This window comes from Nannobrachium achirus (assembly GCF_963921795.1).
Source record: "Nannobrachium achirus genome assembly, chromosome: 21".
Taxonomy (NCBI): domain Eukaryota; kingdom Metazoa; phylum Chordata; class Actinopteri; order Myctophiformes; family Myctophidae; genus Nannobrachium; species Nannobrachium achirus.
Window position 1 is genome coordinate 38,009,307 of NC_137828.1, and position 247,450 is coordinate 38,256,756.

The 247,450-nt window shown below is 41.8% G+C and overlaps 10 protein-coding genes across 12 annotated transcripts; 5 read left to right on the forward strand and 5 right to left on the reverse strand.

Moving 5' to 3' along the window:
* The first annotated feature begins 26,172 nt into the window (after positions 1 to 26,172).
* Positions 26,173 to 45,575, forward strand: LOC308306963 (sodium/hydrogen exchanger 9-like). Its single transcript, XM_080752020.1, has 4 exons — positions 26,173 to 26,190; positions 30,247 to 30,326; positions 43,904 to 44,009; positions 44,617 to 45,575. Exons 3-4 carry the CDS (start codon positions 43,911 to 43,913, stop codon positions 44,791 to 44,793), a joined length of 276 nt encoding a protein of 91 aa, XP_080608146.1. The 5' UTR covers positions 26,173 to 26,190; positions 30,247 to 30,326; positions 43,904 to 43,910; the 3' UTR covers positions 44,794 to 45,575.
* Positions 45,576 to 48,742: 3,167 nt separating this feature from the next.
* On the reverse strand, positions 48,743 to 50,140 carry chst2b (carbohydrate (N-acetylglucosamine-6-O) sulfotransferase 2b; the record flags this gene model as incomplete). The annotated part of the gene is made up of 1 exon (XM_080752034.1): positions 48,743 to 50,140. One exon carries the CDS (start codon positions 50,138 to 50,140, stop codon positions 48,743 to 48,745), a length of 1,398 nt encoding a protein of 465 aa, XP_080608160.1.
* A 4,400-nt stretch (positions 50,141 to 54,540) lies between these two features.
* Positions 54,541 to 77,527, forward strand: trpc1 (transient receptor potential cation channel, subfamily C, member 1; the record flags this gene model as incomplete). The annotated part of the gene is made up of 13 exons (XM_080751578.1): positions 54,541 to 54,712; positions 56,129 to 56,283; positions 57,907 to 58,008; positions 58,738 to 58,940; positions 60,963 to 61,094; positions 61,670 to 61,865; positions 63,179 to 63,515; positions 67,496 to 67,635; positions 68,321 to 68,470; positions 74,190 to 74,377; positions 74,684 to 74,885; positions 75,741 to 75,935; positions 77,300 to 77,527. The coding sequence occupies 13 exons, from the start codon at positions 54,541 to 54,543 to the stop codon at positions 77,525 to 77,527; spliced, it is 2,400 nt and encodes a 799-aa protein (XP_080607704.1).
* Positions 77,528 to 79,991: 2,464 nt separating this feature from the next.
* On the reverse strand, positions 79,992 to 89,637 carry pcolce2b (procollagen C-endopeptidase enhancer 2b; the record flags this gene model as incomplete). Its single annotated transcript, XM_080751521.1, has 9 exons — positions 79,992 to 80,122; positions 80,933 to 81,100; positions 82,720 to 82,803; positions 83,704 to 83,867; positions 84,046 to 84,182; positions 85,012 to 85,136; positions 87,758 to 88,013; positions 88,454 to 88,565; positions 89,561 to 89,637. The coding sequence occupies 9 exons, from the start codon at positions 89,635 to 89,637 to the stop codon at positions 79,992 to 79,994; spliced, it is 1,254 nt and encodes a 417-aa protein (XP_080607647.1).
* An 8,525-nt stretch (positions 89,638 to 98,162) lies between these two features.
* Positions 98,163 to 115,513, forward strand: u2surp (U2 snRNP-associated SURP domain containing). 3 transcript variants are annotated; one of them, XM_080752081.1, is made up of 26 exons: positions 98,163 to 98,218; positions 99,872 to 99,970; positions 100,510 to 100,624; positions 101,197 to 101,330; positions 101,435 to 101,505; positions 102,316 to 102,404; positions 102,710 to 102,745; positions 102,857 to 102,939; positions 103,101 to 103,266; positions 103,387 to 103,598; positions 104,563 to 104,606; positions 106,879 to 106,983; positions 107,482 to 107,548; positions 107,691 to 107,866; positions 108,502 to 108,664; positions 108,796 to 108,875; positions 108,990 to 109,077; positions 109,370 to 109,513; positions 109,600 to 109,789; positions 110,331 to 110,411; positions 110,551 to 110,602; positions 110,693 to 110,837; positions 111,518 to 111,628; positions 113,615 to 113,742; positions 114,459 to 114,647; positions 115,007 to 115,513. In XM_080752081.1, the coding sequence occupies exons 1-26, from the start codon at positions 98,174 to 98,176 to the stop codon at positions 115,143 to 115,145; spliced, it is 2,952 nt and encodes a 983-aa protein (XP_080608207.1). In that variant the 5' UTR covers positions 98,163 to 98,173; the 3' UTR covers positions 115,146 to 115,513. The 3 variants fall into 3 exon arrangements, with proteins under 3 accessions (XP_080608207.1, XP_080608208.1, XP_080608209.1); XM_080752082.1 differs by lacking the exon at positions 102,710 to 102,745; XM_080752083.1 differs by lacking the exons at positions 98,163 to 98,218; positions 99,872 to 99,970; positions 100,510 to 100,624; ... (5 more) ...; positions 103,101 to 103,266; positions 104,563 to 104,606 and having other exon boundaries at positions 103,574 to 103,598.
* A 120-nt stretch (positions 115,514 to 115,633) lies between these two features.
* acad11 (acyl-CoA dehydrogenase family, member 11) lies at positions 115,634 to 161,364 on the reverse strand. Its single transcript, XM_080751478.1, has 20 exons — positions 161,169 to 161,364; positions 160,922 to 161,021; positions 158,534 to 158,659; positions 158,191 to 158,352; positions 157,851 to 158,015; positions 157,067 to 157,208; positions 156,028 to 156,149; positions 152,978 to 153,084; positions 151,881 to 151,992; positions 150,644 to 150,721; positions 149,372 to 149,510; positions 148,821 to 148,928; positions 144,931 to 145,029; positions 120,391 to 120,460; positions 119,028 to 119,113; positions 118,410 to 118,481; positions 117,854 to 118,008; positions 116,598 to 116,714; positions 116,366 to 116,475; positions 115,634 to 115,963 (listed from the first exon to the last, which is right to left on the reverse strand). Exons 1-20 carry the CDS (start codon positions 161,282 to 161,284, stop codon positions 115,849 to 115,851), a joined length of 2,301 nt encoding a protein of 766 aa, XP_080607604.1. The 5' UTR covers positions 161,285 to 161,364; the 3' UTR covers positions 115,634 to 115,848.
* ackr4b (atypical chemokine receptor 4b) lies at positions 133,267 to 135,627 on the forward strand (the record flags this gene model as incomplete). Its single annotated transcript, XM_080752356.1, has 3 exons — positions 133,267 to 133,800; positions 134,022 to 134,372; positions 135,388 to 135,627. 3 exons carry the CDS (start codon positions 133,267 to 133,269, stop codon positions 135,625 to 135,627), a joined length of 1,125 nt encoding a protein of 374 aa, XP_080608482.1.
* A 4,334-nt stretch (positions 161,365 to 165,698) lies between the features above and the next one.
* uba5 (ubiquitin-like modifier activating enzyme 5) lies at positions 165,699 to 171,055 on the forward strand. Its single transcript, XM_080751924.1, has 12 exons — positions 165,699 to 166,016; positions 166,636 to 166,681; positions 166,789 to 166,878; positions 166,999 to 167,108; positions 167,594 to 167,680; positions 167,774 to 167,858; positions 168,161 to 168,265; positions 168,549 to 168,676; positions 168,818 to 168,953; positions 169,142 to 169,220; positions 169,334 to 169,440; positions 169,851 to 171,055. Exons 1-12 carry the CDS (start codon positions 165,856 to 165,858, stop codon positions 169,926 to 169,928), a joined length of 1,212 nt encoding a protein of 403 aa, XP_080608050.1. The 5' UTR covers positions 165,699 to 165,855; the 3' UTR covers positions 169,929 to 171,055.
* Positions 171,056 to 172,068: 1,013 nt separating this feature from the next.
* On the reverse strand, positions 172,069 to 239,589 carry nphp3 (nephronophthisis 3). The gene is made up of 29 exons (XM_080752271.1): positions 239,451 to 239,589; positions 238,888 to 239,020; positions 237,579 to 237,838; positions 234,572 to 234,697; positions 233,953 to 234,103; positions 233,183 to 233,335; positions 232,413 to 232,546; positions 230,577 to 230,737; positions 229,621 to 229,777; positions 201,870 to 201,944; positions 201,103 to 201,273; positions 199,626 to 199,729; positions 199,021 to 199,135; positions 190,923 to 191,066; positions 189,932 to 190,029; positions 189,252 to 189,354; positions 187,844 to 187,926; positions 187,606 to 187,744; positions 186,836 to 187,000; positions 186,399 to 186,493; positions 185,849 to 185,971; positions 183,318 to 183,507; positions 179,091 to 179,332; positions 177,197 to 177,272; positions 176,977 to 177,104; positions 175,614 to 175,854; positions 174,123 to 174,248; positions 173,525 to 173,640; positions 172,069 to 173,037 (listed from the first exon to the last, which is right to left on the reverse strand). Exons 2-29 carry the CDS (start codon positions 238,949 to 238,951, stop codon positions 172,869 to 172,871), a joined length of 3,909 nt encoding a protein of 1,302 aa, XP_080608397.1. The 5' UTR covers positions 238,952 to 239,020; positions 239,451 to 239,589; the 3' UTR covers positions 172,069 to 172,868.
* A 1,527-nt stretch (positions 239,590 to 241,116) lies between these two features.
* Positions 241,117 to 242,040, reverse strand: LOC308306712 (uracil nucleotide/cysteinyl leukotriene receptor; the record flags this gene model as incomplete). The annotated part of the gene is made up of 1 exon (XM_080751756.1): positions 241,117 to 242,040. One exon carries the CDS (start codon positions 242,038 to 242,040, stop codon positions 241,117 to 241,119), a length of 924 nt encoding a protein of 307 aa, XP_080607882.1.
* Between the last annotated feature and the right edge of the window lie 5,410 nt (positions 242,041 to 247,450).

Consider the following 247,450-nt stretch of genomic DNA (forward strand, 5'->3'; position numbering starts at 1 on the left):
GTGACGGTTTTAACTGATTATGCTGCAGGGACCCATAAAACTCTCCTCTCCTTCCTCTCCTCTCCTCTCCTCTCCTCTCCTCTCCTCTCCTCTCCTCTCCTCTCCTCTCCTCTCCATCCACTGCAGGACAGGTGCATTTTTACACTTTCAGAGTTAAATTGACACTCCAATTCCTCTCTATGTCGCTCCTCTTTATTCATGCTGTGGAGTGACTTGCCTGGCTGCACACTAAAGTAGGCCACTGCCAACCTCTCTGCAACGGAAAAATACATGAAAATCCTCTCCGCGCTTCTCCACCATGTGTGGCAGGAAGCAGAACGTAATTAGCCCAGTGCCACAGAGATACACAGGCTACTATTGCAGGGGCTGCTTGTGCTTGATCATGTTGGCCCACATACCATGGCCTTTTTTCCCCTATTGCAGCCACCACCCTTCAGCCCCCGAACAATAGATTGTATTGAACATGGTTATGGGAACTTTACCAGTGTCCTCACCCAAAGGGGGGCATTTCATCTTTTGTCCTTGTTTTGGCGTGAAAGGAGAGATAGAAGGCGAGATAGATTAAAATGTTGCCCCAATTCCTGTACCTCTGGAAATGTGAGTTGTGACTTAATTACATTTTTTCTTCCCCTTTCCTTTTTTTCCCTTCCTCTTTTTCTTTTGCAGAGCAGCCATTGTTTTAGTGTCCGTGTGCATGGGGCTAATGAGGCTAGTAGGTTAGTGCGCAAGGGCAAGGCTAGTTCGCTAGCAGGGATTGTTAAGAGCAGCATATAGAAGAGGTCTACTGTCTATGTTTTCCTTCTGCTTTCCCCTTGAGGCAGCTATTGTCCAATGTCCTATTTTCATCTTGTGCATGCACGCTGCAAGAGAGTGCAGATACATAACAGTTGTACACTCTCATGGAGTTAATACTCACACTTTTGCAGTTCATTTACCAACCTGGAATGCAGTTGTGTGGACTCGTAAGCAGTGTAACATAACAGGCTATTAATGCTATTATGGCATTTAGCGTGTTAATGACACATTAAAATGTATTAATCGGCTTGGGGTTTTCAGAGAGTAGATCAGGGAGGGCTGTGAACGGATGTTAGGCTTATAGTGCTCAGGCGGGCCATCTGAGCCGCGGGAGAACAGAGCTGCGGGGAAATGTCATTATTTCTTCGATATCCCACAGCATGCTGTCTGATCATGTGCTCCGCTCACGTCTCATCCACACTGTAAATCGGGAGACTTTTGAGGACACAGGTGTTTCAACTGTAGAAGAAAAAGGGCACATACTTTACCTATACAAAAAAGACCCATTGGGTCTTATCAGAATTGAACTCCTTGGAGCAGGCCAGGTAGGCCGGATTGCCTACCCAGGTTGGTTGAGGCGATTGAGGGGGCATTGATTTGACAACGTTTGAGAACCGTTGTCATGGCCGACTCTACTGTCTCTAACAGTTTTCTGAAAAAAAAAAAAGTATTTTGCTATATCAGTGGTTCTCAAACTTTGACATGTCAAGGACCCCCAAAATGATGTGTATTTGGCTGCGGACCCCCATCTGTTTTGAGTTGCTCACCCAGCGCATGAAGACAATTTTCACCCCTTCTTCCGGTTGTAAAACGTGACGTAGTGGGGCCTAAGTGACGCGTTTTGTGTCATAGTTTGTGTTCATGGATGTGCTGGGGCTCCAATTCATGAACAAGAAGCACTTCTCTCAAAGAAGCCTAGATGCACGTTCATGTTTCTGGCCCCATCCGTAAAAAAGCTGCAGTACCTCAAACGGCCAGCCGCCACCATGTCAATTTGGCTTCAGCCCTCCCCCTGGTGTCTGGGGGCTTGAGTGGAACTGTGCCCAAATCCACACACACTCTCTGGATCCTCTGGTAGGGTACGGAGGTATCATGCAGCTGGTGGGATGGAATGCTGTCTTTGATATCCAGTGACACACCCCTCCTCGGCAGTCACTATACATTTGAAATTATGAATGAATAATTGAAAGTTGAAAGTAATTCTCTGTATGTCCCGGTATGAACCAGGACTCAGAGATGGCTACAATATCCACTCTATACACTCGATAATGTTGCTTAAAGTTCATCAAGTTTATTTATTAGAATCATTCATAATTAATAGTGAAACCCATGACATCCCAATTAGGCTCGATCTTTCAGGTGACTGAGTATTACTCAAGTTATGAAAAGGTTCGATTATTGGCGTGAATGTAAGGGAACTTGTATGATCAATAATTCAGGCGTCTGTGTCGTAATTGTTTTAAAAGATTTATGACGTGCTTTTCATCCTCCGTGTCGATGGTGAATTCCAATTTCCTTCAGCAGAGTTGAGCGTTCCACTGCAACTGCATGTTTTTCGCGTGACTGCGCTTTTAGGAAATCCCGTACTCTGTGGTCAACTTAATTGGGCAGGTTTTAGCCCATTTTGATGTTGATACAATGCTGCCGTTATAGTTGATACAAGGTAGAACTTGTTTCCACATCCATGTGCCTGTATTATAATAAAAACACCTATTAATAATCACTACCTTAAAACCGGAGAAAACAAATTAAAACTGTTAAAATTATCCCTGGCTAATAAGCCTTATATGCCATAATACATTATTATTGCCCTCTATAACAAAAAATACACACAGAGGGCAATTAAAAGTGTGTTTAAAAATAAAAGCTATTGCAAACAGATCGTGGTCAGCAGGGGCGTCACAAGGGGTGGAAAGGTGGGACTGAGTTACTAGGGCCCAAGGTGGAGGGGCCTTAATTATTTTATACTTTAGCTATTGAAAAATAGCAGATATACAAGCTCGCAGCGCGGCACTCGGTGCCGCGCTGTGAGCTTGTAGATCTGAGCATGTAGAACTCGTAGATCTGCTATTTTTTAAAAGTCTACACCCCCGCTGTGAGCTTGTATATCTGCTATTTTTTAATAGTTAAAGCACAAAATATCTAAATGGGCCCGTAGTGAATCCTTGTACCCAGGGCCCAGAATGTGGTGCGACACCCCTGGCGGTCAGCCAGGCAGGCAGCCAAAAAGCACCACGTCATCCGACGTCTATTTGCGGATCACATGACGCACTTGTTAGTGGGCACCTTACAATTTATCTGTGATCCACCCATGGGAGGAGAGCGGGTGTTGCATGGAGCAGATGGGACGGGCAGTGGTGGAAAAAGTATTCAGATTTTTACTTAAGTAAAAGGATCAATACTACATTTTGGAAATACTCTGTTAGGGTGCCCTCACACCAAAATACCTATGAGAGTGGAATGAAACCGCTCCATTCTCATTGAAATGCATTGGCAGAACGCGGATTCCACTCTCATAGGTATTTTGGTGTGAGGGCACCCTTACAAGTAAAGGTCCGGAATTCAAAATGTACCCGAGTAAAAGTATGAAAGTGTTCAGTGGCATCAAGTTTAAGAAACACAGGATAAGATGTTGATTTCCTTTGTGCAAAAGGAAATCAACATCCTATCCTGTGTTTCTTAGTTATACTTAAAGTACAAAAAAGTACAATATAGTAGTACAATATGTTTGAAAATAGCCTAGGTATAGGGCTAAAGTGGTTAATGTATGTTTTATTATATTATAATTTATATCGGCAAAGTAACTAGTAACTAAAGTTTTCAAATAAATGTATCGTGGGGTAAAAGTAAAATATTTGGATCCGAGGTATAGTGGAGTAGAAGTAAATTGGAAATTTGTACAAACACCTCAAAATTGTACTTAAGTACAGTACTTAAGTAAATGTACTTAACTCATACCCTGCCAAAAAAGACGTTTTCTATAATAAAAACGTCTTTTTAACTATGGACCTCCCTGCCATTTAAAAAAAAAAAAAAAAAACTTTTTTTTGAAAAAGAATTTTTTGAAAAAAAGAAATTTGGACCTCCAACAGTGTACTAGCCATGATCGCGATCGCGAAATTGCATGTTTAACCCCCATACCAACCCCATCTTTCAAACATGGCAGCCATGTTTGTTTACATTTGAAGAAAACATAAGGGCTGCCTTCTCCTGAATGCCTGAACGGATTTCCAAGCGGATTTTTTTGTTTGAAAGCTGTGAAAAGCATGCACATGCATAGTGCATGATCTGTGCACGAATGTGCACCAGCGTGCACACTATTTTTTTAACCCTTTGTTGGCGAACCGGCAATATAAGAGGTCCCACTTTAAATATGGCACTGAAGAAGTTAATTACTTTACACCACTGGGGACGGGTGACTATTTTCCACCCCAGCAGACTAGGACGGCTGGTTCCGTACCCCTAACTAAAAGTAGGCTGTTTCCACCATAGCCTAGCAGGAGATCCAGGTGAGCAGTGTGAGACGGGAAATGAATTCTGTGTGATGGATAATAATAACGTTGCCCCCCCCAAACAACACACGCACGCACGCACGCGCACACACACACACACACACACACACACACACAAACAGTCCCTGGCTCCCTGCAGGGATCTAGCCTGCTGAGCGCCGGAAGACTCCATCCTTTCTTGCCTAACTGACACCGTTTTGAGGAGGCGAGGAAAAAAAGCACTAATGTCTGTCGGCTCCCTTGGTGAAGATCTGTCTTCTTTGCCACCAGTTCACAGGAGGAGTCTGTGTGTGTGTATGTGGGTGCGTGTGCTTGTGGCATTTGTGCGCATGTGTGAGTGAGAGAGACAGCATTATATGTCACGGCATATTCACAGTCTTCGCTCAGCTGTTCTCGATTTAGCTCCTTCCCATTCTTTTAGAGATAGATAAAGGACTGTGAGGATGTGGGGAAGTAGCACCTGGCCAGGTGTGATGAACGCCATATCATTAATTCGCTGTGCTGTGAGAGGCTGATGGTTAAGTGAGATTATCCGGGTTGCCGTGGCAATCGATGATTGAGAGGCTATTTCTGTGAGTTGTTAAGCAAAGAAGTGAGGTAATGTACCGCAGACCGTACATCCGTTGAGTGGGCATGCTGAAGGAGGCTAAGAGCTTGGACCATCTCCCTCAGAACACTGAACTGTCAGACTTTCAAACATGAACCCTACAACCCCAGTACCCCACCCGTGCAATCAGATCAACAACCATAAATCTGAGTTTTTATTCTTCTTATACTGTTTAAATCGTATTGAGGGGGAAAAAATGCTATTTGTTCCCAAAGCATTATACCCTGTATACGGTATATAAAATGACACAATGTGACATAGCTCTGTTTACACAATGCTGTACCCCCTCCAACTAACCGTATTAACCCATTTTTAACTTTGGCAAAATAAAGGTATGTTTTCTCATGCCAATAGAGCTCCATTGAATTGAATTGATATAACAGAACACAGGAACAGCATACAGTACATGCCAGTATATCGGTAAAGCACAGCATATATCCACAGGTGGTTGGATATAGTATGCACATTTTCACAAATAACCGCACATGCAGTCACAGGCACGCACGCATGCACACACACCACCGCCAACGTTATTTTTACCCCAGCTAAGTGAGTGAAATTTAGGTTAAAGCTGCAGAGCGGGTGGGACTCTCACTCTCTAGAATGACCTAAATACTGCAGTCAACAGTCATAGTCATACACTTGGCCATATATGGATTGTACTTTTGTACACACAGTGAGATTTGGGATGGAGGCTTATTCTTTAATTGTTCTCTGTTTCAGCTGCTCATTTGCAGCAAAGGGACACGGTGCTGAGAGGTGCAGGGTTTAGGGATGGGACGATAATCGATATTATCGTTTATCGTGATAAAAAACTCTCACGATAATCGTATCGTGGAGATTTAATTTATCGTGATATCGTCCTCCCTCATGCACTGGGATCAATTCACCCTTTATTTGCTGAGCTGCATATCCGGTAACATTTAAACCCTCTATAATATACGTACTTGATACAGTCTTTTTGTTCACTCTCTATCAAATGTCTTTGCCAAAAAATAGCGTTGCGAGTTGCGACGCGTTGTGAGCTTGTAGATCGTCTTTTTTTTGGGCAAATGTTCCGCCCCAGGATAATCGATTTTGATTATCGAGATAATATCGTAAATCACGATTTCTTTTGTCACAATAATCATGATATGAAATGTTCATATCGTCCCATCTCTAGCAGGGTTCAGCCCTGGATTCACACGCCATTGCATTAAAAGGTTCCGGGGTCAGACACAGTTCTCTGCCCTTATTTGGATAAGCAAATTCTGTATTGCAGTCAGGGCATCGCGGGAGTTACACACCACACTTTTATTTGTTTATATATTATCATAGTGAAGGTCATTTACATGTCCACTACTTCGTTGTTCGCTAGCTGCTAGTCTCTGGTAATGAGATGTGCAGTGACAAATGTGGTATTCATAGCCTTCACCGTGCGAATATCTACATGGGATTTACAAACAGGAAGCTGGGATGAATTTTACAGTCCCTCTGAGACCCTATCTTTCTCTCCTCTGAACCCCCCAACCCCCCAGTACGACCCCCTCTCAGAGCAGTAAGGCAAGACAAATATTGTCGCGCATACAGAGCATGAAAGAGTTGCTGTCCCGGTGTAATTTCCCTATCGTTTACCCAGCCTGCTTAGCGTTATGCTTCTTGAGTACCCTCAATCAGATTGCATTGTTTATTACAGCTGCCGATTTAAATCGTCTCCATTTGGAGACATTCTAACCCAAAGAATCATAGGCAAGTTAGTGAGTGAAAGCATTAGCATGCGCATCATAACATTTTAATCACCACCATACTGTATACATACTCTGGCTCCAAGTTACTGCAAGATGATCTCATCGCATAAAGGAGTTGTATAAAGAGGAAGTTATTTCACTTGAGATGTGAATGTTTTTGTTTTGTTTGTAGTTTTTAACTTCAGCCCACCCCCTTTCCCTCTTTCTTTGTTCACTGTGCCTGCAGCGCAGCAAACGCAGCCGTATCAACCCCCCACTGACAGTCATAATAACAATGCTGTAGGCGAAAACGTGCACATGCACTTGCACAAGTACGCATGCAAATACAGCATACACACACACACACACACGCACACACTTTTATTTAGTATTGCGATGTCTTGAAAGGTCGGGAGCTTTTCTCTTGGAGCTTGAGTGCAGGAAATTAAGACAGCAAAGCATTGTTTTCCAACTTAAATTCAGTGTATTCAGATTCAGACTCAGTCTTCTCGGTTTAATTGTGTTTTATCATTTTGGCAGATACTGTATATACAAATATATCTTAATGCATATATGTGTTTTGTCAATACAGATTTCAATCAATCAATTCTCATACAGAAGAAAAGATAGACAGAAGATAAACAACACAAAACCAAATCCTCTGCGTACATCTCAGTTTCCTCGCTCCTCGATCCTTGCTCGAACCGGAAGTCCATCCGATAATAATCTCATTCATTTTACATGAGTTAAAAAAGGACCTCAATTGAAACAAGCCATAGGGTTTTTTGGGTGTATCCTTTTAGTTGACCTTGTACCAGTGAACTGTACTGTCGTGAAACTGTACCCTTTCCTATGCAAACTTCTAATAAAGTCTTCAATCAATCAATCAATCAACCACCATCTATCACTGATACGCGCCAGGGGGTGCAAATATGGGACAAATGTTTGTTGCAGAAACACTTTTCTTTTTACCAAATTCAACAAATTACGTACATGCAACTTCACAGATTTTGCGGCAAGCAGCTTTTTGGTCATTCATACTGTTTGTCTGCAATAATTGGCTTCCACAATTAATTAGCAGGAGGGGCCTATTTTTATTTTTTGTATATATATATATATATATATATATATATATATATTTTTTTTTTTACAAAAAAACACCATATATCATGAAAGCAACAGCCAATCAACCCCAAATTGGAATTCTATGTTGTCTGTACAGCAAGACCCAAAAAGTGCACTTCTGTCCATAGGGGGCGCCACAAAGGCCAAAATGTAGGCCTATGTATATCCTAGACCTAGAGAATCATTATTTAGCCCTGTAGTTTCCACAGGCCTGACTGCTGCAACCTACACATCCTTAGGTTGGCCACCTGGCCTGTCGAAGATCTTGCTAGTCTGTCCATGCAGCGTGTTTTTTTTACAGTTTGTGCTTGTTTTTGTATGCAGCAAGAATATGTAATCAGTATACATACATTTATAGTTATACAAATAAATACATCTGTGGCAAAAGCTCTGCGTTCGGCCATCTTAAATTGTTACCGATATAATAGCAGAAGCCAATGCCTCCTCACCACCATATTCATATTAATAGCAGCATCTCCTCACAGGCTCCTGGCTGAGTTGTCAGCACAAGGTCCCCCGTGCACACTCTGTGTCAGCCTGGAATGTGTCCAGGGATATTTCAGTCCCAGAGGAGCACGGTGGCTGAGATAGCATTGCCGCGCAGCGGCCTTGACATAGTGGCGAAGACGAGACTGCTACAGTAGGCTCAAGTAGTGCAAAGATGCTACGCTGTTTTTGTGTTTAGGAGGAGACTTTAGATTCGATGACAGGATAGTGAGTGACACACAAAGGACAAACTAGCCCAGCCCAGCCTCCCAGAGCTTGGGTTACTTCTATTGTGCGTGTCTCTTTAAGTTGGCTTTTGTTATGTGAGGTGTGAGCGGACTCCGCCTTGTTTTAAGGTTGCTAACTGGGACACGAGAGGATCACACACATTCCCATGGAGGGTCATTACACTAGCTTTCTCTACCCCGACTAATCGTCTACTATTATAGCTTATATGCTTCCTGAAATCCATTCAAAATATTGTGGAAGTTTTACTAGTTACTCTGTACTCTGTTTCACTGGTTCCTAAACGTTTTAGCTCAAGAACCAAAAGAGAAACTAGAAAGATGCAATTGGAAATTGCAAGTGTGGTTGCCGTGATGTGAGTCACACTTGCAAATGAATTTTGTCTTTATAAAGAATACATTACTAATACATTAATGGCCACATATGGAGATCTCTGTTTCAGTCTTTGACCCTTTTATGCCCATATGGAGATCCCTGAGGTCATCAATATTAAGCCCATCTTATCTTGGAATGCCCATATATGGACATACTGTGTCAGTCTCACGTGGTCTATGATGTCAGTCATCTGCATATTTGAGAAAAGTTAAATATTTAATTAAAGTCAATGGAGAAAATGTATTCACAAATACACACTAACCTACAGGCACTGAAATAAGATAGCTCCGTGTGAAACATTAATGTCACTTTCTTTCCGGTGACAACACGGAAACGCGCTCTTTCATTTCGGATTTAAGTGCTCGCGTTAGATATGGAACTGATTGATCTGTATTGTATGTCAATTCTGCATTGTGTAAAAAGCAACAGGGCACAGAAACATTAGCCTAGCTACAGCTAGACATCATCCCCACACACTGCAGTTAGTAGTATATAGGCTGGCCCCAGGCTACAGAAACATGGGAGTGAGGAGGGAGGGGGTGGAGGGGGGGGCTCAACAATGTGATGATGGCTGAGGGCGTGAGAACAGGATTGGCTGACAGCCACAGCAAGGCATGTCCTCACACTACCAAACATTCCACTGTCTCTCTCTCTCTCTCTCGCTCTTGCTCTCTCTATCAGTGGTGGAAAGTAACAAAGTACATTTACTCAAGTACTGTACCAATTACAAGTACAATTTTGAAGTGCTTTTACTTTACTGGAGTATTTCCAATTTTCAATACTTTTACTTCTACTCCACTACATCTCGGACACAAATATTGTACGTTTCCTCCACTACCACTAATTGACAACTTTAGTTACTTGTCACTTTGTAGAATTTGATGCGTCTACAAAGTGTCGCGATGCATCGCAACGTATTGTGAGCTTGTACATCTGCTATTTTCAAAAGGTTGTTATACATTTGAAAACTTGTGAAATGGGACATTCTGCATAATAGGTATTTTGAATTACAGACTTTTACTTGTAAGGGTGCCCTCACACCAAAATACCTATGAGAGTGGAATCCGCGTTCCGCCAATGCATTTCAATGAGAAGGGAGCGTTTTTTGCAGAAATCCTCTGCTGGCATGAAACCGCTTCACTCTCATTGAAATGCATTGGCGGAATGCGGATTCCACTCTCATAGGTACTTTGGTGTGAGGGCACCCTAAGGCTGCACCCACACCAAAGTACCTGTGGTGGATTCCCCATTCCGGCAATGCATTTCAATAATGGAGCGGTTTCATGCCAGCAGAGGATTTCTGCAAAAAAACTCTCCATTGAAATGCATTGGCGTAATGGGGAATCCACTCTCATGGTGGGTGCAGCCTAACAGAAACAGTATTTCTACATTGCAGTATTGATACTTTTACTTAAGTAAAAAAATGTAGTACTTTTTCCACCACAGCTCTCTTTATCTCTTGTTCCCGGTCAATCTTTCTCTCCCTCGCTCGCCCATATCTCTCTCTGTACACAGGCGCACGCACACACACACACACACACACACACACACACACACACACACACACACACACACACACACACACACACACACACACACACACACACGTGTTGTCACTCTAGTGTCACCATTAACTCTCTCAGTCACCTGCAAAAAAAAACCTGGAAGCGCCTGTCAGTATTCTCAGTGCCCTGTTAGACATAATGGATGCTCGTTTCTCATTGCCGTCTCTCTCTCTCTCTCTCTCTCTCTCTCTCTCTCTCTCTCTCTCTCTCTCTCTCTCTCTCTCTCTCTCTACCTGTCCTTTCTTCTCTCTGTCAGCATCACTCAGTGACAGTCAGAGCTCGTCTCTGTCGACGGTGCGTAACGGAGCCAGCTTCGTGCCGACGTGATGCAGGCTGGGCTGTTTAGTGCCTGTCACAGCATGCCCTCTGTCCCCCCGTAAACCCACACCACCACACACACACACACACACACACACACACACACACACACACACACACACACACACACACACACACATCACCTCTCCTTCACTTCAACCTACACGGCGTGCTCCACACAGCTGACTCATGCTGTATGATATGTTGTGTGCAAAACATATCGGGCGATTGCACATTTCAAGGCATATCCCAACTGCCACCACCTTTTCTTTGTCCTCCAGGTCCCTTTTGTTATTCAGACCGTTTGTCTTCTGTTTTCTGATAAACAGGGGAGGCAGATGTGTGTCCAGGTGGCAAGGCCGGTTGGGGGAAAGATAGGTTGTGGAGGGGCCTTGTAGGATGTAGGAGTAACATTTTAAAATGTAGCCTGTGTCCGATTGGGAGCCAGTGAAGGTCATGGAGGATTGGTGTGAAACTGGTAGCAGATGGGCAGCAGAATTGTTTATTGAAGTCTTTGGTCATGGTGCAGAAAAGGAGGCTGGATGTGATAAGAGGCATGAAAGATTGTTTCTGCTGTAGAAAATGGCAGTTTGGGTCAAACAATGTTTCAGGGGTGGGATTGTCTGGTTTGTTGTTCTGGTCTATCCTCGCGTAGCCAGACGAATCTGCCATTCCAAAGAAAATTGTGATATTGTCTGGCTTTGGGTGGAGACGGTATGGAGCCATCAAGATTGAAGAAAAAGTTTGTAGAGCGCCCTGATTGGTGGTTTAGATTGTTTGGTTTCTGTCCTGCAGTGTTTTGTTTTGGTGAGACGGGAGTGAAACAAGCAACCAGGTCTGTGAAACCAGCCCAAAAGAGCTCTATTACATCAGCTATTTTCAAAAAGAATCTTGAAAGCAAGGCCAAATAAGCGCCTGTACACTTCAGAAAAAAGGCCAAAAAAACTCTACAGGAAAACAAGACCAAAGTCGTTTATAATGCATACCTGGCAATACTGGCAGGCTAGCGTTGCCGACTTTTAAATGCCAAGTTAGCCAACTAATGCCTGCAGACTACAACAGACTAGTAGTTTGAAGCCGTTGGAAGTAGTCTGTTTGGTGGAGAGAGGAGGCCTTCATGGCGGTTTTGAAGGAGGTTAGGGAGTCACACTTTTTTATGGCTTTTGGTAGGGCATTCCTTTCATTCCAGTATGAATGGCTGTGGCCAAGCACCAAGCCCTGAGGGTCACCATGGGTGCCCGGAGCTGTGGCTGACTGACAGTTGTTTATGGAAATTAATTTAATTGAAGTGAGGGAAGCAGGAGATGATAAAGACAGTGATCAGAGAGAAGATAGCAGGTATGAGAAATGAAAGGAAAGAAAGGACAGGCAGAGGGGAGGATGGACAGAATAGGCAGAGAATGGAGAGATAACAAGACGTTACGGAAAGGCTGTGCTCTGGGAGCACTCCGAGCACGCACTGGCTGCTCTTGAGTGAAAAGCGGAGTTTATTACTGTAGAAACATCGTTTTGGGGTTCTTGTGAGCTTCATCTCATGCTGAACGTCATATTGATTTTTGACTGTTACAACTTTGTCTGCTGGAAACGTTAATGTTGCATGTTTCATAGTAGTCATAATGGTGCTAATTTCCAGGTAACCATTTGGTGTTTATAACAACAAAACAATGATAAATGGTGCAATATATTATATTTGCTTATTGCTGTAGGCTACTCCTATTTGTCCTAGTTGTCCTATTTAAAGTAAGAGGGACCTTTTGTAATCTGATCAATGATCAGCACAATAATGTATTGTTAACAACAATGTGCCCTGGGGTCTCTATTGTGGAGGCAACATTTTTTTACTTTTGTGAGCATTGTGAGCCTTGATGACAGCTTATGCACATGTTAAAATGTACATGTACTTCCTATAGTTTGTATTGTTTCAATAGATTATAATTATTTTGATGCTGTTTAGACTTATGATTGGTTCTCGGTTTACCTATGATCCTAGATGACTATTTCTATGCATTTGACCTTGTGTTAACCTCGCCTACAAAGGCAGAGTGCAGTAACTACACACCAACTTATTTGTGTCGCCCAAAGGTCAAATTGGCCTTCATGATATTGGGGGATGAACAATTAGCTCAAGAACAGATGTACAATCAGTGTAATATCGCTTATATGCCTTTATCTAATTTGTTTTTTTTGTGAAATTCTTGTATGTAGTTACTGCACTCTGCCTTTGTAGGGTAACTGTAGGTCGCTCTGGACTAAGAGCATCGGCTAAATGGCTAAATTGTAAATGTAAATTGTGTTTTACCAATTATTTGGTGGCCCACTTGCAATACCCTCACGGCCCACCAGTGGCCCCGATTCTCAACCATTCTGGTTGAGAATCACTGCTCTGGTGGGGGTCTGTCTTTTCCCTTCCTCACAGCCTCATCTTTTTTCACCCCTAATGGAAGTGTGGAAGAGGGCTACGCGTGAGGACGAGTGATCGCAAATTGATATTGAAAAGGACATAACCGGGGAGAAGAGTGATGGATGGCATGAGAGAGAGGAGGGGAAAGAAGGGCTATAATCAGGAAGGGTGTATAAATGCAGAGAGAGAGGAGAGAAGCAGACGAGGGGGAGCTGAGTGAGAGAGAAGGATGGATGCAGGGGTGTCGCACCAAATTCTGGGCCCTGGGTACAAGGACTCACTGTGGGCCTCCCATGAATGTTCTTCATAGGGTTTAACCCATTTAGAATGGGAAAGCATTACACATTATTTTGTGCTTTAACCATTGAAAAAATAGCATAAGCTCACAGCGCGGCACCGAGTGCCGCGCTGTGAGCTTAAGGCAGTGATATTCAACTGGAGGTCCGAGGGCCAAATCCGGCCCCTGTGGAGTTTTCTCTTCTTCTTTTCTTTAACACAATCCACCTGGAACACATAAGATGGTTGGTTGTATACAGGATGACAATTGTTTTATGCTTTTCATAACCGTTAACCAAGACTTGTTAGGCTACATCAACATGTTGCCTGCTGTCCAGTGTTTTGTGCTATTGTATAAAAGTATATAGGTACTTTAGGTAGCCTACCATAGGACCATAATTGACATGGTAATGACTGCTTTATACATTTACACATTTTGATGTTTTAGAGGACTATTTATGTGCCAGACCTTTTTAGTGCACAGGCTTTGAATTTGAGAAAATAGGAAGTATGCACTTCAATGTGTTCTGTGTGCTGGTCCCTGGCACAGAAGGGTCTTTCTGAGAAGAGCAGTGAGGGCAGGCTGACATGGTTCTGGAATGTAACAAGAATTGACACAGTCACACAGTCAATCTTTTTGAAAAAAAAAAAAAAGTTTGAAAAAAAATTTTAGGTCCAAAAATGTGTTAAAAAATCGACCTGATGGTGGCGCTATATGGGACAGATCCATGTCGATGAGATAAGTGTAGACATACTGTGTAGCGATTTGTGTGATTTTAGGGCAAAAACTGTAGGAGCAGTATTCAAAAATGTGTTTTAAAAAATTTGGCGGGGGTCCCTGGAGCTGCGGGGGTCCCTGGAAGGGTGGAGGTTGTGGATTGGCAGACAAGGATTGTGTGTGGAAAATTTCACATGGATAGGGGCAAAAAAGTGTGATGTGACGTGACAGACAGACTGACGGACAGACAGACAGACAGGCGGTGGACGGTCGCAATTATAATCATTAGTATTGTTTATTTTAATTATTATTATTAACAATTTCTCTGCCATTTTAAACATAGCTGTAGTAAGCAGCTGCCAAATTGTCCTTACCTTTTAGCGTGGGCACGCGCACGCATCGTGCACAATCTGTGCGCGACTCATCTAGTAGACGTGTAGACTCGGTGACAAGCTTTCGAATACAAAAAAACCCATTGAAAAAGACATATCCGTTGCCACGCTGTATTCCTTCTTATCCGCCAGTGTTTACATGAAAAAACATTGAAAAAAAGCCAGGCATGCGCTATGGTAACACGTGGACACGTTCGCGCACAAAACGCACGATATGTGCGGGGATCATAATCCAGGCGTGTAGAGACTGGATCAAAGTTTCCAAACGCAAAAATCCGATTGAAAAACGAGCGTTCCATCGCCGAGTAGCTTCCACTTCTGTTACACAGTAAACCAATGGAGGCGGGACTATGGCCCAGGCTCAGACTGGATACGGAAAGCTGGATCCGGTCCAGACCGGAAATGACCGGATACAGTTAGGGGGGCGGGCCTAAAGAGCCAGAATCAGCGAAAATCTGCGCTAATACTTTTAATCCTTTCATAATGATTAAAGCTAATTAAACTTTACGGGCTCTACGGGCATGGCAGCGCGGTACAGCGGGAAATCTACGGTTTCTACGGGGATCGCGAGGTATGAGTTAAGGAACTCTAGAAATCTCAGTTGGAACTGTTACCCCAGTGACCCGATGCTGGATAAGCGGTTGAAGATGGATGGATGGATGGATGGATTATTTTAGAGTAAGCTACTTTATTTACCATTATTGTGTAGCAATAAAACACAGGCTTATAGTTTAATAAAGAGCCTAAATGCAACAATAGTATAGGCTTGTCATTCATGATGGATTGCTTTGTAGATTAGCATTATTGGGCTAAATGTAAAGACGCTACGCTGCGCCAACCGTGAATTCAACACAATCTGCTGTTGAGCAGTTTAACCAATTTGCTACGTACGTCTACACAAACAGTCAGATTACAAAGATAAATTGCTTAGTGAAGGCTCACGGATGTCACCATAGGGTACGCTCCAGCAGAATGTCCCGTAATGATCGTATTATTTAAAGAGGAGCATTTTAATCCGATCGGTCGTCGTTTCCCTAAAAAGGTATTAATGTATCTAAGTGCAGTACACCTCGCAACCGATGGGGTCGCATGGCTGAAAAACAACAGAAAATGACGTCTGATCGGATTAAAATGCTGTTTATTAAACAATACGAAAGATACGGGTAATTCTGCTTGAGCGTACCATACTGTGACATCTGTGAGACTTCAGTAAGCACTTTATCTTTGAAATATGAACGTTTTTGTAGACGTACGTAGCAAATAGGTTTAACTGCTCAACACGAGGTTGAAGTGAATTTATTACGTGCGCAACACCGTGACTCGTGTCGTGCCCTATCTAAATTGGTCGGGCTAACAGTGCTAAATGTAGCATAATCAGTGTTTGTGTAACTTCAGTCAGAAGATAATCTGACGGTTCTGACAGACTTAACCTCCTCGCGTTGTGAGCTTGTAGAAGAGCAAACATAGAGTTGGGTCACCGTTTTATTCCATGAGTAATTGTGTATAACATGCCTGCGTTAGCCTGCAGCTAGCGCTAGCTAACGTTAGCGTTAGCCGTTAGCCACACATCCAGAATAGTCTAATAAGTCAATTTTCCAACGGCGAGTGAACGATTGCATTCCGTGTCCTTCATGGATTTTTTTCCCCCTGGCTGTCAATGTTTTTATTGTCCAACACGTGTATGATTCTCTCTGTATAATAAACATTTGGTTGCATAACACAAAGAATGATAGCCGATCTACAGCTGCAGAGTCTTTTCTCTCTGGCTCCCGTTTAGAGATGGGACGTTCGAGAACGAATCGAGTCTTTTGAACGGCTCTTTGAAATGAACGATGGGATCCGGTTCGCAGTAAGGAGCCGTTCCTTTCTAAATGAACAGTTGTGGGGAAAAGTAGGCAATTCCTTTACATAAGTACAAATATCAATACTGCAATCAATGTGGAAATACTCTGCCACAGTAGAAGTTTGGATTGTTAACGTACTTTTATATATATATATATATATATATATATATATATATATATATATATATATATATATAGGGGCTGTTAAGTATGACATCATTTTGTAGGCAGAGGAGAATTTCTGCCCCCAGTTTCCGTGAATCTTTTTACTATTTTTACTATTTACACATTTTTCTTCTCTTTGTTGTTGAAAGGAAAGTGTTAGAATGATACTTTAGTCATTATTTTTTAGTCGTTGTTTTTTGAAATAGCGAGGGACAGAAAATGCTCTGGGGGCAGATTCTCCTCTGCCTACAAAATGATGTCACGGCTTAAAAGCCCCATATATATCCCACTACATAATCAGAATTGCACCAAAAAAATAGTGTGTTTGTGTGTTTGTGTGTGTTTCCATCTGTAACTCCACGTTCAGCAGTTGTTCAATTGTCTAAAAAACATAATACAAAAATCAATAACGCATGTACCTTGCCCAACATCAACTTTATCACCTTCAGATGTGTCTCTACTTCTCATAATCCCAAAATGTTTACAATTTTTTCCCACATTTTGGCCTGTAGGCGGCATATATTGCGCAATCCATAGTTGGGAGCAGAGTGTCATTATCATCACCAACGTCTCAGGTTACAACAGGGAAGGGAGGGGGGGGGGGGCAGATGCACACACACAGACAGAGAGAGAGAGAGAGAGAGAGAGAGGGGGGGGGGGGTACAGTAAAGTACAGTAAGGTAAAGTACAGTACAGTACAGCAAGGTACAGTAGAGTACAGCAAAGTACAGTACAGTAAGGTAAAGTAGATTACAGTAGAGTACAGTACAGTAAGGTACAGTAGAGTATGGATGGAAATGGATGGATGGATGGATGGATGGATGGATGGATGGATGGATGGATGTGGATGGATGGATGTGGATGGATGGATGGATGGATGTGGATGGATGGATGGATGGATGGATGTGGATGGATGGATGTGGATGGATGGATGGATGGATGGTTGTGGATGGATGGATGGATGTGGATGGATGGATGTGGATGGATGGATGGATGTGGATGGATGGATGGATGGATGGATGTGGATGGATGGATGTGGATGGATGGATGGATGGATGTGGATGGATGGATGGATGCATTGCCATTTACACTATTTAGCATTTTGGAAAAAACTGCATATTTAATGTTGAGCTATCCTAAATTTGTATTGCTTAACTGCCCACTGGACTGTATCCATCTCTGGGTACAGGGGACTTTCCCATAGGAAAGGGGCCAGGCCCCCGCAGGGGGCTTTTTTCTAGTACTTTTTATTGCAATGATTTCAATTCATAATTCACATTTTATGTCCATAGTTGCAATCATTTTCTTTTCTTATTATTTATTTTTTACATCTTTTTTAAACACCACCACCACAAACACCCACCACCTACATAACACAATAAAAAAAACATGAAATAAAATAAAAATAAAATAAAGAGGCTTTTTTTGGAAAATACAACATAAAATGGACCGCAACAAAAAGAAGAGGGGTTATGTGGGCACGTTATCCTTATTTATGAATGTTAATGTACTTGAGTAAATGTACAAAAGTATGGGTATCAAAATATAGTAGAAAGTACTCATTATGCAGAATGTCCTGTTTCACAGGTTTTCCCAATTAATAAAATGTAGAAAAATCATTTGAAAATAGCAGATCTACAAGCTCACAATGCGTCGCAACGCGACGCATTGTGAGCTTGTAGATCGGCTATTTTCAAATGGCAGGTATGTACCTATATATATGTCAGAAATAAATGTATACAGGGTTGTATAAGTTATTTGTTGTAATTATAATCAAAATCTACAAAGTAAGTAACTATAGTAACTAGAATGAGCCAGTCTTTTGAACGGCTCTTTGAAAGGAACGGATTCCAGAGATCCGGCTCACTTCAAAGAGCCATAAATCCCATCTCTACTCCCGTTGCCGTTTGTAACCCATAGTCTGGAGGAGCGTTAAACTCGCCTGCGATTGGCTCTAATGCAGTCCTTTTCCCCCCTTCCCCCCCATTGTCTGGAGGGCCGCGACAGTCAATAGGCAAATAGGTCCCCTGTATGTGGCGCCAGAAACTCACCTAAATGTTGAAATCTGTTTCCAGATTTAAAAACTAATGGATGGATGAGATGGAGAATTCTTTCTATGCTGTGAAGGACCGAAACCACTCAAAATTCAGAAGTACAGTAGTACAAAAGGAGGGAGATGGCATCTTTGGGGCTCAGCCAATAGATACATAGATACTGTAGATAGATGCTTTATTTGTCCTTGCGGAAATTCTTTTTGCACCAAGCAGTTATCAGGACACAAAATCACAACACATAATACACAAACACAATACATGAATGACAAGACAGAACCCACAATTCACTGACAACATGATACAAAAGGAGAATAGGCTACCAGGATTATCTTCACACACATCAATGCCTAGCCTAAAAGATTGAATGGGTGAAGTGGTCCTTTAACATTTTCCAGTCAAACGGTTAACCGTCTTTTGTTTAGTTTTTCTTTAAAACAAATGTTATGGTGGCCCCCGGCTTTAATTCATTTTACAACTGTGGTCCCCTGCCTAATCTAGTTGAATACCCCTGCCTTAAGGGATTATAAGACACCAAAAACATACATAAACAATACCACATTCACTTCCTGGAGACAGAAACTGCACAAACAATAAAATAAAAAATAAAATAAAAAATAAGAAAATACCCCAAAACAAAATAAGTATACATCACATAGGCTACTGTATAAGTTTTCTTTTTCCATTTGACCCGTGCTTTCTCTAAATATTCTGCAAGTGTTCAAAAATCAAAAGTCTCTCTTAACCATATCTCAAATCGAGGTTTTTACACCTATTCAATATCTTTTGACGTAGCTCATGATATAAGGGGCAGTAGAAAATAAAATGCAAACTAGGATAGGGTGACTGTGTGTGCGTGCGTGTGTGCGTCGTGTGCGTGCGTGTGCGTGTGCCGTGTGTGCATGTGCGTGCGTGCGTGCGTGCGTGTGAAGATGTACTCACTGAGGACATACATCCTCACATTCACAGTTAAAGCCAGTTCTTCCCACCAGACTAAATCTTTCCATCTGGTTCCCTCGCTCCCTCATTCCTCACCACAGAACAGGTCGCTGAAACACTGTCCCACATCTTGAATGGTTGTTATGCATACAAAGGAATGTACGTCATGACAGAACAGTGGAATGCATGAAAAATGTCATGCATCTTCAGTGACAATGTATACTGTAATTGTATATTATAACGTACCCGTGTCATTCTATTGATTCATCTATGTGATAACCCACATCTTTACATCTTTGACAGCTGATACACCAGATGTCGCTGTGGTTGATGAAGAAGCCAGAGAAGTGCCTGCACCTTTGACCCTAGCCTTTATGACCAAGGTCATTAAATACCAACCACTCCTACATACCATCTCAGAGCTAGGCTATAGACGGGTTTCTGGTCCATGTTACACTGATAAGAACTAGATGCGTGCGCAGGGTCGGTACCAAAATTAGCCAATGAAACCAACGCTCCCCAAAACAACAGGTTTGGGGATTGGACGGAATTAATTACATGATACAGTCAGCTGTGCATTTAGTCTCAATGTTTGTAAACAAGAAACCCGTCTATACAGTAGGTGCCTTGGACTTACCCACAAACTGGTTGTTTGAGGGTTTTAACAACTTGGGTTGCCCAAAAAGGAGGCAAAAGGCTGACAAAGTATTGTGCTGTCTCTGCTATAATTGACAGCCGAGACGCTGTTACTTATAGAGTCCTGAGTGATATGCTAATTATGTCAAGAAGACTTAATTTTGTGAATGTAACTGTACTGCACCTTTAATATTTGTGTCCTATATAAGTTGTTAAAGTGTGTGTGTGTGCGTGCGCACGTGTGTGGGTGCGTGTGCACACGTGCGCGTGTGTAAGAGTTTTCCATTTACTGAATATAGTCTTACTCATTACTTTCAGTCAAAATGGCAGTCACTTTTGACCAGGAAGTTGAATAAACCACTAAGATTAAGCCCACACAGAAAAAAAAGAAAGAAGAAAAAATCTGATTGAAAAACACAATCATTCTGATTGGTAAAGTTTTAAACTTGAAGTACCCTAAACCTAAGCATGAATCAAAGTAGAATAGCTCTATATGAGGGTGAATGAGGAATTCTCAAAAAGCTCTGTGAGTGACGCCTGATGGACATCATGTTGGAAGCTTTAAAATGCTTCTCAGGGCTTCTTCTAGGAGGTGAATCTATGCTGTATTTCTGCCCCTGAAGCTGTAATGTTTGATTTTGTGAAGGTTGTTACTATCAAAAGAAGTCTTTCCAGACATGCCTCATCAATGATTTGTAGACCAGCATGTCGTCACTGTCGGGCATGAAACCTCATATCTCCAAGTTTCAAATGTAAACGATTTTTCGGCAAGTAAAGCCCTGCTTCATCATACAAGGCCGTCACACAAAAGTAGTGAAAACAGCAGATCTACAAGCACACAACGCCTCGCGGTGCGAGGCGTTGTGTGCTTGTAGATCGGCTGTTTTCACTAGTTTAAATCATTTTTAAAATGATAAATGCAAAACGAACGGTTAACGACGATGTGCTGCTGTACTTCTGCTTTCTATCACATCAGCTACTGACCCACCCTGACTCCACACAGAGGTCCCTCATCCTCATCTTGGAATTATTTCCCTAGAATGGAAAGTAGATTGTAAATGGTGTGGAATTTTCGACTACAATGTTTTTTTATCTTACTATTTCAAACTATTTCTGTTACCTTGACTTATAATGCTTGGTCAAACACGCAGACGATTGTCTTTTTTTTTTTCTTCTTCTTCTTCTTTTTTTCAAAACAACAAAATGTCTATGCAGATGCAAATATATTGCTTTTTACCTTGTTTTATTTGCCTTAGGTTCAAGATTAGATATGATATTGACAGTTTGTGTGCTTTTTGGAAACAATGAGGTGATATAACAAAATATCCAATAAATATGAAAAGCTACTCTTGTGGAAAGGCGATCATATAATAATTTACTTGTAGTGATCGACCTTATAAGTAATTTAAAGGTAAGGTTTTACCCACTCAAATGGTACTGATATCTGTTCTGGCCAATGGACTATTACTAGAAATAGCTAAGCGATTTTCAGGATGAAGTAGCAATTTATTTTTCACCCTGTGGCTTCAACACTATATTTTCAGTGGCACGACAGGCACGTCAGATGAGTTTTGACTGCTGTTCGTCAATCACATCAAAGACAGAATTCTCTGTCTCCTTACATTTGTAGACATTTTCATTCAATCTCGATGTAGTGTCTCAGGCTGAATGATGTTCGAACTCTAAACTGATGATTGTGCCCTTATCAACCAGAAAACCAAAAACCTTGCATTCATACAAACACGGAAATACATTCACCATGCCAGCCTGCTTCCACTATTTCCTCAATTTCAAAACTAAGATAAAGATAAAGAAAACATAAAGAAAACATAATAAGATAAAGGCACAGAAATTGTTCCATCAATTGTCACATCAAAATGCATGAATGCGGTATGAAGCAGGCACTAATAATTTGTCATAGCATGACCTAAATAAAGGGTAATTTACTGAACTAAATATCATAATGTCTTCAAAGTACTGTAGCAAGCTGCTTTTACTAAGAAACGTGTATAGCTAGCTATTTATTTTAAATAGAGCTTTTTTATTGTAGCTCATTTACCTTTTGGAGTAATGTTATTGTAGCTCATTTTTTAAACGGCATGCACATATGCGATGAGAAATGTTGGAAGCTGAACATTCTAATGATTATGTCACAACGGCTACTGTCCACTGAAAGCTACATACTGCAGAAAGAAAATCCCAAAAGCTATATAACCTGAAAGGGGGGTGCGAGAGGTCTGTACTAAAGTTAGCCCACTCCTTTCCCTTTACAACAAATCTCTTTGCCGAAAATAGCTCACAACGCACTGCGTTGCTTGTAGATCAGCTATTGTCGCTGTTTTTTTTTTGCTTGTATAATGACCAGGGGGCCAGTTCTCCAGATTCAACATGAAACAAACCCGGAACTATACGTACCGAGCGTTCGTTCTTTCCCTGGCAGAGCCTGTCTGAGCAGATGAGGGTTGGAGCGGGTGTCTGCAGTAGCAGCAGATACACCCATACGAAGGCAAAAAAACTTGATCTCTGATAAAAAAAACAATGGTGTAACGTCACTTCCCACCGTCCATACTTTCTACGGTCTATGATAATGACCAGAAAAGGGATACTGATTAAGGTATGGATCCTCCCAAAAATGACTTGATTATTGTCATAAAGTACTTAAGTTGTACTTCATTACTTTACATCACTACATGCAGTGAGCAGGTACAGCAAATACATGCTGAATACATACATGCTGTTGTAGACTGTCTCATAAGTGCATAATAAATACACGTACCTGCATAATTATTATGCAAATGTTCTAAATATCATGTATCTGCTTTCACATATCCTATCTGTATAGACAATCAGTGGCAATCATAATAACTGCGGTTCAAGCGGCTCTGCAGTGGCGGCTCCAGGGGGAGGCTAGAGGGGGCTTTAGCACCCCCTGATGAAGCCTTCAATAAAATGTAGGGGGCTTAGGGGGTGCTAGGTTAGCACCCCCTAAGCCCCCTACATTTTATTTAAGAATAAATAAAATGTATATGAATATGTGAAAGACAATTGACTGACTTCTATGTAAACCATACTATAAAATCATACTTTTTATGCTGGAAAGCATCTTCAGCCTAAAAAAAAAACCTATCCAATCACCTACAGTCCTCAGATTTGGAGCTGGAAACTGCCAATGATCTGGTCTGTTCAGTTATCCATACCCTAAAAGCGAGAGAATCTCTTTTGTTATATTAGTAGTACTATTCATTATTGTTTGTTGCCAAAATTAAATAGCCCCCCTCTATAAAAAAGCCAGCTCCCCCATAGCCCCCCAGTCACAATTATCTGGAGCCGCCGCGACTGCGACACCGCAACTACACGGTAGCATTCTGTGGATTTGTCTGTAGGCCTACAGTATAAGTTTATACAGTATATACATACCGTTTTCTATCTCTTTTCACTCTGCTCTTCTCACTACCTCTGTCCCCTCTCTTCTCACGGAATGCTACAAAACGATGGAGCGTGCCCATAAAGAAAATATATTTCACCCACTGCTTTACACACCTGTAAAACTGCAAATTGACTGATTCAATAAAAACAGATTCAGAAGCACACACAAAGGTAAAGAATGGATGTGCAGGGATGAAAAGAAAAATCTATGTTGAAAAGAAAGGCATGCAAAGGAATGATGATAGGGGGAAAAGAGTAGTGAGAAAGAGATAAAAGGGAGGAACACAGCCAAGACAAAACGGAAGTAATCGCAGTACTCTAATGCTCTGATGACAAGCTCCACTCTGCTGTGTGATTGCAGGGACCTCTCAGTGAAAAGCCTTTGAAATACACGCATGCACCCACAGCTATCTCAAAATGCCTGCGTGTTATATGCAGCGGTGTAAAGTAACTAAGTACATTTGCTCAAGAACTATTACTTAAGTACAATTTTGAGGTATTTGTACTTTATTCGAGTATTTCCAATTTCCAATACTTATACTTCTACTCCACTACATCTCGGATCTATTTTCAAACATTTTGTACTTTTACTTTTGGCACTTGAAGTACATTTTGATGCCAACGCATTTTGAATTCCGGACTTTGACTTGTAACACAGTATTTCTACATTGCAGTTCATTGTGAAAATGTGTATTTATAACTCTTGTATAGATATATATTTCATTTGTATGTGCTCGTTCATATTAGGTAGCCAGCATATCTATGGAGTATCTATTTGGTTAAAATGTTTGTGCCTCTGATTATCAGTATTGTTTTGGTAGAATCTCTCACAGAAAGCCATAATATCGGAGTTGTTTAAAGTTTTGGTGTCTCACCAACCCTTGTTGCCTAGGAAACGGAGCACCTTAATATGTCGACTGACGGCTTGAGGTAAAGACGTCATACGTAACCCCCAATGTGTATAGAACCACTGTCACTATCACTGTGTTAACGTAGGAAGAATTGATCTGGAAACATGTCGTTCTGATGCTTGTCAGATCCCTTTCCTGGAATAAACCCAAATACTATTATAGCTTATAAGATGTTTCCTCCGTTTACTGATGTCATATATTTCACTGTCCGATAGATATGGGGTATGAAAAACTAAGCTATCAGCCATACTGATAATTTTATTAAAATATTACTTTTCCACCACTGATTATATGAAAGCAATGCTCACCTGTAGCAACTAGCTAACTAATGCTTAGCTCTCCCACTATTAACTACAAATGATCTCTCTGTGGCTTAGAGGACCACAAATGTGTGAATGAAAATTGTGTGAAGTTCATGGACCCCTCCTCCCCCCAGCTATCTAAGCCCGAAATGATAGATTACTGCCTGGCAGTGCCTGCCCACAGCCACAGCAAACAAAATATTATTGAATCAAGTCACGTGAGTTCCCAAGAATCATCAAATACTTTCTTGTGGCAACTCTCAGCCGGCGGTAGATTAGGCTTGGGACGAGAGTGATAGTGTTGCGGTCAGCAGGAGGTTCAGTGGGAGCAAGGAAGCAGTGCGTGCCAGTACTTCAGGGAAAATATTAATACTGCATTGTAGAAGAAATACTCTGTTGCAAGTAAAAGTCTGGAATTCAAAATGTACTTGAGTAAAAGTAGCCTACAACAATAGTATTGGTATCAATATATACTTAAAGTACACATTATGCAGAATGTCCCATTTCAAAAGTTTTCAAATGTATAAAAGTATTTTGAAAATAGCCGATCTACAAGACCCTGTAGATGTAGATCATCTATTTTCAAATGGCAGAAATGAATATAGGGCTGAATTGGGTAATGTATATTTTCTAATAAATTAAAATCTACAAAGTAACCAGTAACTAAAGTTTTCAAATAATTGTAGTGGAGTAAAAGTACAATAATTGTCTCTGAGGTGCAGTGCAGTAGAAGTAAAAGTACTGACAATTGGAAATACTCCAGTAAAGTAAAAGTACCTAAAAATTGTACTTTACTTTACACCACTGGTGCGTGCACACACGCACACCAAGATAATGGCCTTTTTTCAAATGAAGCAGTTCACTAGGCTGTCGCTGGCCAGCGCCAAGTCACTTTATTTCAATTCCAGGGAGCTAGCGGCAAGTTGGCCTGTCCTCTCAGTCCAGGTGCTTAAATGTCCCTGCAGCAAAGCAGGGTCCACACACATCGACAGGCTAATAATCGTCTGCAATATATCACGCATAATTGCGTCTGTTTTTGTCGTTTACCACAGGCGTGGCCATCTGACATTTTCGCTGTCGTTTGAGAGAGCAGCCGGCTGGTTTTGAAGAAACCTTTCAGAAAGGTCATCTTCAAGCTGTGTCGACTTGTTTTTTTGTGATTTTTATTGTTCAGTAATTGGTCTGTGTGCCAAATGCAATCTGTATCACACAGCTTCGTCCGTAGCAAAGAATAATGATTCTCATTTCTTTCTCTCTCTCTCTCTCTCTCTCTCTCTCTCTCTCTCTCTCTCTCTCTCTCTCTCTCTCTCTCTCTCTCTCTCTCCTGTCATTTTCTTGTCTATAGGGTGGGAGTGGATGGGGATGACAATCCAGAGGGCCGTTCTTTTGATCAGGTAAAAACAAATGGCCAGTTAGTGTACCATCCCAACCATACAATCACCTGTTTCTGGTAATGACAGAGTGTGTGTACTAGTAGTGTAATGTTTAAAGCTACTGTACCATGAATGCCTACATTTTAGTATAAGCAAAACCCAGTGTTGTGTCTGTTCAATAAGATGCACCAGACTATTAAACAAGCTGAGTTGAACTGAGTTGTGCTAATTAATGAATATATTCCAGCAGAACCCATTCAGCTCAGCGTGTTTTATTGCAAACAGTTTTAGCTAATGAAAATGTCAGCAAGTATTGTGAGTGTCAACCGTCACCGTTGACGTGGCATTCCTGAAGTTTCCTTTGAAAATATTGTAATAATTGTACTAACTAATGACAGCCATGTCTAACTGAACCTAAACAAAATGTTACTGACACAGACCCATAATGACAATAGTCATATACAATGCAATAAAAGACAGTGTTCTTGTGCTGGGTTGTCCCTTTTCATTAGGCGCAGCTTTAGCACCAGCTGTGCCAGTACCGCTGGTGAGGCCATTACATGGACCACAAAATGACTTCTACATACAGTATTCTTTTTTTATCAAGTTAAAGAAAAGAAAAGAAAAGCACAGCCATAGAAAATTGCTTGTATTAGTTGAGTCACTCATGACATACGTACACAGAACTAAGTTACAAATCCAGTTTAAACTGTGTGAGATTTATTTATTTATTCAATTTGTTACACTTTCATTTACTATGCTTTGGTTAAAACTACATTTGTTTTTGAAAAAGTTACAGCTATTTTCTGATACTAATGATTGCAATAGAGTATACTCTGTCTGCTTAGTAACAGAGTCTCCCTGTCTTAGCTTCAATAATGCTAAAAATAGAATATATGCATTTTATAGTTCAATAACAAAGCAAAGGACTGACTGTGTAAAGAAATGGGAAAAGTCATATAACTGCTTCAAAGACAGGAAAAGAAGAAAGAAGAATGTTATAGTTCCAGTTTGCCTGCTCATTTCTTTGTGTCGTTACTTCTAATCTCACTTGTTTGTTTATCTAATCCTGCATCCTGTATGAGTTCTCTCTCCTGATTGGATCAAAAGTGTATCCTGACCTTAATTAATGTTAGTGTTTGCTAAAGAACTGGAAATACAGGGAGACCCCTGTTACTGAATAATCCCTCCACACAATCATCACTCAACAGCAACGTATTGTTACAAAACAATACAACTCACTGCACCTTTAAGCATACAGTGGTACAGATTCTTGTAAATGTATCAGGTCAGCTGGAAATGATTAGTGGATATTAAAGGACCACTTCACCTCTGGGACAACCAGATCTTATTTTATTGTTGTTTGGGACACGATCAACACAATCCTGAGTTATTTTTTGTGTTCAATCTGTGTTTTTAGATATTTTAGTATTTCAGCATGCTACCATGCAGTAGCATGATATTGCATCATATGATGCAATGCAAAATGCATCATATGATGCTTTGTAGCATGCTGAAATACTAAAATATCTAAAAACACAGATTGAACACAAAAAATAACTCAGGATTGTGTTGATCGTGTCCCAAACAACAATAAAATAAGATCTGGTTGTCCCAGAGGTGAAGTGGTCCTTTAAGTCATCAATAATGTTTTATACCGTAAAAGAGAATAGTAGTTTTAATACCCAGGACAGAACACCTATTGTTTATTGACGAAGTGCCGTGCGCTATAATATGCAGGATTTACACACTGCCTTAGTTCCGTATTCATTGCCATTATGTTTTTTTCTGTCGATTTGAAACGTGGACTGTGCTGTGTGTAAATCCATTCCCTGCATGATAATTAATACCAGTGGTGGAAAACGTACTCACATATACTCAAGTAAAAGTATCAACACTGCAATATAGAAATACTCTGTTACAAGTGAAAGTCCGGAATTCAAAATGTATTTGAGTAAAAGTATGTTGGCATCAAAATTTAGTTACAAGTAAAAGTACAAAATGTTTGACCCACGGGTGGGTCGCGATTATAGCATAGTAAATTGATTGAATAATGTATTAGACAGCAAAACAGTCAAGTACATTGGTGTAGCCGACTTTATTATTCTTTGCTATGTTAAAGAAGACGACAAGTGCACCCAGCTTAATATTGACTGTCAATTCTAGTTTCCCCATGTTCAAACATGACAGGGATTTAATTTAATGTAGTTCACCCAGCGCTGATGTTTCCTGCCAACGTGCAATCGTTTCTGCTTTTATCTTTTTTCATCTGAGCTCTGCTGTTTATTTTAACACTGCATCAAAAATAGATGCAGAGGAATACATTTAGGCTTCTTTTAAAAATAACAGTCTGCAGTAGCCTTCTTATCATGCCCCCTGCACGAGTGACACACACGCACGCACGCACGCACACACACACACACACACACACACACACACACACACACACGCCCTCCCCTTCCCCCTTCGCTCAAATGCTTCTTCCCACCGTCTCTCCATCTCTTTCTCTCTTTTATCTTTGTATTTGACCTGGTCGTTATCTCTTTGTGAATGGGGGGAGGTCTGGGCATTAAGAGGCTGCTGTGGGTGGCAGTGAATGGACGGCATGGCTGGGTGAGCTTGCAGGGGAGTCCCAGTGGAGAAGGTCAGGTTGGCCTGCCAGACCTTGCCCGGCTCTGTGCCTCTTTCTTATGGAAATGGTAATGGTGAGACCGTGCCCAGGGTGCGTGTGTGTGGGGGGAGGGGTGGGGGGCACCTGGAGTAAACAGGGCCAATGATGGACAGTAATGAAGACCTCTTATCTCCATATTTTAACCTTTTGTGTTTTTTCGACATTAACCCTTTCCAAGCCACAGGGAGCCTCTTAATATTAAAACCGTTTTATACCGGACATCTGCGCAAGGGTGTCGCAGCCACGCCGTCTTTTACCGTACTGGGTCATTAAAACCGAAATAAATGATTTTTATCCGAAAATCGGCGATCGTCTAACCTTCCCTAGTCACCACTCGTCCATCGATAGCGCATGGCTCGTCTGACATGAAGCAGAAGTGACGTCAGGTCCATTCCTTCTCAGAGGCTCCTTGGCAGCCACCCATTTACTGTTTATACACGAGTGCTACTACAGCAGGAGTGCTGCGGGCTATGCTAGCGAAACTGTTCGTATCTACTCTTGAGTCACACATGGATTATTTGAGCCGACATTTACGTGAACGGATCGCGCACACGAAACGCACGGGGACATGATGCGTCGGCCGAATCCCCCACTCTAAGCTCAGATCATAATATAATAATAGAAATTTCACGGCTAATCTACCAACAACCATTCTATTTCGGCTGGCGAAGTGTTAACACCCTACTTGATCATACTACAGCATCAAAAGTAGATATACACGCTTGAAATGCGGCGCAAAGTTGCTTTTGCTATTTTTGCATTTGAATCCTGTTTTGGAACTGTTTTGGATGTAATATGAGGTTTCCACCTGACAGAGATGATTTACTTGAGTACTGTACTTAAGTAGCCTATTGTATTTTTGGATACTTACTTACTGCAATTTTTAACCATAACCGCAAAGGCAAAAATAGCAGACGCGCTGAGCTTGAACACAACGCGCCACAATGCGTTGTGAGTTTGTATATCAGCTATTTTCTCTCTTGTTGATTTATTTTAGACCTGGCATCCTATAGTGTGTATAGTTTCAATGTATAGGTTATAGATTTTTAGATATTATACGGTTTAAACTGCTGATATTTTCTTGGTTTACCTATGACCTAGATGGCTATTTCTATGCATTTGATGTATCACCTCATGTTTTCCCTGCTGTAAATTGCTCTGGATTAAGAGCGTCTGCTAAATGCCTAAATTGTATAGAGTTGAGTTGTCCTCTATGGACTCTCATTTGTTTTTTGGGACAGGATGTTCCTTCCTTCCCACCGGAGACCGTGTAAAAGTATGGGTCATTGGATCTAGCCTAGCTGACCCCCCCTCCCGAGAGGTTCCGTCAGGCTGGGTAGACGTGGCCCGGCTCAGAGGGCCTTTTGTGCATCACTGGGGTGACATGGTTTTCTCATGGTCTACAGGTTACTACAGAGAGGCCAGGCACACAGGAAAGGCCCCCAGACACAGCAACACAAGGCCTATGGCACTGTCTGGACCACAAGTATCCTTTCACTGATGCCCTTCTTGGGTCGTACTCAGTCACACACACACACACACACACACACACACACACACACACACACACACACACACACACACACACACACACACACACACACACACACACACACACACACACACACACACACAGTATTTTGGCTTCAGTGGTGGAAAGTAACTAAGTACATCAAGCACTGTACAATATTTAAGTACCTTTACTTCACTGGAGTATTTCAAATGTTCTATACTTTTACTCTGAGACAGCTATTGTACTTTTACTCCACTACTATTATTTGAAAACTTTAGTTACTAGTTACTAGTCACTGTAGATTTGTATTATTGTTACAAAACCACGTACATTAAGCAGCCACATCCATTGACCACCGCAGAAATATAGCAGAATACTGCACTTAGCAGAGTACTGCACTTTGTGGAATCTGAAGAGCAGCAGTGGTTATCTGTCTAGCTCTTAATTGACACTATATACAGTACAGTATGTATCATCGCTGTCGGGCAGAAAACCTGTTTCTCTATATTTCATCTTTTTACGTTTTTTTCTTTTTTATATATATAAATGAATGTTACACCTCATCGTAAGACAGTGCCACACAGAAGTAGTGAGAATAGCTGATCTACTACAAGCTCACAATGCATCCCAATGTAACATTTTACACGTTTTATGGCTATAATGCTTTGCGCAAAATAGGGATGCGAGCATGAAAGTGGTTAAGTCTCTCTGTGGGTTTTATAAATATTTAACCAATGTATCTAAATAATAACTACATTTTCAGACATACTGTCCACCAGACAGTGACAATATGAATGTAGCTTGTGTATGTGTATACAACCACCTTCATGTATGTGCTCGTACCTATCTCCTCTTGAAATAGTGTGTTGGCGTTTATGTGCATGTGCACATAATACACTTGTGTGCACACATGCATGCATTTGTGTGTGAATGTGTGTTTGAAGGTGCATCTGTGCATGCGTATATACATGTACTGTATGTAAACTATCTGGTACACTGAATGCTTTATAAACAGTCTGTAACCATACACTCACTGTAGCGATTCATGCAGAGAAGAACATAAAACTGTGGAATTTCATGAGCACCGCATTAAGGGAGGCTAACCTAATTTATCCCAGTAATAGCCTTATGATATGACCCAGCTTGTAGGGTGCAGATCATTTTTTTACTTTCATTATAATATGGACTTGCACTCCATAGCAGGACAACAGCGGTTCTAGGTGCTGCTCATGCCATCCTCTGTATGTTTGTCAATGTATGATTTTCTGAGCACTGTGGTATGAATCAATAACACGTTTTGGCCCAAGAGAGCTCAGAACATTGTTTGTGAATCATTTACTGTAAAGCTGTACGCTGGGAGATGGACATAGTTCATATGGTCCACACGAGAGCACATGGTCAATCACTGGAAAATAGGGTAGATTACATAGCAGTGGTTCTAAAAGTGTGGTCAGAGGACCCCCAAGGCGTCCTTGTTTAGACGGTTCAGGGGGCGTCTCCATCTAAATTATTGATAGTTAGGAACCAAATGGAACCTTACAGTTATACAAGTCTGGATTGAATTATTGATTGATTCATGGATTGATTGAATACTTTGACAGTTTGCAAACAGTACAGCGGTACAGCTATAGGCCTACACTAATGCTTAAAAGATAACACAAAAAGCCTTGAGGACATATAAAGACATACAATTTTACACAAAATGTGGCCATGGATAAAGAAATCATCAATATTTTGGAGTGTACAAAAGGAAACAAATGGACCCATAAGTGTCCATTTGGTTCCATTTGTACACACCTGGAACTATGGGGGTCCATGGTCGATAATCATGCATACCAAACGGGGTCCATGAAATTAAAAAAAGTTTGAGAAACACTGGATTATAGATATGCTATTTTTCTGAGGGGGCAAACGTTAACTGTACCCATAATAACGCCATTGTTGTGTCTCAATCCTCTCCCGAAAACAAGTTCCACCAGGTCCTTTATAATGTTACAGTTCATTGGCATACAGTATGACTTGTACGTGTATGGTAACTGGGCCTGTTGGATCATGTTATAATGGCTGTCAGGTTAGCGATCCATAACAGTAGAGCTCTAATCCACTCTTAATGGGGTAAGGGTTCACCTAAGGAGAAGTGTGATGCAAGGTAACATGAGGATGTGTTCAAAGGGAAGCTCCAAATTTCCCTCACGTTTACAAAAAATGTCTTGTGTCTTACCTCTCATCATGTCTACTTTCATCTATTAAAGACATTCTGCCGTGATTCTTTTCTCACCTACAACATAATCGTCAGGTATTATGATTATACTTCAAAAAAGTGTAGATAAAGTGTTAAAATTATGTTTTTATGTGGCCACACCCACCTGCTCATTCTGCCTGGTTGTCGGGTGGGTGGTGACCCAGCTGAAGTTAGCCACACCCACATTGTTGTTATGGTAAAAAGGGGAGGGGATGATATTATAATGTCATTATACCAGTGTATTTCAATTGGGCCTTTTGGCTCAGAGACTTTCAGCTTTCAAGAAGTAACCAAAAATACAAAGGGAAGACATGTTTGCAAATTAGAACCACCAGAGTAATGTCAACCCCATAGACACATACAAAACAGAAATAGTACAAAACTTTAAGCAGCACCACCTCTTTAAGCAGTCAGTGATGTAAAGTAACAAGAACTTTGATACAATACTTTGTTTGTGGGAGGATCTATACTTTACTTGAGTTCATGCAGTATATTCATCAAGACCTTCACTTTTACTTCAAATACATTTAAAATAAACATTTTACTTTTACTCCACTACATTAACATTGGACACCTAATTACTCAAAAAAATCATCATAATGATGATCCAGTATCCACAACTGGACATACAGTATACTCGAATGTCCATCTTCATGATGATTTATATGTGCCTGATATAAAAAATAAGGAATAGATTTCCATTGTGTTCTGTGCAGGGTCCCAGACTCCCGCAGGCACTCAAGTGTGTTTGTGATAAGAATAGTGGAGGCAGGCTGGCATTGTGAAAGTGTTTACATGTTTGTTTGAATGAATGAAAGGGTTTCTGGTTTTTTCGTCTATGATTGAGTACCTGGCTGATAAGGGCAAGGACTCTTATGGTTTGTGTTTGCTTTCACATTAGTTGGGAGGTAGACCATTATTCAGCCCGGGATGCTATTGAGTGATTGATTGAAGAATACGACTGTGAAAGCTACAAGTGGATACCTACAAATGGAAGGAGGTAAATTATTTCTCTGGTGTGATGGAAAAGAAATCCACTCAAAACTGAAAACCATTAGTTGAGAGGTAGGCACATCATTCAGCCCACGCTGCTATTGAGTGATGGAATCAAAACAATGTGACTATAAAAGCTACAATAGGAGTAGATGGAGAATTCCACTTTAATCTTGAACAAAGCTACAAATCAATGACATGTAGAGAATTCTCTCTTTGGTGTGATGGATGAACTGCACCCAAAACTCATCTGATGTGCTATCTTTAATTGATATGCCACTGAAAATGCAGTAAACTGTTCCATGCTATCCAGCCAGAGATGTTGTGAACAAAATAATCTGAACCGCTTGATGACCTCTCGTTATTGCTTTATTCAAGATTTTCAAAATGTTCAAATGGGGTGAGAAAAAAGCGTGGAAAGAGAGAGAGAAAAAGCAAAAGAAAAATGATTTCTGGCTTTTTTGTTTCTTTGTACTATTAAATACTCTTTGTACTAAAGAATTAATTAACGAGGATCAATAATTGGTATAATTCAAACAGGAGCCTCCAAGCAGAAGACGGTAATGTGACTGTGCATTAGTATCTCGTCACACAAAATCTCTCTCTGAAACAGCAAAAAAAGAGAGACATCAGCTAAAAAGAAACAACAACTAGAAAATCCCTCTGCAATATCATTGGTGTTTTCCTTTAAGAAGTCTTGTTCTGCATAATCACTCTTACGCCTCAGACAGCCTGGTCTAATCACGTTAAAGATGCTCGTCCCAGTGAGAGATGGATGTTGTGCGCCTGCCAAGACAGAGAGCCACTGAGTCAATATATGTGCTGCACACACACACACACACACACACACACACACACACACACACACACACACACACACAGTGGTGGAAAGTAATTACATTTTAAACCAGTGGTTCTCAAACTATTTTGTGCCAAGGACCCCCACATTGATATATATTTGGCCGCGGACCCCCATCTGAAAATGATTTGTGCCAGGGACCCCTGAAGAAAAGATTTGTGTATAAAAATAGCACCAGTGCAAAGTGAGCGGTGCAAACACGATACACGTCGCAGAACGGCCCATACAAGGAGATATACGGTACACGTGTGACGCGTGTATATCTCCTTGTATGGGCTGTTCTGTCCGTGACGTCAGTTACCTTACAGTATGTGTATGAGTACAGAGATCCATACATGGAGATCTGTATACTTTTTGAGCGGTGCAAACCGCTCCCATGTCCCGCTCTTTTACCAAAATTATGATGTCACTAATGATAAAGACAGGAGTTGCTAGACCAATGAAACACTTCGATTCTGTTGATGTCATAGGCACAGAGATAGGCATAGGCACAAAATACGTCATGAAAAACGATGTCCGGAAAAATAAACAGGTGTCCAATCAAATGCTTACTTGATTATGAATTGACCAAACTGAACAGACCAATGAATTTGAATTTCAAAATTGTATTAAATGAATATCACTCATAAGCAGAGAAAATAACCACACTTTTAGACAGACTGTGGATAGTTTCACAGGTTATAAATGATAGGCAGCTAATACAAGTTTAAAATACAAATAAACAGCCTTTGAAAAACTAATTATGATGTCACTAATGATGATGACATGAGTTAGCTAGACCAATGAAACACTTCGATTCTGTTGATTTGTCCATGATGTCATAGGCACAGAGGCACCCGATTGGTTCACCCTGGAACGCGTTTAGGCCGGAGAAAATACGTCATAAAAAACTATGTCATAGACACGGAGGCACCCGATTGGTTCACCCTTTAGGCCAGAGAAAATAAAAATGGCGTCCAATCAAATGCTTACTTGATTATGAATTGACCAAACTGAACAGACCAATGAATTTGAATTTCAAAATTGTATTAAATGAATATCACCCATAAGCAGAGAAAATAACCACACTTTTAGACAGACTGTGGATAGTTTCACAGGTTATAAATGATAGGCAGCTAATACAAGTTTAAAATACAAATGAACAGCCTTTGAAAAACCTCTTAGGTCTTGCTCTTGGCCTTAAGCTCTAGAAGCAAATAAGGTCATTTATTGTTGTGACCTGGTCGCCTAACTGACGACAAGACCACCAGAGCCTGAGCTGGTCCAAACTCAGGCTCTGGTCTCAAGCCAGAAATTCCTTTCTGGCTTGGTTAAACGGTTGTACCACAGCTTGACGAAAAGGTCCTCAGTGATATTACGTTTCTTCTCCTGTTCTGAGAAAGAGAGAGTGATGTCTTCTAAGACAGTTTCTGTATAGCCTTCATAGTGATCTGCTGGAACAGGTTCCAATTCTCTTGTATTCCTCTGTACAGGTGGGTCTCTCCTTAGGTCTTGAAGTGATAGGCATCTTTTTTTTTTTTTTTTTAATTAAGATTTCTTTTGTGCTTTTGTGCCTTTATTGGATAGGACAGTAGACTGACAGGAAACGGGGGAGAGACAGGGGTGACACCACATAAAATGACATCTGCCATCGTGTTTGCACCGCTCACTTCGCACAGGTGCGATTTTTTTTTAAATGTAGGAGCGGTTTGCACCGCTCAAAAAATGTAATTGTATTTTTCTAAAATGTTCAAAAATAACGGATGTACCTGCTTGCAGCACGGCACTTAGTGAGCTTGTAGATATATATATATATATTTTTTGTAGCCAAAGTGTAATATATGGTTAAAGTGATTAAAATGATTGTGATGCTATCAACTAATGTTGCTGGGGACCCCTGGTGGTCCCCGGACTCCGCTTTGAGAAGCACGGCTTTAAACTTCTACTCCACAGGCAAATGTTGCAATTTTTACTCCACTAACCCTATTAATACAAAACCACTTACAGTACCGTATGTATATTTCCTAATAGTAGCCCGGTGGCAAGGCTGCCAGACACCAAATTTACCCACCAGGGGTCTGACACCAGTTTGCTTATCGACAGCCATTAAAATGGACGCAAATAAGTACTGCAAATAGCCGTCCGGTTATTTTAAACACCGGGGGTTCAAATTGATTTTGTGAATTAATTGCCTGGGCTACTATTGAAATATACGGTAAGCACTATTTTATACTTAGGCTATTTGAAAATAGCTGATCTACAACGGGTTTGTAGATCAAATTCCGGGTGGGGAATTAACATGCTTTTGCTTTGGTACTTTAAGTATTGTTAGTATATTTTGATACCAATAATTTTGTTCTTTTAGAATATTTCTGTTGTGCTATTACCACTTTTACTCAAGTAAAAAAATGAATAATTCTTCCACCGCTGCACGTACTGAACACATGTGCACAATGTGCACAGTGCACACACATCAAAAGGCTGGCATCTTGACACTTGCATTCATTGACCCTTCATTTGTCACAGCATGTTATGCTGAGCTGCGTAACCATAGCAACTACATGATGTGTATCTGGCCCCTATGGCTATAGTTTATGAGCTAAACACAGGGCTAATTTATTCAACGTAATGAATGTCGAGCCCTCTGTGCATGTGCTGTGCGTGTGCTGTGCGTGCGCGCGTGTGTGTGTGTGTGTGTGTGTGTGTGTGTGTGCACGTGCATGTGTGTGTGTGTGTGAGAGAGGAGTAGAGAGAAAGGGCGGGGTAGAGAGAAAGGGCGGGAGTCGAGGAGTGAGCACTATCGTCTGTGTTGGGTGGAAAGTTAAAATATGGAGATAAGCGGTTTCTACCCGACACCAACGATATATGATACATTACACATACAGTAGTTGTGGAGTCCTGGTTGGTGTTACTTATCAATGAGAAGCAGTGCTGCAGACTGCAGAGGCCCCTTTCAAGTTGACGGCAGCCGTAGGCGTTGGCTGCCATGCACGTAGTATGGGCTAGCTGAGCTGCAGCTTGGCCTGCTGGTCACCTCATCCTCCAGGCAACGCCCAGGGGCGTCACAAGGGGGGAAATGTGGGACTGAGTTACCAGGGCCCAAGGTGGAGGGGCCTTAATTATTTTATACTTTAGTTATGGACAGGGACGTGCTGGGCCCCTGATTCAGCCCGGGAAAAAGAGTTGGAGAGGCCCTCATTGCGCGCTATATAGCGCTGCTGCTAATCAAAGATTTGCCATTTCAGATCATGACAAGTGACAAGCCAGTGGGCCAATTACATGAGTTATACTTCGTCGTTGTCGGGTGGAAACCTTGTATGTCCAAAACCGTTTGTTTTGTATTTATCATTTAAAAAATGATTTAAACTAGTGTAAACAGCCGACCTACAAGCACACAACGCCTCGCACCGCGAGGCGTTGTGTGCTTGTAGATCTGCTGTTTTCCCTACTTTTGGCCAGGCCTGGACCGGCCGGGAATGAACCGGCCGTTCGGGAGTTGTCCCGCTTTTCCCAATGGCCAGCACATCCCTGGTTATGGATAAATAGCATATATACAAGCTCAGAGCGTGGCACCGAGTGCTGTACTGCGAGCTTGTAGATCTGCTATTTTTGAAAACGCATGCAAATCTTTGAATAGCCTATATTAGTCGGGGGACTTAAGGATATCTCGTGCTAATCAGAATAAAAGCGCCAAATTTTGCACAGATGTAGCCCAAGGCATGCTCTAATGATTTAGTTAGGGCGCCCGAGTTGGCGACTTTCGGGGTCGCCACAGCTCCAGAAAACACCAGAAAAACTCTGAAAAGTCACTAAACCATCGTTTTCTTGGGCCATTTGTAGCCCATGGAATGTTTTTTGTGCAAAACAAATGCTTGCAATGGATTCAGCATCATTACAAAGTATACAAACCCCTAGTTAGACCCCTCAAATCCAACTTGAATACCCAGAAAAAATGTGTTTTTCTGGGTATTTTCCTCCTGTATAGAAAGGCGATGGGAGCCCAACTTGATTTGGCCGCTGTGGCAACCCCGAAGGTTGCCGACTCGGGCGCCCTAGCTAAATCATTAGAGCATGCCCTGAGCTACATCTGTGCAAAATTTCGCGCTTTTAGACTAATTAGCGCGAGATTACCATGTCATCTCCCTTAGGCCCTCGACTATATGTATTTTTTTTAACATTTGTTACTCAAATTTTGCACTTGGTGCCGCGCTGTGAGCTTGTATATCTGCTATTTTTCAATAGTTAAAGCACAAAATAATGCGTAATAATGCGTTAAACCCCCTACCCCTATGAAGAACATTCATGCGGGGCCCGCAGTGAATCCTTGTACCCAGGGCCCAGAATTTGGTGCGACACCCCTGGCAACGCCACCGCTGCTGCTGCTTCCCTAAAACAAACCTCCCCGTCATCCTGCCTTTAAGGCCCATTTAGAGGAACACTTGGCTCTCCAGGCATTGATTCTGACAGACATCAAAGATGTGTTTCATCTTCCCAGGTGAAGTGGTTTACAGCCAGTGTGGTTTGCCCCAGGGAGTGGGGTGCGGGTGGAGGGGGGTGGGCTGGGAATATTGTTGGCAACTGCCGGTTTTGTTTTGACGCTGTCAGGCCGCAGGGCCACCTGTGTTTGAGATACCGAGGCTGACTGTGTTATATGCGGTGGTGGAAAGAGTACTCACATTTCTTACTTACGCAAAAGTATCGATCTACTGCACTGTAGAAATACTTTGTAACCGCACTTTTATTCCACCTATGAGGGTGGATTCTGCCAATGCATTTCAATTGGAATGGAGTGTTTCTTTTTTTGCAGAAATCCACAATTGGCAGCCCTCATAGGTAAAATAAAAGTGTTGTGTGACCATGCCCTTAAAAAAAAGAAAAAAAGTCTGGAAATTCAAAATGTACTTGAGTAAAAGTACAAAAGTATTGGCATCAAAATGTACTTAAAGTACCAAAAGTAGAAAGTCTATTATGTAGAATGTTCCATTTAAAGTTTTAAAATGTAGATCTACAAGCTCACAATGCATTACATCGCGACGCATTGTGACCTTTTAGATATTTTCAAATGGACGAAATGTATATGGGCTGAGGTGGTTAACGTATGTTTTTTTAACTCATTAAAAGCCAACCCCGCGATGTCGCGGGAAAAGTAATAGAGTATCTATAGTGCCATCCACGCGATGTCGCGGGAAAAGTAATATATTACTGTAACGGCGAGTAAAAATACCTAGTACAATGGCCGACGCTCCGGAGACGAAATCCGCGCTGATTTGTCATCATCACGGCTCCACGAGCACACAATAGTCATCCCATAACATTGAGGTGGACGGGCCGCCTCATCTTTAATGTCCATTATCTCAAAACTACACTTTAGAAGCGAAGATGGAGGCAGATGCTCGCTTATAAAACACATGTATAAACGCTACGAGCCGATCCAGCATGGCTCCACATAAACAATGATCGGTTCAGTCGAAGGATCCGATGACGCCAGACCGGAAGTACTTCCGGTGGCCTTCAAAATAAGACAAAATAAGAGAACGGCCGTGAATGGGGGGGGGGTGGGAGGCACTCTGGATATTATAATCCGTTAATGTCTGAGGCTTTTAATGAGTTAATAACAATCAAAATCTACAAAGTAAAACCTAAAACTAAAGTTTTCAAATAATCGTACTATCGTAGTGGAGTTAAAGTACAATATTTGATTTGATAAGTAGAAGTATAGAAAATTGGAAATACTCCATGTAAAAGTAAAAAAGAAAAAAAATTGTACTTGGTTACTTTACACCACTGCCGCAGGGCCACCTGTGTTTAAAATACGGAGGCTGGCTGTGTAGTGTATGGCTGGCTGGCTCGTCTCTGCTGATTGATCTGCCCCCATGGCTTTGGGAGATTAACTTTAATCTCTGGTTATAGTACTGCCTACATTTGTGGTACTCTGTAATATACGCTGCCAAAATTCCAATTCAGATCTCCAAATCAAAACACTTGCGCACAAGCTGCTGACTTTTTGTTTTGTAATTGCAGTGGACCTCCGATTGCCAAAATAATGACAGGTTTTGCTCGTGTAGGCCTATGTGTGTGCATGCATATTATGCAAGTGTAGTAGGAGGATGCGGAGGAAATTACTAAGAAGATGGCAGAAGCAGTAGTTAGGCTGCCACCCCCCAGGCACCTACCCATACACCTTTTCTTCACGCACATGCAGTGTGTTTGTGTGCGTGCATGCACGTGTGTGTGTGTGTGTGTGTGTGTGTGTGTGTGTGTGTGTGTGTGAGAGAGAGAGAGAGAGAGAGAGAGAGAGAGAGAGAGAGAGAGAGAGAGAGAATATAACAGTGTGCTATGTTTAATATGGGTTTAATAGGGGTGTACTATAGTAACTTTATCGAAATATCGTTTTTAACTTAAAAGATCGAAGTATATCGAACTGAAAACAGCTAAAATTGAATCGTATCGTTTTATTTTGTATCGTATCGAATCGGCAGTGCAAAGAATCGATTGTATCGATACTACCTACTTGTGCATTGTATTTATCATTTTTAAGAAGAAAAAACTAAAAGGAGGGGTTTAATTACTGTTCCTTTCCATATAGCTACACTGGTCTATTGATAAATGTGTGTAATCTCTGGGTTCATGTCAAGGTGCAGGTTTGTCAATATACAATGTCCATGTATTTGGCAGATAATCACTGTGTTTACTTATTTATATCCATAATAATACATGTTTCCCTTAAAAACTATCCACACCTTTCACACAGATTTAATTTCTTTGCTAAATAGTTACTATATCGATTTTAAATCATTGAATCGAATCGTATCGTATCGCCATGAATGAACCAATATCGTCCATGTATTGTATCATCAACCATGAATCGTGATGTGTATCGAATCGCTATTAAAATGTATCGTTACACCCCTAATGTTTAATTATGATGGCTGTCTCGCATGGTGCCATTGTGGACATCCTCAGAAGAGAACGCCCCGGCAATTCATTCCTGCGAGTCATCTTTACCCTGTTCCCACCTACCTACTCCCTTTCTCTCATGTCTCTCCATCCTGCTTGTTCAACACAGTGGTTCTCAACCTTTTCAGGCCGTGACCCCCAAAATAATCACATTTTAAAAATAGCCGATCTACATGCTCACAACGCCTCGCCTCGCAACGCGAGGCGTTGTGAGCATGTAGATCTGCTATTTTCACCATTTCTGCCTATAATACTTGACAATTTGACCAATGTTTGACCAGAGGTACTAAAAAGGTCTTTAAAGTCCTAAAATTGTCACTTTAGAAATGTGCAGATTGGCCTACTCTGTATACACTTAACGCTGTATGTTGGTCTGTTTACTGTTGAGTTAAGTGAGAAAACAATTGTTAACATTTAGCTAAACATCTGGGGACCCGACCCACAGGCTGAGTACCACTGGTTCACTTATAAATACAATCCTGTTAGCCGGCACAGTGGTCCCTGTGATTCCAACTCCTTGCATGTTGCTGATAACAGCACAAGAATGGAATAGAAATGCCACCGAGTAACATTAGGTTTCTGTGCTCCTCATTTATTATACTTATGCCGGGGGGACTTGTTGTTTCTCCAAAAACCCTTCTTAATATAAATACAGGTCTTTTGCAATAATTCTTCTTATTTTTTTAAATTACACATAGGACCAGCCTGGTACATTAAAGAAAACACTTCACTCTACATTATTTTGACTTTGTATTTGTATATTTACACACAGTCACGTTGTGTCCTTCTGCAGTTCTGATTGTACACTCCTGACTCACCACCAATGGGTCCCTGACTCCACTTCAGAATCTCTCTCCAGAACATTCTGTGCACCATATCTCACCCAATAATGTTTCCTTTGTGGCAAATGGTTGACAATACAATTTGGGAGCTTTTAGTTATACTGAGAGACACTGAGAGCTGATATATTAAATATGGTGAGCGTTGAGTGATGTGGAATATGAACAATTAAGTGCCCTAAAGCTTGCATGAAATTAAGGCCCCCCCCCCCCCCCCCCCCCCCCTCTCTCTCTCTGCAGCATTGTTGTAATTGGAAAACCATGATGTCAGTGGCATTCTTGCAGGAGGAGTCAAGGAAAAATCCTACAGAACATCCCTGACAGTAAGCTGACAGTGTTGTTGTGGAAGGAACAATGTGCCCCACGTACACTACAGTATAGCTGCATTTAGCTTTATCTCTGTTCCAGCAGTAGCCTCTACATCAGGTGGGAAACGTGAAACAGCTGTGTCATTGTTATCTAGCTTCTTTTTTTTTCTGTGCTTGGAGTGAGATCTCTTGCATTTTTCTTCTCTTCTGTTGCAACAGAAATGTAACGCCTTAAAGGAGACATCCAGACCAAAACACATATAGGGTTAAATCTGCCTTTTATCATACCCCTTCATACCTGCTTTAGTCGATTTTTTTCATAGCTGCCCCTGTTGCTAGATTTCGGCTGCCCCTGTTGCTAGATTTCGTGGGCTCTCACATAACTAACACAGTGGATTGTCCTTAGGCTAGTGCGGTTATTTCTTTAGCTTCAAAGTTAGTATTTTTTGATTGGATTGTGTTTACACAACGTCCTGAGACCAACCAAACCGCTGTTTTGACCTCACAATCACCCTTACTTGTCAAACGGCTTCTGCTCTGCACCAGAGCAGGGAGAGGAGAGGCTAGAAAGGGAGGGGAGGGAGGGGTCTGTTTGACAAGTAAGGGTGCCTGTGAGGTCAAAACAGCGGTTTGGTTGGTCTCAGGACGTTGTGTAAACACAATCCAATCAAAAAATACTAACTTTGAAGCTAAAGAAATAACCGCACTAGCCTAAGGACAATCCACTGTGTTAGTTATGAGAGAGCCCGCGAAATCTAGCAACAGGGGCAGCCGAAATCTAGCAACAGGGGCAGCTATGAAAAAAATCGACTAAAGCAGGTATGAAGGGGTATGATAAAAGGCAGATTTAACCCTATATGTGTTTTGGTCTGAATGTCTCCTTTAATGTGCAATGTGCATCTGATCTGGTGACAGTGTCAAATGAAATACTGTACATGTCCTAGTCTTTATTCCATGATGTGCCACTGACTGAGCTCTTTAAAGAAAATGCTAATTCGGACAGGCATCTGTTAACAATATGTGAAGGAGAAATGAACCGAGTAGCAAATATCCCACAGTTCTGTGACTGTCACATCTCCCCCATTCTTATATAAACAGCTACCGTCAATACGAAGGAATGTGCCTGTTAAAGCCCTTACATTTATATAACAAACATATGGAGCGAGAGACAATGTGTGCAGTTCTGAATGGGATAACCCACTTTCCTAAATGCCATTAAATACCATATTACCTCTGAATTCTGATTCTGTGGTGGGAACTCCATTTGGCCCGAGGCTAGGCCGAAAACACACAATTTCTCACTATTCTCTTCCCTGTCCTAGAGAGACACCAAGCGCACACACACAAACCATCATGCCTTAACAAGCTCACAGATATCTAATGCCGGCACTCACACACTCCGGCCCCCCGTTGACTTTTCCTCTGCCATCGTGGTGTGGGCTCGTGGCCAGGATCTTCAGTAGGTCCCATGCCTATGAGGTAAGAATTCTCCAACTCTACAGTACATCCATCTATCTTGTAAGCTTGTATTTCTTGGAAAAGGAAATGCAAAAAGCGGGGTATTTACTGATCCAGAGGGCAATATTGTGTTCTGCATTTGACCCAGCAGCAGTGTTGCTGCTCATGTGAGTGCACCGTGGAACAGTTAGGGCAGGCGTGGGGCAACCTTTTCGGCCACATGATCACTTGGCCGTTTTCCAAGACTTGGATGATCACCCCCATTGCTTTACTTCTTATCATAGGCTGTCATTGTTAATGATTGTTAATGATCTGATCAACTCAGTTGATTATATCAATAGATCAATCTGATCATTTGGTAGATCAAAGAGGTGGTTGCCCGACCCTGAGTTGTGGGTTAACCGCATTAATTCATTAATGTGTTTGTTTTTAGTTTTCTCAACATTCTACTAAAGTACTGTAGCAACACTAGCAGATCTTCAAGCTCACATGGAGATGCCGAGGATCGAACCGGGGACGTTCTGATTCACAGACGGCCACATGCACCAACATACATCTTTTTTTTTAGTACCTTGGCTACTGTAATCCTGGCAATAGATGGTTAACGCCTTTATCATTTGGCATTCAGGACCAAAAGCAGCTGCAGGAGCGCGAGGTGGAGGTCACCTGCTGTGTCAGAGTGCCAGAGGACGCAGAGGCCCAACAGGGATGCGCAGACGGCGACACGGGCCCCGAGCACCCGAAAGACCTGCTGGAGGGGGACCTGGGTCTTGGCAGCGATCCAGCTCTTGCTGCGGAGGCGTGAGGCTCCAGGAGTCACCGTCCGTCCATCCGCCCGCCCACCCACGCATGCCGGCGCCGCTCGGACTTATCAAAAAACCCTGCTGCAGCCCTCGAGGCCAGCCATTCCTTGAATGGGGTCACTAACCAGGGCGTCCGGGAGAGCAAACCTGAGCGACTCGATTACACGAGTCCCAAAAGGTTACTCCCTCACTGCCCTGCTCTAGCTTACACGCACACACAGTCACCATTGCTCCATTTAAAAATATATGTACTGTATATATCTTTTTCATTTAGTTTTGCCTTTTCTCTGGGAAAATACTGATACCAGCATTGAAATGTACATTTTTCATGTTTTTAAAAACAAAATTCAGTGATTTTTTTCAGTAGCCTAATTTTGGGACGAAATCAAAGAAAAATCTAAGAAATTCCATAAATCCGAACACAAATGTTTAAGAAGCAGTGAAAATAACCGATCTACATGTAGATCTGCTGTTTTCACTATTTTGGGTCCCGGGCAAACGTCTAATTTTTCTTTTGGGTCACAAGCTAAAACGTTTGGGAACCCCTGGTTTAGGGCATAGAACCTATGGCATTGTTGTATTTTAAAGCATTTGTTCACAAACGTTGTGATGAAAATTCAGTGTGTCCATAAACTCATCCTTCCATTCCTTGTCAGTGAACAATGCTTCAGGCTGTGGTTGATTATGAGAGTCACGGGTCCTGGTTCTAGCTCAAGAGAATTGTCCTTGGAAAAGTACTCAATGGACTGCCTTACATGATAGACCAGGGACATAATATATGTATTTCTTATCTGAACCGAGTTCCCTTTAATAAACCAAAATGCTATTTTTGTACCAACTCGCTCTGCTCTTCTCTCACTCCTTATTAAACATTAATTTCACTCCCCTCCAATTCCTTTTAACAGATTCAAATGTATTCCATTTAATGCATTAAGCTGGATTTATACTCAGTTGTGCACTGCGTAACACACCGAAAATAGCAGATCTACATGCTTACAACACATTACAGCATGACACGTTGTGAGCATGCAGATCTACTATTTCTGGTGTGCCACACCACATGAAGCCCTTTTAGTATCCTCTAGTCTACCACATTTTACTTACAATTTAATTCTGCATTAACTGGCGTATATTAGCAGCATTTGCAAAAACACCATTATCGCTTGAACTTCTATTAATATGGATTGGAATTTGCTACTTTCTCAACACATACATCTCAAGAGCCCCATTCCGCTCAAGTGAAGCAGAGTGATGGCTACTGACTGAATCGAGTGAAGGTTACAGTAAGCTTTGTGCATAGGCAAACTGATTTCTTTTCTCAGCGTAATAAGGACATTGTCCTTGAAGTGAGTGCTTCCCAGAGGTTACGTCATACGCATGGATGCATTTGTGGAATGCTCCTCTATTCTGGTACTGAGTGAACATACACAAAAGGGAAACTCACTCAGCGCAACACCTTACACTAAAACACTTGGATACAACTGTTAATAGATCTGGCCCCTTGGTGCGGACATTCACTATTGAATGACAGCAAAAGGGCTTTTTGTCATGAGGTTCATGAAATTATTTTAACAGTACCCCCCTCGGTGTTGGTTACAAGTTAATCCACTTTCCTTTTGTCGTTAATCTCAGCTGTTCAGCTGCAGTGTTGACACAGCCTTTCTGTTTTCAACACAGAGCATTTTTTGTGTGTTACTACCGCACTGCCACTGAGCCAAGGTTTCCACATTCCAAAGATTGTTTACTACAGAAATTACTATAGTATTATTACTATAGTATAGTACTATCAATTTCATGGCTGCAATGGATCTGGCTTTTATACTACAGGCAACAATAGAATATGAGCGATCCCATAATGCAGTGGTTCTCAACCAGTGATCCTTGAGGGGGTTCCACTTCCAGATGGTCCCCAGCGAAATGACGGAGAGTTGGTAACCAAATGGACCCTTATAGATCTTAAACTCAATTTACAAGAAGTCTACACAATTACAAAATGTAGAAGAATTGTTATTTTGATGTGCATGTGGGACCACATCAATACAGCATGGAATTGTGGAAGAAATCCTATTCAACGATAACAAAATATTCTTTGGGTCTGAGAGGCTAAATCTCATCAAATGGTGGTCCATGGCCCAAATGCTGAATAGATAACATAAAAAAGGTTGAAAACCACTACCACAACGTAAGGTATGACCTGTCCAGCACAGTGGTTCTCAGTTAAGTTGACAAGGTGAGGCACATTGGTTTGTATTGGAATGAACTCAAGTATGGCTTAAAGGACTGTGCAAATGTCAAATGATAATGTCAATATCATTAAATGAGTTTCGGTAGGTTTTTGTTGCTTGTAAAAAGCCTCAGTAGCCAATTATTCATAGTTATTACACATTTAGTGAAGTAGTGAAGTGTTAGTTTAGTGTGAGATTTATTCAAGGTCTCGTGTGGCATTTCTTACACAATCATTAGTTGTTCAAGTGTGCATCAGCAGCACCGAAAGCGTTTGAGAACCACTGGTCTTGACAAAAGTGTTTTGGATGTTGACTTTGAAGAAACGGTGGTATGTTGTGTTCCAAACAGATGCATACATTTACATTATCTCATTCACTGTGAACTTTACTTGATGCAATATTCCCAGGCCATGTGATTTCATAAGAGCAAGCACTTGTAAACAATTGAAATAGTAGAACATACTGCTTACACCAACATTTGATAGTCATTCAGTCACTCTCTCTCACTCTATGGCATCTTCTACAGCAGGGGTCTTCCAACGTTTCCAGGCCAGGGACCCCTTAGCTGAGAGAGATATGAAGCAGGGACCCCCTTCCCCCTACAATGCATACAAATTGTGTTGCAGGTTCAACTTTTTAGCGGATGTTCATTGACTATCATCAGTGTTGTGTAAATTCATGTTTTTTGTTCATTTCAGACACTTCACGACTTAAACCTTCAATACTTAAGACAGTACTTAATTTGCGCCTCTTAACCCCTACACCAAATCTCTTTGCTGACAATAGCCAATCTACAAGCTCGCAACGCCTCGCAGCGGCGTTGTGAGCTTGTAGATCTGCTATTTTCGGCTAACGTACCGTAGAAGAGAGATACTAGGGTTCAAGTGTTTAATGTAAAAAAAAGAAAAAAAACGTAAAAAATAATAATAATAATCCTATCACACAAAGATTTGGCGGACCCCCTATCCTACAGTAACTCTGAGGACCCCCTAGGGATCCCGGACCCCCTGTTGAAGACCCCTGGTTTACAGTGTGACATCATCCTGCGATGATTCAGTGTAAAAAGTAAAAAAAAAAAAAACATCCCTTTTTCCTAGACTTCTGTTTTGTTGTCTACCATTCACGTCTTCCATCTATGGCACATTAACAGATAAAATGTAATGATTGTCTCTGAGTCAGACCAGTTGTTACAAAGAAATATTAACAATGAGGATGTTTCTTTTTTCTTTTCCTTTTTTTTTTTTTTATCAATTATTCATATAATTTTTTCTCCCCATCCACTATTTTCACTTTTACAGACAATATGTAGACTGGAAAAAACAAATTATTTGTATTCTTTTTTTTCTTGGGTTTTGAACATTCAAAAAAATAACGCCCCAAAATAATCCACTTTGGAGTGTTTTCATAGCAAGATACATCAAATTCTACAGTTGTATTTCATGGTTGCAGCTTCTCTCTTCTCAAGTCATTTGTTCATAATGCTTGCATTGTCAAATACTCCCAGTATTCCTGTTTACAAAAGAGCTGTGGTCCCTTCAAATACCACTGCAATTCAAATGAGAGAAACAAAGATACATTCCAAATGTGGCCAGTAGAGTCTTGTCCAAACACTGATTTAAAGTAAAGCTTTAATTCCACAATAAGAGGAAACGGCACTCGATGCAAAATTAACATTAATTTAAACGTCTTTGGTGGCAGGGGCGCGGGAAGGTGTGGGGGGGCGTTATCACAGTTTGGAGCGAGACAGTAAAGACTTGCTCAAGTCCTTCGCCTCTCCTGCCGTCCTGACCCGATCGTACCCTAGCACGGACATGGAATGGTGGCAATAGTCCTCCACTTGTTTGATCTGCTGAATGCTGAGCACTGTTCTCCATGCACTGGCAGCTTGTGTGGCGTTCCTGGACGAGACTATGAATGGCTTCGAGGAGGAGCTGGAGCCGCTGGTCATGTTGAGGGCGAACGACTCGATGTCGTGGTTGGCGGTCAGGTTGGCAAAGCGGTAGATGCTGCGCAGGATCTTCACCGGGCTCTCGACCAGGTCCTCGTACCGCACGGCCATGTACTTCCCCTTAAGCCAGCTGGGCGGGTTTAAGGCAGTCCTCAGCGTCCGGGAGGTGCGGTCGCAGATCACCTCCATCGCCCCGATCGAGTGGTAGTCCGAGCCGTCCTTCTTGTTGGCCTTGTGGCTGGGGTCCACGAAAGGTATCCGGCGGAGCTTGGGGTCCCTGCTCCGGACCACCTGCAAGTTCTCCCTTATCAGGCCGTGTCTGGATTTGATCCTGGAATTGGCCACGGCCCTGGGGTCTCGGACGAGGTGAATCACCTTCAGGTCCAAGGAGGGGTCCTCCATGAGCGGGGCCAACACGTTAACGTCCAGAATGCGGACCCCCTTAATGACTATGGTGTTGTACTTGAGGCACTCCTCCTCTAACAGGCGGAGGCTTTGAGGCGGGCACTTTTTGCACACCTTGTCGTCCACCATGCCCACCACCTCCTTCCTGTAGGCCGAGCAGAGCGGATAGGAGCACACCACCTTGTTGAGGGTGGCCCCGAAGAGTCCCAGGGAGGTGAAGTTCTTTCCCCCGGGACTGTTGTACAGCTGGAAAACGGAAAGGTCACAGCGATACAGGGAGCTCAGCATGTCCCTGGCCGCCCCTTGCAAAGAAACAGCGTCACCCGGGTATAGCTTTTGCCAGATGTGCCACATCGGCTCGTACAAGAAGAACACTTCAGGATTTTGGTTAAAAAGCTCCCCAAAAAAGGAGGAGCCCGACCTCCAGGTGGTCAGCACATAGACCAGCTGTCTCTTTTTGGCCAGCGAGGGCCTGTACAGGAAACGGATATCAGATCTACTCTGATAAGTGGTGCTCCTCATCTGACGATTACACTGCTGGGGCTCTTTAGTCCATTTGTAGTTGGCCAAGTTCAGCATGGTGAGCACCAGCAGTAGGAAATAGGCCATAAATAACACAATCCTCTTTCGGCGTAGTACTTTCATCACGATCCCAGGCTGTGCTATTATCTTAGTATGGTTCCTGTAGGTTTTGAGCTTCCTCCCATAGCCAGCATCCTTTTCCCAGGGTGCTGTCAACTTCAGTTGTTGATGATATTGTTTGCCTCTCATCTGTAACCTCGGGAGAGTGAGTGGCTCTATATGGCTCGGTGAATTGCCTGCTCACATTTACACTACAGTGCACTGAAACACGGTCTATAGAAGCTGGCGAGGCAGTTAGAATTCCAATGATTAGGTAATACAGTCGCCGCCAATTAGATAATAGATATCGCACTCAAAAATCTAAAACACGATAACCCGTATTCACTGCACTGCGCAATGCTCTTCATACGAAACAGAAACACGTCGGGTTACATTTACGTTGTCCATATTACGAACGTTACAGTAATTCTGCGACTGACCTGTGGCGAAAACAATGAAGAAACAACAAGCCTTCATCGAAATAACAACAGACGCCCTGTTTGTCCATGTTCAGCAGATGCATCTGTGCGCAGTTATCATGAGATGCATCCCTGTGAAATGCAGCCTGGAGTCAGATTCAAGCATTGCGGACAATAGAGCCGCGATCATTCCTCTCGTCGGCTGCAACCCGCGTTGTGCACTTAGATTATACCACGGGGGGTAGAGAGATAAATGGCCGTTATCCAGAGCTGCGGTAGATTTCATAAAATATATTCCCTTTCTTCCTGATCTCCCGTGTGTCCAACTACTAATACAAACTGGGACTGATTCAATCAGAATACGGGGACTGGTCCCTCCCACCGAGCGACGCTATTGGCTCTCAGCGTGGCCACGCGCGTCTGCCAGCCGAGCCATTGGCTGTCGCATGCGTATGTCAACTCTGTCTCTCCCCCCGCCTCGATACATTACAATGGTAGACTGTGGGAAATGATGCTGTTGTTATGGTACAAAGAGGTCTGACTTTACAGAAACACTATAATCTCCATCCTTAAAAGCTACGTTTAAAATACACGTCTAGTTTACATAGATTAGATTACGAACGGGATTCATCGCGGCAGCAGTTCTCTGTTATGTTGATCTCGTTTCTTTCTTTCTTCTTTTCAACAAATGCCAGCCAAGTTGATAGTAGCCTAGTCCTCTTTGGACACGGCTGGCTATTATAGGGCTGCACGATAAACGCAGATTAAACATGTGTCTTTTATCTGCCTGTGCTAATAAAAAGGCACAACCTGGCGTGCTTTATATTTTACTCCCGCTGCAGTCCGTGGAAAGTAACTAAGTAGATTTACTTAAGTCATTATTGAGGTATTTGTAGCCTACTTTAATTGAGTATTTCCAATTTCCAATACTTTTACTCTAGGCCTACTCCACTTCATGTCAGGCATGTAGTGGAGTCATACTAGTTGCCTACTTTTACTCTTCTACAATTAGGCCTAGGCCTATTTGAAAACTTTAGTTACTACTTTGTGCATTTTGATAATAGCCTACTACAAGGCTACGTTCCACTTCAGCCCTGCTAGTGCCCAACCATTTGAAAATAGCCGATCTACAAGCTCACAATGCGTCGCGTAATAGAGTATTTCTATATCCTATTGCAGTATTGATGAATGTGAGTAGGCCTACTTTTCCCACCACTGCCTGTCAGTCAGCACACGGGTCAGGTCAGCGCGGTGTAACTGACTGACAATCCTCTCCGCTCAATTGGAATCGGCACTAATCTGACATATGACAGCTGTTCCCTGGGAATCAACAGAGCCCGGGAAGTGGCCCATATGTTGTGAACGGGTGAACCACATGCTCAGCAGCAGACTGACAGTCATCTCATCTCTCTTCAGATGGTTGCTTCAGATGGTTGCCAGTTTTGGATTATAGCCCACACACCACACGCACACCTGGAGAACGAGGCGGGATATCTGGGCCAGAAACTGTGTAGGTCAAGTATAGCCTAGTTGAAGAGATAGCATAGACTAGAATCAATGCATGTCTCCATCCGTATTACGTATTGTAGCGTAAGTGATCTCTATAATAGTCTTACAATGTTTTGGGGTGATTCCACAATGCCTATACAGCTACTTTTATAATGAATTGAATAGGCCTACGTGGCCACAATGGAAACAAGCCCCCCCCCCCCCCCCCCCCTTTGTTCGTACAGCCAGCCAAACTGTTAATAAAGTAGGATATTCAATCAATCAATCAATCAAAAAACCTTAGTATTCGCTTATGCAGATGTTCTATAAATAATAGCTTTGTACACACCGCCATCTGCTGGAGCTTCATTTTTGAAACTGTCTGTCTGTCTGTAAACAAGCTCTCTCTCTCTCTCTCTCTCTCTGTGTGTGTGTGTGTGTGTGTGTGTGTGTGTGTGTGTGTGTGTGTGTGTGTGTGTGTGTGTGTGTGTGTGTGTGTTATGTTTTGTGATCCTTTAGCATAATTGTATAGGCCTAATCGTACCACTGTACCACTGTAGCCTATTAATAAAGTATTCAATCAATCAATCAATCAATCAATCAAAACCCCCGAATCATCATTCCAGTGTTAATGTAGGAAAGGTTCAAGGTTGTACTTTATTGTTACATCTTTTGTACAGGTACATACGAGTAAAACTTATTTTTGTTCAGATTCCTTCAGACAATGCAGTGGTAGGCTATATATGTAGGCCTATATTAAAAAAAACTGCAGAACAACAAAAAAACACAACACATCTAAGATAAAATAATAAGTAATAATGGCTTAGGAAAGAAAGAGTGCAAAAGAGCAAAGAGAATGTAAAAAGCATCCTCAGCTGTACATGTGCATAAAGTTTGGTATAGGTCTATTGTATACACCAATGGCATTATTGAACATTATTGGACAAATATGAAACCAATTTTCACTACCTCTTAAACAATGAGTGTTCTAATTTATGGAATTTCTTAGATTTTTCTTGGATTTCTTCGTGAAATTACTGGGAAAAAATCATTGAATTTAGTTTTTAAAGAAAAAAAATGCTTTTTTGGGAATGTTTTAAAGATATTTAATAAACAAAATGTAGGAAACAAAAAAAACAAAGGGACCCATAAAAATCTGTCTGCGACCCACAAATGGGTCCCAACCCAGTGTGATCTAGGCCAAGCGTGGTGGTGTAATTGTATAAAGAAGAATGTGTTACGCCTGGTATACTGTGCAGCAGCAGCAGCAGCCTGCCATATAAAAACCAACCCAGATCTAAATAGCGCTGTTATGTAATTGTAAACGCACCGAAAGGGGGACTAGCGGACAGATGGAGCAGCGAGCATGCGCACAGCGCCTCGCTCAGCAGCTAAAGATGGGATTTATGGTTCTTTGAAGTGAGCCGGGTCTCTGGGATCCGTTCCTTTCAAAGAGCCGTTCAAAAGACTCATTTTAGTTACTTGTCAATTTGTAGATTTTGATTATGGCAACGGAATTCTTTACTTATGTAAAAGTATCAATACTGCAATGTAGGAATACTCTGCCACAAGTAGAAGTTTGGAATTAAAATGTAGGCTACTTGAGTAAAAGTAGCCTACAAAAGTATTGGTATCAAAATGCACTTAAAGTAGTACATATAGAAAGTAGCCTACTCATTATGCAAAATGTCCAATTTCATTTTTCAAGTTTTCCAATTAATAAAATGTAGGGGGAAAAAACATTTGAAAATAGCAGATCTACAAGCTCACAATGAGTGTCGCAACGCTTGAGCTTGTAGATCGGCTATTTTCAAATAGCAGGTATGTAGCCTACCTATATGTATGTCCGAAACCGAAACACCGCTATTCCGAACGTTGACTTCTAACCCTAACCCTACCCCTACCCCTAACCCTAACCCTTACCCTAACCCTAACCCTAACCCTAACTAACCCTACCCCTAACCCTACCCCTAACCCTACCCCTAACCCTAACCCTAACCCTAAACCTAACCCTAACCCTGCTTCGGAATAGCGGTGTTTCGGAATGGCGGACCGTTGCCAAGAATTTGAGGACTTTTCCCACCACTGTTCATTAGAAAGGAACGGCTCCCTACTGCGAACCGGATCCCACCGTTCATTTCAAAGAGCCGTTCAAAAGACTCGACTCGTTCGCGAACGTCCCACCTCTACAGCCCAGCAGCAGCATCAGGACCAGAAGGGAGAGAGAGAGAGAGAGGAGGACTGACTCTCAGAGAAGAAGGAAAAGAAAAATGGTGCATGTAAACACACAGGACACGGTGAGCGTCTGCTACGGTGTCACCACGACCGCTCTACCCTCCGACCGAGAAGAATAAAGTGTTTGTAAAGCCTTCAAAACCCCGCAGACGCAGACAGAGACGCACGGCGGAGAGATGCGATCAGCCGCGCCATAAAGGGATCTCATGACATCGGCTTGTGTCGGACGGGACCGACGCCGCGTTGTTGTGTGAGAAGAAACGGACCAAAACAACAGCCGAGGCCTTGTTGTTTCTCCTCTGTATTTACCATCATCATCGTCCATGTGACTGGACGTGGACGGCACCGGGGGTGTTTTGTTTCTTGTGTAGAGCTGTTATAGCTCTGCGTGTGGTTTCCTACAGTGGGATGCTCATCAGTGTGTTCCCTAAGTACTCGCTCTCCGTCGTAATGGCAGCTCTGTACCAGGGCACGGAGGCGTCCTCCTCCCCGGATACATTTTTGGCCCTGAAGGACGTGAGGGAGGTGAAGGAGGAGACCACGCTGGACGAGAAGCTTTACCTGCTGGCCTGCGAGAAAGGTTGGTTTACTCTGTTTACCAGTCGGTCGGTCAGTCTGTCGGTCAGTCGGTTAAGTCAGCCATATGGCTTTGGCTGTAGGTTGTCCTATTGGTGAACTGAACAGAAGATAGAACAACAACCTCCAGCGACACAATGATGGGCACGGCAGTGGTAGAAAAAGTACTCAAATGTAAAAGTACCAATACTGCAATAGGCCCATAGAAATACTCTGTTACTTACAAGAATAATTCTGGAATTCAAAATGTACTTGAGTAAAAGTACAAAAGTATTGGTATCAAGTAGCCTACTTACATTTCCAAGTACAAAATGTTTGAAAATAGGCGATCTACAATTAAGCTCACAATCAATGCGTCATTGTAGTGGAGTAAAAGTACAATATTTGGATATGAGATGTAGTGGAGTTGAAGTAGAAGTATTGGAAATTGGAAATATTCAAGTAAAGTACAAATATCTCAAAATTGTACTTAAGTAAATGTGTTTGGTTACTTTACACCACTGATGATGGGTTTCATTATGATCATTAGATCCTAATTAAGAGACCGATTTCTTTTGTATGCACCAAAAATCCTCTGTTAATAATTTAACTCTGAGACTGTACAAAATGTAACCAAGGTTGTACATGCACTCTCAGTTACAAAATAACACAATGATTTTACCATAGGGCCTAGGCAACCAATTGTACTTTCCTATCATGTAAGCTATCATTTCTGCTTTGCCTTCCAGAGTGATAGATTTTCTGCATGGCCAGCTATCAAGTTGAACTCTCCAACTGCAGTGAATACTTTGGGCAGCTGCCTACATGTACTCTGACTGGAAGTTTGCCCACAGCCACAGGGCTCAGTTATATTCAGTTTAGCCTGGGCTTTTCTGAAAGTATTCCTGACGTGACGGATTCACTGACGCATCACTGAACAAGGACGCTAGAACAAGCAACATGAATGGACATGATCTGTAATGGGTATCCAAATCCATAGATATATATTTGTCAAATAGGAATAGAAATAGTCAATTAGTCAAGAATGTGCTCGCCCCAAAACACGTTTGCCAAATCTGGCGACCTAGGAACAGCCGCCAGCCCGCCACCAGGTATTTCTAAATGTAACCTCAGTAAAGCTATGCCTAAAGTTAATCTTATTATTAATCTTAATCTCACTAAAACTAACCCTAACCTTATTCCTAACCTTAACCTCAGTAAACAAATACAAGAACCACTTAAGACGAGTGGTCTGTGCAAAAATGGGGGAGAGTGTGTTTTTGGGCGAGCCTTCCAGTTACCGTAGTCAACAGTCAAGTCTACTCTATGCCTGATAATATACTTTACAATTTCTGCAAGTCCTGGCTATGAGTTGTGTGTAGTCATCGTTAAGCCCCATTTATGCTTGGCCGTATGACCGTGGCGCTCCTGTGCCTCTCAGGTGACTACTACATGGTGAAGAAGTTGCTGGAGGAAAAGCGAAATGACGAGATCAACATCAACTGCGTGGACGTGTTGGGCCGAGACGCTGTCACCATCTCCATCGAGAATGAGAACCTGGACATACTGCAACTTCTGCTGGAGCACGGCTGCCAGGTACCGCACGTGCACACACCCGCGCACGCGCACACACGCACGCACGCACGCACACACAGACACACACACACACACACACACACACACACACACACACACACACACACATACACACACACGCACACACACACAAACACATATACACACACACAGTAGAATAGAATAGATTGTCCCCACTCCTTGGGGTGTTTTTTGTCAATGTATATGTATATGTATATATAGAGTAGACCGTTCTCCTGAGCGCTCCCCTGAGCGCTCCCCTGTAGAGGGCGCCGCTGCCATTGCCTTGGTGTAAACAGTTGTGTAAAGTAACTAGTATCCTACATTACTTAAGTAACATTTTGAGTATCTTTACTTTACTTGAGTATTTCCCATTTTCAATTGTACTTCTACTCCACCACTGGCTGCTGTTTGCACCACAGCAATGGCGGCGGCGCTCTCTAAGGAACTATTGCTGTATTGACTTTGACCTCTAAGGACCTTCCAGGAAGAGTGCGGTGACACGCTTCCTAGTTTCTTCTTTTTTCGCACTGATTTTTGACACTGCACTATTAGGTTGTTAGTGTTGGTAGTTTCTGAGTATTTTTTGCTTTGTTTAACAATGACAGTGAGATACTTGTTTGCACTAACTAGCATTGACTACTATGGTCTCTTTTGCAAGACACTTTATGTATATATACTTATATATTATTCGCCCCCTCTATTGATGCACCTTCTCTTTATTGGTACTGTACTGCTCTTGTCTTTGTTTTGTTTTTTTCCCTCTTATCTATCTTTTCTTACGTCTCTGTAACTTTGTAAATAACTGTATACTGCTGTGCTACTACTGGACAACTGAATTTCCCCCTTGGGATAATAAAGGTATCTATCTATCTATCTACAGGGGAGCGCTCAGGAAAACAGTCTATATATGCCCATATATTATGACATTCGTTTTCTGCATTTTCCCATCCTATAACAACTAGAGCATCGAGCAGCCATTCGCTCAGGGGAACCGGTGCTCGGGGTGCAATTAATGAGTCTTGTTAAGAGTCTTGCTCAGGGACACATATTGAAACTGGCTGCCCCATGTGTCCATGTACACACATACTGTACATGGACACACAAATTACACAGTACACACACTACAGTACACTATTGTTGTTGTTGTTTCCTTTTCCTCTGGATGTAAGATCACTTCAATTTGTTATGGATTCTATAAAAGGAAGAAGAGAGACGACTACTTAAAAAATGTAGAGGAGAGGACTCAGAGGATGTAAAGTTAAAACAAAGTTTATTCTATAAAAAATGCCAACACATTTCAACCAGTTAAGGCCCATCAGTTCTCGCCCTGAACAGTTAAGCCTAGAAGCTCCGTCAATACACTTTTAAGACATTTTTATCTTCTCTGATCACCCGGTTGGCCTCTGTGTTTTTTCATGTTATGGATTCTCCTCTCTAACAGTTTTTATTGTTTTGTCACAAACATACACAACAACAAGACATGGATTATATGTTATATGTAGAGATTATATGTATTATATGTATATTGTGTGTGTGCGTGTGTGTGTGTGTGTGTGTGTGTGTGTGTGTGTGTGTGTGTGTGTGTGTGTGTGTGTGTGTGTGTGTGTGTGTGTTGTGCAGGCGACTGATGCCTTGTTGGTGGCCATAGACTCTGAGGTGGTGGGCGCCGTGGACATCCTTCTCAACCACCGGCCGAGGAGATCTGGCAAGCCCACAATGGCTGTTAGTCCCATCTCAATACTAAAGTTATATTTCACTTTTCAATTAAATGTTTTTTGTCAGCACCACAAGTATGAGTTAGGCTTTAGTCACCAGCATTTGAGTTACTTTTGACAGAGATACAATTTACAGTATATACAGTTTGATACATTTGTGAAAATATATTCTCCCAACATATTGTCAATTATAACTTTCTGGGCATTTGTATTTATTTATTGTGAGACATATTTTAAAACTCATTATTTCATTCAGTATGGGATATAATCTCGAGCACAATTTAGATTTATCTGCATGTTTGAATGATTCCAGATTCAGCCTCAATGCGGGGAGCCATGAATTTTTCCCCCATACAACATAATCATCAGGTATTTCGGTTATACTTGGAGGAAGATTTCTGTCAAAAAAGTGTAAAGAAAGGTTAAAAATATGTTTTTATGTGGCCACACCCACCTGCTCATTTAAGTATGCCTGGTTGTCAGCTGAAGTTAGCCACAGCCACAGCTGCAGTTGAATGGTAAAAAGGGGAGGGGATGATATTATGATGTCATTATATTGTATAATTGTATTTCAACTGGGCCTTATAATACACAGGGAAGACATATTTGAATATTATAACCACTTACCACACCTGGGGGTCTATTAGAGTAACGTTAACTCCATAGACACATACAAAACAGAAAAAGTACCAAACCATGGCACCACCTCTTTAATTGTTTCTGTTTCTTCTTCCAGAAACTGATGCAACGGATTCAGAACCCAGAGTACTCCACCACCATGGACGTGGCTCCGGTCATCCTGGCAGCCCACAGGAACAACTATGAGATCCTGACCATGCTGCTCAAACAGGACATATCGCTGCCCCGGCCACATGCCGTGGGCTGCGAGTGCACGCTCTGCAATGCCAAGAACAAGAAGGACAGCCTGCGTCACTCCAGGTATAGGTTCAGATTTGGAATGTGCTGGTAGTTAAGAATATCACTTTTCCCATTGCTCTATAGAACGATTTCTCAGAGCGGCAACCATGACTGCGGTGTCAACTAAGCGGCACCTATGTGTGTGTGTGCGGCTGTGTGCCGACACCGCAGCTACACGGCAGCGCTCTGGAAAAAGGTCTATACTGGTGTAACATAATCTTAACCAATTAAGCCCTAATGTATATACTTTCTTGTAGGATGAATGGTAAAAAATACCCAATCTTTCAAGCTCTCAACAAATCATGATGTGGCCTGTTGAGGTAATTTAGTATCGTGCACATGCCAATGAGGTGAAGGTTTTATTCAAAGCTTCTTACCATACCACAAATGGATAGGCAGCATGGGCAGATTGGGCACGGCATGTACCACAGGGTCAATCAGCCCTTTAACCCTGCTCAACAGCACCAGCTAGAATGAGTTATTCAGGATCATTTATTGTATAATTTACTTTATATACTTATAGCAGCAGTAATGTGCTCACTATTACTATATAGTTTTTATTTTAGATCTATCATCTGAACACAGAAAAAACCATTAAAAAGTCAGGATTTTTGCTGATAGTCGGTCAAGTCAGGCTCTTTTAGGTATTTTTGAAAAAAATGGTGATTAAGAAGAATAGAAAGTTTCATTTTCCGAGTATATTTGGCCTGGAATTTTCCCTGTGCATTTGAGCCATCTCGAGTACTATGATCAGTGGGCAGCTATTCAACACATAAACAGAATGTCGGGGAGGAGCTGGAATCAATTCCCAGGCTACCGTGCTACTTCCTGAGCCACTGCAAGGAATGTTAGGCAGGAACAGTCAACACCCGGAAGTTGGCACACCAAGGGACGCCGCCATGACACTTTTGGGTGGCGGAAGTGACGAAGTGCTCATAGACGCTAATGTTATTTTGGGTGGCCACCCGGTGGCCACCCGCCACCCATGGAGCCTAGATGACGTTGGTGACTGTTCTTGCTGAGACCTTCTTTGAGCCACTGCAGTGCCATCCCTCAAAAAACTCTTTTTGGGCAACGTATTTGAAAGAGAGTCTGTGTTGCTTCATGTGAAGATTGTTTTGGTCTTTGCCCTGGTCTGCATTGGTTTGAATTGAAAACAGCCATGAATCAGCTTGTCAAACAAAACGTCGTCTTATGGCAAGGTTCTCAGACACTGACCAGGTTTACTGCACATCGAGTCCTGAATGTCGGTCTGTGTCTCCTAAACATCGGGATAGAGGTAATTTAGTATTGTGCACATGCCAATGAGGTGAAGGTTTTATTCAAAGCTTCTTACCATACCACAAATGGATAGGCTTTCAGCATGGGCACGGCATGTACCACAGGGTCAATCAGCCCTTTAACCCTGCTCAACAGCACCAGCTAGAATGAGTTATTCAGGACCATTTATTGTATATTTTACTTTATATACTTATAGCAGCAGTAATGTGCTCACTATTACTATATAGTTTTTATTTTAGATCTATCATCTGAACAGAAAAAAATCATTAAAAAGTCAGGATTTTTGCTGATAGTTGGTCAAGTCAGACACAGACCTTTCCCGCTAACAGCTGAGCTGAGGTAGCCAGGGGGCTGAATGTTTACAACTTGTTGGCAATCACTTGAAACATCCTTTTTTTCCATTTTCTGTTATCCTCGTTTCCACTTATCTCATCATGACTCTTCCACATCTCTCTTTTCTATCATTCTGCATTCTCCTCTATCCGCTGCTACGCCTCCGTCGCCTTTTGTTTCTACCCTCTCTACAATTCCACCTCTCTCTTCGTCTTTTTTCTCATCTCATAGATGACCATCTCCATCCATCTCCATCCTTTAATCCGGAATCGGGTCGCGGAGGTAACAGGTCTGGCAGAGACATCCCAGACTTTCCTTATAAGATGACTTTCTACCCTTCTATATTCGCTCCTACTTCTGCTGCTCTCCCTATTGTTTAACTCCACCTCACCTTACACGTAACGTATTCCCTGTCTCTCTCTTACTTAGGTTTCGTCTAGACATCTACCGGTGCTTAGCCAGTCCCTCTCTGATTATGCTAACTGAAGAAGATCCTATACTCAGGGCCTTTGAGCTGAGCACGGACCTCAAGGAGCTCAGCCTGGTGGAGGTGGAGTTCAGGTACGATAACTATCAGTCGCCGAGCAGAGGCAATCTCTACTCTCTATTGTCTATCCTGTCACAGCATGCAGGCATGTGCACACACATACACATCAAAAGGGGCGTCAGGCCGCTGCCCTTTTACCCGTCTGTAAAAGTGCCCTCAGCAGACCATGAATACAGCTTTTACTATGCTGAAAGAAATACAAATCATACTGCCCCCTTTCCTGAATTTGAAATACAGTAATTTATTGGAGAAAGAATTGATCTCTGCTCTGTGTATACATAAATCCATGTCTTGCCATCTCCAGTAAAAGCTTGATTATACTGTATGAGCGAGGTGTCGCTCACCGAAAATAGCCGATCGCGCTGTCAGCTTGTAGTCTGGCTATTTTTTATAAAATAGCCATTCTATGAATTTCAGCGCTTGCCTCTCTTACTCCAACATTCTCTGCACGACCCTGACAGCATGTCTGTCTGATCTGTTGACATGCTGTGCACACACAGGTACACTCACACACTCGTATATAAATCTGTATGGACGGAGCAGATGACCATCACGGTGGTTCATGGCTAAAACATGTCTGATGCTGCAGGAATGACTACGAGGCGCTGGCCAAGCAGTGTAAGATGTTTGCCAAGGATCTCCTGGCTCAGGCGAGGAACTCCAGAGAGCTAGAGGTCATCCTCAACCACACCTCCAGCGAGGATCCCGTCGACAAGAGAGGCCTGCTGGAGGAGCGCATGAATCTCAGTCGACTCAAGCTTGCCATCAAGTACAACCAAAAGGAGGTGAGGGAGCTGAACTGGATCGATGGGAGCAGCCAAGCTTGGAACGAGCAGAGTCAGGGGTGTCTCATCAAATTCTGGGCCCTAGGTACAAGGATTTACTGCGGGCCCCCCCATGAATGTTCTTCATAGGGGGAGGTTTAACCCATTTAGACTGGGAACGCATTATTACCCATTATTTTGTGCTTTGCTATTTTTGAAAAATCTTGGGGAAAAAAAACTATATTTCTATGTCAGTGGTGCTCAAACCTTTTCATGTGAAAGACGCCCAAAATGATATGTATTTGGCTACAGAACCCCATCTCAAAATATTTAGTTCCAGGGACCCCCCAGAGGCAACATTTTGAGTTATAAATGTTCGCTTAAAAATTACATAATTATATTCAAAGATTTGCACACATTTTCACGACTTTTCAAAAATAGCAGATCTACAAGCTCGCAGCTGTGAGCTTGTATATCTGCTATTTTTCAATAGCTTGGGCCCTAGTAACTCAGTCCCACACAACCCCCCCCCCCCTTGTGACGCCCCTGAGCAGAGTAAAAAGCAGCTGCTTTGGTTATTACAGGCGTAATGGGTGCCTCGCTCTAGCAATGACCTCCCTGATTATCCGGTAAACATAAATCCTGTTGTTATTGGACACCTTGAGGGGTAGACGGTAAACAGCACAGGTAGTTGTAAATATTCGTAGACAGAGAAAATACGAATGCAGTCCGTAATTAGTCATTCTTTATTCATGGTAATTCAGACAGTATGTCTATCACCACATCTGTTCCTGCACTCCCATGCCTTCAGGAAATATGAGTTTGGGAGGATGAAGTGCTTCCTCCCGGGCAACAACAGCCAGAGACAGACAGTGAGCAATGCTAGTAGTCCTTTTAAGCTGTGAGATAATTTACAACTGGGATAGCTGTGTGTGCAGTGTTTGGGCCATATATCAAATCGTTGGCCATATCATGCCATTTGCAACTCACGTGGAAGAATAAGGCTAATAGCAGGCCATTTCTGCATACGTGCAAACATACCTGGCAATAAAAATATTCAGATTCTTGATTCTGATTCTAATGAGGAAGCTACTGCATATAGGGCAGGCTTTGTGTGAGAAGGCTAATCATTTGCTTGGTTCTATTTATTTCTTATTATATCCACTAACTATGTTAAATTTGAGCACTTTGGCCAGCTATTTAGAGGCTAGAATGCATTTTGCAGTCATCCATTTGAAACTGAAAGGTTGCCGTAATCACCAAATGGGCTCCATGACGCACTTGGTAGTGGGCCAGTTGACTGGCATTCCTCACACTCTCTCTCCCTCCCACAGTTCGTGGCCCAGTCCAACTGCCAGCAGTTCCTCAACACGGTGTGGTTTGGCGAGACGGCCAGCTACCGCCGCAAGCACACCTGCCTGAAGATGGGCACGGTGCTGAGCGTGGCCGTGCTGTGGCCGCTGCTGTCCGTCTGCTACCTGCTGGTGCCGCGCTCCCGCGTGGGCCAGATCATCCACACGCCCTTTGTCAAGTTCATCATCCACAGCGCGTCCTACTTCACCTTCCTGCTGCTGCTCAACCTATACTCGCTGGTCTACAACGAGGACATGAAGAACACCATGGGCCCCGAACTGGAGATGATCGACTTTCTGCTCATTCTCTGGATCGTAGGTGAGCTTCTCTCTCCCGTCCCGTCTCAGCTCGACTCACGTGCAGTTAGTGAGGTATCGGCGTTGAGGCATGTGTGCTTGATGACGTGTGTGTGTGGTGTGTGTTTTTGGGTTAGTGGGTGGACGTGGACTATTATATTTAGATAATAGTGACATAATACTGCTCATCTAATTTCTCAAAGAAGTGATTCTGTATGCTTGCATATCAGTCTCATCGCATGGAGCCCAGTGCTAAAAACAGCACCAGAATACGATTGCACAGAGCAGAGTCCCATTGCGTTACATACAGCAGAGTGCAGATCAGCAGTGATTCCCAGCCGGTGGTCCGGCCTTCTGCACCCGTAATTCTATCAGGCAAATAGTAACAAATGGCAGTTTCTAGACCAGTGCACTGAAAGCCCTGCTTGATTGCATCTGTCAATGCTGCTACCAAATGAGCAGCTTGCAAAAACAGCCCCTCCACATGGCCACGCTCCCAACTAGCCTATCAGCAAAACCTGGGCTCCACACACGCGCACGCACGCACGCACGCACGCACGCACGCACGCACGCACGCACGCACGCACGCACGCACACACACACACACACACACACACACACACACACACACTGAGACATACAGTATATCGTCGTTGTCGGGTGGAAACCTTGTATGTCCAAAACTGTTTGTTTTGTTTTTATCATTTAAAAAATGAATGAAAATAGTGAAAATAGCCGATCTACAAGCACACAACGCCTCGCGGCTGCTATTTTCACTAGTTTTGTGTGACAGACTTGCATGATGAAGCAGGGCTTTACTTTATGAAAAAACTTACAAATTTGAAACTTGGAGATACGAGGTTTCTGCCCGACAATGACAATATAAAGGCATGGATACATTATTACATACACATACAGTATACACACATATTGCATCTATTTATCTCCATCTATTCAAATGAGGCCCTCCATGCAGAGACAGTGAGGAATGGACTGGCTCGGATCTCTGGGGGAGAGCCCTTCTGCGTCTCTCTGCCAAGAAACCATTAGCATGATCATTCAATCACCCTAATGGCCCTGCCTTCTCAGCACAGATACTTGTCTCTGCTTGGTCGGAGCATCGCGCTCCCTCCCCCCACCGCACGTAACACACAAAGCATCGTGGACACAGTCCGTAGCCTGACGTTCCACCGCATTGATAAATCAAACCAAATAACTGTACCTGGCAGGTAATGAAATGACACAGACACCGTTTGCTTCTATTATTCCCTGTTATGTAGGGAGTTTGTGTGAGGCCTATTCACAATGTGTCACGGGGAGCTGGGTTCGGCAGCAGAGCATAACATTGTCTTGCCCTCACACACAGAGACAGCCCACTAGAGGGGGAAAGATTCCTTTAGTAACACGAAACAGACACATCAGTTAGTGAGCCGCATCCACCTTTTGTTTTGTTTGTTTGTTATGCTCTGTTGCAAACGGTAATGCAGAGGCACGTACATGTCTTCATGCTCGGGATCCCCCGCTTCTGCATCAACTAAAGTACCCCGGAGGAGTTCAATGACAAGTGTAATATTTCTAATAACAATCAGGCTGCCTCACTCCCACTTTGTGAGATCTCAGATGATGTTTTTTTTGTGGAGCTGACTGTGAGCAGCTGTGGAGCCTCCGTGTGTCTGCCTGCTGTGTCAGACAGCATCACCTCCTTCGTTATCTTTCCCATTGTTCCTGTTGTTGTCCATTGTCCTCCTCCTGCTGTCTCCATTCTGTGATTCTCTGGAGTGAGATGCCTCGCATTTATTGTGGAAATCAGATGCTGTGTGTGTGTGTGTGTGTGTGTGTGTGTGTGTGTGTGTGTGTGTGTGTGTGTGTGTGTGTGTGTGTGTGTGTGTGTGTGTGCGTGTGTGTGTGTGCGTGCGTGTGTGCGTGCGACGTGCGTGCGCTTGTGTTTTGCGAGTGTGTTTGTGCCTCTCTGGCTCTGCATCCACATGCAGTATAGAGTGTTGGTTCCCAATCTTTTTAGCTCCAGACCCAAAAGAGAAATTAGATTTCTTCTCGGGACCCAAAATAGTGAAAATAGCAGAACTACAAGCTCACAACGTGTGGCATCATGACACATTGTGTAGATCTGCTATTTTCACTACTTACAAAAGATTGAATTCTCCCCCCCGTTGTAACAGTTTCCCTTTCATAGTTTGTGTGTGTGTGTGTGTGTGTGTGTGTGTGTGTTTTTTTTTTCTTCTTTTTTTCAAAATAGTTTGAAATGGAATTGTTGGAAACGGATATAAAGGGATATTTACTCTAGTTCTAGACCCATGAAAATGGGTCCCGACCCATTGTTTGTGAAACAGTGGCATAGAGTATATATGATATTCCTGAACGGCTCCTCCTATCCACTATTTCCATAGTAAAACCTGATCCCTGGAACAGCAGAGTCCAAATCAATGGAAGTCATTCAGAGCTAGACACAATGCCCAGGAGACACGGGGCCAAACTGAGCTTTAGAACACTGGCCACATTGAAAGGCTGTTGTTGACCTTCCTGTCCTTAAGCCTGTCACTCGTCAGGTTCAACCCCATGTAAGACCTATTATAACAAACACATTGAGAAGATCTCCTTTGAGGCTGAGACTGCAGTGTGGGTATTTACACTGGTCACTCTATATTTAGATAGGGCTGTCACCATCATGACATTTTATTTGATGATTAATTGTTATACAAATAATTTTGATTAACAATTGAATTGGGTTTTTCCATTGAACATTGGAACATAGCTTTTAGGCTTTGTTAACAAAAATAGCGCGGGGCTATCTATACAAAGAAATGACTGACAATGACCGATACCAATAATCAAAATATAGTATACTATACTATGGTCAGAACAGAACAGGCCATATGTAATCATTGTATATCAAAAGAAAATGTTGTGAGATCTGCTATTTCCACTATTTTTGAAAATGTATGAAAATCTTTCAACCCTAGAGGTTTGGGGCAGCACTCACGTGTAGAGTTCGTACTGCAAACATCACAATGTCGATCTGACTGATATGCCCATATATGGAGATCTCTGTTATTCCTTGTCCCCTTTATGCCCTTATATGGAGATCTCTGTTTCTGTATGTCCTTGTTCAAAGGTCATGCCCACTTGCCCGAAAAGTAAATTGTCCATTATAAAACGATAGAGTAAGATGTTTAATTACCGCTCAATTTAACATTTATTTATTTACTTTCTGGGGCTGTTTATACCTCAATACCTCCAAATCCAAATACCTACATAGCTGTGATTGAATACTGTATGTCTATGATTCCACACTTGTTATTTTATATTTTTATAAAATGGTAAGACAGCACACTAGGTAAACAGTGCTCTTATTTTACATTCCACAGCCCAGAAGACAGCGAGCGCTGGCGACATTCAGGTGTTTAGACGGTTGCATCCCTTCTCAAATGAGCACATGCCCGGTCGGGAAACCTGAAAGCAAACTTTACCTGCCCGAAAGTTTTATTTACCTGCCGGGGGCAGGTGGGCAAGCCTTAGTGTCAATGCCTGTATGGAGAGCCCCATGATGTCATCAGTATATGCCCATATATGGGCATGCACCCCTTTTGCTTTGCGATTAAGCAATTATTATTATGTAATAATTGTGACAGGCGTGACTCTTTGGCTCTTTCTGAGATTTCTTTTCTTTTTTTATAATTCTTTATTTATTTTTGTATCCATGCAATATTGCTAAACACATCTGTTAAGATCATTGTGGAATTGACATTGTAGATGCATGACTACGCAAACACTCATTTTGAAATCCCACACACATCCAAATCCCACAGGTCATAGATTCCACCCAGAGGTTCTCCTTTGTCTATGTCTCACAACAGTCATTTCCCCTTGGGGCGTCTTTCGGTCTTTGTGGGATGACTGTTGAATCTGGAAAATAGATTGTCATAGACGAGAGAATGGAGAAATGCATTTTCCAGTGTATGTGATGGTGAATGTCTCTTTTCCTAGGCATGGTGTGGTCGGATGTAAAGCGGCTTTGGTACGAGGGCCTAGAAGACTTTCTGGAGGAGTCTAGAAACCAGCTGAGTTTTGTCATGAACTCGCTCTATCTTGCCACATTCGCCCTCAAATTAGTGTCACACAGCAAGGTACACACGCATGCATGCACGTGTGCACCCACCCACCCACCCACACACACACACACACACACACACACACACACACACACACACACACACACACACACACACACACACACACACACACACACAGTGTAGTAGTGTATACGGTACAATTTAGGAGAGAGATAATTACAACACTCGTGGTTAACTGTGTGGCAGGTTTATGTATTGATATGTGTTACAATTAATATGACTTAATTGAAAACTGCTCGGGTAGAAGATTAGAACTTTGCTGCTTCATTTCACTTTCTACTTTGGGATGAATTCGTTTTTTGTATTATTATCGTATCTCTAAAATAGAGAAAAGTCTAGTCTGTAATAGTGTTATCATTTAGTTATCAAATCTTTGGGCACTCTTTTCATTTAGTTTTCCTTCAAATTGATATCACATTATGGAACGTAACACATAAATGCTGTTTTCTTTTCTTTCTTTTTTGAATCATCACCAATTATACTTTTTCATTTTTCGAGTTGAACACATCATCCTCTACTTGAGTCTACTCAAATCCTAACACTTTCAGCCGTCCCTCTTGAACCCCTTGTTCGTCGTACCGAGTCGTACTTAAAGAGGATCATAATCCTTTTGGTGCAGTCGAGCGCATGTCTGTAATGTATCAGGAATGTGTTTTGTCTTCTTCTCTTTTGGGTACAGTTCAAGGATGTGGAAGAGACGGAGAGGAAGCACTGGGACGCCTTCCATCCCATCCTGGTGGCGGAGGGGCTGTTCGCCTTCGCCAATGTCCTCAGTTACCTGAGGCTGTTCTTCATGTACACCACCAGCTCCATACTGGGACCCCTGCAGGTAGGACACCAGCAGTGAGACTTCATGTACAGTACATCGGTCGCTCTTAACCACTTGAAACCCCAGCATATCCCTATTCTGGGGGAAAGGTTCACCAAAAACAGACGATCTACAAGCTCACAACGCGTCACGTTGTGACGCGTTGTGAGCTGTAGATCGGCTGTTTTTGGTGAAGAGAGTTGAGGTAGATGGGAAGTACAGTGCAAATCAGGTCTGATTCACTAAGCAAAGAGGGTTTAAGTGGTTAACACAGTTACTGCCGAAACTCGTCTTCAAGTCGGGTTTTCAAATCCAACAGTTTACTGTTTAACCCGACTTAAGTCAGGTTATAACGTTTCCTATTGTAAACCGTAGCGGGTGATCTGCAGCACCCGCCGCTGATGCAAAAACCCAAATTTCCATAGTCCTTTGAGAAATGACGTTATCAGGAAATAGGATCTGCCCAGGCATTCACAACAGTGTAATGATTTTCAGGAAAATGGATGTGTCTCAGAATCTATCTCCAGATCGTGTCCTTGGTCAAAACAAGCCCTTTTCTACGGACCATAACAAAAGCATGTTATAATTTTTCTTTTCTGGGTGAAAGAAAAGATGAATCATGAGTTACTGAAAGTAATCTGATTACATTTGGAAGGTAGCGTGTTCATAGAGCCTCGAAAATAAGGTAAAAACACTGAAGAAACGCAGCAGAATCTACTGAATTAATTATGATATACCTGGCACTGGCAGTGGATGTGTTAAGTGAACCCATTAAGTTCTACCATGATACGCAACATACAGTACGTAGTGTGACCTGCAGAATTATTTCGTAGCCGGGGCGCCCGCTGGCCTGGTGGTCAAGGCACGTACCATATACTCGGCTATGATGCCTGCTGGCGTTGCCGGTTCGATTCCCGATCCGGACGACCTTTGCCACATGTCATTCCCCATCTCTCTCCCCATTTCCTGTCAGTCTACTGTCCTATCGAATAAAGGCATAAAAAGCCCAAAAACAAATCTTTAAAAAAAAAGAATTGTTTCGTAGCCAAGCGTATCTGATACACATCTACACAGGAGGAGGTGCTGGGCGCAAGAATGTGGATTTCAGCCTAGTCTGAGATGAAGATATGTCTTTCTTGAGGTGATAATGGCAGCTTGTGAAGGAATTCACACATTAAACAATAGACCTGCCACACTTCATAGTATTCAAACTTCATTCGGTGACCGCGTGCGTGCCGTGCATGTGGGAGGGAAGGAATAATTATAGATGCCTTCCAAAAAAAATCTAGAACAAACCACTACACACACACGCACGCACGCACGCACGCACGCACACACACACACACACACACACACACACACACACACACACACACACACACCGACACTGTGCACTGACACAGAAATGCACCACACCAGATGTGCTAACCAATAACCATCATGCTTATCATCATCACAAGCATAAACAGAAGCCTCAGCCTAAGCACAGCATAAAAGTTGTTATGCAATTTAATTCTTTGAGTGTAAAAAGTGTCCCTGAGTTGGGAAAAAAAAGAAGAAAACTCTGAATTTGACTGTGTGTGTGTGCTGAGTGTGTTCTGCTGCCAATGTGCTAATGAGCACAGCACCATAAAAACATAATCACTCACTACTCTTATCAATACAAATGGAACCCTTTTGTGAGAGTTGAATGTCCCAGAAAGAGCCAATACACTTTCCGGCACCGGCACCTGCCGCGGCGCCGCCAGAAGTGCCGGCAACAGCCGCGGCAATGATTCCTATGCCGCGGCAATGATTCCTATGCCGCAGCAATTATTCTTAATCCGCAGCGTCTGCCGCTGTTGTGGAACCTATCCCCCCCCCCCCCCACGACAACCACCAGTGGACCAGCTTGTGGATCAGCTTGTCCACCCCCCCCCCCCCCCCCCCCCAACACCACGACCACCGGTCCCGGCTGCTCCGGCAGTACCGCGGCAGTGTCGGTCGTTCCCGGTGGTCCCTGGCAGAAGCAGTGGTCCCCCGGGAGAGAGCAAGCAAACGTGATGTGACTGCTTGTTGTAATACATTATTTATGTTCGGTGGTCCACTGGTGGTCATCGTGGGGGGAGGGGGATAGGTTCCGCAACAGCGGCAGACGCAAGCTCCATGCCGGCCGACTGCCGCTCTGTCCGGCTATGCCACGGATTAGGTATAATTGCCGCGCCAAAGGAATCATTGCCGCGGCTGTTGTCGGCACTTCTGGCAATGCCGCGGCAGGTGCCGGTGCCGGAAAGTGTATTCGCTGTCCCTCGAATGTCCTTCTCTGTTGATGCAAGCTGCCATGTCAGCCTCTGTCAATCATTTGGTGAAGATTTTTATTTTGTAAAAAGAACAAAATAATGCATTTACGAAGAGGATAAATGGTCCCATATCCTGACTATAAGATGTGATGTCAAAGTGTGTGTGTGTGTGTGTGTGCGCGCGCTTGTGATTTTTTTTTTCGCAGTATGTCTCTCTCATTCATTTCCATCTCCCTCTGTTGCTCAGTTTTGTTCAAATATCTGGTTTAAGTATTCCACTCACATTCCTTGAACACTCCCCGGGCCAATAGGTGTCGCCTTTTATTGCATCAGGAACACAAGCCGTTTCACTGGCAGCCGTGTATCCAGCTGGGGGACAGATCATCATCTTCCTCGCCAGCATTTCGCTGGATGCTTTTCTTGTTGGCAGCTCTCGACGAGCTTGCCTCACTCGCGGAGTCTGTGAATTTCTTTATGACATAAGGCAGTTTACAGGTATGCAGTGAAGTCACTCCACACCCAAGGACACCTTCCTGCCATTATGTTAATAACCGTTTGTGGTTGGCTCATTAAACACTAAAAGATACTCCAGTGGATTGTTAGACAGTGCTTTTTTAGTTACCTATACCTCCCCCTGCATTCTGCCTCCCCTCTCTCTCCCTCAATCTCTCCTCCCCTCTCCCCCCTCTCTCTTTCTTTGACTCACTCAATTATTCTGTGACATCACTGTCTGGGCCCAGGCAGATGGAAAAGTTATTAGCCTTGGAAAGAGATGTGGCTGTGTGTATATCCCTGTATTCCCGGCCACACTCGCGCACGCACTCACTCACATGGCAGGCAGACACACCTCCTGAACTCATGCGCAAACATTTGCCACAGGGACACACGCACAAACATTACCTTAAGCAAACTTGTGTGATCTGTGTGCGTCCGGCGGCCGCGAGGGCACGCAAGCCCTAACACATGCATGCAAACATACGCACGCACGCACGCACGCACGCACGCACGCACGCACGCACGCACGCACGCACACACACACACACACACACACACACACACACACACACACACACACACACACACACACACACACACACACACACACACACACACGTGTGCAGGCACACAGAGTTACTGAGTCAGTGGTTCAGACTGCCTGCACTGTGGGTTGCAGTAATGAATGCCTCTCTGATTATGCAGTCTTTCCCAGTGAGGCCAACTCACTGGGCTGCAGGGCAGTACCCCCTACCAAGGTTGGAAAGAGCAGTGGAAAGAGCAGTGATGTAAAGTAACTAATTACAATTACTCAAAAATGTAGGTATTTGTACTTTACTTGAGTATTTCCAATTTTCTATGCTTGTACTTTTACTCCACTACATCTCGGATCCAAATGTTGTACTTTTACTCCACTACAAAACGTTAGTTACTAGTTACTTTGCAGATATAAATTATTTTATACCAAGGTATTTGAAAATAGCCGATCTTCAAGTTGACAACGCGTCGCATCACGTGAGCTTGTGAGCTCTGCTATTTTCTAACATTTTGCACTTTTACTTTTGGTACTTTAAGTACATTTTGATGCCAATACTTTTGTACTTTTACTCAAGTACATTATGAATTCCGGACTTTTACTTGTAACAGAGTATTTCTATATTGCAGTATTGATACTTTTTCCACCTCTGGGACAGAATGACTGAACGTGTGTGTGTGTGTGTGCGTGTGCGTGTGCATGTGCGTGTGGGTAGGGGGGCGTAGCTATAACCACATGACCAATGTGTGTACAGAATGAGCTCACTCATGGCCCAGACCTAACCTCACTGACACACGGGTTAGTGTACCGTAGCACGCTTTGGCTCTGAGCGTGGTCATAATATGTGTGTGTGTGTGTGTGTGTGTGTGTGTGCACAGCACCGTGACCCACCCAACGGCATCGGCACAACCCCAACCCCTCCCCCCAACGCCCCCCACCCCCCTAACCAAACCGGGGTCAGGAGCTTGTGACGTGCAGAATTCCTGCTGTGTTTGTACAGTAAGTAAAAGCACCTACAGCTGTCAGGCTGGTGGAGCAAGGGGACAACCCCTCCCCTAAATCAGACAGAGGGGAACACACTTTCATGCATGACAAGAGAATGAATCACACTAATGGACCGATCCTCGCTCTCACCAAACATGCTGGCTGGGTTTCAGTGCAAACAAACCCCATGGTCACCACTCACCTTGAGCTATGGGGTGCTATGGCCGTCCCCTCACACTGGACACTGTGTGTGTGTGTGTGTGTGTGTGTGTGTGTGCGCGTGCACGCGCGTGCGCGCGCACACATACTTGAACCTGTCTTTTCACCCTGCGCCGGTGTTTTGTACAACGTGTTGGGCCCTAGGTTTGAGCATCCCCAGGTCGTGGTGAACAGATAAGCCACTCAGGTCTATAAATAGGCCCCTGAACCTCAGAACCGTTCCTCTGTCATTTGTCCTCTCCTGGATTCCTCCGTGTTTATCTGTCTTCCCTCAGCCAATCTCAGAGAACTGACAGAATGTTTTTTTTTCTTTTCCACTCTCTGCTAGACGAGAGCATGGTGGCGAGTGCTATCTGCGACATTTATCAACCCACCTTTATTTGCTTTTCTGAGAATATATATCGCACAGAGACTTCCCGACTGATGACTAACAGACAAATGTGAATTGTGGTCTGTGAACTGTGCTTACCAGGCAGAGATAAACAAGTCTGCCGATTTCCTGAGCAGATTTCCTCTCCATATTTCATTTTGTTCCATCCCTGATTCACTGGCTCTTTTTAAGATCGCAGATGGTAGATTTAGCCTCGTGGTCGTTTACTAGCTAGGTCACATTGGCAGTACACCTGTAATCAGAATCAGAATCAAAGAAAGGCTGTTTTTCTGAGAGGCCCACAAGTCTGATTGATGCTTTGGCAACAAAAATCATGTATTTCCAGTTGTATTATGTGACATGTCAACACTTTGTTGCAGAAGTATAAATCAGGCTTTACACCGGCTTGCAAGGCCATAATCAGACCCTTAAATATGCAGTGCCATGATTTCTTTCTCCCCTAAAACACGATGATCAGGTATTATAATTATACTAGGAGGAAGAACTTTTCAAAAAAAGTATACAGAAAGTGTTAAAATTGTGTTTTTATGTGGCCACACCCACCAGTTAATTAGGTATGCCTGGTTGTCAGTGGGTGGTGACCCAGCTGAAGTTCCACAGCGTTGGGTAAAAGGGGAGGGGATGATAATATGATGTCATTTAATCTGTATTTTTCGACTGGGCCTTTTGACTCAAGAGGCTTTCAGCTTTCAGGAAGTAAAGAAAAATACACAGGGAAGACAAATCTGCACATTATAACCCCATCCCATGGGGTTAGGGTTATTAGAATAATGTTAACTTCATAGACACATACAAAACAGAAAAAGTACAAAGCTATAATGATTCTCTCCCCAATAGATCTCTATGGGCCAGATGCTGCAGGAGTTTGGGAAGTTCCTGGGCCTCTTCATGTTGGTGCTGTTCTCCTTCACCATCGGACTCACGCAGCTCTACGGCAAGGACCATAAAGAGAAGGAAATCAAGGAACCGGCCATGGACTGCGAGGGCATTTTCTGTCAACAACAGAGCAACGACGCATTCCACTCGTATGGGCCAACCTCAATCTATCAGTTTAGCAGAGCGATAATGATGATGAATGTTCAGAGTGCATGTCTAGAGGTGTTATAAAGATGTATATTATCCTAGCACTGTCTAAACACAGCTGTTAACCTGGCTTTGACAGACACTTTGTTGTGAGCTTATTTCAGGTAAGCTTGCTTTACACGACTGTGGACTTACTCCAGGGAATGAAAGCAGGTTGATACACTGGAATAAATTAATGATAAAGTGTTGTGTCTGTGAAAATGCCAAGACAGTCACTAATCAACACTCATACTTGCTCGCTGTCACAGGTTCCTGGGCACCTGCTACGCTCTGTTCTGGTACATCTTCTCCCTGGCACACGTTGCGCTGTTCGTCACCCGCATCGACTACACCGAAGAGCTGCGCTCCTTCGTGGGAGCGATGATCGTGGGCACCTACAACATCGTGGTGGTCATTGTCCTCACCAAGCTGCTGGTGGCCATGCTCCACAAGAGCTTCAGACAAATCGCTGTAAGTTTTAAGGCTAATTTATGCTTTAGCCTTAGCGGGAAAGTGACGTGCAACTTGCCACTCGACAGAACAATGCACTTTCCACCTGAAAAAGTGTTGACATGATACTAGGCTTTTATGGATGCAGCAGAGCCCAGATAACGGCTTAAGTGGTTTACTCACGGTTCATTAGGAACATATAGGCCTAATGTAAGCACTCTGGGGGTACCGTGTAGGTAATTATAGGCTAATAATAGCGGTACTGAAAGCTGCAAATGACTTTACTTTATTGATCACTTTTCCACATAAACTTTGGTAGAGAAGGTCCACACTGTAGGAGATAAAAAGCCTTAACCACTTAAATCCTGTACCGTACTTAGATGACTGGAGTCCTTATTTGCCCTCTGCGTATTCGGCAAAGTGTTTTAATTGCCTTTCATTCACTGTTCAGTTTTCCTTTTAGAATTTAGCTGCAATTGTGTTCACGTTTTCAAATGTCCTTGTCCTCTCTGCTTGTGTCCTCTTCCTTTGAGCAATAATTTGAGTTCATTTTATAATTTATTCTATCCCACAGTAAAACATTTAAACACTCAAAACATCTGCCCACTTCAGGAGGTGTTATTTTCACACGGAACACACACATGGTTGCACATTCTTTAGAATTCAACCAGAAGGTATATGTAGAGCGAGTTGATAATCACACCCCACTATTACCAAATCACAGTATTAAGCCCAAATGTCACGGTTTTACTGTAGCTGGAAGAGACGTTATTTGCAAAACACTGCCATGCAGTGCCTTTCTAAAAGAACCATTATCTTCTCTTGCCCCCCCCCCCCCCCCCCCCCCCCCCGCCCCCCTTTCCTGGAACTCTCCAGAACCACGAAGACCAGGAGTGGAAATTTGCCCGAGCCAAGCTGTGGCTGAGCTACTTTGATGATAAGTGTACCATGCCGCCGCCGTTCAACATCCTGCCCTCCCCGAAGACTGTCTGCTATCTGCTGACCAGCATGAGCAAGTGGATCTGCTCTCACACCTCCACGGGCAGGATGAAAAGACAGAACAGCCTCAAGGTCAGTGTATGGTGGAAGAAGAAGTACTGACATGTTTTTACTTAAATTAAGACCTGAAAATACCAGTTTTAAACCAGTTTTCTGAAAAACATATCTTTCTATATCAGTGGTGCTCAAAGTTCTTAATGTCGAGGATCCCTAGAATTATATGTATTTGACCACCACAGACTCCCATCTCAAAATATGTTGTTCCAGGGACCCCGAGAAAGAAAGATTCTAAAATAGCAAATCTACAAGCTGCACCGATTGCAGCGTGGCACTCAGTGCCGCGCTGTGAGCTTGTATATCTGCTATTTTTAATAGTTAAAGAGTGACACGGATGCATTTCAATACCGCAATGTAGAAATATTCTGTTGCAGGTAAAAGTCTGGTGTTAGAAATGTACTTGATAGTAGTAAGAGTATAAAAGTATTATTGGCATCAAACTATACTTTTGTACCAAACGTAATTTACTCATTATGCAGTTTGTCATGTACAAACATCTTAGAATATAAATGTTATAACAGCCATTATAATGATGTTATAAATATTACAGCCGTTATAATGAAAACCTTAAAGGACAACTCCGCCCTAAATCACTTCTAGGCTCATTTTCCTACTTATATTGATCCAGAATTACTGTCCATGGGGTCTATTAGGCAGAAATGCCCCTGTTGTCCAGTTTCCCCAGCAGACTGCAGCAGCTCTCATAGCATAGAGTGGAGCCTATAAGCCTATCGCTTTTACACTATTTGTTGTGGTCAAAAGTGTTTTTATTTTTCATGAATGTGGTACTAGTTGTCATTACAAACACATCCATGTCATCGCTGTCCCACACAAGCCATCACACTCTGCTAAACAGATGTTATGCTTTTATGTGTTTTGCCAAGGCTCGGAAAAGATGCCCTGTGATTGGCCAGTGCAGTCACTTTGATTGGCACTTGTGCCGAATGCTCATCCCAAAACATTATTTATGAGATTGTGGTGGCTTGTGTGGGACAACCATGGCATGGATGTGTTTGTAATGACATCTAGTAACACATTCATGAAAAAGAAAATCACTTTTGAACACAACAAATAGTGTAAAAGTGATAGGCTTATAGGCTCCACTCTAAGCTATGAGAGCTGTGCATTCTGCTGGGGAAACTGGACAACAGGGGCATTTCTGCCTAATAGACCCCATGGACAGTCTTTTTGGATCAATATAAGTAGAAAAATTAGCCTAGAAGGGATTTAGGGCGGAGTTGTCCTTTAACAGCTGTTATTATAATAACAAATCCGTAATGATAATTCAACTCTTGAGAGTGTAAGAATGAAGACATTTTGTCCCGAACGAGGCTGTTCACTTGTGGTCTATCTTTGCCTAATTCTCTCGTTCCACACAGGAATGGAAGAACCTAAAGCAGAAGCGTGACCAGAACTATCAGAAGATCATGTGTTGCCTGGTGCACCGCTACCTGACCTCCACGCGGCAGAAGATGCAGAGCATGGACCAGGCCACAGTGGAGAACCTCAACGACCTGCGCCAGGACCTCTCCAAATTCCGCAACGAGATGAGGGACTTGATGGGCTTCCGGACCTCCAAGTATGCCATGTTCTATCCCAGGAGCTAAAAGACCTTCCCTCAATACTCTCCAAGTACGCCATGTTTTTACCCCAAGACGGTCCTTCAAAGGATCTTCCCTCATACTCTCCGTCCTGCTCTAGCGCCGACAAAACAATCTCTTGCTTCTCGTTCATCCTGGGACGGCTTTTGACTCAAGCATGTTGAAAAACTCAAGTCTTCAAAGACGGAGGCGACTTTTAAACCTGGATATTAACTGGAAAAATATTGATATATTCTGCACCAAAGTCTCCATGTCAGGCTCAGGCACATAATATGAATATTCAGCCAATTCAACTTGTTTTGTAAGAAAAGAAAAGAAAGGAAAAAAAGACTAAAAATAAAGATTTATTAAAATGAATGGCTGTTGCCTTGAAACGAGAAAGTGCTGAATGTTGCGTTACAGGTTTGTAAAATGCTGAATCAATGAAAATTGATTGATTGGTTTTTTTGCCAGATGGGTATTCAAAACCAGAATGCAGCCATCTGTTCCACCCCAGTGGTCCAATCCACGTGAGAGAGACACACTGTGCAGACTTGACCCAGTCTCATGCTTAGTAGAGCAGAACTGGGCTAACTTTAGTAGAGACAGGACACAGGACTGTTATGAGCTAGGCAACATTTGTACCATCAGGCAAATGACCATTTTTACTTGAGCACAAACAAACAAATAAATAAACAAAATAAATATATATTTTTGGGGGCTTTTATTTGGGGGGATGATAAAGGACTTTAAATATAAATAACATTCACAGACTTTTTTTCATATGAAAATACTTTTCTTTACATTTAATATAGTTTTAAAAACAATGAAAGTACTCTGAAAAGGTTGACTGCGCTGATGGGCATGCTTTGTGTCCATTAAAGGAATACTTCATATCTATTACTCCCTTGAAAACATTGCATTTGTGAGAATTCGGGTTTGTCACATTCCTTCACAGTTAATGAAGAATCCAACAATGAAGAGAATACAGCAAAATAATATATATAAAAAATAAAAAATAAACAGTTTTCAAACTCCACAACACAGCTCTGACAGTCTTATATCCAGTCCATGTTCTCATTACTTCCAAAACACTGCATTTTCTCTTACACTTGCGCGCCTGGTGGATTTCAAGTGTAAGGTCTACACTCTACAGTCTCATGCACGAACGACACGCACACATCGTTCACACGTGTGAACTCAGCTGTGTTGCACACCAGACACACGCCGGCCTAGGCGCATTCTGCATGAGACTGTTTATCCCGTCACTGTTTTAAATACTTAAGTTTCGGAAGTAATGAGGACACAGACTGGACACAAGGCACTTGGATTATACTATTTTCTTTGTTTTTCTATTCTTTGTTTTTGGATTCTTCATTCACTGTGTAGCAAATGACACACACACACACACACACACACACACACACACACACACACACACACACACACACACACACACACACACACACACACACACACACACACACACACACACAAGATCTCAAGGTTTTTCACTGGGTGAGTAATTGATAGAGAAATTATAATTTTGGGGCGAAGTATTCTTTTAACGACAGAAGCTGTGGCTGAACGAAGGGTCTCCGTAGTTCCTCATAAAACCACCAAGACAAAATAAATCCATCGAAGGAATATATATTATCTATTGCACTTATTTCCACCACATAACATACTCTTGTCAAATTGAAAATAGGATATTAAGGCATATTATAAACACTGTCAATATTCCTACCATCATATATTCCTGATTACATTCCTCAAAGCATGTTGAACAAGCATTTTGATCTCCGCTTCCCAAGTTTTGCTGCATAAAAATGCATTAAACATGATATGAGATTACACTCATTCTTCACTTTGCATAATACAGACTCAGCTGAAAGGAGGAAAAACCTAATATGGAAAATCTGGAAGAATGAATGAATGAGTAAGGACGCGTACACCATAGCCTGACAGTATTGTCACAAGGCATCAACAGAGGCCAGTGTGACAAGCTGATAAATGGTTGTCTTGTCATGCCAAACCTGCATGTCAAACTTGTCCCTGTGTTCTGTCATACTCATTCTACATTTATGAGGGCAAAGTACATTTCCCATTCCTTTCGCTAGGGGCACAATGGGGATGAAATAGGAGGAGTGAGTGGGCTAGAGATGGAGATTTCAATTAAATTCACTGCCAATCAGTTTAGACTCTAGAGACTAGTCTCAAAACTGATTAGCCAAATGGTACAGCAATAGTGAAGACTTGATTCTCACCAGTATCTTTAATAAATATAAAGCTACCCATATCCATTTCATACTGAAGAGCTATGGACGTTTTGTGTATTAGTGCTCTGATAACTTTTATTAACCACCCAATATCTCCCTTGTGGACCAGGCGGTAAATCACCCAGTGATCAACCAACTATTAGTTCAATCCTCCCCATTCCTGACTGATGACGGCCATCCTCAGTGGAGAGCGTCAGGCCTATAGCAGGGGCTCAGCAGCGCTTGTTTTTCAGCACATTGAGGGCTTTCTGGTTCTTCGTCTTGAAGGCCATGACGAAGTGGTGCGGGGCGATCTTCCCCCGTCCGTCCTCATCCACCTGGCCCATGAAGACGTAGTTCAAGCCTGGTGAGGTCACACACAAATAGCCTGAATGCAGTGGCGGAGCGGCAGAGACATTCAGGCAGGGCCGCACATCAGCATCTCCAACCGAGCAGCACGTCTGTATCCCATATGTTTATATGCACTCATATAAACATAGGGAACGCGTGACTCAAGTCAATCTGGACAGTGAGTTGTGCCGCTCACCTTCACACCCCCGGCGTAAGCTCCGTGGAAAGAGCCCGACACCCACCGCATCGAAGGCAAACTCAGAGTCGTTACGCTATTCAGAACATTCTGCTCAGCGCTCAGCTTTGGCATTATCAGTGGTTCTCAAACTGTGGGTTTGGACCAAGCCCACAGAACGGCTTGTAAACATTGAAGCGGCCGCCCTACTGGCCAAAGCTGGAATTTCAGGCGGGGTGAAACACGATTTTTTGGAGGGTCCCCAGATGACAGGGAAGTGACAGGGACATTTAAGATGTTTTTAAAAACCTTAAAAAGAGACCATTAAAAAAAGACATTACTGCATGAAACGTAATCAACAAACTACTATAAAAACTTTTTTTCTTTTTTTAATTCTATAAGTTCACAACACCTCAGCGTTGTGAGCTTGTATCTGTGGAACAGAGTCAAACGATAGTAATGACTCAACTCCTACAGTACAAATATGATTATTTGGAGGGTCCCTAGGACAAATATGATTTTGGGGGGACGCGGCCTGAAAAGGTTGAGAACCACTGTTACATAATGACAGTTATTGCTGTTTGATACAAAAACAAACTGCTTTCTTGATGAAAACTGAGCACATTTCATCTGAACCTGTAAACTCACCTCGTCTGACGAATGGACATTTCTTGCACAAGATGACAATTTTGATGCTCATGGTCTTGCCAGCCTGCTGGATGGCCAAGGTACCCTCTTTGTAGACGTTGATGATGGAGATAGTGGCATACATACTGCCTCCTCGCATCACTGCTGTGATGACTGTCCCAGTTATTACTGTAACACACACACAACATTTTATACTATCAGACTTGTTAGCGTGAAAGAAAAAATAATCTAGCTAACTGAGAAGCAGCCAAGTTGAATTAACAGTCCCCCGGTGTGTGTATAATAGCTAGTATGTGGGCTACGGCTGTTAAAGACATAGCAGCTCCTTATGCGGTTTGAATTTAGTTTCAAAGAAAAAGCTACGCAAATTGCCAAAGATATCAGAAACTGGCCATGTGAAGGATTATGATTATTGCACAGGCATGTATCCACCAACACATGTATTATGTAACAACTGAATGGCTTTGACAGAGTGTTTTTTGAAGGCACGTGCACATCAAAGGGGGCTTGAACCCCTGCCCTTTTAATCGTCTGTAAAAAGTGCCCTCTCCGGTGTCCAGACCATGAATGCAGTTTTTCTATGGTGAAAGAAATGCAAATGCCCTCTTTCCATGCCATACCTGAAGGCAGCATTCAAAAGAATTGTCTTGTCCAAAACTCTCCTGAACTTGAATGCAGCATCTTATGTCGAAAGAATTTCCCTAGAAATCTATGCCATTACGCCACATCTCCAGTATTGACTTGATTATGCTTAGTTTAGTGTGGTATCAAGCACCGAGAATAGCCGATGCGTTGTGAGCTTGGAGGTCTGCTACTTTCGGTATTTCCACCAAAATGGCCTTTTAGACATTTCAGCCCTGCCTCTCTAACATAATCTGCACGTCCCTGATAGTTTGGTCTCACAGACAACCTTTCAGATGATTTATTTAAAGTGCACAGTAGTCTGATGAATGCATTTCATCTATTGCATCGTCAATCATTGTGAGCTTGTAGATTGCTCGTTTCACAATTTGGGGGGAAAATCATATTCTTTTTAGAAAATGTTCAATTTGACACCCTCCTGCCATTGCAGGATTCTGCCTCACCATACAGTAAAATATGGGATGCAAGATATGGTATATATACTTTACTGCTTCTGCACACTGCACCACACTAGCTAGCTTGTCCACACCCACCACCACACCACTGCCTGCCTTCCCTCATTTCCTAATGCAAATCTGTGTGAACTCTCTTTGAAATGCCAATCTCAAAACATGTGGTAAACATCTCCTGCAGAAAAACACCACAGACATGAGCAGCAAGCAGCAAACCGTGCCTGAATCGACACGTTGATTTGCCAGCCGCTTACCGACAGTCAGAGGGTGTGTGTGTGTGTGTGTGTGCGCACGCACCCTCTTGTGCGTGTGTGCGTGTAATGTGTGTGTTTACTCTTGGAGCAACTATGTCCTGCACACTATGTCCTCTTTCATCTCCTGACAAGACTATCAAGAAAGCTTTTGAGATGCAAAAAGATAGATCAAAGCGGCAAAGCCAGCAATACAAGGTGGACTGTCAAAAGAAAAGAAAAGAATTTGGACTCTATGCTGCGAATGCAATGATGGCCAACACTGCTGTGAATCTTGGACTATCTGCTCTCCATCTTGGATTCAAGCTCTGCACTATGCTGCCTGTCTGTAGGTTATCTGCAATGTCTAGAGTGAACTACAAAGTTGAAGATGTACTTTTTAAGCGATAGCAAGTTGAGGCGCAATTGACAGCCGTTACTGCCAGTGCCATGGCTTTCTTACCAAAGTTGCTGGAGCAGTAATTGCTCTCCAGAGTTCCTCGTCTCTTGCATTTCTGCTGACACAGGGCTACAGAATACTTAAGGGCTGTAGAGAGTAGAGACACAGAAAAAGAACATCCAGTTACTGCAATTTTGCCTGCACATGATGCAATCAGATCTGGTAATGTTGGCCCACTGCGGTCTTTTGGCGTACTAAGTTCGAGGGTGTACTGAAAGGTATGGGTGTTCTCTATTTCAAACTTGTTAGCTATTACTTAGGAGAGGCCCTCTCAATTTGGGTTCTCCATTTTCATAGACACTGACTGTACCACATGTAGCAGATGCTTAAAGTAAAGCATGCGGATAACATCTGGTTTAGAGCAGAGGATCTTGCATTGCCCACAGAACTCGTATAGGGGAGAACCAAAAATATGACGACTGTTTTTCTTACTGGAGAGGAAGAGGACAAAGATGATAAGTCAACGAAAGAGATCAATCACAGTATGGCGTCATTGTGAGTGGGAGGCGCTAATATAACCTGGCTTGACAAAGGGAAAATACAACAGTGTGTGTGTGGGAATGTGTGTTTGAGTAACTGAAGACAAGAAGCTGTGATTGTGCTTGTCTGTTTGCACGTGTGAATCCCCCCCAACAACAACAACACTATAGTGTAGGTGGGCAAGAACATCTGAGCGTATATTACATGAGCATGCCTAATTGCACGCACATCAATAGTGGGTGCTAGGTAAAACAAACTACAGAAATATTAAAAGAGGTAGAGCCCGCACACCGTATATTATATAAGAACATCTTATCTTCCTGACTGTGTTCATCTGTGATAATCTGATATATGATTTTGCCCCACCAACAACAGAAATCTCAAAAGAACCGCGGTAGCTTCAAGCATTCCTTTGCCACTTCGGATCAGCTATCAGAGACGGAACTCAAACAGTGACGTTAGTAGCATAGCATGGATTTTCTAGAGGGGATAAACGGTGCTACCTACGTATAGGTCTGGTGGTCACTGGCTGTGTGGTAGTTGTGGGGGCCACTGTTGTGATGGGAAACTTCTTGGGTCTGAACTTGTAGTGTCCAATGAAGCCATCCGCCGTGAGACTGAGGTCAGAAAGGAACTGGATCAGAAGCTGATTCCCCTCTGAAAACACTGGGCTGCAGACAAGGAAAAAGAACATTCCAGAGTATGGTGAGATGAAGAGATGGAGGAGATGTTTTAATGGTTGTTTAACCACATGATCCATATGGTTGTTTAACCACATAGCATTCCTATTCTTGGGCCAACATTCTACTATGGTGTGTATGTGTGTGCAAACAGCACAGTATCACCTACGCTGGGGGACTGTCTCCACAGTATTTCCCGATCCTCTTGGCGTCATTGATTTCTGGCCCGTTGAAAATGGAGACATGATCATAGCGGCAGTAGTTATCTCTTTCCACATCAAACTTCTCAAACTTCACCTCTATAATCTGAAAATAGAAGACAAGCCACAAAAAGGATATCCTGTGTCACAAACAGTTATATTAGGCTAGACTATTTGATTAAAGGAGTGTGTGGGGGGGGGGGGGGGGGGGGGTTGCAACTTTGTTCCACAACCACTACACACATGGCTCTCTGAAAAAAGAAATGTTCCTAGTCTTAGAAAATGATTAATAATACTTTTATAATACATTTAAAGCATTGTCTAACTTCTTGGTTTTCAAAATGCTACTGCTGTGATTAACTGGATGTAGCAGCTACTGAATGAATGAATGCAGTTTTTGAGCGGTGGTCACACCGTCTCCATAGCGTGGCCGTGTGTGTATCCGTGCGTGTGTGTCTGTCTGTCTGTCTGTCTGTAGCCTCTGGTGTATGTAGCCTCAGTACCCTGGGTGACCAGAGAGGTGCTGTTGAGTCTAGCCTGGCCTGTGCATCAACACACACACACACACACACACACACACACACACACACACACCCCCCCCCCCCGGTGGGTAAACCACCGCTCAGTTCACACGGGTGTGATTTTTTTCGATATAAGGATACATGGTAAAATCTCGATATTTCGACGTGCCATTAGTCCGACAAAGGGTTAGGGTTAGGTTTTAGGGTTAGGTTTAGGCATAGTAGCATTCACCAGGTTAGCATTCACCAGCGTCGGCAGGTTAGCATTTCACCAGGTTAGAATTCACCAGGGTCGGACAAAATGTGACGTTGAACTATCGAACGTCGTAATAATGCTACGCTCCCGGATAAACCGTGTTTTGGAATCAAACTCTGCATACTGATATTAATTCATTTCACTTGACAATCTCTGACCTGGTTCTTTGGTGCTACTATGTGCCAGGAGCATGTGACCCCAGCGGGATAATCCTTCTCTGGCCAGTTGGGAGTCTTAAAGGATCCTGAGGGCTTGTCCAAGCGACCGCCACAGTACTGGTCCCCTGGGAGGAGGAGGAACGCACGCACGCACGCACACACACACACACACACACACACACACACACACACACACACACACACACACACACACACACACACACACACACACACACACACACACACACACACACACACACACACACACACACACACACACATGATCGATTGATTTTTCGATTGATTGATTGATTGATCCGGTCGATTGATTGACTGACTGGTTGATTGGTGCAACAGTTAATCAAACTATTACATTTAATTGATTATAAAACAATCAATAATCGATAATTTTCAAAAACCTCTAAAATAACTGGTCTACAAGTTCACAACGGTTGTGATCTTGTAGGGCAGCTATTTTTGCACAACACCTTTGTGTGACAAAGTATAGAATAGTTAATGGAATGATTTGTTGATATATAAAATAAATATAAAAAGAAGCCAAACAAGTCCCTGAAGGCATGAGTGAAGCGTACGTTTGTAGAGGACTAATCCTGTCATTTAACACTTGGCTACCACAATCAGTGATCTCGGAGCCTTCTTTTGAGCGGTGGTCACAACGCTCCTATACGTGGCCGTGTGTGTGGGTCTGTCTGTCTGCGTGTCTGTCTGTCTGTCTGTAGCCTGCAGTAACCTTTTCTGACCACACATGTTAAGGGAGGGGCGCTGTTGTTCAGGCCAGGCCAGACCAGGCACACACACACACACACACGCACACACACACACACACACACACACACACACACACACACACACACACAGGGGGGAAGGGGGGGGGGGGGGGAAACCACCGCTCAGTTCACACGGGTGTGATTTTTTTATTATGAGCAGCCTAATGAGTTGCTTACTCTCTTTGGTCCCCTGTGTACTGAGCTCGTAAAAGAGTCTTCTGCGTGCCTCTGATGCCATCAAGCATCTGAGAGACATAATTTCAAAACCACATAATATGTTGTTTCTATTGGCGAGCTCTGAGACCTCTCGAAAAAAACACGGCTGCATTTACTTTGAAACTTGCACTTTAAATTGATGTTTTCTCTCTTGGCTCTCCGAGTGGGCAAGTAGGGCTACAACCTAACCACAGTGACAAAAATAGATACATTAACAAATGGAGGACTTGTCGTTGTGTTGCGCAGTTTTGACAACTCTCTGGGACAGTGTGACAACATTCTATCTACTACCATCTGTTGTGTGAGAGCTGAGCAGGCTACTTAACAGACATGGTCCATTACAGCTGTCAACTCCTTGGTTAGTAATGGTTACAGATAGGAAGGTAATTCCACAGGCACTCGGCCATTAAAATTCCACACAAAACAGTGGGCAAGACTTCTCGACACCGGAGAGAGGAACAGAATGGTTCAACTCTGACTGATACTGATACTGACCTAGCCTGGCTTGGCTAGACTATATACTAATGCAGCTGCCTACCGTAACTAACTGCAGGTATCCCTACCTTGTTTTAACATGGGTGGATTGTTTAGCTGTGTTAGGCTAATACTGACCTGTCCCTTCCACTGTAGCTCTACAAAGAGAGAGAGAAAAATAATTCCCATGAGAAATTCCACGTCATACTGTGAGAATTGTTGAGATCTTCCTCCCTTTTTCATCCAGATCCTGCAGCCTTAAATCAAGCCTTAACTCTCATCTGGGGTAAATAAAATGGAAGATCTTAAAGCAAGGAGGAGAAGAAAATAAATATACTTCCCCTTTACTGTACTTTTAAGTGATTTATTATGTGAAAAGTGAACTTTATAGAAAGATGTAAAGTTCTGGCCATGATTAGCAGTGCTGCTAACACGCTATGACCTCTCTGGCCCAGCACATGTTTAACAGCCTTGTAAATTTGCTGGCCCTCAGACACGTTTGCAGGACTGTATCAGATTGTTTTACTGTGGGTATAGGCAAGACTACAACTCATTCTCTGTGGCCCTGTACAGCATGGTTGGTTAAAGGCATAATATACTGTACACACTGTAGCTGCAATTCAGTGTGGAGTGCATGCTTTGCATTCATACATCCCTAAGAGTTATTGACAGGAGAGTGGACACTGTCCTTCTCCTTTTAGCAGCGGAAACAGGGGTCACTTCGGTGGTTGATCCCATGTCAGCCGCGGTGTTCGTGGCTCTGCACTGTGAACCTTGCATCCACACCAGGGCTCATCGCCATGTTGGCTTGTGGGGAACATTTTTGTCAAAATTCTATTTTTGCCACGGACATAGAAAATGAGCGGACTATAAGGTTACCAGAAACACATAAAGATATAGCCCTGAATGACCATAACAGGTCTGTATCTCTGAGAGTGTAAAATGGAACCAAATGGACCCATAAAACGTTTGAGAACCACTAGTACTAGTGGACTCTTAGTGTTCCATAGTGTCGTTCGTAGTAGACTCAGGGTTGCCAACACTCCTGGAGTCTCCTGAATTCCGACCCCATCTCCTGCCATGAATTCTGACTGTCCGATGTTGGTAACTGGGTATGATCAAGAACTTATAATGGTATGTCAAAATCTGAAATTTGCCACGGACAAGTACAAGTCTTGCCACGGATCCACACTGTTCCAACAGTAATATTTAGGGGGAAATGTCACAATCATGTCCTCTTCTACACCCATATCTATGTTAGTGCCTACCTCTCTCATGTGGGTTAGCTGCAGAGTAGACTGCGAGGAAGCCACTGCCAGCAGTGTTGGCATCAGATACCATCTGAATGAGCATCTTGTTGCCCATGGAAACCAGCGCACCGGGTCTGAACGTCCCGCAGAAGCGCCCGAGTCTCTGGCCACTCACGTGGCCACTGTAGACATCCACATAGTCATAGCGACACAGGTTGTCACTCTCCAGGTCAATGTAGCGGAATGACAGCACCACTACTTTGCCCTCGGGGACCTAGACAGTGAATTAAAAAAAGAACATCAAGGTCCTCTCAAGTGGATCACAAGAGTCATAATAACATGCCAGTCGTATCTGGAATTATTATAACATAGCCAACATGAAGGTAGCCCATTACTGCTGAGTGAATCAGACTATGTTTAACAGCTTTGACTAATTTTGAACAGCAGGTAGGGTATTTAATAACAAGACAGCTGCTCCCGTGGGCTATAATTTTCCACTAATCAGTTCCAGCCATAATATCAGCTTGACTCTTTAAATGTAATGCAGTAACTACTGCCTTTAGCTAACTGTGTGCCCAAGTTTAAAGTTGGGCTTGTGGAATTAGGTAAGATTTGTTAATCAGTTGTTTCATTCCACATATAGTGCCTTTGTCATTTTTGTGGAGTGGACAAGGAGTTTGATCACATCAAAATAACATTTCAAGTTGGACTCACAGTGATCCTCCAGACGCATTTGGTATTTGGGGGGTAAACCCCTGGGTACCCCTGGCTCCCGATGACACCCGAATCCTCCCCTGTGATATTTCCGCCGCACGTGAATGTTTGTCTGAGGGGGGGAAAGAACGTTTCTAGTTTCTACATCTCTAAAATGTAACGCAGTATAGACATAACAGCTTTAAACCATGGGTTCTCAAAGTGGGGTCCGGGGGACCCCCAGGGGTCCTTGAGGGAGTTCCAGGGGGTCCCCAGCTAAATTTAGTTTATTATTAGTGTATTACTATCAGTTCTTTCACTTATTTTATTTTGTATTTTCTTTCTTCTTTATGACTGCTTTTTCTCCTCTATGTTATTGATAATTTCCTATGCAAGAACTGTGTTCTATCTGTCTGTCTTTCAATGTAATATGAGATACTAAATTGTACATGAAGTGGTTCCATTGTAAATAAGCCGAATAGCTTGCTAGGATCTCCTTTTAGTTGACCTTGTACCAGTGAGTTGTACTGTGATGAAACTGTACTTTTTCCTATGCAACCTTCTAATAAATTCTTCAATCAATAAAAAATAGTTAGGAACCAAACGGAACTCATGAGAGTGCACAAATGGACCATTTGGTATTTTGGTTCCATTTCTACAGTCTCTGAATTAGGGTAAATTAACATTTAGACTATTTTACAATACAATATAAATTGGGGTCTCAGAGATAGAAATGCCATTAAATGGGGGTCGTAGCCTAATGCATGTCAAACTGGGGGTCCTTGAAATTAAAACGTTTGAGAATCACTGCTGGCATATCTTTTCAAATGGGGTTCCGCCTCCGCGGGCTATAATAAGTGTCTTGATCTTGACATGAAAAGGTTTGAGAGTCTGAGAGAACCACGTACTGCCCTAAACATCACAGGCAGCCTTAGAAAACAATCCCTCGCCACGCGCCGTGCGTCTTCTTGAGTAGAAACAGTGGTGCCAACTGCAGATTCCTAAATAACTCCAGATTGGACTGACACTGACGCTGTTCCTCACTCCGTAGCCCACCGTACAAAATACGATCCTTGACACCTTGCTCATTCATTCATAAAGGAAATAAAAGTGTGAATAAAGGTGTACCTCCTTTGTGTCTGCGCGCAGACCTCAGCCAAAAACAGCAGAATCCATGCGCAAAAAAGACAGCATATTCTCCACATTGTAGGGCTATCGGATCCCCGTGGCATAAATGACATTGTGTTCAGTAGCTCGAACTGTGGGGAAAAGTACCCAGAGGTTCCTGGAGGGAGTTTCGGAGACTGCAAGCTGGAGCAGATGAATATAACGTTTGTTCTGTAGGGAAGGAGGGAGGGAGGGAGCACAGGCAGGCAGCTGCCTTTTTCCAGAAACCTGCGATAAAAGACGCACTGGAGGGGTGTGGGGTCTCTACAGTAGCCTCAGCCTGCTGCACCTGGCCTGCACTGTGCAAACCTGCAAGCAAGGGGTGGGTGGCATGAATAAACTTGACTTCATCCATACATACCGGTAGGCCTAAATATGCCTACAATTTAAAGTGAACTGCTGAAGTTAGCTCTGGTCAAAGCAGTGGCGTCAGTTCAGCAAAAGCTAAGGTATGGCAACATGACTGGTGTCTTGCACGCGCGCCCTCGCGCGTGCAAGACACCAGTCATGTTGCCATACCTTGGCAACATGCACGATGAAAAGTACATTTTATTATTTCCCCCTGTAGAAGCCAAGGTATGGCAGCTGCCAAAGGCCCATAGCCTGCCATATCCAATTGACGCCTCTGGGTCAAAGGAGTTCTCCATTAACGCTATGGTAACCGATGATCCCTTGCGCCCGCAGGAAAGGATGCGTAACCTCAGTTAAAATACAGTTTCGCTACTCACCATTGTCACCAAAACAAAAACGGCTTTTGTATAAAGTCTACTTTCCTTAGTGGGAACACTCTGAGCCCCCCACCTCACGTCTAAAATACACTTTTTGGCCAGAAAATAAAATATTTCACCGGAAGGCAAAATCTGGTCAATGGAATTTTCTATTGACAATATCTGTAGAGGGCGGTGTGGAGTAGCTAAAACCTCCAGTGAAATCTTTATTTTCTGTCCAAAACCTGTATTTTAGACGTGACAGGCTCAAAGAATTCCCACTATTGGAAAGTAGGCTTTAAACTCCCTAAAGCCATCTTTGTTTTGGTGAGTAGCGAAACTGTATTTTTTATTTTGACTGCAAACGAGAGGGAGCGCAGCCTTTCCTGCAGGCGCAGGGATCATCAGTACCATAGCGTTAAGGAGAACTCCGAGTCTTCCTTCCTAAAGGGATATTTCATTTTCAAAAAACCTTTGGTCATGTTCTCGTCTAATCAGGCTTTTATGAACACCCTGAACAGTTTTTAATTCGCTTCATTCAATATTTAGATTATGTAAATGTTATTATCAGGCCCTCCAGGGCCAGGCCCAGGGCCTCTCCCCATACACACCCATTGAAACTTCAAACACCATTTTAACCATGATAGATTAAAACACCCATTTTTTTAATTTGTTTTCCTGTTGAATCATAGTAGGCTACTACCCTCCTAATACGTGAGCAGGCAGTGTTTTTTCAATAACTTTTTCCATTTATCTTTAATAATTCTTTGGAAAATGGAAAAAATGAAATACAAATATATCCACCTGTTTCCGCGGGAGCTTGTAAATACACGCGGCTGCGGCGCCGGAAGCTCGGTACAACGTCACAACGTCTGCGGCCTGCTCACGTATTAAGAGGGTAGTATGAGTGACCAGAAAAGATAATGGGTGTTTTTAATGAATCTATCATGGTTAAAATGGAGTTTGAATTTACAATGGGTGTGTATGGGGAGAGGCCCAGGAGGAGGTGGGTCTGGTAAGATTTACATCAAATATCTAAATATTGAATCAAGCTAATTAAAAAGTGTCCAGGCTGTTCATAAAAGCCTGATTAGACGATAAATTGACTAAAAGTTTTTTTGAAAGTGAAATATCCCTTTAAGTTCTATAGCTACTAACGCTATGGACCAGAGGCTCAAGTTATATTGACACATAACATGGGCTAGGCCAATTTAAATGCAGTTGTAGGACCAAGCCAAGAAATCCGCAACCTCAGGATGTTTAATTAAACTTGTATGAAGTGACAGAGTGATACAAATGTCCTCAAATACACTGGCACTGGCCCACTTATGAGCCCATGCCAATTCAAATATCTAGAGACTGTTGATAGACAAAAGCAGAGAGAGAGAGAGAGAGAGAGAGAGAGAGAGAGAGAGAGAGAGAGAGAGAGAGAGAGAGAGAGATGGCACCACCTGCTGGATTTTAGAAATTAACTAGAAAACTGTTCCTTCGAAACAGTGTGGGCTCGCTTCCAACCCAAAACAATAATAGTAAAAGTGTCAAGTTCCCAGGCAATGCTCTCTTTCATTTTACTGACGTAAAATGGTAATGCAAATACAATGTAGACAAGCAGTGTTATTACATGAACTTAAAGGACCAGGTCACCTTTGGGACAACCAGATCTTATTTTATTGTTGTGTGGGACACGATCAACACAATGTTGAGTTATTTTTTGTGTTCAATCTGTGTTTTTAGATATTTTAGTATTTCAGTATGCTACAACTGGTCATATGATGCATTTTGCATCATATGATGCATGAGATGATGCAATATCATGCTACAAAGCATCATATGACCAGTTGTAGCATGCTGAAATACTAAAATATCTAAAAACAAAGATTGAACACAAGAAATTACTCAGGATTGTGTTGATCGTGTCCCACACAACAATAAAATAAGATCTGGTTGTCCCAGAGGTGACCTGGTCCTTTAACGGTATGGACAATTAAATCAAAATAAAATTAAATTAAAGCTGCAAGCAGCGATGACCGGGCCCTCGCAGCTCTACCCACGTCACAAGGGGCAGCAGTTAAACTATTACACTTATTGCCCTTTTACACTTATTGCCCTATTACACTATTACACTATTACAATTATTACACTATTACACTTATTACACTATTACACTATTACACTTATTGCCCTATTACACTATTACACTATTACACTTATTACACTATTACACTTATTATACTATTACACTATAACACTATTACACTTATTACACTATTACACTTATTACACTATTACACTATTGCACTATTACTTATTACACTATTACACTTATTGTGCTATTACACTATTACACTTATTACACTATTACACTATTACACGTATTGTGCTATTACACTATTACACTTATTACACTATTACACTATTACACTTATTACACTATTACACTTATTGTGCTATTACACTATTACACTTAATACACTATTACACTTATTGCGCTATTACACTATTACACTTATTACACTATTACACTATTACACTTATTGCCCTATTACACTTATTGTGCTATTACACTATTACACTTATTGCCCTTTTACACTTATTGCCCTATTACACTATTACAATTATTACACTATTACACTATTACACTTATTACACTATTACACTATTACACTTATTGCCCTATTACACTATTACACTATTACACTTATTACACTATTACACTTATTACACTATTACACTATTACACTATTACACTTATTACACTATTACACTTATTACACTTATTACACTATTGCACTATTACACTATTACACTATTACACTTATTACACTATTACACTATTACACTTATTGCGCTATTACACTAAAATCATAGTCGACTATACAAATCCTTAGTCGGGGACTGTGTGTGTGTGTGTGTGTGTGTGTGTGTGTGTGTGTGTGTGTGTGTGTGTGTGTGTGTGTGTGTGTGGCTGACTGTCCCTGCGGGCTCTAGGATATATGGCTATGGGATTTACATCCCATCGCCCGGGATGAAAACTAAAACTTGATTCTTTTAAAGTGAGTGAGTGTCTGTCTGTCTGAGTGTCTGTCTGTCACAGCGTTTCTCCTCAGTGGCTGGAGCAATTGATCTGAAATCGCATCACCATTAGCATATGAACACACCTGACATAACTGTGAAGCCCGTTTGTCACTTTCACAAATCATATGCTGTATATTAGCATTTTTATGGTGTAACTACTATCTATTCTGCATCTAGCATGAGGCATATCTATTCTGCATCTAGCATGGGGCAACATGTTTAACCAGCTCTGTGTGTGTGCGTGCGTGCGTGCGTGCGCGTGTGTGTGTGTGTGTGAGGGGGGGGGGGGGGGGAGGGGGGAGGGGGGGGGGGGTGTTGGATGGCCCTCTTTCAGATGTTGTCATGTAGATCGGTACACAGTATCTCTGTAGCCTTTAAAAGAAACAGGTATTTATTACATTGGTGCTCCTATATATTATCATGCAAGCACCAGTTAAAGTTACTTTCCATCCCTCATATACTGTGTGCACAGTGCACACCCCATAACCCACACACTGCACATCATTTCGGAGCTCATATCTTTGAACGGGTAAGGACTAGTTAAATTAACTATGGATAAAACACACCAAAATAAATATGCTTTAAGTAGCATGTGAGGGGTCAAACTAGGGTTTTTTAATGATTCTGAATCCATTGCAAGCATTTTAGTCTAGTAGCCAAAATGTGAACCCGGGTATTTTGAGTACCCTAAGATTTTATGTTAGAAATGTTGAGTATGGGTCCCCAGCATGTAGAAACTGCTGGATGCTAACTTGCATATGTTGAGCAATTTGCATAATTTGCATAATAAGCTTTAATTAGCATAATCACCTATATGGATAATATGTCAAAAACTGTTCGTGGATCGCGGTCTCAATCATGTTCGGGCGCCGCTTCTCTATCGCTCCTTTCCCTGCTTCGCCGCACGTAAACGAATGGAATTGATCTCCCCTCCGCCTCGCCAAAGTAAGATCGCCGACCTCTGCAGGATGAATATGTACGCTGTATCGAGCACTCCATTACGTGTTGTTATCATGTGGGCTTTGTTTTTTTAAAACATGTTTGTAAATAAATGGCTTATTTCTTCGGCGCTACCTCTGTTCAGAGGGTTCTGCCGCGGCTTGCAAGGTGTTAAAGCTAATTATGCTAATTATGAAAATTGCTCAACATATGCAAGTTAGCATCCGGCAGTTTCTACATGCTGGGGACCCATACTCAACATTTCTAACATAAAACTTTAGGGTACTCAAAATGTCCGGGTTCACAATGGGGCTCTATGGCTGGCTACTAGACTATTTGTTTTGCACAAAAAACATTCCTTGGGGTAGAAACAGCCCCCAAACAATTATTGTTTAGTGATGAGTCATCACTTTTCAAAGTTTTGTGGGAGCCGCCTTGACCCCAAGGAATGTTTTCCGTGATGATGGTTACCATCTGAAGACATCAACTCTTCCTGGCCAAGGCTACATTCACCAAACGTGAATGAAGGAGAAGCATCTTTAGATGTAATTATAATCATCCATGAATAAGCTAAACATCTCTTTCTCACTCCCAGAACCAATGGCCTTTTCTTTATGGAAGAGGTCAGGCCTTGTCAAGCTAAGGGGCCGTTATATTCTCAAAATCAGATTTATTTCGAGACTTAACTTCCATAACTTTTTAAAATTAAACAGAGCTTCCCTCCAAATATCCTTCCTAATTTAGTAAATGACCCAGTCTTGTATATTCCCATGAATTAGAATGGCCTTACTGAATTTCCAATTATACAGAGACTGGGAAAATGAACTGGGCAAAGTTATAAATGATGATGATCTGGATTGAGCATTAACTCGAGTGAATTGTTATCTTGTTCCAGGCTCAGTCTGGTACAGTTTAAGGTTGCTGATCACTAGCCTGGTAGGCGAGGTTAGCTGATCACTACTCCTACAGATGTTGTCGAAACATCACGCAAATCGCTACACATTATTTGCATAGTCATTTCATATGTGATCATAACGGATCTTGTCAGATTTTTCATATTCCATCCTAAAGCCTGCTGAGAATCCTGTCCTGCTTGGCTAATAGTAAGGAGATTTTATACGATATTTGACCAATCTGCAAAGTAAATCGTTACCAAGAAATTTCTTCACCAATGTGTTTCTAAAGGTGTGTAATAATATGTACTAAAAGGTTGAAATGCAACTCCCTGGAGAAACCTCATAAAAAAACTGATTTGTGTTTGTGTCCCATTAATTTACTATACAGGAAAAAAATACAAAGAATAAATATGCTTTAAGTAGCATGTGAGGGGTCAAACTAGGGTTTTTTCATGATGCTGAATCCATTGCAAGCATTTGTTTTGCATAAAAAACATTCCTTGGGCTAAAAACGGACCCACAAAACGATGGTTTAGTGATGAATCATCACTTTTCACCGTTTTGTAGGGGCCATTTGTAGCCCTCAGAATGTTTTTCGTGCAAAACAAATGCTTGCAATGGATTCAGCATCATGATAAACCCCTAGTTTGACCCCTCACATCACATGCTACTTAAAGCATTTTTTTGTATTTTTTCCCTCGGCCCCGGGAGTTGAATTTCAACCTTTTAGTAGCCTACATATTATTACACACCTTTAGAAACACATCAGTTAAGACATTTCTTGGTAACGATTTACTTTGCAGATTTTCTTATGTTCCCCTTACTATAAAATAAGATTGGCATCTGAAGTTTGCAGGAGTGGTTTGTTTATTATTGACCTTCTGTAAATACTATCAGTGATGTCATTACGTGCGCATCCCGCATCAAAAACTCATTCAAGTCACCCAGGGACTCATTCATGTCATGGTCCTGGGATCATGGGGATGCACCTCCATTGGAGTCCATGTTAAAATAATTTACCGTGTCGCGGTAAAAGAAAAAAAAAAACGACACCACCATTGTTCATGGGTGAAAGCATCCTACTTTACCCTACGTTAACACAAATAAAATCCACGTAGAAAGTCTTAAACAGGCGATAGAAACTTCAATGTTTTGATTCCACCGACGTCCGACGCCATTTTGCGCGCGTAAACTTTATATTGAGGACGTATACAACTTTTCTGGGACCCATTTGAATGACCACCTGTGGGTCCCGGGACCCATTACATTGAAAACCTAGTAACATCACTGAAATACATTAAATAACTAGAAGTCTCCACCAGGCCACGCGTCCTGGTGGTGCTATAATAGGCAAATGTAAAAAGGGTGGCATGTGTTCTTCTCCAATCTTAGACCTTTCATGGCGCCACCATGAGGCTGATTTGAACATTTTGTAGTGTAATTTCTTCCTTGGCCTTTTGCGAATGTGCGTGCACAATTTCATTACAATTGCACGCTGTTTGATTTGAGGCATTTTGTTCGAAACGGTTCAATCCTGCAAAGTTTGGAGGCCAATCTTAGCCAATCAGGATGGAATATTTAATATGGGACAGATCCGTCTTGATCATATGACTGTAGAGATACTGTGTACTGATTTGTGTTAATTGTGGGTAAAATATGAAGGAGTAATATCCAAAAATGTTTCTTACATAAGTCGGCCTCCTGGTGGCGCTATAAAAGGCTGATGTGAAAAATGCAAGGAAATGTTTTTTCCTTGGCCTATAGGGAGTGCGCTTACAAAGTTTGAAACTGATCGGTGGAGTTATAGGTAAAACCACAAATTGGCCTGTTATAGCGCCACCATGAGGCTGATTTAAAAAAATTGAAGTGGAATTTCTTCCTCGGCCTAGTGGGAACGTGTGTGCGCGATTTCATGTTAATTGCACTCTGTGTTTGTGATTTGAGGCATTTTGTCCAAAACGGACCAATCTTACAAACTTTAAAAGCCAATCTCAGCCAATCAGGATGGAATATGGACAATCAGACAGATCCATGTCGATCACATGACTGTAGAGATGCTGTCTACCGATTTGCATGATTTTTGGACAAAATCTGTAGGAGTACTGGCCAAAGGGTAGTTTTGCACAAATTGGCCTCCTGGTGGCGCTAGAACAGGCCCATGTGAGAAATGTGGGGCAGAGGTTCTGAATTGGCATCCAGGGAGTGCACTTACAAAGTTTGAAACTGATCGGTGGAGTTATAGGTAAAACCACGAATCGGCCTGTTATAGCGCCACCATGAGGCTGATTTCCGAAATTTGATGTGGCATTTCTTCCTCGTCTTAGAGGAAACGTGTGTGCGTGATTCCGTGATAATTGCACTCTGCGTTTGTGATTTGAGGCATTTTGTCCAAAATGGACCAATCTTACAAACTTTGAAAGGCAAGGAATATGGACAATCAGACAGATCCTTGTCGATCACATGACTGCAGAGATACTGTCTACCGATTTGCGTGATTTTTGGACAAAATCTGTAGGAGTAGTGTACAGAAATGTGTTTTACCTCGGCCTCATGGTGGCGCTAGAACAGGGCCATTTGAAAAATGTGGGGCAGAGGTTCTGAATTGGCATCCAGGGAGTGTGTGTGCCCATTTTGGCAGCGACCGGGCCAACGGTGCCGGAGATTAGCTGTTAACAAACTTGGAGGACGGACGGACGCACAGACAGGGGCGAAAACATACTCTCCCCCTGCCTTCGGCTGGTGGAGACAAAAATAAAAAATCTGCCAATTACATGAAGATAGGTTGAAAAGTGGTGAAGCCGTAGTTAACACACGTATTTTAACCAAAGAAAACCACATTACCCTACCTACCTTTAAAGATCGACGATTCCGCGTTCGGCTTGCATGACTAGTAGTGGGCGTCCGCCGTGTGCGGTTCTTCTTATCGATGATCGACTGTGATTTCAGTGCAACAAAAGATGGCGGACCGAACGTCTGCTAGCTCTCAAAAAGCTAGTGCTAAGGTGAATTTATCTCGAACATGTGTACAAATCGTCTTACTTGTCTGTCATAGGGGTGAACGTTATCTCCTTTGAGCTCTGTTCGTCGCAACGGTCTCCGCCTGTGTAGCCCTCAGACAGAGTTTTAACGGTTAGATAGACGCTAACGTTTTGGCCGCTCTATGTATGCCACACTAGCTAGGTGGAGCTAAGCTAACGCTCTCGCTGTGGCAGCCAGGCCATGTCCACATCCACTGCACGTTAACTACTAGTACTTACCCAACTAGAAAGTCACATATCACACGTAGCCTACGGGAGCGTTTAACTTCATACGATGCGTAGTGAGCATTTTGTTTCCGATGTACGTGACAAATGTTGTAATGTGAATGTAATGTGAATGTTAACGCAATACAATAGCCAATGCCATTGACCGCCAAGCAAGCAGCACAGCTGCACTTAGCTAACAGCTAGGCCGCTGTCAGGGTGGTGTATTAGCTGCAGTCATGCTTTGTTTACAATTCAATTCAGGGGGGAACATAATATATACAGTTGGAGGGGTTCTGCATTGTGTAAACAGACCTGTCACATTTTGTCGTGTATACATGTTTATATACAGAGTGTAAAGCATTTTGAAACAAATGGTAGCAATCCTTTGCAGTCACTTTGGGACAAAAAGCATTTTTCGTCAAAACAATTTAAAGTAGTCTACAAAAAACAAACAAACTAAGATTTAAAATACGTTTAAAGGTAGCAGCTCTGTTTATACTGTATGTGCAGTACGTCTAGATGTCACTTAATGGTTTGGTGTCCGTAGGGTGGTTCTATTTCATTAATTTATGCCTTTTATTGCAAAATCTTGCTGCTGGGTTGTGTTCGCACATTGTTGTATTTCTCCTTGTAGGTATTGGAGTCATTGATCATGTTTTCAAACTCACTTTGGGTGTGTGTAATCTGTGGGAAGTATGTGTCTCTGTAGCCGCAAATTGCAACACTAGATTGTTATGTAATCTGATTAATCTAGGGTTGCATACCTCCCATACTGATCACTTGCATATTAAACAACACCAAACTCGCCAAGCCTGAATTATGTTCTTTCTATCTGCAAAGTGTTTGTTTCAGAAAAATCCACTATAGACATGTTATGAGTTACTTTATGTCAAGAAATTCAGTTCAGGTGATTATTTCTTCTAAGTATTGGAGTTTGGAAGTGCTCGTAGGAAGTCACTCAACGGTCCTGTGTACCACTTGGTTCTAAATATCACATAATGCTGGAGGCAACGGGACATTGCGGTATTTGAGACAAGCGCTTCCAAAGTTCAACACTTTATAGGGGAAAAAAACATGTCTGCTCGGATTTCTTGACAGAAAGTAACTCATAACATGTCTACGGTGGATTTTTCTGAAACAAACACTTTGCAGATAGAAAGAGCATAATTCAAGCTTCCCATAGAGCCGTAATATTGGTGAGTTTGACGTTGTTTAATACAATCAGATAGCAAACGTTTTGATGCATTGAATCCATATGGGAGGTATTGCAACCCTAGATTCACCAGATTAAAAAAAAAATCTAGTGTTGCAATTTGCAGCTAGTGTCTCTGATGTCTTGGTGTATAGTGGGCAGGTGCTGTCTATCTGTACTAATGTACGGCCAACCACGCTGTGTTTACATCTATTCAGGCGCTGCTGGAGAGCAAACTCAAGTCCTTTAGCATTGGAAAGATGGCAGTTGCGAAGAGAACCCTGAGTAAAAAGGAACAGGACGAAATAAAGAAAAAGGTAGGTCATGTTGGGAACTGAAGTACAAGAAGAACATTTCAACAGTAGCTATATGTACAATAGTAAAATATTGCAAACTCTTTTCGGACTGGAAACTATTTAATTTAAGCTGATGAATGGATACTCTCTCCTGATAGGCTGTAATTTGGCCACGCACTTGAAACATTTATGCGTGAGCTGTCTGTGCGTGTGCGAAAAGCCCCTGGCTACATCAAGGAGGGAGTATATGTGCGGGAGACCAGATAGTCTGTACAAAACGCATACGTGCGTGTAAAAAATAGAACCGATCCTATTTTTAGGGAATGAGTATCTGGGGTTCGCGCGATCCATGCGCCTGGTGTAGCCGGCTGAATTGATATACATTGGATCTTTCCAAAACGCGAAGACAACGTGCACGCCCCACGTACGCACTGACGCGAGTGAAAAGCGCAGGTGTAGCCCCGTCGTCAGTCTGGAGGTTTTAAGTGATTAATATGCATCTCATTGTTGAAACGCATAACTTGCCTGTCAGAGGTTTTGATATTGGTTTCTGTGTGCAGGAGGATGAGCGTGCAGCGGCAGAGATTTATGAAGAGTTTCTCGCTGCCTTTGAGGGAGGAGCGGATGGCAAAGTCAAGGCCTTTGTCCGGGGTGGCATTGCAAATGCATCAAAAGGTAAAGGCTTATAATATTTAGGCGACGACACAGTCTCCATGTGGTATACTGTGTACCATGCAGTCATGAAGCACAATCCCCACTCATCTTACCAATGCACATTTTTTGTTGTGTGTTATAGAATGATATTGATTATATCATTGTATGTATCTTCTGTACTGTAAACACATTCCAATGGATCCAATATATTATATATGTATACAGCTGGGTGCAATAACTGCAAGTGAATTGCAGTGATGTATAACCATGATAACTAAACCATACCGCTCCAGCCCTAATTTGTACACAACTGTTGATAATGTTTAATTGGTTAAATATTTATAAAGCACATGGAGCCTTAATCATTTAACTTTAAAAACATTTCAGAAATATCAAAAATAGAAGACCTAGAAGCTCACTATGTCACGAGTTGTGAGCTTAATGGAGCTGATACTTTTGCTTGACAATTTGCGTATGAATGTTATGTATATTACGCATGTTTTGTCTATTGCAGTATTTTATCAATGTAAAACCTAATTTTCATTTTGTACAACAAAGATTTGACCTTGAATTTCATCTTTGTTTGCTTACAGAGGAAGCTGCAGCTGATGAGAAGAAAGGAAAGCTTTACAAGCCCAAGTCTCGATTTGAAACCCAATCCCAAACAACAAAAAGTTTTTTGCCACTGGAAACCCCACCCCAGTTTTTACAATTGGATAAAAGACATGTATGTAAAATCAGAACTTGTTGTCAGTACTCATTTCTTGTTGCTAAATCAGTGAACAAGTGAGTTACTTTTTGCTCATGCTGGCTCCTATGTCCGTCTTTCAGACACCGAAGAAAGCCACCGAAAAGGAGAAAAAGAAGAGCAACCTGGAGCTTTTCAAAGAAGAACTGAAACAGTAAGCATTGTCACTCAAATCCATTCTTTGGTTTGGTTGTACATAAATGCAAATTATACCATTATGTATACCCACGTTGAAATTGCCTCAGGGGCATTTTGAGTGCAAATCTCAACAGATTTAGCACTCCAAAGGCACTCACCTTATTTATCTTAACTGTAACTTGGCAATGGCCACTGCAATGCCAGCAGTTCCTAAAGTAGTTTTTTTCTATTCCTGCCTTATAATCATGAATATTAACTCAATTGACTGCCCAGAGAAACAGATTTTCGCGTTTACTGCCACGATTTTCTTACCTTTTAACGCGGGCGCGTGCGTGTCCATCGTGCACGGATCACCGTTCGTGATTACAAAAGACCTCATCTTAAAACATGCTAGCGGTGTGTGCTGTGTAACAAGGAAGTAAACGCAGCAGAACGTGGCCACAGGGAAACGTGTTGTCCTGCCCCCAAAATTGCATATCTGGTTCCGCTTCTGGTCTGGAAGCACTATCTTTGGGGCACTTAGGCCCCGCGGATCAGCAATCCGATTTCAGATTGTATATCTAATTGATTAATGGCTCAGGGAAACTCAGGCCTGGTACGCAAAGACATCAGGAATAACTTGAGAAACTCAGGCTTAGGCAGTTAATAATTAATGAAACTTGGGTATAATGGGAATTATACTCATGGCCATGCTATAGCATGGCCATGAGTATAATTCAATCCAATATTGGCACTTTAGTGCTGATTTACAACCACAGCCAATATCTCACATTAAAGCACTCCCTCTCAAGTATTATTGTTAATATATACTGTACCTGTCTTACAGAATACAGGAAGAAAGGGATGAAAGACACAAGCTGAAAGGACGCGTCAGTCGCTTTGAACCTCTGTCTGGCACGGATGGGCGACGCGCGTGTAAGTCTTCACGCTGCATAAACAAACCATGTTCTAGGGGGGACTGCCCATAAGTCCGAAGGTTCATTAGTCCAAAGGTTCGTTAGTCCGAATAGTTAGAGTTACTGAGGTTAGGGTTAGGCATAGTATTCTTAACAGATTCGGACTAATGAACCTTCGGACCAATGCCATGGCACCGTTCTAGGCTAGTTGGGACTAACTCATAAACCAGTCCTCCACCTGCCATGCTGCTGTGCCCCCCCTCCCACCCCGCTTTCCCATTTTTCTCTGAAACAAAATTTATACTGCTTTTCTGCTTCTTTTAGCGGATGGTTCTTCAAGAAGAAACCGTCCGTCCAGTGGTAATTTTGACTTAATATAGTGGCTTTGAATATCCTCATCTTGCCAAGAAGGTGTGTTATTCCATCAGACGGCTTTAATGAAGGCACACTGTCTCCTGTCTGTTTCTGCAGTTTTGGATGACTCCGCACCTGGTTCCCATGATGTCGGCGACCCATCCACCACTAACCTGTATCTAGGAAACATCAACCCACAGGTGAATTAGCGTTGCATAATGCACCATACAGTAATGGAAGTTTATTTACTTTCCTTGAATTAATAATAATGAGGGTCACTACTCGGGGTGTATCGATGGATTCATCAGGAAATATAATAATTTGATGTTAAAATAACATTTGTGTCTGTCTTGTTTGATAGATGAATGAGGAGATGTTGTGTCAAGAGTTCGGTCGCTATGGCCCCCTGGCCAGTGTGAAGATCATGTGGCCCAGGACAGATGAGGAGAGGGCCCGGGAGAGGAACTGTGGCTTTGTGGCCTTCATGAACAGGAGGGATGCTGAGCGAGCACTCAAGAATCTAAATGGTACTTAGCTGCTCTCTCCTCTCATCTATAAATAACAAAAAAACGTTTTAACCGCCCCATTTGTTATTGTAGCTCAGATTAAATGAAATTAACTTGTTCCTCCTTCCCTACTAACTACAGGAAAGATGATTATGAACTTTGAAATGAAGCTCGGATGGGGCAAAGGCGTGCCCATCCCACCGCACCCCATCTACATCCCTCCTGCCATGATGGAGCACACGCTCCCTCCACCCCCCTCTGGCCTGCCTTTCAACGCACAGCCCCGCGAGAGGCTGAAGAACCCCAACGCGGCCCTTCTCCCTCCGCCCAAAAACAAGGAGGAGTTTGACAAGGTAACTCGTCACGACAGCCTAGGTTTATTTGTTATGGGTTGAGTCAGTGTTCATGTTGATGGTAAGCTGTTAGGCCTTTATAAGTCGAGCTTTCTAGCTGTTAGATTCTGTGAGTATTGGCTTTGTATGCTGTTGACTGAACTACACTAGATGTGCATTTTTACTCAAAGGGTGGGTTGAGTGGATTACTGTTAGTGTATGGGGATTGCTTAGTGCAACAGAGAGGTGGTGTGTATGGTTAGTTCATCAATGGTAAGTGTGTGTAATATAGGCTATTGTGGCCTTAGAAAGACTGATATTCCATACATTGCAGGTATTCCATACACAGCCATTGAACAATTCAACTGCTTTATTCATAGAACACTTCCAACTGCTTTATTAAGTAAAATACATTTCTGTGACTGGTGTAAAAGAAAAATAAATCCACTTTTCCACAAGTTTCACGCAGACTACATTCTCTGTATTCGACGGGAGAGTGTTCTTAGCAGCACTATGTACACATACTTATTTCAGTGAGCGCATAAGTTATTACAAATTGCCAGGTGCGATTGGTCCGCACTAACCGCAATGCACCTGGCAATTTGTGATTACATATGCGCTCATAAGAAGGAAGTGAATGCGGTCCACGTGAAGCTCTTGGGAAAGTGTTTAGCTTGGAAAAGATCTGACCATGAGTAGCATCAATTACTTGTGGGGTGAATACCCAATAAATTGCATTGAGTGCTCTATGGCTGTGTATGGAATGCATGCATTGTATGGTATATTAGCCATTCTAGGGTTAGGGTGTTACAAATGTTTAGAGCTTTGAGAGAAGGATTTATTGACCATTTTATAAAACTGACGGCAGTAAAGGAAAGTTGTTGTCTCTTTGCAGTTTTCAATGCATTTTTATATTTTTCACCTGTTGCCTTTTAACAATACTCACATATTCTATGTTTATTATCTGATGTGACTTCATATACAGACTCTGTCGCAAGCCATAGTCAAAGTGGTTATCCCAACAGAAAGGTACATGTTTTTCTTTTGTTTTAATTGGTGTAAAATCTTAGAAAAACAACCCATATCAAAGCAAAAAGTTTGATCAGTTGGATCACTGCATGCTACAGGGGGCTGTTCTGTATGGGTGAGCAATAGTTGAGGCTGTTGTGTACACTTGTCTGGTCAGGAATACGCCAAGCTCTTTCACACTTAAAACGTATGTACTATATATTAGGGCTGTCAACAAAATATTCTGTTTCAAACATATATCTACATTTAAAAAATAAACAGAGATTCGAACATGAAAATTAGTGTTAAATGTGAAAAAGAAAAGCGCCACTGGCTGTATGCTTCAGGACTTTGTTGTGTGGCCCTGGGCCAGATCACGGTTCTATTCTTATCTATGGCTGTAGCAGGTTAAGGCCGGTCCACTAAATGCCTGGACAGGGATTACATCACTTTCATTGATTCAAAATGAAAATGTAGGTCAGCCTGAAACGAGCCGATCGTTGTGATAATGAGAACACATCCCAACTCGGCCTCAGAGAGTGGAATTTCACACTGAGCAATCAAAAAAAATCCTGTGTTGGAAATGCCTTGGATTTTGGTCAATAGCTTGAATATTTCCCATTTCATGTAAATGTTGAAAGTGTTTATTCCATGTTTCCTTTATCACCATATTTAAAGCAGAGGACTCCAACTCGTTTCAACAATACTACTTATTTAAACCAGTATATTACCCAGCCTTATTAAAAATGAAGCTATCGAATAACGTATGCGTTATTAATAATTAATTTGATCTCACTGAGAGAATGTGTTCTCAGCACCAACCATGGTGCAGAAAGACAGAGTGAGTGTGTGCATGGTCTGCACTGAGGTCTTAAAGATTTATGACATCTCAGTATTTTATTTGTTTAGTTTGCAATGTCTAGGTATGTCGGATCCTTTAAAATACATGTTTATGTTTGAATAAATATACCTAATGTATTTAAGTGGGTATGCTTCATCATATTGGTCATACCAGTAAAAGCACATATATAAATATTTGAAAGGTTAATTCAGGTTTATATAGGAATACTCAAATGTCATTTTTGGCAAATTATGACGGACCTACTGTAGTACACACTGTTATACATAGTTCAGCTTATAATTATTCATCATAAATGTCAGCAATAGTTGCATTTTGATTTAGTTTTAGTTTTCTTTTTTTTTTCTTTAAACCAAGATCAAGTGAGAAGACTTTTATATCACAATTGTCCAAAACTCGTACTTCTGTCATGGTTTTAAGCGCTGCATGCTGGTACCACACATTCATAGCCTAGTTGTTGTCGAGTCCATATTTCTATGCGATGCTGCTCTCTGACTATTGCTCACTCAGACTGTCCGCCCCTTTGGCCTCTGTCACTTCCATCGGGGGCTCAGTAAACCTGGCCCCTGGCCACAAATCCAAACCGCCCATTATTTTAGTCTCTATGACCTTTGACATTGGCCTTGGTGAGCAGCACAAGTTGAACTGTCTGCAGCAGCGAGGGACCTGCAAAGCATCATGGGATGGATTGGGAAAGTATACAGAATTTTACACCGCCATTGGTACGGTCGGCTCCAATACAAGTAAATGTGATCTGTGTTGTCAAATGAAAGACATCCTTGTTTTGTTGGCCACTTTAGGCTAATTCTGTCCAACTCGCACCATACCGTAGTTTCCTCCCAGACCTCTCAAAAAAAGTCTCTGCGGAGCTGTAATCATAACATTTCCACTGTCTTCGGTGCAAATGAAATCCTGTTCACCAAATCCACCAGTAGATGTCCCGTTTAGCCTATTTAGGCCAACAATCCTATACTGCTTGGGTTCTTCACTTCACATTAGTCAGGAATAGAGAGTGGGCATTGAAAAGGTACTGTATTTGCGGACTTTGTCTGCAAATACAGTCTCTCAGCAATGTCCCTCATATTCTTCCCCCATCCAGTTCAGCTTCACCGTTCCCCATTCTGTGTAAATTCATCTTAGGGGGTAGATGCCTAGGGAAGGGGTCCAGGCAGGGCAGAGGAACTGACAATAAATGAGTTGTTATGCTTGGATTACATTTTATATATTTTAATTCTTAAGAATCCAGTTTAAGTTTTAGCATAGCAAAATAAGATCTCATAATGAAAAGATTTGTATTCTGTACCTTTTCTTATGTTTGGTGTGTGTAAGTGTTAATAGGCCCAGAGGCATAGTCATGGTTAACAGAAAGGTTTTGGGTATGAGTCAAGTCTGGCTACTCTGAATCTGTTTGCTTTAACTGTGTTTTTCTTATAGGAATTTGCTCTCTCTCATCCACCGAATGATCGAGTTTGTGGTGCGTGAGGGCCCAATGTTTGAAGCTATGATTATGAATAGAGAAATCAACAACCCCATGTACAGGTGAGTGTGCTTTTATTGTGCAACATTGCAGCTCATGTTTCTTTATTATGCTGCGTTGACACTGGCAGCTACAAAGCGACAGGCTACAAGCCATTATCAATGGAAGCAAGCAACGTGAGGATATCAATGACACCCTCCACTTTTGGTTTTGACACAAAAGCTTCAAAATAAAGTTGAGCTGGCTTCAACCTTTTTCAGCGCTCCAAAGAGTGAAGTATCAAAATCCTGTTTTTTGTTTAACTATTTCCACTCACCTTCTCTCTCCTTCCTTGTAATATGTGAAAAACTAAATACTTTCAGTCAAGCAGTTTAATTCCCCGTTCTTTACATTTTCTTTAATGTTGTTCTTGCTCGTCGCGCCCACACACAGATGTACGCTTGATGACAATGAGCTGTCCACAAGCTTTTGTATCTGCTAGTGTGAAGTGAACACAGCATTAATACAGGTTATGTTATTTTTGGTTTTGCAAGCCATCGATAAGTATTTTTATATTTCAGGTTTCTATTTGAAAACCAGAGCCCGGCACATGTGTACTATCGGTGGAAGCTGTACTCCATATTACAGGTTTGGTATCTGTTAAATATGCAAGTGTACATTCGGGCAACATTCATGCCAAGCTAGAAATGTTTACTCGTATATCGCAGTTCACCATGCTTTGAGTTGGTCTTGTAGACTAATTGTTCCTCATGTGTCTCAACATATACAGGGAGAAGCTCCAACCAAATGGCGCACAGAGGACTTCCGAATGTTTAAGAACGGGTCTTTCTGGCGCCCTCCCCCTCTGAACCCATACCTCCATGGTCCTTATGACGATGGAGAGGAAGGAGGAGTAGAAGAAGAGGATGAGGAGGATTCTACCAAGAAAGGCTCCTTAAAAGAAGAGTACAGTCCTTTTTATTATTATTGGCAAATACTTAAAGCTGTGTAGAATTGGGATGATCTGTATGTCTAGACCAGGGGTCTTCAACAGGGGGTCTGGGACCCCTAGGGGATCCTCAGAGTTACTACAGGGGGAGCCGCCAAATCTTTGTGTGATAGGATAATTATTTTAGATGAACTTGAACCCTCGCATTCCCTATTCTGAGGAGAACTTTGGCCTAAAATAGCAGATCTACAAGCTCCCCAACACCTCACGCTGCAAGGGTTGAGAGCTTATAGATCGGCTATTTTCGGCAAATGGGTTGGGTGTAGAGGTAAAAAAAGAGCAGACCAAGTACCGAGTGATCGGTCAATTATCGACAATTTTAGTGATTAAATGACTAAATGAAAAAACACATTAACACAAATCCAACATCGAATGGCGACAGTGCTGTCAAGCGAGTCTGAGTCTACCTATGAAATCGATTAAAATCTGCAACACCATTTTATACAACATGTAGAGGGGGTCCCTGCTTCATCGGTCTCTCAGCTAAGGGGTCCTTGGCCTGAAAACGTTGAAGACCCCTGGTCTAGACTACATTCCTCTTCACTGTCATCTGGTGCTACTTTTGCTTGACCTCCCTCTCTCATCTGTGCAGCGAGCGTGATAAACTAGAGGAGATGCTGCGGGGTCTGACTCCCAGGAAGGGAGACATCGCGGAGGCCATGCTGTTTTGTCTCACTCGTGCCGAAGCTGCAGAGGAGATAGTGGAGTGCATTACAGAGTCCCTCTCCATTCTTAAAACCCCCCTCCCAAAGAAGGTAAGACACTTAACCGTTAGTGTGTTATCTGCCGTGGTTGGTTTGCTAAAGATTTATCACATGAATTATTTTATATTTACAGCATTTAACCCAAGCTGAATACAATGTCCGCCCCTCCTCCTTTGTTACAGATTGCACGGTTATATCTGGTTTCCGATGTGTTGTATAACTCTTCAGCCAAAGTAGCCAATGCATCTTACTACAGAAAATTGTAAGTTATGAAATGTTTGTGCTGTAGGAAATGGTTACAAAAGACAAAGACATACACATAATTTTATCTAATTATCTCAAATGTAAACTGTTCTACCTGTCCTAATCTCTACAGTTTTGAGACCAAACTCTGTCAGATCTTCGCAGACCTCAATGCAACTTACAAATCGATACAGGGTCACCTCCAGTCTGAGAACTTCAAGGTACCAGATACTAGGGCAGCAACTATTGATTATCTAACTAGAAGAAGCAACACATTGTAACATTTTTTGTTTTTTTTGTTTGATTAACTGCTTAAGCCCTATTTTATACTGATGTACAACAGTGTCTCATAACAATTGCTAAAATAGCGATCTATTAGTCCGGTCAACCGTTGCACCCCTACCAGATATTCTCCAAATACCGATGAAAAGAACAAATATTCCCAATAATGACCACAATTGACATGTCATTCCTTGTTTCTGAAATGTGCTGTTGTGTTCCTCTGCATGACAGCAACGGGTGATGGCATGTTTCCGGGCATGGGAAGACTGGGCTGTTTACCCAGATCCCTTCCTCATCAAACTGCAGAACATCTTCCTGGGTCTGGTCAACCTCACAGCAGAAAAAGAGCCCCTGCCCCTTCCCATTGTAGTAGAGGTCAGTAACCTTAACCTCACCTTTGTACACTCTTGTGCTTTCAAAGACTCAAGTCACTTAAATTATAATGTGTGTTGTTTTTTTAGACTGAGCCAACAGAGGACATTGATGGAGCTCCCATTGGGGAGTTTGTAGACGGGGCTCCGCTGGAGGATGTAGATGGGATACCCATAGATGCGGCCATCATTGATGGTGCCCCCATCGATGGAGCCCCACTGGACGACCTGGATGGTGTCCCAATCAAGCCCATGGAGGAGGACATAGATGGTGTACCTTGTAAGTTACAGAAACCCCTGAGATAAGCAAATACATGTGAAGGGCCACATTTCTCTATTTTGACCTTTGATCCAACGCTAAGATTTTGGCCAATGACAACAAATATTTTCAAAAACATACTTGAAAATGGATACATATTAAAAGGGAGATCTCGCGCTGTAGTTTGGACGGGAAAAAGGCCTTTTCAAAATGCTGGTGCCTGATTCTTATGTGACCCGAGCCAAATATCCAATATTGTGGAGAAATGTATTTTAATGTTCACCATCTCCTTGGCCACAGCATTCTTGTCTCGGTACCTTGTAATCACTCTAAGGACAACTGCCAAGGTTACCAAATGTGCAGAAATCTGTGTGCATGCCAAGTAGAAGAGGTCGAAGTGTTTTTCTGTTGTTCTGGCATTTATGCAAACTTGTAGGAAACAACCTGAAAAGGGATCAAAGTCTACATGGCCTTATTAGTTGCTTAAACCCATGACATGTGGTCTGGTCATATATGGCTGACTGTAATGAATGGACTTAAATAATTGAATTCTTTCTTACAGTGGATCACTCCAAAGAGGCAACCTTCAAAGTAGCGCCCTCTAAGTGGGAGGCTGTGGATGAGGCGGAGTTGGAAGCTCAAGGTGAGACTAAAGCAAATATCTTTTCCAATATGAAGATAGCCCTACAGTATGCCATAACAATTTGAATTGCAATATCTATACATTGTTGCCATCATTTGCATGTTTTTTGTGGTGCTCATTTTTGTATTTGCCGATTCAGCTGTGACCACTTCAAAATGGGAGATATTTGAGCCACCAGAAGAAACAAAAAAGTGAGTTTAATTGGATTTTAAACTTTTTGTCGGAATGGTTTTCCTGATGAGTCTGTTAAATCATTTAACATATAAATTCATCCTCTGCAGGGATGAGGATGAGAGTGATGATGAGGACAGGAGTCCCCGCTCCGATGAGCAGAGTTACTTCAACCCCATCAGAGATGACTCGGACACGAAGACCAAGTACTCTGAGATGAACGAAGAGAAACGCTCCAAGCTGAGAGAGATAGAGGTACAGTAATGTCCTGTTTAAGTCCAGAGGTGTCGCACCAAATTCTGGGCCCTGGGTGTGGGTACAAGGATTCACTGTGGGGCCCCCCATGAATGTTCTTCATAGGCGAAGGGGGTTTAACCCATTTAGTGAAAATCTTTGAATATTTCAAATCCTTCTGAGATATTTTGAAAAAGCAAAAGAAGCCCCCCCAGAAGCAAAATTTGAGTTACAAATGTTTGCTTAAAAAAATACATATTCAAAGATTTGCACACATTCTCACGACTTTTCAAAAATAGCAGATCTACAAGCTTGCAGTGTGGCACTCGGTGCTGCACTGTGAGCTTGTATATCTGCTATTTTTCAATCGCTAAAGTATAAAATAATTAAGGCCCCTCCACCTTGGGCCCTAGTAACTCAGTCCCACTTCCCCCCCCTTGTGACGCCCCTGTTTGTCTCCCGTATTGCGCACACACATAGGGTTGGGATCCTTTAAGGCCAGTCCATACCAATGCAACTCCTTGCAACCATTATCTCCAAATTGCAGCATCTGGACTGACCCAATTGCAAAACGGTGCCATTTCTTAGTCCAGTAATAGTTCTGAGGGCAAACTGTGCACAGAGGTTGTTACTGTGATAAAAACCGATTCCAGTTCCTTAACAGGAGTTGTTTTTCTCTTTCTCATTTATTTCCACCCAAGGTCAAAGTCATGAAGTTCCAAGATGAGCTGGAGTCGGGGAAGAGGCCAAAGAAGGCGGGCCAGAGCATTCAGGAACAAGTGGAACACTACAGGGACAAACTATTACAGAAGGTATCCACTAGATGTCTGGTTCTCAACCTGCGGGCCGTGAGAATATTGCAAGTGGAGCCCCAAATAATTGGCAGAACACTAGGATTTTAAAGATATTTAGAGGTTAAAGTATACTACTTCCATTGATCCAAGCCAAAGCCAATACATGTGGCCGTTTTCTCTCCTATGGGACCAATATCAAACAGGATGGTATTGTGGACAACATCTTATCCAAAAAATACTTTGGGGTCTGAGAGGCTAAATCATGTCAAATGGGCGTGTATGTGTCTCCCGTAGGAAGTGAGGCCGATCGCCCCCCGCCTCCCCGTTCTTTGCTCCCAGACCACGCCCCCGACCGTCGCGATTGGCCGGCTGTACTCTGCTGTACTTCCTGGCCATGTCCAAGGAATATCTACAAGGAACAGACAACACCCGGAAGTTGGCACGCCGGGTGGCCACTTTTGGGTGGCGGAAGTGACGAAGTGCTCATAGACGCTAATGTTAATTTTGGGTGGCCAAAGTGTCATGGCGGCGTCCCATGGAGCCTGAAATGACGAAAATTACGTTGGTGTCCGTTCCTTCTTTGATCTTCCTTGGCCATGTCCTGTTACTGTTGTTGTCGCGTCGCACTAGTGCTGTCACGCGTAGAAGGATGTTTGAGAGAGATGAGATTCAATTTATTGTCAGTGTACAGTACAAGTACAGTACAGTACAGCGAAAAGTATTTTCACATCTCATACGTGGAGACGTTTGAATACGCGGAGACGTTTGGACTTTTGGAAAAATGACTATATAAACAATGTATACTATTCTAGTACTTTTTAGTCCCACACTAAAAAGTATAGCAGATCTACAAGCTCACAACGCGTCGTTGCAACCCCTGCTAAATACATAAATTGTACTGTGTGAAGTGCTCTCCTGAGTGATCACTTCATCAATGCAGTGGGAGCAGTGTGGGACTAAAAAGTACTAGAATAGTATACATTGTTTATATAGTCATTTTTCCAAAAGTCCAAACGTCTCCGCGTATTCAAACGTCTCCACGTATGAGATGTGAAAATACTTTTCGCTGTACTGTACTGTACTTGTACTGTACACTGACAATAAATTGAATCTCATCTCTCTCAAACATCCTTCTACGCGTGACAGCACTAGTGCGACGCGACAACAACAGTAACAGGACATGGCCAGGAAGTACAGCAGAGTACAGCCGGCCAATCGCGACGGTCGGGGGCGTGGTCTGGGAGCAAAGAACGGGGAGGCGGGGGTAGCGGGGGGCGATCGGCCTCACTTCCTACGGGAGACACATACACGCGTCAAATGGTGGTCCGTGGCTCAAATGCAGAATAAATAATGGACCTTAGGAACAAGATGAGCCGAGTGCTTCAGAGTTTTAGCAGCAGGGTGATACCTCCAGTCCTGTGGTGTTTAAGGTGCTTAAAGTTAATAGAGTTAAATCGACGAGGGGTCCCATCAAGGGACTCACGAGCCAAGGAATAGCTAAAAAGCCTTTAACTCAATGACTGCCCCCTCACGCGTTTCCCCAGTTATTCCTGTTGTTATTCCTGTTGTCTGACGCTGCCGGGCCGTTTTTTCCCCCAAACATGGCAGCCATGTTTGTTTACATTTGACGAAAACATAATGGCTGCAATCTCATCAATGCTTGAACGGATTTCCAAGCAGATTTTCTTGTTTGAAAGCTGTGAACAGCGTGCACACACGTGGTGCATGATCTATGCATGGGCGTGCATGATCCAGGCACTATGGATTACATGGAAGTCTGTGGAGACTGGGGGCAGTTTGGCCTGAAAATGTAATTTTTTAAAGGGCAGCGTATGTGTTAACATAGCCACTAACGCCGACCGTAACTTTCGACTCTCTTGTCTTCTTCAGGGCGTGGCTACCAAATAATGGACCTTCATGTGAAAAGGGTTGAAAACCACTGCTGTAGATGGTAACAATCGACAATGCACCTCACTGTCATTTTACTGTGTTCGTCCCCTCCAGGAAAAAGAGAAGGAGAAACTTGAACGGGAGAAAGAGAGGGAGGAAAAGGAGAAGAAGAAGACAGAGACCCGTCTGAAAGAGCTGAAGAAAGAGAAAGAAAAAGAGGACACGCCAACCAGAAAAGAAAGGTTTGACGTCATATACTATAACGTCTAAAATGTGCGAAAAGTGTAGTATGACATTCTGGGCGTGGTATTGAGCGAGGTTAGATTCCTGACAGTGGTACCACAGTGCACATGGGGAATTGGCAATGACTAAATTGTAAGAAAAAAATTTAAAAAACAGGCCAAATGTGTTAAATTAAAGAATAGTATGATGTTTTCATGACATAGTATGACTTATTTGTGAGGCTGCAAAACAAAAACAGGGGTGATTGTCGAAAGATAAATCGAGGTATTAAGGATCCCATACAATGGTTTGACAGCAACTCCCAAGAAGACAATGCAACAATGGTTAAAATGACTTGAATCAGTGAACTATTTTATTGAATGAAGAGTTTAGTGTTTTTGACAACATGCCGAAACAAATTAAAGGAGTAGTTCACCCAAATAATTACACATTTCCAATTAATTAAACACCCCACGAAGCCTTGAATTCATGAATTATATTATAAAATAATTGTCGCATTCCTAAGCCAATAATTTAATCGGTAAATAGGAGACTGAGGCAAACTACTCCTCCTAGCTTCTCTTCCTTCAGTAAAACGTTAACAAAATCATTTCAACAGTGTATTCTTGCAAGAATGTGTACAGTATGAGTGATTAGGTTTATTGTTCTGATTACAATGTATTTCTATTCTATTTTCTGGTATATTTTGACACACAACTCCCCCTCTGGTTGCTAGGAAACGACGTCACAGTGGGTCTCCCAGCCCGACGCGGGGCAGTACCAGGCGAGGCCGCTCGCCTTCGCCTCGCTCAGAGAGGTCGGAGCGCTCCGAGAAGTCAGAGCGCTCCTACTCTAAAGACGTGGTGTCCTCTCGTTCCACCCACAAAGACTCCCCTCGCTCCAGCAACAAAAAGTCCTCCAAGAGGTAAGATAAACCTGCGGCAGGGGAAATTTAGCTGAACACAGCAAGTAGTAATTAGAAGCAGACAGATAGGCCAGGTTAAAAATACATCGGTATTGGCAATTATGCCTTTCACTACCTGGCGTCCCAATTTTAGGAGAAACATTTCAAGTTTCAAAAATGGCAGATCTATGCCAGCTCACAATACTTATTGTACTGTACAGGGCATAAGAGGTTAGTTTTCTCAATAGAAACTTTAATTGAATAAAGTCAAACGCACTGACAAAGTCAAAACATTAATAATCGGTCTAGGATCAGATCCAAAGATCTGGCATCGGTCGGGCTGTAGTAGTAATTGGGATTTATTACGTTTGTTCTCTCAGGTCTCCCTCATCACCTCGCACACCCAAACGGTCCAGGAGGTCGCGGTCCAGGACACCCAAGAAATCAACTAAAAAGTCCCGTTCCAAATCCAGGTCGCCACACCGGTCTCACAAAAAATCAAAGAAGAGCAAACACTGACTAATCACAACCCTTCCCTCAACTGTCCTCCAAGACCAGCCTATGTCCCTCCCTCCCCTTCTACTTCTCTACACAGTGTTGTATAAAGATTGACTGGGTGGACAGACCGACGGGCCCGTCTGAATGTTTCAATGTGAAGAAGAGGGAGAGAGTTTTGGTTGCCATGTTGAGTATGAAATGGATTGCTGTTTTATATTGTAAAAAAATATATTGCGCCTGTGTGTCCTTTCTCCCATCATTGCCCAATGGAATTCATGGTAGACCACGCCTGTGCAGTGTGATGATGACTCTAGTCTTATAATGATGCTGTCATTTTCTGTTTTTGTAGTTCACATTAAAAATAATTCCTAATAAAATGGGCTCATGTTTTGTAACGGCTCATCTGATCAATTAATTTGCTTCCAAATCGTTACCCTCTTGATTATGCTATGAGGCTAACAAAATGCACACGCTAGAACTGAATGGTGTACATATTAATTTTAATTCAATCAACATCAGTATGAAAGTATTCTGGTGCTACAAATCTTAATGTTATTTACATATAGTTACATTATACATTATTGTACTGTGATTTTATTATATTGTACTGTGATTTTATTTTATTATTGAAGTAGCTAGCGCTTAGACAAACTTTTCAGGCACTGAAATCATTACAGCAGATCCAAATCAAAAGTCTTTCCTGGGGTCTGAATAAACCATGACATCACAGCTTAGCCTGCGTCTTCCTCAGCTGATCTCTCAGCTCCAGACGAGCGATGGAGGACAGATGAACCTCATCTGGGCCATCAGCGATGCGCAGGGTCCTCACATGGGCATACCTGACGATGTGATAATGTTTACTTCAGTAGTCACCATGTGATGCAAAGTGACCGGTAGGCCTGTCACAATTATTACATTATCACCTAATAGCAATTATCTTTTGCATAATCGTTATCATTTCCTTGTTGAAAATAAATAAATGTGGAAATAATCTACAAGCTCAACGCAATGAACGCATCACACGCTTTGAGCTTGCAGACCGGCTATTTCTATTCTATTTGTGATATCTGCCCTGTGCAGTGCACATTTTGTTTACGATGCCTAAACGCCAAACAAACGTGATTCTTATTCATAATGTTCCAATGTTCAACGACCGAAAACTGCAGTTATTCGTCAAGTAAAATGTGATAATCTGACAGCCCTAGTTAACCGGAACATTCTGCACACGAGGAGGTACTTACATCTGTGCTAGCGGGAAGTCTCCAGACACACCGGCTCCTCCGTACACCTGGATGGCACAGTCTACCACCTTACATGCCATCCTGGCTGCAGCCACCTTGATCATAGCGATCTAGACCATCACAGAGGGAATTGAGTCACTCCAGACTTGGCTTGGGGTTGGATGACACTATTCAGGGGGGTGTTACACTTTCTGTATATCAGAGAGACTTAGTTTTCAGACACTGCTATTACCTGTTTGCGGGCAGCGCGGCTACCCTGTGAGTCCAGAGCGTGGGCAGCATTCAGAGTCAACAGGCGCGTCTGCTCTATCATCAAACGGCACTCTGCTATCCAATGAGCCACTACCTCCTACAACAAAAAACAGCAACATTGTCAATGCAGGGTTCCCACGGTCATGAAATTCCTGGAAATATTTTGGAATTGATCAAGGGTCCTGGAATGTCCTGGAAAAAATAGCTATGCATTGTCTTTGGTTATTGATTTTGTTAATACCTCTTAAACATTGGCCAAATTGTCAAATATTAGAGGCAGAAATTTTGAAAATAGCAGATCTACATGCTCACAACGCCTCGCGTTGCAAGGTATTTTCACAATAAAACCTTGTTATACAAAATTCCTCAACTCTTAGTGCTCGTCATGGTGCCGGGGTCCCCAGTTCAAATATGATTATTTCGGGGGTCACGGCCTGAAAAGGTTGAGAACCACTGGCATACAGTACCTGTCTTTGGGCATTGCGCATGGGAGTAAACGACTCGTTATTGAGCTGAATTATTGTTATATAGTCCTGGAAATCGGGTTAAAAATTCTGGAAAGGTTTTGGAAATTAATTGGTAAAGATGTGTGGGAACCCTGTCAATTAAGGTCTTTATACCATGCGCCTGTTGAATGACATTTGTCCATCTGTCTGTGGATTCTAGATCATTCATTGTATCCACACTGCATACTATATAAATTAGTATTCAAACTACATAGTATGCATACTAGATCACTCACTGTATACATATTACATAGTGTGCATACTACTGTAGATCAATCATAATATCCTTAATGTATACTTCATACTGCAGCATAGTATGACTATGCATACTAGATCGTTCATTGTATGCATGTAACTCGAGAATCTACCCTCCACCCTCCAGTCCTATCTAGAATCAGGGTTCAGGCCAGGTAACCTTTTGGGTTATGTGTGAAAAGGTGATATTCTGGCCTGAGGGTGGGACTACTAGAGTCTAGAATAGATGATAGGCAGGAGGATGGGCTCACTCATATAGTTAGGGCTGATCTTCCAGGGAGCATGAATGTGCTTAGCATGTTTCAAGGCAATCTGCCCATTAGATTTTGACATGGTATTGTACAAGTGGAAAGTTTGGCCTATTAAGTGCTACTGCTTTTGTTTTTACTACTGTATTGATTTTGGCCACTAGGGGTCACCAACCACAAACGGTACAGACTGAGACAGTACTGGCTAGGTGAGATGGCTCACTTACATGTTGGTAGAGTTTCTTGCCAAACGTTTGCCTGGTGGAGGCCCGCTGGCAGAGGAGCTCCAGTGCCCATTCTGCCAGGCCCACGGCCCTCATGCAGTGGTGCAGTCTGCCAGGGCCCAGACGACCCTGGGCAATCTCAAATCCCCTGCCCTCTCCTACATACATACATACATACATACATACATACGCACGCACGCACGCACGCACGCACGCACGCACGCACGCACGCACGCACGCACGCACGCACGCACGCACACACACAAAGTTTGAATGAGTTGGTACTGTCACATGTGCGTGCTATGTGTCCGTTGTTGTTGTTTTTTTCTCCACAAAATATAACATTGAAATGCAGCAAAACTAAGGACAAAAGTATGAAAGCATGAAATGTATTCCACATGCAGGTGAAGTCAAACCACTGTGTGCTCTGATGCAGAAACATTTTTAATCGATTTGCATCCTGCCAACAACCTTTGCTGCAGGTCTTTGCGTGTCGTGTAGTTCCACTGAGTAAGCATGTCAGTAAAGACATACACAACCACACAAACAGTATGCTTACCCAGAATGATATTGGAGGCCGGGACACGCACGTTGTCAAAGTGCACCTCAAAGTGACCACCGTGAACAGCATCTGAGTTTAGACACATCAAAAATGAAATAGTCAATCAATTTGTACGTAAGTAGGTCAGAGAGGTTATTGTCGGTACCAGCTTACGCTGATATCCACATTTCAATGTGTTAGACCAGGGGGTCTTCAACGTTTTCAGGCCAAGGACCCCCACAACCGTATAGTTTCATCGTTTGACGGCACAATCATCAGTGTATTTTAGATTCATGTCAATTTGTGTTTTCAGATATTTAACCACTTGAACCTTTCACTCTGTACTTAGTCTGCTCTTTTTCCCCTCTACACCAAACCTCTTTGCCAAAAATATCTACACAGCTGCGAGGCGCTGTGAGCTTGTAGATCTGCTATTTTATTACAGCACGACTTGCTGCACCCCAAACCATGCTACTCATAGGCTGAGTTGGCGTAAGTCTCAATAAAAACAATATGGTATGATGTGTAGGGCCAAACATGTACAGTATATTGTCATAGAAAACTCAGCTACTGTATAGGCATATTTATAAGGACAGAATGGTTGTTTGACTAGGAAAAACAAGGGAATGATGATACCATCCTGGCCAAACACGGTGAGTGGTCGGATCAGCTTCACTCCAGGGCTGTCCATTGGTACCAGGACCATGCTGTGTTGGCCATGCCTGAGGAACGCAAAGATCTAAATCAGAGCTTTACAGTGATCGTTCAATTTCTTCATTTCATCTTGTTTATTTGGTTTAAATCTATAACGATGAATTTTGGCAGAACTTCTAAAGATAATAAGCAGGGCGCCAATATTTTAAATTAATACACAGTTTAATTGATTATTGGTTGCATTCAGGGCCGTGGCTCAGGAGGTACAGCGGACCCTGGCTTTGTGTCAAAGTGTCCTCGAGAAAGACAATGAACCCCCTAGCTGCTCCTGATGAGCAGGCTGATGCCTTTCATGCTTGCCTCCACCATCGGCGTGGAAATGGGTGAATGTAACACACATTGTACAGTGCTTTGGATAAAAGGTGCTGTACAAATGCAGACCTCACTAATGTGCGGAATGTACCTCAACCATCAGATGGGACAAGTCAATAAAGAAATGTCTGAGTTTACTTTCATGTTTGTCCAAATGGTCCCTTAAGGCTTAAGCAGTCTCAACTCCCTGTGGATCATGGCGTCAAATGGCCTAGCTTCCTAGTTATTGTTTCAGTAGATCCTATTTATCTTGTTTATTTTCTTAGCGTATTTTGTTTAAATCTATGATTCTGCAATGAATTTTGGCAGCACTTCTTATTCATTAAGTAAAATGAATATACTCTTAAATTGATTATGGTTGCATGCAAAGATTGGGCCAACACAGTCAGACATCATAAACCAATGTAATGAGACATGGGATGTTATTCTCTCCGCTTTTACAGTTTAGTGTATGTAGTCGTATTCATACAGTACAGTGACCATTTACTCTTACTTGGGGTGGGAATCTCCAGCCGAGTCATTCCAAAGAAGAAAAAATAAATAAAAAATGGTACCCGTCGCTTCTGTGCTTGGCATTCCTGTCATTTCTGTATATTTTGAAACTTTTTGAAACGTTTTTGCATTATGGGAAGGAATATGTCCGTCCTTCCTGTTTTACATGTAACTTTGCCAAAATGGCTGTGGTTCCATCACAACATTGTAGCAACAACAATATAGTGTGTTTATGGTGCAAAATTCCCTGGGTGTGATAGTTTGAAGTGGTATTGTTGCTATTCGCTTGGCCTTGAAGTAACATCAGTGGAAATTACAACTGTCAAAGAGATTTATTGGACAATCATTTCTATTACATGGGAAATACAACCAAATTCCACATGGAGTTGATTTCCAAAAAATGAAAAAATTATACGTATTTACCACTCCACAACACGCTATAAACATGCATGTTTTTTTATAACATGACTGCATTACTGACCTGTTGTTGACATTCTGAGAGCTGCTCCTGCACATCACGATGGACACTTTACATTGTGGGTTACCAGCACCTGTAAGGGTCAGTGAACAACCCATCTGTGAGTTTTAAAGCTATTGCTCTGCATAGACTGTCTGGTAATGAATGAAAACAAGAGCACAGACAACCTTGCACTCTGTGTGACTTCAGTATGGTAGGAAAACACTACGTGACCTCAGTATGGTATGAAAACAGTCCTATAATCAAAAAGGGATTATAGCCACAAACCTTTTATTTAGGACACAGAGAGAAGCGGACCAACGTTTCGGACAGACAAGCTGCCTTCTTCAGGGTAATAAGAATAATGGTCAAAGAGACTATAAATACCCGGATGTCACCATGGCCGATCAGCGGGGAGTGACACTCAATCAATCCATGTAGTGGAAATGTACTGGGATGCGATGGAGTGCACGGCACGCACAAGTGAACACTCAGAATTACCAGAATTACATAAATACAATAATGTCTAATTCGAATGGCCCAATAATAATACATACATGTATGCAAAGCCTAAACAAATAACTGCCAAAGCAGAATAACAAGCATAAAGAGAATCACAAAAAGAAATGGATAATACAGCGTCAAAATGAAAACAGTCCTAAACTGTGAATTGCTAAGCACGGATGGAGCTACAGACAGACAAATGGTAGGCTGACTCTTTGAGACCTCAAGCCATGATAACAGCCGCATATGCTGAAACAATGCCCGACATCACGGAACACCATATATAGGCATAAACGGGGGAAACAATCTGCATGCTTACATCACTGATATCAATCAGTGTCGCCACCATGGTAACAGCCACATGCTGAAACAATGCCAAAATAATGTCTGTCTGACATGATGAAACAAGTGACCACATTTGGAGATTACTGACATCACTGACTGACATCACTACAGTGCCCAAATTTGGATATGACATCACAGACTGGCCTGGACACGGATTTTGCACAACTGGACATCAATGGTGACTATTCTGCCAAACGGGCACCGGTCTGTGTTCTCCAACATTACTTCTGAGACTCCTCAGGGACTTTCAATCCCTTATAATAACAATATGGTACCCAACCTCTAGGGTAGTGGTTCTCTAAGTGGGCTCTGCGGAGGGGGTTCCAGGGGAATGTGGATGTGGAGTGGTTGTATTGTTTGGTACAGGGTCTTTCGTTTCGGTATTCGATATATGTATTTTCTTTTACATTGGACAACATAGTGTAGCATGTCATTTTCTAAATGTTTTATTACATTGGACGACATAGTCCGTGACTGAATCGTTTTACGGACAATTCACAACAATGACGTAAGCCTGCAGTACAATGTTGTTGCTACGACAACAGTGTGTGTAAGAGGGCCAATATGAGACAAAAAAGGGGATTTTAAAGCGATGTAAATAAGCGGATTCGCTTATGGCCCAAGGCTGCCGTTGTGAGCTGTACAAGCCTGTTGCGGCTTGGCCATAATTGACAAGAATGCTTTTTTGGATTAAAAAAACACCTGGACCAGTTTTTTGAAAAAAGAGATTTACCACAGAATTCTCCTTTAAGCCCATGACCCAGCTAATTGTGGGCTTGCTGAAAGGCGAGACCAGTATGTTATACCAAAACTTTATAGGTCAAGTTTATTCTCCTCAAAAAAATTACCGACAGTACAAAGGCAGGGCCCTTGGCCAATGAGGAGCAGCCAAAGGGTAGATCTTTGTGCCCATACATGGTGTTCCATGCGAGCCCACACTGTTTCATAGGAACAGTATTTCTGTTCCAAAATATTTTGCTAGTTTGGGATGGCTATGGTTGAACGACAGGGTGTATCAATGGGATAGGTATTTCACAAAGCACAGTGCCCTCAATACCCACATACCTGTCTAACTACTTCTCCAAAGTAAGTGACTCCCACAGCCACAACACCATGATCTGGTATCACCCAAATTTAGAACAAACATGGGAAATTCCTCATTCTACTACTGCCCTGACACCATCTATTAAAAGAAGTGAATCACTGGTTACTTTCACAACTGGTCTGAAAAAAAACATCCATCAGGAGACCACAAGGGGAGGTAAATGTAAATTCCCATGAAAAGGAGGCGTCATTCACTGCTGTCGTTTTTCCTTTTGCTCCTTTGTATACATGGAGCCGACTGATTTGTTTGTTCCAGATGCCATGACGACACATTGAGGTTAGACAACACACTCCATCCATATTTGGGCATAGCTGGCCGTGGTTACCAGCACCCACACAGAGTAGGCACCGCTTACCCTGTTTGAGTAAGTGGTGCCTAAAATTAAAGAATGAGATTCTGTTCTCAGTCTGGTAATTGCTATATATGCAAGATGGTAATTTGTTGTGAAGTTGTATGCAATATTTCCACAACAACGTCATAGCGTTATTTGGAAACGCACATGAGTTCTGGGCAAACCCAGCCCACGCAAGCTTTTGATTGGTTGAACCGGAGCTAGGGAGTGCTCCTTTTTGTTCGCTTGGACCGCGCGGAGGTGCCGAGTGGTGCGACCACCTAAACCTAACATTAACCCTAACGGACCTCAGTGAAACAAAATTTCTAAAAGACATTGACAAAATAAAATAAAAACTAATGAAATTCTACTAAAATAATATAGTAGAATAACCTTGATAGCACCTTTAGGCAGATTAAACAAACTGAATAATAAAAGAGAAAGGGCAGACAGTGGAATGCAACTCGACCATTTTAGATGGGTGAATAGTGAGGTTCGACTTCACTTCAACTTCAGGTTGGGGGTCCATGTTTGGACATTTCTTTAAGTGGTCTCAGCTCCATGTGGAATATGAAGTGCATTAAAATGGCCTGCCTGTTTATTTATTTTTCAATAGTGGCTACTGGCTAGATATTCCCCTACCCTTGAAGACAAGACACAACACATGGCCACCAGACTGCTACAGCAAATAAGGACACAGTCTTTTGACTTTGAATGGAAAGGCAGAACCGCAAGTTCATGCGTCCAAAATTTACAACAGAAACTAATTCTAGGGTTGTACAATGTAATACTGATAGTAAATTTCAATTCTGTTTGAGCTGTAACTACATACAAACATGGGGGGAAACCTCATGAAAGGACAGGGTGGGTTTTTCTCACAATTATTGTATAACACTAGTGATTAAGTGACATCACAAAAATATGGACTAAATTACATTATTTGATATACAACAACGCTGTAGAGATGGGAAAACCCCTGTTACTGAACAAACACTATGGCATTGATTACTATCAAAATATTTAACACTTATTTTAACAAAAAATATCACTTACACCACCTTTACTTACATATTTCAGCAAAGCATCTCAATGTTATACAAGTCTTACATACAGTAATTACACTGAAAGCAGACTTGTGAAAAGGTTCATAGGTTCGGTATGTGAAGTGTGCCCCGCATCCAGCTATTACACTGGCCTGGGGGCGCAGTCTGAAGGGAGAGAAGAAGAAAAACATAGGACAAGACCAAGAAGACTAGACTACGATAACAAGAACTCACTCACACTGTCAGTCAGTCACAACAGGGAGTAGAGGCTAAACACACACGCACGCAACCCTCAAAACACAAAACCTGAACCTAGGAGAACCTGAACCTACAGGGAGAAGGTGGGTCTTAAAAGTCCCTAGGTTGGGGGGCAGTTTTGATCCTCCGAGGGAGGTTGTTCCATAAGCTCCATAAGCAAGATGCCATGGCGTGAAATCACCTGACGGAGGGGGAGCATTTACCATATAGGGAAAACAGTATGGGCCCCATTATCGAACTCTGGGGGATCCCAGTCACAGATGAGATCTATTGTAGATCATTTTGATTTGGTGTGGTACTTATTCAACAATGAACACAGATTATATTATATTCTGAAGACTGCACCGCCACTGGGATAAAGAGCCAAGGAGAAACGGGATATGAGACGAATATGGCAAAACAATATTTCTGTGTAACTGCTGAAACATAATCTGGAAATAAGACTGGCTTCAGTATCTCAGCAGCGCCACCTGATCTTTTAAATACAGCCATCAGATGACATATCAACAAGCACAACAACACAGCGCCGATAAAAAAAAGAGCAAGGTGAGCATCGCAGTGTGACAGCAGGCATGTCCACACATGCTACACACACACATCTGAAAGCAAACATTCACATCACATTCACATCACATCACTCATTCTCAGAGAATGAGGGAAGGCTGCTCTGAAGAGAGAGAGAGAGAGAGAGAGAGAGAGAGAGAGAGAGAGAGAGAGAGAGAGAGAGAGAGAGAGAGAGAGAAGGGAAAGAAAGAGAGAGAATGTAAGGTCTCCTCAAGGTTTAAGTAAGTAAACATTATTCTTAACAATCTGTGGAAAAACAAACCACAGAGCCTAAAAGGGCAAATGAATTAGGCTACATTCAAAGTATCCCAAGTTAGTGTTCCTGAAAGCCTTGTAGGGCATGCAACCATCATGAGCAGGAAGCCATTAAGTATGTTACAAAACACTACAACACCATAAATCCCAGCTAATGAGGCAAAGATGGCTGCTCACTGCTCCCTAGGATGGGTTGAATGCAGAGGACACATGTCCCCAAAGGGACAATAAAGTATATTGTTGCTGTCAGGCAGAAACCTCTTACATTATCTCCATATTTTTCATTTTTGTGTTTTTCATAAATTAAGGGCCCTACTTCTCATACTACTGCGTCAAAGCATCAAAAGACACCTCGCGAAGCTTGTCTATCTGCTACTTTTGATGTTTTCACATTTGAATCCTAAAAAGTAAGTGTTGAACATATGAGGTTTTCACCCCACAGAGATGATATCAAATCAAACCAAGATGAGCCATTTGGGGTGTGATTTATGTTCTACAATCTTCAATTCATGCATTTACCGAACACTCTTATCCAGAGCCACTTACAAAGTGCGAATTTGGAATAAACAGCATGGAGTCAATCTGTAACAGGTTTAGCGGTTGGTCTACTGTGATAAATACAAAATAAAATAATGTGCTGGGCAATTTGAACAAAATAAATATTGCTATACATTTCACCTGATACCTTTATATTCATATCGTGACTGTTCTATAATTATGAAACAAAAACTATAAAAACAGCTCATCGTATCACAGCCTGTAAGGGGCATGGCAAGCTGGAAGGTACCGACACAAGATTATTATCCCCTACTTTTGGCAGATTGTATTGATTGGCACAAAGATCTCTTTCCCTGCATATACAGTATGGCCTTTGTGCATTAGAGCGGAACCTGAGCATTGCTGCAACTTGCAGAATACAAGAGCAACAGGACGTCAGTGCCATCACGTTTGGCGACTCCTGTGTGTCTCTTGGCGAGGTGTATGGCATGTAAGCACCATCCTTTTGATCACTCATCCAGTCAACTAGGCTCTCCACCAAGTCCATCGAGATGGTTTCGGTTTTCTTCTGCATCTTTAAAATCTCTGGCCAAGATTATCACCTGTTCCTCTCTGTGAGTCTACGTGGTGCTGAGCTGAGTTATGTAACTGCAAACAAAAGCGGAAAGTGCAGCCTTGTTGCCACTTGTCAAGCCACTTGGTACTTGACAAGCGGTCAAGTACCTCCTGGAATGTGGTATTGTTTTAGAGCTCAGAGATCGCACGTGTTGGTCCTACACCTCCAACTGCTCCATGTCCTTGTCTCACTTGTTGATTAATGGAGTTTGGGTGGTCGTATTGGTCATATTGGCAGCCAGATGGTCGTATTGGTCGGAATTCGGAAACTGATACAGTAGCTTATAGCAGTGAAAATATTCTTTTGAGAACACCTTCCACAGAATCCACACAGTCAATGACATTTTGAAAAACCCTGATTCATTCAGACTTTTAAATAATTCCATACCATCTATGTCTATCATGTAGGCAGATGTTCTTGCCTTCTTGTCACCTGCTGGTGACATCAGAGGCTAAAGGTACCTACAGTCTTTGGTACATATAAATGACATTTATATAATAGTATATAAATGACATTTATATAATAGTATATATATATATAATAGAGTATATATATATATATATATATATATATATATATATATATATATATTTGCAAAGCCTCATACAGTAACTAGAATAAAAAGTATGGCATCTAAATTACATACACAGCATCTGTCAACAAGTAAACAACATAAATATATCATTAGACACCAGAACTAGTATCCATCTAAATGATACCATACCTACCTAGCATCTCACTAAATAACATAGCATACTGTCGCCGTCTGGCAGAAACCAACCAATCTCTGTTTTTCAACCTTTTTTCTTTTCTTTAATAAATCAGTTTTAACTCTTTACGTCTGTGTGTGGGTTTTACAAATATTGAACCAATGAAAAGTATTCAAAAGCGCTTCTGACTAAACCTCTCAACTCCATTGGATCTTCAAACCGTCTGTCAAACCACCTAAACTCCAACTCAGGGTTTTTTCCGTCTAATCAATGATGGACAAAACAACTATCCCCACATTAATCGTCAAAAACTCCACTTGAGCAGGATTTCTGTAAAAGGACTATAATTTTAAGGAAAGGACATATTCTGACCATATAGTATCTGACAATGTATAAAGTCATATACCAACTAATATAAGAACACATTTTGACAAGTATATGACAACATATAAAGTCACTATACCAACTAAGGACACATTCTGACAAGTATATGACAACGTCTTCAAACTCTAAGGGGCAAAGAGAAACCTTTGTCTGCTGCTGTATGCACTTTAAGTGTGTTTATTAAGAAAGTCAATTTTGTCTGACCTCTGAACTGTGCACTTTGTTTATTGACTGAAAAGTCAGAGTCAAAAAGACCTTTTGTCTGACCTGTGCAATTATTTTCTAACAAATTTAACCAGGCTAAAACCCTGTACTGTTGCAGTTTCTTTACAAATAAAGGAACAGAGAAGTTAAGTCAATTTCTTGATGTTCAAAAAGCAATTAAATTGCTCTTCTTCTTCATTAATATATTCAATATATTCGTCAATCACAATATCGTCTCCAGAAATTCATAATTTTGCAGCTGGTCTTTGAAAACGCTTTATATGTGTGTGCTAGGGATGGGACGATATGAACATTTCATATCACGATTATTGTGACAAAAGAAATCGTGATTTACAATATTATCGCGATAAATAAAAATACATTATTCTGGGCGGAACATTTGCCAAAAAATTGCAGATCTACAAGCTCATAACGCTTCACCTATTTTTTGGCAAAGACATTTGATAGAGAGTGAAAAAAAAAGACTATCAAGTATGTATATTATAAGTACCTTTTACCAATATAGAGGGTTTATGTGGTACCGGATATGCAGCTCGGCAAATAAAAAGTGAATTGATCCCAATGCATGACGGAGGACGGTATCACGATAAATTAAATCTCAACGATACGATAATCATGAGTGTTTTTCATCACGATAAACGATAATATCCCATATCGTCCCATCCCTAGTGTGTGCACTTTGAAAAGCTGAATGCTGACTGAGGAGACCTACAGTACAGTACAGTATATACACCGTGCAGCAGCGCACATAAAGTACATGACTCACTGAAGGAGGAGCGTCATTGCCTTGTCCTGCATTCGTGCATACACACTCGTCTCCCCCCCCCCCCCCCCCACCCCACCCCACCACCACCACCACCACCACCACCACCAACACCCACACACACACGTCAAACACGCACTATAACAGAGGTGTTCCCTCAAAGCGTGGGCTGGACTGAGCTAGCTATAAAAAACTCTTTAGACATCTCCATTCCATACAACGTTGGCAAACAGGACTTGTACCATTTCATGTGAGAACAGCCCCAAACGGAATCAAAGAGAGGGTAAGTCTACATGTTTTATGTACATTTATAAATGTATGGGCTAAGCTGAATTCTACAGATTTAACAGAATACAGCAGTGAATGTGAAATAAATAGCCTTTGGTTTTGGATTGGATTTTGCATTTGTTATAACATTTTACAGAACCATGACATTTACCTCTCGTGAGGCTCAATGCAATGAGAGACATTTTCAAAAAGTAACATACTTTGTTTTGTTTTGAAGTGAATGATGTAGTGACATAGCTGTCAGTTGGACAGTCAAAGTCCTGTTCCAAAGACTTTATTACTTTACTACTGTATATAGCTGATGTAATGGTGATGTAATTCATACTCTTAAAAGTAATTCCTGAGGCAGCCATTGAAAAGAAAAAAGGTATAAAAAAAGGAAAAGTTTCAAAAGAAATTCACAATATTAGAATTTATATTTCCATAATATGCTACATAACATGCTACACTGGAAACGTCTGGAGTGTAAATTAAACTGAGTGTAAAACATACTGTTTTAGACGTGTCAAATGAACAAATAATTCTACTGTTTAAAAACAAAACAAAACATTTTGCTGTGTTAAGTGTGAATTCATGACACCACAGCTGTGGCAGCAGGATGGATACTTCACATACTTCTGAACATCCCATAGCAACATCTGTTTCACTAAGGGTAAGGCAAATATTGACTATTACATAACAAACCTCAAAGCTATTCGGAATATGACTGTTGCTGTCCAGGCTACAAATCTGGAGATGTCCCAACTGCCAAAGCCAACATTCCACACTAATATTGAAGCACAAGATATTCTTAAAGGAGTAGTTCACCCCCAAAATGATTTTTTCCCCCTATTGAATAATCAAAAACAAAAAATATAATAATAATAATAGAAAATATACATTTTGGTGGTTAAAACCTCATCAGCTTTTTAACCAAACCAGCTATGATGCGATATGCAGCACTCACCTACTTTATTTCCTTTCCTTTCCTTTTTTTTGCTTTGTTTACCTTGTTTTGTTTGTTTGTTTTTTGCTGTACACAAACAACACTTTTTATGTTTCATACTTTTACCTGTAACTGTGCCTCTGGGCGACTCCCTTTCCCTCATGGGATAATAAAGGTATCCATCTCTCTATTGGTCTGTCTGCTGGAAAGCTTTGCAGACTTCCTTAAACTCGACTTGTTACTGTTACTTGTTACAAGGCTGCCTGGCAAAAATATCTCATATCTACAAGGACAACTCCAAGGTCATCCTATTAATTTACACTGAAGTGGGGACACGGGTTTTGATTAAGAATGCTGGTTTGAAGAAGTGATACTACTGTGTGGAGCCTGCACGCACACACGCACACACACAATTCAATTCAATTCAATTCAAAGGGCTTTCTTGGCATGAGAAAACATACGTTTACATTGCCAAAGCAGAAGTGTACACAATACAATACAATACAATGGGAACAAAATATGTACAGGTGGAAAGAGTGTAACCGTTTTCATGCATCAAGGTTACGTGTAGGCAAAGCAGGGATATATACAGGATATATACATGTTTTTTTGTTTGTTTTTTAAGGTGGTTGGATTCCATTTGATATCCTTCTCCTATCACAGCAGCTCACAAATCGTGCTGCTGTGTTTGCACATTGTTTTACTTCTCCCAGCAGGTATGGGAGTTTTTCATCATTGGTTATGTTTTCAAATTCTCCTTGGATGGTTATGATCTGTGGGAAGTATGTGTCTCTGATGTCTTGGTACAGTGGACAGGTGGTTAAGAAGTGTAGCTCAGTTTCAACTTCATTTTGTGTGCAGTTGGTGCAAAGTCTGTTTTCTCTAGGGAGCCAGGTATGTCTATGACGTCCTTTCTCGATTGCAAGACTGTGCTCACTGAGTCTGTACCTAGTCAAGATTTTTCTTTGATTTGGGTGGGTCACCTTGCTCAGGTATTCTGCCATAGTGTATTCTCTGTTTAGGGACACACACACACACACACACACACACACACACACACACACACACACACACACACACACACACACACACACACACACACACACACACACACACACACACACACACACACACACACACACACACACACACACACACACACACACACACACACACACACACACACACACACACACACACACACACACACACACACAAAGTTCTCAGTATGTCCTGCAACAGGAGAACGCCAACAACATGATAAGCCTGATAAGTGTTCCTCTCCCTCAGTTGAGCAGCAGGGGCATCTGGGCATGCATACCATGTTCACAGATAAGATTCACAGCTTCACAATCATGCAGCCAAAACATCGAACCAGATAATCCTTGGTAGAGTTCTAAAGAATACATATCCACAACAGTGCAACATTTCTTTTTTTTTTATGCCTGTAATGGCATGATCAAAATTGGGACACTACTGATGAAGTAGTTAAAGCGCAAGCGCAACTTTGTTTTTTTTACAACAAGGGTTCATATTTTAGATTAATTAGAGAAAAGAAAAGATGAGTGTTAAAATGTTTTCATTTACTGCTTTCTATTGTTTTAGCGATTTTTGTATATGTCTTTTTAGACACAAAAAGCCGACAATTTCTTTGTTACTATTTACACCGGCCCCCATAAGTCACATCTTCCCATGAAAGACTGTGGTGCATCTTGGGAATGGCCTTAATGTGTCTAAAAAATACATAATTCGCCACTTGCAAGCATGCCCCCAACCTGGAGGCATGCATGCAAATCAAAATCGTTAAAATCACTAAAACAATATAAAGAAGTAAATGAAAACATTTTAACACTCATCTTTTCTTTTCTCTTCTCTAATGACTATCTAAAATATGAACCCTTGTTGTAAAAAAACAAAGTTGTCCTTTAAGGGAAAATTAAGTTGAAAGTTTCCTCAATCAGTCTTCAAACTTAGAATGTAACTTATTTAGCTTATTCTTTGGCCAGTATTGTTTTCAGTGTGTTGACCCAGGATGGATGCACTAGCCCGCACACAATCCCAACAGACAGTCTGTTGTAGAAAGCATGCAAGAGACATTCCACTGAAAGAAGCTCCTGTTTTTCTTTTCTGCATTGGAGAGCTTTGTTTTCTTTTTCATCCCACGTGTACGGGAAACGAGCGGTTCCCATACCAATCCCACGCTTTCTTTGCCTCATCCACATGATCTGCACGTAATATGCAAAAGAAGTCAGGCTCTCATGCTGGGCTCACACCAGTGGAAACATAGCAGCAGGCTAAAAGTCATTTTCAATGAAAGCCAGCAACGTGAAGCTACAGACTAGGGGTGTAACGATACATTGTAACAACGATGCGATACACATCACGATAAATGGTTGACAATACGATACATGGACGATATTGGTTCATTCATGGATATACTAGACGATTCGATTCAATGATTTAAAATCAATATAGTAACTATTTAGCAATGAAATTAAATCTGTGTGAAACGTGTCAATAGTGCATGTTTATAAGGGAAAAATCTATTATTATGGATATAAATAAGTAAACACTGTGATTCTCTAGCAAATACATGGAAATTATATTTCAACACATGGACAAACCCGCACCTTGACATGAACACAGAGATTACACACATTTATCGATAGACCAAGAGTAGCTATATGGAACGGAAAAGTAATTAAACCTCTCTTTTTCATTTCCCTTCTTAAAATTGCTAAATACAAGGCACAGATACTTAGTTTCCATACAATCAATTATTTGCACTGCAAAACGATTTGATACCGATTATCTGCATTGTAAAAATCACACCCGTGTGAACTGAGCGGTGGTTTTCCATCCCCCCCCCCCCCCCCCCCCCCCCGTGTGTGTGTGTGTGTGTGTGTGTGTGCGTGTGTGTGTGTGTGCCTGGCCTGGCCTGAAAACAGCGCCCCTCCCTTAACATGTGTGGTCATAAAAGGTACTACACCAGGCTTGAGGCTACATACAGACCCACCCACATACATACATACATACATACATACATACAAACAAACATACCTACACACACGGCCACGCTATGGAGACGGTGTGACCACCGCTCAAAAAGATACCGATATGACACAAAGCCAAAACGGTACGATATATGCTTTTGCATATCGATATAGTAGTAATTAAAATACATTTTTCGATTCAGTTACTATATCGTTACACCCATACTACAGACTGATGATGCCTGACACTAAGTTGAGTGACAGGCATGACACACTACACATCAAAGTTGAGCCAACTTCAACTTTGTTTCAGTGCTCCGATGATGACGCAGTGAAGCATCAATCAATCTATGTTTTTGTTTCACCATTTCCACTCCCCTTCTCTCTCTCCCAAGAGTTCCTGCTGGTCTGTAAACGGAAGAAAAAACAAATTCTTACCATTCACCAGTTCTCTAAGCTATTTGAGCCCAACCTTTTGATTTACGTATTGTGGCTTGAGCAACACTTCAACAGCAACTCGTCAGCAACATAGCTGGCCACGCTTGTAGCTTTTGTCATCGCTAATATGAAGACAACATCCAACGCCTCAGATAGTGAATCAGTCTAAAAGCACATTGTATACGGATGGACAAGGCTTACACCTTAATTAACTTTTAGATCTTAATACCAATTAGGAGTTCAGGCCCACAATTTGGAGAATGTTGAAGATCACAGAGTGGGGAGAATTGAGTTGAGAGTTGACATTGTTAACAACAATTTAATTTGGTCCTCATTCAAAAAGACTACAACCACTGTCCTTTCTGTGAGTCATTCCAATACATAGCAGATCCACAAACTATGAACTTGTAAATCTATTATTTTTGAAAAATCAATAAAAATCTTTGTAACTCAAATCTTCTTGCTCGGGGTCCCCGGAACAAACTATTTTGAGGTGGTCGGTCAGTGGTCATAATTCTGGGGGTCCTTGACATGAAAAAGTTTGAGCACCACCAATACAGAAACATACGTTTTTCAGAAAACGAGAAGACATTTGTAAAATCGACCTCAAGTCAAGTAGTTTCTCTCTCTCTTCTTTCCCCTCGGCGCAGTGAACATGGAGGAGGACCACGACGTGGACGATTACGCCGACCCGGGCAACGATAGCTACGACTACAGCGACTACCACACCGTGTGCGACAAGGAGGCGGTGCGCTCCTTCGCCGGCCTCTTCCTGCCGGCCATCTACGCCCTGGTGCTGGTGGTGGGCCTGGCCGGCAACGCCCTGGTGGTGGTGGTGTACGCCGCGCCACGGCGCCGGCGCACGCTGACCGACGCCTGCATCCTCAACCTGGCCGCCTCCGACCTCCTGCTGCTGCTCACGCTGCCCTTCTGGGCGGCCGACGCCGTGCACGGCTGGAGGCTGGGCGAGGCCGCCTGCAAGATCACCACCTTCCTGTACGGGACCAACTTCAGCTGTGGCATGTTCCTACTGGCGTGCATCAGCGTGGACCGCTGGCGCGCCTTGGCCTGCGGCGCTGCCGGTCGCTCCGGGACGGGCCAGCGGGCCAGGAGGCACTGGTTGCTGGTGTGCATCGCCATATGGGTGGCGGCCGGCGTCTTGGCCCTGCCCGACCTCATCTTCTCCAAGGTAATTATTGCATAATTTCATTTAGTTGCATCTTCTTGCATCGAGTTTAACCAATTCCTCTTTTGAGTCTCAAGCTAAAAGGTTTGGCTCCATGAATTGTTCTGTTGTTTTCCTGTTGCTTTGATGATTTGACATGCGTGTGTTTTAACCTTGTACAGCATTTTGGTTCAGCTCGGCTGTGTTTGTAAACGGGCTATACTAACGTTTGATTTGATTTGAAGGTGAGGCACGTGACGTCGCACAGACCATCCTGCATGGCCATCTACCCTCCCGGCATGGCGCGTCCCGCCAAGGCCACCCTGGAGCTGCTGGAGGTGACCCTGAGCTTCCTGCTGCCCTTCCTGGTCATGGTGGCGTGCTACTGCTGGGTGGGGCGGGCGCTGCTGAGTCGCACCGCCGGCGTGCAGCGGGACAGGAAGTGGCGCGCCCTGCGCGTGCTGCTGGCCATGGTGGCCGTGTTTCTGCTCACGCAGCTGCCCTACAACGCCGTGAAGCTGTGCCGGGCGCTCGACGTCATCTACGCTCTGGTGACCGAGTGCGACCTCAGCAAGGGCCTGGACCGGGCACTCCAGGTGACCGCAGGGGTGTGGGCGATATGGTGATGAATATCGTTGAGACCAGGGCAGGAATTTCATCATTTTAGGGGCACGGCAACTTGGCCTTTGGTGTTGTCCATTTTTTGAGGGCACAAAGGCCAAATGCCTGGGCAGGAAGGCCATCAAATAAAACAAGAATTTGTTGAATTTAAGGGTTAGGGATGACCTAATCTGCAGTGAAATAGATAAATGACGGTATTTACAATCTGATCCATGTTCAGCCCTGCACCAATTAAAGTCACTGGATTGGTTTAAAGATGGGATCTCAGGGGAGTTAAGAATTCAGAATCTCAACAAAAGATACTGGTGTCTACCGTCTACATATTGACCAGAAAGAGACACTGGTGTCTACTGTCTACATATTGACCAGAAAGAGACAGAGGAGAAAGTGCTACAGTCAGCTGGGGTATTAAGGCCACTGTGGCCTCAGGTCATGCCATTGGTCTGAGGGGCATAAGGCCAAACTGAGGGGCAACGACAACCATGGCCTTCATGGCCTCCATGAAATTCCTGCCCTGGTTGAGACTATACAATGTCTCCACGATATGCCTTTTCAGAGATAGCGTATATCTCGTGTTACAATGAGGGAGCCTTATAAAAAAAATCCTGTTGAATTGTTAATCCAGAGATTAATTGCAGAATTCGTTTAAACCTGCATCTTGGTCTAAATCAGTAGTTCTCAAACTTTCAAATGTCAAGGTCTCCCCTTAACTCTGACATTATACAAATGAAGTGTTACATACTTGTAAGGATCAATTTAGACCTCCCAAAAGGAACCCAGAGAGTCCCTGGACCCCACATTGAGGACCACTTGTCTAAATGGTCTGTTGCTCCTTTTTCTTTTAGTTTTTATTACCTTGTACTGTAGGTGGTTGTACTGTTAAAAATAACCATAAAAAACAACATGAAAAAGAATCGTGATAAGATTGTGTATCGTGACAGCTTGGGAAAATAGCGTGACATTGTATTTTTCCACATTGCCCACCCCTAGGTGACCGAGAGCCTGGCGCTGACCCACGCCTGCATCAACCCCATCCTGTACGCCTTCGTGGGGTCCTCGTTCAGGGGCCACGTCCTCAGGACCGCCAAGTGCATCGGCCAGCGGCTCGGGAGGCACCCGCAGCCCGTCGACCAGGAGCCGGCGGTGGAGATCGCGCTCAACACGACGAACACTCGCACGCACTCGCAGTCCGCCTCGGAAGACAACGACACAAGCACTTTAACAATCTAAAGACTTACAAAAAAAAGAACATTTTATGCACCTCATGCACCTTTTTGTAAATATATGAGCAAACCTTTTATATGATGTGTGTGGTAGCCTTTAACTGACATTATTATTAATGTTATTAAATTATATAGGTCTATCTAAATAGACAAAAGCTAACAATGACTGTCAGACTGTATTTATAGATAAAATATAGCTCCTAAAAATACAATTTTGTACGTTATGGACAATATGTAAATAAAAGACAAGATGTCACTTCTAGAGTAGTCATATCTGTCATATTTACAGTTGATGCAACTCAAACTTCGGACATCCAGATAATTAATTCTCCAGTGTCAACTTCTTATTGCTTTTTTTTTTCTTTTTCTTTTTTGATCGGCAAAATAAAAGCCTGGATTTCCGAGGCTAACTTCTTATCAACTCAATGCAGAGTTGCAGTACAGTGCCTGTGCCATGATGCCAGATGATCAGCTGCACTGTGTGGCTTGGGGTGAGGGTGACTGGTAGAGTCAGAGGGACTGGGGCGCAAACAGCAGTGGAGTTACCATCATGCCTCACTCAGGCAGCTTGAACTTCCAGAATTAATACAATTTCCCTTCCACTCATCTTCTCCTGATCATCATCTGGGTGTAAAAGAGGAGAGGGGGGGGGCTTTTCTCTTTGAATTGACTCAGTGCCATCATGTAACATTACACAAGAGCCAGATCAAAATGTTCCCCACCACTAATCCCCAGTGAAAACAAAAGAAAATAAGCAACTAGAAAGGGTTGCACATATTGCCACCAGGCGGCCAACCTAGGGTTGTAGCCGTCAGGACCTGAGGAAGTTGCGGAGGGAAATAGCATTTCTATGACATATAGTTATTTCTTTGCATTTGTGGCACCACTTATGGTCAAAAGTGAGCACTTTTGGAGGTACTCTTTACAGAGGGCCCTCAACATGCGATTCCGATTTTAGGGTTGATTGGATGCTGCGATCATCATATTTGATGTTTTAGTTTATGTAAAAAAAGAAAATAGTCCCCTCCCACTAATTTTGGAGGCCAATTACAGCCAAACGGTATGGAATGTTTGATGTTCTTTGTCACTCCCAAGATAATATGTACTTGGAGGGATATTAACGTCTATACTCAGGCTTTTGTGAGCACCAGAGACAGTTTTTAAGTTGCTTGACTCAGTATTTAGATATTTGATTTTATCAGATATTGATATATTGATTTTATCAGACACACCCCCTTCCAAAACAAACCCATTGTAACTTCAAACTCCATTTTAACCATGACACATTCACCCGTCACCCAGATTCACCCGTCCTTGGTTCTGGTGACTTGTATTGTCCTTCTAGTATAGTACGTGAGATTAGTGCTTCAATTACTTTTTATTTATTTTACCACCAAATTATAAAAAATAAATTAAAAAGTAATAAAAAAATAAAACACGTCCCGCTCACCCATTAGAAGGGAAATATCAGTCACCAGACCCAAAGACGTGTGATTTCATTGAATCCAACAAGGTTAAATCAAGCAACTTAAAAACTGTCAGGGTGCTCACAAAAGCCTGAGTAGATGTAAAAGAACAAGTGGTACCCTTGTGGTACCTTGTATGAGTCTAGTCTAAGAGAAATCACTTTTGGCTCTGGGTTGTGTAGAGGTCCCTCAATATGTGATTCAGATTTGTAGTTAATCGGATGATGTGTTCATGAGTTTTGGCATTTTTCTATAAAATTGGCCCCTCATGCAAACTTTGGAAGCCAATTTGTTGCCAGTCGGGATGGAATATATATAAAGAAATGTATGAAATAAGTTTATAACATGACACCAGCGATTTGTGTAAATTTTGAACATAATCTGTGGGAGTAGTAGCAAAAAGTGTTTTGAAGATAATGCAAAATGGCAGCACTGGCAAATATTTAAAAAATCTGTGGTGGAGTGTCTTCCTTGGCCTATTGGCAGCGTGCACAAAAGGTTTGACACTTACCAGTCCATAAAGTGGTTTGCAAGATTAGCTCCTCACACACAGACAGGTGGAGGGAAAAAAAACATCTCTGTACCAGGCCTGGCAGAGATAACCGGAGATAACCAATGAATACCAAATCTACCAAAAGTTAGAGCAGAGTGTGTGGCTACGGTCCAGAAGTTAAACAGTGCTTCATTCAGGGCTGTTTACAGTGCCGACAGCCAGAGACAGACATGGGTCAGCTTCAATGGGACTAAATCCCCACAGACCACACTCTGCCACAGATAGCTCATAATGCCATAATGGCTTCCTCTGTTGTTTTCCTTGTTTGTGGCTCGCAAGCCGGATGTCTGGAAGCTCTGCGTTTTGAATAACGCACAGCAAGGTGTGCCATGGACGCAATCAAAGAATTCAAAAAAAAAGGGTTACCAGGCCATTCTCAACAGTCTCTTTAGACACCTTCCTTCCTCTGAGACTTTGAGGAAGGATGCTTTTCTATGCCAAAGGAATCACGTTGCAAGCCGCGAGTACTGAAAATGGGCGAATAAACGAGGGCATGTTACTCAATACCAGGGCAGGGCAAATTAGGCAGGAATCGCAGGATAAATCTGGTGGTGTGTCCCAAAAACAGTCCTACTTACACTGAGACTGCACTCAAATTCTGCATACTGGTATTTCCAATCTGCATGATGCTTAATTTATACTTAAACAACAGGTAGTTCCAACGAAGCAATCTGATTGGTTGAAATAGCTCTCTACCTGTGATGATAAAGAGCATTATGGAGCATAATGAGCATTATGGATAACACACACGCCTCTCATGTAATATTGCTTAATTATATATATACGGTACTTATATATATACTTTGCGAACCGAAAATAGCAGCTTAGGCTTTAGATAAACATTCAGGATTAGTGAGAGACTCAGCCTGGTCTAGACGTGCTACTAAAGGCATTGCAATGTGTATCTCCAAGTCACAAAAAAGGGTCGACTCTTAACTCTGCCTTAATTGGGATCAGATGAGGCTTGGTCAGCTTAACACGGTTCACATAACGTAGACCCTACACCACGATGAATAGAGACGGCATCTACAGTACATGTACTACTGATGATAGCAAACATGTGCAGGGACATATGTTTGCGTGCACATTGACTACAAGTGACTATGGCTTGAAGATAACAGGCAGTAGGTCTGGGAATCATTGGAAAAAACAACCACGCCCCAGGGAAAGAACATTACAACATGGAAACCTTCCATAACTCAGGGTTGCGTACAGGCTACTACAGCCTGATTTACACTTCTGCGTGCGGTGGTTCTGCATGCCAAAAATACAGCTTCTATAAGCTTATGCGTCAAGCTTGTCAAACCTGCTATTGCACTGTCGTACGACAAAGCGTAAATCAGCCATAAGTGAGAAAACCTTACATGAAAAAAAAGAGCTTACATGCGTATAATGTATGTGTCATTCATTAAAGGTGGGTAAAAGTTTGGTGAAATAGAATGTTTGTTCAGTAACAGTAAGGAGTCTCACACTCTCTCTTGTCTTTAGTGAACAGACATTTTTCAGGTCAGGATAACTATTTTATCCAATCGGGAGAGATAACTTGCACAGAAAACAAGTGGAATTCGAAGTGATGGCACTAAGAAATGAGCAGACAAATTAAAGAGCTGGACAAACAGAGGGAGAGCTCTGTTATTGAATAAACAATATAACAATGACAAATATAGTGCTCTAACAAAAAACAAAGAATATCACTTTACCCTACCTTTAATATTGTACTATTCACATAGTTTCTGTCTTATAACTGTATTCTTATTTTTTACCTGTCTATATTTGAGAATTTACTAAATATTTACCATCACTATTTAGTGTAATACACCATCCTCACCAAAATATACCTAGCAAAAATAAAATTGTGTAATGTTCTTGCTTTAAAGCGCTTAGGTCTCATATGTTCGTTAAATGGAGGAGTCATTTCCCATCCCCTCTATGAAGATGAGGAGCATGTTCAGCCCTTCTCAGCAGACAGCAGCACACCACAAACCACATTGGACAGACCTTTGTGCCAGTAGCCATCAACCAAGCTTGCCCCCATATGAGAAACCTTTAAAACATGCACTGACTGTTACTATCGACTTTTGACAACAAGAATGTAGCAGTTTGCCTGGTTAATAAACCAGACTGCACTCAACACAACCCCCTGGCGGTAAAACAAAGTGTGTGATAGAGGCTGGCACCGCCAGGAAATGTAGCAGTAGTTTGACAGATGCCTATTAAGGATAACTACATGGTTGATAGACTGGACACATATCCTTTCTTATATCTATTGTCTATTTAGTTCATGATTCTCTTACACTTACCTATAATTACCTCTCCTGTGTTTCACTCTGCTATGACACCTATCAATAGAGGTTAATCTCATCTTATTGTACTGTATGAATGCAGCATGTGTTGCGTGTATAGTATAATTAAAACCACAACAACCTAAGACGGGAACTCCCAGGCAATTAGAGTAATCAAATACTGTAAATAACAAAAAAGAACATTTCTTTCACGCTGTTTCTCAGCTTCAATGGTAGAGTTACATACGGATACATGCCAGTGCTAGACCGATGGAAACTATGAACCACCACATCATCAGTGTATCCTTGGATTTAGTTTCCAAAGAAACCAAAGGTCGATTACATAGATCAACAATGTCGTTTTACTTCCCTCTTTAGAAATGGGTGCTTGAGCAGAGCTGAAGTGAAACAAAGCCTGTCTAGCGAGCAAGGCCAGCACAGAGTGACTCACAGTGATTCCAGGGAACACTCCTTATATTAGAATGGTGTGCTGGATGAGCCCGTAGTCACATACTGCAGGCCAGTGCTTCTCAAACTGTTTCCTTTCAAGGGCCGCCAGTTTGGTATGCATTAGGCCACCAGACACACATAACTCACATGGTGTGCAAAATGGAACCAAATGGACCTGTAAGGGGCCATTTCTTCTCTCTCAGAGTTACAGATCCATAAGGGTCCATATAGTTAAAGGAGTAGTTCACTCCCAAAATGGCTTTTTTTCTGTTCATTACTCACGCCATGGAGACTTGAGTTCAATAATATTTGTATATTTGCAATATTTGTTGCATTACAAAAGATTTACCCCCATTGATTCCGGACCAGCCGTAATCAATACACTATAATCACATTTTTGTCTTAGGAATTATTGAACTCAAGTCTCCATGGCGAGAGTTATCAATAGAAAAAAAAAGTCATTTTGGGGGTGAACTACTCCTTTAATAACTACCAAACATATCCAGGGACTCCCTGGAACTCCCTCAAGGACCGACCCATGGGGGTCCTCGGACCTCACTTTGAGAACCAATGACACAGACAAAAACAATGAAACACAACTATATACACAACTAACTTACATTTAATTTGACGCAGCATTAACACTGCGTGCCACCCAACATAAGAGTATACACTGTACATACTGACAACTATCACTGTCACTTAACATAGAGCTGGGATTTTCAAAGTGGGTGACGGGGCATCCTGGGGTGCCGTGACGGCAGTCCAGGGGTGCCGCAAGATAATTTTATATTATTTGGAATTTATTTGGACACAATATTTAGTATCATTTTAAACTTGAACTTGAATTAAAACGTTATTTTCAGTCAGTTGTAGACAAAATGGCTATTATCTCAATGTTTTCCTCGCAACATAATCACTAAAATATGCTATAAATATGAGGTGCTGGGAGTGAAAATTAATTAAAAGAATATTTATAAGGGTGCCCTAAGCCAAAAACGTTTGGGAACCCCTGACATAGAGGATGATGTCAATTTGACTTTGAAAGTAAATTTATCAATGGTGATGTATTTTTATGTCAGGCATCATGTAGTGTGTAGAAAAAAGTTAAAAGAACAAGATGATGCGCACATCCTTTCCAAGTGCTGGTGCTGGGCTCAGGTCGACATGAGATTAAAGAGAATAGAGGTCCGCACACAGCTCAATGCTCCACAGTGTTTATTTTAGACGACGTTTCGGCCATCAGCTGGCCTTCTCCTGATGAAGGCCAGCTGATGGCCGAAACGTCGTCTAACTTTATGTTTTAAATAAACATCATGTAGTGTGTAGGCATCATACACCTCCAAATGCACTGGTGCCTATTTCATGCATTACTTTTATTTGCTTAATTTTCTTTTTGAAGAATGTTTCAAATTGTATGGCCTCAGAACTTCTACAAATTGTCAACATACGTCTCTTACGTCAGGTTTCTTCTCACAGGCTATGAAACTGCAGTCATCAAGCCACTCAATCTAGAGTCTAGACAAAATCCCCCATGAACAATAGTTGGTCCATATCAAACCTCCGACTTTTAAATAAAATAACCTCCTCTGGGCACAAAACAACTGTTTTGATATCTTCCAGTCAGGATTTCGACCACAACACAGCACTGAGACTGCTCCAGCTTAATGGCCCATTCCCACTGGGCCAGATAACAGATAAAAAAAACTTTTTCTCCAGATATTTTTCCATTCAAAGTGGATGGTAGATACAGATAAAAAAATTATTTGCCACAGATAAAAGTATCTGTGGCAAATATCTGTGGTAGATATTTCTTTTATCTGTATCTACCATCCACTTTGAATGGAAAAATATCTGGAGAAAGAGATTTATTTATCTGTTATCTGGCCCAGTGGGAATGGGCCTTAAGTCTTCAATGACATCACAGACAGTGGCAGAATTTCTGTATTGCTGGATCTCAGTGCTGCATTCGACACACTTGATAACGTAATACTAGACTTACTGGAAGATTTGGTGGGACTTTCTGGAACAGTATTAAACTGGTTTGAATACTACTTAAAGTGGATTACTTTGTATCTATAAATAATTACAGTATAAAGTACATCTCCTGCTCTGTTCAACATGCTGCCACTGGCTTAAGTTACCATAATTATGGATTATTATGATTATGAAGGACTGAGTAAATGCATGGATCTTCCAGAATCTGCCAGAATTTTCTTCAATTAAAAAAAGACAAAATTGTAGTAATTGTTATGTTAAAAGCCGCAAGGCAACCCACAAACATTGTTGAAGTCACTTACAAAGTCAGTCTACAATCACCTCAAGAATATAGGATTAAAGGACTTGTGTCTTGCATTGCATGTATTTATCTTCAGCGCTACAGTAGTTCAGGACTGCTGTAGCACGTGTCTTTAAAGGTCTCCTTTTGATCAGACAGCTGCAGTTGATTCAGAACGCTGCTGCTCAAGTCTTTACTAATACCAAGTGGATAATATCACTCCAGTTCTCAGATCTTTACACTGGCTCCCTGTCTGTCAAATAATTGATTTTAAAATACTACTGTTGGTCTATAAAAGCACAGAACGGTTTAGGGTCAATTAAAATACACGTATGATCCTGTGGTACATCTTGAACCATCCAGATCTCATTCTGGGACAACTTTATGTCCCCAAACTCCAAACTAAATGTGGAGAAACAGTGTTAATTTTTATGCATCACATTTCTCGACTAACTCCCATAAAAATGCCTGTTTTTGAGTCATTTCTTGTGCCGCACTATAACTTTATTACTGTGCGTTTGTTTTATTTTAGGTATTTCATTCAAATGACCTTTGATCGTGTTTCTTTTGCACTTTGTCTTAATGCTCTTAATGTTTTCTTGTTTTGTGTAAAGCACTTTGAATTGCCTTGAAATTGTTGAAATGTGAAATAAACTTGCCTGGCCTTGCTATTCAAACATAGCAACAACTGTTTCCAGCAAATTGAAAAGAAAAACAAACAATTGGCAGGGAATGGCTCTTCAACGATGCGTGACCAATGAAAATACCAAAACCAACATGTGTTTGTCCAATGTATTGAGTGCAGGGCACAGGGTGGAGAAGAAAATGCATTACCCATTAGGTATGGCAGGAATCATAAATGCAATCATCACTTGGCAATAGAATTGCAAGCTTGGTGAAGATTAAAGCATGACTGTGGTTTAAAAAAAAGGTGCAACAAAGCACTGATGAAGTGGAAAGACAAGAATGAAAGCATTAAAGATTAAATATAGATATGAAAAACAACAGGCATTGAGATGGGAATGTTTATACTAAGAAGACCTCAGGCCACAATGTATGACGGGGAAAACATCTGTAATTTTCCAGCAGACAGTGGCTGACAACTAAGAGCACGAGAGACAAAAAAGTCTTAGTGTAAGCCATCACTATACATACAGCACCAATTAATCAACCAATCAAGTTAGTTATGGTTGAATTAAACCAGTGGTTCTCAACCTTTTCAGGCCACGACCCCCAAAATAATCATAAATTAACTGGGGACCCCCCCCCCCCCCCCCTGACGAGCACTTGGATTTTGTATAACACGTTTCTATCGTGAAAATAGCAGATCTACATGCTCACAACGCCTCGCGTTGCGAGGCGTTTTGGTCAATGTCTAATTTGTAATTTTAGAGGTATGAAAAAGTATTTAAATTGTCATTTTAGAAATGGGCAGATACCCTCTATAGTATACACTTAAACTTTATATTGGTTTGCTAAATGTTGAGAGAGAAAACAACATTGCACATTAAGTTAATCATCTGGGGACCCCCCAAAATAATTTGGGGACCCCCCTGGGGGTCCCGACCCACAGGTTGAGAACCACTGGATTAATCAACCAATCAAGTTAGTTATGATTCAATTAAACCCATGACTGTTTTAGCAAAAGAGTATCTGCTTCATACTGAACTGAAGAAACAAATCCACTTTGGCAAGATTCAAAAGGCAGCCTAAACAGTAAAGCTGATGAATATTCAGTGAGTAATGGATGGGTAATTTCTTTATCTACCCAAAATAAACTCTGCCTGCACGAGTGTCAACACACAAGATTAATTCAGAAAGGCCCTTGTAAACATTAAAACCGTCTACAGAGGGAATTCCTCCCAATGATTGTTAATGAAAGAATGTTTGTTTATTCTAGGAACTTTGTTAATGCCTCCCTTCTGTTCACCATGTGTGAGGATATGCCATTTCTCTTCCTTGCTCTTTGGATATATACAGTATGGTATGTATACAGTATATAAATACACTCTGTTTTTGTAAACACACTGACCACCATTTTAATGTCACTATAGAAGTTGCAGTTTATTATTTACTTTGAAGGACATTTTCAAGTTAAGGGGACCTTTTTAAAAGGCAATTAATTCAAGTCACAGCTCGACATCAAACCGCTTTGTGCAAATTAGTGACTCTTTTTGGACTTTCAAGTAGTCTTTTATGGTATAAGTGGACATGCTCTTGCAGTCTCCTTCAAGGAGCAACTGATGAAAAGGTGAAAAAAGAACAGTTAAAATGAACCTACCACTGCTCCACCATTTCTTGCCATGGATAACGTAAACGTCTTTATCCCTGCGGAGGGTACACGCCATGTTGGTAGCATCACTGGAGGCAACGTCAGGCTCTGAGGGGGACATGGATAATCAGCCTTTAAATGAATTGTAATGTCACTTCAGGGGTCATCAATATGCCCGTACACGGATGATTGTGTCCGTGGCAAAGACTTGGTCTTGTCCGTGAGAACATTTTTGATTTTCTTTTTTAAACACCATTACAGTATAAAGTTCTTATTTTGATCATAAGACCCAATTACTGAATTGTCAAGTCTCCAACTATTGGTCTAGTTGTTGTTATTTTTTATTTGCTTAACACTGAGAGTGTACAAATGGAGTAACAGACCTGTTATGGTCATTCAGGGCTAGCTATTTATGTGTTTCGGATGATAGTATTGTCTACTCGTTTTGTATGTCCGTGGCAAAAATGTAATTTTGACAAAGATGGCGATGACTCCTGTGTCACTTAAAAAGGACAAATCGGAATGCCTGAGTAAACCAAACTGATGATTAAAGGCAATGGTTGGAAACTAACCAAATGTATTGCCTATAATTCAGACACAAAACAAAACAACGTTTTAACACTTAAAAAATAAGTCACAAAACCAAACTTAAGCTTTGGCTAAATTGACCTGTAAATGTGAGACTTTAAATATTTCTCCAGCTAACTGCTTCACCTCTACAGTATGTACTTTCATTTCTTAAATTATGGACAAAGGACAGAGTTGTTGTTGTTCTTGCTTTTTCCCCCCAGCATTGGCAGAGTTTATCAGTAGCATTTTTCTACAACACTTTAAATTCCTGTACGTTACAGTATAATGACTCTTTATGCAACCTACAGTAAAGTGAAGAATGCATCCCAAGAGCATCTGTATTCCTTTAGCGTGATAATCCAAAAGGAAAACATCCTAAATAACCGCTAAACGATATGAGGTTGAATACAGTATAATTAAGGGGAGGTTCACACCCACTGTAATCACCTCTGGCAAGGACACTGTGTTGAGTCTATCTAGCGAGGGATCACGCAACCAAGGAACCATACAGAGAAAATGACTCATAAATTGTATGAGTCATTGGACCCAAAAGGGTAGTTTTTTTACACTCTCTGAGTTAACACATTTTACAGTGTACTGTAGATGGATTTGTGTCTACTGCTGGGCAGGGCACGCACATAATTATTTGCGACAAGCCTTGCACAGTTTACAGCAGTCAAGGTAACTTAGGCCCATTGAGAGTCAATTGCACCGCAACCATTGCAGGAATGTTGGGGAAGCAAACCGCATTGGGCTGAAAATGAATTTCAGTGTGATTAAACAACTCTGTCAGTGCATAACAGAGTGCTTGGTTTTGCGGTGGAGTGAAATGTTCAAAGTGGCCTCACTGTCATCACGAGATAAACAACATGAGACTTGTTTTCTTTATCACCTCATGCATGCTGATCCTCCATTATTATCTTTACGATCCCTGCAACTATTATGTGTAGTAGGGCATTCACCAAATATTCGAATATTCGAATATCAAAGTCACTATTCGACGTTGTTCACCGAAGTCGAATATTCGCTTATTTTTTATTTATTTATTATTGTTTTCTCTTTAAGAAATATATAGTTTATAAAGCTTGGCTAGATAGGAAGTCATAAGAATGAGTTGTCAATACCCCTGGTGGATGAATTTGTTAAAGGTGATACACCATGCATTTAAAAAGTATTTATGTCATATTGTTTATGTCCCAAAAACGTTTTTCAAAAGGTTTGAGGCTAAATTACCACTCCTGAATAGAGAGCCTCTCTCATTTTGAATAGCTCTCAGAGCATTTTCAGCTGCAGTACCACTTTTTAAAGGCCGTCGATGACGTCAGCGACGGCAGCAAATCTAGACAGCCTGTTTTGAGAACCCGTGGGATGCTTTTAACCTCCGCCTTCCCAAAACCAGAGAAAGACACAACGGTCAGAAATGGGACTTTGTGAGGATAGAAGGTGCTAGTGGGACCCCAAAAAAGGGTTTTAAAATAGGAAAAGTGAAATTTCATGGTGTATCACCTTTAATTCTCTATACCAGGGGTTCTCAAACCTTTTTAGGCCGTGACCCCCAAAATAAACATATTTGATCTGGGGACCCTGACAAGCAGTTGGAATTGTAGGTATTACGGTACATTTAATGTGACTCGGTTCCGCAGATAAATATTGTGAAAATAGCCGATCTACATGCTCACAACGCCTCTGAGAGCATGTAGATCGGCTATTTTCACAACTAGAAGCTCGGCCGCCCGCGACCTGGCCAACTCGGGAACAATGTAAATAGGGAATGAATGCCCCACCCTTTAATGCAAACCCCATTATACCTATTGTCATAGGATCTGTTTTGACCATCTGTTTGCGTGTGTCCATTTATGCCCATATATGGAGATATCTGTATCTGTCTGTCTGCGTCCATTTTATGCCCATATATTGAGATCTTTGACCATCTGTTTGCCTGTGTCCATTTATGCCCATATATGGAGATGTCTGTATCTGTCTGTCTGCATCCATTTTATGCCCATATATGGACATCTACAGTATGCAGACACAGTGCCGGTTCCGGAAAACCCTGAAGTCATACATCAGAATCCGAAGCTTTCGTGCCGGTTCCAGAAAATCGCGTATCGGGTCGGTCGAGGCCGGGCACTGCACTACCTGCTGCGGCGGGGAATGCACGTGCCGAATTTGAAATAGGGAATGAATGCCCCACCCTTTAATGCAAACCCCATTATACCTGTTGTTATAGGACCCGTTTTGACCATCTGTTTGCCTTTGTCTACTTATGCCCATATATGGAGATCTCTGCAGACACAGTACCGGTTCCGGAAAACTCTGATGTCAGACATCAGCTCTGCATACGGGCATCCATTTTATGCCCATATATGGAGATCTCTGTGAATGCCCTACCCTTTAATGCAAACCCCATTATATGGAGATCTCTGTATCTGTCTGTGTCCCTTTTATGTCCATATACGGAGATATCTGTCTATATGAGTCCATTTTTTGTTGACTCATGTGGCGTACGTGATGTCAGAGCCTTTTATGAAGTGATGTCACAATGAGTCAGCGCTTGTGCCGATTTCCTCCGGAACAGCCTGATGTCAACAGTCAGCTCCGCATAAGGAGATTCCGAAAGTTTTGCACCGGTTTCGGAAAACTGCGCGTCGGGTCGGGTCGAGGCCCGGCACTGCACTCCGCACCACGGCGGGGAACGCATGTGCCGAATCTGAAGCCGGTGGGACGAATGGTTCTCGAGATACGCGGGGCACATACTAACAGAGATTTCTCGCATTTATAGATAGATGTTCGCCTCTTGCTTACTTAATATTTGACAGTTTGGCCAGTCCTGTCGAATATTCGACTATTCGAATACTTTGAGGTAGAATAATTCGAATACTAAAAATCACTATTCGTGAATGCCCTAATGTGTAGTCCTATTTGGTATTTTGTATCTATTTCTAATACCTGGTTACATTTACTCCTTTTTAGTTATTGTTACTCCACTCCCGAGTCCTACCTGTATCTGTTTTGTGTTCTGCTGTGGTGCTATGCCAACTGAATTTCCCTTACCAGATCAATAAAGGTTTATCAATTTGTGTGCTAATAAATCACTTGATGCAGTAGTTAAGTTGACCATCTCTGTTCTTTATGGAAGTTCCATCCTTTTTTCCAGTTTATATGCCTGCTGCCTAGACTTGCACATCCTACGGGTTTCTTTGGATGTGCACGAGTCCTCTTTTGTTCCGTTTATCGATGTTTCTATTTATCTGTGTATTTATTTGGCAATGGTTGGAAAATGCAAATTGAATGTTCTGACCAGATGACTGGACCTGGTCGAGCAGTACCTGTCATGCAGAAACAGGAGCGGATGTCTCCTCGGAGCAGAGGCTCCAGCCACGTGCTCTTCTGTTCCTCACTGCCAAACATATGGAGCACCTCCATGTTCCCTGTATCTGCAGGAAGACAGATATAGAAATCAAGTGTTTGACAAAATGTGAGGATATATATTATATGTATTTATCATTTAAAATGACACAGATGCTTGCCTGGTTTTAATGTGTTAACGATCACTATATTGCATATCGTCGTTGTCGGGTGAAAACCTTGTATGTCCAAAACCGTTCGTTTTTCATTTTTCATTTTAAAAATGATTTAAACTAGTGAAAACAGCCGATCTACAAGCACACAACGCCTCGCGGTGCGAGGCGTTGTGTGCTTGTAAATCTGCTGTTTTCACTACTTTTGTGCGACAGCCTTGTGCGATGAAGCGGGGCTTTACTTTGCAAAAGAACGTACACATTTGAAACTTGGAGATACGAGGTTTCCACCTGACAACGACGATATATTGTGTGAGAGTAACATATCACTCCAACAATGGGGTGCTTTATTTCTTTACCAGGGGCCTGGCAGTTGAACACCTCAGGGGCGTAGATGCAGCGGCCAGTTTCCTCTGCGATGAAGGCATAGTCCAGCTGACTGAGACCACTGGCAGCAGGCAGAAAGAGGTTCCACAGCCCCGCCCCCCTGGCCTTTGCCTAAACACACACGTAATATCGTCACTTTGTTTGTCCAATGAAAAAATAAGCTGTGTTCCAATGGTTCCAATGTAGATATTATTTAGTCACAAGCTCTTGTTAATACTTTTCATTGGTTCAATAATAGTTATAAATACCCAGAGACACACTTACTACAGTACATTCACTTAAAAAATCCCTATGTAAAAAATCCCACCCAGGGAGTGAGCGGTGTCTTAGCCTATACCCCATAGTCCTATACCATAGTTATAGTACACACCATCACTTAGTTCAAACACGTCAAGGCTGCTCAACAGCGCCACTTGAAAGTAGGTCACCCAGCGGTATTGCAGCTGTTGAGGCCATACTGATACGGACAGACAGATATATGGATATATGGACAGACATATGGACATACAGTATGGACAGACATACACATGTGGTCAGTTGTTGGGGGGAAAAGCTCGATATGTCTACGTGTCATTAGTTCGACTAAGGGTTACGGTTACGTTTTAGGGCTAGGTTTAGGCATAGTTATACTGAGGTTTGGGTTAGGGTTAGGTTTAGGCATAGTGGTTAAGATTCACCGGGTTAGCCTTCACCAGCATTGGCAGTTAGCAATTTCACCAGGTTAGCGTTCACCAGCATCGCACTAATGGGACGTCGAACAAATGCTACGGCGCAATATCGACACACTCCCAGTTGTTGGAGCAGCTGGCACTGCTCAAAAATAGCTACAACGAAGATCTACAAGCACACAACGGGTGACCGGTTCTACTCTAGCTTCTAATGTAGATCTGAGATATTTGCTACTTTTGTGTGACGCTGGAGTATGATGAAGTAGGGCATTAAGTTGAAATATGGAGGTACAGGAATTCTGCCCGACAGCAACAATACGCATTAATTTACCCATGAATAATATACACAGGCAAAAACATTGCATCATCCCATCTTTATTGACCGTAAAAATGCCACCGTGGTTTATAACGAGTAGAGTTCATTAGCTTGGAATCTCACGGGGGCTTATGAGGAGGCATGAATGACAGATTACCAATAAATCTATGTTCACAGGTTGAAGGAGCAATGAATGCACTAAAGCAATAACATAATTACATCAAAAACCCCAGCGGTCAAATCTATTCCTCACCACTTACCTTCAGATCCTCTATGACTTGGGGAGTGTGCCATCGCTGTGGGGAGAGAGCATGTTTGGAGTAGTATTCTGCAACTTCCTGGGGGCAAAGTAATAAAAGAAGATGTTTTTGGGCAGGGCGCTTTGCTAAGAAACGGGACAGAATTATAAACATAAAATTCTGACATTTTTACTGTATTTTCATAGCTACAAATCAAATGAACGGCAACAGAATGTGAAAATGTAGCAATGTGCCACTTAGGGATGGGACTATATGAAAATTCACGATTATTGTGGCAATAATTATTACAACGATATTATTGCGATAATCAAAATAAATATTGTTAAAACTTCAAATGCCACGTTTTCTAACCATTTGAACACCCAGCATCCCTATTCCGGGGGGAATGTTCATCTGCTATTTTTGGCAAAAAAACATTGTGTAGAATAAAATAAGATCGTACCAAATGCACTCTTTTCAGGTCCGTTTTCTCAAGTATAGAGGGTTTAAGTGGCACATAATTTGCAGCTCAACAAAAGCCAATTCGTATGAAAGCATGACGGAGGACAATTTCAAGCGTTGAAAAAAAAAGTGTTTGCGTGCTTTTTTAAATCACGATAAACGATAATCCCCATCCCTAGCGTTCCCACAGGTCGGTACAGTACATAAACAGACATGTATCTATCAGCGATTCCATTATATGGGCACCAATCTGGGAAATCTTTGACAAAAAAAAAAGCTCAAAGCCCATTTGGTCCGCCTTCAGCCCCCACTTCCGGTCCACGTGTCTTTGTTTACATTCCTAACATTCCTAACTCTACAGCAAGGGTCTTCAACAGGGGGTCCAGGACCCCTAGGGGGTCCTCAGAGTTACTAAAGGGGGCCCTCCAAATCTTTGTGTGATAGAAACCTTTTTCTCCTTTTATATGCACTTGAACCCTATAGTGTCCATAGTCTGAGAACTTTATCAAAAAATAGCAGATCTAAGCTCGGCTATTTTCGGCAAAGATGGCTGGTGTAGAGGGGAAAAAGAGCAGACTAAGTACATGAAATGTCAAGTTATGTATTGACGGTTCAAGTGGTTAAATATCTGAAAACAAATTGACATGAATCCAAAATACACTGATGATCGGGCTGTCAAACAATGACACTATATGGAATCTATGAAAAAGTAGTGGGGGTCCCTGCTTCATCTCTCTCAACAGATTCAGCTGCAGAGCTCCGGATCTGTCTTGAGAGTTTTCACGTGGGCACTGACCTCCTGAGCAGGAAGCACGTGCTGTCTCATGAAATCTTTGACCTGCTGGAGGACGGCCCTTCCTCTGGACGTCTGGAGGAACAGCTTGTCTTCAGCTGGGCCTGGGAGGGACCTGCATGGGAGGACACCCGTCTCACCAGTTTAATAGTTAGCAGGGGAACGGAAACTGGAGATAAGAGCTGCCATAGAAAGGTTTTAATTAGTGTGAATTAGTTGATTTTGGTGAGTACTGAAAGAAAGACTCCCGCAAAACGTCCTTCAAATGCCAAAACAATGGATTTAATTGGAATACAACAACGTTCAGTTTATCTCCATTACATTTTTTTACATTTGAAGACAGCGTGCAGGAGTTTTTCTTTCTGTACGTTGGGGCCCTCATTTGGTCTTCTCATACACACCAGTTGCCTTTATAGGTGTGCAAAAGGCTTTTTATTGATTTTGGTCAGTGACACGGAAAAACGAAGGTTTACACAAGCTATACTACTCTAGAGAAAAATAGGATACTCCTCAATTCAAACATGACATAATGGGTTTTGTCACATAGTTAATGTGTGTATGTAATTTTATGTGCGTGTCATGTTTGTTAAATATTTTTCACACTTTTCCAGATTAAAAAAATTATAAACAAGTAAATCCATTTTAATCCTCTGAAGATCTGGAAGACATCAGCTCCGCCGTTTCATACATTCCAGCTCAGGAGCCCTGGAGGGCAGTGAAATGGCACCAGCTGGGTGAAAGCATTCATTGCATCTTGATGGATTCAACATGTCACTTAAACTGCACTGAAAAACTCAACTGCACTGAAATACTCTGGTACTGATACCGACAGGGCCAGAGTTCACACCTGTCCCCCCTGAGGGGTGTTTTCATCTTTTTCTGTACCCGTCCCGTCCTCAGATCCTTGCCTGTTTGATGATCCAAGGACAGAGGTTGTAATTTTGTTCCCTTTGTCAAAACGTGGGCCTGTGTAACGCCCTTTCAGTCTGTGATTAAGGGCTCTACAACTAAACTTGACATGACAATGAAGTATGGTCCTACCATCAGGTTAATTATATACTGTTCATGCTGAGACTGTAGAGAGGGAAAACATTCATTACCTGCGCGCCAACTGCAGGGCAACCTTGGCCAAGGGCTCCACACACTGGCCAAACTCAGCAGCATTAGGTGCACTGGCATTACCCAGTAGGTGGCGGGCATAGACCCCCTGATGGAGAGAGAGTAGGGCTGTCACAATTATTACATAATCGTCTAATCGTGATTTTTTTGACATAATCGTGATTATTTTTCATAATCGTCATAATCGTTTCCATGTTGAAAAATGTTCATATATTAAAAAAAAAAGGTCAAAAATTGTGGAAATAGCAGATCTACAAGCTCACAACGCATCGCATCGCGACACGTTGTGAGCTTGTAGATCGGCTATTTCCACTATCAAAGTTATTTTTTAAGTAGTAAGTTGTCAAATATGTCAGTAATTTCTTTGTATATTTAGGTTATGTGTCATATCTACCATGTTCAACTTCAAAGCCTAAAAGCCAAAACAGAAATGTAATTATCAACGACAAAAACACAATTAAATCATTAATCGCCAATTATTTGAGTGACAATTAATCGTCATGTAAAATGTCATATCGTGACAGCCCTAAGAGAGAGAGAGAGAGAGAGAGAGAGAGAGAGAGAGAGAGAGAGAGACGAGTGATCTAGAACATATAGTGACATGTAGTCAGTGGTGGAAGAAGAAGTACTGAGTTTTGCTTTACTAAGTAAAAGTATCAGTACCACAATGTAGAAATACTCTGTTACAAGTAAAGGTCCGGTATTGGCATCAAAATATACTACAGTAAGTACCAAAAGTAATAGTTGTCATTATGCAGTATGTCCCATTTCACAAGTTGGACATGTATACAAAACCTTTGAAAATAGCAGATATACAAGCTCACAACGTGTGTCGCAGAGCGACGCGTTGTGAGCTTGTAGATCGGCTATTTTCAAATAGCCAAAGTAGGCATGCATATACAGTAGGGGTGTAACGATATAGTAACTGTATCGAAATATCGTTTTTAACTTAAAAAAACGAAGTATATCGAAATGAAAACAGCTAAAATCGAATCGTATTGTTTTATTTTGTATCGTATCGAATCGGCAGTGCAAAGAATCGATTGTATCGATACTACCTACTTGTGCATTATATTTAGCATTTTTAAGAAGAAAAAATGAAAAGGAGGGGTTTAATTACTTTTTCTTTCCATATAGCTACACTAATCTATCGATAAATGTGTGTAATCTCTGGGTTCATGTCAAGGTGCAGGTTTGTCAATATACAATGTCCATGTATTTGGCAGATAATCACCGTGTTTACTTATTTATATCCATAATAAGACATGTTTCCCTTAAAAACCTGCACTATCCACACCTTTCACACAGATTAAATTTCTTTGCAAAATAGTTACTATATCGATTTTAAATCATTGAATCAAATCGTATCGTATCGCCATGAATGAACCAATATCGTCCATGTATCGTATCGTCAACCATGTATCGTGATATGTATCGAATCGCTATTAAAATGTATTGTTACACCCCTAATATACAGTGTATATATATATATATATATATATATATATATATAAAAAGACAAATTCCCACTGCCTCTTTATAGGAAGGGACCGCACACTCCAATGAAGGATGATGGACAGGATTCAATGCTTCATTTCTTTTTTATTGAAAAAGCACTTTTTCAATAAAAAAGAAATGAAGCATTGAATCCTGTCCATCATCCTTCATTGGAGTGTGCGGTCCCTTCCTATAAAGAGGCAGTGGGAATTTGTCTTTTTATACTTCATTTTGCCTACCAGCACCTCCACCCTAGATGTGCACGAGAGCTACCTGATTATATATATATATATATATATATATATATATACATATAAACATATAGGGTTGAAGTGGTTATTATAAGTAGCCAGTAACTTAGGTTTTCAAATAATTTTAGTGGAAAAAAAATATTTGTCTCCGAGATGTAGTGGAGCAGAAGTAAAAGTATAGAACATTGGAAATACTCCAGTAAAGTAAAAAGAAATACCTCAACATTACTTGAGTGCATGTACTTACTTTACACCAATGCATTGCATGAATGCACTTCAAGACTGCCTAAGCAACAGCTGCTATCCAAGAACGATGTGCTCATTCTTTTTTTTCTTTTATAATTTTTATCCCACGATTTTGTAACCCATTTTCACCCAGTGCCAATTGCCTATGTAACCCTGGGCTCTGCTCTCCCTCTGCCGCGCCTGGGGAGACAACGGACTGACCTCATGCTTCCTTCTATGCATGAGGAGTCCAAGTTGCTTCTTTTCACCTGACATTCTGAATAGGAAATGTGTCTGTGTGATTGGGAAGCAGGCCGTTGCTGAAAAAGGGCATTCGTTCTCAGCAGGGTTTCCTGCAGCATTTTATTGGCCAGGCGTGCCACCCGGCCTAGAATCTGTAGCACCCGGCCAAGAGTCGCTAAAAATTATGCAAAGTTCCTCCTAAACGTGCAAAACAAAATATACTTTTGCGTTTGTGTTTGTTTAAGCAACTTCTCCTCCTATGTTGAGGGCAAAAATAAGAATTAATCAAAATTAAGGGAATTAATTTAATCAAATTAATTAATTAAAATTAGTTGGCACGTCCCCCGCTAGCCTACCGCCTGGCCAAGACTTTTTACTGCAGGAAACCCTGCTCAGGGAACCTCCCCTGGATAAGTAAAGGGTAAAAAGAAATACCGGTAGACGAATAATATGACACATTTGGAATTTAATTTAACTATTGGGGCATTGCAGTGCTGTGTTCTACCTGTAACACACGTATGAATAGCGTCTGCCTTCGTGAACCTTTCAAAGTAGCGTATTTGATAGGCATGATGCACTGGCGTATGCCCTGGCCACACAAATAGCCGCGGATCATAGATTATAGTCTGCCCTCAAAAAAAGTCTAGAACACACCACTGGGGCAGTGTATTTCTTTCTACACACATGTACAGTATATGTATGGAAGTAATTTTTGTTCGATGCTGCCTCTCTATTTACCTTTACATTTGTACTTTTACCAGCACTATATACTGACAAGCCAAAACCTAATTGAACATGTACACAGAGAGACAAACCTGGGCGATGCCTGCCATCTTGAAGACAGACAGGGCCAGGTAGAAATTCAGCAGCGGTAAAGAGGGTGGGATACCCCGACAGCGGCAGTAGACGGAGATCAGGTCCTCTGGAGTGGGGATACCTACACACAGTGGTGGGAAAAGTACTGACATGTTTAACTTGAAACTTAAAAGTAAAAGTATCAATACCACAATGATGAAAGTAATCTGTTACAATTATAAGTCCTGTGTTTAAAACTGTTACGTTTGTATTTTATCAAAAAAAAAAGGTTTAAATAATTTTGTTTTAGCTCCCCCTACCACCTAAACATCACCATTGGATTCTATTGTTTAGTATTACAATGCCATTGGCCACAATATTTGCATATAAATACTAGAGATGGTCCGATCAGGTTTTTTGGAACCGATCACCGAGCACAAAAGTTTGATCACCCGATACCGATCAATCACCGATCTGATCAAGTTATTATTTATATTTTCTAAATGTTAATGTTTTAACTTTAATTCATTCATTCACTCATGAATTCATTTATATATTTGCCTTATAGTTATTTACCAGCATTACTATGTATTTATTATCATAGCAGTAACTAATTATTCCTTCAGCACTGTGGAAATCAATACACCCAAAAGTGGGCATACTGAACGGCTGGTTGATCGGATGCACCGATCGGATCGGATCGGTGAATTTACCTTTTGATCTAAACCACCGATTATCGCCGATCACGCTTTGATCGGCCCGATCCGATCCATTGCCGATTGATCGGTAACATCTCTAATAAATACCCCCCACAGAGGCTGACATTCACACCCACCACAGAGGCTGACATTCCAGAGTTTTGACGAACAACATCTCACTTTTTCACTGAAGCTATTCCTGTAAAATACCTGTAATATTTTTTTTTGGTGATCATTAGAATGTCTAGAACATGTACATATGTTATTATTGTGAAAAATATCCCCCATATATAAATTAGAGCATGATTTATGGCTATAAAACCTTACAAAAACATGCAACTATCCATTTTAGATACTGTACCTTCTATTCCTTTAAGGCTGCCCATGGTGCTGAGGATGCTGAGGCTGCCGGGCCAATAGTGAGGCATTAGATGGTAGGCCAGGTCTGCCAGGGGCTGGCCTGTGGTGGACAGCTCCCAGTCCAACACTGCTATCACACGCGCCTGTGAGGAGCGAACGCAAAACGCAAACTGTAAAAAAGCACTAAAACTAAAGGTCTCACACACACACACACATACAATGAAATGTGAATCACTGGCTTCTTTCAAAACAGGCCTATAAATCCATCTATCAGGAGACCACAAGGGCAGGTAAACTAATTTGTCCCATAGAAAGGAGGAGGCATTCACTGCAGATTTTCCCCCTTTTCTCCTTTGTATAAAGCTATAATATTTTTGTCCATGCCTAAAACTTATCCCTAAACTTTTTTTTTTTTACTATTTTGAAAAATATTTTAAAATACTTCAAATAGCTGGTCTACATCGACACCTTGAAACATTCAAAATCGTTTTTCAAAATAGTAAAAAATGGCAAGAAAGTGTAGGGATAAGGGGTAAGGCATGGACGAAAATAGAACCCATAGTGTTTTATATTTATTGATGTGTATTTGTGTGTACATTTTATGCCTATGTGGATTAACTGAACACATAGGACCACAATGGAAACAAGTCGCCAGAACATTTTTGTGTTATCCTTTTAGCCTAAATGTCTGACTGTACATCGTGCTGTTAACATTTCTGTCAAATAAAGTATTCAATCAATCAATCAATCCACACTAGAGACAAGACTTTGGTAGAATGATCTACCTCTGTTGGATGGAAAACGATATTGTCCACTCTGAAATCCCCATGGACCAGAGCAACCTCGTCATCATTGGATGGCAGGTTGTTCATCAACCAATCAGAGAGCTTATCCATGGCTGCAATGTCTTTGTGAGCTGCTGCTTGGTACTGCTTGGTCCAGGTTAAGACCTTTTAGCATAAACAACCATTATGAATGTCACAAGGTCCTACTGTACGTTACAGATTCAAGCAGGTTACAAGTCTCATATTTGGCAATTGTATGGTGTTGTATAGCTTCTAAAAAAAATCATCAAAAGGTGACAGGTTATTCTGATTCACAATATAAAACAACTTGTTCTCTCACCTGTCTTTTACAGTAGCCTGGGCCTTTCCCATACGTTTCCAGGCCCAAGGATGCAAGGTCCAGAGAGTGTAGTCTAGCCAATACCTCCACTGCAGCCACATACAGTGCACTCCGCTCTGCGGCACGCAACCCTGGGAGACGAATATCCCGGAATATACGTCCCTGTTCCACAGAGCGGCAGTTATTGTTAACACACGAACCCTATATACTGCACTTCGCTGACACACACACAAACACGCACACGCGCACACACCAATTATAATTTCATAATGCTAACAATAATAATAATTGGCTGTAAGCTGTAAAGTAGAATGCATAGAATGCATACATTGTGCAAGTTTACCTTTACATGCTCCATCAAATAGAACTCTGTTCCAATGACTGTGGTATCAGTGCAATGCAGGATGGGCTGGGGCACAGGGAAACCAGCTGAAAACAGGGCCTTCTGTACTCGATACTCCCTGTCCACCTAAACACACAGTAAAATATACCAGCCATTAAACAGAAGAATCACGGAAAAATAATAGCAATATACTTTTAATATTCATGTATTTTGGTACGGTAAGAGAAGCAATGAGCTGCACAGATAGTAGGAAAACAAACAGATATAATACACCATACACAACACAAGATCCATTTCCCGGGCCGGCCGAAACGTTATTGCTGAATATCACTCCCCCACACTCTCTCTCTCTCTCTTTCCTGTCTCTCTCCACAGACTATCAAATACAGCAGAAGATCCCTTAAAAAATAAAATAAGACACATTGACATCCTGCCCTGCCCGGGGTTACAGTTTGTTATGAATACAAACATTAACAGCTGATGGAACAAATGAGGATCGTAGTGTGTTTGTGTCCTCCACCCTACTGGAAGCATCTGGAACTCAACATGCAAAGGATGTTGAGGAGCCAAAACAATGGTCTGTGCCTTTGCTTTGAGATGACCCTCACTTCAAACAGGTGCTTTTTTGATTGATTGAACACTTTATTAGACAGAAATGTAAACAGCACAAAAAAGATATCACAGATATTGGCCATTGTTTCCCCAGTTCGTTCCAGTTTTTCAGACTAAAACTGCCAAACCAGGAACTCATATTAAACATTTGAACAGAGTAGACTCAATAAAAGAAGAATAAAACAGTTTAATCAGAGTCATGTCCACATTAAAACTTCCCCCTCTAAGGCCCACTGTTGTAATATTACAACGTTTGTATTTTATCCAAAAAAAGGTTTAAATCATTTTATTTTAGCTCCCCCTACCACCTAAACATCACCATTGGATTCTATTGTTTATTATTACAATGCCATTGGCCACAATATTTGCATATAAATACCTCCCACAGAGGCTGACATTCACACCCACCACACCCGCTGACATTTCCCCAATATGTAAATTAGGGCATGATTTATGATTTATGGCTATAAAACCTTACAAAAACATTTTTTTGAAAAAAGAACATTAAATGTTCCTCTTATTAGGACTCCTACAACACCATCTGATTTTTTTCAAATTTTTATTTCAAGTATTTCTATTTTTGGGCCTTAGAGGGTTAAAAAGATAAAATAACCTTTCTCACCGTGGTCAGTGCCCAAATACTGGCATATGCTTTATTACACATGGTGCATGCAAGGGGAAAATCAATAAATGACATTATGACACATTTATTTGTAGGAGAGACTGGTCACATCAGTTAACAATCATTTATGTGCATGTGCAGTGGTGTAATAATTAAAGTTTACTTAAGTACCGTACAATCTTAGGTATTTCTTTTACTTTACTGGGCAATTCCAATTTCCTGTATTTTTACTTCTACTCCACTACATCTCACTCAGAGGCAAATATTATACCTTTACTACTTTACAATTATTTGAAAACCTTAGTCACTTTGTGGATTTTTATCGTTTACTATGAAAACCAGCACATCTTGTCCACGTATCCGTGTATCTCTGAAGGTCACATCTGACACTGTGGTTTCCCTGACACATCACTGTGACATCACAGGTGATATCACAGGTGACATCACCTATGTAAAAGTCCATATACGGGTATTCCCCAGAATCCCTTTTATGCCCATATATGAAGATCCCTGATGTCATATCACTGGCCAGATGGCCAAGACATGGCCCATGTCTGTGTGGCTGGTTCAGATAGGGATCTCCATGTATGGGCATAAAATATATTGTATGTTGTGATGTCATGGGAACCACTCTTAACAGAATCCCTTTTATGCCCATATATGGAGATCCCTGAGGCATCTTACCAGTTATTTATTATATGATGTGACACATTGTAAGCTTGTATAGATCTGCTATTTTCAACATATTTTTAGAGGCTATATTTTGAACGAGTACTTTTACTTTTGTATATTTTTAATACCAATACTTTTGTACTTTTACTCAAGTACATTTTGAATTCAGGGCTCTTACTTAGAACAGAGTATTTCTACATTGCAGTGTTGATACTTTAAATTAAGCAAAACATTTGAGTACTTTTCCCCATTACTGTTTATGTGGAGGACACACATCGCTCCCAACTATTAACTTTATTAACATAAGGAAACGTCTCCCCCTGGTGGACATTACACAAAACCACACCCTGTCATGCAGATACAGTGATAATAACATGATCTTTGGCCTAGTTTCTGCATGTGTAAAATAAACATACAACGATGGGTTGATCTTTTAGAATGGTGTTGTAGCTTTCACAGAACCGCACAAATAAACAGCGTACCTTGTGAGCACCTGGTAGCAGCATACCAGAGGGTTTCTTCTTGAGTACATAGCTCTCAGTTGGTGTTTGGATCAGAAAGGTGGGGTTGGACTGGCCAGAACTGGGGAAAGACACCATGAAAAGCAGTATTATATTGTGCTGTCAGATCAACATGATTCTTGACATTTCTTGCAGGGATTAGCTCTATAGATAAATGTATGTTAATACACACAGATAAACAGTGGCATAAAAAGCATTCCATACCAACCTGTACTGTCTGACAGTGAAGTTTGAAACCTTGTTAGAGTTGAGGGACAAATATCTTTGAAGTTTGACAACGTCAAACCTGTGCTCGTCCCGTACAGGAGTTGTTTGGTCGTCCATGTTTGTCTCACTGTGGATTAAATATTAATAGATGCATCATCATGCATTGTTCAACAGCTCTTTGATAGTGTCAGAGTTGACGCGAGGTTAGCTGGGAGTCGGACCGCTTTAATGGTGCACTAGAGATGGGACGTTCGTGAACGTCCGAGTCTTTTGAACGGCTCTTTGAAATGAACGATGGGATCTGGTTCGCACTCAGTAGGGAGCCGTTCCTTTCTAATGAACTGTGGTGGGAAAAGTACAACAATTCTTTACTGAATTAAAAGTATCAATAGGCCTACTGCAATGTAGAAATACTCTGCCACACGTCACGTAGAAGTTCTGAATTAAAATGTACTTCAGTTAAAGTACAAAAGTATTGGTATCAAATGACACGTTTCACAGGTTTTCCAATGAATAAAATGTAGGATTTTTTAGTAGCAGATCTACAAGCTCACAATGCGTCGCTGTAGATCGGCTATTTTCAAATGGCAGAAATGGTGGACCGTGGTTGAATTGATTTGTAATTCTAATCAAAATCTCCTAACTAAAACGAGTCTTTTGAACGGCTCTTTGAAAGGAACGCGTGGATCCCAGAGATCCAGCACACTTCACAGAGAGTCATAAATCCCATCTCTATGGCGCACACACACGCCTAATAGTAGGGGGAATTAAGTGCAAAATCGTTACGCGGCGGATAAAAGCATGACATTTGATACAGAGGTCCCTTGGGTCATCCAAAAACATCCTAGAAGGGGTGCCCAAAAAAATCTCATACAGGAAGTGAGTTATGGACAAAATTCAAAATGGCCACTTAAGCTGTTGACCGTTGACTCAAAAGACACCAAAAGAATCTCCAAAAAGCATAAGATTTGGCACACATGTCCCTTGGGTCATCCTAAAACATCCTAGAAGGGGTGCCCAAAAAAATCTTAAACAGGAAGTGAGTAATGGACAAAAGTCAAAATGGACGCTTAAACTGTTGACCGTTGACTCAAAAGACACCAAAAGAATCTCCAAAAAGCATAAGATTTGGCACACATGTCCCTTGGGTCATCCTACAACATCCTAGAAGGGGTGCCCAAAAAAATCTTAAACAGGAAGTGAGTTATGGACAAAAGTCAAAATGGCCACTTAAACTGTTGACCGTTGACTCAAAAGACACCAAAAGAATCTCCAAAAAGCATAAAATTTGGCACACATGTCCCTTGGGTCATCCAAAAACATCCTAGAAGGGGTGCCCAAAAAATCTCATACAGGAAGTGAGTTATGGACAAAATTCAAAATGGCCACTTAAACTGTTGACCGTTGACTCAAAAGACACCAAAAGAATCTCCAAAAAGCATAAGATTTGGCACACATGTCCCTTGGGTCATCCTAAAACATCCTAGAAGGGGTGCCCAAAAAAATCTTAAACAGGAAGTGAGTTATGGACAAAAGTCAAAATGGCCACTTAAACTGTTGACCGTTGACTCAAAAGACACCAAAATAATCTCCAAAAAGCATAAAATTTGGCACACATGTCCCTTGGGTCATCCTAAAACATCCTAGAAGGGGTGCCCAAAAACTATTTAAACAGGAAGTGAGTTATGGACAAAAGTCAAAATGGCTGCTTAAACTGTTGACCGCTAACTCAAAAGACACCAAAAGAATCTCCAAAAAACCTATAGAATCTCATAGACGCATACACTTTGGCACATGTATCCCTTGGGTCATCCTAAGACATCCTAGAAGGGGTGCCCAAAGAAATCTGAAACAGGATGTTAGTTATTGCCTAATTTACAGTATTGACAGATGATGTAAAAGACACCTAAAGAGTAAAGAATATCATAAAGGCATGAAATGTGGTACAAATATCCCTTGGGTGATCTTAACGCATCCTACAAGGGGTGCCCAAATATGTTTTAAACAGGAAGAGGGTTTTTGTCGAATTTCAAAGTGGCCACCTAAAGCAGTTGACACAAAAGAAAACATAAAGGGACACTATATAAACATATTATTTGGCATCTAGGCCTTCACCTTATTATATCCTAGAAGGGGTTATTTATTTGTTTTGGAAGGGACCATACTGAAGTAATTCTAAAAGACTGTTTAAACTGTTGACAGCTGCACAGTCTGCATAAACCTGGGGTATTTTTCAGTTTACCTTCTGTGTACATCCCCCTTCTCTGTGTACATCATCTCCCCCTTCTCCGCTGCCTCCACTGGCTCCCGTTTGCTGCCCGCACAGAGTAAACAGAGAATGGCACTACCATACCATCAAAACCCGATAGAACCCTACCCTTAATGTACTTTAGTCTTTGAACCTTCTTTATTTATCTAACCCTCTGCATGCATATTCATACTTATTGTACTCTGCATCTTATCTTCAGCATATTCTTATTTTACTCTCTGCATTTCTATTTTGCACTACATCTTCTTGCTTATTTTGGTCTATCTTCACTCTATCTTTTCTTCTAGATCATTACTGTTTTTTTGTGATTAGTGTTTAGTAACTATTCATGTGTGCCATTTCATAATGACCAGCACATTGACATAATGCTGTGCAAGGTAACCCAGCATCCTAGCATCTACACTTTCTCGAACAGAGGGGCTACTGCTCGATTTGAATGTTGTAGCAGTGCAGCTAGCCTGTGTGGGAGGAATGGTTTCCATTGAGAGACAATTATGAGCAAACAGGTCCTCCCAGTTTCATAATAGCGACTTTAAGCTTTTGACGGCTACGGCAGATGAAAACGGTAACCGGAAATGATCATCGCTCGATAGATAAACCTGTCCCCGTCGCGGCCGTCTCTACAACGCCAGAAGCTCACTTCCCACGTAGTGGCTGGAACGTCTGCTGCCTGTATGTATCACCATGGGAACCAAAGAGTTCAGTAAAAGAGGTGGGACCCCGTCGCCGATGGCTGTTCGCTTAAAGATTTTGACTGCTACAGCGATTACGTCATAGCAGCCGTTGTCCCGCCTCACGTTGCGGTTGTAGAAACGGGCTGCTTAAACTGCCTAATGTCCGTTGTCTTCTCATACAGAACACAGGTGTATATTTCAAGCACTGTAACACTGTTTGATTCTTGGCTAAGCACTTCAAAAGGATTAACCATATAATAAATAACCCCTTCTGGGATAATAAGCAGTACTCAATATGTACCAACTTATAGGCTTTTATGAAGTCCCTTTATAATAATGATGATAATGATAGCTCAAATGTATATAGCTATTTTCTAAGTACCCAAAGTCGCTTTACATAGGGAAAGGAAGGAACCAACTTTGTGTTCTTTTGGGTCAACTGCTTTAGGAGGTCATTTTCCATTTTGTTAGCTGTTTCAGATTATTTTGGGCACCCATTCTAGAATGTCTTAGGATGCTTTTGTATGCTTTTATGAGATTCTTTAGTTGTCTTTTGAGTCAATCGCCAATACTGTAGGCGGCCATTTTCAATTTTGTCAGTAAGTTCCTGTTTCAGATTTATTTGGGCACCCCTTCTAGGATGTCTTAGGATGACCCAGGGGACACATGTGCCAAAGCGTATGCCTTTATGAGATTCTATAGGTTTTTGAGTCATAGCCAACACTGTAGGTGGCCATTTTCAATATTGTCATTAATTCACTTCCTGTTTAAGATTTCTTTGGGCACCTCTTCTAGGATGTCTTAGGATGACCCAAGGGACATGTGTGCCAAATATTATGCTTTTTGGAGATTCATTTTGTGTCTTTTGAGTCAACGGTCAACAGTTTAGGTGGCCATTTTGAATTTTGTCCATAACTCACTTCCTGTTTAGGATTTCTTTGGGCACCCCTTCTAGGATGTTTTAGGATGACCCAAGGGACATGTGTGCCAAATTGTATGCTTTTTGGAGATTCTTTTGGTGTATTTTAAGTCAGTCAACAGTTTAAGCGTCCATTTTGACTTTTGTCCATAACTCACTTCCTGTTTATGATTTTTTGGGGCACCCCTTCTAGGATGTTTTAGGATGACCCAAGGGACATGTGTGCCAAATCTTATGCTTTTTGGAGATTCTTTTGATGTCTTTTGAGTCAACAGTCAACAGTTTAGGCGGCCATTTTGAAATTTGTCCATAACTCACTTCCTGTTTAAGATTTTTTTGGGCACCCCTTCTAGGATGTTTTAGGATGACCCAAGGGACATGTGTACCAAATTTGGTGCTTTTATCCGCCGCGTAACGATTTGGCCATTTTCTGAGGTTAATTCCCCCTACTATAATAATGTCATGTTTTCATTCATCGGCAGAATTGCCGCAAAGACATTTAACTATGGTCTATAAATAGACTGTCGATCTACACCCTACGGGCTTGCAGATCAGATATTTTCGTAATGTGACATGCAAGTAAGTACAAATCAGGCGGAACGCTTCTAGTTTGACAGTCTGGTTCCTCTACGGACTTTGTTTACAGGAACACACAAGTGTGACAGCTGATCGGAGGAGTTGTGTATACGTGTACTTTGTTCAGCCGTCGATCAGTCTCTTTCTTTGTCACTTAGGTGTTTGTTTATATTTATTTCTTCCTGCCATATTGAGTTGATCGTTGCATTTTGGACAGTGACGAGGTTGTTAAAACGTTCAAAGTGAAGCGATGGCCACGGTGGAAGAACTGAAGCTGCGGGTGAGAGAGCTGGAGAATGAACTGATTAAGTGTAAGCAGAGGCGTGCCGTGGAGGAGGCTGATCACAACCTGCCGCACAGACAGAAAATAGACAAGATGAGTGCTGAGGTTGTCGATTCCAATCCGTACAGGTAATAATAAGATATTTGACGTTTCTGTGGGTAACTGTAGGTGGGGTGCCGTGGTGGTCACTCACTGCATGCATGGTCACGCCCATTGCAACGTTACTCAGGCCTTCAGAAATGCCATATGTCATCATAAAACGAACCAAACACACTAAAACAGGGGTCTTCAACGTTTTCAGACAAAGGACCCCGTAGTTGAGAGAGAGAGAGAGAGAGAGATGAAGCAGGGACCCCCACAACCTCTTCATAGATTCCACATAGTTTCATTGTTTGACAGCACAATCATCAGTGTATTTTGGATTCATGTCAATTTGTCGTTTCAGATATTTAACCACTTGAACCGTCAATTATAGGCCTACTTAATAAACTTGACCTTTCACTCTGCTCTTTTTCCCCTCTACACCAAATGATCTGATATTTGGGGCTAACGTTTTCAGAACAAGGACACTAGGGTTCAAGTGGTTAATGTAAAAAAGGAGAAAAGAGTTTTGGAGGACCCCCTGTAGTAACTCTGAGGACCCCCTAGGAGTCCCAGACCCCTTGTTGAAGACCCTTGCCATATGTCATCATAAAACGAAATAAACACACTACTAAAACCAAATCATGTTCTTTGTCTCCCTCACAGTCGTCTAATGGCTTTAAAGAGAATGGGTATAGTGGACGATTATGAGGTATGATGTCAGGTTTGGCAGTGCTATTTTCATACGAAGTTGTTCAATGTTGCCTACAGTATATACAGTATACTCCCTCTCATCTCTTTCAAATGTGATGATAACAGAAAATCCGGACATACACGGTAGCAGTGGTCGGGGTTGGAGGAGTGGGTAGTGTGACAGCTGAAATGCTCACAAGATGTGGCATTGGTAAGGTAATACAACCATTCCCATTGCTTCTACTTCTGCATCATATCATAGACTTTCTCCTGGTGTTTATAAAATAAAAGCCTAACCCAGCCTGCCTCATCCATATGGTTTTATGTCCTCAACAGCTGCTCCTCTTTGACTATGACAAAGTGGAGCTGGCCAATATGAACCGGCTGTTCTTCCAGCCCCACCAGGCTGGCCTCAGTAAAGTGGAAGCAGCGGAACACACACTCAGGTAAACCTCTGAATAAGACCTGAGACCTAGGTTTTTCTGAAAAATTTTGTTTCTTTGTCAGTGGTTGTCAAATATTTTATGTCAAGGACCCCCCCAAATTATATGTATTTGGCCGCCCACCCCCATCTCAAAATATTATGTACCAGGGAGGGACCCCCAGAAGCAAAGGTTTGAGTAAAAGAATGTTCAAAGATTTGCGCAAATTCTCCCAATCTTTCAAAAATAGCAAATCTACAAGCTCGTAGCGTGGCACGAAGTAAGGCGATATATGAGCTTGTATATCTGCAACTTTTGGATAGCCAAAGTATAAAATAATGGTTAAAGTGATTAAATGCCTAATGTTTGTCGTACAACTGCGTCACCTGCCAAAAACAACCAACACATTATTGCCAAGTCATGCAACAAAGTATACAATTTCACCACTGTGATTTCCTCAAGTCATTTTGTTGTTGACCATTTAGTTATTCCTCAATCTTGCCCACCAGAAACATCAATCCCGACGTGTCGTTTGAGACCCACAACTACAACATCACCACCATGGATAACTTTACACATTTCATGGATCGCATCAGGTATTTTTTTTTTCTTCAGCGAAACCTTTATCTCTCTTTTCTTTCCCAGACACTATGCTTTCATGGTTAATTATTCTGTGTGTGTTCTCTCAGCCATGGAGGCCTGGAGGAAGGGAGGCCAGTGGATTTGGTCCTGAGCTGCGTGGATAACTTTGAGGCTCGGATGGCCATCAATGCGGTCAGTACAGTTACATGGCTGTCTTACAAGCTTCCACTGTGTGCCACATGTTTTGCTTATCGTCTCTGTCGGGTGGAAACATCATATGTGCAAAACGGTTACTTTTAGGATTTAAAATAGCAAAAGTAGCTGATCAACAAGTAGCTGAGCTTGCAGATCTGCTACTTTTGATGCTTTTGTGAGGCGCTGTAGCCTGATCAAGTGGGGTGTTAATTCATGAAAAAACAAAAAGATGGCAACGTTATGTGTGTGATGCTGATGAAGTGAATTAAATGTTGATGGTGTAAATGTATTCCTTGCAGGCCTGCAACGAGCTTCCTCAGATATGGATGGAGTCTGGTGTGAGCGAGAACGCCGTGTCGGGACACATCCAGCTCATTATCCCCGGAGAGACCGCCTGCTTTGCTGTACGTCCAAGCCACTTGATCCTTGATTTTCAAAATAGCAACAATATTTGATCAACAAGCATCGGGAGCAAACGTGTAGAACGGCTTTTATTGAATATGTTTGAAATCTTTGCCTATAATGACATGCCCAAATTAGAGATGTCAGGTTGAAAGTTTCTGAAGACAACTAAAAAAACAACAACACACATTTTGTTTCTATATTTGACCTACTCATCTGTGCACATGTGATCGTCACAGCATCAAAAGGAACAAGTGAGATATAATGATGTTGTCTTCCTGACAGTGTGCTCCTCCTCTGGTGGTAGCCGCCAACATCGATGAGAAGACATTGAAGAGGGACGGGGTGTGTGCTGCCAGCTTGCCCACTACCATGGGTGTGGTTGCAGGCATCCTGGTTCAAAATGTTCTCAAGTAAGATCTTATTTATAACCAACGGGCAGGGGTATCAAAACGATATACTGTACTGTATGTAGTTAAGTAAGGTGGTTCTTACCGTGAGCACAAAGTAAATTATGTTGACAAGCGTTTGGTTAAATGTTTTGTGTCTTGTAGGTACCTGTTAAAATTTGGCACGGTTAGCTACTATCTTGGCTACAATGCAATGCAGGACTTCTTTCCCACCATGGCCATGAAGCCCAACCCCCAGTGTGATGACCGCTACTGCAGGAGACAGCAGGAGGAGTACAAGGTGTGTTTGTGTGCCAAATGCCCAGAAAGGTCAGATTAGTTGGCGATGTGTAAATCAAAGCCCTGTTACACTTGGTGTGCTGCCTGGTACAAGCTCAATGCACAGCAATGCATTGTAGATTGTCTATTTTCAACCAAGTATAAATCACCTTTTAAACTTATCTCTGTCCCATCTTTTTTTGTCACCAGAGGAAAGAGGCAGAGAGGCCCAAGGAGGAAGTTGTGGCGGTAGAAGAAGAGGTTGTTGTACATGAGGACAACGATTGGGGTGAGCAATGAACAGAAGTGTAAAGTGGTTGATCTACGTCTGCATTAGCAACAGTGACAAATCCATTATCTTTGCACGCCCATGTAAAAGCTGGCTGCCTTGTTTCTGAGCAGGTATAGAGCTGGTATCAGAGGTGACTGATGAGGAACTGCAGGCCGCCTCTGGCCCCGTCCCCGACCTCCCAGAGGGCATCACTGTAGCCTACACCATTCCAAACAAGGTCAGTGCCTTCCATGTAAGAATAGTCAAAATAAATAGTGTAAAGCTCCAAGGGAGTTCCAGGGTGTCCCCAGCTAAATGATTGACAGTTAGGAACCAAATGGACCCTATAGGTCTGTAACTCAGAGTGTACAAATGGATACAGACCCCCATTGCGTCAGCATACAAAAGGGCTCCATTTGTACACTCTCAGAGTTAAATTAATGTTGATTTTACAATATACTGTAAATTGGGGTCCCAGAGATAGAAATGCCATTAAATGGGGGTCCGTAGCCTAAGGCATGTCAAACTGGGGATCCTTGAAATTAAAATGGTTGAGAATCATATATAGCATATCTTTTTAATGGCTTACTAAGCTACTTTGTGCAATTTATTCATCACCAACCACTCTCTGCCATTTGTCTGAACCAGGATACAGCAGATGTAGAGACGGTGGAGGAGACGGAACAAAGCCTGGAGGAGCTGATGGCTCAGATGAGGAAGATGTAGGCATGGTAAATATGCCATCTCTGCGACTGGAAGACACATTGCATCTTCATCATCCTCAACTGTAAATGCATCGCCAACCTCAGACATTGATCAAATAAACCATCTGCTCCATTGCTTTTTGATAAGTTGGCATCTTCTCAAGGTTTCTGTGCGGATGGAGGTGTACGTGAACGCAAAGCAAGTTCTGGCCCACAGACGACAACCCAGAATAATGAGTGCTTTCTTAATAGCCGGCTGAAGAAGGGAATGCATGAGAAGTGCAGCCGCTGCATTTCAAACAAACAAAATCTCCTAAATTGCTGTATGTTTTAATGGTTCTGTGTAATTAAAAGAGATGAAACTTTCCTCATTATGTTACGTTGATGTTAAAAGAAACTTGCACTTGAGATGAGATGTCTTCAAACCATGACTACCACTATTGGTGCTGCATCACGGGTATTACAGCGCCACCTTAAAATAATGGCCTATGTCATTTTATTTTTATTTATTTTTAAGAACATGATATCTTTGCCTAAATCAGCACCTCATGACACTGGCCGCCTATATATCCTAATTAAAGGATCATTCCACCTGTTTAGTATTATGGCATATCAAGAGTGTGACTTGGGCCAAAATAGGGCTTTTATTTTTTAAATGTTTTGAGCGGTGAAAATTGCTCCTACGTTTCACTTGGTGTGTAGTGTTACACATAGTGTAACCGATGTCATGGACAGAACGGGCCCACACAAGGAGATATGCACGTGTGTCCCGTTTTCACCACTCACATTGCAGGTGCGTTGTCTTTCAAAACAATTGCCTAAGTGTGGAGTAAATTGGCCTAAGTCAGTGTCAAGTCAAAATAGAAAGTAATTTAATCCTTTTGTTACATAACTGACAGTGTTATCTTGATGTCAATAGGCATATTGTTATAGGTTTTGAGTGAAATGATTAAGAAATATAATAGTTTGTTTTGGTTATTTTTATTTTCTGTTTTCAAAATCTTAAAATTACTTCAGCCATTATTTTAAGGTTTCAGTCCATGCAAGTGCCCTGTTTGAACTGTTGATGCCCCGTCATTCACCCAGCTTTGTAAAACTCTACTCTAACAGTACTGACATTGTACACTTGTTTCAATAAAAGTATTTATTAGACAGAATATGGGCTTCATGATTTTCTTTTGCTGTACAGTTTCTTACATTTTTAATTACATTAATTCATAAAAAACATTATGCACTAAAGGTTCTGATACAGTAAGAGAAAGATAAGAGAATACCATGTGTCCCTTATGGCCTCGAACATTAAGCCTGGCAGAATGTGTGCAGTACAATTACTGTACAGTATGTGGCACCATTACGTTTGAGATTCCATGAATCCCCTTTTAAGGGCCCTTCAAGCAAGCAGCGGTTGCCGCAGGGGCTCCGCTAGGATCAGCGGTGGCCACGCTGCGGTGAGACACAAACACTCGCTCAGTGAGTAAAGGCTGTGTGCCTTTTTCACAAAGATGAACACAATCCAGCTCTCGCCGCCCACGTGCGCAACTGCGCATGCACGAACGAGCACGCTCGCGGGGATTTCACAGGACTGCGCCGCTCGCCGCCTCTAAACTTCTCTGCACGGCCGAAATAGCCGCCCGCCTCACATTGAAAATGAATTACTAGGAGGCGGTGACCACGTATCGTCTGGAGGGCCCCATAGACAGATTAACTACTGTATATCATGTCGTTTTGCATAGATACTATATGAAGTCAGTCACATCTTGAATTTTGCCTAGTAGTTATGTGACTGTCTGGGATATCACCCCCTGAAATAACCTGTGGCAAACGTTTGATCATTAGAACCGTTTACTAGCTCCCAGAAATGGAATTGAACATGAGGTTCCATGCTGAACCACAGGTATTGTATGTATGTAGACATGGCACTGCTTGCATGGCATGCTTGATTACTAAAGTAGAATTGCCTGAGGGCAACAAGCCCTATCAGGGTAAGTCAATGGTTCTTAAACGTTTTAATTTCTTGTACAAAATTTGGTTCCGTTGGTACACTGAAGAGATACAGACCTGTAAGGGTCCATTTGGAACTCCCACAAGGCTGGACCCCACTTTGAGAACCACTGGTATAACCATTTTCTTAGCACTGAATCCTAATGTAGGCTTGTGCGCGTATGGATGATATTTGCAGAGCCATCCTTGGACACGGTGCTCCAAGAAATACAGGTTTGCATGTTCTCCCCGTGTCTCCTAGGGTAAATACCCTCACAAAAACATGCAGTAGGCTAATCCTGGTTTCTATACTGCCTCCCCTGGCCAGCCAGGGCTCTCCAGGCGTGGCAGAGGGAGAGCAGAAACCAGGATTACAGGTTAGGCAATTGGCACAGGGTGAAAAAAACGGGTTACAAAATCATGGGGTAAAAAGTATTAAAAAAATTATAATACAAATGACATTAGTTCAGATTAGTACCTCTTGAATATGCCCTCTTAGCTAGCGTGATTCCATGCCTGGGAAGCCATAACAGTACTAAACCAGCTGTCTTTCAGGTTGAGGGCCTTTATTTATTTATTTTGTATGTATTCTTTACCATACCCTTACTGCAAATTGGAAGGGATATCTGAATTTGGAATATAAAAACAAGAGAAACTCAACCAGAATTCCAGGCCCTTAAAGGACTGGTCCCACTTTAGTTCACATTATTCCTACGACAAAATACTCTAGAAATATCAATAAATACTTTTGTTTTGGCAAATTTCACAGACAATACTGTATCACACATCATACATCATCATTCCAATGGCAGTGAACAGTACATTCGGCCGCACCACAGCAAAGTGATGAGGATGATCCCTTTTGTTGATGCAACGCCACACAGGTGTCATCTGCTCAGCAACCAACATGCACCGAAAGTCGAGCGATGTCTGACATCCCGCCGCTCCGTGGCGATTAGTGGGCCGACCGGGACGGTTAGAGTCACCTGTGGGCGTGTGGGAGAGGGGCCGGGCCTCTCAGGCTGACCGTGTCCCCACTGGAGGAGTGGCGAGACGGGGCGTGGCCACACACCAGCGACGGGTCCGCCTCCTTGATCTCCATGGCTCGCTTGTAGAGCTCCGCTGCTTTCTCAAAGTCGCCTTCCTCGTAGCTGAAATAAAACAATGGCTTAGGGATTTTTACTGCGATTCTTATAGACTTGTTTGTCATTAATTTGTTGCTTTGATCAATGGTGTAAACAAGTTACTAAGTACTGTACTAAAGTAACATTTTTAGGTATATTTTTACTTTAATGGAGTATTTCCAATTTTACTTTTACTCCACTACATCTCAGAGGCAACAACAATTTAGTTACTAGTTACTTTGTAGATTTTGATTATTATTGCAAAACATACATTACCCACTTCAGCCCTGTATACATTTCAGCCATTTAGGGATGGGGGGTTGCCAAGCCATTTTGTAGTACAGGCAAAAGTAGGCTAATAAGCTGCTTTTAAATATACAATGAAATTATATATTTTTTTTCTTTTTTGTGTGCTGACCTGCTCCGCCCGCCCCGCAATAATTAAACCTGCAGGTCCTGTGGGTTACGGGTCGGCCCAAGCATCACTACTGTGCACCCTCTCCTCCCCAGTTACCTGAGTACAGCCAGGTTCTTCAGGGTTTCTCCAACTCGTGGATGGGAGCGTCCCAGAGTGTCCTCATACACCTTCAGAGCTCGCTCATACAGGGGTAAGGCCTCAGTATGCTTCTTCTGTATGAGACACAACAATAGTTAGCTCTAGGCCAGTGGTTCTCAACCTGTGGGTCGGGACCCCAAGGGGGGTCCCCAAATTATTTTGGGGGGTCCCCAGTTGATTAATGTGGAACATTGTTTTCTCTCTCAACAGTAAACAAACCAACATAAAGTTTAAGTGTATAGAGGGTATATGCACATTTCTAAAGTGACAATTTAAGGACTTTTAAATACATCTAAAATGACAAATTAAACATTGGTCAAATTGTCAAATATTAGAGGCAGAAATTGTGAAAATAGCAGATCTGCAAGGTGTTGTGAGCATGTAGATCTGCTATTTTCACAAAATGTAATGCCTCAATCTTCGTGCTCGTCAGGGTGGAGGGGGTCCCCAGTTAAAATATCGTTATTTTGGGGGTCGCGGCCTGAAAAGGTTGAGAACCACTGCTCTAGGCTGCAACCCTTGAATGACAAAGACTACGTATGTTGAGCAGTCTTACCAGTTGGCAATAGATGACGGCCAGGTTGACCAGGGCTGTGGCCACACTGGGGTGTTTGGGCCCAAAACTCTTCTCCCTGATGTCCAGTGCAAGCTCATACAGAGGCACGGCCTTGTCTAGCTTCCCCTGCACAACACACGCAGAGTGACTTTGTTTAATCAACTTCTCCAATCGGTATTATGAGACAACAATAGGCTCTTTGAACAGCTGCACAGCAGCCATATTGCAAAGAAATTGGGCCTCTTCCTTATAAGGTATCAGTGATACTAATGAAGAAAGTAATTTCTTTCCAATATGGCTGCTGTGCATTAACGATAATGCTAGAGACAATTATATGAACCATATTGACAGAATACAACTCATTTATACAGAAAAGGAGATACAATTTGAGAGTATTAACTCATTGACTGCCGCCTCAGAGTTTGACGAGTTGCTTATTCTTTACTCTGGATGGCGCTGTTCACTAGCTTATGGATCGCCAATTATTTCCGGGTTAACCGGAAGGTTACCAGACACATTGATGACGTAGTGTTAGCCTATGGGACGAGTGGATCATCGCGAGTGAATAGGGATTATTTTCCAACTCCAGGACACCCATGGGCATCATTTGAGCCCACTTGGGAATATTCTATGATTTTTCAAAGGTTAGTGAAAATCTTACTTAAAGCTATACTGTGTAAGTTGCTCAACTAGTGGTCTGTAGCAGTATAGCAAACCGCGGTCGCGTCTGCTTTTTTCTGCCATTCTTCACCGCGGACCGGGCCGTCAGACCACCGTGTCCGCCTCGCCTCGCCGAGACGCTTTCAATGAGGTCTCCCGTGTCCCTCTACGAGCAGCGGTTGGGGAGTTACATGCTAGACTTCTAGACCAGCTAAACAAAGCTGTTGAAGCAAGCTATTTCCTAAAAAGACGCAAGATGCACTGTAATTGGCCGGTAGTGTATCATGTGTGTATGATCTGCGATGTGATTGGCCAACGTATACACAACGTATACAGATGATGCAGATTACGTCATTTTGCCACAAAATTCTCCCCCCCTCACGGCTCATAGAAAACATATAAAGAGAAGGCTTCAGAAGCTGAAAATAACGGAGTGGGTGTTCTAAAACTTTAGCGATTTAACAGTTAGGACAATTTTAAGATTTGTTTTATAAAAAAAGTTACATGGTATAACTTTAAGTACTTAAAGTACCAAAAGCAAAAATGCTCATTATACAGGATGTTGCCTTTCAAGTTCTCAAATGTATAAAACTACAATTTTCAATGGCCAAAATGTATATAGGGCTGAAGTGGTTAATGTATGTTTTGTAGAAATAATTAAAATGCACAAAGTAACTAGTAAGGTTTTCAAATAAATGTAGTGGAGTAAAAAGCACAACATTTGCATCTGAGATGTGTAGTGGAGTAAAAGTAAAAGCATTGGAAATTGGAAATACTCCAGTAAAGTACAAATATCTTAATTACTTTACACCACTGCACAACAAGTCTCACCCTGCGTTTGTAGAGCATGGCCAGGTGTTTGAGCGTGTAGGCCAGTGAGGGGTGGTCGGGCGACAAGGCCTTCTTGCGGATGTCCAGCGCTCTCTCGTACATGTCCTCGGCGGCCTCGTACTCCCTCCTCTCCGAGTGCAGCGCGGCCAGGTTGTTCAGGGACTGGGCGCAGTCCGGGTGGTCCACGCCCAGGACCCGCTGACGCATCTCCAGCGAGCGCGACAGAAACAATTTGGCTGCCCTGGGTGGCGAGAGAGGGGAGCGCTTCGCTGTTACTACGTGTCATCTTTATTCAACTAAATCTATAGTTTATTTTGTTGACAAAAACAAATTTTGGTCTTGATGATGATACACTGAAAATAGCCGATCTACAAAGCTCAGTTATGCTTGTTGACTGCTACAGTTTACAGTTTACAGTTCAGGCATTTAGCAGACGCTTTTAATCCAAAGCGACTTACAATAAGCAGATAAAACATCACAATAATAAACAAGGTTAAATGTCAGTACATCAACAGCAATATAACAAATGCAAATGAATATCTATCTAGAAAAAACAATATAATCCGTAAAGGAAAAAAAAGGTTTCTAAAAAAAAAAGAAAAGAAAAAGAAAAAGAAAAAAACCTAAAAACAAATGCTAACTAGCTTCATGTATGGTCATTGATTTTTCCAGTAGTGCTAAGGGTTTAGGTGGAGTCTGAAAAGGTGAGTCTTCAGTCTACAGCGAAAGCTAGCGAGTGAGTCCGTTGTTCTAAGTGCGACAGGGAGTTTATTCCACAGCTTGGGGGCCAGGAGGGCAAACTGTCTCGGACGAGTGGATTTTTGCCCTGGGGTTTTTAGCGAGGGTTCTGTCAGCATCCCTGTGTTGGTTGATCTAAGTGCACGGGTGGGGGTGTAGGGGTATTGCTATTTTCAGGGGTAGGGGTACTGCTATTTTCAGAGCGCAACCAAACATGAAATGACTTGTCTGTTCATTTTACTGGATCTCTTCTCCACTAGTCCCTCCTTCAAACATTTTAGTCTAGTTTGTATTTATTGAGGAAATTGTCAATATATTTAATCTCAGTTTTAGTCATCATAGCTTAGTTTTTATTTCGTTTTCGTCAGTGAAAAAAGGTAGTCGTCAAAATCTTTTGTCATAATTTTAGTCGACAAAATTAACAGAGTTTAGATCAGAGGTTCTCAAAGTAGGGTCCTTGAGAGGTTATACATACATAAATATATACAGCTTCATATTTAGCATCTATAAAGATGGAAGAATATATTTTATGTAGGTCTGAGTTTGTGTATGTGTGTATGTGTGTGTGTGCGTGCGTGTGTGTGTGTGCGTGCGTGCGTGCATGTGTGTGTGTGTGCGGTCTTACTCCAGGTTGTTCTGGAGGTAGTAGAGGACTCCCAGCTCGTTGAGAGTCTTGGCACAGTCAGTGGAGTCTTTACCCAGAGTCAGCTCTTCCAGCTGCAGGGCTCTGCGCCTCAGCAGAGTGAAACCATACTGAGGAAGAGAAAGAGAAAATTAATAAAGGAGTGTATGAGTCAGTGACTGACATGACTGACTGACTTGCACATGCACTGTACAGTACTCACCATATGACCTTTCTGCTGTGCTGTCTTCTGACGTATCCTTACAGATCTCTTCCTGAGCTTTTCTGCTTGTTCATACCTGGTGATAGAAACAAAACATAATAGCCGTGGACCCAAAAATCACCAAAATGGGAGGGGACCTGTGATTTTCTGCTGTACTTTTTATTTCTGTTTTATCTATTAGTTTGGTCATTAAGGTCCACAGAATGAGAGGCCTGCTCTGCTGGAAACATCGCGAAAAAAAGTTATGGCCATTTGTATATTCACTGTCCCATAGAAATATTTTTAAAAACGAAAAAGGTCTGCTTTAATTAGCATGTGAGGGGTCAAACTAGGGGTACTTAGTGATTCTGAATCCATTGCAAGCATTTGTTTTGCATGAAAAACATTCCTTGGGCTAGATATCGGCCCCCAAAACAGTCAAAAGTGATGAGTCATCACTTTTTTTCCACTTTTCACAGTTTTGGGCTGCCGAAAGTTAACCCAAGCAATGTTTTTTTATGCAAAACAAATGCTTGCAATGGATTCAGAATCACGAAGAACCCCTAGTTTGACCCCTCACATGCTAATTAAAGCAGATGTTTTCGCTTTTTTTTATATTTCTAGTGGAGTCAATGGGACAGTGAATATACAAAAAGACATTTGATGGACACGCGATGTTTCCAGCAGAGCAGGCCTCTCATTCTGTGGACCTTAATGACCAAACTAATAGATAAAACAGAAATAAAAAGTACGGCAGAAAATCACAGGTCCTACCCTATTCCTTGAGCTTTTGGGCTTGTGGGTCCCCGGCTAACAACAATAGAAATGTTTCTGTGTGGTTTCTCATCTCAATGCAGCCGTTTCAGAAACGAGCTTCGGCTCTGCCGAGTTGTGGGTTTACTGTAATGAACCACATAACTGGAAGGACTCTATCAAGTCTCAGGCCATGGCTACACAGAGCTGGATATTTCATATATCCCGGTTTTTCAGATATCCACATAGAAAGATATCTAGGTCCACACGACAAAGATATCTAGGTCTAACAAGCACACACACAGTAAATCTTCAGCGATATCCGGGTTCCCTGTCTCATCTCTCCACTTATTTATCCGGATTCAAAAATATCCAGTTTCGCGGCCGAAATATCCAGCTTCGTGTGGCTGCAAGCCCCAACAGCACCAAAAAATGTCTAGATTCAGAAATATCCAGCTTCATGTAGCCGGCACCTCAGAAAACACTGCTGCAGGAACGAGGCGGAGCCAATTTCCGTAAGCAGTGTTAAAGTGCCTTGAGTGTAATATTGCAATTACGTATACAAGAGTTACCCTTAAAAGGGCCTTTCTGTGTGGAGTTTGCATGTTCTCCCCGTGTCTCCTAGGTTAGGTACCCTCACAAAAAACATGCAGTAATCCTGGTCTCTATACTGCCTCCCTTATGGAGGGGAAAGGAACTGGTTGGAATAACGTGTTCCTTCCGAGAACTACGTCCATCCGGGGAATCTCTCCCCTGTCAGGTGAAAAGAAGGAGTGTAGTGCCCAGGATTACATTAGATAATTGGCACTGGGTGAAAAATGGGTTTCAAAATCGTGGGATAAAAAAGAAAAGGGAAAAAGAAGAGCTGCCCTTTAAAATAAAACACATCAACTCCATTTCATTGTAATTAAGATATTCGATAGAAATGTATGCATTTTTAATGCCAGATTTAGCTACTATGTCCCTGAACATGAAAACGGCTTAGCACAGTGCTGGGACAGGACCCGGCGCAGTTATACCAGTACATCATGCTGGTTTGAAGCACGGGTAGATAGCCATTTCAACCAATCGGATTGCTTCGTCGGAACTACCTGTTGTATAATTGACAATAAAAACTAAACAAAACTAAAAAAAAACAATACAGTGTCCAGTTCTCCTTTACTTGTTCTGTTTCTGGTACAGCATGGCGAGCGACTCCAGCTCTCGTGCCACGCTGGCGTGCTCGGCCCCGTACGCGCTCTCGCTGATCTCCAGGGCCTGCTTGTACAGCTGCTCGGCGTTGCCATACTTCCTCCACTGGACGTAGACCCCGGCCAGCTGGTGCAGGGAGCGGGCCACGCTGGGGTGGTCCGGGTCCAGCGCCGTCTCTCTGATCTCCAGCGACCTCTGGAGGGGAGCTACGGCCTGGAACACAACACAGTGGTTAAAGCCATTTAGGCCTGAACACATTATGACGCAATATTTTATGCTTTAAATATAAAAAAAATAGCAGATATACAAGCTCACAGCGCGGCACCGAGTGCCGCGCTGCGAGCTTGTAGATCTGCTATTTTTGAAAAATCGTGAAAATTTGAATTTTGACCCGATTCTATAAGTGTCTTTTGAATCCTTCTAAGATTTTTTGGAAAATACCTATGTTTCTATGTCAGCAATCTGGCCAGCCATCGTCAAAGAAAAGGTCCTTTTCACTTAACTGGAGCTCAGTTAGTCTGTTCTTGAGAGACTATTATGTCAGTGGTTCTCAAACCTTTACATGTGAAAGACCCCCAAAATGATATTTATTTGGACCCCCATTTCAAAATATCCAGTTCCAGGGACCCCCCAGAAGCAAAATTCGAGTTACAAACGTTCGCTTTGAAAATACATATATTCAAAGATTTGCACACAGTTTCACAACTTTTTCAAAAATAGCAGATCTACAAGCTCGCCGCGCTGTGAGCTTGTATATCTGCTATTTTTCACTGGTTAAAGCATTCAATAACTCTAAGCCTAAATGGGTTAAAGCCAAAAGAAATCCCAAGACTGACATTTATTTTCAGACCATGTCCCAATATGTGATTTTAGAAACATGGTGCACGCAGCGCACGCCAATATTTGGGATGTTTCCCTGAAGTTCTGAACTGCCATCACTGAATGTGTGTGTGTGCCAATCCATGCTTCATTTAATAAAAGTATCTTCTGAAGTTCTGTAGTATTCTATTCATTCTACAGAAACTGCACTCCTAGCAGTCACGGAAGCACTCCATGTTGCCCAGGCTGCCTCCCACTCTGCAGTCCTGATTCTTCTGGATCTATCAGCGGCATTCGACACAGTGAATCACCAGCTGCTCCTGGACACCCTTGCTGACCTAGGCATCACCGGGACGGCACTAAAGTGGTTCTCCTCCTACCTGTCGGACCGGACCTATCAGGTCTCATGGAAAGGTTTGCTTTCATCCCCCCGAACCCTCCAAACGGGAGTCCCCCAGGGATCCGTACTTGGCCCTCTGCTTTTCTCCCTGTACACCAAATCCCTTGGTGCTGTTATCTCTGCTCACAATCTATCCTATCACTGCTATGCTGATGACACTCAACTGTTTTTGTCCTTCCCCCCTTCTGCCACCCAGGTGGAAGAACGCATTGCTGCATGTCTGGCCGACATCTCACAGTGGATGTCAGCCCACCACCTTAAGCTGAACCCGGACAAGACGGAGCTACTCTTCTTCCCAGCTAAGTCTTGCCCCATGCAAGATCTCACTATTTCCATAGATAATGCATTTGTGACTTCAGTTCCTACTGCTAGAAACCTTGGTGTGGTCCTGGACAGCCAGCTATCATTCAAGGCACACATTGCATCAGTCACCCGGTCATGTAGGTTCACACTCTATAACATCCGTAAAATCAGACCCTTCCTCACCCAGGAGGCAGCCCAGCTCCTCATTCAGACATCTGTCATATCAAAGCTTGACTATTGTAACTCTCTCCTCACTGGTCTCCCGGCATGTGCACTTAAACCTCTCCAACTGATCCAAAATGCCGCGGCACGACTGGTCTTCAACCAGCCTAAGTTCTCACATGTCTCTCCCCTTCTCCGCAGCCTCCACTGGCTCCCGGTTGCGGCCCGCACTGAATACAAAACACTGATGCTGACCTTCAAAGCAGCCAAAGGTATGGCTCCTCCATACCTCCAGAAGCTGATCAACCCCTACACCCCCACCCGGTCACTTAGATCAGCCAACACAGGGATGCTGACAGAACCCTCGCTCAAAACTCCAGGGCAAAAATCCACTCGTCCGAGACAGTTTGCCCTCCTGGCCCCCAAGTTGTGGAATAAACTCCCTGTCGCACTTAGAACAACGGACTCACTCGCTAGCTTTCGCCGTGGACTGAAGACTCACCTTTTCAGACTCCACCTAAACCCTTAGCACTACAGAAAAAGAATCAATGAATACATGAAGCTAGTTAGCATTTGTTTTTGTTTTTTAGGTTTTTTCAGAACTTTGATTATATTGTGTTTTTTCTAGATAGATATCCATTTGCATTTGTTATATTGTTGATGATGTACTGACATATTATCTTGTTTATTATTGTGATGTTATCTGCTTATTGTAAGTCGCTTTGGATTAAAAGCGTCTGCTAAATGCCTAAACTGTAAATGCCTAAACTATGCTAGTCTTACCAATTCAAATACTCATATCTTGAAATTATAACTGCTTTTTAGATTTGGAGATCACTTGACTAACGTTTTGACTACTTTGTCATTCACGCCGAGGCCATCACTACACCTCCCCCTTATTTATTATTTTTTGTGGGTCTGCACTGATCTCAGACATAGACCCTATGGAATCCTCAAAACTGAAATCAGTCCCCAGGACTGAGAACTTTAACCCCTGTGTCACAACAAGACCCAATGGCAACACTCAGTGATTAGATCAGGGCTCTTCAACGAGTCAATTTGTTTTTTCAGATATTTAACCACGTGAACCGTCAATACTTAATAAACTTGACCTTTCACTCAGTACTTAGTCTGCTCTTTTTCCCTTCTACGCCAAAGCTCTTTGCCAAAAATAGCCGATCTGCTGCGAGGCGTTGTGAGAATTAGATGGTTCCAACCAGGCCTGGAATTTCTTCATTTTAGGGGCAAGGCCACTTGGCCTTTGATGTTGTCCATTGTTTGAGGGCACAAAGGCCAAATGCCAGGGCAGGAAGGCCATCAAATAAAACAAGATATTGGTCCATTGAAAGAATTAATTCAATTTAAGGGTTAAGGATGATTTTAAATGTAATATGTAGACTATCTGCTGTGAAATGAATAAATTGGTATTTACAATATGATCCATGCTAAGCCCTGCGCCAATCAAAGATACTGGATTGGTTTAAAAATGCGGACTCAACAAAGGCACAAGGTGTCTACATGACAAGAAAGAGACACTGGTGTCTACATGTTGGCAAGACAGACACAGAGGAGAAAACGGTAGAGGCCACTGTGGCCTCAGGGCATGCCATTTTTTTGAGGGGCACGAGGCCAAACTGAGGGGCAACAACGGCCATGGCCTTCATGGCCTCCCTGAAATTCCTGCCCTGGTTCCAACAGTCTATTGTTCAATGCCCACGTGCAATTTCATTGATTGATTGATTGGTGGTCAACCGATTGAGGGCAGAGTTTTCTCTATTAGGATAGTCGGATAAGAAATAAAATGAAAACCAAAACTTTTATTAAGTACGAATACCAGTGCAAATGAGAAAACAAATACCTATAAAGAAGCACTCTTTAAAAGTTACTGTGTGTTTTAGATCAACGAAGGCTGCAGTGTAGGGGTTCTCAAAGTGGGGTCCAGGGACCCTCAGGTTCCCATTGGACCCTTAAGCCCGTATCAGAGTCGGGTCTGCGGTGGAAGGCTATCCACCGCGGTGTAGTGCCGTGTAGTCTTTTTGAGCGTTAACGTTGTAGTTTTATGACTCAAAAAGACTACACGGCACTACACCGCGGTGGATAGCCTTCCACCGCAGACCCGACTCTGATACGGGCTTTACAGGTCTGTAACTCTGTACAAATATGTACCCTCCCCCACTTGATCATGATTGGAGGAAGGCCCCCGCCTGTAACCTACATGAAAACTGAAACTGAAACTTAAGTGAAATCACTTACCCTACCTTTAACTAAGTACATTGTCGCGATGCGAGATCTGCTATTTTCATCTGTACATTTTACACATACTGTATGATAACTTGTGAAACGGGCCATTCTGCATAATGAGTACTTTTTGGTACTTTTGGTATATTTAGATGCCAATACTATTGTACTTTTTGATTACCGGACTATTACTTGTTACAGAGTGTTTCTACATTGCAGTATTGATACTTTTACATTTCCACCACTGTGTTTAAATGGCATAGTTATGTTGTGTACCTGGCTGGGGAGGCCCAGGTCCTTGAGGAAGCGTCCCAGGGTTTCATACAGGTTGGCCAGCATCATCATGCTGTCTTCAGTCTCACAGGTCTTCTCATAGTGCTTCAGGGAGTCAAAGTACTCGTTGGCCATGGAGCTCTTGTCCTTGCCCACATACTGCCAGTAGGCCAGCAGCTCAGAGAAATGACCCCTAAGGTGCGTGTACCAGATGGCACAATTAAAAGAAGAATCAGCCATGGGTGCTTATAAGCAACGACATACATGTACTGTAAATCACAACAGAGTAAATCTCTGTGTGTTTTCCACAAGTATATATAAAAAATATATACATATACTTTCATGGTCTGTGTCTGAATAACATAATATTTAGTGTGCCAAATTTGGTATGTGAGACTTTTTAATATGTCCAAAAGCTTAGTAGCTACTCACTGAAATGTGAAATGCATAATGTTTCGAAAATGCTTTTTTTTTTTTTTTATTCTATACTGGACACTACGCAGATAGGAATGTCCTACAATGCAAAGTGGTAACCGTGATTACAACAACACACTGTTCAATTACTCTTCTATTAAATACATCTAGAATGTAGTTACTTGTTGAAACCGAAGACACTTCCACCAGCAAACAAGGTTTTACTTCTACAAAGTGATGAAACAGGAACATGTATGTGTAGTACCTCTGCTTTTCCACAAGATGGAGCACTTTCCTAACATTCTGTGAGGTTTGATGGGTAATTGTCCATACTAATGTGTACACCCTCAAAGGCATGTTGCAAAATAACATACTGATTAGTATGTACTACAGTAGCAAAGGTTTATATACCAGTAAGACTCTCTAATCGGGAGATAAGCGACCGTTGGTCGCTTATCTCCTGTCACACTGCTGACATCAGTATGACATCACACCGTACACAAATGACCCTTATATAAGACCGGCATTATCTACCGACAGATTAGTAACAAGATGTCAAAATCATTGAAGGTTTACCCTACTAACCAACTGTTTACCATAGCAACCATGTTTTTTACCTTAGCAACCAACTGTTTACCCTAGCAACCAACTTTTTACCACAGCAACCATGTTTTTTTTACCCTAGCAACCAACTGTTTACCCTAGCAACCAATTGTTTACCATAGCAACCATGTTTTCTTACCCTAGCAACCAACTGTTTACCCTAGCAACCAACTGTTTACCATAGCAACCATGTTTTTTACAGGGCCTGGGATTGATGACATCAGAAATCTCCATATATGGGCATGAAAGGGATTTTGTTTCTGGAAATATGTCTGTGGGGTGCCACATTTGGAATAAAACACTTACATCACACATCTGGATATCCATACAGCCCATCTAGTTTGCCTGTGTCCATTTATGCCCATATATCTGATGACATTGGGACAATGATCTCCATATATGGGCATAAAACTTATGTTAATTAGTAAAGCCTGGGGATCTCCATATATGGGCATGAGGGGTACCCTAAAAGGGCATCATCTGGGAATAGCAAATATAGTTATCCTAGAAAGTGAAAATCTTACATCAAAGGCCATAACTACCTACCTACCACCATACTGCATTCCTCATTAAACTACCTACCAGTAAGATGCCTAAGGGAGAAAAGCAAAGGGCGAGGTTGCACCATTTCTTGGTCTTCTGGCCAGTGATGTATATCGGACCATTTAACCATATATGGAGACATCTGGTACCCAAAGATATTCACAGATATGGGCTTAATATTGATGACATAAGGGATCTCCATATATGGGCGTAAAAGGGATTTGGTTCCCCTGGCATCACAGGGATCTCCATATATGGGCATAAAATGGATTTGGTTACCCTGGCAACACGGGGATCTCCATATCTCCATATATGGGCATAAAAGGGATTTGGTTCCCCTGGTATCACAGGGATCTCCATATATGGGCATAAAAGGGATTTGTTCCCCTGACATTACAGTGATGTCAGTGGCTGGTTCTACAGAGGGGATCTCCATTTATGGGCATAAAAGGGAATGTATGTATGATGATGTCAGATATCATAGACGTCATAGGACTTTCACATAACGAATAACTGAGTAAGCATGTAAACCCGTAAAATCTATATTTGGGCATGGCTGATTTATGACCTCATCATGATGACACGAGCAAACACAGCTGAATTGTATAAATGATCAGTGCAGAAACCAACAGAAGTATTTGACCAAGACTCTTCGATTTAAACATCAACAAAGGTGTGACGTTTGTTGATGGTCACGTGTGACGTGTGACGGACGGACGGACGGACGGACGGACGGACGGCCGGTGGAGGTTTTCATAGTAAACTGCTCCCTGACGGTCGCAATCAGTGTAGTGTATACCTCTTGTAGAGGTGCTACTTTCTGAGAATGCATGGTGTGATTCAGTGTAGTGTGCTGGATTCTGTGTAGTGAATGGTCAGTATGCTGGGTTTGATTCAGTGTAGTGTGCATGGTATGATTCAATGTAGTGTGTACTGTGGACGTAGTAGTGTGGCATGGCGTGTAGTGTGTGTACCTCTTGTAAAGGTTCTGGGAGACAAACAGATTGAGGAGGCTGAGCTGCAGCTTGGCTCTGTCGTCCTGCTGTTGAAGCAGCCAGGGCAGCTCGTCCGCTACGCGCCACGTCACCCCGTCCTGACTGAACACACACACACACACACACACACACACACACACACACACACACACACACACACACACACACACACACACACACACACACACACACACACCCATGAGTTGTGGTGACTGAAGTCTGAGCTCACCTGAGTTGTGAGGAGAATATACTGTACTCCAGGGGTCTTCAACAGAATGAAAGGTCAAGTTTATTAAGTATTGACGGTTCAAGTGGTTAAACATCTGAATACACAAATTGACATGAATCCAAAATACACAGATGATTGTGCTGTGAAACAATGAAACTATATGGAATCTATGAAAAGGTAGTGGGGGTCCCTGCTTCATCTCTCTCTCAACTAAGGGGTCCTTCCTTGGCCTGAGAACGTTGAAGACCCCTGCTGTACTCATTTGTTGAACCATACAGTGTACTGTTGTACTGGTTGTACCTGAGTTGCTGGCTGAAGTAGTGGATCAGTTTCTCTCTGTAAGCAGCAGTACTGCTCCCTCCATTCAGAAACTCCAGCCTGACTGCCTCCCAAGCCTGACAGACAGACAGACACACAGAACACCTCAGTTACACCTCACCTCAGGGCTTTCCCAGGGATCTGACATTTCAACATGAAGGGAGAAATGTTTAAAGGACAACTTTGGTTTTTTACAACAAGGGTTCATATTTTATTCTCTGTAAAATGACATATTTAGCCACTTGTACGCATGCCCCAAACCACTGAAATGAGAATCCCTAAAACAATACAAAGAAGTAAATGAAATAATTTTAACACTCATCTTTTATATTCTTTAATTACAATCTAAAATATGAACCCTTGTTGTAAAAAACTAAAGTTGTCCTTTAACGTCCCCGAGGCAGTGGAAGCCAGTGTACCTGAAGGTGCTGGAACCTGATGAGTCCACAGCCCAGGGCCACGATGCAGAGCCTGTTGAGCTCATGGAGCAGGGAGGAGAGGAAGGGCATGTCCAGCCCTGGGAGCAGGTCCAGAACCTCTGACTCACTCATGCCATTATGACTGGCGCACACCAAACACAGCATCTGACGGGGGAACGGGAAAACAACCACCACTAGGGCTGTCACCATTATGACATTTTACATGACGATTAATTGTCACTCAAATAATTGCGATTTAATTGAGTTTTTGTCGTTGACAATTACATTTCTGTTTGGCTTTTAGGTTTTGAAGTTGCACATGGCAATCATGACACATAACTTAAATATACAAAGAAATTACTGATTAAAAAAGAACATTGATAGTGGAAATAGACGATCTACCAGCCCACAACGCCGCGTTGTGAGCTTGTAGATCTGCTATTTCCACTACTTTTTTAAAGTGTTCGTAACTATATTAAAATTTCTCAACATGGAAACGATTATGAGGATTATGCTAAATAATTGCGATTACCTCAAATAATTGCGATTAGACGATTATGTAATAATTGTGACAGCCCTAACAACCACAAAAACTAAAAAAACAAGCCTGTAAAAGAACAGAAGAGATTTACAAGAAAGCAGAAGTGAAACAGATATTAATGTATTCATTATTTTAAAGCCATTTCGCAATAGTGATAACTTTGGAAACCCCAGCTCTAAAGCCTATTCATGAACAGCGGTGTGTTCCGGTGATGTTTTGTTTGGTTTACCTCCCTCATGATGTCTCTCTCCCTGTCTGTGCTGAGGGTGTCTAGAGTCATGGTGAGGCCCAGACGGTACAGTGACATGGTGTCCTGACACAGGAGACACTGCTCCAGACTCCTCTCCAACGACGAGCACGACCTACTGCTGGACATGAACACAGCATGTTGTATGAAAACAATAACATCTATGGAACGCAGCTTTCAAGACACACAAACGCACATCAGAAAACGCAGTGCGACTCACCTGGTGATGGTCCTTGCCAGTAGCGTCACGTACAACGCGTTGCAGGTGGACGGAGAACGACAATGCCTCTCCAGTTTCTTCTCCTATAACGAAGAGATCAGAGAGATCGTAACAGAGAGGTGACACTGTGGGTTCAAAATGAATCCCTGCGACGGCGAAGGCCTTGTCCAGGCGGCAGTCCGATCCGATTGTTTGTTTGGCAAAGATAAAGACCGGGGACGTGCAGAGAATGTTAGAGAGGCAGGGGCTGAAATTTCCAAAAGGGCCTTTTGGTGAAAATATCGAAATGCGTTGTGAGCTTGGAGGTCGGCTATTTTCGGTGCTTGATACACACTAAACTAAATGTAAAATGTTTCAAGTGAATACTGGAGATTTGGCGTACAACATGGTTTTCTACACAGAGAGGGCAATTCTTTCAACATAAGATCCTGCACTCAAGTTCAGGAGAGTTTGGACAAGGCAATTATTTTGAATGCTGCCTTCAAGTATGGCATGGAAAGGGCATTTGAATTTCTTTTCACCTTTAGTCAGACTGATAATGTGGATTCACTGAGAGTGAATCCACATTATCAGTCTGGCTAATGCCAGGCTAGACCTAATGTATGTTACAATACATGTTTTAGGCCGTACTTGAACTGCAACTTTATTTATTGATAAAGTACATTGCAGTTCCACATTCCAAAGGTTAAACGTTCCAAAGGTTAAAGGTTAAACGTTAAACCAGGGGTCTTCAACAGGGGATCCGGGACCCCTAGGGGTCCCCAGAGTTACTACAGGGGGTCCTCAAAATCTTTGAGTGATAAACTTTTTCTCTCCATTTTTATATTAACCACTTGAACCCTAGTGTCCATATTCGGAGAACTTTAGCCAAAAATAGCAGATCTTCAAGCTCACAACACCGTTGTGAACTTGTAGATCGGCTATTTTTGTTAAAGAGCTTTGGTGTAGAGGGGGAAAAAGAGCAGACTATGTACAGAGTGAAAGGTCAAGTGGTGCCAACCACGAGTTTCCTGAGTTTGTATAGGTACCACCCCTGTGCCAACCCTGAGTTTCCCGAGTTTGGGCCGTTTTTGAAAAAAAAAAAGGCATGATCGCGATCGCGAAATTGCATGTTTAACCCCCATACCAACCCATTCTTTCAAACATGGCAGCCATGTTTGTTTACATCTGAAGAAAACATAATGGCTGCTAAATCATGAATGCCTGAACGGATTTCCAAGCGGATTCTTTTGTTTGAAAGCTGTGAACAGCGTGCACACACGTGGTGCATGATCTAGGCATGGGCGTGCACGACATATCGCCTGAAAAACGTTTAAAAAAAAGAAGGTTCAAGTGCCCATGGTTGAATGGACATTGTATCCTTTGCTAAGAGCATTTCAGAGAGCACACGGCGGGGGTGAGCACTCACCTGGTCCTTGGTGAGTTTGACCTCCATGGCCTGGCACTCTGCGTTGACCACACTCCTCACCTCCCTGGGACTCAGTGGGTCCAGGTGGAGGGTGGGCCACAACCTGATGGGCACACACACAACCATTACAATTAACAACCCATTATACTCTGGCTATTCAAAAATCGTGAAATGTGTGTAAATCCTTGAATATATATGCTTTTTCTTTTTTTTTAAGCGAGCATTTGTAAATCAGTCTCAAATCGTCTCTGGTCCCTGGAACAAAATATGTTGAGATGGGGCATGCACATGCATAAATTATTTAACTAAGATAACTAATTATTCTGGGTGCACATGCATACCATACACGTGCCGTGGGGAAGTCCCAGACATTATTACACTAACCCAGCACTTTGTTGAAGTTAATTCTATAAACAATTACAAAAGTGTGGTCCAAAAGCAATAACAGAGCATACCCGCTGGATACCGGATACCGTGAAATAGGCACTGCAGTGTCAATATATGTCACAGTATAGGACTCGCTCTTGTATGTTATTGCCTGTTTAGACAGGTATTTAGATATGGTAGCATTGGGACAGATGCACGCACATACTGTACGTGATTGCACGTAGCTTCATTGACAACAACTGAATATTTAAACATAAAATGTATGTTAGATACGTGGTCTAAGTGTGTCTCACCTCCAGGCCAGAGGACATGTCTCCACATTGACAGACACCACCACTCTCACATTGACGGGCAGAGGGTCAATCAGCCACTTCATGTGCCTTTCAGCTTGCTGGAAGCAAAAGAGTGGGTCGGGGCGTTGTGAGCTTGTAGATCGGCTATTTTCACAATATTTGTCTGTGGAAATGGGTCAAACTAAATGCAATGCCTAAACTCAAGTTCAAATATTTTGGGGGGGACTCCCTGCAGATTATGTGCTATGAGGATTTTAAATAATCCCAACTCCACCCTATTATTGGTACCTTCTTTCATATGGTTTGGGAATGTCCAAATGTGTCCTCATTTTGGAATATGGTTGCCTCCAAACTCTTTTTTTTTGTAAATTTTACTCCTTACATCTTTATTTTTGTTAAATGATGTCTCACAGTTGCTAACGCATCTTCTTTGCTGGATTAACAGCGGCTAAGAACATGGTTGCTACGCAATGGAAACCTCCTCATACGTTATCATTTCGCCAGTGGGCTCTAACCTATGTATAGTATATCTAGAGCAGTCAACGGCAAGATTACATGGAGCGAGCGAGGAAAACGATATTATATGGTCTGGCATTGCAGACAAGATTAAAGATGTCATTCCATAATGGTAATAACATGGTACAGGTATGTACTATTTCTATTTACCATTGTTGGTCCGGGGAAAGAGGGGTGGATGGGTTTTCTTTCTTTTCTTGTTTTTTCGTTGTTATTTTTTGAGTTGTGTGTGTATGTTGTTTATACATGTATCTTGTATTTTCTTTTTTTATTTACTTATTTTTATTCATGATTCATTTGTTTAACTTTTATACTTCCATTCTGTATTCAGTGAATAAAATAAAAAAAAGTTGATAACATATATATATATATATTGGGGGTCCCCAGTTCAAACATGATTATTTTGGGGGGTTGCGGCCTGAAAAGGTTGAGAACCACTGGTCTAACGTGGGTTCCAGTGGCGGGGCGTCTGTACCTGTATCTGGTCGATGGAGTCGATGATGATGATGATGTTTCCTTGGTGGCGCGCTGACAGTCTCTCCAGCCAGCGGGGGAACTCCTCCAGGATCTTACTAGGCTCCATGGACAGACCTGAGATGGACCAGAAGTGCTGCAGCAACTATGACACAATATCAACCAGACAAGAAAAAAGAAATATTAAAATAATAATCATATTCGTGTACACTGTAGGGAGCTACAATGGAAAAAACTATGGCTCGTGGACCAACCGGTGACTTTGTACACGACTTCGTACATTTCCCATAGATTCTATGGGACTTGACCACTTGCTCCTGCCCTTCGTGTACACGGTCTGTGCCGTCTATAGTTTCTTAATGGGGGGCAGCAGAGAGCCATATGTACACAGGCCCTAGGTGGTGTCCACGACCAGTAGTTTTACATGAACCCTCAGAGGGACACTGTGGGCTTAACAAGTGGTCCGTGGTGGTTCTCAAAGTGAGGTCGGGGGACCCTCAGAGGGACACTGTGGGCTTATCAAGTGGTCCATGGTCGGTTCTCAAAGTGAGGTCGGGGGACCCTCAGAGGGACACTGTGGGCTTATCAAGTGGTCCGTGGTCGGTTCTCAAAGTGAGGTCGGGGGACCCTCAGAGGGACACTGTGAGCTTATCAAGTGGTCCGTGGTCGGTTCTCAAAGTGAGGTCAGGGGACCCTCAGAGGGACACTGTGGGCTTATCAAGTGGTCCGTGGTGGTTCTCAAAGTGAGGTCGGGGGACCCTCAGAGGGACACTGTGGGCTTATCCATACCTTGGCTACAGGGGGGAAATAATTAATGTACTTTTCATCGTGCCTGTTGCTAAGGTATGGCAACATGATTGGTGTCTTGCAAGACACCAGTCATGTTGCCATACCTTAGCCTTTCCTGAACTGACGCAGCTGTGAACATGTGTACACAGCCAGCATATTACTCAATGCCAAACTTTGCACACACACTCCTTGCCTGCCAATCCACAACCTCCACCCCTCCAGGGACCCCCAGGGCTTATCTCCCGATTAGGACACTTTCCAGCATAGTGACATGCAGAACAAACTGTCCATATAGTATGGTTTACATAAAAGTCAGTTGTCTTTCACACACACACACACACACACACACACACACACACACACACACACACACACACACACACACACATATATATATATATATATATATATATATATACACATATATATATATATATATATATATATATATATTTCATTTATTTATTTCATAAATATTTTTCATCACAATTGGGTTTGTGGGGAGCCATCCCTGCTTCAAGCTGTCACAGCATGGCACCAACACTTCAAACTAGTTAAAAAACCCAATACAGCAGATCTACAAGCACCTCACAGATCTACAAGCACCTCGCACATGCCAGGGACAGAGTAGGTTGGCCTGTATAAGCCTTGCTGTCAACACACTATACTACACCACTCAGGCCACCAAGCCAGGTGTGGTCAATTAGTGCCTTCTTCTGATCAGTGGCTTCTGCTTGATGAGTGGCACCAGTCTGTCTTTGTTCCCTGGTCAGTCAAGTTCACTGGGAGAGAATGTTTCAGATCAGTGCAAGTGTATTTGTTTTCCATTTGGACTTACTGTGTTTTGTTGGTACAGTATGCGTGCGACTAACTAATATTTCTGATAATTCCAATTTGTTTGTTGTTTAATTAGCCGGATTGTGAATGCCCTGCATTTTTCTTTCATCTTTAGAACCACACGTGTGTAACAAAACAGAGTGGTGATCATTTGGTGTGGGTGAAGAGAAGAAAAACATTTCATTAAAGGAGTAGTTCACCCCCAAAGTGACTTTTTTTCTATTGAACTCAAGTCTCCATGGCGTGAGTAATACATTGAAAAAATAAGTCATTTTGGGGGTGAACTACTCCTTGAATGTCAGTTTTGTGGTGTTTTGACTGGACACCCTGAGGATATTGCCAGATAGACAGACAGACAGACAGACAGACAGACAGACAGACAGACAGAGAATTGTAGGCCTTGCATTTATTTGACTTGGTTCCAACAGATGGCGAAAATAGCTAATCTTCAAGCTCACAATGCCTCACTGTTTGGACAAAGAGTTGAGGCGTTACATTTTGTAAAACACGGCCTTGTGAAAATAGCAGATCTACATGCTCACAACACCTCACAACGCAGGGCGGCGTGAGCATGTAGATCTGATATTTTCACAATTTCTGCCCCTAATATTTAATTTATCATTTTAAAAGTATTAAAAAGTCCTTAAATTGTCTCTTTAGAAATGTGCAGATAGCCTCTGTATACTGTTGAGTGGAAAAACAATGTTTCACATTAAGCTAAACATTTGGGACCACCCAAGATCATTTGGAGACCCCTCTAGGGGTCCCATAGTTGAACCACTGACTTATAAGGGGAGTATGGAGACCCCTCTAGGGGTCCCATAGTTGAACCACTGACTTATAAGGGGAGTATATGAGGCTGGATCCGTCTGGAACACTGCACTAGGCTCTCGCCAGCTCTGTAGCTCTCCACACTTGAACAGTTGTGTCCTTAAATTCAATTATAATAATTAACCCCTGTATATACGGGCAATAGTTTCACATGACTTTGTGTACACAGCCAATAGTTTTACATGAACATGTTCAGGCTTTAGTACTGTACTGTCTCGTGTAGCCCAACAGAGCCCATCACAGCACAACACGGCCCACCAGAGCCCAATACAGCCTACCAGAGCCCAATAGACTCCAGCAAACCTAAGTCCAGCCCAGTCCTGCCCAATAGGAGTATAGACCAGGGAAGGGGGGTAGTTAGATGACTGCACCAGACTCCACCAGGCTGCTCCATGCTCCAGCCAGCTCTGTAGATCCTGTGTACACGGCACTCCTAACTCGAAAGGTCAAGGAAAAGGGTCGTTTTAGGCGTCAAAACAGGCCCTTTGTCCTTAAAATGAATAAAAAAATCAAAAAAATATGTTTTGTTTCAGGCAGGACACACGTTTCATATTTGAAGCATGCCCGATCTGGTCCATGGCCGGTTCTCAAAGTGAGGTCGGGGGGCCCACAATGTCCCTCTGAGGGGACACGGCACAGATTGTGTACACGAAGGGCAGGAGCAAGTGTTCAAGTCCCATAGAATCTATGGGAAATGTACACAGGCGTTTACAAAGTCTCTGAGTGTCCCACCAGGCTGGAGCAGCCTGGTGTTGTCTGGTGCAGTCCTGTCTACCCTAGTCTGGCCTATTCAAGCCAGATCTGGACAGTAATGGCCTGGTGGAGTCATCTAACTACCCCCTTTCCCCGGTCTATACTCCTACTCGGCTGGGCTGGACTTAGGTTCTCATGACCCTTTACGATTGCGAAAAAGACACCGAAACCCGGATTTTTGTCCTTAAAATCAATAAAAAAATCTAAAAAAATCTGTTTGTTTTACGCAGGAAACACTTTTCATATTTGAAGGATGCCTGATCCGATGGAATGGGTTTCGTGTCTCTCCGACACTTTGAACCCTTTATGATTGCGAAAAAGACACGAAATTTGCACGCCACCAACACGATTACACATTCTTTCGGATAAAAGACACTTATTCTGACTTACTTTTTGACGCTGAATCCAACAAACCCGGTCTCGTGTCTCTACGACACTCCTAACTCGAAAGGTCAAGGAAAAAGCCACTGTATACACAGGCAATAGTTTTACATGACTTTGTGTACACGGCCAATAGTTTTACATGAACATGTCTAGGCTTTAGTACTGTACTGCCTCGTATAGCCCAACAGAGCCCAGCACAGAACAGCACAGCCCACCAGAGCCCAATACAGCCCCCCAGAGCCCAACAGAGTCCAGCAAACCTAAGTCCAGCCCAGCCGAGTAGGAGTATAGACCGGGGAAAGGGGGTAGTTAGATGACTCCACCAGGCCATTACTGTCCAGATCTGGCTTGAATAGGCCAGACTAGGGTAGACAGGACTGCACCAGACTCCACCAGGCTGCTCCAGCCAGCTCTGTAGATCCTTGCACATGCGATTAACCACTGTGTACACGGGCATTAGTTTTAAGTTTTACATGAACCCTCAGAGGGACACTGTGGGCTTATCAAGTGGTCCATGGCCGGTTCTCAAAGTGAGGTCGGGGGGCCCACAGTGTCCCTCTGAGGGGACACGGCACAGACCGTGTACACGAAGGGCAGGAGCAAGTGTTCAAGTCCCATAGAATCTATGGGAAATGTACACAGGCATGTACAAAGTCACCAGTAGTTTTACATGAACCCTCAGAGGGACACTGTGGGCTTATCAAGTGGTCCATGGTCGGTTCTCAAAGTGAGGTCGGGGACCCTCAGAGGGACACTGTGGGCTTATCAAGTGGTCCATGGTCGGTCCTCAAAGTGAGGTCGGGGGACCCTCAGAGGGACACTGTGGGCTTATCAAGTGGTCCATGGTCGGTTCTCAAAGTGAGGTCGGGGGCCCACAGTGTCCCTCTGAGGGGACACGGCACAGACCGTGTACACGAAGGGCAGGAGCAAGTGTTCAAGTCCCATAGAATCTATGGGAAATGTACACAGGCGTGTACAAAGTCACCAGTAGTTTTACATGAACCCTCAGAGGGACACTGTGGGCTTATCAAGTGGTCCATGGTCGGTTCTCAAAGTGAGGTCGGGGGACCCTCAGAGGGACACTGTGGGCTTATCAAGTGGTCCATGGCCGGTTCTCAAAGTGAGGTCGGGGGGCCCACAATGTCCCTCTGAGGGGTCACGGCACAGATTGTGTACACGAAGGGCAGGAGCAAGTGTTCAAGTCCCATAGAATCTATGGGAAATGTACACAGGCGTTTACAAAGTCTCTGAGTGTCCCACCAGGCTGGAGCAGCCTGGTGTTGTCTGGTGCAGTCCTGTCTACCCTAGTCTGGCCTATTCAAGCCAGATCTGGACAGTAATGGCCTGGTGGAGTCATCTAACTACCCCCTTTCCCCGGTCTATACTCCTACTCGGCTGGGCTGGACTTAGGTTTGCTGGACTCTGTTGGGCTCTGGGGGGCTGTATTGGGCTCTGGTGGGCTGTGCTGTTCTGTGCTGGGCTCTGTTGGGCTATACGAGGCAGTACAGTACTAAAGCCTAGACATGTTCATGTAAAACTATTGGCTGTGTACACAAAGTCATGTAAAACTATTGCCCGTATATACAGGGGTTAATTATTATAATTGTATTTAAGGACACAACTGTTCAAGTGTGGAGAGCTACAGAGCTGGCGAGAGCCTAGTGCAGTGTTCCAGACGGATCCAGCCTCATATACTCCCCTTATAAGTCAGTGGTTCAACTATGGGACCCCTAGAGGGGTCTCCATACTCCCCTTATAAGTCAGTGGTTCAACTATGGGACCCCTAGAGGGGTCTCCAAATGATCTTGGGTGGTCCCAAATGTTTAGCTTAATGTGAAACATTGTTTTTCCACTCAACAGTATACAGAGGCTATCTGCACATTTCTAAAGAGACAATTTAAGGACTTTTTAATACTTTTAAAATGATAAATTAAATATTAGGGGCAGAAATTGTGAAAATATCAGATCTACATGCTCACGCCGCCCTGCGTTGTGAGGTGTTGTGAGCATGTAGATCTGCTATTTTCACAAGGCCGTGTTTTACAAAATGTAACGCCTCAACTCTTTGTCCAAACAGTGAGGCATTGTGAGCTTGAAGATTAGCTATTTTCGCCATCTGTTGGAACCAAGTCAAATAAATGCAAGGCCTACAATTCTCTGTCTGTCTGTCTGTCTGTCTGTCTGTCTGTCTGTCTGTCTGTCTGTCTGTCTATCTGGCAATATGTTCAGGGTGTCCAGTCAAAACACCACAAAACTGACATTCAAGGAGTAGTTCACCCCCAAAATGACTTATTTTTTCAATGTATTACTCACGCCATGGAGACTTGAGTTCAATAGAAAAAAAGTCACTTTGGGGGTGAACTACTCCTTTAATGAAATGTTTTTCTTCTCTTCACCCACACCAAATGATCACCACTCTGTTTTGTTACACACGTGTGGTTCTAAAGATGAAAGAAAAATGCAGGGCATTCACAATCCGGCTAATTAAACAACAAACAAATTGGAATTATCAGAAATATTAGTTAGTCGCACGCATACTGTACCAACAAAACACAGTAAGTCCAAATGGAAAACAAATACACTTGCACTGATCTGAAACATTCTCTCCCAGTGAACTTGACTGACCAGGGAACAAAGACAGACTGGTGCCACTCATCAAGCAGAGCCACTGATCAAAAGAAGGCACTAATTGACCACACCTGGCTTGGTGGCCTGAGTGGTGTAGTATAGTGTGTTGACAGCAAGGCTTATGCAGGCCAACCTACTCTGTCCCTGGCATGTGCGAGGTGCTTGTAGATCTGTGAGGTGCTTGTAGATCTGCTGTATTGGGTTTTTTAACTAGTTTGAAGTGTTGGTGCCGTGCTGTGACAGCTTGAAGCAGGGATGGCTCCCCACAAACCCAATTGTGATGAAAAATATTTATGAAATAAATAAATGAAATATATATATATATATATATATATATATATATATATATATATATATATATATGTGTATATATATATATATGTGTGTGTGTGTGTGTGTGTGTGTGTGAAAGACAACTGACTTTTATGTAAACCATACTATATGGACAGTTTGTTCTGCATGTCACTATGCTGGAAAGTGTCCTAATCGGGAGATAAGCCCTGGGGGTCCCTGGAGGGGTGGAGGTTGTGGATTGGCAGGCAAGGAGTGTGTGTGCAAAGTTTGGCATTGAGTAATATGCTGGCTGTGTACACATGTTCACAGCGGCGTCAGTTCAGGAAAGGCTAAGGTATGGCAACATGACTGGTGTCTTGCAAGACACCAATCATGTTGCCATACCTTAGCAACAGGCACGATGAAAAGTACATTTAATTATTTCCCCCCTGTAGCCAAGGTATGGCAGCTGCCATAGCTTGCCATACCCAATTGACGCCCCTGCATGTTCACCTCCAGTAGGTTGGGAAAGTAGCCTGCCACCCTGTGGAAATAGGCTTGAACTGCAAGATAGGACCCTAAAACAAATAAAATGGAATAAAAAAGCATCCGTAAGACGGATGGGCGAACAAGTGGTGTCCATACGTAGATGGGGTCCCAGAGGACATGTAGAGCCCACCCCCTTATTTTTCACGCCCCCAGGGAACACACAGCGGGGTTTGGAAATTTGTCGTGTACACCAGCCCTAGGACCTCGGCTTCGTGGACCGATTTAACGATAGGGGTAATAATAATAATAATAATAATAATAAAATCTTAGATAAAGGTTGCTGTTGAGGGTAACTTTTTGTTCCAATATATCCAATGCAGTTACAATTTAGTCACAATCTTTTGAGACTGAAATCATAAGATGAAATTATCCAGCAATACAACATCCAGCCCGGGAGCAACAATATACCAAACTTTTCCCAAACCTTTTAGTTCGAGACCCAAAAGAGAAATTAGACGTTTACCCAGGACCCAAACTAGAGAAAACAGCAGATCTACAAGCTCACAAAGTGTCGCTTCCGTGCCGCCTTGTTAGCTTGTAGATCGGTTATTTTCACTACTTCTTAAACATTTGTTTTCTAATTTATGGATATTCTTAGATTTCTTCTTTTGTTTATCAATGAAATTGCTTAGTAAAAAAAAACACTTTAATTAGGGTAATTCTGGTACGGATCTCGCTCATTAGAGCCCTGCACACGGGGCAAAAAGTCCACAGCCCGGTCCTCCGAAAACACAACAAGGTTCTGCAATATAATAAGCCCGAGTCCGACACCAAATACATGTAATTTCTCTCGTCGGACGTTGTCACTTTATTAATCCTCAAATTGATCTTTCTTTGTCTATGGTTTGAAAAAATATCACATTTGTTTGATTTTTTTTAATGAAAACTACATTTTTGAAACAATGTATTTTCTTTTTACCAAAAAATCAAAATCGAAAATCGACTTTTCTGATAAATAAATCTGGATTTTATTTTTAGGCCAAATTGAACAGCCCTAGTGTTAAACTTGGCAAAATGCCTTTACTTGACTCTGAGAGAAGTGAAGGCCACCGTACCTTGACTGTGAGGCGCTTGATGATCAGAACAGGCTCTGAGCTGGTGGACAGAGGCCGGCCAACAAAATGATAGAGGAACAAAGTGTTGGGGGCCTGCTTCTGCTGAAGCTCAATCCTGGAGGACATTACAGAGCAGTTACAGTAGAGTAGACAGACAGGGTCAATGGAGGAATCTTGGAGGATTGTTACCGTTTCTGAAGAGCTGAGGTCGAGTTACAGTAAGGACCCATACTTAACCTTTTAATCAATTTTAATCTAGCCCTTTTCTTTGTATTCTTTTTGTTTTGTCTTAATAAAGTTGTCTCCCTCTGTTTTATGTAATGCGACTTTGGGTGCTTAGAAAAGCGCTATATCCACAAGTTTCCAACGTCCCATCGTGCATTGTGCAGAAGGTGCGCGGCAGTTCCGGCGTCGCAGCCAAGTGTGATCTACAAGCTCACAGCAGTTGCATCTGCGACGCGACGTGAGCTTGTATGTCAGCTGTTCTCCGGATGTGTCCCACACATAATTCTACAGTAAATTCCCAGGGAAACAGGTGGATAGATCTGAGCTACTAAGAAGTCATAATATTAACAGTCGACTGGATGGTGAAGTATATTGTTTACCATTTGGAAAGCAGGAGAGATTTCCCTGAGCCTGGACCACCAGACACCAGCAGTGGAGGGGTTGGTGGAGGGGCTGCCACCATGTCATTAAGACGGTCTATATACTGGGGACAGGAAGACATCAAAGGACACATGTTTAAAGGGGAGAACCACCCATTTTCAACATTGATTTGGGGGTTTGGATTGCAAAGTACACTGTGATGACATCATCACGGGGTTTGCAAGCCAAACCCCCAAAATCAATCCTCCAGTTTTAGGCAACACAGAAGGGGGTGGACTATTTTCTTATTTCCACATAACAACTCAAAGGTATATTAATGACATACTGTATGTAGTTCAATGTTGAAAATGGGTGGTTCTCCCCTTTAACTAGAGAGCTGCCACGAATACAGAATTTAAAGTTGCAATCTGTTTTATGTCCTCCCTGACAGTGAGGGGTAATTAAAACTGTAGCATGTGGGTTTTAATATATTTTTTAAAATAGCAGATCTACAAGCTCACAATGTGACGCATTGTGAGCTTGTAGATTGTCTATTTTCAAATGGCCAAAATGTATATAGGGTTGAAGCGGTTAATGTATGTTTTGTAATAATAATCAAAATCTGCAAAGTTACTAAAGTTCTCAAATAAATGTAGCAGAGTAAAAAGTACAATATTTGGATGCGAGATGTAGTGGAGTAGAAGTGAAAGTATTGAAATTTGAAAATACTCAACTAAAGTAACCCTGCTCTTCCGCACTGGGAAACCAAAACATACTGCTCATCACGCTAGGCAAGACCTAGCCTCCGACCGGGTGTCTAAACGGAAGTACCGACATTCGGCAGAAGTACTGCCCAAGGATATGACGTTGACGCTTTACAAATCTGTTTAACCCATTCAAAATAGCAGATATACAAGCTCACAGCGCGGCACTGCAAGCTTGTAGATCTGCTATTTTTGAAAAGTCGTGAAAATTAGAATTTTGACCAGATTCTATAAGTGTCTTTTGAATCCTTCTTAGATTATTTTGAAAAAACTATGTTTCTATGTTAGCAATCTGGCCAGCCATTGTCAAAGAAAAGGTCCTTTTCACTTAAATTAACTGGAGCTCAGTTAGTCTGTTCTTGAGAGACTACTATGTCAGTGGTTCTCAAACCTTTTCATTTGAAGGACCCCCAAAATGATATTTATTTGGCCACGGACCCCCATCTCAAAATATTTAGTTCCAGGGACCACCCAGAAGCAAATATTTGAGTTACAAACGTTCGCTTTGAAAATACATATATTCAAAGATTTGCAAACATTTTCACGACTTTTTCCAAAATAGCAGATCTACAAGCTCGCAGCGCGGCACTCGGTGCCGCGCTGCTTGTATATCTGTATCTGCTTGTATATCTGCTGCTTGTATATCTGCTATTTTTCACTGGTTAAAGGATTCAATAATTCTAGGCCTAAATGGGTTAAGGATCTGAGATGAGGAGGAGGGAACCTGCCCTACTTTCTGGAAGCCCAGTTGAGAGGAGCTGGTGCTGCAGGCCTGCTGGTAGGCTTCAATCTGCTCCTGTTCGTCATGCAGGTCCCACAGCACGTCACCCGAGTCCTCCTCGTGTCCTTCGTCTATGCCCGAGTCCTTGGAGTCCACGTCTGTCCCCTCCAGGCCAAGCAACTCCTAAAGCAGTGACAGAGGAAGAGGTTAACAGTTTACAGTTTAGGCATTTAGCAGACGCTTTTAATCCAAAGCGACTTACAATAAGCAGGTAATACATCACTATAATAAACAAGATAATATGTCAGTACATCAACAGCAATATAACAAATGCAAATGAATATCTATCTAGAAAACAATATAATCAGTCAAGAAAAAAGGTTCTAAAAAACCTAAAAACAAATGCTAACTAGCTTCATGTATGGTCATTGAGTGTTACAGTAGTGCTAAGGGTTTAGGTGAAGTCTGAAAAGGTGAGTCTTCAGTCCATGACGAAAGCTAGCAAAAAAACAGCATTTGAGAATCAGGGGTGGCAACATATCGTCAATGTCAGGCCTTGTATGTTACCTTTAAGGTAATGGGACACATAGAACCTGTGGATCCAGTTATTATTAGTCATTTACAAAACTTCCAAAAATTACGAAAAGATTTAAGGCTATTTTTGCTACTTTTGTGCAACACTGTTGTACGACAAATTAGGGCATGAATTAAAAATAAAAACATAGCAGGATTCTGCACAACAGCAAATCACATAATACTGTACATTCAGATGTTTTTACCTGTTTGACGATTTTCTCCAGCTGGGCGTAAATCAAGGCTGCCCCGTCCTCTGGGGAACCACTGTGATCCACCACCTAGGTGAACGTACACATGATATCATATCATAGTAAACAGAAAGGGAGTTGGGACAACAGATGTTCAGGAGGCGCAGAACCACACCTTTGCTCCGCCCTACACACAAATCACGGGCACTACTTTCAGTATACCCTGCTCAAACCACCGAATACCAATCGTTTCGCCCACCTGGCCGTTCGCCCAGGGCATCCATCCGGCGTAATGTTAAACGTAACATTAAACTACGTTTTTAAATAAATGTAGTGGAGTGAAAGTACAATATTTGGATCCGAGATTTAGTGGAGTCGAAGTGAAAGTATTGCAAATTGGAAATACTCAAGTAAAGTAAAAGAAAAATACCTCAAAATGTTACTTTTGTACAGTTAAGTACAGTACAGTAAGCCACACCGAGCGGTCAGTGCAGTGAGCGTGAGACCGGTGGAAAAGATTTGGGCGAATGGCCAAACGGGCGAAAGGATCTGTTAACAAACCACGTAGGAGCCTCTATGCTTTTCGCATTCCCTCCTCTACCACAGATATAAAAAGCTGGATACCTCATCCGCAGCTGCAGTTCATTGGTGCGACTGGTAAAACAGAACTGGCGGAAGTGCGGAAGTGTGGAAGGCACTGTGCCACTCAAAGTGACTACTGACCAATCACAGCGTGTCTTTTCTGGGTCTTACGTTCAATTAAAGGAGCTTTATTGGCATGAGGAGACAAACGTTTACATTGTCAAAGCCTCTGAGAAAGAGGGAGTCCCACATCTGATTGGCCTACCGAACCGAACGTTCCCTTCTGTGACACACAAGGAAGAGTCCTTCAGAATTCAGGAAGCTTACCTTAAAAAACATAGACATATAAAGGTAGACGCCTCCTCCGGCGGGGGGCGTTGGTAAAAGAGGACTGGCAAGCTTCCGGTATTCTGAAGGACGCTTCCTTGAGCGTCACAGAATGGGATGCTCGGTAGGCCAATCAGATGCAAGACTCCCTCTTTCCCACTGCAGGGGGCAGAGTGACTTCCACAGTTTCACAGTTACGCACTTTCGCCAGTCCTGTTTTACCAGTCACTCCAATGAACTGCAGCGGCAGTCCTCTTTTACCCATGCCCAAAGCCGGAGGAGGCGTCTACATTTCTATGTCTATGTCCTCTACCCCATTCACCTCCATAGTTGCTCTTTTCCCTACTCCTCTCTTTGTCTCTAAAGCAAGATTTTAACCCACAGATTCGGGCACGAATCAGCGGCGGAAGGCGTCTGCTGCCTACCGGGATCCATCGGCAACTTGTCGCTAAGTGGCGCTTGCCGTCGATAGGGCTGTCGGAACCCGTTGATCGAAAACCGAACCTGCTCAGTCTTTTGCAATCGGTCGGTAGGATTGAGGCGACTTGATACTCCTGTATAGTGGACATTAGTTTGCTGCAGCTGCAGAAACAAAGCCTAAATAAGCTGCAGAGACATTTTCTCATGGCACATTTTAAATTAAATACAATTTTCTCAATCTCAAATCTCTATCCTATTCCAATCTGATCCAGAAGTAGGTTAGTAATAGTGCTGCAGCTGCCCGTGTTGTTTTTCTTTCCTCTGCGCGGAGGACACAGAGTGCCTCCGGTTGCCAGATTCTGTGAGTGAAACAAGCGAGCAGGTCTATGAAAATAAGCCCAAAAGCAGCGACCAGTTTCACCTATTGAGCACTATTACATTAGTTATTTTCTAAAAGATTGTTGAAAGCAAGGCCAAACTAGAAAAATATTGTTCCTTCGAAACAATTGTGGGCTCGCTTCAAGCCAGAAAACAATGGCTATAAAAGTACAAAATGTCAAGATCGCAGGCAGTGCTCTCTTTGACGTTACTGACGTCAAAGATTGGTCCATTTTGTTCCAAAAATGTGTTGTGCAAAAGTTGACCCGCTGGTGGCGCTATAACAGGCCAATGTAAGAAGGGTGGTATCTGTTCCTTGACCTATTGGGAATGTGCTTGCAAGATTTCACGCACATTGCAGGCTGTGTTCATGATTTGAGGTGTTTTTGGCTTTGGCCACTTTATCGCTGCTTGCAGCTATATTCATTATTATTATTATTTTTTTGTGTGTGTGCACTTCATAGGCATATTAGATAAAGGTCCTTAGATTGTGTGTAGAATGTTTCATGCAAATTGCAAAAAAAAATCCTAACGGGTTTAAGCGTTTCACAAACTGCTCAAAATGATATAGTGCCCCCCTTTGGCCAATTGGGGTAAGATTGGTTTGGTTTTAGTGATATTTGGACTAACACTCTACATCTTTGCCAAATGCCATGAACATGTTACTTTGCATGTATGATTTAGAGGCAGAAGAATAATTTGCATAAAACTGCAATATTCATTGAATTTATTTAAAAAAGCATGTTTCAATTTTAAAGAAATCCGATCTGACAGATCTTTAGATATCTGTCCAAAGTTCACGTAAAAAAAGTTTTGTGCACGTGGAGCGAAAATTCCAGAATAAAAGCGGGTTTACGCGTTTTACAAACTGCTGAAAATGGCGGAAAATCAAAGGGCGGAGCTTACTTAACAACGACACAGATGTCTTCCGCTCGAGTCAAAGCACGCGTGTAACAAGTTGCATGTCTTCAAACGAAACGAGTCATGACTTATGCCCGTTTGAAGTTTGAATTTTCAAACGCTTCGTATAGCGCCCCCCTTTGGCCGATTGGAATAAAATTGGTTTCAGTGATACTTTGACTAACCCTCCACATCTTTGCCAAATGCCATGAACGTGTAACTTTGCATGTATGATTTAGAGGCCGAAGAATAATTTGCATAAAACCGCAATATTGATTGAATTATTAAAAAATTATATTTCACTTTAAAAGAAATCCGACCAGACAGTCTGACCGTATTGGTCCAAAGTTCACGTGAAAAAAGTTTTGTGCACTTGACGCGAAAATCCCAGGAGGAGATAGATTTTTACTGTTTTTCATATAATTCCGAATTGTGGGAGACCTAAAGGTCAGAGGTCAAAAGTTAGAGGGTAAAAGTTGTTCGGCATGAGGAGACGCATACGTCTATACAGGTTTCATGGCTGTATGTATAACACAGCATGAGCTATACCTGTTCAAAGATCGCACTTTCGAAGGCTTCCTACAGCGCCACCATTTGGCCGATTGCTTTAAAAAATAATAGCACACTTCGCCACTGTAAACCGAACACGAAGAATAATTTGCATAAAACCGCAATATTGATTGAATTATTAAAAAAATATATTTCACTTTAAAAGAAATCCGACCAGACAGTTTGACCGTATTGGTCCAAAGTTCATGTGAAAAAAGTTTTGTGCGCGTAACGAAAGAAACCCAGGAGGAGATAGATTTTTACTGTTTTTCATATTATTCCAAATTGTGGGAGACCTAAAGGTCAGAGGTCAAAAGTTAGAGGGTAAAAGTTGTTCGGCATGAGGAGACGCATAAGTGTATACAGGTTTCATGGCTGGACCTCAAACACAGCATGAGCTATACCTGTTCAAAGATCGCACTTTCGAAGGCTTCCTACAGCGCCACCATTTGGCCGATTGCTGTAAAAAGTAATAGCACGCGTCGCCACTGTAAGCTGAACACATTGATGTTTTTATTTTCATTTTCTCACTAAGTATGTAGGAGTTGAAAGGAACCGAAGTTTTGAGGAGAACTTGATATGCTTGCCTGATAGATAAACTAGAAAAATATTGTTCCTTCGAAACAATTGTGGGCTCGCTTCAAGCCAGAAAACAATGGCTATAAAAGTACAAAATGTCAAGATCGCAGGCAGTGCTCTCTTTGACGTTACTGACGTCAAAGATTGGTCCATTTTGTTCCAAAAATGTGTTGTGCAAAAGTTGACCCGCTGGTGGCGCTATAACAGGCCAATGTAAGAAGGGTGGTATCTGTTCCTTGACCTATTGGGAATGTGCTTGCAAGATTTCACGCACATTGCAGGCTGTGTTCATGATTTGAGGTGTTTTTGGCTTTGGCCACTTTATCGCTGCTTGCAGCTATATTCATTTTTTTTTTTTTTTTTGTGTGTGTGCACTTCATAGGCATATTAGATAAAGGTCCTTAGATTGTGTGTAGAATGTTTCATGCAAATTGCAAAAAAAAATCCTAACGGGTTTAAGCGTTTCACAAACTGCTCAAAATGATATAGCGCCCCCCTTTGGCCAATTGGGGTAAGATTGGTTTTAGTGATATTTGGACTAACACTCTACATCTTTGCCAAATGCCATGAACATGTTACTTTGCATGTATGATTTAGAGGCAGAAGAATAATTTGCATAAAACTGCAATATTCATTGAATTTATTTTAAAAAGCATGTTTCAATTTTAAAGAAATCCGATCGGACAGATCTTTAGATATCGGTCCAAAGTTCACGTAAAAAAAGTTTTGTGCACGTGGAGCGAAACTTCCAGAATAAAAGCGGGTTTACGCGTTTTACAAACTGCTCAAAATGGCGGAAAATCAAAGGGCGGAGCTTATTTAACAACAACACAGATGTCTTCCGCTTGAGTCAAAGCACGCGTGTAACAAGTTGCATGTCTTCAAACGAAACGAGTCATGACTTATGCCCGTTTGAAGTTTGAATTTTCAAACGCTTCGTATAGCGCCCCCCTTTGGCCGATTGGAATAAAATTGGTTTCAGTGATACTTTGACTAACCCTCCACATCTTTGCCAAATGCCATGAACGTGTAACTTTGCATGTATGATTTAGAGGCCGAAGAATAATTTGCATAAAACCGCAATATTGATTGAATTATTAAAAAAATATATTTCACTTTAAAAGAAATCCGCCGAGACTAGTTTGACCGTATTGGTCCAAAGTTCATGTGAAAAAAGTTTCATGCGCGTATCGCAAAAATCCCAGGAGGAGATAGATTTTTACTGTTTTTCATATAATTCCGAATTGTGGGAGACCTAAAGGTCAGAGGTCAAAAGTTAGAGGGTAAAAGTTGTTCGGCATGAGGAGACGCATAAGTGTATACAGGTTTCATGGCTGTACCTCAAACACAGCATGAGCTATACCTGTTCAAAGTTCGCACTTTCGAAGGCTTCCTACAGCGCCACCATTTGGCCGATTGCTATAATAAATAATAGCACACTTCGCCACTGTAAGCTGAACACATTGATGTTTTTATTTTCATTTTCTCACTAAGTATGTAGGAGTAGAAAGGAACCGAAGTTCCCGTCTACTGTATGACTGCCTGATAGATAAACTAGAAAAATATTGTTCCTTCGAAACAATTGTGGGCTCGCTTCAAGCCAGAAAACAATGGCTATAAAAGCACAAAATGTCAAGATCGCAGGCATTGCTCTCTTTGACGTTACTGACGTCAAAGATTGGTCCATTTTGTTCCAAAAATGTGTTGTGCAAAGGTTGACCCGCTGGTGGCGCTATAACAGGCCAATGTGAGAAGGTTGGTATCTGTTCCTTGACCTATTGGGAATGTGCTTGCAAGATTTCACGCACATCCCAGGCTGTGTTCATGATTTGAGGTGTTTTTGGCTTTGGACACTTTATCGCTGCTTGCAGCTATATTTATTATTATTATTTTATAATTTTTTTGTGTGCACTTCATAGGCATGTTAGATAAAGGTCCTTAGATTGCGTGTAGAATGTTTCATGCAAATTGCAAAAAAAATCCTAGAATAAAAACGGGTTTAAGCGTTTTACAAACTGCTCAAAATTATATAGTGCCCCCCTTTGGCCATTTGGGGTAAGATTGGTTTCAGTGATATTTGAACTAACCCTCTACACTATTTTGTCATGAAAATGTGACTTTGCATGTATGTTTTAGAGGCAGAAGAATAATTTGCATAAAAATGCAATATTGTTTGAATTATTTAAAAAAGCATGTTTCAATGTTAAAGAAATCCGATCTGACAGATCTTTAGATATCGGTCCAAAGTTCACGTAAAAAAAGTTTTGTGCACGTGACGCGAAAATTCCAGAATAAAAGCGGGTTTACGCGTTTTACAAACTGCTCAAAATGGCGGAAAATTAAAGGGCGGAGCTTACTTAACAACGACACAGATGTCTTCCGCTTGAGTCAAAGCACGCGTGTAACAAGTTGCATGTCTTCAAACGAAACGAGTCAAGACTTATGTCCGTTTGAAGTTTGAATTTTCAAACGCTTCGTATAGCGCCCCCCTTTGGCCAATTGGAATAAGATTGGTTTCAGGGATATTTGGACTAACCCTCTACATGTTTGCCAAATGCCATGAAAGTAACACTTTGCATGTTTGATTTAGAGGCAGAATAATAATTTGCATAAAACCGCAATATGAATTGAATTATTAAAAATTAATGGTTTAACGTACAAACTTCTCACCACATAGACTGTATAGGTATTGGTCCAAAGTCCATGTGAAAAAAGTTTTGTGCGCTTAACTCAAAAATCCCAGGAGGAGATAGATTTTTACTGTATTTCATATAATTCAAAATTGTGGGAGACCTAAAGGTCAGAGGTCAAAAGTCAGAGGGTAAAAGTTGTTCGGCATGAGGAGACGCATACGTGTATACAGGTTTCATGGCTGTATGTATAACACAGCATGAGCTATACCTGTTCAAAGATCGTACTTTCGAAGGCTTCCTACAGCGCCACCATTTGGCCGATTGCTGTAAAAAGTAATAGCACACTTCCCCACTGTAAGCTGAACACATTGATATTTTTATTTTCATTTTCTCACTAAGTATGTAGGAGTAGAAAGGAACCGAAAATCCCGTCTACTTACTAGATAAATAAATAAATAAACTAGAAAAATATTGTTCCTTCGAAACAATTGTGGGCTCGCTTCAAGCCAGAAAACAATGGCTATAAAAGTACAAAATGTCAAGATCGCAGGCAGTGCTCACTTTGACGTTACTGACGTCAAAGATTGGTCCATTTTGTTCCAAAAATGTGTTATGCAAAAGTTGACCCGCTGGTGGCGCTATAACAGGCCAATGTGAGAAGGGTGGTATCTGTTCCTTGACCTATTGGGAATGTGCTTGCAAGATTTCACGCACATTGCAGGCTGTGTTCATGATTTGAGGTGTTTTTGGCTTTGGCCACTTTATCGCTGCTTGCAGCTAGATTTATTATTATTATTTTATATTTTTTTTGTGTGCACTTCATAGGCATGTTAGATAAAGGTCCTTAGATTGCGTGTAGAATGTTTCATGCAAATTGCAAAAAAAATCCTAGAATAAAAACGGGTTTAAGCGTTTTACAAACTGCTCAAAATTATATAGCGCCCCCCTTTGGCCATTTGGGGTAAGATTGGTTTCAGTGATATTTGAACTAACCCTCTACACTATTTTGTCATGAAAATGTGACTTTGCTTGTATGTTTTAGAGGCAGAAGAATAATTTGCATAAAAATGCAATATTGTTTGAATTATTTAAAAAAGCATGTTTCAATGTTAAAGAAATCCGATCTGACAGATCTTTAGATATCGGTCCAAAGTTCATGTAAAAAAATGTTTTGTGCACGTGACGCGAAAATTCCAGAATAAAAGCGGGTTTACGCGTTTTACAAACTGCTCAAAGTGGCGGAAAATCGAAGGGCGGAGCTTACTTAACAACGACACAGATGTCTTCCGCTTGAGTCAAAGCACGCGTGTAACAAGTTGCATGTCTTCAAACGAAACGAGTCATGACTTATGCCCGTTTGAATTTTGAATTTTCAAACGCTTCGTATAGCGCCCCCCTTTGGCCGATTGGAATAAAATTGGTTTCAGTGATACTTTGACTAACCCTCCACATCTTTGCCAAATGCCATGAACGTGTAACTTTGCATGCATGATTTAGAGGCAGAAGAATAATTTGCATAAAACCGCAATATTTATTGAATTATTAAAAAATCATTATTTAACGTACAAACTTCTCACCACATAGCCTGTGTAGATATAGGTTCAAAGTTCATGTGAAAAAAGTTTTGTGCACTTGACGCGAAAATCCCAGGAGGAGATAGATTTTTACTGTTTTTCATATAATTCCGAATTGTGGGAGACCTAAAGGTCAGAGGTCAAAAGTTAGAGGGTAAAAGTTGTTCGGCATGAGGAGACGCATAAGTGTATACAGGTTTCATGGCTGTACGTATAACACAGCATGAGCTATACCTGTTCAAAGATCGCACTTTCGAAGGCTTCCTACAGCGCCACCATTTGGCCGATTGCTATAATAAATAATAGCACACTTCACCACTGTAAGCTGAACACATTGATGTTTTTATTTTCATTTTCTCACTAAGTATGTAGGAGTAGAAAGGAACCGAAGATCCCGTCTACTTATAAATAAATAAATAATGACAATATCTAAAGTGTGCTCGCCTTATAGGCGAGCCCACAATAAATAAATAATGACAATATCTAAAGTGTGCTCGCCTTATAGGCGAGCCCACAACTAGAAAAATATTGTTCCTTCGAAACAATTGTGGGCTCGCTTCAAGCCAGAAAACAATGGCTATAAAAGCACAAAATGTCAAGATCGCAGGCAGTGCTCTCTTTGACGTTACTGACGTCAAAGATTGGTCCATTTTGTTCCAAAAATGTGTTATGCAAAAGTTGACCCGCTGGTGGCGCTATAACAGGCCAATGTGAGAAGGTTGGTATCTGTTCCTTGACCTATTGGGAATGTGCTTGCAAGATTTCACGCACATCCCAGGCTGTGTTCATGATTTGAGGTGTTTTTGGCTTTGGACACTTTATCGCTGCTTGCAGCTATATTTAGTGGCCAAGGCCACGAAGTGGCAAAAGGCCACTCATTGTTATTGGACTTCATCATTACTATTATTATTATTAGTGGCCAAGGCCACGAAGTGGCAAATGGCCACTCATTGTTATTGGACTTCATCATAACTATTATTATTATTATTCTTCCGCCACTTTTTCTCTAGCGGCTAGACCGTGCAGTCGCTTTTTACGAAACTCGGCAGTATGGCAGAGGACTATGCCAAACGGCTAAAAGGTGAAGCTCGCAACAATCGGCCAAAGGGTGGCGCTGTAGGAAGCCTTTGAAAAATGCCAACTTTGAACAGGTGTAGCTCATGCCCTGTTTCAGGTACAGCAATGAAACCTGTATACACTTATGCGTCTCCTCATGCCGAACAACTTGTACGCTCTGACTTTTGACCTCTGACCTTTACTTCTCCCACAATTTTGAATTATATGAAAAACAGTAAAAATGTATCTCCTCCTGGGATTTTCGCGTAATGTGCGCGAAACTTTTTTTACATGAACTTTGGACCAATACGGTCTGAAAACTTAGGCGGATTTTCTTTAAAGCGAAACATTATTTTTTAATAATTCACTCAATGTTGCAGTTTTATGCAAATTTTTCTTCTGCCTCTAAATCATACATGCAAAGTCACACGTTCATGGCATTTGGCAAATATGTAGAGGGTTAGTCCAAATATCACTGAAAGCAATCTTACTCCAATTGGCCAAAGGGGGGCGCTATACGAAGCGTTTGAAAACTCAAACTTTAAAGGGGCATAAGTCATGCCTCGTTTCGTTTGAAGACATGCAACTTGCTTACACGCGTGCCTTGACTCAAGCGGAAGACATCTGTGTCTTTGTTAAGTAAGCTCCGCCCTTAGATTTTCCGCCAATTTGAGCAGTTTGTAAAACACTTAAACCCGCTTTTATTCCGGAACTTTTGCGTCACGTGCACAGAACTTTTTTTACATGAACTTTGGACCAATATCTAAAGATCTGTCAGATCGGATTTTTTAAACATTGAAACATGCTTTTTTAATAATTCAATCAACATTGCAAGTTTTATGCAAATTATTCTTCTGCCTCTAAAACATACATGCAAAGTAACATTTTCATGATGAACTACTGTAGAGGGTAAGTCCAAATATCACTGAAACCAAAAAGAATCATATTTGAACTGGGGACCCCCCACCCTGACGTGAGTAGGGTTTTCCCATGATCTGGGCCTTAGGCTAGATGCAGAATAGAGCTGGGACGTTCGCGAACGAATCAAATCTTTTGAACGGCTCTTTGAAGTGAACGTTGGGATCCGGTTCGCGCAGTAGAGAGCCGTTCATTTGGGGGGGAGACCCCCTCCCCCCAATTCAACATCTCCTTGCTACTCCACTGAGTACTGACTGAGTACAGTGAGTGAGTGAGAGAGAGAGAACAAGTGGAGGAGCGAGTTCATTGTTGCCTGCTTGTTTTTTTTAGGTGTTTTATGAATAACAAAAGTCAAGGTAGCTTAATTTACACACACATTTTATGAAAAGGGTAAATACTAAATTGTGATCTCAACTGTCAGCAGAGGAATGTGGTGCCACCTTGTGGATTCATGTTTAAACAAATTCTTCTTAAAAATATATAAATATACAAGGAGACAAATGAGCCAGTCTTTTGAACGGCTCTTTTTAGTGAGCCAGATCGATGGTACTGTCTCACTTCAAATAGCCATAAATCCCACCTCTAATGCAGAATGGTTAGGCACAGGTGTGTGTGTGTGTGTGTGTGTGTGTGTGTGTGTGTGTGTGTGTGTGTGTGTGCGTGCGTGCGTGCGTGCGTGCGTGCGTGCGTGCGTGCGTGCGTGCGTGCGTGCGTGCGTGTGCGCGCGCACGCGTGCGTGCGTGCGTGCGTGCGTGTGTGCGTGCGTGCGTTATTCTTCTGCCTCTAAAACATACATTCAAAGTCACATTTAAATCACACTTTGCAATAATGTAGGTTAGTGCACTGTGCACTTGTGCACTTGTAACCCACGGTTCAGCGGGAATTACAGTCATTTTATTTTATTTTTCAAATGGAATATATTCTTATTTTTCACATGCAATGTTTTGACCACGGTCCCTGAGTCACAGCTGCCGAGCATTCGTAATCACCACACCCTGTATAAAGCCAGTTTTTTTTTTCAGTTTGTTCAGTAACCTCATTGGAGCTGCTGCAGGTTTGTACACATTTCAAGCCTATTCCAATTTCTAACAGCATTACTCCATTTATATTTAACCCACACTATATTGCTTTTAGATCCACCTGACCAACTCTGATATTGACACTGAGGCTGCGTGACTAAGATAATTGGTAAGTGAACATGTGGCTCGGAAATGTTTGTTTCTGGTTTTGGGATTGGAATGTAAAAAGATTCATTTCGGGAATGTAATTATTGCTTGTAGATAAGCAGATTTGTCGACTTTATTTTGTTTTAAGCTTGTAGATCGGCTGATTAGTTGATTTTTTTAAGTTTTTTTGCCTGTGAACTGAATCTTAATTGTTTGGTTTTCAGAAAAACAACATTTCCCGGAATGCAGCAGCTAAGATGGTTGCTTGTTGGGCGTCGGCCGATTGAATCCATCTGAACAGTTTGAACAAAACACTGCTGAGTTGAGGAGTGTGTGCTGCTCTGTTAACCGGTAAGACTGTTTGCTTGTATTTTGTATGGTCTCTTTTACCATTTTACTGTGTTATTTTGGTTCTATCGTTTACAGTGAGAATGTGTTTTATATTGTCAGGAGTGTGCAGTTGTGGATTATTGCCTGTGTCCACTATTGTTTGGGGTGTGGCCTCATCTCTTTCTTCAATGTAAGCATTTAACTAAAGAGATGTGAGTATTATTGCGACTGTTAGGTCGCAGTTACTATCGAAACCTCCACCGGCTGTCACTCTGTCCGTGTGACATCATACTTTTGCCCTATTCATATCTCCGTTACCATTGCCCCTATCCATGCCAAACTTTGCACACACTCCTTGGCTGCCTGATTTCTCACATGGCCCTCCAGCGCCACCATGAGGCCGATTCTTGCAAAACATTTGTGAACACTGCTCCTACAGATTTTGGCCTAAAATCACGCAAATTGATTGTCAAATCACAACCTCCGTCCCTGATTTCACACATGCCCCTCTCTAGCGCCACCATCAGACAGATTTTTGCAAAACACATTTTACAACACTGCTCCTACAGATTTTTGCCTAAAATCACGCAAATTGGATGGCAAATCACAACCTCCAAATCAGCACATCTGTTGACTTTATTTTGTTTTAACCTTGTAGATCGGCTGATTAGTTGATTTTTCTTATTTTTTTTATCCAGGCCCTGTTTTTTGCATGTGAACTGAATCTAACTGATGGCTTTGTTTGGTTTTCAGAAAAACTACATTTCCCAGAATGCAGCAGCTAAGATGGCTGCTTGTTGCAATCAGTTTGATTTGTCAGCACCTGGCCGCAACACAGCTTCTCCGAGTCAGGCAATCCAAATGTTTTTGCTCTTAACCACCGAGCTCTGCTTCACTGTGTAGCTGGCTCTCGAAGGGACTCTTCCATCGAGCAGTAAGCAAAACTCCACTATGTTCTCCTCTGTCGCACATTTGCTCTGTATTTTGCCACATTGCTAATGGTGGTTCTATCTGTTCCCATTGTAGGCAAATTAGGAGCAGCATCTGAGTCTTGGAAGAGAAATGGCATGTGTTAATGGAAGCAACGGCATACTGTGAAACATATGTTTCGAATGTAACCCCTGTTTGTTAAGTTCTGGAAAGAAGCATATTTTGAGTTAAAAGCCCCGGTTTTGGGAAGAACTTTATTTCATGTTTTAGGGGAACGCCCCATTGAATAAAACAACGCTTATTGCGTTTTCACCTTGAGAACTGTTTCCGTGTGCTGGTTTGGGTTCAGACTTCACAATACTTAATGTTTAAAAACTTTATTTGAAGACGTGTTAAAAGCCCCGGTTTTGGGAAGAACTTTATTTCCTGTTTTAGGGGAACGCCCCATTGAATAAAACAACGCTTATTGCGTTTTCACCTTGAGAACTGTTTCCGTGTGCTGGTTTGGGTTCAGACTTCACAATACTTAATGTTTAAAAACTTTATTTGAAGACGTTTACTACTTGAATTATTTGAAAACCTTGAGGAGTTCTTTGGAACTATTTTATGTCTGTTGCATATAGTCTTTTGCATACATGTTGTGTAGAGGTCAATTTGTGCTTTCACCAATAACTACGCCGATTAGTGTAAAATCGGCAGAGTCTCTGTCATTTATAGCGCCACCAGAAGGCCAAAAACGCATTCTTCGATATTACTCCTTCAGATTTTATCCGATAATCACACAAATGGGCACACAGTATCTCTACAGTGATGTAATCATGACGGATTTGTCCAATATCATATTCTATCTAATTGGCTAACATTGAATTCCAAGGTTTGCAGGATTGCTCCTTTTTGAACAAAATGTCTCAAACGCAGCCTGCTATTTGTGTGAGATTTTGCATGCACATTCCCACTAGGCCAAGGAACAGATGCCACCCTTCTCACATTGGCCTGTTATAGCGCCACCAGCGGGTCAATTTTTGCAAAACCCATTTTTGGAACAAAATGCCTCAAATCCCGCATGCAGCGTCCGATTGCCGTGAAAGGCCAAAGAACACGTGGTACCCTTTTGACTTTGGCCTATTATAGTCACCACTAGGCCAAAAAAAAAACACCTGACCTGCCGGAGACCTGTTCGGAAGAACACTGCTTCCAGTTTTTCTTTGATTTCTTCTTTGCTTTCCCTTGATGCTTTTTTGCTTTCCTACTTTTTCTACCTTGGCCACTTTATCGCTGCTTGCAGCTATATTTATTATTATTATTGTATAATTTTTTTGTGTGCACTTCATAGGCATGTTAGATAAAGGTCCTTAGATTGCGTGTAGAATGTTTCATGCAAATTACAAAAAAAATCCTAGAATAAAAACGGGTTTAAGCGTTTTACAAACTGCTCAAAATTATATAGCGCCCCCCTTTGGCCATTTGGGGTAAGATTGGTTTCAGTGATATTTGAACTAACGCTCTACACTATTTTGTCATGAAAATGTGACTTTGCATGTATGTTTTAGAGGCAGAAGAATAATTTGCATAAAAATGCAATATTGTTTGAATTATTTAAAAAAGCATGTTTCAATGTTAAAGAAATCCGATCTGACAGATCTTTAGATATCGGTCCAAAGTTCACGTAAAAAAAGTTTTGTGCACGTGACGCGAAAGTTCCAGAATAAAAGCGGGTTTACGCGTTTTACAAACTGCTCAAAATGGCGGAAAATTGAAGGGCGGAGCTTACTTAACAACGACACAGATGTCTTCCGCTTGAGTCAAAGCACGCGTGTAACAAGTTGCATGTCTTCAAACAAAACGAGTCATGACTTATGCCCGTTTGAAGTTTGAATTTTCAGACGCTTCGTATAGCGCCCCCCTTTGGCCGATTGGAATAAAATTGGTTTCAGTGATACTTTGACTAACCCTCCACATCTTTGCCAAATGCCATGAACGTGTAACTTTGCATGTATGATTTAAAGGCCGAAGAATAATTTGCATAAAACCGCAATATAAATTGAATTATTAAAAAATCATTATTTAACGTACAAACTTCTCACCACATAGCCTGTGTAGATATAGGTTCAAAGTTCATGTGAAAAAAGTTTTGTGCACTTGACGCGAAAATCCCAGGAGGAGATAGATTTTTACTGTTTTTCATATAATTCCGAATTGTGGGAGACCTAAAGGTCAGAGGTCAAAAGTTAGAGGGTAAAAGTTGTTCGGCATGAGGAGACGCATAAGTGTATACAGGTTTCATGGCTGTATGTATAACACAGCATGAGCTATACCTGTTCAAAGTTCGCACTTTCGAAGGCTTCCTACAGCGCCACCATTTGGCCGATTGCTATAAAAAATAATAGCACACTTCGCCACTGTAAACTGAACACATTGATGTTTTTATTTTCATTTTCTGTCTAAGTATGTAGGAGTAGAAAGGAACCGAAGTTTTGAGGAGAACTTGATATGACGGTTAGATATTGTCACTAGAAAAATATTGTTCCTTCGAAACAATTGTGGGCTCGCTTCAAGCCAGAAAACAATGGCTATAAAAGCACAAAATGTCAAGATCGCAGGCAGTGCTCTCTTTGACGTTACTGACGTCAAAGATTGGTCCATTTTGTTCCAAAAATGTGTTATGCAAAAGTTGACCCGCTGGTGGCGCTTTAACAGGCCAATGTGAGAAGGTTGGTATCTGTTCCTTGACCTATTGGGAATGTGCTTGCAAGATTTCACGCACATCCCAGGCTGTGTTCATGATTTGAGGTGTTTTTGGCTTTGGACACTTTATCGCTGCTTGCAGCTATATTTATTATTATTATTTTATAATTTTTTTGTGTGCACTTCATAGGCATGTTAGATAAAGGTCCTTAGATTGCGTGTAGAATGTTTCATGCAAATTGCAAAAAAAATCCTAGAATAAAAACGGGTTTAAGCGTTTTACAAACTGCTCAAAATGATATAGCACCCCCCTTTGGCCATTTGGAGTAAGTGATATTTGAACTAACCCTCTACACTATTTTGTCATGAAAATGTGACTTTGCATGTATGATTTAGAGGCAGAAGAATAATTTGCATAAAAATGCAATATTGTTTGAATTATTTAAAAAAGCATGTTTCAATGTTAAAGAAATCCGATCTGACAGATCTTTAGATATCGGTCCAAAGTTCACGTAAAAAAGGTTTTGTGCACGTGACGCGAAAATTCCAGAATAATAGCGGGTTTACGCGTTTTATAAACTGCTCAAAATGGCGGAAAATCGAAGGGCGGAGCTTACTTAACAACGACACAGATGTCTTCCGCTTGAGTCAAAGCACGCGTGTAACAAGTTGCATGTCTTCAAACGAAACGAGTCCTGACTTATGCCCGTTTGAAGTTTGGATTTTCAAACGCTTCGTATAGCGCCCCCCTTTGGCCGATTGGAATAAAATTGGTTTCAGTGATACTTTGACTAACCCTCCACATCTTTGCCAAATGCCATGAACGTGTAACTTTGCATGTATGATTTAGAGGCCGAAGAATAATTTGCATAAAACCGCAATATTGATTGAATTATTAAAAAAATACATTTCACTTTAAAAGAAATCCGCCGAGACTAGTTTGACCGTATTGGTCCAAAGTTCATGTGAAAAAAGTTTCGTGCGCGTTATGCAAAAATCCCAGGAGGAGATAGATTTTTACTGTTTTTCATATAATTCCAAATTGTGGGAGACCTAAAGGTCAGAGGTCAAAAGTTAGAGGGTAAAAGTTGTTCGGCATGAGGAGACGCATAAGTGTATACAGGTTTCATGGCTGTACGTATAACACAGCATGAGCTATACATGTTCAAAGATCGCACTTTCGAAGGCTTCCTACAGCGCCACCATTTGGCCGATTGCTGTAAAAAATAATAGCACACTTCGCCACTGTAAGCTGAACACATTGATGTTTTTATTTTCATTTTCTCACTAAGTATGTAGGAGTAGAAAGGAACCGAAGTTTTGAGGAGAACTTGATATGACGGTTAGATATTGTCACTAGAAAAATATTGTTCCTTCGAAACAATTGTGGGCTCGCTTCAAGCCGGAAAACAATGGCTATAAAAGCACAAAATGTCAAGATCGCAGGCAGTGCTCTCTTTGACGTTACTGACGTCAACGATTGGTCCATTTTGTTCCAAAAATGTGTTGTGCAAAAGTTGACCCGCTGGTGGCGCTATAACAGGCCAATGTAAGAAGGGTGGTATCTGTTCCTTGACCTATTGGGAATGTGCTTGCAAGATTTCACGCACATTGCAGGCTGTGTTCATGATTTGAGGTGTTTTTGGCTTTGGACACTTTATCGCTGCTTGCAGCTATATTCATTATTATAATTTTTTGGTGTGTGTGCACTTCATAGGCATATTAGATAAAGGTCCTTAGATTGTGTGTAGAATGTTTCATGCAAATTGCAAAAAAAAAATCCTAACGGGTTTAAGCGTTTCACAAACTGCTCAAAATGATATAGCGCCCCCCTTTGGCCAATTGGGGTAAGATTGGTTTTAGTGATATTTGGACTAACACTCTACATCTTTGCCAAATGCCATGAACATGTTACTTTGCATGTATGATTTAGAGGCAGAAGAATAATTTGCATAAAACTGCAATATTCATTGAATTTATTTAAAAAAGCATGTTTCAATTTTAAAGAAATCCGATCTGACAGATCTTTAGATATCGGTCCAAAGTTCACGTAAAAAAAGTTTTGTGCACGTGGAGCGAAAATTCCAGAATAAAAGCAGGTTTACGCGTTTTACAAACTGCTCAATATGGCGGAAAATCGAAGGGCGGAGCTTACTTAACAACGACACAGATGTCTTCCGCTCGAGTCAAAGCACGCGTGTAACAAGTTGCATGTCTTCAAACAAAACGAGTCATGACTTATGCCCGTTTGAAGTTTGAATTTTCAAACGCTTCGTATAGCGCCCCCCTTTGGCCGATTGGAATAAAATTGGTTTCAGTGATACTTTGACTAACCCTCCACATCTTTGCCAAATGCCATGAACGTGTAACTTTGCATGTAATTTAGAGGCCGAAGAATAATTTGCATAAAACCGCAATATTGATGGAATTATTAAAAAATTATATTTCACTTTAAAAAAAATCTGGTTGATCAATCTGACCGTATTGGTCCAAAGTTCATGTGAAAAAAGTTTTGTGCACTTGACGCGAAAATCCCAGGAGGAGATAGATTTTTACTGTTTTTCATATAATTCCGAATTGTGGGAGACCTAAAGGTCAGAGGTCAAAAGTTAGAGGGTAAAAGTTGTTCGGCATGAGGAGACGCATAAGTGTATACAGGTTTCATGGCTGTATGTATAACACAGCATGAGCTCTACCTGTTCAAAGTTCGCACTTTCGAAGGCTTCCTACAGCGCCACCATTTGGCCGATTGCTGTATAAAGTAATAGCACACGTCGCCACTGTAAGCTGAACACATTGATGTTTTTATTTTCATTTTCTCACTAAGTATGTAGGAGTAGAAAGGAACCGAAGTTTTGAGGAGAACTTGATATGACAATATCAAGTTCTCACTAGAAAAATATTGTTCCTTCGAAACAATAGTGGGCTCGCTTCAAGCCGGAAAACAATGGCTATAAAAGCACAAAATGTCAAGATCGCAGGCAGTGCTCTCTTTGACGTTACTGACGTCAAAGATTGGTCCATTTTGTTCCAAAAATGTGTTGTGCAAAAGTTGACCCGCTGGTGGCGCTATAACAGGCCAATGTGAGAAGGTTGGTATCTGTTCCTTGACCTATTGGGAATGTGCTTGCAAGATTTCACGCACATCCCAGGCTGTGTTCATGATTTGAGGTGTTTTTGGCTTTGGACACTTTATCGCTGCTTGCAGCTATATTTATTATTATTATTTTATAATTTTTTTGTGTGCACTTCATAGGCATGTTAGATAAAGGTCCTTAGATTGCGTGTAGAATGTTTCATGCAAATTGCAAAAAAAAATCCTAGAATAAAAACGGGTTTAAGCGTTTTACAAACTGCTCAAAATTATATAGCGCCCCCCTTTGGCCATTTGGGGTAAGATTGGTTTCAGTGATATTTGAACTAACCCTCTACACTATTTTGTCATGAAAATGTGACTTTGCATGTATGTTTTAGAGGCAGAAGAATAATTTGCATAAAAATGCAATATTGTTTGAATTATTTAAAAAAGCATGTTTCAATGTTAAAGAAATCCGATCTGACAGATCTTTAGATATCGGTCCAAAGTTCACGTAAAAAAAGTTTTGTGCACGTGACGCGAAAATTCCAGAATAAAAGCGGGTTTACGCGTTTTACAAACTGCTCAAAATGGCGGAAAATCGAAGGGCGGAGCTTACTTAAAAACGACACAGATGTCTTCCGCTCGAGTCAAAGCACGCGTGTAACAAGTTGCATGTCTTCAAATGAAACGAGTCATGACTTATGCCCGTTTGAAGTTTGAATTTTCAAACGCTTCGTATAGCGCCCCCCCTTTGGCCGATTGGAATAAAATTGGTTTCAGTGATACTTTGACTAACCCTCTACATCTTTGCCAAATGCCATGAACGTGTAACTTTGCATGTATGATTTAGAGACCGAAGAATAATTTGCATAAAACCGCAATATTGATTGAATTATTAAAAAATTATATTTCACTTTAAAAAAAATCTGGTTGATCAATCTCACCGTATTGGTCCAAAGTTCATGTGAAAAAAGTTTCGTGCGCGTAACAAAAAAAACCCGGGAGGAGATAGATATTTACTGTTTTTTATATAATTCAAAATTCTGGGGGATCTAAAGGTCAGAGGTCAAAAGTCAGAGCGTAAAAGTTGTTCGGCATGAGGAGACGCATACGTGTATACAGGTTTCATGACTGTACGTATAACAGAGCATGAGCTCTATCTGTTCAAAGTTCGCACTTTCGAAGGCTTCCTACAGCGCCACCATTTGGCCGATTGCTGTAAAAAATAATAGCACACTTCGACGGTTAGATATTGTCACTAGAAAAATATTGTTCTTTCGAAACAATTGTGGGCTCGCTTCAAGCCAGAAAACAATGGCTATAAAAGTACAAAATGTCAAGATCGCAGGCAGTGCTCTCTTTGACGTTACTGACGTCAAAGATTGGTCCATTTTGTTCCAAAAATGTGTTGTGCAAAAGTTGACCCGCTGGTGGCGCTATAACAGGCCAATGTAAGAAGGGTGGTATCTGCTCCTTGACCTATTGGGAATGTGCTTGCAAGATTTCACGCACATTGCAGGCTGTGTTCATGATTTGAGGTGTTTTTGGCTTTGGCCACTTTATCGCTGCTTGCAGCTATATTCATTATTATTATTATTTTTTGTGTGTGTGCACTTCATAGAAATATTAGATAAAGGTCCTTAGATTGTGTGTAGAATGTTTCATGCAAATTGCAAAAATAAATCCTAACGGGTTTAAGCGTTTCACAAACTGCTCAAAATGATATAGCGCCCCCCTTTGGCCAATTGGGGTAAGATTGGTTTTAGTTATATTTGGACTAACACTCTACATCTTTGCCAAATGCCATGAACATGTTACTTTGCATGTATGATTTAGAGGCAGAAGAATAATTTGCATAAAACTGCAATATTCATTGAATTTATTTTAAAAAGCATGTTTCAATTTTAAAGAAATCCGATCTGACAGATCTTTAGATATCGGTCCAAAGTTCACGTAAAAAAAGTTTTGTGCACGTGGAGTGAAAATTCCAGAATAAAAGCGGGTTTACGCGTTTTACAAACTGCTCAATATGGCGGAAAATCGGGGGAGGAGCTTACTTAACAACGCCACAGATGTCTTCCGCTCGAGTCAAAGCACGCGTGTAACAAGTTGCATGTCTTCAAACGAAACGAGTCATGACTTATGCCCGTTTGAAGTTTGAATTTTCAAACGCTTCGTATAGCGCCCCCCTTTGGCCGATTGGAATAAAATTGGTTTCAGTGATACTTTGACTAACCCTCCACATCTTTGCCAAATGCCATGAACGTGTAACTTTGCATGTATGATTTAGAGGCCGAAGAATAATTTGCATAAAACCGCAACATTGATTGAATTATTAATAAAATATATTTCACTTTAAAAGAAATCCGCCGAGACTAGTTTGACCGTATTGGTCCAAAGTTCATGTGAAAAAAGTTTCATGCGCGTATCGCAAAGATCCCAGGAGGAGATAGATTTTTACTGTTTTTCATATAATTCCAAATTCTGAGGGATCTAAAGATCAGAGGTCAAAAGTCAGAGCGTAAAAATTGTTCGGCATGAGGAGACGCATACGTGTATACAGGTTTCATGGCTGTACGTATAACAGAGCATGAGCTATACCTGTTCAAAGTTCGCACTTTCGAAGGCTTCCTACAGCGCCACCATTTGGCCGATTGCTGTAAAAAGTAATAGCACACGTCGCCACAGTAAGCTGAACACATTGATGTTTTTATTTTCATTTTCTCACTAAGTATGTAGGAGTAGAAAGGAACCGAAGTTTTGAGGAGAACTTGATATGACGGTTAGATATTGTCACTAGAAAAATATTGTTCCTTCGAAACAATTGTGGGCTCGCTTCAAGCCAGAAAACAATGGCTATAAAAGTACAAAATGTCAAGATCGCAGGCAGTGCTCTCTTTGACGTTACTGACGTCAAAGATTGGTCCATTTTGTTCCAAAAATGTGTTGTGCAAAAGTTGACCCGCTGGTGGCGCTATAACCGGCCAATGTAAGAAGGGTGGTATCTGTTCCTTGACCTATTGGGAATGTGCTTGCAAGATTTCACGCACAATGCAGGCTGTGTTCATGATTTGAGGTGTTTTTGGCTTTGGCCACTTTATCGCTGCTTGCAGCTATATTCATTATTATTATTTTTTTTTGTGTGTGTGCACTTCATAGGCATATTAGATAAAGGTCCTTAGATTGTGTGTAGAATGTTTCATGCAAATTGCAAAAAAAAATCCTAACGGGTTTAAGCGTTTCACAAACTGCTCAAAATGATATAGCGCCCCCCTTTGGCCAATTGGGGTAAGATTGGTTTTAGTGATATTTGGACTAACACTCTACATCTTTGCCAAATGCCATGAACATGTTACTTTGCATGTATGATTTAGAGGCAGAAGAATAATTTGCATAAAACTGCAATATTCATTGAATTTATTTAAAAAAGCATGTTTCAATTTTAAAGAAATCCGATCTGACAGATCTTTAGATATCGGTCCAAAGTTCACGTAAAAAAAGTTTTGTGCACGTGGAGCAAAAATTCCAGAATAAAAGCGGGTTTACGCGTTTTACAAACTGCTCAAAATGGCGGAAAATCAAAGGGCGGAGCTTACTTAACAACAACACAGATGTCTTCCGCTTGAGTCAAAGCACGCGTGTAACAAGTTGCATGTCTTCAAACGAAACGAGTCATGACTTATGCCCGTTTGAAGTTTGAATTTTCAAAAGCTTCGTATAGCGCCCCCCTTTGGCCGATTGGAATAAAATTGGTTTCAGTGATACTTTGACTAACCCTCTACATCTTTGCCAAATGCCATGAACGTGTAACTTTGCATGTATGATTTAGAGGCAGAAGAATAATTAGCATAAAACCGCAATATTAATTGAATTATTAAAAAATTATATTTCACTTTAAAAAAAATCTGGTTGATCAATCTGACCGTATTGGTCCAAAGTTCATGTGAAAAAAGTTTTGTGCACTTGACGCGAAAATCCCAGGAGGAGATAGATTTTTACTGTTTTTCATATAATTCCAAATTCTGGGGGATCTAAAGGTCAGAGGTCAAAAGTCAGAGGGTAAAAGTTGTTCGGCATGAGGAGACGCATACGCGTATACAGGTTTCATGGCTGTACGTATAACAGAGCATGAGCTATACCTGTTCAAAGTTCGCACTTTCAAAGGCTTCCTACAGCGCCACCATTTGGCCGATTGCTGTAAAAAGTAATAGCACGCGTCGCCACAGTAAGCTGAACACATTGATGTTTTTATTTTCATTTTTTGTCTAAGTATGTAGGAGTAGAAAGGAACCGAAGTTTTGAGGAGAACTTGATATGACGGTTAGATATTGTCACTAGAAAAATATTGTTCCTTCGAAACAATTGTGGGCTCGCTTCAAGCCGGAAAACAATGGCTATAAAAGCACAAAATGTCAAGATCGCAGGCAGTGCTCTCTTTGACGTTACTGACGTCAAAGATTGGTCCATTTTGTTCCAAAAATGTGTTGTGCAAAAGTTGACCCGCTGGTGGCGCTATAACAGGCCAATGTGAGAAGGTTGGTATCTGTTCCTTGACCTATTGGGAATGTGCTTGCAAGATTTCACGCACATCCCAGGCTGTGTTCATGATTTGAGGTGTTTTTGGCTTTGGACACTTTATCGCTGCTTGCAGCTATATTTATTATTATTATTTTATAATTTTTTTGTGTGCACTTCATAGGCATGTTAGATAAAGGTCCTTAGATTGCGTGTAGAATGTTTCATGCAAATTGCAAAAAAAATCCTAGAATAAAAACGGGTTTAAGCGTTTTACAAACTGCTCAAAATTATATAGCGCCCCCCTTTGGCCATTTGGGGTAAGATTGGTTTCAGTGATATTTGAACTAACCCTCTACACTATTTTGTCATGAAAATGTGACTTTGCTTGTATGTTTTAGAGGCAGAAGAATAATTTGCATAAAAATGCAATATTGTTTGAATTATTTAAAAAAGCATGTTTCAATGTTAAAGAAATCCGATCTGACAGATCTTTAGATATCGGTCCAAAGTTCATGTAAAAAAATGTTTTGTGCACGTGACGCGAAAATTCCAGAATAAAAGCGGGTTTACGCGTTTTACAAACTGCTCAAAGTGGCGGAAAATCGAAGGGCGGAGCTTACTTAACAAAGACACAGATGTCTTCCGCTCGAGTCAAAGCACGCGTGTAGGCAAGTTGCATGTCTTCAAACGAAACGAGGCATGACTTATGCCCGTTTAAAGTTTGAATTTTCAAACGCTTCGTATAGCGCCCCCCTTTGGCCGATTGGAATAAAATTGGTTTCAGTGATACTTTGACTAACCCTCCACATCTTTGCCAAATGCCATGAACGTGTAACTTTGCATGTATGATTTAGAGGCCAAAGAATAATTTGAATAAAACCGCAATATTGATTAAATTATTAAAAAATTATATTTCACTTTAAAAAAAATCTGGTTGATCAATCTGACCGTATTGGTCCAAAGTTCATGTGAAAAAAGTTTCGTGCACTTGACGCGCAAATCCCAGGAGGAGATAGATTTTTACTGTTTTTCATATAATTCCGAATTGTGGGAGACCTAAAGGTCAGAGGTCAAAAGTTAGAGGGTAAAAGTTGTTCGGCATGAGGAGACGCATACGTGTATACAGGTTTCATGCCTGTACCTCAAACACAGCATGAGCTATACCTGTTCAAAGTTCGCACTTTCGAAGGCTTTGTGCAGCGCCACCATTTGGCCGATTGCTATAAAAAATAATAGCGCACTTCGCCACTGTAAACTGAACACATTGATGTTTTTATTTTCATTTTCTCACTAAGTATGTAGGAGTAGAAAGGAACCGAAGTTCCCGTCTACTGTCTGACTGACTGATAGATAAATAATGACAATATCTAAAGTGTGCTCGCCTTATAGGCGAGCCCACAACTAGAAAAATATTGTTCCTTCGAAACAATTGTGGGCTCGCTTCAAGCCAGAAAACAATGGCTATAAAAGCACAAAACGTCAAGATCGCAGGCAGTGCTCTCTTTGACGTTACTGACGTCAAAGATTGGTCCATTTTGTTCCAAAAATGTGTTATGCAAAAGTTGACCCGCTGGTGGCGCTATAACAGGCCAATGTGAGAAGGTTGGTATCTGTTCCTTGACCTATTGGGAATGTGCTTGCAAGATTTCACGCACATCCCAGGCTGTGTTCATGATTTGAGGTGTTTTTGGCTTTGGACACTTTATCGCTGCTTGCAGCTATATTTATTATTATTATTTTATAATGTTTTTGTGTGCACTTCATAGGCATGTTAGATAAAGGTCCTTAGATTGCGTGTAGAATGTTTCATGCAAATTGCAAAAAAAATCCTAGAATAAAAACGGGTTTAAGCGTTTTACAAACTGCTCAAAATTATATAGCGCCCCCCTTTGGCCATTTGAGGTAAGATTGGTTTCAGTGATATTTGAACTAACCCTCTACACTATTTTGTCATGAAAATGTGACTTTGCATGTATGTTTTAGAGGCAGAAGAATAATTTGCATAAAATGCAATATTGTTTGAATTATTTAAAAAAGCATGTTTCAATGTTAAAGAAATCCGATCTGACAGATCTTTAGATATCGGTCCAAAGTTCACGTAAAAAAAGTTTTGTGCACGTGACGCGAAAATTCCAGAATAAAAGCGGGTTTACGCGTTTTACAAACTGCTCAAAATGGCGGAAAATTGAAGGGCGGAGCTTACTTAACAACGACACAGATGTCTTCCGCTTGAGTCAAAGCACGCGTGTAACAAGTTGCATGTCTTCAAACGAAACGAGTCATGACTTATGCCCGTTTGAAGTTTGAATTTTCAGACGCTTCGTATAGCGCCCCCCTTTGGCCGATTGGAATAAAACTGGTTTCAGTGATACTTTGACTAACCCTCCACATCTTTGCCAAATGCCATGAACGTGTAACTTTGCATGTATGATTTAGAGGCCGAAGAATAATTTGCATAAAACCGCAATATATATTGAATTATTAAAAAATCATTATTTAACGTACAAACTTCTCACCACATAGCCTGTGTAGATATAGGTTCAAAGTTCATGTGAAAAAAGTTTTGTGCACTTGACGCGAAAATCCCAGGAGGAGATAGATTTTTACTGTTTTTCATATAATTCCGAATTGTGGGAGACCTAAAGGTCAGAGGTCAAAAGTTAGAGGGTAAAAGTTGTTCGGCATGAGGAGACGCATAAGTGTATACAGGTTTCATGGCTGTATGTATAACACAGCATGAGCTATACCTGTTCAAATATCGCACTTTCGAAGGCTTCCTACAGCGCCACCATTTGGCCGATTGCTATAAAAAATAATAGCACACTTCGCCACTGTAAACTGAACACATTGATGTTTTTATTTTCATTTTCTCACTAAGTATGTAGGAGTAGAAAGGAACCGAAAATCCCGTCTACTTACTAGATAAATAAATAAATAAATAATGACAATATCTAAAGTGTGCTCGCCAGGTACTGGCGAGCCCACAATAATGACAATATCTAAAGTGTGCTCGCCTGTTTACAGGCGAGCCCACAATAATGACACTAGAAAAATATTGTTCCTTCGAAACAATTGTGGGCTCGCTTCAAGCCAGAAAACAATGGCTATAAAAGCACAAAATGTCAAGATCGCAGGCAGTGCTCTCTTTGACGTTACTGACGTCAAAGATTGGTCCATTTTGTTCCAAAAATGTGTTGTGCAAAAGTTGACCCGCTGGTGGCGCTATAACAGGCCAATATGAGAAGGTTGGTATCTGTTCCTTGACCTATTGGGAATGTGCTTGCAAGATTTCACGCACATCCCAGGCTGTGTTCATGATTTGAGGTGTTTTTGGCTTTGGACACTTTATCGCTGCTTGCAGCTATATTTATTATTATTATTTTATAATTTTTTTGTGTGCACTTCATAGGCATGTTAGATAAAGGTCCTTAGATTGCGTGTAGAATGTTTCATGCAAATTGCAAAAAAAATCCTAGAATAAAAACGGGTTTAAGCGTTTTACAAACTGCTCAAAATTATATAGCGCCCCCCTTTGGCCATTTGGGGTAAGATTGGTTTCAGTGATATTTGAACTAACCCTCTACACTATTTTGTCATGAAAATGTGACTTTGCTTGTATGTTTTAGAGGCAGAAGAATAATTTGCATAAAAATGCAATATTGTTTGAATTATTTAAAAAAGCATGTTTCAATGTTAAAGAAATCCGAGCTGACAGATCTTTAGATATCGGTCCAAAGTTCACGTAAAAAAAGTTTTGTGCACGTGACGCGAAAATTCCAGAATAAAAGCGGGTTTACGCGTTTTACAAACTGCTCAAAGTGGCGGAAAATCGAAGGGCGGAGCTTACTTAACAACGACACAGATGTCTTCCGCTTGAGTCGAAGCACGCGTGTAACAAGTTGCATGTCTTCAAACGAAACGAGTCATGACTTATGCCCGTTTGAAGTTTGAATTTTCAGACGCTTCGTATAGCGCCCCCCTTTGGCCGATTGGAATAAAATTGGTTTCAGTGATACTTTGACTAACCCTCCACATCTTTGCCAAATGCCATGAACGTGTAACTTTGCATGTATGATTTAGAGGCCGAAGAATAATTTGCATAAAACTGCAATATATATTGAATTATTAAAAAAATATATTTCACTTTAAAAGAAATCCAACCAGACAGTTTGACCGTATTGGTCCAAAGTTCATGTGAAAAAAGTTTTGTGCACTTGACGCGAAAATCCCAGGAGGAGATAGATTTTTACTGTTTTTCATATAATTCCGAATTGTGGGAGACCTAAAGGTCAGAGGACAAAAGTTAGAGGGTAAAAGTTGTTCGGCATGAGGAGACGCATACGTGTATACAGGTTTCATGGCTGTACGTATAACAGAGCATGAGCTATACCTGTTCAAAGATCGCACTTTCGAAGGCTTCCTACAGCGCCACCATTTGGCCGATTGCTATAAAAAATAATAGCACACTTCGCCACTGTAAACTGAACACATTGATGTTTTTATTTTCATTTTCTCACTAAGTATGTAGGAGTAGAAAGGAACCGAAGTTCCCGTCTACTGTATGATAGATAAACAAACAAATAAATAATGACAACATCTAGAGTGTGCTCGCCTTATAGGCGAGCCCACAATAAGCAACTACACTTAAGAAACAAGCCCAAACAAAAGCAACCTACAACTAGCAACATTATAGGAAAACAGGATCATATTAGTCGCTTATAACGAGCAGACCTGGCAACACTACCATACAGTAACTACAGTCGGCGTCGGCAAAAAAAAAAGAAAGTGCTTAGTTCTTTGCAGTCTGTGTACAGTCAAAGGAGTCTCCTGTAGGCTGTTTGGTGTGGAGACACCTTAACTCTCTCTCCCTCTCCAACTTCTCAGGATCCTGCAGGGGCGAGTCACTGTCTATGAAGCTGTGCCGACGATGCAAACGACCTCCTCACCAAAGACTCCTAGGTCAACAACCGTCCCGGCACCTATGGCCTTTCCCCTCGACCATTCTTATTCTTTCAATAAACATGCTTAACCTTTCTCAAAATCAGGGTATGCACACACACACACGCACACGCGCACACGCGCGCGCACGCACGCACACACGCACACACGCACACACACACACACACACACACACACACACACCTTGACTTTTGCTGCCTTGTCAGCCGCGTTGACCCTCTCCAACAGCTGTCTGGTGGATCCAGTGAGAGGGTGGTCCTCTGCAGTACTGAGATACAGCACCAGGGGGCAGCCATCCGGGTTCTTCACAAAGGCCTCCTCACTGTCCTCCACCACAGAGCTACACACACGTAGTGCATGTGCAACAAAAGAATATATAAAATAAAGTTTATATCATTGAGGATGGCAGGGCCTGTATGGACACACAGTGGGAACTCTAGTGAGAGTATTAGTGACCCCACAGCCACAATACTAGAGTGGAGCGACAACTATCTGGTACTACCCAAATACAGAACAATCTGAACAAGCGTGAGGAATGGAACGTGAAATGTGGAAAATATTTAAATCACTGGATTCTATCAAAACTGGCCCTGAACATCAGGAGACCACAACGGGGGATAAATGCATTTCCCCATAGGAGGTGTCATTGCTGTCGCTTTTCCCCCCTTTTTATCTTTTGAACATAACGGCCGGGCTACACCAAGGCTTTTTACACGCATCAGTGCGTATGCGGGGCGTGTGCGGGTATGCACGTTTTGGAAAGATGTATATCAATTCAGCTGGCTACACCAGGCGCACAGATAGCGCGAACCACGGATACGCATTCCCTAAAAATAGGATTGGTTATATTTTTTATGCACGCGTGTGCGTTTTGTACACAGACTCTCTGGTCTCCCCGCACATATACTCCCTCCTTGGTGTAGCCAGGGGCTTTTCGCACACGCACAGAAAGCCCAAGCATGCGTTTTTTTGGTGTAGCCCGGCCATAATGATTTGTATTTGATGACCACAATGGAAACCAGTCCCCAGGACTATTTTGTGTTATCCTTTTAGCCCGAATGTCTGTGACTGTATCTCGTGTCGTTTACATTTTTGAATAATAAAGTATTCAATCAATCATTCAAAGCGAGGGTACTGACATAGTGACGGCCGTCTTGAGAAGAAGCACACACACGGAGCTCCGCTCAATCTCCTGCTTGCGCATCAGGGTGTGGGAGCCGGCGCTCTCCTCGGGGAAGTTCACGTTCAGGTAGAAGTGACCCAGACTCTCACACAGCCTCCGCAGTTTGGGCGAGTACGTCTGTGACAAACAAGGCGGGGGAAAAATGGCACAATGATGGACGAGAAGCCCTCTATGTATCTTTTGGGTTCACAGAATCATGGATTAAAGCAAAATGAAATCTCCAACGGTTTGTATGGCCATGTCCTAATGAGCGATTTGTGCAACATTATGAAAGGAGCACCCCACACTGGCACAGATTCCTAAACAATTAACACAATATGTAAAATGATGATGTTTTATTAACAATTTTGCTGCCATTTTAAACATAGCTGTAGTAAGCAGCTGCCAAATTGTCCTTACCTTTTAACGTGGGCACGCGCACGCATCGTGCACAATCTGTGCGCGACTCATCTAGTAGATGTGTAGACTCGGTGACAGCTTTTGAATAAAAAGAACCCCATTGAAATAGACATATCCGTTGCCACGCTGTATCCCTGCTTGTCCGCCAGTGTTTACATGAAAAAACATTGAAAAAAGCCAGCTGTGCGCTATAGTAACACGTGGACACGTTCGCGCACAAAACGCACGATATGTGCAGGGATCATAATCCAGGCGTGTAGAGACTGGATCAAAGTTTCCAAACGCAAAAATCGGGTTGAAAAACTAGCTTTCCATCGCCGAGTAGCTTCCTCTTCTGTTACAATGTAAACCAATGGAGGCGGGACTATGGCCCAGGCTCAGACCAGATACGGAAAGCTAGATCCGGTCCAGACCGGAAATACGACCGGATACAGTTAGGGGGCGGGCCTAAAGAGCCAGAATCAGCGAAAATCAGCGATAATACTTTTAATCCTTTCATAATGATTAAAGCTAATTAAACTTCCGGGATCGACGGGCATGGCACCGCGGTACAGCGGGAAATCTCCGGTTTCGACGGGGATCGCAGAGTATGAGTTAATATTGTTCCTGCTGTTCTACATACTGCAGTGCCAACCAGGTGAAGAAATCAGATTGAGGATTTAACCTTTGCTTTTACATGAAATATTCAAGAAGGATTTATGGAAGATGCATGAAGATACATAATAATTGCTATCTTGATCACTTAAATTGTCTTTAAAATAATAATAGAAAATAAGTTGCTATTTTCTGTGCCCAACACGCTTCCATAGAACAGGGGTTCCCAAACTTTTTTGTCTCAGGGCACCCCATAAATATTTGTTTTAATCCGAGGCACCCCTACGTTATAATTTTCACTCCCAGCACCTTATATTTATAGCATATCGTCGTTGTCGGGTGGAAACCTTGTATGTCCAAAACCGTTCGTTTTGTATTTATCATCTATAAAATGTACTAAACTAGTGAAAACAGCAGATCTACAAGCACACAACAATGCGAGGCATTGTGTGCTTGTAGATCGGCTGTTTTCACAAGTTTTGTGCGACAGAGGTTTCTAGCTGACAGTGACGATATTTTAGTGATTATGTTGCGAGGAAAGCGTTGAGATAATGGCCATTTTGGTTAGAACTGACTTCAAGTTTAAAAGATACTAAATATTTTTTCATGAAATTCCAAATATTATCAAATGATCTTGCGGCACCCCTGGACTGCCCCGTCACCCACTTTGAAAACCCCTGCCATAGAAGACTGGCTGGCTTCTATGGAATCCAAATGACTGAAATCAGCCATGACGACTGAGAACTTTAATCCATGCAGAATGCGTAATGCTGAAGTATAGGTGGACCACATAGTGAACCTGGATGAAGATGTCCAGCTCTGCTTTGGTCTCCTGGGTGGAGATGAGGTAACAGCGCAGCGTGTTGCTCCACAGGGCCTGGGAGACGTGAGGAGAGACCTGCAGCAGGCTGGCCACTGCAGTGTCCCAGTCGTCTGAAATGCACCAACAGAGATTAGAGAGCGGACGCGCAAGAACCCACCACACAACACAGATCAAAATGGACGCATTGCAGTGGTGGAAAAATAACTACATTTTTGATGTACTTAAGTAAAAGTATCCATACTGCAATGTAGGAATACTCTGTTACAAGGGTTACATTTACAGAATTCTAAATTTACTTGAGTATAAGCACAAAGGTATTGTATCAAGTGACAAAAGTAAAAGGCAGAATGTCCCATTTCACAAGTTTTCAAAAAATATATTTTGAAAATAGCAGATCTACAAGCTCACAAATTGTCACAATGCGTTGCATCGTAATAATAATCAAAATCTACAAAGTAACCAGTTACTAAAGTTTTATTATAGTGGAGGAAAAGTATAATATTTGCATCAGAGATGTACCGTATATTATTTTCCTCTGAAAATAACTGAAAATATAAAATACTCCAGTACAGTAAAATAATATCTCAAAACTGTACTTAAGTACAGTACTTGAGTAAATGTACTTAGTTACTTTACACCACTGATGCATTGCATACACTGACTTAGAAACACAGGCCATCATATCCACACACAACCACACAAGAAAAACACGTATTTCTTGCCGATTTCTGCTTCAAAGCGCTCACCTCTGCTCACGTTAGCAAATGGACCCTCCACGTCTATCAAACTTTGTGCAAACTCTGGACCTCTGAAGGTCTGCTGCAGTTGCATCATGCTGCCCATAGAGGGCTCACTCCCCAGCACACCTCCACCCCAGTACTCACACTGTGTACCTGCAGCTGTACACAAAAAAAAAACACGATGTCCTCACCAAACACACTTTTTGCAGATAAATAGAGGAAATAACAATTTTTTTTGAACGTATTGTAAGACAAGTGTTTCTCAAACAAAACCCAGGACCCAAACCTACAAAAATATATTTAAAACTCAAGCCCTACTTAATAGATCACAACACAACGTGTTGTGATCTTTTAGACTGGCTATTTTCACAATTTCTTCAATGGTATATTTATTTTTTTAATCTATGGATTTATTATTTTTCTTGTTGAAATTCTTTTGAAAAGTGTTTAGGCCTAACTTTTTTGGGGAAATTGATGATTTTTATGTTTTGGAAATATCTTTTGAAATAATAAAAATGCGTAGGTAAATAAAAAAGAAGATATTTACTAGCGGCCCATAGAATTGGTCCGTAAGCCAAAAATGGCTCCCGGCCCACTGTTAGGGGAAACACGGTAGTAAGAAGTCTAGTGGGACCAGTGTACTGTAGGAGAGGTGCTCTGACCAGTGACTGTAGTGTGGTTGTCATCGTCATCAGAGTCATCCAGGTCGTAGACCCGGATGACTCTGATGTAAGGAGTCTAGTGGGACCAGTGTACTGTAGGAGAGGTGCTCTGACCAGTGACTGTAGTGCGGTTGTCATCGTCATCGGAGTCATCCAGGTCATAGACCTGGATGCCCTGAGCCTGCAGCTGCTGCAGCTTGGCCTCCAGGTCCCTCTTGGCTCTCAGGAGATCCTGGATCTCCTTCTCTTTGGTCTCCCGGAAGATCTGGTGGTCATTTAGAGCAGTGGTTCTCAACCTGATCAGGCCGTGACCCCCAAAATAATTATTTTAACTGGGGACCTCCCCACCCTGATGAGCACTAAGAGTTGGGGCATTACATTTTGTATAACACAGTTCTATTGTGAAGATAGCACATTTCTGCCTCCAATATTTGACAATTTGGACAATGTTTAATTTGTCATTTTAGAGATATTAAAAAGTCCTTAAATTGTCACTTTAGAAATGTGCACATATACATTCTATACACTTAAACTTTATGTTGTTTTGTTTACTGTTGAAAGAGAAAACAATGTTGCACATTAAGTTAATCATCTTGGGACCCCCCAAAATAATTTGGGGACCCCCTGGGGGTCCCAACCCTCAGGTTGAGAACCACTGTTTTAGAGGAGCTGGTATAAGGTGACATTGAAGTTGAATGCTAAAGAGAGGTAGGTAACAGACACATTCTTTTACCTTGAATTGTCGTTTGACCTTGTCCCTGTCGTGCTCAAACGTGGCCGCCCTCTCCATGGCTTGGTACTTTGCCTCCAGAGCACTCTCTTTCTCTCTGAGGATCTTCTGATAGGTCTTCTGCAGAGCCTGTCATCGGATCAGCAGCAATGGCCATCAGTGCAACAAGATCAAATAATACCGTCCCCTCAATGTCAAAATAATCCATCAATTGGTCAGTTTGGTCTTAGTTCTATGCTTCTTTCCATGCTGAATGAATATTTTCTTAAAAGATGACAAGGCAGTGCACTCTCTAGATACAACCCTTTAATTCGACCAGCCTATAGCCAATAGACATTGTGTAAATAATAGCAGGTTTAGGTGGTAAAGTAAATGAATAGTTAGTAGTGACCAACTTATAACACCTAAATCAGCATGCCCATTAATTAAAGCACGGGTGCCAGTTCATATAGTTGGTGTATTTATTATGACTCCATGATGATTGATGAAATGAAGTGATGATGAATGATGTTGACGGAATGATGTTTTTGAGTCAATAATGACTCAGATATGATTATGAACACAACAGCAACAGAGTTTCTTCAAACTCAACCTCACCAGTACAAACAAATGGATATAAGCCATCTACCCTGGCCTAGATCTAGGTCAGGTGTGGCTGGTTAGCCTGGAACCAGACCCCACCGTCAGCGAATATAAACTATACTGGTCAGGTGGGAAAGTAGCTCTCCACTACACCTACGGCAAGTGTTGGAAACCGCCGGTTGCCGAAGATCTGCTGTTGAATGGGCTGCATCGGTCTTTGACCGTGAACCAGCATGTTGTTGAAAAAGACAAGCCATAGGCTATTTTAAGCACCTTAGTAGCTGTCTGTCGGTGTCGGGTCTCAGGTGCATTCAGGAACATTTTTTCGCACCTTCCAACCAACTGATGTCCCATTTTCATTCGACTGCTAGCCTGTAGTAATCTAGTCTGCTGGTGGACAGTACAGGTCTTTTGTCTAATAAAATACTCAATCAATCAACCAAACCTGAAAAGGCAGGTCTCTAAATGACTGTATATGCAGCCAACACAATTTTACAGATTTGTTGATTAAATTTTGAAATGTTCCAATCCGGTTTTAAAGCTTTCCATAGCACTGAGTCTGCACTTCTTAAAGTTTTTAATGATCTTTTAATGGCCACAGATAATGGAGACCCTGCGATCCTGTTACTCTTGGATCTGACGGCCGCTTTTGATACTCTCGACCATAAGATTTTAATATCTCGCCTCGAGCACTGTGTAGGAGTCAGGGACACCGCACTAGACTGGTTCAAATCTTATCTCTCAAATAGACACTTTTCTGTTAAACTTGGTCATTTCACATCATCATCCGTTCCCCTGTCATCCGGAGTTCCGCAAGGCTCAATCCTTGGCCCTATCCTTTTCTCACTTTATCTCCTCTCCCTAGGACACATTTTAAAAAGACATGGCATCTCTTATCACCTGTACGCTGACGACTCTCAAATATACCTGCCCCTCAAACGATCCAGAAATAACCCCCTGTCCTCCCTCTTCAATTGTTTAAATGACATTAAAGCCTGGATGGCCCTCAACTTTTTAAATATAAACGAAGGAAAAACTGAAGTGATAGTGTTCGAACCAAGTGCCAGCCCAACTGCTCTCCCCTTAGACTTGGGTCCATTACAACCATATTTAGTACCCGTGGTCTCAAACCTGGGGGTAAAAATGGACAATGCTTTTAAACTAGATAAGCAGATAAATAATGTGGTTAGAGCTAGTTTTTATCATTTGAGACTTTTATCACAAATTAAATCTGTTTTATCTTTTAAGGACCTAGAGCGAGTCATACATGCTTTTATTACAACACGACTGGACTACTGTAATGCCCTATATGTGGGTGTAAACAAGGCCTCTATATCCAGATTGCAGCTAGTACAAAATGCCGCAGCACGCCTCTTAACCGGAACTGGCAAATACGACCACATCACTCCAGTCCTGTCCGCTCTCCATTGGCTACCAGTTCATTTTAGAATACATTTTAAGATGTTATTGTTTACTTTTAAAGCACAAAATGGGCTGGCACCCCAGTACCTCTCTGACCTCCTAGAAGACTATGTCCCTTCTAGGGCCTTAAGATCTGCAACCCAGAAAAAACTGATAGTCCCAAAGACAAACTTAAAGTCCAGAGGAGACCGGGCTTTCTCGGTTGCAGCCCCTACACTGTGGAACGCGCTACCTTTGCACATAAAAACGGCCCCTACTGTTGAAACTTTTAAAAGCCGCCTTAAGACCCATTTTTATTCTCTAGCTTTCTCATGCTGATTTCACTGTTGTTTTTATCTGCTTTGGGTTTTAATATTATTTTTACATTATTTTATCATTATTTTACCTCTTTGCTGACAGCTGTTTTTTAATTGCTGCTTTTATGGATTTTTATGTGATTTTTAATTTTTATTATTTTATGTGTTTTATCTTATCTTATTAGCTTACTTTTATCAAAATGCTTACCACTACGGACTACCTTTTGATTGTTTTATGTACCTGTACTGTGCAGCACTTTGGAAACCCTGTGTTTGTAAAACGTGCTATACAAATAAATTGGATTGGATTGGATTGGAAATCAAATAATAGATAATAGTCTGCAATTTCCTATGACTATCATATCTTTAGTCGGGGAAAGCCCTTGAAAATACTTACACCCGGGGTGCCCGCTGGCCTACTGGACCACTTAGGCATTGCCACATAGGCATGGATGCCTGGCGGCGTCGCCGGTTTGATTCCCGATCCGGACGACCTTTGCCGTGTGTCACTCCCCATCTCTCCCCCCATTTCATGTCAGTCTACTGTCCTATCAATAAAGGCATAAAAGCCCCAAAAGAAATCTTAAAATATATATATACCGTATATACATATACTTACACCCACATTCCTCAAATGTACCTCCAACTGCGACTAAAACAAAAGTTACAAAAGAGATCTTTTCTACATACAATAAAGCCCTTCTGGTTACCTGCAGCTCAGCTCTCAGCCTCTTGTTCTCCTCATCCAGCTTGGCCTCCTTCTTCTGCATGGAGGTGACCTCATTGTTCTTGCTGACCCTGAAGATCTCGTACTCCTTGCGGAGCCTCTCATACTCGGCAGTGTACTCCAGATCCACGGAGCCTGTGGACTTGAAACTGGCCCCGATCACCCTGGGCCCTCTGCGAAAGGAGCTGCGTAGGAGTCTGGCTTTCGGCTTGACCTCCACTGGGATCTCACAGGCCTCCCCACCTTCACCAGTTGGTGGAAGAACAGGGGTGTGCAGAGAATGTTAGAGAGGCAGGGGCTGGAATTTCCAAAAGGGCCTTTTGGTGGAAGCACCGAAAATAGCAGACCTCCAAGCTCACAACGCGTTGCGCTGCGACGCGTTGTGAGCTTGGAGGTCGGCTATTTTCGGCGTGTGAAACCCCACTGAACTAAGCATAACCAAGTCAATACTGGAGATGTGGCATAATGGCATGGATTTCTACACAGAGAGGCAATTCTTTCAACATAAGATGCTGCATTCAAGTTCAGGAGAGTTTTGACAAGGTAATTCTATTGAATGCTGCCTTCAGGTATGGCATGGAAAGAGGGTATTTGCATTTCTTTTAAATGTTGCGTTTATTTTCTCTTAAAAATTGCATTTATGGTCTGGAAAGGGCAGTTTTTACAGACAAATGATGTCTATGTGTGCACGTGCCTGTGGAAGAAGTACTCAGAGTTGTTACTTGAATACAAGTACAGTAGCAATGCCACAGTGTAGAAATACTTTGTCCTGCATTCCAAATCACTTACCTAAGTCAAAGTACAAAGGCATAAAAATATAGCCTACTTTAAAGTGCGGAAGTATAAAGAAGGCCAACTCATTATGCAGAATGTCCATTTTAGAATCATATAATTTATGTCATTGGACTAATAATTGAACATTATTAACCAACTTATGCAGTATTATAAACTTGAGATAAGCTTAAGCTTCAAAAATAGACAATCTATAAGCTCACAACATGTCACATTGATATCTTGTACTATAGATCGGCTATTATTTTGTAAAATGTACAAGATTTTTGATTACACATTTGATTGATTAATCTAATAATCTAAATCTGTTAAGTAAGTAATAACTAAAGCTGTCAAAACGTAGTGGAGTGAAAAGTACAACATTTCCCTCTGAGATGTAGAGATAGAAGTATAAAGTAGGCTGTGAAGAAATGGAAATACCAAAGTCAAGTAAAAAGTTCTTTGAAGTTTTAAATGAAGTACAGTACTTGAGTAAATGTCCTTGACATGACATCACTGACCTTCCCCTCCATATGCATCCTCTATCACGTCTCCTGGACTGACCAGAGAGGAGGCGGTTCCCATGGTAATGGAGCACAGGAGCCTCAGCTTCTACAACTATGCCCAGCTGTCTCTGGCCATAGCAGCACCACGCTGAAGGAGGATGAGACAATTCTGGGTAATACTAATACTAATGCTATTGAATGCAGATGTGTTGTGTTTTTAAGACATTTAAGACGCATCTTTAATAATAACCATTCATTACTAAAGCTCTGTATGATTGCATGCACACCTCACAAGGGCAAGACACCTTTTAACATTGATTGTGGATGTATTTTCCTGTGTCCTGCATGGTGAATTTTTGGGAGTTTGATACCAATTAAATCAAGGATAAGTGTGTGTGTGTGTGTGTGTGTGTGTGTGTGTGTGTGTGTGTGTGTGTGTGTGTGTGTGTGTGTGTGTGTGTGTGTGTGTGTGTGTGTGTGTGTGTGTGCGCGTGTGCGTGTGTGTGTGCATCAGCTAGGATAACTGATCAAGTAGTGATCATATTGTACTGATTTCAAGTAACGGCAGCCAAACTTACAGGAAACGCATCATCATCATCAACCTCCAGTGCCTCCAGTGCTGAGAGCTTCCAATCCAGTTGCATGGTGAATGCAGCGTGCATTTCTTTCATCTTTAATGTCATTTATTTGGTTCGTCGGATAAAAACACTGACGCTGGGCTATAGCTAATAGCTGGCTGGAATAACGGATCGTCGAAGCTGGCTTTCGTGAACAACTCACTTCTTGAAGGGAGACAACATGGCACCTTCTCCCAACATCTTAACTTTGCCAAATAGTTGAAAAACAAATCCTCGCCTTATTGGTCGATATGTGATCCTTGGATAAACAAACACAGCCAGGCGAATACTCACACGATCCATAGACTCCCTTCTCGCTGCCTTGGTAACAAGGGGTCGATCCTACGGGTACTCGTACAAGTCAAACTGTGTCGAGAAGACATTGCCAGCTGTTCAGAATCAGAACATCTGGACCCATCCTAGCTCTGGACTGCGCCCTCTACAGATCAGATTGTCAATAGAAATTTCCAATGACCAGATTTTGACATCCGGTGAAATATTTTATTTTCTGGCTAAAGAAGTGTATTTTAGACGTGAGGTGGGGAGCTCAGACTCAGAGTGTTCCCACTTAGGAAAGTGTTAAGTGTATATAGACTTTTAACTCCCTAAAGCCGTCTTTGTTTTGGTGAGTAGCGAACGTTTTCTTTTTTTTAACAGACGAGAGGTGCGCAACTGCGCATCCTTTTCCTGCGGGCACAGGGATCATCGGTGACATAATCTGCTGTGGACCAGAGCAAGGTTTCCCAATGTCCTGCTATCATTTATTATAGTGTCCCTTCCTCAAACAAAACTGTTTAGATACAATCGATTACAATTTAATGCCTTTAATTGTTTATTATAGGCTATTGTGCTATAAATTAAGCCAGGGGACACACATGTATATAGCAGCAGAATACTTAATATTTTATCAGAAAATAAATGAATTAAGGAAATGAACCAATCTGATGCAATGCAACATTAATTTAATGCAATTGTTTTAAAACAAGAATACAGGTTAGTAATACAGAAGAAATACAGGTTAGTCTTAACTCTTAATACTCTAGTCCAGTGGTTCTCAAACTTTTTCATGTCTGGTTTAAGGGCCTCCAAATTAATAGGGTATTGTATACCGGGCCCCATCTGATAATAGGCCTATTTTAACCCATACAAGATTTATGTTGTTAAAAATGTTAATAGGCCTATATTCTTACACTTTTCTTTTCTTTTTTTTTTTCAATATAAAAAAGCAGGGAGAACAAAATATACAGCTGTCGCATTAATGCAGCCTACTCCAAGTGGAAAAAAGGGACAAGATAAAACAAAATAATAAATCAATAATAAATCAAGTAACAACTGTACAATATTTTTTATGTAATACCGGTAATACCATAAATGTTATGTAAATAATAAAATGCATAAAATAATGATTGGCGGCTGCAATAATGTGATGTAATAACTGAATACAAGGCTACTCTAATAAGTGTGTGCCATGTGTGCCACTCCAGGGCTCCATAGTTATATTCAAATAATTTAACAATATTTGTAGAATCTTTATAGTGATCTGTCATTGTGTAATAAATAATTTACCCTCAATAACAGATTGAACCAAGACAATTGGATTTAAAGCAAATCATCTTATGATTTGCTGTTAATTCTTTCTGTATCCACAGAGTAATTCAACAAGCACTTTCCTGTATGTGTTGACCAGGAAGAAATACATGACAGGATCCAGAACACTGCTAACACAGCTCAGAGCAGAAGTGATCCTATTGACTATTGCGAGGGTTGCGGTTGTCACATGACTTTGACTGTGACTTTGAATGTAGATGATGCGACTCACGTGGTAGGGCACTAAGGCCAACAGGAAGTTGATCATTGTGAGAGTGATCATTCGAACAGCCTTGTCCTTCACTGTGCTCTGTCTCTGTTGCTTCACGGTCCCCAGCTTCACCAGGATGACAACGTAGGACATCAGTGTGACAAACAAGGGAATGACAAACGCCAGGATAGTGGACACCAATGCCGTGGGAGACGGCCTTTCCAAATACAGTTGGTTGCAGGTCACGGTCGTATTGTCAACGTTAACGGTTACCAACTTTGAGGACAGCAGTACAGGACTCAGGGACACAATAACCGTGACCCATAATATGCCAACGGCCACCTTAGCATACACAGGCTTCCTGGCTGTCCGTGACCTGACAGGTAGAACCACGGCCAAAAGCCGGTCGAAGCTGATGAAACTCATCAAGTAGAGGCTGCAGTACATGTTGAGGTAGAAGAGAAAGCCTACCAGGCGACAGGCGACCTGGCCGAAGGGCCAGTGGCCCATGGCCAGATGGTAGACCGTACGCATGGGCACAATGAGCATATATGAAATGTCTGCTATGGCAAGGTGCCGCAGAAAGACCTTGGAAGAGGAGGTACTTTCCTGATGATAAAAGGTCCACAGAGCTATGGCATTGCCAGGCACAGCAACAACAAATACCACAATGTAAAATGCAGCAAAGAGCATGTTTTCTTGTGGGGACTCTCTGGTATAGAAGAAGTCCCGTGTCTGTTCAGTGATGTTCATAGCTCTGCAGAGGGATATCCTGGGGCAGAAAAAACAGAGATTCTAAGATTTAAGAGATGGCCCTCTGATAACCTTCATTGCTGGTTCTTCAAACCTTGCATCCAAGAGAGGTATATTTACATATATTTACATTAAACACACTCTCAGTGTGAATCCAACCAAGAGCATGATGAGTATACATTCCTTATTGGAAATACCTAATTTCAGTCAGTGTACAAAATTAACACTTTTTTGTTTTTGTTGAAAAGGTAATGTGGCACTGGCAGTAACTTGCATGGTGTGTTTCTATGTGTTTAATATCATAAACACTAAAACAAATCCAATAAAAAACAGTACGATGATAAATAGTAAATAAAGTATGTGTTTGCCATTAGGTAAATAATATTATTTCTTACCTGTTATCCCAAAATACAACAGCTAGGCTCTTAAAACTGCACTATGATAGTCACACTGATAACCAATTCTAGTGCCTGCATGTTTCCATATTAAATAGTTTTCATGAAGTCATGTGGGGGAGAAGATGACAGCCTTCACGTGGCCTCCCCTGCAAGTAAGACAATCTTGTGAAACAAATGTCGCCACCCAATCATCAAGGACGATGATACACGAAAGAAGAAGATGCAGTCATGCACACAAAATCTTGTGGGGATTTTCTTTTGAAGTGGACCAACCAACCAATGAACCAAACGCTCACGAGCACGCACACACACACACACACACACACACACACACACACACACACACACACACACACACACACACACACACACACAATCTCTCTCACTCCCTCCCTCCCTCCCTCTCTCACACATGCACACGCGCACGCACGCACGCACGCACGCATGCACGCACACACACACACACACACACACAAAGTCAATGGCTGAACAGTTAGCTGTTGAATGCGGTGAGAGGCTCTGTCAAGTGGTCAAACTTAATGTCCGTTTCACAATGAAATCAGTTATTGATTTGATACCTCTTGAAGTCATTGAAGAATGTTGCTGTAACATAACCTCAAGAATTTGTAGGAGAAAATACTACATATCTCATATAATCATTTAGTAGAATGATTCTCCCCCAAGTAATTATTATTATTATATACAGTATACTTATTTTATGAACAGTGTGATCACTTCTCGCCTGTCTAGGGGAGAAGTGATAACTAGCTCTGCCTTTTGCCCCCTGAAAGATGCATTTTCAGGGCTGTTTAGAAGGAGGCCAGTGAACTGGGAAAAGGGAAAAGGGGTCAGGGGTATGCCCAACTCTATATATTTTTAGCCTTTAATGTCCTACCATAGTCTCATGGTCTGGACTGGTCTTTAGTCTCCTACCATAGCCTTATGGTGCGTCGGAGGTTATTAATTCACAAAATAAAATACATCTGAAATGGCGTTCCTTGGCTTGCTGCAAGTGCACATGAAAAATATGATGCTGATCACATCACATCTCTCACACACACGCACGCACGCACGCACGCACGCACACACACACAAGCTCACATGACAGGACACACACATACGACCCCCATCATCTTCCGTTGGGCGGAAGTATGTGAGTGGTATCCAAACATCTCTGTTAACCACAGAACTTATATGACAACAAGTATATATGTTTACATACTGTAGTAGTTCACTGGTATAAATGCTGCATTCTGCATCAGTGTGAACACACACCATGTTTTAAGTTAACGATTTGATGATATTTGATGACAGTGCATAGTATTGTGGAATTATAAATATTACATTGAACTTCAGCACTTTATGTGAAGGTGCATTTATAAGAGTGACTTAATTCTGTCATATCCATGATTTGACATCAATAAAGGGGTATTGCACTTTAAAAGACTTATGGGGTTATTTTAACGTAAGCCGCACCAGCTAAATTTATATAAGCCACACCGCTGTATAGGCCGCAGGGTTCAAAACATGGGGAAAAAAAGCTGCGGCTTATAGTCCTGCAAATACTGGTACTTTGTTTTTTGAGTGCATCCCAGATACAGATAGAGTATGTAAATAGTATATAGTACACAATATTTGGAGACATTAATAGCATCATATGCATATATACATGATATTATCTTAGAAACGGTATCATATGCACCTTTGTCATTAGGAACTAACAAACATTTGCTCAGTGGAAGTGGATATTTTGGTAGCACTTTACAATAATGACCTGTTATAAATCATTTATAAACATTTATAAGCAGTTTGTAGATGAGTAATAAACGTGAACAAACTATGAACAAATGTTTACCTAAACATTTATAACTGTTTTAAACATCATTTACATGTTATTAGTAAGGTATTAGTAAGTAGTAAACTAATCATGAATAAGCCATTTATACACATTCATAAATGATTAATAAATCATTTGTAACTAAAAATTATGCGTTATTTATATATGCTATTTGTAGATAAGTAACTAATCATTTACAAGCTATCTATATACCATGTAAAACATTCCTAATATATCTATAAATCATTAGTAGATGTTATCAAGAGCCCTAATGTAAAGTGAAGACTAGGTCGCAAGTTACTATGAAAACCTCCACCGGCTGTCTGTCAGTCCCTCTGTCAGTCTGTCCGTCACGTCACACTTTTGGTCCTACTCTAATCTCTGGCACCGTTGCCCCTATCCATGCCAAACTTTGCACACACTCTTTGGCTGTCTGTTAATGTGGCCTCTGAGTTTGTTCAGGTTAACGTATTATGTGTTGTAAAACATTCCTTAAATATCTATAAATCATCAGTAGATGTTATCAAGAGCCCTAATGTAAAGTGAAGACTATTCATTAGTTATTTACAAATGTCTGTTAAATATGAACGAACATGGAGGCCACATTAACAGACAGTTGACTGCCAAACCACAACCTCCACCCCTCATTTCTCACATTCGTAACTAATGAATAGTCTTCACTTTACATTAGGGCTCTTGATAACATCTACTGATGATTTATAGATATTTAAGGAATGTTTTACAAAGCGTTAACCATGAACAAACAAGGAGGCCACATTAACAGACAGCCAAGGAGTGTGTGTGCAACTGCAAAGTTTGGCATGGATAGGGGCAACGGTGCTGGAGATAGAAGTAGGGCCAAAAGTGTGACGTGACGTGACGTGACGGACATACTGACGGAGGGACTGACAGACAGCCGGTGGAGGTTTTCATAGTAACTTGGGACCTAGTCTTCACTTTACATTAGGGCTCTTGATAACATCTACTAATGATTTATAGATACATTAGGAATGTTTTACAAGGTATATAGATAGCTTGTAAATGATTAGTTACTTATCTAAAAATAGCATATAAATGATGCATCATTTTAGTTACAAATGATTTATTAATCATTTACAAATATAAATAAATGGTTTATTCATGATCAGTTTACTACTTACTAATACCTTACTAATAACATGTAAATGATGTTTAAAACAGTTATAAATGTTTAAGTAAACATTTGTTCATAGTTTGTTCATGTTTATTACTCATCTACAAACTGCTTATAAATGTTTATAATGATTTATAACAGGTCATTATTGTAAAGTGCTACCGATATGGTAAATGGTATCAAAACGTGCCTGTTAACCATAGCACTTAATCATGTATGGCAAAGTCAGCTATGAGATCACTGATAGCGGTTGCATCCTGCATCAATAGAAAATATGTGCTGTGGTTTTCAAGGTTTAAAAATAACTTCTGCCCCCCTGCTCCAGTCCTCAGTGTGAGTGAACACTCACAACTGTTTGATGTCAATGAGTGCAGCGTTCAAGGAAACAAAAATTGAAAAATCTTATGAAAACACAACCTGTCTATTAAAATAAGTATTAAATGGATCCCAGGCAAATATGCCTTAATAAATTATAATTATAATTAAAAAACACTGTAAATATTGTATTTATTTAGAAATAGTTCATATTTTACCAAAGGGGTACAATGCCCATCGCAGGTCCAGCCCTATGGATATGGAATGCATGAGCTTATAAAAACACAAATGGCATCCTCAACTTGTGACAGGCGGTTTTCCCCTTAATTGAGTAAAAGATTAACTATTTCTAAAATAAATAAAATATTGAAGGTGTTTAACATTTAAAACATGTTTTAACGTATTAAGGCATACATTTGGCTTATTTGCCATGGATGCTTTTATTTGAAGGTGTTCTTAAGACACAAAACAATGAGTTGACAAGACATCTGTCATTATTAATAGGGATGATAGGGTCTTCCATGAACGGAGAAATTGCTTTTCAGATTTCTCCATAATAGAGTTAAAGGGCCCGTGCATGGAGCAATGCGGGCCCCTCTAATGTCCTATAGATAAAAAAAATAAAAAATTAAAAGACTCACTTAAAATGTTATCTCTATGCCTTCAAAGTGTGGGCAATAGGCTCTACACAGCAGCCATATTGGAAAGAAATTGTAGGGCATAATCGGCTATTCATGGGTTTCATTTGTAGTCCTACACCGGCCATGTTGAGGACCAACTGTTGACAGTGTCATGAAAGAGTGACAGTTCAAGTCACCCCTATAATTATTGATGTACATTTTTGAATAAGAGATAATTCGTTTTTTTTTGTTTTTTGTAAATGGGAGACAGGGTCTCCCAGGTTTGATGTTATTTGTCACGACCTGGCCCGTAGGCAATGACAAATTGAGGAGGACACATGGTAGTGGTATAAAATATAACGATAATTTATTAACATAAGAGATGAATAATATTGACAAGGGTATGAAGTGTGTAAGTCAGTCATCAGTAGTATCAGCAATGCATGGATGTGTGGTAAGTGTAGTGTGGGGTGTTGTAAAGTGTGAGAACTCAAACAAAAGGTGCTGTCGTCTGGAGAGGGAGAGAAAGACTGGCTTGGCACCCAGTCTTATCCACCTGTTTCCGCGGGAGTTTACTGGAGATTATTTGGACCTGTTTGCACCACACTTCCGGTTTAACAGCAGACATACAAGTCACGTCACGTCTCAGATGCAGCCTGTTGTGAGCCTGTAAATCACACTCGGCTGCGGCGCCAGAAGCTCGGTACAGCGTCTGCGCAATGCACTATGGGGCGTTGGAAACTCGTGGATATAGGGCTTCAGGGAGCACTGGCCAGGTGCTCCCAATGCACATAATCAGGCTCCAATGGGCCGACACCCATAGGCTCTGTGGGAAGAAGCACACATACAGGGAGAACTACATGGACACCACAGGCCCTGAGGCCAGGCCAAAGGGGCTGTGACATTTCCATGCAAGGAGAATTGATATCACTCACAGATTTGAAAAATGGGCTTGTAGATCAGCTCCTTTGAGAAGGCCAGCCTAGAATGGCTGCACTAAATGGTAAAATATAAATCTTCTATCTTACATAGCCTATGATGACAAAGATGGAAAAGCTTTAACTAAGATGATTATGGAGTAATTGGT

What these genes read in the sequence shown, in the direction of transcription:
- LOC308306963 (XM_080752020.1), top strand. Translation starts at nt 43,911, where the DNA reads ATGCCGGCACTCACACACTCCGGCCCCCCGTTGACTTTTCCTCTGCCA. An exon ending in GTAGGTCCCATGCCTATGAG is followed by an intron (nt 44,010 to 44,616) that starts GTAAGAATTCTC and finishes TTTGGCATTCAG; the next exon opens with GACCAAAAGCAGCTGCAGGA.
- nphp3 (XM_080752271.1), bottom strand. Translation starts at nt 238,951, where the DNA reads ATGGGAACCGCCTCCTCTCTGGTCAGTCCAGGAGACGTGATAGAGGAT. An exon ending in AGCTGGACATCTTCATCCAG is followed by an intron (nt 230,738 to 232,412) that starts GTTCACTATGTG and finishes TGTTTGTCACAG; the next exon opens with ACGTACTCGCCCAAACTGCG. An exon ending in AGAGAGACATCATGAGGGAG is followed by an intron (nt 187,001 to 187,605) that starts GTAAACCAAACA and finishes TTCCCCCGTCAG; the next exon opens with ATGCTGTGTTTGGTGTGCGC.
- u2surp (XM_080752081.1), top strand. Translation starts at nt 98,174, where the DNA reads ATGGCGGACCGAACGTCTGCTAGCTCTCAAAAAGCTAGTGCTAAG. An exon ending in AAGAAACCGTCCGTCCAGTG is followed by an intron (nt 102,746 to 102,856) that starts GTAATTTTGACT and finishes CTGTTTCTGCAG; the next exon opens with TTTTGGATGACTCCGCACCT. An exon ending in GTGGTTATCCCAACAGAAAG is followed by an intron (nt 104,607 to 106,878) that starts GTACATGTTTTT and finishes TTTTTCTTATAG; the next exon opens with GAATTTGCTCTCTCTCATCC.
- uba5 (XM_080751924.1), top strand. Translation starts at nt 165,856, where the DNA reads ATGGCCACGGTGGAAGAACTGAAGCTGCGGGTGAGAGAGCTGGAGAAT. An exon ending in CATTTCATGGATCGCATCAG is followed by an intron (nt 167,681 to 167,773) that starts GTATTTTTTTTT and finishes GTGTTCTCTCAG; the next exon opens with CCATGGAGGCCTGGAGGAAG. An exon ending in CTGGTTCAAAATGTTCTCAA is followed by an intron (nt 168,677 to 168,817) that starts GTAAGATCTTAT and finishes TGTGTCTTGTAG; the next exon opens with GTACCTGTTAAAATTTGGCA.
- acad11 (XM_080751478.1), bottom strand. Translation starts at nt 161,284, where the DNA reads ATGGACGACCAAACAACTCCTGTACGGGACGAGCACAGGTTTGACGTT. An exon ending in CAGCCTTAAAGGAATAGAAG is followed by an intron (nt 156,150 to 157,066) that starts GTACAGTATCTA and finishes CACTGTGTGTAG; the next exon opens with GTATCCCCACTCCAGAGGAC. An exon ending in GCCCTGCAGTTGGCGCGCAG is followed by an intron (nt 151,993 to 152,977) that starts GTAATGAATGTT and finishes CCTCCCATGCAG; the next exon opens with GTCCCTCCCAGGCCCAGCTG.